At 45.0% G+C, this 285527-nt stretch overlaps 12 protein-coding genes and 1 pseudogene across 23 annotated transcripts; 3 read left to right on the top strand and 10 right to left on the bottom strand.

Moving 5' to 3' along the window:
• Positions 1 to 7737: 7737 nt before the first annotated feature.
• On the bottom strand, positions 7738 to 30083 carry LOC149320309 (uncharacterized). Its single transcript, XM_089501885.1, has 3 exons — positions 30021 to 30083; positions 16156 to 16297; positions 7738 to 9364 (listed from the first exon to the last, which is right to left on the bottom strand). The coding sequence occupies exons 2-3, from the start codon at positions 16253 to 16255 to the stop codon at positions 8274 to 8276; spliced, it is 1191 nt and encodes a 396-aa protein (XP_089358011.1). The 5' UTR covers positions 16256 to 16297; positions 30021 to 30083; the 3' UTR covers positions 7738 to 8273.
• A 2665-nt stretch (positions 30084 to 32748) lies between these two features.
• LOC149320308 (uncharacterized) lies at positions 32749 to 43075 on the bottom strand. 7 transcript variants are annotated; one of them, XM_089502111.1, is made up of 3 exons: positions 43048 to 43075; positions 38381 to 38537; positions 32749 to 35170 (listed from the first exon to the last, which is right to left on the bottom strand). In XM_089502111.1, the coding sequence occupies exon 3, from the start codon at positions 34926 to 34928 to the stop codon at positions 33921 to 33923; it is 1008 nt and encodes a 335-aa protein (XP_089358237.1). In that variant the 5' UTR covers positions 34929 to 35170; positions 38381 to 38537; positions 43048 to 43075; the 3' UTR covers positions 32749 to 33920. The 7 variants fall into 7 exon arrangements, with proteins under 7 accessions (XP_089358237.1, XP_089358234.1, XP_089358235.1 ...); XM_089502108.1 differs by lacking the exon at positions 43048 to 43075 and adding an exon at positions 42332 to 42638; XM_089502109.1 differs by lacking the exon at positions 43048 to 43075 and adding an exon at positions 42379 to 42638.
• Positions 43076 to 46907: 3832 nt separating this feature from the next.
• On the bottom strand, positions 46908 to 52966 carry LOC149320307 (uncharacterized). Its single transcript, XM_089501942.1, has 3 exons — positions 52921 to 52966; positions 50061 to 50176; positions 46908 to 48861 (listed from the first exon to the last, which is right to left on the bottom strand). The coding sequence occupies exon 3, from the start codon at positions 48644 to 48646 to the stop codon at positions 47507 to 47509; it is 1140 nt and encodes a 379-aa protein (XP_089358068.1). The 5' UTR covers positions 48647 to 48861; positions 50061 to 50176; positions 52921 to 52966; the 3' UTR covers positions 46908 to 47506.
• Positions 52967 to 62725: 9759 nt separating this feature from the next.
• On the bottom strand, positions 62726 to 79976 carry LOC149320306 (uncharacterized). The gene is made up of 7 exons (XM_089500454.1): positions 79891 to 79976; positions 78863 to 79007; positions 76600 to 77116; positions 75608 to 75734; positions 69495 to 69565; positions 68025 to 68151; positions 62726 to 65385 (listed from the first exon to the last, which is right to left on the bottom strand). The coding sequence occupies exons 3-7, from the start codon at positions 77014 to 77016 to the stop codon at positions 62969 to 62971; spliced, it is 3159 nt and encodes a 1052-aa protein (XP_089356580.1). The 5' UTR covers positions 77017 to 77116; positions 78863 to 79007; positions 79891 to 79976; the 3' UTR covers positions 62726 to 62968.
• A 26905-nt stretch (positions 79977 to 106881) lies between these two features.
• LOC149320305 (uncharacterized) lies at positions 106882 to 119011 on the bottom strand. The gene is made up of 5 exons (XM_089500420.1): positions 118336 to 119011; positions 117411 to 117537; positions 115297 to 115367; positions 113869 to 113995; positions 106882 to 109808 (listed from the first exon to the last, which is right to left on the bottom strand). The coding sequence occupies exons 1-5, from the start codon at positions 118693 to 118695 to the stop codon at positions 107149 to 107151; spliced, it is 3345 nt and encodes a 1114-aa protein (XP_089356546.1). The 5' UTR covers positions 118696 to 119011; the 3' UTR covers positions 106882 to 107148.
• A 6327-nt stretch (positions 119012 to 125338) lies between these two features.
• Positions 125339 to 134574, bottom strand: LOC149320304 (uncharacterized). The gene is made up of 4 exons (XM_089501635.1): positions 134515 to 134574; positions 131771 to 131885; positions 130222 to 130311; positions 125339 to 129267 (listed from the first exon to the last, which is right to left on the bottom strand). The coding sequence occupies exons 2-4, from the start codon at positions 131802 to 131804 to the stop codon at positions 128045 to 128047; spliced, it is 1347 nt and encodes a 448-aa protein (XP_089357761.1). The 5' UTR covers positions 131805 to 131885; positions 134515 to 134574; the 3' UTR covers positions 125339 to 128044.
• Positions 134575 to 138233: 3659 nt separating this feature from the next.
• Positions 138234 to 152177, bottom strand: LOC149320303 (uncharacterized). 4 transcript variants are annotated; one of them, XM_089501696.1, is made up of 4 exons: positions 152148 to 152177; positions 144693 to 144743; positions 142021 to 142142; positions 138234 to 140413 (listed from the first exon to the last, which is right to left on the bottom strand). In XM_089501696.1, exons 3-4 carry the CDS (start codon positions 142049 to 142051, stop codon positions 139170 to 139172), a joined length of 1275 nt encoding a protein of 424 aa, XP_089357822.1. In that variant the 5' UTR covers positions 142052 to 142142; positions 144693 to 144743; positions 152148 to 152177; the 3' UTR covers positions 138234 to 139169. The 4 variants fall into 4 exon arrangements, with proteins under 4 accessions (XP_089357822.1, XP_089357808.1, XP_089357805.1 ...); XM_089501682.1 differs by lacking the exon at positions 152148 to 152177 and adding an exon at positions 145710 to 145737; XM_089501679.1 differs by lacking the exon at positions 152148 to 152177 and adding an exon at positions 145267 to 145510.
• Positions 142644 to 161713, top strand: LOC149320302 (uncharacterized). Of its 2 annotated transcripts, XM_089501234.1 has the most exons (4): positions 152390 to 152439; positions 152529 to 152643; positions 153981 to 154117; positions 159363 to 161713. In XM_089501234.1, exons 3-4 carry the CDS (start codon positions 154075 to 154077, stop codon positions 161084 to 161086), a joined length of 1767 nt encoding a protein of 588 aa, XP_089357360.1. In that variant the 5' UTR covers positions 152390 to 152439; positions 152529 to 152643; positions 153981 to 154074; the 3' UTR covers positions 161087 to 161713. The 2 variants fall into 2 exon arrangements, with proteins under 2 accessions (XP_089357369.1, XP_089357360.1); XM_089501243.1 differs by lacking the exons at positions 152390 to 152439; positions 152529 to 152643 and adding an exon at positions 142644 to 142707.
• A 1703-nt stretch (positions 161714 to 163416) lies between these two features.
• Positions 163417 to 181228, top strand: LOC149320301 (uncharacterized). The gene is made up of 5 exons (XM_089499451.1): positions 163417 to 164043; positions 164483 to 164609; positions 166162 to 166214; positions 175163 to 175289; positions 178032 to 181228. Exons 1-5 carry the CDS (start codon positions 163687 to 163689, stop codon positions 179813 to 179815), a joined length of 2448 nt encoding a protein of 815 aa, XP_089355577.1. The 5' UTR covers positions 163417 to 163686; the 3' UTR covers positions 179816 to 181228.
• A 3241-nt stretch (positions 181229 to 184469) lies between these two features.
• On the bottom strand, positions 184470 to 240298 carry LOC149320299 (uncharacterized). The gene is made up of 14 exons (XM_089499440.1): positions 240222 to 240298; positions 237440 to 237933; positions 235398 to 235515; positions 234202 to 234305; positions 232919 to 233045; positions 231631 to 231734; positions 229858 to 230487; positions 227555 to 228279; positions 226463 to 226587; positions 223948 to 224238; positions 221975 to 222498; positions 198413 to 199190; positions 188137 to 188143; positions 184470 to 185054 (listed from the first exon to the last, which is right to left on the bottom strand). The coding sequence occupies exons 2-14, from the start codon at positions 237875 to 237877 to the stop codon at positions 184505 to 184507; spliced, it is 4521 nt and encodes a 1506-aa protein (XP_089355566.1). The 5' UTR covers positions 237878 to 237933; positions 240222 to 240298; the 3' UTR covers positions 184470 to 184504.
• On the top strand, positions 206065 to 218423 carry LOC149320300 (major histocompatibility complex class I-related protein 1-like). The gene is made up of 6 exons (XM_089513718.1): positions 206065 to 206179; positions 207818 to 208102; positions 212370 to 212645; positions 215742 to 216026; positions 216335 to 216487; positions 218232 to 218423. The coding sequence occupies exons 1-6, from the start codon at positions 206065 to 206067 to the stop codon at positions 218306 to 218308; spliced, it is 1191 nt and encodes a 396-aa protein (XP_089369844.1). The 3' UTR covers positions 218309 to 218423.
• Positions 240299 to 244726: 4428 nt separating the features above from the next.
• Positions 244727 to 259492, bottom strand: LOC149320298 (major histocompatibility complex class I-related protein 1-like; annotated as a pseudogene). Its single transcript, XR_016278681.1, has 5 exons — positions 259411 to 259492; positions 258090 to 258359; positions 251487 to 251782; positions 250264 to 250554; positions 244727 to 246136 (listed from the first exon to the last, which is right to left on the bottom strand). The product of XR_016278681.1 is annotated as a major histocompatibility complex class I-related protein 1-like (transcript).
• A 16643-nt stretch (positions 259493 to 276135) lies between these two features.
• LOC149320297 (vomeronasal type-2 receptor 26-like) lies at positions 276136 to 282417 on the bottom strand. The gene is made up of 5 exons (XM_089499434.1): positions 282134 to 282417; positions 280798 to 281611; positions 280017 to 280247; positions 278731 to 278857; positions 276136 to 277046 (listed from the first exon to the last, which is right to left on the bottom strand). Exons 1-5 carry the CDS (start codon positions 282415 to 282417, stop codon positions 276136 to 276138), a joined length of 2367 nt encoding a protein of 788 aa, XP_089355560.1.
• Between the last annotated feature and the right edge of the window lie 3110 nt (positions 282418 to 285527).

The raw sequence follows: 285527 nt of genomic DNA, 5'->3' as shown, positions 1-285527 counted from the left end.
TTCCACCTGGCATTACTGACGTTCGGGATTTTGTGAAAGAAGAAGAAAGAGTGCCCAAATACCCCAAAGCCTTGCATCCCATCTTGGGAGAAAGGTGGGATATAGCCCAGAGGGCTTCCATGGCTGAGTTGGGATTCAAACCATGGTCTCCTGAGTCCTAGTCTAGTCTGACTAGATGATGTGGTTCTCAGTAAGGCAGCTTCCTGTAATTTAAAGCAAGATTAAACTAATATTTTATGAACATCAAAAAAAAGCCAGTATGTATTTTATAAGTGTGTATTTATTACACACACACACAGAGGACCCTTGTTATCCACTGGGGTTTGGTTCCAAGATCCCCCGTGGATAACAAAATCCCTGGATGCTTAAGTCCCATTAAATATAATGACATAGCAAAATGGTGTCCCTTATAAAAAATGGAAAATCAAGGCTTGATATTTGAAATTTATGCTTTTTTTTAAACATTTTCAAACCATGTATGCTTGAATCCGTGTATAAAAAATCCGTGTATAAGAAGGGCCAACTGTATATTCGCGCATACTAGAATAAATCATTATAAGAGTATAAATTCCATCCATCCTCAGGCTTTATACTATTCCACATCAGCCTTGAATTCTGGCTGAAGGTAATGTGGAGGAAGATTATATTGATATATAGATAGAGAGATAGGTGATATAGAGAGATGGGATGTGCTATTGTGTTGCTGTGTTGTTTCAAATCAAGATTACAGATGTTGTTTAGACTATGCTGGGAAGAAATCTGTTCCCAAGGGCCAAACCAAAAATGCTGGACACCAGACATTTAATGTGACATCCCTAATTAAGACAAATTACAGGAAAACTTAAGCAATTCTATTTCTATATAGATTGATAACGTGGAGTTGTAATATACTATTATAAAAATGTATTCCATGTGTATTACTTTAGTTTTGACAAGGAAGTCGCTACCTTTGTCTTCTATGATTTCTTTACTGCAATAAAAGCTGTTCTTTTAAGGAAGCTGTCTTTTATGTCTGAAAGGGATCTGTAGACTCGGGACAGAAATGGAATGAAACACTTTCCAGCTTCCTTTGTCTTTCTCACAGGTGAAGTTGTGAAAGTTGAAATTGAAGACAGCAAAATTACTGTGGAGCTTCCTTCTCAGGTGCCTTTTCTTTGCGGTGGAATGGGTGCTCTGGATGTCGAGTCAGATCAGGTAAAAGGGCAGAACCAACAGGGATAAAAGGTTAAGTCCAACTACAAATCTTCTTGGTTCTCAGAGAATCTTCCTCTTTGCCTCAGTCAAAGTTCTATACAGACACAAACTACGCTAAAAGTTGCTCAGCCATGGCTCCTCTTCTTCATCCTGGAGAGAAGTGACCAGTGGGGTCCCACAGGGCTCTGTCCTGGGTCCAGGGCTATTCAACATCTTTATCAGTGACTTGGGTGAAGGAATAGAGGACATACTTGGCAAATTTGCAGATGACATCAAATTAGGAAGAGTAGTGGATCAAAATTCAAAATGACCTCAATAGATTAGAAAGCTGGGCCAAAACTAACATAATTTCATCACAGTGAAATGTAAGGTACTGCACTTGGGGTGAAACGATGAAATGCATAGATATAGGACGGGGGGCACCTGCCTTAGGGAGACTTATACATTTGAAAGGGATCTCTGAGTCCTAGTTGACCACAAGTTGAAAATGTATCAACAGTGTGATGGGGCAGCTAAAAAGGCCAATGTGATTTCAGTTTGCGTCAATAGAATTATAGTGTCCAGATCATAGGAAGTAATAGTGCCACTCTATTTTGCTTTGGTCAGGCCCCATCTGGAATATTGTGTCCAGTTCTGGGCACCACAATTCAAAAAGGCCATTGAGAAACTGGAGCATGTCCAAAGGAGGGCGACTAAAATGTCTGGAAACCATGCCCTACGAGGAACGACTCGGGGAGCTGGGGATGTTTAGCCTGGAAAAGAGAAGGTTAAGAAGTGATATGGTAGCCCTGTTTAAATATTTGAAGGGATGTCATATTGAGGAGGGAACAAGCTTGTTTTCTGCTGCTCCAGAGAACAGAACACAGAATAAGGAATGCAAGCTGCAGGAAAAGAGATTCCACCTGAACATTAGGAGGAACTTCCTGACAGTAAGGGCTGTTCGACAGTGGAACAAACTCCCCTGGAGTGTAGTGGAGTCTCCTTCCTTGGAGGTCTTTAAGCAAAGGCTGGATGGCCATCTGTCGGTGATGTTTTGAGATTTCCTGCATGGCAAGGGGGTTGGACTGGATGGCCCTTGTGGTCTCTTCCAACTCTATGATTCTACACAAACACACACACACACACAGCTTCTTTTCTGTCATCTGTAGGGCAAAAATCTGGGGAAAATGGGGAAAAACTGGGGAGGGGTATTGAAAAAACAAAGAAAATTGTGGCATTCCCTGGGAGACCCAGGGGGTGCGCCCCCTCCCAGGATAGCAATGTTTACCAAGATTGAGGTGTGATAACCCTACTGGCAGACCATAGGATTATGACTCGCCTTCTGGTTGACAATGCTTTATCCATAATTGGATAAGCCCATGTTGATTCAGCTGAGACAGTGTACACATCCTGCTCCCTTTGCTAATTAGGATTTTCCTGAGTACACATTGGTCCCTGATTCCGCAAATTGCCTTCTGATGTACTATGAGATAATGTAAACCTGATGTAACCCTGATGTGAATAAAAGGGGCTGGCCAAGACCTGGCCAGCTAAGTTTTGCACCCCCATTCCTGTCTCTGCGTCTCATTGCCGCGACAGCAAATCAATTATGGGATATTTTATTTTACCATGATTCAGGAAAAACACAAACAAACTTTTTTCCCTAGTACTTTCCACAGCCCTTCACATCTCTAGTCTGCCATCAAGTCATTTTGGACTTATGGCAACCTTATTCAGAGAGGGTTTGAATTTTCCATCCTCTGAGGCTGAGAGAATGTGATTTGCCCAAAGATTTTCTTGGAAGATTTGTTCAGAGGGGGTTTGCCTTCACCTTCCCTTGAGGCTGCGAAAGGGTCACTAGCCCAGTGGGTGTTTTTTATGCCCAAGGAAGGAATCGAACCCAGGTCCTCCTCCACCGCTGCCTCCTGCTGCGGTTCTTCAGATGCATTTAGTCTCATAGGCTCTCCAAAATCTCTATGACCCAGGCCCAGTGCTAGTCAATACCTTTCTCAATGACTTGGATGAAGGAATAGAAGGCATGCTTATCACCAAATTAGGAGGGGTAGCTAATTGCTCACAATGCAAGCTTTAATAATGTCACCATAGAGAGAACAATGCCAGGTAGCTGACTACATGTGTCCCAGTGTTCCACCTGGCACCTTGGCACAAGTCACTACCTCAAAGGTCAGGAATTTGGTGCCAAGCATTGATCAGAGATGGCTGGGTGTCTTTTTGTGACCTCAGAGGAAGGGATTAATGCCAGCAGCATCAGTGGAGGACATAACCAAGTGGGATGTGTGTGCAGACAGGAGCCTGGCATCGCTCCGGAGTTCTCTGGATTCCTGCAAAGTCTGGAGCAGAAGGTGAAATATTTTTAATACCAGTTTAAGGGAGAGATAGGTGGATTGCTAGGCTAGAATGTTTCAAATGAATGTTGGGGATGTTAAGTTAAGGAGGTGGTGGACTTGTAGGTAGGCAAAAGGTTATAGGTGTAAGATTTATAGGCTAACAAAAGACGTCGATTTTGTAATGTCCCTTGAAATATTCTTGTTGGGAAATACGGATGAAGAACTGGAGAGGAAATATGGATTGCTTCTCTCTGTTACATGACAACAGCAGCAAGAATAGTCCAGAGATTCTTCAGAGAATTTCCATGCCAGCATTCTCTAAAGATGCCAGCCACAGATGCTGGCAAAACATCAGGGATAAATTTTTCTAGAACATGGCCACATAGCCTGAGAAACCCACAAAAAACTATGGATGCCGGCCATGAAAGTCTTTGATAGCAGCAAGAATATTGTTTGCTCAAATGGAGTGAAGCACCGACAGTGAAATAATGGGTTGTTAAGGTTGGTGAGGGTGCATCTACACTGTAGAAACTGTGCATTTTGACACCACTCTAAGTGGTTTAGCTCCATCCAACGAAATCTTGGGAACTGTAGTTTTGCAAGGTCTTCAGTGTTCTCTGCCAGAGCGCTGGCACCTCACAAAACTACAAATCCCAGGATTCTGTAGGATGGAGCCATGGCAGCTAGTTATTTCTGCAGTGCTGACGCAGCCCAAGATAAGGCAGAGCTTCAGTCATTGTGATATAAGGTTCATACTCAGCCATAGATGTACATCTGCTTGTGTGTGTGTTTGGTTTCCCTTCGGTCATTCCCAGCTCCATCAGGGCTAGCCTGAAGAAAGAGGCTGTCATCTTTCGGCCTGTGAGGGAGAGAACAGGCTGGCCCAGCTCCACCAGGGCTGAAGAAGCAGAGTCCTCCCTCTGGTCCATCTGCCTTGGTCCAGGCCTCCGAGGGAGAGAAGAATGCTGGACCTGATCCCCTCTCCCCCTCACCATTCCCTCCTCCTTTTGTGTCGCGTCTTTTTAGATTGTAAGCCTGCGGGCAGGGAACCCTCTATTATCTCCTCTGTTGTAAACTGCTCGGATTCCCAGTGATTGGGCAGTATATAAATAAAACCTATTATTATTATTATTATTATTATTATTATTATTATTATAAAAATTATAATCCTGGAAATGTCATCCAGCTGTTCTCACAAATCTTAGAATCATTGAGTTCGAAGAGACCTACAAAGGCCACCCCCCCCCCCAAATCTGCCATGCAGGGAGACATCATCAAAGCCCTCCCTGTGACAAAAGACAATCCAGCCTCTGTTTAAAAACCTCCCAAGCACAAGAGACCGCCCCTTTCCAAGGGAGCATCTTCCACTCTCAAACAGCTTTCTTACCACCAGGAAGTTCTTCCTAATGTTGAGGTGGAATCTCTTTTCCTGTAACTTGAACTCTCAGCATGACATCCCTTCAAATATTTAATCAGGGCTATTGTATCTCCCCTTGACCTTCTCTGTTAAACATGACCAGATCCCTATGCCACTCCTCAGAGGGCTTCATTGTTTCCAGACCTTCCACCATTTTGGTTGCCTTCCTCTGGACACATTCCAGATTGTTCACATGCATCCTCCTTGAATTTTAGCCAGTACTGGACACAATATTCCACATGAGGTCTGACCAAAGCAGAATAGAGTGGCAATATGACTTCTCTTGATCTAAACCAGTGATATGATAGTCCAGTTTAAATATTTAAAGGGATGTCATAGATTGAGGATGGAGCAAACTTGTTTTCTGCTGCTCCAGAGACTAGGACCCAGAGCAGTGGATGCAAGCTGCAGGAAAAGATTCCAGCTCAACATTTGGAGGAACTTCCTGACAGTAAGGGCTGTTTGACAGTGGAACAAACTCCCTCGGAGAGTAGTGGAGGTGTTTAAGCAGAGTCTGGATGGCCATCTGTTGGGGATGCTTTGATTGAGAGTTCCTGCATGGCAGAATGGGGTTAGACTGGATGGCCCTTGGGGTCTCTTCCAACTCTATGATTCATCTTTAGGTTATGCTTAAAAACCTGCAAACTGGAACGGCACAAAAGTAGTTGGAGTCTTTTGCTGTTTTAACCTTGTTACAGCATTTGAGATGTTCCTAACCTGTCTGATTAAGAAGTTATATCTAGAAAACTCTAGGTCTTCCAGTGCAACTCTGCCAGATGTTGATTATAGAGTCTTGCTGGAGGTCCTAGAGATTCCTAGAGGAAACCCTTCTCTTAGACATGTGTAGGTCCTCCAGCATGATTCTATGGTCAGCGCCCACCTGATGTTGACCACAGAGTTTCACAGGAGTACCTAGAGGCCCCACTGTAATTGTTTTACCATTTTCAATTCTAAATTTGTTTCCTTGGTGTTTAAGTCCCTTTGACTTTTACATGAGACGATAAAGGGCAGGATATCAATATATATATGAATGTATTTATTATTTTTCAACAGACACAGAATAAAGACTTGAAAACTATATGCTTCCCTTCCCTACCAATAAAAGATACTACATATTATGGCAGGGGGTTGGACTGGATGGCCCTTGTGGTCCCTTCCAACTCTGATTCTATAGAGATCATGCTTTGCGTGGGCAGCTTTGTGAAGACAAGGGGCCTGCATTAGAGGAGAATGACCATATGCCTCCTCAGAAATGTATTTGCCCACAAACACCATTTAGAAGCAGGAGGACATGTTTTGTGACGATCTATGAGAGGCCTGTTTTTAACAACAGGAAGGGACAAGAAATCACTCTCTGTTCACTTTTAATTTTAAAAGGCCTTTCCTGGCATTAAAATGTGGCAAATGTCCCTCCTGGAGTGTATTCGGGGATGTTTTTTGGGGGGGAAATATTCAAAAGTAAATCTTTTATCCTTGGGGTTTTATCCTAAATGGTTCTGAGGGTCACATGTGGCCCAAGGCCCAGAATCTAGGCAATAGGGAGTCCATCCCCTTTAAAGGAAACAGGAACTACCCACAATCAACCCCCTTCATTTGTGTACAAAGCACTTCAATGAGAGATTATGGCAATGAAATATATGGCACCAGGGTTACACAAATCCTGCAATCTGTTTTGTCGGGACCTTGTTGATGATACACTTTCCCATAGTGCTACTTAAAGAGATCCTCCCTGGATGAGTACCCAGGGGAAAAAAACAACTACTGGTTCCCCATATCAGAGGATCTGAGGCACAATACGAGTTGCTCAATCCCATTTTCTCATTGGCAATTGTCACTTGGGTTTATGAAGTTTCCATGAGTGGGATTTTAAATGGATCATTTAGAAAAGTGGAAGAGGGAGAAATCAGCAAAAAAGAATACAAAATACAGTATGACCCCTGGATTAATGGGACTAGTATCTATGTTTTCACTTACCAAAAACATAAGTCTCTCTAGGCATCTGAAGGTCCTCCAGGTGAAGTGAAAATTGTGGATAACAGCAAATCCAACATTATGGAAGTTGACACTAGAGTGATGGTGGAGAACCTCCAGATGCCTAGAGAGAATACCTCTCTAGGCATCTGCAGGACTTCCAGAGCAACTCTATGGTCAACATCCAAAGAAATGTAGGGTTTGCTATTATTCTTGACCTTAACTATCTGTGAAGTCTGGAAACGTATCCCTCCTGGATGTGAGGGTTGTCCTGTGGTAGCCAATATTTGTAGGAGAAATGTAAAAAGTTGGAATGAACTTAGGGTTGCATGAGAGGGATGGCTATGAAAAGAACAAGAGGCGCGCAGGGGAGGGGGGAGTGATATACCTGGACCAATGGACCTACACTCATAAGCCACAAAGAGAAAGGAAAAACTGGTCAACACCTACTTTGCTTCCGTCTTCTGAAAGGAAGACAGAGCCAAACTTGATGAAGACAGAAGAAATTATGCCTGGGAGGAATACAGACAACCTGATAAAATGTGGGTTAGATAGATGATGCTACTGTCAGGTTGATGGTCTGAAGCCAAAGAGTGCTCACCAATGGTTCCTTATCATCCTGAAGAGAAGTGACAGATGAGAGGGGGGTCTGCCCACGGTCTAAATTTTGTTCAACTTCTTAAATGAAGGAAATACAGGATTGCGCATGGAGTCTGCATATGACTAGGAAGGGGCAGCAAACACCTCAGGGGACAGAATTCAAGATGACCTTAACTATTAGGAAAAAGCACATATTCCATTACATATTTTTTTCTGACCTAACAAAAATCCACTACAAACAGAAAAGGTTTAATCCCAGCAACATCTACAGGAAAAAACAAACAAACACCCAGACAATATCTGCCAGGGCTGAGTTATGCTCCTAAATACAAGCCATTTTTGTTGACCAGGCAGACATCGGGTTATGAGGCATTTGACACTTAATATTTTGAGAAGAAAAATACATTAGTACTCTTTTTAAAATTGAAATGTGTTGTTTAAATGTCTTCTGTTGGTGTAATCCTGCAGAGTCCATAACAAACACGAAGAACTCGTAAGGAAAATGAAAGATGTCATACTGCCAGCAAGCATAAGAAATGGGGTTTCTCCAAAAGCAGAAAATGCAAACTGAAGCTAAGCAGTTTTTGCTTCTAACCAAATTCTACCAACGCTCAATATTTTTCTCACAATGGAGATCTCATAATGTGGAATACATTTTGTCATCAGACTGAAGCTCTTTTCCACATTTGGAATATTATTATATTACAATATTTTCCATATGTTAGTATAGTATTTGTGTATAATTTTTTTTAAAAAAAGTTTAATCAATATTCTTCCATAACTGAAGCACCTCCTTCCACATGTTTAAAAGGTTTCTCCCATGTGGGAGTTTGTTGATGTTTAGTACATGCTCCACTATCACTGAAACATTGTCCACATTCAGCCCGTTTACATGCTTTCTCTCCTGTGTGGGTTTTCTGATGCGAATGAAGATGCCCACGCTGACCAAAGCTCTTGCCACACTCCATGCACTTATATGGCTTCTCCCCCGTGTGGGTTCTCTGATGCGCATATACATGACCACGCTGACTGAAGCACTTTCCACACTCCATGCATTTATATGGTTTCACACCTGTGTGGGTTCTTTCATGTGAATGTAAATGCCCACTCTGGCTGAAGCTCTTCCCACATTCCAGGCATTTGTAGGGTTTCTCCTTGGTGTGCGTTCTCTGGTGAGAATACAGATGGCCACGTTGACTGAAGCTCTTCCCACAATCGGTGCATTTGTAAGGCTTCTCCTTGGTATGAATCCTCTGGTGAGAGTATAGATGTCCACGCTGACTGAAACCTTTTCCACATTCTGTGCATTTATAAGGCCTCTCCCTTGTGTGAATTCTCTGGTGCGAATGAAGATGGCCATGCTGACTGAAGCTCTTCCCACACTCCAAGCACTGGTAGGGTTTCTCCTTTGTGTGGGTATTTTGATGTTTTGTGCAAGCTCCGCTGTCACTGAAGCTTTTCCCACAGTCCATGCATTTGTAGGTTTTCTCCCCGGTGTGGGTCCTTTGATGGGAATGTAGGTGTCCATGCTGACTGAAGCACTTTCCACACTCCATGCACGTATACGGCTTTTCCCCTGTGTGGACTCGGAAGTGTATGTTTAAGTGTGATTCATATTTGAATATTTTCCCACAGGCAGGACACTTTACCTGACTTGCCTCGGAGGCCAGGGGCTCCCCAATCTCAGTGCCCAGAGAAGCAGAGGGCTTCTTCTTTCCGTTCTTTGACTGGTTCCCCTTTGGTTTGGCTGGTTCCCTTTGATTTTCAAACTCCTGTTTTTCCACAGCTTGTTTGGCTCCTTCCCACGATGCCATGGGAGGCTCCCGATAATTCTCATTTTGCTGCATGTTACCTGCTAGAGAAAAGAAGGAAAAGAAGGAAAACTAGTAGATGAAGTTCAGAGAAAGACTCTTCAGCCAAACACAGTTAAGCACTTTCTCTCCCAAGATTCTCCAATTTCTTTTAATACACCATGATGAAATCCATCCTATGAGGGATGACTTAGGGAGCTGGGGATATTACTTTTAACACTATATTTAACACTTTTAACACAATTTTTCTTATTAATTTGTGATCCAGACACTTTTTTGTGACTGTCACTTTAACCCCAAAACATGTTTTGAATTGTTAATAGCGTGGTAAGCATTCAGGTTCCAGATGAATCTTTTTTAGACAACAAAAGAAAACTTTATTTACTGGTAAACAACAGTTGTGCTGTACCATACACTTGTTATTGTTATTATTATTATTATTATTATTATTAAACTTTATTTCTAGAGCGCTGTAACTGTACAAAGTCGGTAAAATTAAGGAGTATATAAAAGCCTGCCCAAGGCGTACACTCTAAGATAATAACAATTAGAGAAATAGATAAAATTACCATGTAGAAAAGAAAAGACAAATTAAAAACATCAAATATAAAAGCAGATCACATCACATCAAACATTATCAGACAGCCAGATGACAATCACAAATTCCCTGAGAATGCTTCCCTAAACAATATCTTTTTCAGCTCAGCCTTAAAGCTGGTTAGGGAAGTGATGAGCTGTGCATGCAGAGGAAGAAGGTTCCAGGAATGAGGGGCAGCAAGAGAGAAGGGACGGATCCGGGACGGGGCAGAGGAGATCCTGGGTTGAGAGAGGAGACTTTGGCTACCAGAGCGGAGAGTGCGAGTAGGGATGTAGGGAGAGAGAAGATCGGTTAAATAAAGAGGGGCCAGCCCATGCAGGGCTTTAAAGGTGAGTAGCAAAAGTTTGTACCTGATGCGGAAAGGAAAAGGGAGCCAGTGAAGGGAGGACAACAGAGGGGAGACATGATCATAACGGCGAGTGAGTGAAATAATGCGTGAAGCTGAATGCTGAACAGAAATTAATGGGTGGAGATGAGAGAGGGGAAGCCCTGCCAAGAGGAGGTTACAGTAGTCTAGTCGTGAGACCACTAGGGCATGGACCAGTGTCTTTGCGGTAGAAGCTGAGAGATATGGACGGATTTTGGCGATATTGTAGAGAAAAAATCTGCAGACTTTGGCTGTAGTCTGGATCTGAGGGATAAATGACAAAGAGGAGTCAAAGATGAAACCAAGACTGCGGGCTTCCTGGACCGGCTGGATAGAGACGTTATTGACAGAAATAGAAAAGGAGTAGTGAAGGGTGGGCTTAGGAGGGAAAACAAGAAGCTCGGTCTTGGACATCTTGAGCTTCAGACGCCGATGGTGCATCCAGTGGGAGACAGCTGTTAAACAGGATGACACTTGCTGCTCTAGCTCTGCTGAAAGATTAGGGGTGGAAAGGTACAGCTGGGTATCATTGGTGTACAGATGGTAGGAGAAACCAAAAGAACTTATCAGTTTGCCAAGGGAGAATGTGTATAAAGAGAACAGAAGGGGACCCAAAACAGAGCCCTGAGGAACTCCAACAGATAAGGGGACAGAAGACGAGGTCTGACCACCCGAGACCACAGAAAAAGATCGATCTGACAAGTAAGATGTGAACCAATCGAGAACAAGGCCCGAGAAACCAAGGTCAGAGACAGTGGTCCACAGTGTCGAAGGCTGCAGACAGATCGAGAAGGACAAGGATAGAATAAAGGCCATTCGCCTTGGCCCGCAAAAGATCATTTGAGATCTTAGTAAGGGCCGTCTCTGTGGAGTGCCGTGGGCGAAAACCAGACTGGAAGGGATCCAGAATGGAATTGGTGTCAAGAAACTCAAGACAGCATGAATGGACAACTCGTTCCAACACCTTAGAGAGAAAAGGAAGCAGAGAGATTGGACGATGGCTAGCCAAGGAAGAGGGGTCGAGAGAGGGTTTTTTCAGAATAGGGGAAACTAAGGCATGTTTGAAGACTGAGGGGAAGGAACCCGAGGAGAGAGAGAGATTAAAGATATAGAGGAGGGAGGGTAACAAAGAGGGGGCTATAGAGATTAGAAGACGAGAAGGAAGTGGGTCAAGAGAGCAGGTGCTGGGTTTGGATGAGTTCAGCAGCGAAGAGAGTTCTTCCAAAGAAACAGGAGGAAACACAGAGAGTTTATTAGTAGGAGGGTGAGGAGATTAATAGTGGGAGCCAAATCATGAGGAGTTAACTCAGAACGAATGGTAGTGATCTTTGTAATGAAATAATTGGCGAAGTCGGAGGGAGAAAATAATGGAGAGACGGAGGGAGGAGAGGGTTTTAACAGTGTGTTGAAACAGGAGAAGAAACGCTGCAGGCGTCTCGTTGGCGCAGATCAATGATTTAAAGTAGTCTTGTTTTGCCATCGAGAGGGTGCGTGAAAAAGATAAAAGAATGAATTTATAGGGGATTCTTTTACAAACACACTCTCTAGAGAAAATGGGTTACTTTCATTTAAAACTCACACAATCTTTACATTACATTCACTTCTCAAACTTATCTCCATCCTAGCCAACCAGGCTAACTAAATCCTACAGGATATTATCCCACTCCAGCAACTCCCTCTCTCAGAGGTCTGGGCATGTAAACATAGGGAGCCCCTCACTTTTGGATTCTACCCCGAACCGTCCCTGTCTCACACTGGGACCCTCACAACAACTGTCCATCTCTGGACTTAGTGAAACCCTATCTGGACTTAACTCAAACCCTATACGACTTTCAACTGTCAGCAACTGACTATTTATCCTCTAACAAGCCAACATTCTATTGGCTGCTGCCAGCCTGACCCAAATCTGCCTGTTCATCACACACCTCCAAGGAATAATTGGGGCAGCGTACAACATTAAACAAGGAAGGTGTGTGTTCCACTGTCTAACAGCTCTCATTTTCAGGATGTTCTTCCTAATGCTGAGGTGGAATCTCTTTTCCTGGAGCTTGCATCCATTGCTCTGGGTCCTAGTCTCTGGAGCAGGAGAAAAGAAGCTTGCTCCCACCTCAATATTTAAACAGGGCTATCATATCACCTCTTGACCTCCACTTCTCTAGGCTAAACATCCCCAGCTCCCTAAGTCGTTCCTCATAGGGCTTCATGGTTTCCAAACCCTTCACCATTTTGGTCACCCTCCTTTGGACATGCTCCAGTTTCTCAACACCCTTTTTGAATTGTGTTGCCCAAAACTGGACACAGTATTATTCCAGGTGAGGCCTGATCAAAGCAGAAAAGAGTAGCACTATTACTTCCCTTGATCTAGACATTACTCTTCAGTTGATGCAGCCTAAAATTGCACTGGCCTTTTTAGCAAGTTATAAAAAAAGCAACTCCGCCTAAACATAAGGAAGAACTTTCTGACTGTAAGAGCTGTCTGACATTTTAAAAAGGTAAAACAAATTACATTCGAGAGTCCTCATTCATATGAGAAAGCTAAAATAAAGTCGGCCTTCCATATCTGCAGCTTTGACTTTTGCAAATTTGATTATTTGTAGTTTTGATTAAAAGGTTGTTTAGCAATCTCTAGAATCATGAATGTAGAGGAAATATAACATAATCTCACTATAATATGATAAGGAAAAGAAGTTGATCAAATTATAATATGGATATAAGTATATGGATTCAAAAGTGGAAGAGAGAGTTATAAATCAGAATGAAATAACCGGTACTGGACTCTGTTGTCTTATTTGTTTTGATGTGCTTTGCATTTGTTTTGAGGTGTTTTGTATATGTGTATGTATTAACGTGTTTTTTTCTAAATGTTCATATTATAAAAAAAAGTAGTCTAGGAATCTCTAGATCCTCCAGCTCAACTCTGCCAGAAGTTGACCATAGAGTTGTGCTGGAAAACCTAGAAGGTCCTAGAGAAAATACTTCTCTAGGCATCTGGAGATCCTCCAGCATGATTCTTTGATCAACGTCTGGCAGACATTGACCACAGAGTTGCACTGGAGGACCCAAAGAATCCTAGAGCTGTGTTCTGTCAGGTAAAGAATAGTGGGTTGTTATTTGAGATTTTCCCACATTCGTATACAAAAAGTTAGCATTGAAATGCAACTTTCAATATCATTAAACTACTAGCTGAGAGTGCCCTCATGAGGCTGGAGTGTTAACTAGTGTTATAATACATGCATACATGTACATGTTTTCAAGTTGCCTGTCGACTTATGGCAACCCATACATTTCAAAGGTTGTTCTTAGGCAAGGGCATGGTTTTCCCAGTTGCTTCACTCTCAGCCAGTTTATCGCATATCTGTTCTGGTTTATAAATAATGTTTAATAATAAATAATAATGGTTCCCACCCTGTACCAACCACACTCCAAAAGTCCTTCCATCATTCCTATGGTCATATGGTCAACCATCCACCCTGGCCTTAGGCACATCCTTCCTTCTGCCTTTGCCTCTCCCATAAGGAAAACAATTTAGCATTTCTATGGCTATTCATACAGTCTGCTTATGAAGGTCCTTCCTGAGCACCACTTCACTCCATGCATTGGGTGGAAATAGACCTAAATCTACAAAAACAGATGCACCAACTTCTTTCACTCACCTAGTCTCAAAGGTGTTACAAGATCCCTTTGCACAGTGTGGAGGGATTGAGGAAATGCCTTTTAGAACAACAACAACCCAATGCCTCCCTTAGGCATGTAAAGGGATCTTGTGGCACCTTTGAGACCAGGCTAAACATGCCCAGCTCCCTATGTCATTCCTCATAAGGCATGGTTTCCAGACCCTTCGCCGTTTTAGTCACCATCCTTTGGACACGCTCCAGTTTCTCAAAAAGGATATTGACAAACTGGAGTGTGTCCAAAGGAGGGCGACTAAAATGGTGAAGGGTCTGGAAACCATGCCCTATGAGGAACGACTCAGGGAGCTGGACAGAGATGGTTAAGAGGCGATATGATAGCCCTATTTAAGTATTTGAAGGGACACATTGAGGACAGAGCAAACTTGTTTTCTGCTGCTCCAGAAATTAGAACATGGAACAATGGATGCAAGCTACAGGAAAAGAGATTCCACCTTAGCATTAGGAAGTACATCTTGATAGTAAGGGCTGTCTGAGAGTGGAAGACATTCCCTTAGAGATTTTGGTGGAGTCTTCTTCTTTGGAGGTCTTTAAACAGAGGCTGGATGGCCATCTGTCAATGGGGATGCTTTGATTGAGATTTCCTGCATGGCAGAATGGGGTTGGACTGGATGGCCCTTGGGGTCTCTTCCAACTCTATGATTCTAAGAAGTTGTAGCATGAGCTTTCATAGCCTAGGGCGCATCTGCACTTCAGAATTAATGCAGTTTGATGCTACTTTTAACTACTGTGATTCAGTAAAACAGTACTGACCACTTCCCTTAGCCTTCACTTGGCAACAGGTTTGGAAAAAACAAAAAACAAAACAAAACAAAACAAAAACACCACCATTTTTCTGTGTGTTTAAACTAATTTCTTTGCATTAACATCTAGGACCACATTGATAGAGGATTAAATCAGAAAATTAAGTAGCAAAATGCACTTCGGATGCTACAGCCGCTAGTTTATTTATTAACTATTCTTTAAAAAGATGCTCTTTTAAAGGAAGTTATTTTGGCTGAAATTAGATTAACTGAAGGATTTGTTTCTGTGTGGCATTTCTTGCACTATAAAACAAGGTGATCCAAAATAAGCAACTGACGCAGGATACCAGTCTAACAATAAACAGCTGTCAATAAACTGTTAAAGTTAAAAATTATGAAATTCAGACAGTCATGCTTGTTCCAGTAAGTGGTTTGGGAAATAATGATACAGTGGACCCCTGGTATCAAGGACTGCCCCTGGATAACAAAATCATGGATGTTCAAGTCTCATTAAATACAATAGAGAATAAAATGATGTCCTTTAATGGCAAAAACAAAGTTTGCTTTTTGGAATTGCACATATACATATATATTTGAAAATTTTCAAGCTGTGGATGCTTGACTCTGTGGATAAAGAAGGCCAACTGTAATTTGTTGTGCCTTCAAGTCATTTCTGATTTATGGCAACCCTAAGGCAGCTCTATCATAGGGTTTTCTTGGCAAGATTTAGTCTGAGAAGGTTTGCCATTGCCTTCCCCTGAGGCTGAGAGAGTGTGACTTGCCCAAGGTCACTCAGTGGGTTTTGTGGCTGGGCCCGGACACTGTAGTAGTCAGACCTGTGTGTGTGTGTGTATCTGTGAATAATTAATATTAATTTATAATATATATATGTGTGTGTATGAGAGAGAGAGAGAATGAATAATTAATACACACACACAAAGAGAGAGATATAGTTACATACAGATATCTGTGAATAATTATTTTAAAAACCAGAAGTGCTGGGTTTCTTAGAGTCACTTCGGTTAAAGCTCTGAAGACGCAGCTTTTTTAATTATTATTTTTTTTAAATATTAATTTTCAAAGGTTCATTAGCTGCTCAAAAATAAACTATGGAGTTTAAACCAAACGACCTAAGGCTTTCAACCAAACCTGGGCCCAAAACACACTGCAGAAATAATCCAGCTTGAGACCACTTTAGCTGCCCTGGCTCAGTACTAGGGAATCCTGGGAATTGTGGTTTCTTGTGGCACCAGAGCTCTTTCTGACAGAAAGGCTAAATGCCTCACAAACCTACACTTCCCAGAATTCCCTAGCACTGAACCAGGGCAGTTAAAGCAGTCTCAAAATGGATTGTTTCTGCACGGTATTTTGGACCTTGGTGTAGCAAATACCGAATCCATGATTGGTATTTCCACTGAGGGACAAAGGGGCTCCTTACCCAGAGCGGCCATGTTTCCGTAATTCTCCAGCATGACTTCCTTGTAGAGAACCCGCTGGCCCGGATCCAGGAAATCCCATTCCCCTCTGGTAAAATACATGGCCTCCGCCGCCGCCGCCGCCGCCTCAAAGGACACCAGCCCCTGAAAGGGAGAGAAAACCAGACAAACAGTTTACTCATCAGAATTGAGCTTGTCTAAATATGTTCCAGAGGCAGCATGGCGTAGTGGTTGGAGCACTGGACTATAGCTCTGAAGAATCATAGAACAGGGTTCGAATCTTTGTTCGGCCATTGAAACCCACTGGGTGGCCTTGGGCGAGTCACATACTCTCAGCCTCAAACAACAACAACAACAACAACACTAATAATAGAATTGTGTCATGGGAGCTGAAGGTGATGTAAAAATAAAAGCAACTTAAACACCAAGGAAACAAATTTAGAATTGAAAACAGTAAAGCAATTACAGTGGGGCCTCTGCATTTGCTGGGATTAATGACACAAGACCCCTGTGAAAGTGGAAAACTGCACATGGGGAAAAAAACCCTATATATTTATAGGTTTTTCGGGCTATGTGGCCATGTTCTGGAAGAGTTTATTCCTGCTATTTCGCTAGCATCTGTAGCTGGCATCTTTCAGCATGACTATATATTTTTTGTTTTCCTGAGAGCTTACCTCTCTCGGTACTCCTGTGAAACTCTATGGTCAACATCAGGTGGGCGCTGATCATAGAATCATGCTATAGGACCTACACATGTCTAAGAGAAGTGTTTCCTCTAGGAATCTCTAGGTCCTCCAGCAAGACTCTATGGCAGTGATGGTGAACCTTTTACAGACCGAGTGCCCAAACTGCAACCCAGACCCCACTTATTTATTGCAAAGTGCCACATCCCACTGGCTTTCTAGTAAGAAACTCTGGCAAACTCTGTGCTAGGAGGACAGCATGTGTGCCCACAGAGAGGGGCTCTGAGTGCCACCTCTGCCATAGGTTTGCCATCACTGCTCTATGGTCAACATCTGGCAGAGTCGTGCTGGATGACCTAGAGTTTTCTAGAGATAACTTCTTAATCAAACAGGTTAGGAACATCTCAAATGCTGTAACAAGGTTAAAACGGCAAAAGACTCCAACTACTTTTGTGCCGTTCCAGTTTGCAGGTTTTTAAAAATACCAGTTTGGAGGTTATTAAGCATAACCTAAAGATGAATCATAGATTCATAGAGCTCTCATCACTAGCAGAGCGGATCTCATTCTCCACAAGGGAAAAAAATGGGTCAAGTAGGTTGGAAGAGGAATTGCCATCACAGCATCCGGGTCCCAATGCTGACTAGGTAGGGACTGTGAATAAAAAACACTTGCCTATTTCTACTCATCTGCAACTCTTTTGTATTCACAAACACTACTCAAGCATCACTGTGCCAGGAGATGTTACTTATTTAAGTTACTTAATTAAGTATACCAAGTATACCTAAATCAGACAGCTCTGTTGTCACAATAAACTACATTTCCCAGGATTCCCTAGCACTGCACCTGGGCAGTTAAAGTGCTCTCAAATTGGATTACTTCTACAATGTGTTTTGGACCATTGTTTCATGCGCAAAAATATTTTAAATGTTCATTATTTTCAAATATTAAAAATATAACTAAGTGTGTATGTGTGTGTGTGTGTGCGCGCATGCCTTTAAGTCACCATCCAGTTAACTATCAACTTATGGAGTGCAGACAGGATCTGGCGCCTTTAGGCCAGCAATTCCCAAGCTTTGGTCCTCCAGATGTTTTGGACTTCAGCTCCCAGAATTCCTGACTGTTGGCCAAGCTGGCTGGGGCTTCTGGGAGCTGAAAGCTCCAAACACCTGGAGGACCGAAGTTTGGAAATCACTGCTTTAGGGGATTTAGGGGCCCCGGGGTGTGTATGAATGTCATTGTGTTTTCTTAGGTTGTATCTGCATTGCACATACATTGGAGAGTTAACACTGGACTATGACTTTGGAGACCAGGGTTCAAATCCCTTGGGCAAGTCACAAGCTCTCAGCCTCAGGGGAAGGCAATGGCAAACTCCCTCCGAATAAATCTTGCTGAGAAAATCCCATGATAGGGTTGCCATAAATCAGAAACGACTTGAAGCCACACAACAATCTGCATGGAAGAAATAATGGAGTTAATCTGCATTAACTGCCATTGCTCCACACTATGGATTCCTGGGATTTGTAGTTTGTGGTGGCACAAGGGCTCTCTGACGGAGGCGGCTAAGTTGCTCACGTAACTACAAATCCCAGCAGTCCACAGCACAAAACAGTGCCAGACTGTTTTATTTCTGCACTGAAGATGCAGCCTCAGGCAAGCTGGTTTTGCCAGTTCCCTTCTCTGACAATATTATTATTATTATTATTAACCTTTATTTATGAAGCGCTGTAAATTTACACAACGCTGTACATACAATCTTTTTAATTAGACAGTTCCCTGCCCTCGGGCTTACAATCTAAAAAGACATGACACAGGAGGAGAAGGGAGCGGTGGATAGGGTTGCCATATCCCGCCTGGGGGTGGGACTTTCCCAGTTTGGGGCGGGGCCACACAGTCCCACCCCGGTTTGGCCCCGCCCCCAGGACTCCCCCCCCCCAGCGAGGCCCTGGAGGCAGCTCCACCCCTCCCCATGGCTGTGCGCCACCCTCCACGCCTCCCTGCATGGCACAGCCTAGAGAGCAGGTCTTCAGGACACCTGCCACTCAGAGCTTTTGCCCACCCACGTTGGTATATATGCCCTGCAAGATGCATTACTTTCCAGGTTACAGTGAGAGAAAAAAAGGCCATAAATGGTTCATGTTTCACTGGGAGTCTAAATGCCTCATCTTTTAAATGTCTACCGCGTCAGTATTCTTGTAATTCTTTATCACAGGATCATTTGTGAGTCCCTAAACAGCTTTACTTGTAATATGCAAATTTCTCCCGAAGCTGACCAATGAGAAAGAAGCAATCAGCCCTCCCCTTGGGTTGGTTTTCAAGGGCTTGGAAGGAAGAGATTTTGCCTTGCTTGTAAATAGGGGTAGCTTTAGGGTAGCAAAAGGCTGCAGAAATAGTTTGACCCCCCCCTTAAACATCCATGGCTCAGTGCTATAGGATTCTGGGAATTGTAGTTTCTTGTGGCACCAGAGCTCTCTTGACAAAAGGAAGCTGAATGGTCCACAGAGGAGGTGTTGCCTGGGGGCCGAGCCTCTTGCCAGCAGTCTGCAGTGGAAGAGAGGAGGCTGATGGTCCTGGCCACTTCCCTTGGCTCCCTCCCTCCTCCTCCTCTCAGAGTAGCCACAGCCAAGATGAGCTTCTCATTCACACTCCCTGGCTTTTCTCTCCCCCCCCCCCCCGCACTTTGAGACCCCTTTAACTGCCAAAGCTCAATGCTCTGGAATTCTGGTGTCCGTGAGGCATTTGGCCTTCTCTGTCAGAGAGCTCTGGTGCCACAATAAACTACAATTCCCAGGATTCCATAGCACTGAGCCCTGGCAGTCCAAGCAGTGTGTTTTGGACACAGAGATCCTCCAAATGAATCCAGTCCCTAGCTTTTATATCTCTCACACACACTGCAGGAATAATAACCCACTTTGAGACTGCTTTAACTCAGTGCTAGGGAATCCTGGGAATGCTAGTGTTTGGGAGACATTGAGACTTCTCTGTCAGAGATGGCGCTGAGGCCACAATAGACTACAATTCCCAGGATTCCCCAGCACTGAGCAGTCTCAAACTGGACCATTTCCTCAGTGTGGATGCACCTGGGGAGGAATTCTGGGCACTGCAGTTCAACTACGTTTGGAGGGTTATGGGACTCCCTGTCAGAGATAGCTCTGGGGCCACAGTGTACTACAATTCCCAGCATTCCCCAGCACTAACCCAGAACAGTTAAGTCACTCTCGAACTGGATTATTTCCTCAGTGTGGAACTCTGGGCATTTCAGTCCAGCTATGTTTTATTTCTGCAGTGTATTTTGGACCAGAGACAAGGTGACCAGGCATCCTCCTCCTTTTCCAGGACATGTCCTCTTCTGTCAAATTTCAAAATGTCCTCCATTTGGATCATGGCTAAGAAGCATGGATTTATAATTACATGGGTGTTTTTAGCTTTTATCTTTGGCCATGTCCTACGTTTTTTTGCTTGGGTGCCCTACATTTTGGGGTGAGGGCATTGGTCACCTTGGTCAGAGAGCTTTCCAGGGGTTAACTGCCATTCTGCTGTGGTGCTGGAACAGACCACCATTCCCAGAATTCCATAGCATTCAGCCAAGACAGTTAAAGTGGTCTCAAACCAGATTATTTCTCCAGTGTAGATGCAGCCCAAGCCTTTTGCCTCTCTTATGCCTGAGATTTCAAAGCCCAGCCCTGGCACCACAACAAACTACAAATCCCAGGATTCCATAGGATGGAGTGATGAGAGTGAAAGCAGTGTGGCAGCAGCCTAAGTGTGCTTAATGCAGTTCTTAACATGGTGCACCTCTTGCCTACAGAGTCTCACAAGACTTTTTTGTTTAACAACTTGTACTCATTAACTCCATTTCATGTCTCCTTTATTTAGTGGGGAGGAATACAGACAAAACAAGCCAAAATGAATTAAAACCAAAGTCCCTTGACCAAAGGGTTTGGTTGTGGAATAAGCCTCTGAAATATGCAAGAGGCAATGTTAAAATAAAGCCATGATCAATGCCCAAATGTGCTGTTTGGAATGGGGAGAGGGGGGTGGCCAGAAAGGGAAGTACATTTCTGCGATCTGTCTACAAATAATGTCAAAATGTCCTCCATTTTGATCATGCCTAAGAAACATGCATTTATATTAAGATTTCTAAAAAAGCCTCAATTTTTTCATGTGTCCTCCATTTTTAAAAAATGTGTCCTACATTTGAAAATGTTATCCTGCATTTGTCCTACATTTGTCCCGGTTTGGAGGTCCTGACTTATGGCAACCCTAGCGGTGGAGGGAAAGGGTAAGAGGTCCAGCAGTTCCTCTCTACCTCCAAGGCCTGGACCAAGGCAGATGGACTGGAGGGAGGGCTTGGCTTCATAATGGATGGTTAATCTTCTTCCAGGGAAAATACATACTCTTAAGTAGGATAATGCATATACAGTACATAGCAATACAGGAAATGGTTTGATAAACAGACAACAAAAGCAAACCAAATAGCAAGCGACAATTATGCAATGTCTGGGAAGGCTACTCTGAACAGGATGGTTTTCAACTCTGTTTTGAAGCTGGTTAAAGAAGTGATGGCTCTTGCTTCTTGTGGGGGAAGAAGGTTCCAGGAGTGAGGGGCAGCGAGTGAAAAGGGGCGAATCTGGGATGGGGCAGAGGAAATCCTGGGCTGAGACAGCAGACCTTGACTACCAGAATGGCGAGCCCTAGTGGGAAGGTGGGGAGAAATAAGGTCTGATAAGTAAGGAGGGGCCAGTCCATGGAGGGCTTTGAATGTCGACAGCAGGAGCTTATACTGAATGCGGAAAGGGAGGGGGAGCCAGTGAAGGGATGCCAAGACAGGAGAGATGTGGTCAGAGCGGTGGGTGGAAGTGATAATGCGTGCAGCTGAATGCTGGACAGAGATTAGAGGATGGAGGTGAGAAAGAGGAAGCCCAGCCAGGAGGACGTTACAGTAATCCAGTCGTGAGATCACTAGGGCATGGACCAGGATCTTGGCAGTAGAGGTGGAGAGATATGGTTGGATTTTGGCAATATTGTATAAAAAGAATCTACAAGCCTTGGCTGTGGTCTGGATCTGAGGGATACACGACAGAGAAGAGTCAAAGATCAAACCAAGACTGCGGGCTTGCTGGGCTGGTTGAATAGAAATGTTGTCCACAGAGACAGAAAAGGAGAGTTGAAGGGTGGGCTTAGGAGGAAAGACAAGAAGCTCCGTCTTGGACATGTTGAGCTTCAAACGCCGATGGCGCATCCACTGCGAGACAGCTGTGAGGCAAGACAAAACTTGCTGTTCAAGCCTTGGAGAAAGGTCAGGGGTGGAAAGATACAACTGGGTGTCATCGGCATACAGATGGTAGGAAAAGCCAAAAGAGCTAATGAGTTTTCCTAAGGACAGTGTGTAGAGAGAAAACAGAAGGGGACCCAGAACAGAGCCCTGGGGAACTCCAACAGATAAGGGAACAGGAGAAAAAGTCTGACCACCTGCAACCACTGCAAAAGATCTGCCAGACAAATAAGATCTAAACCAGTCAAGAACAGAGTCTGAGAACCCAAGGTCAGAGAGTATGTCAAAATAGAGAACACAGCACCTGGGATGGGGTGGCAGTCTCCCATCCAAGGACTAACCAGGGCTGACCCTGCTTAGCTTCCAAGATCAGCCAGGACTTGATATCTTTTGGGGGATTTAGGCCATTATCATCATCATCATTATTATTAAGCAGTCTATAGTCTATGTTTATTCAGTGGGTTGGACTGGATGGCCCTTGGGACTCTCCTTCCAAACCTAGGAATCTATGTATAGTCTTCCTGGATGGCAGTGGGTTGGGCTGGAGGGCTCTTGAGGGTCAGCTGTATATTAGAATTCTATGGTTCTATGTCTTTGAGCGCGGCAGAAGGGAGCTGGACTAGATGGCCTTTGGGGGTCCCTTCCAACACTAGGATCCTATGTATTCCTGCATGTCAGAAGAAGGGGACTGGACTAGATGACCCTTGGGGGTCCCTTCCAACGCTAGGATCCTATGTATTCCTGCATGGCAGAAGAAGGGGGCTGGACTGGATGGCCCTTTGGGGTCCCTTCCTCCAACGCTAGGATCCTATGTATTCCTGCATGGCAGAATTCCTGTCTGGTCCTTTGGGATCCCTTCCAACGCTAGGATCCTATGTATTCTTGCATGGCAGAAGAAGGGGGCTGGAGTGCATGGCCCTGTGGGGTCCCTTCCTCCCATTCTAGGATCCTATGTATTCCTGCATGGCAGAAGAAGGGGGCTGGACTGCATGGCCCTTTGGGGTCCCTTCCTCCAATTCTAGGATCCTATGTATTCCTGCATGGCAGAAGAAGGGGTTGGACTGGATGGCCCGTGGGGGTCCCTTCCAACGCCAGGATCCTATGTATTCCTGCATGGCAGAAGAAGGGGACTGGACTAGATGGCCCTTTGGGGTACCTTCCAAGGCTAGGATCCTATGTATTCCTACAAGGCAGAAGAAGGGGGCTGGACTGGATGGCCCTTTGGGGTCCCTTCCTCCAATGCTAGGGTCCTATGTATTTCTGCATGGCAGAAGAAGGGGGTTGGACTGTCTGGTCCTTTGGGATCCCTTCCAACACTAGGATCCTATGTATTCCTGCATGGCAGAAGAAGGGGGCTGGACTGTCTGGTCCTTTGGGATCCCTTCCTCCAACACTAGGATCCTATGTATTCCTGCATGGCAGAAGAAGGGGGCTGGACTGCATGGTCCTTTGGGGTCCCTTCCGCCAACGCTAGGATCCTATGTATTCCTGCATGGCAGAAGAAGGGGGCTGGACTGCATGGTCCTTTGGGGTCCCTTCCTCCAACTCTAGGATCCTATGTATTCCTGCATGGCAGAACAAGGGGTGGGACTGGATGGCCCTTTGAAGTCCCTTCCTCCAACACTAAGATCCTATGTATTCCTACATGGCAGAAGAAGGGGGCTGGACTGGATGGCCCTTAGGGGTCCCTTCCAACACCAGGTTCTTATGTATTCCTGCATGGCAGAAGAAGGGGACTGGACTAGATGGCCCTTTGGGGTACCTTCCAATGCTAGGATCCTATGTATTCCTGCATGGGAGAAGAAGGGGACTGGAGTAGATGGCCGTTTGGGGTCCCTTCCTCCAACGCTAGGATCCTATGTATTCCTGCATGGAAGAAGAAGGGGTTGGACTGGTTGGCCCTTTGAAGTCCCTTCCTCCAACGATAGGATCCTATGTATTCCTGCATGGCAGAAGAAGGGGTTGGACTGGATGGCCCGTGGGGGTCCCTTCCAACGCCAGGATCCTATGTATTCCTGCATGGCAGAAGAAGGGGACTGGACTAGATGGCCCTTTGGGGTACCTTCCAAGGCTAGGATCCTATGTATTCCTACAAGGCAGAAGAAGGGGGCTGGACTGGATGGCCCTTTGGGGTCCCTTCCTCCAATGCTAGGGTCCTATGTATTCCTGCATGGCAGAAGAAGGGGGTTGGACTGTCTGGTCCTTTGGGATCCCTTCCAACACTAGGATCCTATGTATTCCTGCATGGCAGAAGAAGGGGGCTGGACTGTCTGGTCCTTTGGGGTCCCTTCCTCCAACTCTAGGATCCTATGTATTCCTGCATGGCAGAAGAAGGGGTGGGACTGGATGGTCCTTTGGGGTCCATTCCTCCAACGCTAGGATCCTATGTATTCCTGCATGGCAGAAGAAGGGGGCTGGACTGGATGGCCCTTGGGGGTCCCTTCCAACACCAGGTTCTTATGTATTCCTGCATGGCAGAAGAAGGGGACTGGACTAGATGGCCCTTTGGGGACCCTTCCAATGCTAGGATCCTATGTATTCCTGCATGGAAGAAGAAGGGGTTGGACTGGATGGCCCTTTGAAGTCCCTTCCTCCAAAGATAGGATCCTATGTATTCCTGTACGGCAGAAGAAGGGGACTGGAATAGGACCCCTTTGGGGTCCCTTCCAATGCTAGGATCCTATGTATTCCTGCATGGCAGAAGAAGGGGGCTGGACTGGATGGCCCTTTGAGTCCCTTCCTCCAACACTAGGATCCTATGTATTCCTACATGGCAGAAGAAGGGGACTGGACTAGATGGCCCTTTGGGGTCCCTTCCAATGCTAGGATCCTATGTATTCCTACATAGCAGAAGAAGGGGTGGGACTGGATGGCCCTTTGAAGGCCCTTCCTCCAACGCTAGGATCCTATGTATTTCTGCATGGCAGAAGAAGGGGGTTGGACTCTCTGGTCCTTTGGGATCCCTTCCAATGCTAGGATCCTATGTATTCCTGCATGGCAGAAGAAGGGGGCTGGACTGCACAGCCCTTTGGGGTCCCTTCCTCCAATTCTAGGATCCTATGTATTCCTGCATGGCAGAAGAAGGGGGCTGGACTGCACAGCCCTTTGGGGTCCCTTCCTCCAATTCTAGGATCCTATGTATTCCTGCATGGCAGAAGAAGGGGGCTGAACTGGATGGCCCTTTGGGGTCCCTTCCAACGCTAGGATCCTATGTATTCCTGCATGGCAGAAGAAGGGGTGGGACTGGATGGGCCTTTGGGGTCCCTTCCAACGCTAGGATCCTATGTATTCCTGCATGGCAGAAGAAGGGGGTTGGACTGCATGGCCTTTTGGGGTTCCTTCCTCCAACGCTAGGATCCTATGTATTCTTGCATGGCAGAAGAAGGTGGCTGGACTGCATGGCCCTTTGAAGTCCCTTCCTCCAACACTAGGATCCTATGTATTCTTGCATGGCAGAAGAAGGGGGCTGGATTGTCTGGTCCTTTGGGGTCCCTTCCTCCAATTCTAGGGTCCTATGTATTCCTGCATGGCAGAAGAAGGGGACTGGACTAGATGGCCCTTTGAAGTCCCTTCCTCACATGCTAGGATCCTATGTATTCTTGCATGGCAGAAGAAGGGGGCTGGATTGTCTGGTCCTTTGGGGTCCCTTCCTCCAATTCTAGGGTCCTATGTATTCCTGCATGGCAGAAGAAGGGGACTGGACTGGATGGCCCTTTGGGGTCCCTTCCTCCAATTCTAGGGTCCTATGTATTCCTGCATGGCAGAAGAAGGGGACTGGACTGGATGGCCCTTTGAAGTCCCTTCCTCCAATTCTAGGGTCCTATGTATTCCTGCATGGCAGAAGAAGGGGACTGGACTAGATGGCCCTTTGGGGTCCCTTCCAATGCTAGGATCCTATGTATTCCTACATAGCAGAAGAAGGGGTGGGATTGGATGGCCCTTTGAAGGCCCTTCCTCCAACGCTAGGATCCTATGTATTCCTGCATGGCAGAAGAAGGGGGTTGGACTCTCTGGTCCTTTGGGATCCCTTCCAATGCTAGGGTCCTATGTATTCCTGCATGGCAGAAGAAGGGGGCTGGACTAGATGGCCCTTGGGGGTCCCTTCCAACGCTAGGATCCTATGTATTCCTGCATGGCAGAAGAAGGGGGCTGGACTGCACAGCCCTTTGGGGTCCCTTCCTCCAATTCTAGGATCCTATGTATTTCTGCATGGCAGAAGAAGGGGGCTGGACTGCACAGCCCTTTGGGGTCCCTTCCTCCAATTCTAGGATCCTATGTATTCCTGCATGGCAGAAGAAGGGGGCTGAACTGGATGGCCCTTTGGGGTCCCTTCCAACGCTAGGATCCTATGTATTCCTGCATGGCAGAAGAAGGGGTGGGACTGGATGGCCCTTTGGGGTCCCTTCCAACGCTAGGATCCTATGTATTCCTGCATGGCAGAAGAAGGGGGTTGGACTGCATGGCCTTTTGGGGTTCCTTCCTCCAACGCTAGGATCCTATGTATTCTTGCATGGCAGAAGAAGGGGGCTGGACTGCATGGCCCTTTGAAGTCCCTTCCTCCAACACTAGGATCCTATGTATTCTTGCATGGCAGAAGAAGGGGGCTGGATTGTCTGGTCCTTTGGGGTCCCTTCCTCCAATTCTAGGGTCCTATGTATTCCTGCATGGCAGAAGAAGGGGACTGGACTAGATGGCCCTTTGAAGTCCCTTCCTCCAACGCTAGGATCCTATGTATTCTTGCATGGCAGAAGAAGGGGGCTGGATTGTCTGGTCCTTTGGGGTCCCTTCCTCCAATTCTAGGGTCCTATGTATTCCTGCATGGCAGAAGAAGGGGGCTGGATTGTCTGGTCCTTTGGGGTCCCTTCCTCCAATTCTAGGGTCCTATGTATTCCTGCATGGCAGAAGAAGGGGACTGGACTGGATGGCCCTTTGGGGTCCCTTCCTCCAATTCTAGGGTCCTATGTATTCCTGCATGGCAGAAGAAGGGGACTGGACTGGATGGCCCTTTGAAGTCCCTTCCTCCAACGCTAGGATCCTATGTATTCTTGCATGGCAGAAGAAGGGGGCTGGATTGTCTGGTCCTTTGGGGTCCCTTCCTCCAATTCTAGGATCCTATGTATTCCTGCATGGCAGAAGAAGGGGACTGGACTGGATGGCCCTTTGGGGTCCCTTCCTCCAATTCTAGGGTCCTATGTATTCCTGCATGGCAGAAGAAGGGGACTGGACTGGATGGCCCTTTGGGGTCCCTTCCTCCAATTCTAGGGTCCTATGTATTCTTGCATGGCAGAAGAAGGGGGCTGGATTGTCTGGTTTTTTGGGGTCCCTTCCTCCAACTCTAGGGTCCTATGTATTCCTGCATGGCAGAAGAAGGGGACTGGACTAGATGGCCCTTTGGGGTCCCTTCCTCCAATTCTAGGGTCCTATGTATTCCTGCATGGCAGAAGAAGGGGACTGGACTGGATGGCCCTTTGAAGTCCCTTCCTCCAACGCTAGGATCCTATGTATTCTTGCATGGCAGAAGAAGGGGGCTGGATTGTCTGGTCCTTTGGGGTCCCTTCCTCCAATTCTAGGATCCTATGTATTCCTGCATGGCAGAAGAAGGGGACTGGACTGGATGGCCCTTTGCGGTCCCTTCCTCCAATTCTAGGGTCCTATGTATTCCTGCATGGCAGAAGAAGGGGACTGGACTGGATGGCCCTTTGGGGTCCCTTCCTCCAATTCTAGGGTCCTATGTATTCCTGCATGGCAGAAGAAGGGGACTGGACTAGATGGCCCTTTGAAGTCCCTTCCTCCAACGCTAGGATCCTATGTATTCTTGCATGGCAGAAGAAGGGGGCTGGATTGTCTGGTCCTTTGGGGTCCCTTCCTCCAATTCTAGGATCCTATGTATTCCTGCATGGCAGAAGAAGGGGACTGGACTGGATGGCCCTTTGGGGTCCCTTCCTCCAACTCTAGGGTCCTATGTATTCCTGCATGGCAGAAGAAGGGGACTGGACTGGATGGCCCTTTGAAGTCCCTTCCTCCAACGCTAGGATCCTATGTATTCTTGCATGGCAGAAGAAGGGGGCTGGATTGTCTGGTCCTTTGGGGCCCCTTCCTCCAATTCTAGGGTCCTATGTATTCCTGCATGGCAGAAGAAGGGGACTGGACTGGATGGCCCTTTGAAGTCCCTTCCTCCAACGCTAGGATCCTATGTATTCTTGCATGGCAGAAGAAGGGGGTTGGATTCTCTGGTCCTTTGGGGTCCCTTCCTCCAATTCTAGGATCCTATGTATTCCTGCATGGCAGAAGAAGGGGACTGGACTGGATGGCCCTTTGGGGTCCCTTCCTCCAACTCTAGGGTCCTATGTATTCCTGCATGGCAGAAGAAGGGGACTGGACTAGATGGCCCTTTGAAGTCCCTTCCTCCAACGCTAGGATCCTATGTATTCTTGCATGGCAGAAGAAGGGGGCTGGATTGTCTGGTCCTTTGGGGCCCCTTCCTCCAATTCTAGGATCCTATGTATTCCTGCATGGCAGAAGAAGGGGACTGGACTGGATGGCCCTTTGAAGTCCCTTCCTCCAACGCTAGGATCCTATGTATTCTTGCATGGCAGAAGAAGGGGGCTGGATTGTCTGGTCCTTTGGGGCCCCTTCCTCCAATTCTAGGGTCCTATGTATTCCTGCATGGCAGAAGAAGGGGACTGGACTGGATGGCCCTTTGAAGTCCCTTCCTCCAACGCTAGGATCCTATGTATTCTTGCATGGCAGAAGAAGGGGGCTGGATTGTCTGGTCCTTTGGGGCCCCTTCCTCCAATTCTAGGGTCCTATGTATTCCTGCATGGCAGAAGAAGGGGACTGGACTGGATGGCCCTTTGAAGTCCCTTCCTCCAACGCTAGGATCCTATGTATTCTTGCATGGCAGAAGAAGGGGGCTGGATTGTCTGGTCCTTTGGGGTCCCTTCCTCCAATTCTAGGATCCTATGTATTCCTGCATGGCAGAAGAAGGGGACTGGACTGGATGGCCCTTTGGGGTCCCTTCCTCCAACTCTAGGGTCCTATGTATTCCTGCATGGCAGAAGAAGGGGAATGGACTGGATGGCCCTTTGAAGTCCCTTCCTCCAACGCTAGGATCCTATGTATTCTTGCATGGCAGAAGAAGGGGGCTGGATTGTCTGGTCCTTTGGGGTCCCTTCCTCCAATTCTAGGATCCTATGTATTCCTGCATGGCAGAAGAAGGGGACTGGACTGGATGGCCCTTTGGGGTCCCTTCCTCCAATTCTAGGGTCCTATGTATTCCTGCATGGCAGAAGAAGGGGAATGGACTGGATGGCCCTTTGGGGTCCCTTCCTCCAACTCTAGGGTCCTATGTATTCCTGCATGGCAGAAGAAGGGGAATGGACTGGATGGCCCTTTGGGGTCCCTTCCTCCAACTCTAGGGTCCTATGTATTCCTGCATGGCAGAAGAAGGGGAATGGACTGGATGGCCCTTTGAAGTCCCTTCCTCCAACGCTAGGATCCTATGTATTCTTGCATGGCAGAAGAAGGGGGCTGGATTGTCTGGTCCTTTGGGGTCCCTTCCTCCAATTCTAGGATCCTATGTATTCCTGCATGGCAGAAGAAGGGGACTGGACTGGATGGCCCTTTGGGGTCCCTTCCTCCAATTCTAGGATCCTATGTATTCCTGCATGGCAGAAGAAGGGGACTGGACTGGATGGCCCTTTGGGGTCCCTTCCTCCAATTCTAGGGTCCTATGTATTCCTGCATGGCAGAAGAAGGGGACTGGACTAGATGGCCCTTTGGGGTCCCTTCCTGCTCTAGGATCCTATGTACTAAGAGTCCCCCATAAAGGGCGGAGGGACCCCATTTCCCCTCTAAAGGCCTGCCTGGGATTCCCCCAAAGGACAGAGAAGCGCCCCTTCCCCTCCTTACCTTCCCTTGCTGCCTCCTCCATTCACCCCCACCTCGCTCCTGCTGCTGCTGCTGCTTCTTCGTCTTCTTCTTCCTCTTCCTCTCCGACCCGGAAGTGGAAAGATTCCCGTCCCTGTTTGTTCCCTCCCAGCCACTTCCTGCCTGTCTAGGAACCGGGACTCGTTGCCCTTAACCCTTGGAGGACTGGGGCCCAGCCAGAAGCACAGCCAACTCTTTGGCTTAAATGCCTTGCCAACTTCTGTTTAAGAAATGGCCTTCTGGGTGTGTCCCTTGCTGTGTTTTTTGCCCTTAGGCTGCTTGACTTCAAGTCATTTTTAAGACACGGAGACTCTAATGTCTTCCTGAGGCTGAGAGAGTGCGACTCAGCCAAGGTCGCCCACTGGACATTGACGCAGCCGAGGCAGGATTCGAACCCTGGCCTCCAGAGCCCTGGGCAACACTCAGAACCACTTTCTTGCCTGTAGTCTTGTTAGTCCTAGACCGTATTTCCCATACATCACTGATTGCAAGGGTAGTAGTCATGATGTACAACAGTGAGCAAAATTAAAAGCATACCTTTAAATTACACTATTTCCAGTCGCTGGATTTGTCACGGAAATGGCGCAGCTGCTCAACAGGCGCCACAAACAAACGACAAGCACAAAATCCCCACAATAAATTTTAAAAAGTATACATATTTGTTTTTGTTGTTGTCATCCACCTTCAAGTTGATTCTGGCTTATGGCGCCCTAAGGCAAACCTATTGCAGGGTTTTCTTAGCAAGGTTTGTTCACAGGGGGTTTGCTTTGGCCTTTCCTGTAGCATTCCCTGGCAAGCCCCGGGGATGCGACCCCCTCCCAGGATAGCAATGTTCATCAAGATTGAGATGTGGCAATCCCGTTGGCAGACCACAGCATTGCGACCCTCTTTCAGGATGACAATGCTTTATCCATAATTGGATAGATAAGCCCATGTTGATTCGGACGGCTTAGCTGGTCTCCATATCCTGCTTCCTTGCCTAAGAGCAAGGCTGTCATTAATGATTGTACGGAAGACAACGGACGGAAGTAAGCAAGGTGACAATAAAAGGCCCAGCCAAGACATGGCTGGGAGGAAGCTTGTGCACCCCCATTCCTGTCTCTGCGTCTCTTTGCCGCGACACTTTCCCCTGTGACTTGGTCACCTACTGGGTTTTATGGATGAGGAGGAATTGAACCCTGGTCTCCAGAGTCCAAGTCCAACACTCAAACTGGTTCACATGTACATATATACATATACATAAGGGGGAGCGTATCCAAAGGAGGGTGACCAGAATGGTGAAAGGTCTGGCAACCATGCCCTATGAGGAACGACTCAGGGAGCTGGGGATGTTTAGCCTGGAGAAGAGAAGGTTAAGAGGTGATATGATAGCCCTGTTTAAATATGTGAAAGGAGGGAGCAAGCTTGTTTTCTGCTGCTCCAGAGACTAGGACCTAGAGCAATGGATGCAAGCTCCAGGAAAAGAGATTCCACCTCAGCATTAGGAGGAACTTCCTGATAGTAAGGGCTGTTTGACAGTGGAACACAGTCCTTCAATGGAGGATGGTGGAGTCTCCTTCCTTAGAGGTCTTTAAACAGAGGCTGGATCACCATCTGTCAGGGATGCTTTGTGATTTCCTGCATGGCAGAAGGGAGTTGGACTGGATGGCCCTTGTGGTCTCTTCCAATTCTATGATTCTAGTGGGAGGAAGAGAGAGAGATGAAGGGCAGAAGCAGAGACCAGAAACCAGCTATCCCTTCCCATTCCTCCTCCATGCCCCCCTCCACTCAGACCCAGCCTCCTCTATGTCTGCACACTCCCTAAGGGTAAAGGAGACCCTTCCCACACTCCCTCACTCCATTATCCACTGAAGTCCCACAAGAAGTGCTAAATTGAGGGTGGGATGGGGGGGGCAGAAGGGAATGGTTGAATGTCACCAGGACCCCTGTAAGGGATCTGGGAGTCTTAGTGGACTACAAGCTGAATATAAACCAACAGTGTGATGCAGCAGCTAACAAAGCCAGTGCAGTCCTAGGCTGCATCAATAGGACTCTAGCATCTAGACTGAGAGGAGTAATAACACCACTCTATTTTGCTTTGGTAAGACCTCACCTGGCATATTGCGTTCAGTTCTGGGCACCACAATTCAAAAAGGATGTGGACAAGCTGGAGTCGTGTGTCCAAAGGTGGGTGAGCAAAATGTTGAAGAGTCTGGAAGCTACCAAGCCCTATGAGGATATGGCTTAGGTAGCTAGGTATGTTCAGCTTGGGGAAGAGAAGTTGAAATATTTGAAAGGATGGCCTATTGAGGATGGAACCAGCTTGTTTTTCGCTGTTCCAGAAACTGGGATACACAGCAATGGGTTTGAACTACAAGGAAAAAAATCCATTTAAAGATTATGAAGAGCTTCCTGAGGGTAAGAGCTGTTCAACAGTGGAAGAGGCTGCTGCCTTGAAGGGTGATGGAGCCTCCTTCTTTGGAGGTTTTTAAAGAAAGAGTGGATGGCCTTCTGTCAAGAGGGCTTGGATCTTGCATGACCAAAGGGGGTTGGACTGGATGACCCTTGGAGATCCCTTCCAGCTCTAGGATCCTGATTCTGTCTTCTTGCTTTCCACCTTAGGGCCATGAGATGATACTTTGGATAGATGACAATCCCTGACTCCAAAAAAGGGGGTGAGGGAATGAACCAGCCTCCACAGAGAATTTAAAAAATGCTCAGTCAATTCTGTAAAATATGGATCCCTTTATTGATTATAGAAACAAAAGAACACAAGCATTGGTTCCAGCAACCGTTTCACACCGAAAGAGATTTACGGAAAACCCTCCCCAGATCAATGAGCAAGGAGAAACACCGTTTCACGTCCAGATGAATTGCTGTCTGTGCCTCGATTGTCTTCAAGCCTTTGTTCATTCCTCCGATCTGAGATGGATTTGCAACTGAAAGCCCAACATCCAAAAAGAGGGACAAGTCTCCTGATTTCACAGTCAAGAGCAAAGTAGGACAGAGAGACTAGAAATGAGATAAGCTGTTCCTTGAACATGTTTACTCACTGTTAGGAAGAACTTCCTGGCGCGAAGGACTTTTTGACAGTGGCAGACGCTCTCCGGGAGAGTGGTGGAGTCTCCCTCTTTGGAAATTTTTGAATAGAGCTTGGATGGCTATCTGTCAGGACAGCTTGGACTGTGAATTCCTGTATGGCAGAATGGGGTTGGACTGGATGTCCCTTGGGGTCCCTTCCAACACCAGGATTCTATGATACTCTTGGGGACTCCTTCCTTCCTGGATCCCCAACATCTCAGTTTCATCCTCACTCAAAGACTCCTCCAGGGAACACATGGCGCATGCTAGCCAGGGGAAATGGGACTCAGCTGGTTAGAAAAATTTGTGTTTTTCAATACCTAAAACTCAGGATTGAAGTTTATTTTATTTATATGCTGCCTTTCTCCCAAACCAAACCCAAGGCGTCTCACAACAGGTGCTTAAAAACAACAACAACAACAACACAGTACAATATTAAAGCACAATGAAAACACCGCATTAGTGTAACAAGCCAAAAATGCAAAATGCCTAAGATATACTAAATTAAAAATATAAAACCATTAAAGACATAGCAAACACCCCAATAAGAAACCTCCCTGGGTGTTATTATGTATTAAAAGCCTGCTTGGAAAGAAAAGGTTTTTTGTCTGTTGGAGAAAAGAAAGCAAGGAGGGGACCAGGCTAGCTTGCTGTGGAAGGGAGTTCCAAAGGCTGAGAGCAAGCACTGAGAAGGCTCTCTTTCTCATGCCCTCACCAAGTGAGCATGACATGATGGCTGGACCGAGAGAAAGCCTTCCCCTGAAGATCTTAGGGTTCTGGAAGGTTTATACAGGGAATTACAGTCTTTCATATAGTCTTTGCCTACATGCTGAGCCCTGTGTGTGTTCGCTGATGTTTCATGCATGCCCCACGGCTGTTGAAGGTCTTGCCACATTCCACACATTTGTAAGGTTTCTCCCCAGTGTGAATTCTTTTATGGATAGTACATGCGCCACACTGACTGAAGCTCTTTCCACATTCTGTGCATTTATACGGTTTCTCTCCCGTGTGGGTTCTCCGATGTCTGACGCAGGTCCCGCTATCGCTGAAGCTCCTTCCGCAGTCTTCACAGGTATAGGGCTTCTCCCCTGTGTGCCTTCTTTGATGGGACGTGAGAGTCCCGCTCCGGTTGAAGCTCTTTCCACACTCCACACACTTGTACGGCTTCTCCTCTGTGTGGGTTCTTTCGTGTAAAGCGAGAGAACTGCTGCAAATGAAGCTCTTCCCACATTCCATGCATTTATAGGGCTTTTCTCCAGTGTGGATTCTTTGATGTTTAGCGCATGCACCGCTATCACTGAACCTCTTTCCACATATAACGCATTTGTATGGTTTCTCACCTGTATGGGTTCTTTTATGGGACGTGAGGTCACTGCTGACACGAAACTTCTTTCCACAATCGGTACACTGATATGGTTTCTCCCCCGTGTGGATTCTTTCATGAAGACTCAGAGCGCTACTCACGGTGAAGCGCTTTCCACATTCTACGCATTTGTATGGCTTCTCCCCTGTGTGGATCCTTCCATGGATGGTCAATTTGCTGCCTTCGCTGAAACACTTTCCACAGTCCTCACATTTGTAGGGTTTTTCCCCTGTGTGGGTTCTCTCGTGTAAAATAAGAGCGCTGGTGCTGATGAAGCTCTTTTCACATTCCATGCATTTATAGGGCTTTTCCACGATGCGCTTTCTTGGATGTGGGGAGCATGCCCCACCACTTTCCATCCAGCCACATGGTTTCTCCCCAGGGTGGGCTCTTTGATGTTCAATGCACGCTTCATCATCAATGAAGCACATTCCACATTTTGTGCACTGGTACAGTTTGTCCTCCATGGGATTATGTTGTATAAGTTTCAGAGCAAGGTACCTCTAAATATTTTCCTACTGATGGGACACTTCGGTCTTCTTCTTTTGTGGCTCGACCGCCAGGTGCAAAATTCACAAATGTCAGCCTCTTGGGATACAAAGAATTTACTTCCTTTATTTTTTCAATGGATTTCCTTCTGGCTTTTTAGTTCCCTTTGGCTTCCAAGATTTTCTGTTTTCACAATTTGCTTGCTTGTCTCGCATCACACCTGATCAAGAAAGAAAAAGAAGGTTAGAGATCATTGTTAAGGCTCTCCTCTGTTCTCTTCACATCCTGTGTTCAAACCTATGTTACTTTTTGTACATGTCTGTTTAGAATATCAGGTGTTCTGTTATTTGTCCCTAGTTCCATTAGGCACAGATGACATGTCTATTATTATTACAGTCAGCCTTATTATTATCAGAAACATACAATCCTAGAGTTGAAAAAGTCCCCAAAGGTCATCTAGTCCAACCCCATTCTCCCATGCAGGAACTCACAATCAAAGCAGCCCCGACAGATGGTCATCCAGCCTCTGTTGAAGACCTCCAAAGAATTAGACTCTTACCTTAGTGTTGTTATTGTTATTAATTTTGTGAAACCGAAGGCTTTCATGGCCAGCAACCATAGTTTTTTGTGGGTTTTTCGGGCTATGTGGCCATGTTCCAGAAAGGTTTCTTCCTGATGTTTCGCCACAGATGCTGGTGAAACATCAGTAAGAAACCTTTCTGGAACATGGCCACACAGCCCAAAAAACCCACAGAAAACTAAGTTATTAATTTTATTTACTTATATCCCTCCTTTCTCCTAATATAGGGACTCAAGGCAGCAAAGAGCAAATTTAAAATTATTTAATTTAAAAACAATATAAAAGCATTAAAATGTAAATATAAAATATAACATTAAAAATTAGACAATTTTAAGTTATAACAGTTATGCATTTAAATGTTGTATGTGTAAAAATTCTGTTCCTATCTGTTCTTTCTATGTGTAGGGTTGCCATCTATATTGGAGCATCCACAAATGACCCTTCTGCATTCTCCTCACTGGCAGCGCCAGAATATGGCTGCACCAATGAGGTTGTGCACACATTACACTGCCATTGACCACAACAGGATTTGAGGTCCTGTGGTTTTTGCCATCATTGCAGGATGAGGAACAGAACGCCCATGGATTCATAGAATCATAGAGTTGGAAGAGAGCACAAGGGCCATCCAGCCCAACCCCATTCTGCCATGCAGAAAATCACAATCAAAGTATCCCTGACAGATGGCAATCCAGCCTCTGCTTAAAGACCTCCAAAGAAGGAGACTCTTCACTCTGGAGTGTGTTCCACTGTTGAACGTTCCTCCTAATGTTAAGGTGGAATCTCTTTTCCTGTAGCTTGCATCCATTGCTCTGGCTCCTAGTCTCTGGAGCAAGTGAAAACAAGTCAGCTCCCTCCTCAGTATGGCATCCTTTCAAGTATTGAAACAGGGCTATCATATCACCTCTTAACCTTCTCTTCTCCAGGCTAAACATCCCCAGCTCCCTGAGTATTTCCTCTTAGGGCATGGTTTCCAGACCCTTTACCATTTTGGTTGCCCTACTTTGGATACGCTCCAATTTGTCAACATCCTTTTTGAATTGTGATGCCCAGAACTGAACACAATATTCCAGGCGGGGCCCAACCAAAGCAGAGTACGGTGGCACTATTACTTCCCTTGATCTAGATACAATACTTTTATTGTATTAGGCTTTTTAGGTGATACATCACACTGTTGACTCATGTTCAACTTATGGTCTACTTGGATTCCTAGATCCCTTTCACATGTAGAGGTCTCATTCAGCCAGGTGTCCCCCATGCTATATCTATACATTTCATTTTTCTACCTAAATGCAGTATCTTAGATTTCTCCCTGTTGAAACTCATTTTGTTAGTTTGGGCCCAGCTTTCTAATCTATTAAGGTCATTTTTAATTTTGATCCTATCCTCTAGGGCAGGGGTAGGCAACCTGCGGCCCGGCAAGGCCTTGGGACCGGCCCCAGCCCGGTCCTGCCGCAGATTGCCGCCGGGGCCTTTGGCCTCTCGCGCGCAGGGGCAAGGGGGGCAATTGTCTATAGACGCCTCAGAAACATGCATTTATATTAACATTTTTAAAAAAATCAGCAATTGTTTTTGCATGTCCTCCACTTTTTAAAAAAATGTGTCCACCATTTGAAAATGTTGTCCTACATTTGTCCCGGTTTATTTATTTATTGAAATTTTTCAAAAATTATTTAATTATTTATTTTTTGGCTTCGGCCCCCCAGTTGTCTGAGGGACAGTAACCCGGCCCCCGGCTCAAAATGGTTGCCTACCCCTGCTCTAGGGTATTAGCTACTCTTCCTAATTTGGTGTCATCTGCAAATTTGATAAACATGCCCTCTATTCCTTAAACCAAGTTATTAATAAAGATGTTGAATAGCCCTGGGCCCAGGACAGAACCCTGTGGGACCCCACTGGTCACTTCTCTCCAGGATGAAGAAGAGGAGCCATTGCTGAGCACCCTTTGGGTTCAGCCAGTCAACCAATAGTCGACTGTATATACGTAGCATGCTTAACTAAGACCTCAAACAGACGGGCCAAAAGGTCTGCCGTTGGAACACATTTGGGACGTGGAATTTAAAATTTACACCCTCAAATTGCATGGAAGCCACCCTGGGGCAGCTGAAGATAGCCCAAACCTTGCCAGAAAAGGAGAGGAATAAAATGTTCCTTTTGCTGGCTGGAGTGAAAACCACAGTGGCAGCCTGGAGCAGCAAATGGCACTGGATCAGCCGCAGCCTAGTTTTTCAGGCCTGTCTCTCCTGACCGAACATCCCTCTCCAAACCCATATTCTAATCGCCAGCAGAATGGACCTCTTTCTTTCTGGACAGTAGATTCCCAATACTAATAGTTTCTTTTATGCACAAAATTACTAAAATTATTGTGTATAAAATTAACTTGAGACTATTGGTATAAAGAGTATATGAAACACCAATGAATTTCATATTCAGACTTGAGTCTCATCTCAATGAATTTCATGTTCAGACTTGAGTCTCATTACGTAGTGGTTTGAGTGTTGGACTATGACTCTGGAGAATCGTTCTCTGAGGCTGAAAGAGTATGACTTGTTCAAGGTTACCCAGTGAGTTTACATGGCTGAGCCAGGGTTCAAACCTTTGACCCCAGAGTCATAGTCCAACACTCAAACCACTTCCCCATACTGGCTTCTATATACCTTATACATAGCCTAAAGGTAATTGTATACATAATATTTTAAATAATTTATGCGTGAAATAACATTTGTGTACACTGACCCATCAGAAAGCAAAAGTGTCACTGTCTCAGCCACCCATGAAGAAAAATTTTGGTTCTTGGAGAATTTTGGATTCCGGGATTAAGGGATTCTGGATTAAGGGAGACTCAACCAGTACCTGGTGTGATGCCAACATTGCAACACAAATTGTTTGAGGAAAGCACAACATTCTTCTGATACAATGCCCCAACTAAGTAATCTTGCTATGCTCTTGATGTGTTGAATAAGCTGCTGAGGATGCACTAGTTGAATTTCTGGTGCAGACATCAGTGAATCTGTGGGAAGGAATGAATGATAAGAATATAAAGTGAGAGAAAAATTGCACTTGGATATTTCTCGCGCCCAAAGAACCATAACCAGCCATGGAAGTCAAAAATTTGTGTTTGCCTGTGTGTATTTCATGCCAAATGTGAAGCCCTAGGCCGTGACATTACTCTTCCAGCTCTATGATTCTATAATGCAGTAATTCTATAATACTACAGTGGTCCCTTCACATTCATTGGGGTTAGGGGTGAAGGACACCCGTGAATGTGGGAAAATCACATATTAAAAAAGCAGTTCTTTTTACCTAAGAGAATACCTCCGGCGTAACTCTATGGTCAACATCTCCCAGACGCTGGTCATAGAATCATGCTGGGGGACCTACAAATGCCTAGAGAAGTGTTTTCTCTAGGAACTTCTAACTCTATGGCCAATGTCTGGCAGTGTTTTGCCAGAGGACCTAGAGATTCCTAGAGAGAACATTTTAATCAAAACCACAAATAATCAAATCCGCAAAAGTCCAAGCTACAAATGTGGAAGGCCAACTGTATAAGTTTGCTTTACCTGAAACAAAATCTTATGAATAGGAGGGCTCAAAAGTTTTTACAGTCTTGGGAAATAAATTACCTGTCTTACTGACTTTAGTCACACTTATAGTAACAGTCTTAACAATACAGGTTGAGTCTCTTACCCTTAATTCCAAAATACCTCAAAAATTGTCCACATACAGGTGGCTGAGATAGCGAAACCTTTGCTTTCTGATGGTTTGGTGTAGTTTGTGTCATGCACTAAATTATTAAAAACGTTGTGTATAAAATGAGCTTCAGGCTTTGTGAAAAGGGGTTTCTGAAACATAAATGAATTTCTTATGAAACATAAATGTATCTGAGGAAGTAGACTGAAATCTACGAATGTCAATTTCTATCCTTCAGTTTGCCTCAAAGGTGCTACAAGATCTCTCTACGAAATGAATTTCTTCTTTAGTCAAGACTCATTTCTAAGTTATCTAAATAGGTATATGTAAGCATTCCAAAATCCAATAAATAAATGAATAAATAAAAATGTTTAAAAATCAAAAATCCAATACATTTCTTGTCCTGAGCATTTCGGAGAACCTGTATCTATCTCTTACCCCCTTCTCCCCATGGATTGAGGTGGGGAACACAACGTATAATATATACCTTAGAATGTTAGTTAATAACATGCAGCATCATTTAAAAATGACATCAGCTCGAGATAAAATGACATAAAAATGATAGAATGTTAATTTAAAATAACAAAAAAGACAAATACAAATAAAAACAATCAATCCCTATTTAAAAATTCATTTCAATAGTACTGCCAGAAGAAACTGATCTTTAAGGCTCTTTTGAATCCAGGCAGCATATTCATCTGCCAGATCTCTTGCAGCAGGTCGTCCCACAATTTCGGGGCGACTGAAGAAAAAGTCCTCTGGGGCTGCATCCACACTGGAGAAATAATCCAGTTTGACACCACTTTAACTGCCATGGCTTAATGCTGTGGAATTCTGGGAATAGTAGCTTATTGTGGCACCTGAGCTCTCATCCCAGAATTCCATGGCATTAAGCCATGGCAGTTAAAGTGGCGTCAAACTGGATTATATCTGCAGTGTGGATGCAGCTCTATCCCTGACTCTTAGGAGTAAACATCCTCCCAGAGGGATAGACAGGGAAATATCTTCTGGGAAATAAAAAAGGTAAGTGCAGAACATGATATCTTTTACTCAAGGCAATACTCTTCTGACAATGCAGGCCTGCAATAAAAAACATTTTAAAAATATTTTAATTGTTTTAAATGTATTCTTTGGGTGTGAGATTTTAAAAAAACACAACAAAAATGTCACCTCTATTTTAATGCCTTTTTAAAGTATTGCTTTTTAGTTTGTAAGCAGCTTTGGGTCCCAATTGTTGGGGGCAAACAGGAAATAAGTAAGGATGATAATAATATAGTATAACTTGATTGTTATTTGATGTTTATTTTAATCTGTTGTTTGTATATTTTTGTTGAATGATGTTGTGTTTGAATTTTGTATTATATTCTATTTTCTTGACTGTATGCCACTGGCAGGTCCATTCTATTTTATTTTATTCTATTTCATGTACAGTGTTGTGTAAACTTACAGCTTTATAAATAAAGTTAATAATAATAGTAAAAATAATAACAACAACAACCCCGCACACAGTTCTTGCACAAATTCAACGTTTTTATAAATTCAGTCGTGACATTCCCGTGTAATTTATTTTATTGCTTTGGAACGAATTTATTGACATAAGTGGATTAAAGTGTTTTGAAAGCCTATGAGAAGACTCCCTTCCTTACCCTTTTCAGGGTTGTTCTGGGCCTTCAAGTCATTGCTAACATATTGCAACTCAAAGGTGAACCTACCTGTGTCGTATTGTAATATGACTACACAACGTCACCACAAACAACTTCTGTACAGCAGTCAGACTGAATGCAAATATGGCAATGAGTTCACCCCCCCCCAAAACAAAAACAACCCCACATAGCGCATAGTCACAAAAGCATAGTTCAGTCTGAGTATAGGTTGAGTCTCCTTTCTCCAGAATGCCGAAATCTGAAATACTCCAAAATCCAAACTGCTCACATGGCTGGTCAAGAAGGTGCCACCTTTGTTTTCAGATCATTTAATTCTTTTATAATTATACAAAACATATATAATTAAAAATGTTTTCAGATAGTTTAAGTACACAAACTTTGTTTCATGCACAATATTGTAAAAACTATTTAGTATAAAAATTCAGGCTATGTTGATAAGGCATAGAGGAGACATAAATGAATTTCATGTTTAGACTTGGGTCCAAGATACACAATTGTGCACTTGCAAGTATTCCAAAATCTGGAGAAATCCAAAATATTTCTGGTCCCAAGCATTTTGGATAAAGGAGACTCAACCTGTATTGCGCAGAGGTTTTTCATGGCGGCGGCGTTTATGTGTTTAATGCAGCGCAGTGCAGGTATTCGTAATTGTATCTGTGATTATAATATCTGTATTTATAATTGTCAGTACAGTATTAGATGCAACACAGTGCATTAAAAAAGAAGAATGGGTTTTCTATTTCAACAGCTGGTTTTGAAATTTTTTAAGGGTCTGTATGTGGCTTTATTTTTATTGTTTTAATTGGTTTTAGCAATTTTAATTGTTTTAATATGTACTGTTTTTAAGCGCTTTTATCTTTTAAACTGCATTTTATTATTTTAAGGAGTGAGGTGTTTTAGTACGATAGAAGCTTAATTCTATGTTAAGGCTCATTTCTGTATTTTATTTCTGTATTTTAATTTGTGTTTCAATTTCGATTTTATTTTTTAAAACCGTATGCCTTTGCTTTGAGTCCCAATTTTTGGGGGTTGTGGCGATGATGGTGGGGCAAGGGAAAGCGGGATATGAATAATCGTAATAAATAAATATAAATCAATAATTTATGTTCAGGGTTCAATTGTTTTAAACGAATGTGGCTCTGCTGACAGATTATGCAAGCTGCAAAACTGAAGCTCATAAAAACATTGGTAGGATGGTTTTGTCATTTTGAGAGCTAGCATGGCTTAGTTGCTGTTGTTCTTTGTTTAGTTATATGTTTATTCATTATTTCTAGGTAACGTAACATGTCCATACAACTATACACTTTCCACACCAATGAAAACTAACAGATAAACATATATTCAAACATTTACACATTCATCATTATTCATATCTGAAAGCACATCAACACTAGTTAATCATTTAAAAACCTCCCGATTGCCAGAATCACAGCTATGCAGAGTAACTTACGTTTCAGATTTGGTTAGATTTAGTAAGTGAGTATCTCTTGCTCTTACCACTCCCATGTTCCTGAAATATGGCATTTGGGGTCATCTTGCTCAGTCAAGTTTTCCTGGGTTCAAATAAGGGACACCCCTTGCAAAAAGGGACACCTGAAAAACCCTATGAAGGGCACTTGGGAACCCTATAAAGGACACCTTTTCTATTAAGGGACACCTGGCCACCTTTTGAAGGCCATCCCTTCCAATAAAGGACACTCCTCCTATTAAGGGACACCTGGCCACCCTCTTAAGAGACACGCCTCTTAATAAAGGAAACCTGGGCCTGTTACAGACTGCCAAAATAAAGCTGCTTCAGGTCTCTTTGGAGGTATGCTGTTTAAATGATGCATGGGTCCTATGAGTCCAGAGGTCGCGCCAAAGCCACACTCCATTCCTAAGCACTGGAGGGCAGCTTTGGTGCAGCTTCCGGATTCTTAGGACCCATGCATCATTTAAATAGCATACCTCCAAAGAGACCCGAAGCAGCTTTATTTTGGCTGTCTGTAACAGGCCCTGGTAACCCTATAAAGGACACCCTTTATATGAAAGGCCACCTGCCCCCCCATAAAGGGCACTCCTTCTATCAAGGCCCCCCCTCTGCTTAGGTCCCCCTCTGAGACCCCATCCCCCCCCCCGAGGCCCATTCCTCTCCCTCCCAGGATCCCTCCTTCTTCCTCCCTTTACCTTTTCCTCCTGCCTCCTCCATCCATCCCCCCCAGATCTCTCCCACTTCCTCCTCTCCCCCTCCCCCACCGGAAGCCCAAGTGGCCCCCCTTCCCCATTTCACCCCCCAAAAAATTGCCTCTCTAGGAAAGAGAACTCTCTCCCTTGGAGGACCTGAGGGGCTGGAAGAAGCTTCCTGGCAGTGGCTCCCAACGCTTGGCCCTCCAAGGTTTCTTGGACTACAACTCCCAGAAGCCTCAGCCACTTTGGCCGACGCTCAGGTGTTCTGGGAGATGGAGTCCAAAGCAGCAGGAGGACCACAGCTTTGCCTTGGAGATTAATCCAACATGCTCCAAAGTGGTCCACTTGGGGGACTGAGCCTTTGCTTTGGGACTAGGGTCCAGTGGGCACAAACGTGATTGTTATTTATTTAATATTACATTATTATTATTATTATTATTATTATTATCATCATCATTAAAGCTTGTGTATAAAATGACCTTCAGGCTAGGTGTGTAAACTAATGTCATGTTTAGAAACTGGGTCCCCAATCCAAAACTGCCCACATGGGAGTGACACCTTTTACTTTCCAATGGCTCAATGTACATACACTTTATGTATTTATATTATTATTATTATTATCATTATTACACCATGATCATCACCATTATTTAAAATATTGTGTATAAAATTATCTCCAGGCCAGGTACAAGTACATAATGTGGATATGAAACATAAATGAAATTTGTGCATAGATTTGGCTCCCATCTCCATTTCACTACACTGTTGTGTGTGTGTGTGTGTGTGTGTATATATATATATATATATATGGGACTCGAGCATCCAGAGATTTTGGTATCCACAGGAAGGCCTGGAACCAAGCCCTAGCCAATACCAAGGGCCCACTGCACATGCAAATATTATTATTGTTGTTATTATTATCATTATTATTATAAAAATTAAAAATTGAAAACCAGGAGCCTCTCCTTTCAAAATGCAGATGTCTGAGGCGCAGTCACCAAAGGCCCAGTGAGGCCCCGGCCTTGCTCCCTCCTCCAATGTGGCATCCCTCCAAATATGTAAGCAGGGCTCTCATGCTACCCCTCACCCTCCTTCCCCCCCCCCGGGTTAAACGCACCCACTCCCTCAGCCGCTCCTCAAAGAGCCTGGTGCTTTCCAGGCCTACCACCATTTTGGCCACCCTCCTCTGGACACGCTCCAGATTCTCAACATCTTTCTTGAACTGTGGCGCTTCAGTTAACAAAGCCTTTGACAACGGGGCTCCATTTTTTTAAACAAAGATTTTAAAATCCCCCTTTCAAATTTTCTTCCTCCTCCTCCTCCTCCTCCTCCTCTGCCTAGCTGCAATTTTTAGCAGCATCAGCAATGCTATTATATTGCAGCAGCAAGTCTGCAGTAAACAACGCAACAAAGCTTGAGCTGGGAAAGAGCTGAAGCTGCTGAAATAAGGAGGGGAAAAGTCATCCCTGGATGCATTTTGTAAGAAGCTTTCAAGTAGTCTCTCAAATGTTCAAAATGCATTTCTTCACATATGCGCAGGGTTTGGGGGGAAAAATCTCCAGGTCCTCCAGTGCAACTCTATGGTCAACATCTGCCAGAGGCTGGCCACAGAATCATGCTGGAGGGCCTACAAATACCTAGAGAAGGGGCTTATCTAGGAACGTCTAGGTTCCTCAGCACAAGTCTATGGTCAACGTCTGGCAGAGTTGCGCCGGAAGACCTGGAGATTCCTAGAGAGAACATATGGATCAAAACCACAAATAATCACATCTGCAAAAGTCAAAGCTGGAAATGTGGAGGGCCAACTGTATTAATATTGTGAAATGCTGTTTTGTGTATTAGAAAGCTTGATCAACCGAGATTTAATGCTTTCTAACATTCACAACAGCTTTGATGCAATTTACATATTTCAATAAAACTCTATGGGAATTACATTGACAATTTGGTAGCCTATAAATATAGGATTCTAGGGCTGTGTCCGCACTGCAGAAATAATCTGGTTTGACACTGCTTTAATTGCCATGGCTCAATGCTGTGGAGTCCTGGAAACTGGTTTTGAGAGCTATTTATCCTTTTCTGAGAACTCTGGTGCCACAACAAACTACAATTCCCACCGTTTCATAGCATTGAGTCATAACTGTTAAAGTGAGGTCAAATTAGGTTACTTTTGCAATGCAGATGCAGCCCTAGACTCCTCTTTTATAGGCTACCGGCTACTATTGTGTTTATTGGAGGATTTGTTTCTGAATGGCATTTGCTGCACTATAAAATTAAGTGATTAAAAAGAAGCAACTGACACTTGAAGTTGGTCTAAGAACAAACAATTGCCATTGAACTGTGACAACAACCCTTGTCATTCCAGTAAGAGGGCTGGGAATAGCCAAACATTTAATCATATTTTTCAAAACTAGAAGTGCTTTTTTTTGCTAAAATAATTCAATTTAAACCAAGGTATGGGTATGCAAGGCTTACCTGACCTGCTTGTTTCATTTCATATGTGAATGCCAATTTTGGATTAAATGTTAACTAATGTTTAAAGGCCTCCAAAGAAGAGACTCTATTACACTCCGAGGAACTATGTCCTTAATCTATGTCCTTATTTTGGGGGTGGAGGAGCGTCTCTCTCTTTTCATCCACATTCTTTCTGCCTCCGGCACGAAATTTTCTAATCAAGAAGTCATGCTCAGGAAGACATTGACCATTAACTGAGGTATATATACTTTTTCCCTTCTTTAAAACCGACACAGATTAAAACACAGACATAAGGTTATTACTGAAATATAACTACACAACTGACAGTATTAGGAATAATGCAAAACGAGTCCATTATACATCCAAGGAACAAAAAAAGTCCAACTCTTTGCATATAAAGTCAGTTCGGTATAGCTTGTTGGAAGAAATAATGTTCATCCAGAGAGAGAATAACAACAAGGAGGAACTCAGTTGAAATCTGCTAGAGTGCAGTTTAAGAGCCTGGGGGCAAGCACCAAAAAGGCCCTGTCCCATGTTTCTACCAGACGTGAGACGGTGGAACAGAAAGAAGATCTGAAAACACGGGAAGCACTTTGAACATCGGAGGTGTTGTAACAAGAGCACTGTGTGCTTGTGGCAACTCAGTTCGGTCCATACTTTGGCTGTGGATTACCAATACTCAAATGAAATTTCCTGAGTATTTTTAGGCCTGTGATTTCTCAAAAATGGGGCATACCACACTAAATGTCTATGCGCCTCTTGACATTAATGAGAGTCCGCTACAATGGAAAGTTTAAACCTAGCCATGTCTACAAGGCAACAAAACCCATGCAATATTTCATAGAATCATAGAGTGGAAGGAGACCCCAAGGGCCATCCAGTCCAGCCCCATTCTGCCATGCAGGAACTCACAATCATTGCGGAAGTGAAATCTCAAATTTTTACGTTCATGTACACTTTGGTTCAGTCTTTGTTCCTCACACTGAGCAAGGTCAAAATTCCAGATTAGTCCATTTAGTTGCTTTTGGACCATCGGTGGAGCGACTATTTCAGGGATGGACATTATTTACAATTGTCCCATGCCCGTCATTGAAGTTCATTCATAAGGTTCACTCGTAATATAGAGTCATCGATGCAATCCTTACTTAGAATATACAGTCACAGATGCAATCCTTACTAAAAATATCAGGTAATATTTGAGAGGTAAAATACATTTTTAAAAAGATTTTTCTACCACTGAAATCTGTCCTTTCTTAACAAATCTTCAGAGCCCATAATGAAACCTGCTGGGAGTCATCGTACTCCTAACATTTTTTATGAACAGCTTCTGTTTCTTGAAAGCTCTTATCAATATTTCATACATGATGATATTATTGATTGAGTCCCTCTTATCCAGAAATCCAAAACATATTTAATGGGCAGCTGAGACAGTGGCAGCATTGCTTTCTGATAGTTCAAAATACACAATGTTTCATGCACAAAATGATTAAAAACATAATGTATAAAATTGCCTTCAAGCTATGTGTATAAAGTATACGTGAAACATAAAGGAATTTCGTGTTTAGACCTGGGTCTCATCTCCAAGAGAGTTCGTTATAGATTTATATGAAAATAGTTCAAAATCTGGAAAAACATTTTTTAAAATATAACTGGTCCCAAGCATTTTGAATAAGGAAGACTCAACCTGTACCACATCCCATATTTTGGATTATGCCCCACTATATGAGTTTGCTGTTGTTTTTGTGTGCCTTCAACTCATTTCTAATTTATGGCAACCCTAAGGTGAACCTATTGTGGGATATATGTTGCAAGATTTCTTCAGAGGTTTGCCAATGCCTTCATATTGTACTATTACTGGAGCAATTTCAATATTCCGTTCATTTATAAAGTTTTATGCCATTGTAGCTTCTTTTGGTGCACAGTCCAACTGCTATCAATACCAAAGCACTTTCTACATTGTGTCCACTTTTATGTTGTTGTTTTTATGTTATGTATCTTCGTTGACAGAATCTAGATGCTTTTCCCATACGGCGTGACCCGTGTGAATCCGTTCATGTTTTGTACATGCGCCACGACGACTGAAAGTCTTGCCACATTCCACGCATTTGTAAGGTTTCTCCCCGGTGTGAATTCTTTTATGGATAGTACATGCGCCACACTGACTGAAGCTCTTTCCACATTCTGTGCATTTATACGGTTTCTCTCCCGTGTGGGTTCTCCGATGTCTGACGCAGGTCCCACTATCGCTGAAGCTCCTTCCGCAGTCTTCGCAGGTATAGGGCTTCTCCCCTGTGTGCCTTCTTTGATGGGACGTGAGAGTCCCACTCCTGTTGAAGCTCTTTCCGCACTCCACACACTTGTATGGCTTCTCTCCCGTGTGTGTTCGTTCATGTAAAGCAAGAGAATTGCTGCTAATGAAGGTCTTCCCACATTCCATGCATTTGTAGGGCTTCTCCCCTGTGTGAATTCTTTGATGTTTAGCACATGCACCGCTATCGCTGAACATCTTGCCACATACCAAGCATTTATACGGTTTCTCACCTGTGTGGGTTCTTTTATGGGAAGTAAGGTGACTGCTTACACGGAACCGCTTTCCACAATCGGTACATTGATATGGTTTCTCCCCTGTGTGGATTCTTTCATGCAAACTTAAAGCACTGCTTACGGCAAAGCGCTTGCCACATTCTAAGCATTTGTACGGCTTCTCCCCTGTGTGGATCCTCTCATGGATAGTCAGCTTGCTGCCTTCGCTGAAGCACCTTCCACATTCCATACATTTATAGGGCCTTTCCCCCGTGTGGGTTCTCTCGTGTAAAGTAAGAGCGCTGCTCATGGTGAAACCCTTCCCACATTCTATGCATTCGTAAGGTCTCTCCCCCGTGTGGGTTCTCTCATGTAAAATAAGAGCACTGGTGCTGATGAAGCTCTTTCCACATTCCATGCATTTGTAGGGTTTTTCCGCTATCTGTATTTTTTGATGTGGAGCACATGCTGCACCATTTATCTTCCCACATTCCACCCATTTACATGGTTTATCTCCTGCATGGGTTCGTTGGTGTTCAGCACATGCACCCTGATCATGGAAGCACTTTCCACATTCCATGCATTGGTACAGTTTGTCCTCCATGGGAATATATCTAAAAGCAGATTCTTCTTTTCCTTTGTAATTTGGCTGCCAAGTCCCTATATCAGCCTCATGGGATGCAAAGGATTTCTTTTTTCTTATTATTGGAATGGATTTCCTTTGGTGTTTTCAGATCCCTTTGGGTTTCAACATTTTCTGTTTCCACAATTTGCTGGCTTGTCTCCTGCCACAGGTTGCTCTACAAAATTCTCCTTTTCCTGGTTGGGAAAGAAAAAAATCAGAATAAAATAAAATCAGAGATGAAACCCAGCTACCTTTTTACCTCTGTTGTTGCTGTTGTTGTGTGCCTTCAAGACATTTCCAACTTACAGTGACTCTAGGCCATCAAGATTTAAAATAACTTGGGCAAAGTCAGTAACAATATCATGGGGGTTTCTTGGCAAGATTTGTTCAGAGGTTTGCCATTGCCTTTTTCTACAAATGCCAAAGGAAGTGCTTTCTCTAGGACTCTCTAAGTCCTCCAGTGTGACTCTATGGTTAACTTCTGGCAGAGTCATATGGGAGGACCTAGAGATTCCTAGGGAGAACATAGAAATTAAATCTGTGAATAACCAAAGGATGGGGGACACTTGGCTGAACGAGACTACGTGTAAAAGGGTTATGGGAGTCCAAGTAGACCACAAATTGAGCATGAGTCAACAGTGCGATGCGGCAGCTAAAAAGGCCAACACAATTTCAGGCTGCATCAATAGAAATATAGTGTTTAGATCAAGGGAAGTAATAGTGCCACTCTATTCTGCCTTGGTCAGGCCTCACCTAGAATATTGTGTCCAGTTCTGGGCACCACAATTTAAAAAGGATGTTGAAAAACTGGAGCGTGTCCAAAGGAAGGCGACTAAAATGGTGAAGGGAAAGCATGCCCTATAAAGATGGACTTAGGGAGCTGGGGATGTTTAGCCTGGAGAAGAGACGGTTAAGAGGTGATATGATAGCCCTGTTTAATTTGAAGGGATGTCATGTTGAGGAGGGAGCAAGCTTGTTTTCTGCTTCTCCAGAGACTACGTGTTTTTGTTATTTGTGTTTTTTCCCATATTCACGGGGGTCTTGTGCCCCTAACCCCAGGTAATATGGAGGGACAAGTGTATATTATTCTACCATTACAGTTACCACTAGAGGAGCATTGATACTGTAGAAATAAGGCAGTTTAACACCACTGTAACTGCCATGGCGTCATCTACAGAACCCTGGAATTTGTAGTTTGGTGAGGCACTAGTCCTCTTGGGCAGAGAAGGCTAAACAGTTTGTAAAAATACAAATCCCAGGATTCCACAGGATGGAGCGACACCACCGAAAAGGGTGTCAAACTGCATTATTACTACAGGGTGATGCACCCCAGAAAATGAGATAACCCTATTAAAATTATTAGTAGGTGTAACCAGAAAGTAATGCACCATACCTTTTTTGTTGGGTCTCTTGACCTTTTGCATCTTGAGAAGGGGACAAATATAGATTTTCAGACCCCAGCTCTTTCCTCTCCACCCCAAAGAATCGAGGATCCTGATTTCGCAGCGCCTGCAAGGGAGAAAAAGCCGGGTGAATTGTTAGAGTTATGTTGTTAATTGCACCAAGTTGGATTTGACTTGGAAAGAGGGATGTCTTAGATCCCTGGTCCTGACCTAGGTTTGAAGATGTGTCAACCAGTCCTGATGGGGTTATACTCCCCTGAAAGACTGCGTTTGCAACTTTGGGGTGCTTCTGGATCTGTCACGCCAAATGACTACTCAGATGATGTTAATACTAATAATAAAAACAATGTTACAATTATAATTTATAATAATTTATAATAATTATAATTATATTATAATATTATAATATTTATTATTTAATAATAAATATTTATTATATTTATTATTAATATTATTAATTCCTTTCCCGCCTCAAGGCAGGTACATTGTGTTAAAATACAAAACACAATTTAGAAAAAACACCAACCCACAGTTAAAATACAATACTATAAAATCATTACACTACACACATAAGTGTTCATATACAACTTCATTATCATGATTTAAAATGGAGTGGGTAATAGCATTCCCATAGTTCAAACAACTTTTATCTCAAACAGCTGCTGGACGTGGAGGGAGTGGTACAGTCCTCCCTGTCCTCTATTCCAATTTCCTTTGGAAATCTGGTAAGATATAGGACTCTTTATACAGGACATGTCACCTGTATCTGAAACGCTTGGGATTAGAAGTGGTTTGGATTACGGAATTTTTCAGATTTTGGAATATTTGCACAGACGTGAGATATTTTGGAGAAGGGACCCAACTCTAAACATGGGATTAAAACCATAGAGTTGGAAGGGATGCCAAGGGCCATCCAATCCGACCCCCTTCTGCATGCAGGAACTCTCAATCAAATCATCCCTAACAGACGGCCACCCAAAGAAGGAGACTCCACCACAATCTCCATTGAAGGAGTGTGTCCCACTGTTGAACAGCTTTTGCTGTCAGGAAGTTCCTCCTAATTTTAAGGTGGAATAGCTTTTCCTACAGTTTCAGTCCATTGTTCTGTGTCCTAGGAGTTTATCACACAGGATGGAAGTGTATAAATCTTGTGGATAAACGGGGATTAAATCTGGGAATGTCCCGCAAAAGCAGGATTGTGTTTTTTTTAAAATAAATGTTATTTCTTACCAAAAAAAAAAAAAGGCAGAAAGCAATAAGAAATACAAACAAAACCAAGCTAAAAATACAAATCCTTAAAAACCAACTTCAAAGATTCAAGGCCACATGGGATATAGAAGGACAACATTACATTAAAACAGGGATGGACTCAGAACACAGAGATAACTTCTTGCACCAGTTCGGTCATCAAAAGGGAATCATATTACAAAGGAAGGCCCACTTCTGCTCCAATGTTATTGAGGTAAGATATAAGTGGGGACCATCGTTCTTCAAAAGGCAGAGGAAGATTCCACCTTCTAGATTGATCAGTGAGCTTTCCCATAAACCAAACATTCCAAAATCGAGACCAACAATCGAAGCAGGATTGTTTTTCGATAACGTCATGCGACAACACCATTATCCCAGACTTAACCTGTAAATTAAAGTGAGCGATTTGGCTGCTTTTGGTCACTTCTTATTTTGGGGAAAATCCTGAAAGTAAAAAGCGGTGCATTTTGGTCACTTTATTCATGGGTTAACTCCGGGATAATGGTGATGTCCTGGTCGTCTGAAAACAATCCACCTTTTGTGGGATATCCATGGGATTTGGGTACTTTGCCTCCCATGTGATAAACTCCCTAGTCTCTGCAGCAGCAGAAAACAAGCTTGCTCCCTCCTCAATATGCCATCCCTTCAAATATTTGAACAGGGCTATCATATCACCTCTTAATCTTCTCTTCTCCAGGCTAAACATCCCCAGCTCCCCTGAGTCGTTCCTCACAGAACATGGTTTCCAGACCTTTCACCATTTTAGTCGCCCTCCTTTGGACACGCTCCAGTTTCTCAATGTCCTTTTTGAATTGTGGCACCTAGAACTGGACACAATATTCCAGGTGAGGCCTGACCAGAGCAGAATATAGTGGCACTATTACTTCCCTGGATCTAGATACGATACTTCTATTGATGCAGCCTAAAATCGCATTGGCCTTGTTAGCTGCTGCATTGCACTGTTGACTCATGTTCAACTTGGGGTCTACTTGGACTCCCAGATCCCTTTCACATGTAGTTTCATTCAGCCAGGTGTCCCCCATCCTATATCTGTGCTTTTCGTTTTTCCGCCCTAAGTGCAGTACCTTACATTTCTCCCTGTTGAATTTCATTTTGTTAGCTATGGCCCAGCTTTCTAGTCTATTCAGGTCATTTTGAATTTTGATCCTGTCCTCTGGGGTATTAGCTATTCCTCCTAATTTGGTGTCATCTGCAAATTTGCCAAGTATGCCCTCTATTCCTTCACCCAAGTCACTGATAAAGATGTTGAATAGCCCTGGACCCAGGACAGAGCCCTGTGGGACCCCACTGGTCACTTCTCCCCAGGATGAAGAAGAGGAGCCATGGCTGAGCACCCTTCAATAACATGGTCATTCTAGGGGGGGACAAGGTGGGCTTTGGGGGGGTTGCAGATGGGGAGGATCTTTTGCTCCCCCATTTCCATGACCCCCCTCCCCTTGGAACAAACCAGACCCAGTCTTCCCCTTTCCTGCCCCCTCGATCCTTCTTCTCCTCCGCCCCCCTTTCCCTTTCCCTTTCCCTTTCCCTTTCCTCCTGGGGGCGCAGTCTCCTTTCTCTCCCCCAACCTTGCCCCCTTTTTACCTTCTAGTCCTCCGGATTCCCCCTCCTTTCTTCTACTCCCTCCAGTTTCCCCCACTTTTGGCCTCTCTAGGAAGCTCAACAATCTCTATGACTCCTTGGAGGACCTCTTCTTCCTCTGCCCCATTTCTGCCTCTCTAGGAAGCTGAGCTGTCCTCTATGGTATGGAGACTCTCTCCTCCTCTCTCCCTCTCCCCTATTTCCGTCCACTCTAGGCAATTGAGCCGAGCTCTATTGCCCCTTGGAGGACTGAATGGAGAAGGAGATGCTCTCTCTCACCATCTCCTTCTCCCTCTTCTCCATTTCCAGCCCCTCTAGGAAGGGGATTGTTGCTCTCTAATGCTCTTTGGTGGACAGAGGAGAAAAGTCCTCCTTTTCTTTCCTCAAAAGGAAGCCTTATTCATCCAGATGGTCATCGTCATCATCATCATCATCATCATCATCATCATCATCATCATCATCTCAACCCCAAAATCCTAAAAATTGTGACTCAAGGCAGCTAAGCTGTGGAACTGACTGCCAGCAGATGGAGCCAAGTCACACTCCAAGGGATTTTGGGGTGTGCATTTATTTAGGTTATGATAGACGTAGAATCATAGAATTGGAAGAGACCCCAAGAAAGGCCATCCAGTCCAACCCCCTTCTGCCATGTAGGAACTCTCAATCAAAGCATCCCCTGTGACAGATGGACGCCCAGCCTCTGTTTGAAGAACTCCAAAGAAGGAGACTCCATCATCCTCCATTCAGGGAGTGTGTTCCACTGTCAAACAGCCCTTACTGTCAGGAAATTCCTCCTAATGTTGAGGTGGAATCCCATTTCCTGGAGCTTCCATCCATTGCTCCCGGTCCTAGTCTCTGGAGCAGCAGAAAACAAGCTTGCTCCCTCCTCAATATGACATCCCTTCAAATATTTAAACAGGGCTATCATATCACCTCTTGATCTTCTCTTCTCCAGGCTAAACATCCCCAGCTCCCTGAGACGTTCCTTATAGGACATGGTTTCCAGACCCTTCACCATTTGTATAATGTGCATTTCAGTTGACACCATAAAGGTATCCCTGTTTTGTGGATTTGGGATTATACTGCATTTTGCTATATGCTAGGGTTGCCATAAACCAGGACCGCCAAACCAGGACAAATGTAGGACAAATGTAGGACAACATTTTCAAATGTCGGACACGTTTTTTACAAAAATGGAGGACACGCGAAAAAATTTGATGATTTTTTAAAAATGTTAATCTAAATGCATGTTTCTAAGGCAGGGGTAGGCAACCTTTTTGAGCCGGGGGCCGGGTTGCTGTCCCTCAGGCGACTGGGGGGCCGAAGCCGGGGGTGGAGCTTCAACCCTCTGGGGCGGGGCCACATGCCGGGGGTGGAGCTTCCACCCTCTGGGGCGGGGCCGCGTGCCGGGGTTGGAGCTTCCACCCTCCAGGGGCGGGGCCACATGCCGGGGCGGAGCTTCCACCCTCCGGGGGCCAGGCTTCCCCATCTTTGCTGGCCCCTGACGGGGCCCCAGGCCCCGTCAGAGACCAGCAAAAAAGCTGGTGGGGGCCGCCACCGCTGGAGGCCCCCAGCAACGGCACCGGGCCTCCCAGAGGCCCCCTGCCGCCATTGGAGCCCTCATGGAGGGCCCCAGGGATGGCAAAGGGCCCCCCAGAGGCCCCCTGCCTCCCTCAGAGCCCTCCTGGAGGGCCCCAGAGACGGCAGCGGGCCTCCTAGAGGCCCGCTGCCGCGGCCGCCACGGCCGCCCATCACGGCTTTTCGCAGCTCTGGGCACCGCCATTTTGGGCGAAAAAATGGCGGCGCCCATAGCAGCCTCTGGGGCTATGAGCGCCGCCATTTTTTCGCCCAAAATGGCGGCGAAATCTCGCGCGACCTCACAGGAGGTTGCGCGAGACTTTGTCACCATTTTGCCGCCCAAAATGGCGGCGCCCAGAGCGGCGAAAAGCCGCGATGGGCGGCTGCCACAGCGGCGGCAGCAGCGGCAACAGCAGCCAGGGGCCAGGTGGCAGGCCTCCGCGGGCCGCATCTGGCCCGTGGGCCGGAGGTTGCCAACCACTGTTCTAAGGCATGATCAAAATGGAGGACATTTTGGCATTATTCCTAGACAAAAAAATAAAAATCAAGACAGGGGTGTATGTATTTAATAATAAAAATAATGAAACAATAAATAAAAAACAAGACAGGGGTGTATATATTTAATAATAAAAATAATGAAACAATAAATAAAAAACAAGACGGGTGTATATATTTAATAATAAAAATAATGGGGGGGAATAAAAAGCAATAATAAAAATTAATAAAATAAAAAACAAAAAATAATAAAAATTAACAAAATAAAAAAATAAGTATTTTATATTTTTTAAAAATAATTTAAAAACCCCAAAAAACCAAGGCAGACCTAATGGCCACTGACTCAGCTTTCCTCCTCCTCCTCCTCCTCCTCCTCCTCCTCCTCTGCCCCAATTCTGCCCTTCAAGGCACCCTTCCTCCGGCTCCTTCCTCCTCCTCGGCCTCCTCCTCAGGCTGGCGTGTGCGCGTGCAGAGGGAAGCGGGGCAGGCGCACATGCTGCCACTGGCCCCTGCTGAGGTCTGAGCGGGGCGCGCCGAGGAGCCCGTCCCCTTTGGCCAGCTGGCCATTGGCTGGCTGGCCAAAGCAGGGGACAAGCTCCTGCTTTAGAGCCCCCTTCGCGCGCGGGCAGGAAAGCCCTGGCGCGGGAGGCGCGGCGGCGGCAGTGGCGCTGCTGCCACCAAGGAGAAGGAGGAAGGCGGAGCTGGAGGAGGAGGTGGGTTGGCGCTGCCCATGGTCCCACCACTCCAGGAAAAGCAGGAGGAGGTGGGTTGGCGCCGCGACCAGCTGCATTAGCGGCAGTGGCAATGGCCGCAGGAGCGGGCCTCGAACCGGGACCAATGCATGTCTGGGGCCGAACCAGGCCAGGACCGCATGGGGCCCCCAAAAGTGGGATTTTCCCAGCGGCCACCGGGATATGGCATCCCTATATATGGCTTTCCCTGGCTATATTTCCCAGGAGGCAGGGTCAGGCTGAAACCATCCCCTTCCAAATGCTGCAGCCTATCATCTAGAAAGGAAACTGGGAGGGAGAAGAAAAACACTGGATACAATGGAGAGAGGAGTCCCAGCTGAGCTGGACTATGGAATTTACTACCAGAAGATGGTAAAATTCAAAGACATAGCCATATTAGTCTGTAGAATCCGTACATAGAGAGATCTTGTAGCACCTTTGTGGCTCACTGGAAGAAATAAATTGGCAGCATGAGCTTTCGTAGGCGTCAGTCTACCTCCTCAGGTGCATTTGGTGGAGTGGAAGCCAGGCACAGACATATACATGCCCTTGGTATGTGAAGGTGTCTATTCAAAGTACAAATCCTTTGTGAATGGAAATGAAGTTGCAGGTCCAGTTTGACCCAGTTATCTTTATTCCCTTCCACTTTTTAAAACAAATATATCTGTTATAAATTATATATACTGCATTTAAGCTAATCTGTATGCACATTTTATGTGTGTGTTGTGTGTGTGTATGGGTATAGATATACGTACAGATTAGCCTAAACCCATTTAAAAAAAACCTCAAAAAACAAGTTTTTTCTTGTTTAAATCAGTTTTTTTAAAGTGTGTGTATTTAATATGCATACAGATCAGCAAACACAGATTTTTAAAAAATCAAGGTTTTTCTTGTTCAAACCACTTTTCAAAAACATTATATATATTATAAATTGTATATACTGCGTTTAAGCTGATCTCTATGCATATCAGGGAAGGTTGTTTTCCATCAAGTCTGAAATTGGCAATGGTAAAACCCATTCTAAAGAAACCTTCCCTTGATCCCCTGGACAAAAACAATTATTGGCCAGTATCTCTTCTTCCCCTTTTCGGTAAGGTGATTGAGAGGGCAGTTGCAAACCAGCTCCAAGCAGTCTTGGATGACACCGATTATCTCAATCCATTTCAGACTGGCTTCAGGTCGGGATACGGAGTGGAGACTGCCCTGGTCGCCTTGGTTGATGATCTCTGTCTCTGCATCGACAGGGGAAGTGTGGCCCTGTTGGTGCTCTTGGACATCTCAGCGGCCTTTGAGACCATCGACCATGGTATCCTTCCGGAGTGCCTGAGAGAGTTGGGAATTGGAGGCACTGCTTTGCAGTGGTTCCGGTCCTATCTCTTGGGAAGGTTCCAGAAGGTGTCGCTTGGCAAAAACCCTTCTCTGCCAGCAGGCCTACCCAGACTGAAAATTTCCCAGAAACAATCGAACCTTTTCCACACCTCTTTCATCGCAGATTGTGCAATAATTGTGATGTGTTGTTATATATTTTAACTGTGTCCTACTATGTAATTTTAAATTTGTGTGGGTGGGTAAGTCGGGTTTTTGTGGGTTTAAATGTTTGATTTTTATGTACTATATAATGTTGTTACCCACCTTGATCCCCAAAACGGAATGAAATATTTCATTCATCCAAAAACACCTGGAAGACTAGAATTTGGGAATCGTTGGTGGAAGGGATAAGCTATTTTTGGAGTATTTGCTGTAGAAACTATTGCTCAACCGACTTCCTATATATAACCATGATATTTAAACCATCCTGCTGTTAAAATGGAGTCATGGAAACAGCCTGTATTGTTCAAGTTAAACTTTGTGAAATAATAATAATAATAAAAAAATATTATTTGAAACACAAAAAAACTGTGTCTATAAAACATAAATAACATCAAAGATAGAAGAAAAACTATCAATAAAAATCTACAAAGACGGGGGGGACAAAGAAAAAAAGTACAAATAACCATGACTCCCTTCCCCAAGTGCTTAGTTATACTTGAAATTATACATTAACTTCCTACTAAAGCTAATATACATTTCCTTCTGTGGGTAAACAAATTTTAATTCTTATTCAAACCTCATAGTTGAAAGACAATCCCTATTTTTGTTTAACAAAGTTAATAAACAGTTCCCGTTTTTCCCCTCTTGATTAACATTGTTAAATTAATGTAATTAAACAGTCTTTTTGCATTGGTATTGCCAAGCTGCACCAAAGACACGCTCCAGTCGTTGGCGTGGCCTCCGGACTCTTAGGACGCATGCATCATTTAAACAGCATATCTCCAAAGTGCTCCAAAGCAGCTTTATTTTGGCCTGTCTGTATGGGCCCTTTCTTTTCTTGTGTACACCAACTTATAGGTGGAATTAATTCCCTATTTCAGTGGTTCCCAACCTGTGGGTCACGACCCCTTTGCAAGTCGAACAATAATTGTTGGGGTGCTCTTTTTCCCCCTTTTGAAGACAACACTTGCCCTCCTCCCTCCAAGTGAAGCAGTTGCTGGGTTGATGTCCAGAGGGGCAGGTTTAGCCTGAGGGCTAGGACAGGACTAGGGTCAGAAAAATAACAGTAACTGAAGACGGTGTGAGGGTCCTAAGTGAGAATAACCGGCATTCCCTAGAGAGAGAGCAAAGTGTAACTAAGTACAACAAAGTGAAATAATAACAAGTGAATGTATTAGTTGAACACCTGAAACAAGGTTAAACCCATTTTTCAAATAAAGTGTTATTGTTAATTATTTACAAGTTTGTCTGGGTCTGACATAAATATCCACACTACTAGATAACATCGGAAAGTGGATATTTAAAAAAAAGAAGATAAGCTGTTTTGGTGGCTCTCATCATATAATTTGGTGGCAGCGGTGGGATGACAAAACCCATGACACTGCCAGAATAAAGAAAGAGTTTGGTGACTGGGTCTCACTGTGAAGAGACTCTGATAGCCTTTAGGCCTGAAGGGCTGAGTATAAATACCATAAATAATAATAATAACCAGGTGTTCCTGTACTATTCCTTTACTTATTCTGTCCTCTGCTCCATTATCCTCAGGTTGAGCACCCTTTGCCTTTTCTGAGAAGACTGAGGCAAAGAAGGTGTTGAGAAATTCTGCCTTTTCTCTGTCTTCTGTTAGCATTTTGCCATCTTCTCCACTCAGCGGCCCTACCGTTTCCTTCTTCTTCCTTTTGCTGCGGACATAACCCCAAAAGCCCTTTTTATTGTTCTTAACCTCTCTCGCAAGCCTAAGTTCATTCTGTGCTTTACATTTTCTGACTTTACCTCTACAAGCGCTAGCTATTTGTTTCAATTCCTCTTTGGTGATTGTCCTATTTTTCAATTTCTTATACATCTTCCGTTTCAAACTTAGCTCGGTTGAAAGTTCCTTAGTCATCCATCCTGGTTTCTTGAGACACCTCCCGTTTTTCTTCCTGACTGGAACTATTTGAAATTGTGCCTTCAGTATCTCTCTTTTGAGAAACTCCCATCCGGTCTGAACTCCCTTCCCTTTTAGTATTTCTGACCATGGAATCACCCTCAATACTTCTTTAAGTTTACTGAAATCTGCCCTCCTAAAGTCTAGAATGCGTGTCTAAGTCATCCTTGTTGGTCAGGATCAGATCCAAAATAGCTGACCCCCTTGTTGCCTCTTCCACCTTTTGGACCATGAAATTGTCTTCCAGGCAAGTGAGGAATTTGCTAGACCTTGAGGATTTTGCTGAGTTTGACTTCCAGCAAATATCAGGATAGTTGAAGTCGCCCATCACTACTACATCTCTCTTTTCTGAGTGTGTGGTCATCTGTTCTAGAAAGACATCATCCAGTTCCTCAGTCTGACTTGGAGGTCTGTAGTAGACTCCCACATTAACGTCCTTGTTGTTTCCCTCCCGTATTCAGAAAATAGATCATTTCGAGTGTATCTACCTGACCCTGAAGGCTAGGGACAGTCTAGGGATTCTGTTAGTCTACCATACACTTGATGTGGTTTTCAGTACGGATCAGGAACATCTGTGGGCGGAGGTAAATTATACCTCTGCTCTGTCATGGACAGATCACTTTCTGGTCATGGTGGGACTTTTTGGGCAAGTCGCCTTCCAGCTCCAAGCTGTCTTGGATGAAACCGATTTTCTAGACCCATTTCAAACTGGTTTCAGGGCGGGATTCGGAGTTGAGACCGCCATGGTCGCCTTAGTCGATGATCTCCATCTGGGCATTGAAGAGGAAGTGTGACCCTGCTGGTGCTCTTGGACATCTCGGCGGCAATCGATACCATAGACCATGGTATACTTCTGGAACACGTGAGGGAGTTAGGTATTGGGTGCACTGCACTCCAGTGGTTCCATTCCTACCTCTCAGGCAGATTCCAGATGGTGATGCTGGGGGACAGCTCTTCTTCCAAGACAGAGCTGACATCTGGCTGTCCTTCAGGGCGCCATTCTGTCCCTCTTGCTTTTTAACATTTACATGAAGTCGCTGGGAGAGATCATCTGGAGACATGGGGCGCAGTGTCATCAGTACGCTGATGACACCCAAATGTATTTCTCTATGTCCCTGACTATTGCAGTGACTAGGGATGGCATCTCTCCTCTGGATGCAAGTCTTGGTAATGGGCTGGATGAGGGAAAACAAACTCAGACTGAATCCAGAGAAAACGGAGGTACTCGTGATAGGTAACCCAAGTCCAGGGATGGAGTTTTGGCACCCGTCCTGGATGGGGTTATACTTCCCCTAAAGGACGAGGTTCGCAGTTTGGGAGTACTCCTGGGTCCGTCCTTACAATTGACATCCCAAATAGATGCGACGGCCAAGAGTGCTTGGTATCAGCTTCGGTTGATACGCCAACTGTATCCCTACCTGGACTGAAAGGACCTTGAAGCAGTAGTACTTGCACTGGCAATCTCTCGGTTAGATTTCTGCAATGCGCTCTACTTGGGGCTACCCTTGTACCAAATTTGGAAGCTTCAATTGGTTCAAAATGCAGCAGCCAGATTGGTCACCGGAACATGACCGGCCCTGGATGTACCAGTGACCAGTCTGGCTGCCATATTCTGTACCATTTGTAGCTTCCGGGTGTGGTACAAGGGTTGCCCCATGTAGAGCGCATTGCAGAAATCCAATCGAGAGGTTACCAGAGCGTGTACTACCGTTTCAAGGTCCCTCTGGCCCAGGTATGGGCGCAGGTGGCGGATAAGCCGAAGCTGATAACAGGTGCTCCTGACCGTCGCATCCACCTGAGATGTAAGGTGGAGCGACGAGTCAAGGAGCACCCCCAGACTGCGTACCGAGTCCTTCACGGGAAGCGTGATCCCGTTCAGGACAGGTGGAACCACCACCATCCCCGGGCCAGGAGAACCTATCACGAGCACCTCCGTTTTCTCTGGATTCAGACTGAGTTGGTTTTCCCTCATCCAGCCCATTACTGACTCCAGGCAGGCCACGAGAGGAGAGATGCCATCCTCGGTCACTGCATCAGTCGGAGACATAGAGAAGACTATTTGGGTGTCATCAGCGTACTGATAACCCCGCGCCCCATGTCTCCGGATGATCTCTCCCAGCGGTTTCATGTAAATGTTAAAAAGCATGGGAGACAGAATGGCTCCTTGAGGGACCCCAGATGTAAGGGCCCTCTTGTCGGAGCACATGTCTCCCAGCTGCACCATCTGGAACATCCCAGAGAGGTAGGATCGGAACCACTGGAGCGCTGTGCCCCCGATTCCCACCTCTACCAGGTGCTCCAGAAGGATACCATGGTCTATGGTATCAAAAGCCTCTGAGAAGTCCAAGAGCACCAACAGGGACACGCTTCCCCTGTCGATGTCCAGACGGAGATCATCAACCAAGGCGACCATGGCCGTCTCAACCCCGTAGCCTGCCCGAAAGCCAGTTTGAAATGGGTCCAGATAATCCGTTTCGTCCAAGATCGATTGAAGCTGGATTGCAACCGCCTTCTCGATCACCTTCCCCAAAAATGGCAGTAGCAAGACTGGCCGATAATTGTTATGCATCAGGGGGTTGAGGGAGGGCTTTTTTAACAGCGGTTTTACAGTGGCCAATTTCAAGCTGGATGGAAATTGCCCATCCCTCAGAGATGTATTAATAATCCGGTGTAACATTGAAGTTACCACCGGTCCCCCCTGAGCCGCTAGAAGGTGTTGGTTATTACCTTTAAAGCCCTACATGGCTTGGGCCCAAGTTCCTTGCAGGAGCACTTCTCCTACATAATCTGCCCCGTACTCTTAGAACATCTGGGAAGTTCTTACTAGAATATTATAATACCAGGTTAATGACAACTTCACATAAGGTATTCACGGCCATGGCCCCAAGATTATGGAATGACCTACCGGAAGAGATCCGTCTCATTACTACCTTAGAGGCCTTTAAGAAGGCAATCAAAATGGATCTCTTCCGGGGGGTTATCCACTGAATTCCATATAAAAAGGTTATGACGACTGCTCTTCCTTGACGCTAATTGTTGGTTAATGGACGAATTGTAATTTTTAGAGAAGTAATAGGAATTCTTGGCGGGAGGTATACATAAACATTATTATTATTATTATTATTATCATCATCATCATCATCATCATCACTATTATTATTAAGGAGATGCCCTCCAACATTATTCCCAGGTCACCTTCTCCTCTGTACTCCAAAACCTCCTTGACTATAAAAAATAAAAATAAATATATGCCTAAACTTATAAATTTATATATTTATATAAATATATAAATGAATATATTCATCTGAGACATTATATAGAATTAGGTTTCTAGCTCCACCCCACAGTGACCCACAGTTTAAAAGCTTAAGAACTCACCCAACCAATCCTTGTTTTGCAAGGAAAAACAAACAGAAAAACGAACGGAAGAAACCATCTGTGGAGCCCATAAATGCCCCGTCTGCCTGCCCCCCCCCCCTTCACAGGAAACTATCAAGATGTACAAAGGCTGTCCTCCAACTAAAAAGATTCCATAATGCTGGTATTTCTATGGTTTCTCTTTAATGTGGACTTCTTTATGACTGAAAAGGTGTGAAATTTCAGGAAAATCTTTTCTACAGTCCTGTGGTCTGTATAGTTTGTCTCCTCTGTGGATTGATATCCAAAAGGTGAGAATTTTGAGAAAATTATTTCAGATATAAAAATTGAATGATTTTGCTCCTCTGTGGATTTTCTGATGCTTCAAAAGATGCCAGGTTTGAGCAAAGCATTCCCCACACTTCTTGCATTTTTATGGTTTCTCTCCTGTGTGAACTCTCTGATGGGATATAAGATTTGACTTCTGAGAAAAATCTTTTCCACACTGCTGGCATGTATATGGTTTCTCTCCTGTGTGGACTCTCTGATGGGATATGAGATGTGACTTCTGAGAAAACCCTTTCCCACACTGGTGGCATGTGTATGGTTTCTCTCCTGTGTGGACTCTCTGATGCGACATAAGATTTGCCTTCTGAACAAAACCTTTCCCACACTGTTGGCACTCGTATGGTTTCTCTCCTGTGTGGACACTCTGATGTTTCATGAGGACTGACTTTTTAGCAAAACCTTTCCCACACTGGTGGCATGTGTACAGTTTCTCTCCTGTGTGGACTCTCTGATGGGACATAAGATTTGACTTGTCAGCAAAACCTTTCCCACACTGGTAGCATGTGTATGGTTTCTCTCCTGTGTGGACTCTCTGATGTTTCACAAGAGCTGCCTTGTAAGCAAAACCTTTCTCACACTGCTGGCATTTGTACGGTTTCTCTCCTGTGTGGATTCTCTGATGCTTCACAAGATATGACTTGTCAGCAAAACCTTTCCCACACTGCTGGCATGTGTATGGTTTCTCTCCTGTGTGGATTCTCTGATGGGACACAAGAACTGACTTATAAGCAAAACCTTTCCCACACTGCTGGCATGTGTACAGTTTCTCTCCTGTGTGGACTCTCTGATGGCACTTAAGATTTGACTTGTCAGCAAAACCTTTCCCACACTGCTGGCATATGTATGGTTTCTCTCCTGTGTGCACTCTCTGATGCTTCACAAGATCTGACTTGTTTGCAAAACTTTTCTCACACTGCGAGCATTTGTACGGTTTTTCTCCTGTGTGGCCTCTCTGATGGGACACAAGAACTGACTTGTTAGCAAAACTTTTCTCACACTGTTGGCATTTGTACGGTTTCTCTCCTGTGTGGCCTCTCTGATGGGACACAAGAACTGACTTGTGAGCAAAACCTTTCCCACACTGCTGGCATATGTGTGGTTTCTCTCCTGTGTGCACCCTCTGATGGGGCATAAGACGTGACTTGTGAGCAAAACCTTTCCCACACTGCTGGCATTTGTACGGTTTCTCTCCTGTGTGCACTTTCTGATGCTTCACAAGACTTGACTTGTAAGCATAACCTTTCCCACACTGCTGGCATGTGTATGGTTTCTCTCCTGTGTGGAGTATTTGATGGTAAACAAGGCTTGCCTTATGAGCAAATCCTTTCCCACACTGCTGGCATGTGTATGGTTTCTCTCCTTTGTGGAATCTCTGATGGGACATAAGATTTGACCTCTGAGAAAAACCTTTCCCACACTGCTGGCATGTGTATGCTTTCTCTCCTGTGTGGACTATTTGATGGTAAACAAGACTTGCCTTCTGAGCAAATCCTTTGCCACACTGCTGGCATGTGTATGGTTTCTCTCCTGTGTGGAGTCTCTGATGAGACACAAGGACTGACTTGTAAGAAAAAACTTTCCCACACTGCTGGCATGTGTATGGTTTCTCTCCTGTGTGGATTCTCTGGTGTCTCACAAGACTTGACTTGTAAGGAAAGCATGTCCCACACTGCTGGCATTTGTACAGTTTCCCTCCTCTGTGGACTGTGTGGCGCCTCAAAAGGAATGACTGGTGAGTAAAACCTTTCCCACATGGCTGGCATGTGTATGGTTTCTCTCCTGTGTGGACTATTTGATGGTAAACAAGGCTTGCCTTCTGAGCAAACCCTTTCCCACACTGCTGGCATGTGTATGGTTTCTCTCCTGTGTGAACTCTCTGATGGGACATAAGATGTGACTTCTGAGAAAAACCTTTCCCACACTGCTGGCATGTGTATGGTTTCTCTCCTGTGTGAACTCTCTGATGGGACATAAGATGTGACTTCTGAAAAAAATCTTTCCCACACTGCTGGCATTTGTACGGTTTCTCTCCTCTGTGGACTGTCTGGTGCCTCACAAGGAATGACTGGTGAGCAAAACCTTTCCCACACTCCTGACATCTGTAGGGTTTCTCTCCTGGGTGGTTTATCCGGTGGGTCATAAGTTCTCTGTGCACTTTCAAATGTGCCATAAGTAGTGAATTGTATGCAAAACATTTCCCACACTTCCGGCATTTGTGTGGCTTTTTTACTGTGTGGGCTTCTTGATACTTTACATTGTACAATTTAGAACAAAAACTTTTCACACATGAAATTTCACACCTGAAGTGTTTCTTTAGGGAAAGAGGCCTCTTGCAAGGCACAAGCCCCATATTTTGAGGAAGCAATTTCATGGCTGCATTGTGTCTGTAGGGCTCCTCACTGATATAAGTTTTCTCTTCTGAATGTTGAGCTTGCTTAGTAACTTCCAGTTTTTGCCTAAAACAATACTTGGCACATACATATGTTTTCCTCCAGTTTTCTGCTGTGAAGAAGAAAAGAAGAGTATAATAATTGTGTGAAAAAGCATTTCAGAGTATGGGAAGCGGATAAAAGGCAAATGAATAATCAGAACAAAAGGCATGGTATGCTTCTTCTTACGGCATACATCCAGACTATCTGATAGCCTGTATCTTCCCATAAGAGCTTCCTTGAGTCTTACAAGCTTCAAGGGAAGGCTCTCTCCACCCTCCAGCAGATTTTGACCATAGAGTTATGCTGGAGGATCTCTAGATGCCTAGAGAGGCAACCTCTGAAGTTCTTCCAGCATGAGTCTAGGGGTCAACCTCCAGCACAAATATCAGGAATCATACTCCTTTATAAATCAACTAACTAAATAAATAAAAGCTCTGTCCTCAGCAACCTTTTAAGCTCCGGATAAATACATTTTCATTCTTTCATAACATTTTAAGACACTTAGGGTTTTACATGCTGATACCCCTTTATCATTTCCAGAGACATCTGCTCTCAGAGACATGGAGGAAGACTACTGAGAATGGAGGATTTGTGAGAAAAGTTTGAGGGAGGGGAGCTTCCTCTATGAGCTTGAGATTGAACCTGAGTCCAGCGGTGCTTAGTGCTCAGTAAAGATGGATCATATTGTGCTGTGCAGAGCATCTAAGGCAGATATTCTATGGGCAAAACAAAGCCACCAGCCTGGGTGTGCTGCCAGGTTTTTAAAACAGCAATAGGGGACAGAGGAAATTCATGACATGCAGGGCTGACAAGTGCTCTACCTAAATACCGAATGAAATTATTGATTTCATTTAACTTAGACCCCAAATAGACTGGCAGTAAGCACCAGTGTGTTTGGACACCGCTTGCCCTGATGCTGGCCTCATGCCGCATATCCAACCACACAGCATGGGGCGTTGTGGTGCTCCCTTGGCGCAGCGTTCGGCCCCTTCCTTCGGACAAACGGGCCTTTGCAGCTCCAGATCTCTCTCTCCGGAGGGAGGTCTGGGGCTGCAAGGGTCGCGACGGAGCTCAGGAGTGGCACGCCGCTGTCCTGGGCTCCTTCGCGGCCTTTGCACCCCAGATCTCTCTCTTCAGAGGGAGGTCTGGGGTTGCAAGGGCCGTGACGGAGCCCAGGAACCGACACGTCGCCACTGCTCCTCCTCAGGGACCTTTCCCTGCCCCCAGCTGTCTTTCTGAAGACAGTTGGAGACTGGAAAAGGTTTCTGGTGAGGAGCAACTGGCACGCGCCGGTCGCTCCGCCTCCCCCCGACCCTTTCCCAGCCTCCAGTTGTCTCCAATAGGCAACTGAAGGCTGGGGAAAGGCTGGGAGGAGTTCTCTCCAGTGCCATTTTCTTCCTTCCCGCTGTCTCCAAGAGACAGAGGGAGGTCCGTAAATGGCGGGGAGAAGGAGGAACGGGCACGTGCGTGTCTGTTTCTCCTTCCCCCGGTCCCCGTGCCTGGCGAAATGGCCCGGAGTGCCACTTCCGGCACATGTGCCATAGGTTCGCCATCATGGCCCTATCGCCTGATCTGCCTTCCAAGTGACCAGGAACACCTCTGTCTTGTCTGGATGTCTTCCCTGATGTTCTAAGAGTGTGAGGAGGATTGTGTAGGGAGAGGCATTCCCTTAGGTAACTTGGGCCCAAGCCATGTAGGGCTTTAAAGGTAATGACCAACACTTTGTATTGTGCCCAGAAGCTGATTGGCACGCAGTGTAAGGGTTTTAGTATTAATATGGTCTGATCTGGATGTTCCCGTGACCAATCTGGCTGCAGCAGTTTGGATCAATTGAAGCTTCCGAACTTGGTACAATGTTAGCCACATGTAGAGGTTACATGTGGCTAACATGATAACGAGAGATTATCAGTGCATGCACTATTGCTTCAAGGTCCTTCTGGGCCAAGTAGGGATGCAGTTGGCGTATGAGCTGAAGTTGGTACCAAGCACTCCTGGCCACCGCCTCCACATGAGATGACAACTATAGAGATGAGTCCAGGAGTACTCCCAAACTGCGAACTTTGTCCTTAAGGGAAAGTGTGACCCTGACCAGGACGGGTTGACAAATCTCCATCCCTGGACCTGGGGTTCCTATCGCTAGCACCTCTGTTTTCTCTGGATTCAACTTGAGTTTGTTTTCCCTCATCCAGCCCATTACCAACTCAAGGCAGGCATCCAGAGGAGAGATGCCATCCTTAGTCACTGTGTCAGTCGGAGACACAGAGAGATAGATCTAGGTGTCATCAGCGTACCGATAACACCGTGCTCCAAGTCTCTGGATGACCTTTCCCAGCAGCTTCATGTAAATGTTAAATAGCATGGGAGACAGAATGGTGCCCTGAGGGACACCAGATGTCAACTCTCTTTTACGAGAGCAAGTGTCTCCCAGCATCACCATCTGGACTCTGCCCGAGAGGTAGGACTGGAACCACTGCAATGCAGTGCCTCCAATACCAAACTCCGTCAGACGTTCCAGGATACCATGGTCAATGTTATCGAAGGCCACTGAGATGTCCAAGAGCACCAACAGGTTCACACTTCCCCTGTCGGTGCCCAGATGGAGGTCATCGACCAAGGCAACAATGGCAGTCTCCATATCCCGCCCTGAAACTGGTTTGAATATAAATAATAATATTAATATTAATAATAATAATAAAGACAGAGCCTTACCAAGAGAGGCCATGATCCCACTTATCTCTGCTGTGATCTGACTGTGCAGGGCTCTCTGTTCTGGATCCAGCAGGGCCCACTCCTCCTGGGAGAAAGACACGGCCACCTCCTCAAAAGTCAATTGTCTCTAAAGACAGAAGAAAATGGTTCTTGCTCACACTGGACATCAAGATGGCTGTTGGCTGTGGCAACTAGAACAAAGCAGTCTCACCAGCTGATATGGCTCCAAAGATAGCTGAGATGAGACTGAGTCTTCTGCCAACACCAGCATGAACATCATGAACAAAGTCTGACAAACACAAGAGCCTGAATCCATGACATATTCTACACCTTCAGTAAAAGGAGACTGCCTTTAAGGAAACATTAGGCAACTGCAGATGGGGTGGGCAGCTCAAACGTGGGCATTTCAGCATGCCAGGAGGGATGATGCTGGGTCACTTCCAACTGCCATGTTGGCCAACATTCAGCTGGTGTTTTTGGATTGTTTATTTTTCAGTTTTGGGGGGAGGGTTGTGGAATTTCAGGCCATACCCTCCAACTGTCCCAATTTGGCAGCCACAATGCCAATTAATTCTGTTTTGTGCACTCTTTCAGTAGATTCTACATAGCTGCTGACATACTCAAGGAGGATTTAGAATACAGAGGAGAAGGTGACCTGGAAACAGTCGGTGTTTTGAGGGGTTCTCCTTTAATTCTGAACTTATTCACTTTTCCCTTAAGGGGCTTGTGGGAACTTTTGCTCAGAGGAAGTGAAACAGAGACCTGTCTCCAGAAGGAGCAAGTAGCCAGGAGCTCTCTAGATAACTATAGGCCCAGTTGACTGAGCTCCTAACATAACTTGGGGACAAAGGCCAAGCCAATAGGGGTTCTTTATGCTAGTGTTTAACAGGGGAAGCCTACAGTCTTGTTTCAGTGCCTCCTTAAGACTTCTCAGTATGGACACTGGGGGACCTGCAGCAGTCACCTGCAAGAATTGTGGGATGTTTGTCTTCTTGCCTATAGATGTGGGGAACATAACCTGCAGCGAATGCAAGTTGGTAGCCCTTTGGGAAGAGAAGGTTCAGCAGCTGAAGGCCCAGGTATCTGCATCTCAGCATCTTAGGAAGTAAGGTTTTCCTGGACAGAACGGACTGGACAGTCTTGGATGAGAAACACACAAGAGGACGTTGCTGGGGAAGAGGTCACTTCACATAAACAGGAGGTAGACAGCTGGAGGAATGTCACACACAGAAGTAGGGAATCTATTACAAGTATACAAATCCAAAGGTCGAGGCACAGTGAATAACCAGCCATGGCACAGTGAATAACCAGCCATAAATAAAACAAAAATTAATTATGCTGCCTTCTTCCTACCTTTTCTGCCTATAAAAGAGACTTGTATGGTTCCAGGTGTCAATTGAATTGGCCACGAGTGAATTGAATTGGCCAGGTGTCAAGTAAATTGTCCACACCAGATGGTAGATGGCTTACCTGATCTGGTTCTGGTTCACCGCAAAGAGGGAGAGGTGACTGAGTCCTTGTTGGTGGCATCATTTCAGCCTCTGTCGGAGAGACCAAGGCAAGAGGGAATCCAGTCACATTTGTTGCTGTTAGAAGTAGCAATCTTAAAGACTCACAAGGAAGTACAGGCACCCCTCAGTTAACAAAGTCTCTGACAAACAAGCTCCTTTTTACAAAGTGATATTATACCCGCCTTGCACCCATTTCCTCTTTGTCCTCTGCACAGCTGAAACTATTTTAGCAGCATATCCATTGGAAGAATGGTGAAACCACACAGGGTTTTCAGCATCTGGTTGCACAATATGTCTGGAGTAAACAATGCATTAACGCTTGAGCCGAGAAACAGTGGGGTTCTGCTCTATCTGATCTTACTGCAGCTGTGTGTACCTGCCCACAACACACAAGGGAAACAGCGGATGCCTCCGGAGACCCTTGCTGAGCATGAAGGTGTCAGGACCATGTTGAAACAGGTCTGAGAAAATGACATGGGTGTGGCTACTAGGTGGAACTGTTGTGGAAGTTATATACAGCTCTAGTCGGAGTTATATGTATTAGCATTTAAACAGTGCATCATTGGAATGTTGATGCAACTGTCAAATGTCAATTCTCAACTGTCACTGAATAAGAGTAAGACAGTTGGGGTTACTGTCAACTGTCTCAGAGGTTGTTACTAGTGTGGATGGTGGATGGTGGCGATGTATATAGTTTACAGTGGGACTTCTTCTAAAATAAAGCCTCATCTGAGAGAAGTTTACAGTGTGTCTTCACTCATTAGGAAGGGGAGAGGTGTTTCTCCAGCTTACAAGCTGCTGACTACAGTCACGAAGGTGGAAAATCTGGTGCCAAACGTTGACGTGTTGCCTCATGCACTGCACATTAAAGTGCTAACAAGGGTTATGGGCACCTCAGGATCTGCCTGTGCATCTGAGTGAGTAGCGGTTTTGTGAACAGTTATCCAGAAGAGCAGCTCAAACTGTCTGAGGGCCGGAAGGCAAAGAGTTAAGGAGCTGAGCTGCCAGCCATCTTCTTATATTCAGCAGATAGTGAAAGCTGTGGGAGGCTGTCAAATCCGAGCATTTGTTTGTTTTGTTGCCGGCATGGATTTCGTGAAGTTTCCAAAGTTAAATGACTCCAATTATAGCCAATGGACCGTCTATGTCAAGGCAGTCTTAATAAGAGAAGGACACTGCGATATAACTGAAGAAGGTTTAACTGTCAAAAATGCTGAAGAAGATAGAATAGCCAGAGCTACATTATGTCTCACTCTGGAGCCCAGTCAGTTAGACCATGTAAGGTATAAGGAATCTGCCAAGGAGGTTTGGAATGCACTGAGAGAAGTGCATCAATCTGACTCTGCACTGTCAAAAATGGTCTGGAGCAAGAGACTGTATGCTTGTAAGATGCAAAAGGTAGAGTGTCCAGAAGAGCATCTGTCCACAATGCGCCATCTTTTCCTAGAGGTAGAAAACAGAGTAATAAAGCTGGCTAAAGAACAAAAAGCATACATCTTGCTAGACAGCTTATTCAGTGAATTTGATCATATACTGTACAGCTTACAGGGGGCTTCAGAGAGCGAGCTATCAATGGACTTGGTGTCGACACGTGTCTTGGAGGAATGCCAAAGACAGTGTTTTGAGAAAGGCATTCAGAGACAGCAACATGCCAAACCACGGTCAGCAAACATACCACCAGAGGCAGTTCAACAAGCTGAGAGTGCAGCTGTTTGCAAAGTCAGGAGATGCTACAATTGCGGAAAGTCAGGTCATCTCAAGAAGAACTGCAAGAATCCACCTGCTGCCAGAAAGAAGGAACAACACAGGTCTCCTGTATTGGCAGTGAAGAACAGTGACCATCAAACCCATCTCGCCGCTAAAGCCAGATACATTTGGCTTGTTGACAGTGGAGCAACCCATTGTTTATTTAATAGGAAGTCTTTGCTGAAGGACTGCAAGCCCTCATATGTAGACTCTGTGGGTTTGGCTGACGGGGGTTCAAGCCAAATAAGGGACACGGAGACTGTGTATTTTCCTGGATTTGCTAAAGACTTTGAGAATGCGTTGTGTGCTCCTCTAGTTGCAAAACTGTCTGGTCAGCGTGTCCTGACTGTCATCAGATGGATATGCCCTACATTTTGAGGGGGATGACTGTGTCATCACTAAAGGGGGGAAGGTTTGTGCAAAAACATACAAGCACAACATATTATTATTATGCAGAGTGTGCTACAGTAAGCATAGAATCATAGAATTGGAAGAGACCGCATGGGCCATCCAGTCCAACCCCATTCTGCCATGCAGGAAATCCAATCAAAGCATCCCCAATAGATAGCCATCTAGCCTCTGCTTAAAGACCTCCAAGGAAGGAGACTCCACTACACTCCGAGGGAGTTTGTTCCACTGTCGAACACCCCTTATTGTCAGAAAGTTCTTCCTAATGTTGAGGTGGAATCTCTTTTCCTGTAGCTTGCATCCATTGTTACGGTTCCTGTTCTCTGGAGCAGCAGAAAACAAGCTTGCTCCCTCCTCTATATGACACCCTTTCAAATATTTAAACAGGGCTATCATATCACCTCTTAAACATCCCCAGCTCCCTAAGGCGTCCCTCATAGAGCATGGTTTCCAGACCTTTCACCATTTTAGTCGCCCTCCTTTGTTTCGTTTTTCTGCCCTAAGTGCAGTACCTTACATTTCTCCGTGTTGAATTTCATTTTGTTAGCTATGACCTGTGTGTGGCTGCTCAGACTGAGCAGGAAGTTAGGGCTGTGCAGGAGGAGTTGGAAAGAAGGTTTGTTTTGAAGGACCTGGAAAACCTCAAGGCCTACCTCGGGATTGAGGTGGAGAGGACATAGGATGGTAAGAGCTTGTTGAGCCAGACCAAAAAGATTGAGAAGCTGGTGGAGAAGTGTGGCTTGGAAAGTGCCAAAGTGGTAAAAAGCCCCATGACTCCTGGCTGAACATCCAGATTTGTACAGATCTGTGATAGGCAGTTTGCTTTTTGTTGCCAACAACACCAGACCAGACATATCCTTTGCTGTAGGTGTCTTGAGCAGGAGAGTCAGCAGTCCAAAGGTGGAGGACTAGACAACGGTGAAGAGACAGCTGAGATACCTGAAAGGGAGCAAGGAGAGGAAGCTAGTGCTGAAGGGATCTGAGGCACAATTGGATTGTTTTGTGGGCAGTTCTTTTGCCTCAGAGCTTCATGACAGCAAGTCCGTAACTGGCTTGCTGGTCAAGTTTGCAGACAGTCCTGTGGTCTGGAGGAGCAGAAAGCAGAGCTGCGTGGCACTAAGTATCACAGAAGCTGAGTTCGCTGCACTTTCTGAGATGGCAGGAGAAGTGCAGTGGGTGAGGCAGTTGCTGGAGGACTTGGGTGAGAAGTGTACAAGCCCAACAGATTCCCAGTCTTGCATTGCCATGACTGAGGAAGAAAATCTAAAGTACAGGACAAAGTACATAGGGGTGCAGTACCAGAATGTGAGGGAGTTGGTGCAGAACTGTGTTCTGAGTCTGGTCTACATTAGTTCGGAGGACAATGTAGCAGACATAGGCCCTGCAGGTAGACAAAAATGAAAGACTGTCAGTACAGTTGGGCATGGCACTGTGAGTGGAAGCTCAAAGCCCGAGGTCCTGCATATGTTGGAAGATCTTAGCCTGAGGACAGAGGCTGTGAAAGATCTGGGCCAGAGTACGGAAAAAGCAGACATCTGTGGAACGTCACACATGAGTAGCTAGCAGGCCAGTATGAGGACTACATCATACGTGGGACAAATGCAAGGACACATGTGATACATCGCATGTATTTTGGAGGGGATTGTTAGGACCATGTTGAAACAGGTCTGAGAAAATGACATGGATTGGTGTCAGGATATAGCAGAATAAATTGGCAAATCCTGGAAGCGTGTTCTCAGGTCTCTGCAGCAAAGGTAACAGCGGATGGTTGTCTTCCAGAATGATGGATTGTTTGTCTGTCATTAATCATCAGAAGCCTGGTGAAGCACCGGGAGCTGTCCAGCTTTCACCAGGCTTCTGATGATTAATGACAGACAAGCGGAGCTCCTGAAAGTGCTTATCTTTATTTACAAGTGCAAACCAATTATCCAACACAACTTTTACTCTCCAATACAAAACTAACAATCAACTCCTTCACACAAACCCAACACCCACTCCTGGAAGCCACTGAGTTTATACAGACCAAATGCCAACCCAGCCTCTTCCGTTCATGGCTGTTACATGTTTCCTGTGCCACCCAGAAAACTGTCCCCTTGTCTAAGCAGACACATGTTTATCTTACAGGCTTCCTGCACTCTGGCAGTAGAATGACCTTGTACACTCTGTGTTGCCATGCTGCACAGCTGCAACTGATGCTGGTTGCTAATTGCTCATGGCCACCACACATCTAAACATTTCTTGTCAGATATTAATCCTTGACATTTGGCCACTAGGTGGAGGTGTTGTGGAACCTAGCCCTAGTGGCAGTATACAGTGCAACCTTTTTTTACCTGGGGGATCCGTCCCGGACCCCTGCGTAAAAAAACGCATATGCTCGAGCACCATTGAAAGTAATTGGGCTCGTGCATGGTGCGGTGGAGCTCTCTACAGGTGCCTGCCCCTTTAATCTTAATGGGACACGCCACCCCTTGTGCCCCCGGGGGCTCCTCATGGATTTCAGCATATGCTGAAAGCCGCGTATGACGCGGGTGCACTGTATGTATCAGCATTTAAACAGTGCATCATTGGAATGTTGATGCAACTGTCAAATGTCAAGTCTCAACTGTCACTGAATAAGAGTAAGACGGTTGGGGTTACTGTCAACTGTCTCAGAGTTTGTTACTAGTGTGGATGGTGGATGGTGTCGATGCATATAGTTTACAGTGGGACTTCTTCTAAAAATAAAGCCTCATCTGAGAGATGTTTACAGTGTCTCTTCGCTTATTAGGAAGGGGAGAGGTGTTTCTCCAGCTTACAAGCTGCTGACTACGGTCACAAAGGTGGAAAATCTGGTGTCAAACATTGACTTGTTGCCTCACGCGCGGCACAACATCAAAGTGCTAACAGAAGGAACCGCTAAAGAGAAATAAAATGGAAGAGTAGAGAAGCCTGTCTCAACAGCTATCCCTGACACTTAAAAAACAAAACGAAAAACTCACAGATGTATGAGTTTGGCCACCGAAATGGAAATAGCAAGAAAAGTTGGGGCTCGCAAAAGAAAAGGCCATTCCTAAATTCATTATGGAAGAAGGCTTTAGATGGGTTCTAGAAGGTTCCAAACATTTTTGTTTATTCATACAAGGCTTCCTGGCCTCATTGTTTCACTTCATAAGTGGATATTGGTAGTTCTTTTTCAGTGGTTCAGGAAATCATTCCTCGTCTTCCCATGTGATTTGTGCCTCTCATGCCAAATTTACTGTTAAAGAAGGAACGCTCTGGAACACACTGAGTTTGTTCATGGAGAAACACCTGTATTCTCTTGGAAGTCTTGGCACAAAAGAACACTTCCAGGGCTGGAAAATTCAGAAGGCGCTTGGGTGCAGTAGTTCAATTCCTGGACTGGGAAAATTCAGTTCTAGCATCCCAGGAGCCCTGAAAGACACTGGGCAGATTGCTCTCTCTGAGCCTGACCTACCTCACAAAGTGGTTGTTGTACAGAAAAGGATAGGTTGGGGAGTGTGAGGGACTTGAGACCCAAAGAGCAAAGCAAGCTCTGAATAGAAACACACAATGTGCCTTTTAAGCCAGAGATGCAGAAAATCAATCTCCACACGTTGAAATGAGCATCACCCAAGATGACTATGTTTTGCATCAAATGTATGTTTGAATGGAGAGTAGTATGCACAGTGGTACTATAAGCACATCAGTCAAAATATCTACACACACACACACACACACACACACACAAAGCATCCAAGATGCTACATCAAAGATGGAGAGGATAACTGTCTGTTTGCAGAGATATTCACTTTATATTCTACACATCCCTGGTGTGGAATGGCAGTCTCTTTGCAGCGAAATGCAGTTTTAGGTCACCATAAGCTGGAAATAAATTTAAGACACACAACAACAACAACAACAACAAAAAGGCTTCCTTACCTTTCAGGGGGCCTTCTCCATCACACTCCTCCTTCATTGCCCTCCATTGGGGACTCTGCCTGGGATCCAGTGGAGCCTTCTCTGCCACAGGGAATTCAAAGTAAACTTCTGACAAGAGGTTTTTGGCCTGAAATAGCAGTCAGGATTAAAGACTTGGATGAGGAAATGGCAAGGATTTGGGAAGAGGTTTGGGCTTGCGTGGGATAAGACTTCCAACCACAACTAAGGCAGTAAAAAGCCAGTAGCACATATGTCCAACTTGAAAATGTCAAACAAAATAAGAGCTCAAAAAGGTGGGATACAAAATGACACTTGTGTTATTACTTGGTATACATTTATTGCATGTGCTGAAACACAAACAATTCCATGGAGCCCACAGCAACTACATCAGGAGTGCTGGAAAACTTTGCTTTGGCTTATAATGGCAGTCTACTCATGTATTCATTTGTGTGTGTGTGTGTGTGTGTGTGTGTGTGTGTAAGAGACAACTGAAATAGACATATGGGGAAACAAACATGAAAACTTATAGATGTACCCACCTGTACACTCTGTGGGCATAACAATAATGTTGGTCATTTGTTATGTTGGCTTTGGAATAAAAATAACATGAAAAAGCTCAGCAATGGTAAAGAATTTTCACCCTTTCGGTGTGAAAACTGGAGACTTGCTAGAGTGGGTGAAAACCCATTCTGCTCCTGAACACATCATGGGTGCAAGTCAGGTTGTGTGGCAGTGGCAGCAGAGAAACCTGGAAACTTCCTTTGAAAACCTGGCACACACCAGGTTTTAAAACAGAATCACTCTTTTCAGATGCTTCAGGGGCTGAGATTCCATTTCATCAGAAGGCCGGTCCTCCGTACACTTCTCCCTCTCAAAGCTTAGTCTGGGAACACCAGATTTCAGCCTTTGCCTCTCAAAGTCATCAACAACTCAAAAAAGACAGCCCAGAGCCAAATTCTACTCACTTTGGCCCCAGGAAGAAATGCTCTCACCTGCTGCTCTTTCGCCTTCTTCTCTGCCTCCGTCCAACTCAGGAGGAAACCCTCTGCCAGGGCCACTGCCTGGGAGCAGGTCTCTGCCCCACATTCCCTGACCCAGTTCCCCATCTCTGGGGGCAAGATGCTCAGGAACTGCTCCAAGATCACCAGGTCCAGGATCTCATTTTTCGTGTGTCGCTCTGGCTTCAGCCACTGACGGCAGAGATGGTGGAGTCGGCTGCAAACCTCTCGGGGTCCCTTTCCCTCTTTGTAGGAGAGCTGTCTGAAGCACTGGCATTGCGTCTCTGGGCTGGCAAGCTCCTCTCTCAAGGACCCCTGGATTATCCTCTCCCAGATTCCCCCTCTGCTCTCAGCACTGAGGTGTTCATGGCCTTTTCTTCCTTCAGGACTAAATGATTTTGGTTCCTCCATCTATGATTTTTGAAACCAAATGAAGCCACAAAAAAGATCAGTTATTCTCCACCATCCGTCTGAGGGCAAAGATGTCCCTAAGATCCTCTGCTGCAACAGCCTGCAAAACCAATACATTTTGTTATTACTGGCATTGTCAGGTATATGAACATTGGCTTACCTTGTGAGATGTTTGTTTTCCGCGATGAGGGTGGAGACATCCTTAATGAGGGTTGGTTCTCCCATTTGCTCCAATCAATGACTTTGGGCATCAGCATAGGGAGCCACACACCCCTTAGTTGCCCAGGCATTGAAAAGCCAAGCAAAGGTAAATCAAGAAGACTAAATGTCCCTATTATCCTAAGAATCTAATAGTTTAATTAACGTGGAACTAAACAACCTATAACTAGAAAACTTGAGGTCAATTAACAGTTTAGGAGGCTGTGAGGAGGCTCCCTCTGCCCGCTGCGGCCGCGCTTCCACTCCCTGGCTGGCTTCAGAAGTGGGGGCCTCTGGGCACGCATCCGGAAAAGCCGGGGCTGGCCTGGGCTGAGTGGAAGTGAGCTCACCCGCTGCTCTGGTCTCTTCCTTGCCAGCCATGGGTGGGGGGGAAAGAGGAGGAGGAAAGAAGGGAAAAAGAGGGTTGTTTTTTAAAGGTTAGAGAGGGGCGTAGAGAGGGAAAAAGGAGAAGTAGAATCAAGCCAAGCAAGTCTGGGGAGTTGAGATGAATAAAAATAGAAAGGAGGTTTTGGTTTGCAGGAAACCAAAAAGCATGTCCTACCAGGAGCTAGTCGGGAAGAAGACTGAGGTTACTAGGGGTCTGCCAATGGAGGCGGGGTCAGGCCCCTGGCCTTTGGTTTGTTTTCCCCTGCCTACAGGAGCCTTTGCAGGCAGAGCTACCCAAAGTTAGGATGCTCGGCCCCCTTCTCTGCTGGGAAACTGAAAGCCAAGGGGCAAAGTGGGTGGGTGGGTGGCAGGAGCCCAAGGAGACATTCTGGGTGAGGAACCTACAAGGGAGAATTACCACAGCTCTCCTACACAGAGAATGTGCGTGTGGTTTTACTACTCACTCCATGGCTCTCAAACTGAAAAAAGGGAACTGATACCCAGGCAGCTCTTGGTGCTCTAATTTTTAAGACATTTTTTGGCAGAATTGCTGGGATTCCCCCTAAAGAAACTGAGGGGTTTATAACTTTCTTACTTGGTCTTCTTGATATCTGCTTGCAGCTTCAAAGATTAAGAATTCAGGCCTGGCTGTCTGGCAGCTTTTCCCCCTCCACCCCAAAGAATTGAGGTCTGGCAAAGAAATGGGGAGAAATGATGCTGTTTGATGGACTCCTCCTGCCCCAGATTGCAAAGGGAGGGGAACCTGAGTTGGGATATAACTGGGAAATGGGGGCCTGGCACATCCTTTGGGCGGAAGAGACAGAGGATGGGGAAACTTTGGCCTTTCTCCTCATTTGGATTTTCTCTCATTCTGTTAAATGCATTTCTGCTCTGGCAAGTAAAATACATAAATAAGTGTCTTTTCATCTTCCCGGTTTTATTTCCCCCCAGATCTCTTTACTTCCATTTCCAGAAGGGGGGCTGAGTGTGTCTGTTGCCTTCAAGACCACAGAGAGTCTTCTGGAGCCTCAAAGGCTAAGAGAGTTGGAGGAGCCTTTCCTCCCAGGAAAGCGGGTGAAGGATGGCAGCCTCAGGGCTGGAACTGGAAAAGGGGAAAGGATCAGGGGAACATGAAGAACTCTTTCCTATGTTACAAGGAAGAATACTTTCCTATACAGTCACCCAAATGCTTGGAAGACTTATTTCCCCACTTTCCAGACCTTCCGACCTGAATCCTTCAGAGCAGATCAAAGAGACTCACCTCTTTCCTGACAGGGATGTTTCTGCCTTTTTGGACGGCCATAAGGTTAGTCTGTGGTCTTCATGGTCCCTCTATTGTGTCTACCTCACTGGGTTGTTGTGAAGGTAAGAGGGTCAGGAACATTTGTGCCTCTCTGGTCTCCTTCCTAAAATCAGAGAGAATGTTTTAAAATCAGATTTATTTCCCTTGTGTTTATTTGCTTTAAACTAGTTTCAATAACCATTGCAACTCTAGCCATAGTTACAGAAAGAGGCTTTCTCTCCTAATGGACTGTTGGGTGCAAACAGTGGCTGAATTGCCCCATGGATTTCCAGAGGTCTTTTTAAAGGATGGATAAACATACGAAAACAACAAAACTGTGTTTCTGGAGGAGTGAAGGGGACGCAGGGGGGGCAGGCTTCCTTCCTTCCTCTCTTTCTCTCCTGGGGCCCTTTTCCATTCAGGGAGCCCAAAAGGGCCTCTCTCTCTGGGTCTCCTTGTGAGGAGGAGAGGCCCAAACCCACCCAGCAGCCCCAGGAAGAAAGGCTCCCCATGGGAACTGCCCTCTTCCCCCTTCCATGAGGGTCCTGGGGGAGAAGGAGGAGGAGGAGGGGAGGCTGGGGGTGCAGAGGGGCTCCTCCATTGCCAGGCCCTTTCCCTGGAAAGAAAGAGGGCAGCCCCTCCTCCTCCTCCCCCAGAAGCCAGGTCTCCATGGGGCTCCCATCATCATCCCCCATCATCCCCCTCTTCCCAACCTCTCTCTCTCTCTCTCTCTCTGGGGAGCAGGGCTTCCCTCCTTCCCTCCCTGAGAGCCTTCCCTCCATTTCTAGAAGGGACCCCCATCCTCTCCGTCCCTCCTGCTCCCTTCTTCTTCTTCCTCCTCCTCCTCCTTCTCACAGCAGAGGCTTCTGTTCAAGGGCTGGGTCTCCCTTCATCCCAAAGGCTTTCTCTCTCTCCAAGGACCCTCAGACGCACAGAGACCCCCCCCCCACAAGCCCCATGGAGCAGTGGGACCCACTCCCTCCCTTCCCACCTCCTCCTTATCTCACCTCTCCTGCTGCTCCTCCTTGGAGGACTCTCTGGGAATCGGAGCTCCCTGTTCTTTCTCCCCTTGCGGCCGCTCTAGGAATCTGAGGCCTCCTCTCCCTTGAAGAACTCTCTAGGAACTTGAGCCTCTGCTCTATCTCCCTCTTGCGGTCCTCTCTAGAAATCTGAGGCCTCCTCTCTCGATGCCCAATTGGAGGAGGAGGACGCTCTAGGAATCAGAGGTCTCCACTCTCACTGACCCCTTGGAGGAGGAGGACGCTCTAGGAATCTGAGGCCTCCTCTCCCTTGAAGAACTCTCTAGGAACTTGAGCCTCTGCTCTATCTCCCTCTTGCGGTCCTCTCTAGAAATCTGAGGCCTCCTCTCTTGATGCCCAATTGGAGGGGGGAAGACGCTCTAGGAATCAGAGGTCTCCACTCTCACTACCCCATTGGAGGAGGAGGACGCTCTAGGAATCAGAGGCCTCCACTCTGCCCCCTTGGAGGAGGAGGACGCTCTAGGAATCTGAGGCCTCCACTCTCACTGCCCCCCTTGGAAGAGGAGGACGCTCTGGGAATCAGAGGCCTCCACTCTCACTGACCCCTTGGAGGAGGAAGACGCTCTGGGAATCAGAGGCCTCCACTCTCACTGACCCCTTGGAGGAGGAGGACGCTCTAGGAATCTTAGGCCTCCACTCTCACTGCCCCCCTTGGAAGAGGAGGACGCTCTGGGAATCAGAGGCCTCCACTCTCACTGACCCCTTGGAGGAGGAGGACGCTCTAGGAATCTTAGGCCTCCACTCTCACTGCCCCCCTTGGAAGAGGAGGACGCTCTGGGAATCAGAGGCCTCCACTCTCACTGACCCCTTGGAGGAGGAGGACGCTCTAGGAATCAGAGGCCTCCACTCTCACTGCCCCCCTTGGAAGAGGAGGACGCTCTGGGAATCAGAGGCCTCCACTCTCACTGACCCCTTGGAGGAGGAGGACGCTCTAGGAATCAGAGGCCTCCACTCTCACTGCCCCCTTGGAGGAGGAGGAGGAGGAGGCCTCTCTAGGCACCTGTGCCTTGCTGCTCTCTTGGGCCCTGGCTGACTCTGGAGGAGGAGGAAGAGGAGGAGGAGAGGGAGGGAGGCTGGAGAGGAGGAGGGAGAGAGGGAGGAGGCTCTGGCAGCAGGGAAGAAAGCTCAGGAGGGGCCTCTGCACTGGAGGAATAATAGTCATAAGGCCCTTGGACGCCCCCTTTGACATATATATATATATATATATATATATACACACACACATTAGCTGACCCAGTGGCTGCCTTGCTTCTCCAGTGTGGAGGGTGCCCCCGGCCGAGTGGGAAGAGCAGCCCTGCTTTTGGGGGAGAATGTGGGCCTCTGGGGGGAAAGAGGGGTCCCTGGAGGCCCTTTCCCTTCCGCATCCAAGGGAGGCAGGGGCTGAGGGCTCAAGGGGCCAGTCCTGAGGGTCGGAAGAAGGCCGGAAGGTGGGCGGTTGGAGGGCCGGATGCCTCAGGAGGATGGGCTGAACTCCTGTCTCTAGGCCCAGCTTCTGCCAACCTAGCAGTGCCAAAGCATGCCAGAAATGCAAGGAGATGGATAGGGACCACTTCTCAGGGGAAGGAACAGTGTTCGGTGGAGTCATGCTGGACCCACGACCCCAGAGCAGTCCTTGGACAACGCTGGCTCTTCGGAAACGGAGAGGAGCACCGTCCCTACAGTCGGTTACAATGAGACATTGGTGGCAAGGGACTGCTTTTGCCTTCTTGACCTTCCCTTCGGCCATGGGGCCTTGGGTCGGAGTGTTTTGGGGGAGGGCAGTCTGGGGCTGAGGATGGAGGGGACTATGGCTTCCTCACCCAGACGCTCCCTGAAGGAGGAGGAGGAGGTTTAGCAGCAGGGAATATTCAAGGAGGAACAACAAAAGAAAATGCAAAGTCAAAGGCTTTCATGGTTGGCATCCATAGTTTTTTGCTGGCTGACATGGAAGTGAGTGGGAGATATATATATACGCACACAGAGACAAACTGACTCAGTCTGCAGTCAGAAAAAGCAGCAGCAGCAGCGGCAACGTTATAAACCATCCTGGGCATAAAATGCTGTTTGAAAACACTGAAATTCTGGGCTATGCCACCAACTATCAGGTCTGAATGCACAGAGAAGCCGTTGAAATCCAGAAGGAAAGACGAAACTCTTAAAGTTAGCGAAGTTTGGCTACCAGACCTGAAAAATACTCAAATAAAGATACAGCAAATGCAAAAAAACCCACCCAGGATTAGGGTTTCCCAGCAGACAACGGATCTCTAATTAAACAGACACACTCCTCTTTGCATACCCTCCCACCCTGAGGCCTTGCAATTCAGCAACAGAACAATACCCAGATTAACATGGGAATCACTCCTCCCTACTCAGGGTCTGTCTATCTATCTATCTATCTATCTATCTATCTATCTATCTATCTATACACACACACACACACACCTCTCTTCCATGCCAGCATTCTCTGAAGATGCTGGCGAAATGTCACAAACTCTTCTAGAGCATGGCCATATCACCTGAAAAACCACATAAATTAGCAAAAGAAGAACCACACTGGATCTGCTTCCTCACACCCACCACCATTTTCATGCTTTCCTATGGGAATCCCACAGGAAAGATGGGAAGGTAACACCCACACATACAGACAAACACACTCTCCCATACTCTCCATCTGTCTGATTCTGGCATGGACAGTCCTGAGGAATCCTGTTATCCTGCTTTTCATCTGCTCTTAAAATGTCCCACTTTCTCTCCTCCTCCCTTTCCCCCTTTGTCCTCAGCTTCCTTCTGTTGCTCAGAACTGAGTCCTAAATGCCACATTAGTTCCCACATACTGTAGTTACCTCAGTGAAGGGGAGAGGAGAGGAAAGGGCAGAATCCTTTCCTTTCACACAACCCCTCCAGTCGTCTAGGCAAAAGTAAATGGCTGCAGCTTCTTGCTTGTGTCTTCTTCCTCGTTGATATCTTTTGCCATCTTGGCCACACCTTGGTGTCACACATGTCCTGGATTTGGCCTGTAAAATGCTGGAGGGTATGGCAGAGATACCAGAGAAGCCAGAGAGCGCCCTGTGACCAGTAGCCATCGGTAGCCCTGGGCCTGACCTCCTTCCCAACCTACAGGCTTCACCAGACATTGAGAAGAAATAGAGGACTTGTAAGGGTGGGAGACTGAGTAAACAAAATTAAATCTAGTGTTATCACATATGGATTTTAATAAGTTTTGGAGAGTGTGTGGAGTTCCTTCATGACCCCAAACTGACTTTCCAGGCTGGCAGCCATAATCCTGGAAGCAGTGGGTCAGGTAAGCAGATGAGTCCGCCTCACAAGACCCCTGAGAAGCAACACTTTGGAAATTCCCCACAGAAAGGTTTGGGGGTTGCAAAAGAGAAAACCATCACCTCTAAGAGTAAAATCATTGTTTTAGGTCTCACACTTGATGAGCCAGAAATTAACAACTCATCTACCATCTCCTCCCGATTGTTGTCAGACCACTTTGCCTCAATAAGACAATGCAAATCCTTCGTTTACAATGGCCAAGCAACCAAACACCTTTTGTTCTCACCATCAAGCCCCTTTGCCAGAAGCAAGATTCTGCCTATAAGCTTCATCAGATTTGCCTGTTCACTGGGCCAGTCTGGATTTCAGGGGGAAGCTCTGTCCCTTTGAACCCTGACCTGGCTCCTGGCTCCTGGCTCCTTACTCCCGGTTCCTGGCCTAGTCATTCCATGGCCGAGCCTCATGCCATCCCCATCATATTCCATTTGGACTCCTGAAGAAGCCTACTGGAGTAAGTATAGCCCTAGTACTGCCTTGAACTATTCCCTATTTCCACTCTGGATTTCCCGAGCCTTGTATGAGTGTGTGTCTGTTAGTGAATTGTATGTGTTTTCCCCCCTTATAAACTGGATATTAATTTTAGAGGTCTGTCTCAGCTCCATTTATTGGAATTGCCTGGTCTGCTCCGTATACACAACGGGAAGCGGTTTTGCAATGCTGTCGTAGCAGGTAGGGATGCCATATCCCACCTACAGGTAGGACAGTCCTGCTTTTGTCGGTACTGGGACAGTCCTGTCCCATTGCCGCCAATTCACGGTTTGCAGCCCGCCCATCTCCTCCTCCCAGTCCTCCTCCTCCTCCGTGCTGCCCGCACGGACATGCCTCCCACCCTCCTCATCATCATCCGCGCGGCCGCTCCACCCACAGCAGCTGCTTTGGTCGCACCCAGTGGCAGTTTGCTCCCATGCGCGCAGCTAATTAGAGGAGCTTGTGGCTGTCCAATGGCAGAACAGCAGGGGCGGGACTGTTTCCAGCCCCAGTCTGCCATTGGCCAGCCTCAAGGAGGAGGTGGAGCCTCGGAGGAGGCAGAGGAGGTGAAGGCGGTGGAGCAGAGGAGGCCTCTGGGCCAGGGGCAGGGGAAAGGGCTCTTTCCTGGTGCCAAATGGCACCAAGGAAGAAAAAGAGGAGGAGGAAGAGGAGGAGGAGGTGGTAATATTTATATTTCGCCTTTTCCTTGCAGAATCAAGGCGGATTACAAAACAAAGGCATCAAAACTACAAAATACACCAACCATCAAAAACATCACAGCAATATTATAACAATAAAGTAATTATACAAATTTTTTTTTAAAAAAGCATACAGAGTAAAAGATCCAAAATACATAGCACAAGACATAGCATAATAATGGAGGCATAACATAGCACAATAATTTAAATGGCAATCCCCGGCATTTCCATGGCAGCAAAATAACTGTCAATATCAAATTACATATGTTAAAACATCACATGACATAATAATCAAATATAACATAACATAATAGGCAATGTAACAAGCCCCAACTCTCCCTCAACAACAATATAAAAAAGAAGTACAGATTACATGCTCAAAATAGTTATATTAACAGCAAAAGGGCCCAAGCTCGACTCAGGCTTGCATCCTTCCGAGGAGGTCGCTAAAATGAGTACCCAGACTGTTGGGGGCAAATTAGCTTACTTGCTAATTAGCTTACTTGCTGTTCACTGCTATGAATGAATGAATGAATGAAGGTTTATTTATATACCGCCGTTCCAATGATCACGGCGGTTAACAATAATAACAAAAACAATAATAATACATTATATAACATAGAAACCCCCCCTATGATCTTTGGAATAGCGGTATATAAATAAAACAAATTATTATTAATTATTATTAATCTCCCTCAACCTGTTGCCATCTCTCTCCATCGTTAATACACTAATAATAATAGCAAACAAACAAACAAGAGCAAGCTTGTTTTCTGCTGCTCCAGAGAACAGGACCGGGAACAATGGATGCAAGCTCCAGGAAAAGAGATTCCACCTCAACATTAGGAAGAACTTCTTGACAGTAAGGGCTGTTCGACAGTGGAACACACTCCTTCCTCGGAGTGTAGTGGATTCTCCCTCCTTGGAGGTCTTTAAGCAGAGGCTAGATTGCCATCTGTTGGGGATGCTTTGATTTGGATTTCCTGCATGGCAGAATGGGGTTGGACTGGATGGCCCTTGTGGTCTCTTCCAACTCTATGATTCTATGATTCTATGAAACAAACAAACAATGATGGTGGTGGTGAGTGGCCCTGTGTATTTTTTTTTTTTTTTTTTGCAGGGAGGTTGCTGAACGGAGCTTAATGGGCAGCGAGTTCCAGAGGGTAGGGGCCGAGGTGGAAAAGGCCCTTCTGGTGGTATTAACTAATCTAGCCTCCGGAACTCTTAACAAGTGCTGCCCGGTGGATCTGAGTGTGCGGTGCGGATTGTATGGAGAGAGGCGGTCCTTTAAGTACTCTGGGCCCAAGCCATTTAGGGCTTTATAGGTTATAACCAACACCTTGTATTGCGCCCGGAAGCGAATAGGCAGCCAATGTAGGTCTTTTAAGACCGGTGTTATATGACTGGTCCTAGGTATGTTAGTGACCAGTCTTGCTGCCATATTTTGCACTAATTGCAGCTTCCGGGTATGGTACAAGGGTTGCCCCATGTAGAGCGCATTGCAGAAATCCAACCGAGAGGTTACCAGAGCGTGTACCACTGTTTCTAGGTCCCCCCGAAGCTGATAACAGGTGCTCCTGACCGTCGCATCCACCTAAGATGTAAGGTGGAGCGACGAGTCAAGGAGCACCCCCAGACTGTTAAGGAAAATGCAACATGGGATATACAGTGACAGAAATAAAACATGTATGTGAAAGTCACTATGACTAAGCAAAAGCAATTAAGCCACACAGGTGTGAAAGGTAATGTAATTAGCAGTCCTAAATGCCAAGGACAGAAATGTAGAGTGGATAATTGAAAGCACCTGAGAATTGTTAAGTGGACAAGGTGAAATGATGAAATCATTAATTATGGGTTGAACCATGAGAACCAATCAAAATGGATGTACACGCCCACTGGGTGGAAACTGGCTAAGTGGGTGGTGTTTTACTATGACTATAATAATTGCTTTGATTCCCAATGTATTTTGTGGGTAGTTGTTGGATAGTTGTGGAGTATTGTGAGTAGTTTGGAGATTGTAGAGATTGTGATTTGTAGGGCATTAGTATTTGTATATAGTAGAATAAAGTAGATCTTTTATATAAGACTACTGAGTTGTCTGGTGTCTTGAGGAAGATACAAGAGCCAGCAGGATCCTGAAGAAGTGTGAAGACTTCTGTGGAAGCAAGAGTGAGAAGGCTTGGAGAGTTTGTCAGGGTCTTCAGCGTATTCTCTGAAACTCTGCTGCTTTTGAGCAAAGCTTTAACCACTGGCCAAAACTGGTCAGCGCCGGTGCATAACAAGGTGGTGAGTTAGAGCCAGAGGTGAAGAGCTACAACTCCCATCATCCCTGACAGAGCGCATTGCAGAAATCCAACCGAGAGGTTACCAGAGCGTGTACCACTGTTTCTAGGTCCCCCCGGCTCAGGTAGGGACGCAGCTGGCGTATCAGCCGAAGCTGATAACAGGTGCTCCTGACCGTCGCATCCACCTGAGATGTAAGGTGGAGCGACGAGTCAAGGAGCACCCCCAGACTGCGTACAGAGTCCTTCACGGGAAGCGTGATCCCATTCAGGACAGGTGGAACCACCGCCATCCCTGGGCCAGGAGAACTTATCACGAGTACTTCCGTTTTCTCTGGATTCAAGCTGAGTCTGTTTTCCCTCATCCAGCCCATTACCGACTCCAGACAGGCCATGAGAGGAGAGATGCCATCCCCGGTCACTGCATCAGTCGGAGACATAGAGAAAATTATTTGGGTGTCACCAGCGTACTGATAACCCCGCGCCCCATGTCTCCGGATGATCTCTCCCAGCGGTTTCATGTAAATGTTAAAAAGCATGGGAGACAGAATGGCTCCTTGAGGGACCCCAGATGTTAGGAGTCTCTTGTCGGAGCACATGTCTCCCAGCTGCACCATCTGGAACCTCCCAGAGAGGTAGGACCGGAACCACTGGAGCGCAGTGCCCCCGACTCCCACCTCTGCCAGGCACTCCAGAAGGATACCATGGTCTATGGTATCGAAAGCCGCTGAGATGTCTAAGAGCACCAACAGGGACACGCTTTCCCTGTCAATGCCCAGACGGAGGTCATCGACCAAGGCGACCATGGCAGTCTCAACCCCGTAGCCCGCCCGAAAGCCGGTTTGAAATGGGTCTAGATAATCCGTTTCATCCAGGATCGATTGGAGGTGGATCGCAACCGCCCTCTCGATCACCTTACCCAAAAATGGCAACAGCGATACAGGCCGATAATTATTATGCATCAGGGGGTCAAGGGAGGGCTTTTTAAATAAAGGTCTTACAGTGGCCAATTTTAGATTCGATGGAAATTGCCCCTCCCTGAGACATGTATTGATGATCCGGTGTAACATTGAAGTTACCACCGGTCCCCCCTGAGCTGCCAGCCATGAGGGACAGGGATCGAGAGAGCAGGTCGTCTTCCTAACACTCCCAAGGATCCTGTCCACATCCTCGGTACTTACAGACTCAAAGTGATCCAGTTTAACCAAGTCCACGGAAGCTCTGGGTGCCTCTACTCTGGTTTCTGCTCTAATACTGGCATCCAGACCTTCGCTTATCCGAGAGATTTTATCTGCGAAGAAGTTGTTAAATCGGTCACAGCAGGCCTTAGTAGGTTCAAGGATCTGGTTCGGGGCAGGAGGGAGCTGAGTTAGCTCCCTCACAACCCTGAACAACTCTGCTGGACGTGACTCTGCGGACGCGACACGTGCACCATAGAACGGGTTCTTAGCTGCACGTATCGCCTCTCCATAGTCCTTCAAGAGATGGTCTAGGAGAGTCTGGTCGGATAAGCGCTGGTGTTTCCGCCAGCGGTGCTCTAGCCGTCGCAGAACCCGCTTCCTTGCCCGGAGATCTTCCGTATACCAGGGCTTCCTTTTGGAAGCAGGTCTGAGAGGGCGCTTGGGAGCGATATTGTGTATAGCCCTGGAAAGATTGATATCCCAGATATCAGTCAGGGCATCAACAGAGTCACCGTCGGTTCCAACCGTATACCCCTTTAGGGCTTCTTGGAACCTTTTGGGTTCCATCAGCCTTCGAGGGTGGACCATTTTAATAGGTCCGCCAACCCCGGGGAGGATCTGGGTAGAAGCCTTGATTTTTGCCTCCACCAGGAAATGATCCGTCCATGACAAGGGGGAAATATTCGATATTTCCGCCCATGGAATTTCCATGTCCATACAAAAGACCAAATTGAGTGTATTACCCGCAGAATGCGTAGGCCCTGAGACCAGTTGTGACAGGCCCATGGCTGTCATGGTCTCCATGAATTCCTGAGCCGCACCGGATGGAACATAGTTGGCCGCGAGGGAGAAGTTGAAGTCTCCCAGGACCAAAAGCCTGGGGGACTCCAGCATCAACTCCGAGACCAACTGTGTCAGCTCGTTAAGGGAGTCTGTTAGCGCACGGGGTGGCTGATAGACCAACAGAATCCCTAGACTGTCTCTGGCCTTCAGGGTCAGGTAAATACACTCAATATAGGAAGTTTGACGCACATAGTTCCTGGTTAGAGACAAGGTGTTCTTATGCACCAAGGCAACACCCCCTCCCCGCCCACCTAACCTGGTCTGGTCCTTCACTGAGCACCCGGCAGGTAGGGCCTGAGCCCATACAGCTTCTCCCTCAGGCCCAAGCCAGGTCTCAGTAATGAAAGCCAGGTCACAGTTGTTATCCTCAAGCAGGTCATGTATTATATGGGTTTTGTTCTTAATAGACCTGGCATTGCACAGGAGCAGAGACAGGATTTGTGGTACGGTTGGAGTGACCCTCAGGTCTCTTTGGTTAGGAGAGGGACAGGAAGGCGGGATAGATATTAAGCATCGATCTCGCCTTCCCCTGTAACGCTGGTCCACTCTCCTACCGCCATACCTCCCCTTGCCCCACACTACCTCAATAGGAGCCCTGTCCATGCAAAGAGAGTTACCCTCTACCTCCCCAGCCAAAACATTCCCCGAGTCCATATCCCCCCCTCCCCCTGTAGCACCATGGAAAGGGCAGAGAGAAGACACTTCAGTCATTCTCTGCCCCGTTCGGCACAGGAACAGCACCCCTGCCCTCAAACTGCCGCTGAAAATGCGCAACTGCACAGCTGCGGAGATGCAGAGTCCAACTACCAGTCCGTGGGCGGCTCCCCGGGACGGTGCGCAGATGCGCACCTCCCACAACCCGGGGAAGGCCGCCCGGCAGCAGTCACGGCTCCAGCAGCGGTGTGCCCGGTAGAGAGCGGAGGGGGCGTGGCGAAGAAGGCCCAGGCAGCCCGGCTTTTTATGCGCACCTCTCTCACTGGTGCGCCTCTCCCTCGCCTTCCCCCCAGGTGACCTCAATGTGGCTTTCTCCAGCCGCCGCAGGAACGCTGAGATGGAGGCAAAGTCCAACTACCAGCCCATGGGCAGCTCCCCCGGGATGGTGTGCAGATGCGCACCTCCGACAACCCAGGGAAGGCCGCCCGGCAGCAGTTGCGGCTCCAGCAGCAGTGTGCCCGGTAGAGAGCGGAGGGGGCGTGGCGAAGAAGGCCCAGGCAGCCCGGCTTTTATGCGCACCTCTCTCACTGGTGCGCCTCTCCCTCGCCTTCCCCCCAGGTGACCTCAATGTGGCTTTCTCCGGCCACCGCGGGAACGCTGAGATGGAGGTAGAGTCCAACTATCAGTCCGTGGGCGGCTCCCCTGGGACGGTGCACAGATGCGCACCTCCGACAACCTGGGGAAGGCCACCCGGCAGCAGTCGCGGCTCCAGCAGCGGTGTACCCGGTAGAGAGCGGAGGGGGGCACAGCCCCCTCCCAGCTGAGCAGCGGAGTCCGGTGGTGGTTTGAGGCTTTTGCCTGCAAGCGGGCCTGAAGGGGTGCCTCTCTCACAGGCACAGCCCCCTCCCAGCTGAGCAGCGGAGTCCGGTGGTGGTCTGTGGCTTTTGCCTGCAAGCGGGCCTGAAGGGGTGCCTCTCTCACAGGCACAGCCCCCTCCCAGCTGAGCAGCGGAGTCCGGTGGTGGTCTGTGGCTTTTGCCTGCAAGCGGGCCTGAAGGGGTGCCTCTCTCACAGGCACAGCCCCCTCCCAGCTGAGCAGCCGAGTCCGGTGGTGGTCTGTGGCTTTTGCCTGCAAGCGGGCCTGAAGGGTTGCCTCTCTCACAGGCACAGCCCCCTCGCAGCTGAGCAGCCGAGTCCGGTGGTGGTCTGTGGCTTTTGCCTGCAAGCGGGCCTGAAGGGATGCCTCTCTCACAGGCCCAGCCCCCTCCCAGCTGAGCAGCGGAGTCCGGCGGGGGTCTGTGGCTTTTGCCTGCAAGCGGGCCTTAAGGGGTGCCTCTCTCACAGGCCCAGCCCCCTCCCAGCTGAGCAGCGGAGTCCGGCGGGGGTCTGTGGCTTTTGCCTGCAAGCGGGCCTTAAGGGGTGCCTCTCTCACAGGCCCAGCCCCCTCCCAGCTGAGCAGCGGAGTCCGGTGGTGGTCTGTGGCTTTTGCCTGCAAGCGGGCCTGAAGGGGTGCCTCTCTCACAGGCACAGCCCCCTCCCAGCTGAGCAGCGGAGTCCGGTGGTGGTTTGTGTCTTTTTTTTTTTAATTTTATCTTTATTGAGATATACATAAAAATAGCAAACATACCTGTTTACACAAACAAAAAGAAAAGACCACGCATATATACATCAAATTCAAAGAGTATTAAGTACATATCTTTATACTAAAAGTTCATCATTCTATTCATCTTCTTCCAAGACTCCTTCCTTATGCCAGATTGCACAAATTCCCACATATGGTTCACCTTAATACGAAAACAGAATACTGAAGGTGTACTATATGTTTATCCAATATAAGAAATAAAAAAAATAAAAATAAAAAAGGAACAATAAAAAGCATTTTAAATCTGCTGACAAGTACCTATTATATACATATATTCAAATACATATCTACAAAATACCATACATCTTTTGTTTCTTCTACATCTTTATCCTGCAGGGAGGCTGTTAATAAATCAAGATTTCTTACATCTTTCAGTTTAGATAGCCATACATCAATATTAGGACAATGCGGTTTTTTCCAACATTGTGCGAACAACATTCTGGCTAAAGTAACCATATATAAAATTAATTTATAATATTTTCTTTCTGAGACTTTATCTAGTTTGTTCGTCATATTTAACAAAAATAGTAACGGTTCAAACGGAATATCAATGCTTGTTATCTCCACCATCTTTGTATGAATATTTTTCCAGTATTCTCTTGATGCTAAACAAGTCCACCATATATGGAAAAAGGTTCCTTCTTTAATACCACATTTCCAACATTTAGTACATCCCGTTTTGTAAATCATATTAATCTTTGTAGGGGTCATATACCACCTAAAAACATCTTTATATAATTTTCTCTGTAATTTTGACAGGCGGTAAATTTTTTAGTTACTTTCCACGAATTTTCCCAATCTTCCAATTGAATCGGACTCCCAATATCTTGAGCCCACCTAATCATTGTATGTTTTATAGTCTCATCCTCCAAATGTCTTTCTTTAAACCACTTATAATACATAGACAAATGTTTCCCTTTCTTGTCTTCTATAATAACATCCAGTTCGTTCTTGATCAGCGTAATCCCTTTCTTATCCAAGTCATTTTTAAATCTGCTACACAGTTGTAAATATAAATACCAATCTATCTCATATCCTGACGTGATCAATTGATTCCTAGTTTTTAATGTGAGTGTACTTTTGTTATGATTATCAATTAAGTCTCCATAATGTAACCATTTATTAGATTTATTCTTGGTTCTATTATAAAAGGCTTCTTGTGGGGAAGCCCAATATGGAAGATTAACATAGTACAGTTTTTTAATTCTGGTCCATACCCAACTTAAAGATCTTCTGAAGAAATGATGTTTAAATTCTTTATGCTCCTTATCCTTCCCAAACCACAGATAAGCATGTATTCCACAGCTCAGATCACAACACTCCAAATTTAACAATTTGTCATCAGTTAATAAGCACCAATTTTTTTTTTTTTTTTTTTTTTTTTTTTTTAATAAATTTTATTGAACATTTAAAAAAAAGTTACAACTTCCCTTTATCCCCCCGCCCCACCTACCCCATTTGGACTTCTTTTGGAAGTCCAAAATAAGCACCAATTTTCTAACCAACAGAGACCTGCAGCAAAATAATACAATTTGAGATTTGGAAGTGCACAACCCCCTCTTTCCCAATCGTCTGATAAGATTTTCCATTTTACCCTTGCGCGTTTACCTTCCCAAAGGAATTTAGACAATTCCTTCTGCCATAGCTCAAATGGTTTTTCATCTGAAATAATCGGTAGATTTAAAAAGAGGTAAATAAATCTTGGAAGAATATTCATTTTAATAGCTGCAATTCTACCAGAAAAGGATAAGTGCAGCTTTGACCAAGAAATTAATTCACTTTTTATTTTTTTCCACAGATTACCATAGTTATTTGAAAAAAGATCGATATTCCTATTAGTGAGATAAATACCTAAGTATTTTGCTTTTTTACTCACTTTATAACCAGTTACCTCCACTAACTTATTATCCTCTTCTACCGAAAGATTTTTAGTAATAAATGTAGTCTTTTTTTGATTGACTATTAATCCTGAATGGTCAGCAAATCCAACTAATATCTTTCTAAGATAGTCAACACTCTGTAACGGATCTTCCAATAAACAAATCAGATCGTCCGCAAAAGCCCTTACTTTATAAATATAATTTTTGATTTTAACACCCTTCACAAGCGAATCCTTCCTAATTACATTTAACAGAACTTCAAAGGCTAAAACAAACAGAATTGGAGACAGGGGGCAGCCCTGTCTGGTGCCCCGTTCGATACAGAATGTTTCTGTTTCCTCATTATTCACTAAGAGTTGAGCACGCTGTTTCTGGTAAATTGAAGAAACCCATTTATACATAGTAGATCCCACATCTATATCATTCAATAATTCCAATAAAAAGGTCCAGCTAAGCCTATCAAAAGCTTTTTCCTCGTCAATCAATAATAGAGCTAATTTTTTCTCATTATGTCGCTCAAAATAGTCAATGATATTCACCACCACCCTCACATTATCTTTGATCTGTCGATTCGGTAAAAACCCACATTGATCCTCAGATATATGGTTAACTAGAATTTTCTTGAATCTTTCCGCAAGAACTTTAGCATATATTTTGTAATCTGAGTTAGTCAAAGAAATCGGTCTGTAATTACTTAATTCAGTTTTGTTGTCCTCACTTTTTGAAATTAATATAATTGACGCTTCTTTCCATGACTCTGGGATCCCATAAGCATGAACATCATTTATTGTATCTTTAAGATATGGTACTAAGATCTCTTCCATTTTTTTGTAATAAATCATTGATAACCCATCCGGACCCGGGGCCTTATCTGGTTTCATATTCCTAATTGCCAAAATAATCTCTTCTGATGTGATCTCAGTGTTTAAGCAATCTTTTTCAAATTCATTCAATTTCAACAGTTTTTGGTCCTTAATATAATTCCTGATGGCCTCCCTTTTGCTCTGGTCCACATCAAAGCTACTATATATTTCTTCAAAATAATTCTTAAATAATTTCTTAATATCGTTCTGATATGTATATGTCTTACCTATATGCTTAATTTCAGTGATATATCTATTATCTCTCATTTTCCTTAACTTAGAAGCTAACAGTTTGCCCGCTTTATCCCCATTCTCAAAATATTTCTGTTTCACATACAATAACTTTTTCTTTACCTCCTCAATCTCCATTGCTTTCAAGTCTGATTTAATCACCTCAACTTTAATTTTTAATTTCTTGTCCCCGCTATGCTTCCATAATTTTTCCGTTTCTATTAAAGCTTCTTTCAAGTCATTAATTGCTTTTAAATTTTTTTTCCTTTTATAAGAATTTAAATTAATTAATACCCCTCATATAACTGCCTTACTGGCATCCCATAACATTTTATTGCTGATATTCTATGTCTTATTTTCTTTAAAATATAATTTTAACGATTGCTTTACTTTATCGTTAATATCCTCATCATTCAATAGATCTCTCGGTAATCTCCAGCAAAACTCTGTTCTTATTTCAAACAGTTTCATAGTTATTAAATTATGGTCGGAGAGAGTATTTGGCTCAATATCCATTGATTGAATAAGGGGAAGAATTTTTTTTGAGGCTAGGAAAAGATCTATTCTGGACCATGAATCATGAGTTTCTGAATAATAAGTGTAATTTTTGCTTAATTGATATTTATACCTCCAAACATCCTCCAAAGCGTAATCATCCTTAAGACCAAAGAAAGATTTAGGTAATCTACCTTGATTCTTTTTAATCCGATTGTTTCTATTTGATTTTCTATCCATTGTTGGACATATCACTGCATTGAAGTCGCCCATCATTAAGATATTTTCATATTTTGTTTGATTCAGTTCACTATGTAATCTCGCATAAAATAGGTCTCTATTATCGCTAGGGGCATAAACCCCTACAACCAAAACTATCATGCCCTTTAATCTAACTTCTACTGCCACATATAATCCATTGTCATCCTTAAAGATCTCCTTTGAATCCAGATTCTTATTAACAAAAACAACAACTCCTTTCCTCTTACCATCTGATAAGGAACAAAAACAGTTCCCTAGTTTGGGGTTTCTTAGAAGGCGTTCCTCCTTTTTTTTAATTTTAATTTCCTGTAAACAGATTATATCATTTTTTAATTTTTCCAGTAAATGAAAAACCCTGCTTCTTTTAAATTTTGAATTCACTCCTTTAACCTTCCAAGAGGTAACTTTAAACATCATTACTTGACCAATCAGTAACAATCCACAAGGAAAAAATAGTGATAGAAAGTTTTTATTATTAAAATTAAATCTTATTTGCCAACTCAATCTGAGTCTTCAGATGACTCTTCTTAGTTCCTTAACAGTTCAGCCAAAAAAAGAGGAGAAAAAAAGTGATTTTTTAAAAAAAAGTCTTTCTTGTGACCTTGTTGCCTTATTAGAAAGAGCCTAAAAGGTTATCACCTGAGGCCACCAAACAAACCTCCTTGTTGCTCTGGATTTCTAGGCCTTTGTTATACTCACAGTCTTTATCTTTATCAGGTCCCTCTTTAGGTTCTGTATTCTGAGATCCGCTTGGTTTCCATTCTCTCGTCTTAAATCTGTTATGACCAAAATCCTCCTTGTTTTCTTTATGGTCCTTCCTCAGTCTATCTTCCATTTCACTAGCTTTTTCAGTATTGTCTATCTTATATCTCTTCTGTCGATAGATAAACGAGAGACCCTCCAGTCTCTCCCACCTAAAATCAATTCCTATATTTTTCAACACATTCACCAAAGACCTATATTTTTGACGTGACAGCATAACATCTGGGGGGATATCTTTGAAGATCTTAACTTCTTTGTCTTCTATAATCAATTTATTGCTGTAACTATTTTGAATTATCATATCTCTAATTCTCGATCTCACACAGCATACCACAATATCCCTTGGTAGGTTCTTCTCCTTGGCTTGATTAGACTGGATTCTAAATATTTTATCAATTTCCCATTCTGCCCTGTCCAACGGAAACCCAATAAATTCTGCTAGCGGTGGAACAATTCGTTCAAATAGGTTTTCACCAGATTTTTCATTCACCCCTCTAATTTTAATGGATTTTTCCCTATACTTCAATTCCTGGTTTAGATCTTTCCAATATAGTTGTTCCTGTCTTTGTGCAACCTCTCTATTAGATTTTTCTAATTCCAACGTTCTAGCTTTATATGAGTCTAATTCTTTTTGAGTTTTAGATATGTCAGTAGAGATCTTATCCATTCTTTTCCCTATTGTGTCCAATTCTTTCTTTAAATCTTTCCTTATTTCAGATCTAGTTTCCTTAATTTCCTGTCTCGTTTCCTTGATTTCTTCTCTCGTTTCCTGACTTGCCTCCTTAATGTCCCCCTTTAACTCAGATCTTAATTCCTTCATTTCTTGCCTTATTCTCCTAATTTCATCCAATACCAACATATTAGGGTCAGTAACCTTGATGTTATCTTCCATTGAGCCCCGCCTTTGAGTAGTTAATTGCAATTGACTCTGGGTTAATGCCTTCTTAGGTTGTGCCATTATACAGCTTTGTTCTTTCTAGAAAGAAATAATAAAAAGAAAAAAGAGGGATAAGGAAATTTTATGAAGAAATTCAAAAGGACAAAAGGAACAGGGGAATGAAAACAAAAAAGGAAAGGAAAGGACAAACACCCTAATAAAAGAAAAAAAAGAAAAAAGAAAAGGAAAAAAAGACCCTCCCTAACAAAAATGACTATCAATCAATCTTAGCAGACTACACCTTATTTTTAAAGACCTATTAAGTTCAGTCAAACCCTAACAGTAGTAGATAGAGAAAGTTCTCTTTAAGTTGATACTAAGTTAAACTAAGTACCAGTACCAAAAGTGGACTTGCCACATAGTTATGTATCTAATTGAAAAGGAAAAAAAAACTGTGTAACAAAGTTATATCTAACTGGTGAAGCAAACAGGTTCACCTTCAAGTTCTACTCTTAATCTACTAAACCAATAGCCTCTTATACCAACTTCTAAATAGAACAGAACAAAACATATAAGCCAATTAGCCTCCCAATATTCCAACCCACCCTGTAGCTATCATGTACCACCCGTGCTTGTTCGAGTACTAAATACTAGGTAACATATAAGAACAAAGGGGCAGAAAGAAGTTTCCATAGAATAAGCCAATTCTTACAGCTTCTTTTTTCCGAGCAGAGCTTCTAGTGTCCATATATTAGAGCCCCTTAGTAGTGTCCTTCTTACTATAATGTCAAAATCTGAGGCTCCTACTTATATCCAAAATAATTAAGGAGCTAGAATGTTCTCCTACTCCTCCATGAATATTTTGCCGATTCCTTTCCTCTTCCTTTTCCAGATGCTCTGAAACAGCAGGTAAGATTAGTCCTTTAACTCCTAGGAGTATCAGAGTCCAACAACAATTCCCAGCAATGGGTTAATAATGGCAATCCGTTCATATACCCAATTAGTCCTCTTCTCAGGAAAAAGAAAAAAGAAAAAAAAAATACAAACACTTGTTGGGAAAGTCTCTCAGATTCCAGCTTCTAAATATTCAGACACTATTAGCTCCCATATCAGTCTATATCCGATTTTTCCAGCAACACCTTCTTTACCACACTACCAGCTGTTGTTATAATTGCTGTAGATTACTTTTACCTCCTGCTCCAGAGGCTACTCCTCGGCTTTTTCTTGTACCATTCAATTACTCCTCCACATAACTCCAAAGGCTGCTCCGCGGTTTTTTTCCTGTACTGTTGCTACTCCAGAGGCTGTGCTGTTGCTGCTCCAAAGGCTGCTCCGCGGCTTTTTTCTTGTGCTGTTGCTGCTCCAAAGGCTGTGCTGTTGCTGCTCCAAAGGCTGCTCCGCGGCTTTTTTCCAATGCTGTGCAGTTTCCCCTCCGCTTCCTTTTGCTCCCGCCAGACTTCCCAATTCCTCCTTAACTTTCACTGAGTAGCTTTGCTTGCTTCCCCAACATAAACCGCTCTGCCAGCACCAACAATGAAGAAAGCAACGAACCTCAACACCATGGCATTAGGAAGGAAATCTTCATTTCCATCTAACAATCTCCATCTCTCAAACCCTCTCATAAATTGGGTGCTGGCTTTATGCACGCCGCGAAACGGCTGCAGCTGCGGGAGGCGTTTAGTTCTTTGACCCCAATCAGGGCGGCGTTCGGATGGGGAGGGAAACCTCCCCCAAACCCCTTCGCCTGCTCCGCGGGTCCCCAACGAACTAATTCGGTACCCCCTTATCTCTAAGATGGGTATGGACGGGTTAGAGGCAGCCCCATTCCACCAAGAACCGCAGCTGCGGAGACGCTGTCAGGAGAATCCCTAACCTGCGTCTTCCTGCAACGCCTATGCACCGGACGTTTTCGGTTTGTGGCTTTTACCTGCAAGCAGGCCTTAAGAAATGCCTCTCACACAGGCACAGCCCCCTCCCAGCTGAGCAGCAGAGTCCGGTGGTGGTTTGTGGCTTTTACCTGCAAGCAGGCCTTAAGGGATGCCTCTCTCACAGGCACAGCCCCCTCCCAGCTGAGCAGCAGAGTCCGGTGGTGGTTTGTGGCTTTTACCTGCAAGCAGGCCTTAAGGGATGCCTCTCTCACAGGCACAGCCCCCTCCCAGCTGAGCAGCAGAGTCCGGTGGTGGTTTGAGGCTTTTACCTACAAGCAGGCCTTAACGGATGCCTCTCTCACAGGCACAGCCCCCTCCCAGCTGAGCAGCAGAGTCCGGTGGTGGTTTGAGGCTTTTACCTTCAAGCAGGCCTTAAGGGGTGCCTCTCTCACAGGCACAGCCCCCTCCCAGCTGAGCAGCAGAGTCCGGTGGTGGTTTGAGGCTTTTACCTTCAAGCAGGCCTTAAGGGGTGCCTCTCTCACAGGCACAGCCCCCTCCCAGCTGAGCAGCAGAGTCCGGTGGTGGTTTGAGGCTTTTACCTACAAGCAGGCCTTAAGGGGTGCCTCTCTCACAGGCACAGCCCCCTCCCAGCTGAGCAGCAGAGTCCGGTGGTGGTTTGAGGCTTTTACCTTCAAGCAGGCCTTAAGGGGTGCCTCTCTCACAGGCACAGCCCCCTCCCAGCTGAGCAGCAGAGTCCGGTGGTGGTTTGAGGCTTTTACCTTCAAGCAGGCCTTAAGGGGTGCCTCTCTCACAGGCACAGCCCCCTCCCAGCTGAGCAGCAGAGTCCGGTGGTGGTTTGAGGCTTTTACCTTCAAGCAGGCCTTAAGGGGTGCCTCTCTCACAGGCACAGCCCCCTCCCAGCTGAGCAGCAGAGTCCGGTGGTGGTTTGTGGCTTTTACCTGCAAGCAGGCCTTAAGGGATGCCTCTCTCACAGGCACAGCCCCCCTCCCAGCTGAGCAGCGGAGTCCGGTGGTGGTTTGAGGCTTTTACCTTCAAGCAGGCCTTAAGGGGTGCCTCTCTCACAGGCACAGCCCCCTCCCAGCTGAGCAGCAGAGTCCGGTGGTGGTCTGTGGCTTTTGCCTGCAAGCAGGCCTTAAGGGATGCCTCTCTCACAGGCACAGCCCCCTCCCAGCTGAGCAGCAGAGTCCGGTGGTGGTCTGTGGCTTTTGCCTGCAAGCGGGCCTGAAGGGGTGCCTCTCTCACAGGCACAGCCCCCTCCCAGCTGAGCAGCAGAGTCCGGTGGTGGTTTGAGGCTTTTACCTGCAAGCAGGCCTTAAGGGGTGCCTCTCTCACAGGCACAGCCCCCTCCCAGCTGAGCAGCAGAGTCCGGTGGTGGTTTGTGGCTTTTACCTGCAAGCAGGCCTTAAGGGATGCCTCTCTCACAGGCACAGCCCCCCTCCCAGCTGAGCAGCGGAGTCCGGTGGTGGTTTGAGGCTTTTACCTTCAAGCAGGCCTTAAGGGGTGCCTCTCTCACAGGCACAGCCCCCTCCCAGCTGAGCAGCAGAGTCCGGTGGTGGTCTGTGGCTTTTGCCTGCAAGCAGGCCTTAAGGGATGCCTCTCTCACAGGCACAGCCCCCTCCCAGCTGAGCAGCGGAGTCCGGTGGTGGTTTGTGGCTTTTACCTTCAAGCAGGCCTTAAGGGATGCCTCTCACAGGCACAGCCCCCTCCCAGCTGAGCAGCGGAGTCCGGTGGTGGTCTGTGGCTTTTGCCTGCAAGCAGGCCTTAAGAAATGCCTCTTAGTCATTAGGGCGCCACAGGGAGGTTTTAAGACAATGGCCACATTCACTTGCTCCTCAGATTTAAAGATTCATTTATGCCCCACCTTTTCCCCAACAATGAGACAGAAGGCAACTTACAGTTTATCAAAACACCTGAAGGAATAAGAATACCTTTATTTGCCAAGTGAAGGGCAGCAAGAAGGAGCCATCCTAGTCTTCCAAGGGAGGGACTTCCAAAGTATGGGACAGTGATGAAAAGACTAGCATTACCTAGCTTCAAGTACACCTAACAACTAAAAACTAATATTGCCTGGTTTGAACTAAGAACTACACATTACCTGGCTTCAGATACACCAAATTTCTTCCTTTGCATCACACTTGGACTCAGAAGGAAGGCCTCCACATCTGCTCTCCTTTTTTGAAAACCTTTGTTGGACCTCCGCATATCATACTACAAACATCTCCTGGAACACATGTATGGGAAAGGCCAATATATGCACTCCTTTTGGCAAGGAGAATTGAACACCACGATTTCAGACACTGCATGGGCCCATATTTGGCCTTCACCCCCATACAAATCTGTGAGGAAGAATACTTTGAAAACCATCCATAGATGGGATCTCACAGCTGTAATGCTGTCTAAAATGGTTAAAGTGCTCTCTGTGGATTGCTGGTGGGGTTACAAATCTAGAGGCTCTTATATGCTTATGTGGATTGAATGTCCTAAAGCCGTAAATTTCTGTCCAATTTTGCTTTGGCTTTCTATCTTCATTAAAGGTAATTCTAACTTGAAACACAGGAAACTTAGGATTGTTCTTATTACTGCTGCCAGATCAGAAGTAGCCAAATGCTGGAAGTCAGGAGACCTCTCCATTGAGAACTGGTGGTTGAGAATTTGGGGTATGCGCTTGATGGAGAAAGTGTCTGCTACGACGAGATTTTGCATTGGCCACAAAAGGACTGACACATTTCAAGAAGACTGGATGATCTTTATTCAACACTCCCACTGGATCCAACCTCCTGCTTCACAGATGGATCTTTGGGCAGACACTCCACACCTTGACAAGCCGGACTCTCTGGCTCTTGCTGAGAACTTTTGATTAACTATTCATCAGATACATACTAATTGTTGCTTTTGTTTCTGTCATTGTCCTACAGACTTTATGCGTTTTATGGTTAAAAACCCAATAAAATTTATTTAGAAAAAAAGGCCCTGTCTACAAAACTTCCTGCGTATAAACCTCAGAAAATGGTGGGGCAGAGAAAGGTGCCCCTCCTGGAGATCTTGGAGGTCTAGTGGGCTCATGCAGGAGACACATAAGGAGGCATTATTGGTCAGTATGGAAATTGTGGGCTTCTCCCCTTTCAGCTGCTTTGAATGGTGGCCATACAAGTTCCCAGGAAGAGTGGGTTCTCCTGGATACAGGCCAGAGTGCTCCCTACAAAGACATCAAGATGGAGGACAATAGGATGGAGACCTCTCTGGATAAAGAGCCCCTTTGCCTTTGTTGGAGAGATACTGAAGGAATGAATTCACGTTCTTGGCATTTCTTCTTCCACTGTTGGGATGAAGGTGTAGAAATGGGAAGCCCGGCCATGCCCCTGGGTCACCTGGCCTGCGCTTGGCTGAAGCTGCTTGTTAAATATAAAGCTTTCATTCTGCCTGGTTCGAAGCATGAGAAATTAGAGAGCAGCTTGAGCTGCTTGGCCTCTCCTTTCCATCAGAGATTATCCTTTCTCAGGACACAGACATACCTCAGGTAAATGGGGGGCCATGTCCCACAGCAGCCCCTCTGCCCTTCCCAGCTATGTATGTAAGTGAGAAAGGAGTTGAAGACCAAGCCAGCTTCTATAATGCGGCCAGGTTACTATAAAGCCTGCCTGAGATTGAAAGGGCTAAGCTTCTAAACCCCAGCTTGAAGTTGGGGCTGTTTCAAATATAAATAAAACAAAATGCCCTGTGAATATCAGGGCTACACTACAGGCCATATGCAGCTATCTACCCATGATTACCAATGGTCTTCGGTCACTGCTAACCCAGGAGCAGTTTCCTCAGTGCCTGGAAGAAGCTACTGCCCAGGCAGCCTCCCTTGATGTGGTAAATAAAGGAGGGGAGAGCCCCCACAGCAACAGGTCTGGGGCTCAGATTTACAAGAGATACTGGTTAACTTTTTCTGCTGTTCATTTTATTACTGTTAGCCCATGAAGTTTGAGTTGTGCTGTTTCTGCTCACCCCCACTCCTTTTTCCAGACCAGAGAAGATGCCTGGAAACTAATTCAACAAGGGAAGGGGCTAGCCATAAGCCAACATGATGATTTTTCTTCCTTCCTCATGGGCCTCCATCTCTGTCTCCATTGGGGCCAGAGCCTTTTTGCCTTTGCTGGAACAGCCTAAGACATAAGATGAGCACATGGTTCTACCTCCTTTATCAGCCATAGCACTTCTCATTGAGAACATAAGCTTTAACAATACAGATTCATTTAAATGCTAATAGACAGGGTGACTCAAGCAAGGAGAAGGCCTCTGGTCACTCAGCAGGCCTCTAATGCTTACATGCACTGAGGATCTTTGGTAAAAACAACTCATATGAGGTGATAGATATATTGGATTAAGGTGACCAACCAAGCTCCACTTTATTGTCATAAGGGTTATGTTCCTGTTATAAAACACAGGGAACCTCAGTCAGCTAGCCTCAGGAGAGGTGGCTCCCCTTGCCTTCCCTTCTTTCATAGGAGAGATGTCTGTTAAAGAGAAGAAACTAAAAAATACAGTTTCTTCCATGAGATGGTTCTCACTAATACAGGGGCTTAAGAAAAATTATTATCAAAAACAGACAGACAAACAGCCTCCTCTCCATGGGGACGATGAAGGTTCATGCTGCCAATCTCTTTCTTTTAGTGGTCTCAGGAAGCTACAAAATTCCTTTGCATATTGTTGGGCATGCTTTGGTTGTGATTTCCTGCATGGCAGGGGGTTAGACTTGATGGCCCTTGTGGTCTCATCCAACTCCATGATTTTATGATTTTATTGTTATAAGGTTAGCTGCTGTGTGGGTGTCTTATCCCTGACTGGGTTTCATGCCAAGGTCTGGCCCAAACAACACCATTGTCCACTGCCTTCTGAGGCTGGGAAAATGGACTTCCTAGTGCCTATGCCTTGTTTTTCTCCTAGCATATTTTCTGTGACTTCAACTTCCATGGATTTGGTATCCATGCAATGTCCTGAATCCAACTCCAGTGCATATCGAGGGCCCACTATACTATTTAAAATTTAGGTTTGTGTTCCTTTGACAGATCCTTTTCGTGGAGAAAATTCTCTCCTCGAAATTAGATACCAGAGGGCTATCCTTGCCAAGCCCCCTGTTCCCTTTTCGTGACTCCTTAGTCAGCAGTTCATTCAGCCGGGAAACCCCTCAGCCTTCATACAGGTTGATGATAGTCTGCTACATGGAGTTGGGGTGATTTTTGAAGCCTCTAGACAAGTTCATCCTCAGAAGAAATCAGACTTAATTCTGACCACAGGCCCTGTTAACACAGAGTGCATCTATGCTTCTGCATGGACTCACCAATGTCTGCGAGATAAAGGTTAATCCAGTGTCTTCTTTGCCTCACCATGGGATTAGTCTTATTTTACACAGGTTCACAGATGTTCCAGTAAAGAACTGCACATTGTTTTGAAATTTTAATTGGAGGTCAGACATTAACATTCCTCTTTCAGAGTGGTAAGTCTTAATTACTACAAGTGAAATCACCTTAATATCACCTTCATTGCTATAACCAGTTGACAAGGTGATCAGTGATAGGCTGGAAGCTGCCATAGGTCCAGATTAGATCAGGTTCTATTCTGACTGATCACATAATCCATCGCTTAGACAACTTCTCATCAACTGCTTCAGGTTTTCAGTGGCTGACCTGCTATAGTCCATCCAAGATGACATTAAGAAGGGACTTGACCCAACATGGTTATAAGGCAGGTGTCTGCCATCACGTCGGTTCTGCTCCATACGAGAGCAGCTAGAATGGCGTCATTTGCAAGGAGGGTCCTCCAACAGATTGTGTCGGGGGCCACAGTCTTCTAGCAGCACTTCCCTCCCAGTTCGAGAGGGCTTTTGTAAATCCCAGAATACAGGAGGTTAGGACCCTGTCTGCTGGGAAAACGAACGTTGGTACTTACCCGTGATACGTTCATTTCCAGTAGACAAGGGTCCTATCATCCTGCCCACCCGGGTGCTGCCTGAGGCCTCCGATCCTGACTGCCTGTTGGTGGACCTGCCTTGTTCTTCTTGTTGTTGTTGTTGCTGGATTGGTTTTTCTGAGTTCTTGTTTGTTCTTGGACTAGTTTTTTCTAAGGTGTTCTAGTTAACCCTTAGCTGATGTTACTAAAGTTCAGTTCCTTGATTTACCTTACTACTCGCTTGGCTTGTTATTGACTGAGGCTCGGGGGGCTAGCTCCTCCCTATATAGGGGCCAGTCTTTGTTTATTGTCCCTGCCTACAGGAGCAAATAGGAGGAGCTAAACCCAGAATACAGGATGCTAGGAACCTTGTCTGCTGGAAATGAACGTATCACGGGTAAATACCAACATTCGTTTTTCTTCCTCACTGGAACTGTTTGAAATTGTGCCTTCAGTATCTCCCTTTTGAGAAACTCCCATCTGTCCTGAACTCCCTTCCCTTTTAGTATTTCTGACCATGGAATCACCCTCAATACTTCTCTAAGTTTACTGAAATCCGCTCTCCTAAAGTCTAGAATGCGTGTCTAAGTCATCCTTGTTGGTTAGGATCAGATCCAAAATAGCTGACCCCCTTGTTGCCTCTTCCACCTTTTGGACCATGAAACTGTCTTCGAGGCAAGTGAGGAATTTGCTAGACCTTGAGGATTTGGCTGAGTTTGAATTCCAGCAAATATCAGGATAGTTGAAGTCACCCATCACTACTACATCTCTCTTTTCTGAGTGTGTGGTCATCTGTTCTAGAAAGACATCATCCAATTCCTCAGTCTGACTTGGAGGTCTGTAGTAGACTCCCACAATAAGGTCCTTGTTGTTTCCCTCCCGTTTAAATTTATCCAGATGCTCTCCACCTGGCTTCCATGATTGATGTCCTGAATCTCTTCACTGGTGTAAATGTCCCTGACATATAATGCTATTCCTCCTCCTTTCCTGTTTGGCCTGTTTCTCTTAAAATGGTTACTACATTCCAATTATAAGACTCATCCCACCAGGTTTCAGTGATGCCTATTTTATCATATTTCCTTTGTTGTGCTAGGAATTAGAGTTCATCTTGCTTATTTCCCATGCTCTGTGCATTAGTGCAGAGACATCGCAGACCATGTGCCTCCCCTACATGCTACCTGTGCAATGTTTTCCCCTCCCACTGTTGGGGTCCTTGCACTGTTTGCCTTGCACCCTCTATGACAGTTTGACTATTTCCTCTGGCCCTTTTGCCTTCCAGAATAAGTCTCCCTCAGTTTAAAGACCTCTTGATCAAATTTGTGAGACTACTGGCAAAAACATTTCTTCCAACTGGCATGAGATGCAATCTATTCTTTGCCAGAAGTCCCTCCTCATGGAACCTCAGACCATGATCCAAAAATCCAAATTGTTCTTGGAGGCACCATCTGCGGAGCCAGTGATTCACCTCTGCTATTTTTCTCTGCCGTCCTGGACCATGCCCTTCAACTGGGAGAAGAAATCAGATGACAACCTATGCATTCAGCTCTTTCAGCTTCCTACCCAGAGCCTCAAAATCCCATCTGATATTCTGAAGGCTGTGCCTTGTAGTATCATTGGTTCCCAGATGCACCAAAAGAAAGAGGTAATGGTCTCTAGGCTTGACAAAACTTGTCAGACTCTCTGTCACATCACAGATCCTTGCCCCGGGAAACAACACACTTCTCAACTAATCGGCCCACAAACCACTGAGGGCTGTTGCTGTCCTGCATCATCCCTGAGAACAGAGAGAGATTTAAATTGATTCTGTAGCTGGAAGCTCACAGAACAATCCCTGGTTTACCTAGTTCTGTGTGTGACATTCCTCCTCCAGCTGTCTACCTCCTGTGTTTGTGAAGTGACCTCCTCCTCCCCAGCAACTTTCTCTGTGTGTTTCTTGTCCAAGACCATCTGGTCCATTCTGGTCAGGAAAACCTCTTGTCCCCTAAGATGCTGAAATGCAGATACCCGGGCCTCCAGCTGCTGGACTTTCTCTTCCAAGAGGGCTATCAACCAAGTTCCCCACATCCATAGGCAAGAAGACAAACATCCCAGAAGTGTTGCAGGTGACTATAACAGGTCCCTCAGTGTCCATACTGAGAAGTCTTAAGGAGGCACTGACACAAGACTGTGGGCTTCATCTGTTATACAACAGCGTAAGGAACCGCTGTTGGCTTGGCTTTTCCCCAAATCTCTGTTAGTGAGATTAATCAACAGGGCCTGTGGTTATCTAGAGAGCTCCTGGCTACTAGCTCCTTTCCGAGTCATGTCTCTGACTCACATCTTCTATGTAAAAGCCCCACAAGCCCTTTAAGGAAAACAGTGAAAAGAAGACGTGATAAAGGAGATGCCCTCCAACATTGTTCCCAGGTCACCTTCTCCTCTGTACTACAAAACCTCCTTGACTATAAAAAATAAAAATGAATATATTCATCTGAGACATTATATAGAATTAGACTTCTAGCTCCACCCCATAGTGACTCACAGTTTAAAAGCTTAAGAACTCACTCAACCAATCCTTGTTTTGCAAGGAAAAACAAACAGAAAAACGAACGGAAGAAACCATCTGTGGAGCCCATAAATGTCCCGTCTGCCTGTCCCCCCCCTTCACAGGAAACTATCAAGATGTACAAAGGCTGTCCTCCAACTAAAAAGATTCCATAATGCTGGTATTTCTATGGTTTCTCTTTAATGTGGACTTCTTTATGCCTGAAAAGGTGTGAAATTTCAGGAAAATCTTTTCTACAGTCCTGTGGTCTGTATAGTTTGTCTCCTCTGTGGATTGACATCCAAAAGGTGAGAATTTTGAGAAAATTATTATAGATATAAAAATTGAATGATTTTGCTCCTCTGTGGATTTTCTGATGCTTCAAAAGATGCCAGGTTTGAGCAAAGCATTCCCCACACTTCTCGCATTTTTATAGTTTCTCTCCTGTGTGAACTCTCTGATGCTTCACAAGAACTGACTTGTGAGCAAAACCTTTCCCACACTGGTGGCATATGTACGGTTTCTCTCCTGTGTGGACTCTCTGATGGGACATAAGATTTGACTTGTCAGCAAAACCTTTCCCACATTGCTGGCATGTGTATGGTTTCTCTCTTGTGTGGACTCTCTGATGCTTCACAAGATCTGACTTGTGAGCAAAACCTTTCCCACACTGCTGGCATGTGTATGGCTTCTCTCCTGTGTGGACTCTATGATGCTCCACAAGAACTGACTTCTGAGCAAAACCTTTCCCACACTGCTGGCATGTGTATGGCTTCTCTCCTGTGTGCACTCTCTGATGCTTCACAAGAACTGACTTCACTGCAAAACCTTTCCCACACTGCTGGCATGTGTATGGCTTCTCTCCTGTGTGCACTCTCTGATGCTTCACAAGAACTGACTTCACTGCAAAACCTTTCCCACACTGCTGGCATGTGTATGGTTTCTCTCCTGTGTGGAATCTCTGATGCTTCACAAGATTTGACTTGTCAGCAAAACTTTTCCCACACTGCTGGCATTTGTACGGTTTCTCTCCTGTGTGGACTCTCTGATGTTTCACAAGATCTGACTTGTAAGCAAAACCTTTCCCACACTGTAGACATGTGTATGGTTTCTTTCCCGTGTGTCCACTCTGATGGGAAACAAGGGTTGCCTTCTGAGCAAAACCTTTCCCACACTGCTGGCATGTATATGGTTTTTCTCCTGTGTGCACTCTCTGATGGGGCATAAGACGTGACTTGTGAGCAAAACCTTTCCCACACTGCTGGCATTTGTACGGTTTCTCTCCTGTGTGCACTTTCTGATGCTTCACAAGACTTGACTTGTAAGCATAACCTTTCCCACACTGCTGGCATTTGTACGGTTTCTCTCCTGTGTGCAGTCTCTGATGCACCACAAGAAATGATTTCATAGCAAAACCTTTCCCACACTGGTGGCATGTGTATGGTTTCTCTCCTGTGTGGATTCTCTGATGGGACATAAGATTTGACTTCTGAGAAAAACCTTTCCCACACTGCTGGCATGTGTATGGTTTCTCTCCTGTGTGGTCTATTTGATGGTAAACAAGGCTTGCCTTCTGAGCAAATCCTTTCCCACACTGCTGGCATGTGTATGGTTTCTCTCCTGTGTGGAGTCTTTGATGAGACACAAGCACTGACCTGTAAGAAAAACCTTTCCCACACTGCTGGCATGTGTACGGTTTCTCTCCTGTGTGCCCTCTCTGATGGGACATAAGATGTGATTTCTGAGAGAAACCTTTCCCACACTGCTGGCATGTGTATGGTTTCTCTCCTGTGTGGTCTATTTGATGGTAAACAAGGCCTGCCTTCTGAGCAAATCCTTTCCCACACTGGTGGCATGTATATGGTTTCTCTCCTGTGTGGAGTCTCTGATGAGACACAAGGGTTGCCCTCTGAGCAAACCCTTTCCCACACTGGTGGCATGTGTATGGTTTCTCTCCTGTGTGGAGTCTCTGATGAGACACAAGGGCTGACTTGTAAGAAAAACCTTTTCCACATTGCTGGCATGTGTATGGTTTCTCTCCTGTGTGGATTCTCTGGTGTTTCACAAGACATGACTTGTAAGGAAAGCATGTCCCACACTGCTGGCATTTGTATGGTTTCTCTCTGTGGACTATCTGGTGCCACACAAGGAATGACTGGTGAGCAAAACCTTTCCCGCACTGTTGGCATGTGTATGGTTTCTCTCCTGTGTGGACTCTCTGATGGAACATAAGATTTGACTTCTGAGCAAAACCTTTTCCACACTGCTGGCATTTGTATGGTTTCTCTCCTCTGTGGACTGTCTGGTGCCTCATAAGGGATGACTGGTGAGCAAAACCTTTCCCACACTGCTGGCATGTGTATGCTTTCTCTCCTGTGTGGATTTTTGGGGGGTGCACAAGACCTTTTTTAATGAAACATTTCCCACTTCCTTGGCATTTGTATGGTTTTGCTCCTGGGTGAAATCTTTGGTGGATCTCCGGTGATTTCTTAGTTCGACATTTGCCACACTCCTGGCATTTGTACACTTTTTCTGCTGTGTGGGCTATCTGCTGCTTCACAGGGTTTGCTTTTTGAACAAAAGCTTTCCCACATTCCTTGCATTCGTCCATTTTCTCTTCTGTGTGGACTTTCTGGTGCTTCACAAGGCCTGGTTTTTGAGCAAAACGTTTGCCACACTCCTGACATTTGTAGGGTTTCTCTCCTGGGTGGTTTATCCATTGGGTTATAAGATCTCTGTGCACTTTCAAATGTGCCACAAGTAGTGAATTGTATCCAAAGCATTTCCCACACTTCCGGCATTTGTGTGGCTTCTTTACTGTGTGGGCTTCTTGATACTTTACATTGTACAATTTAGAACAAAAACCTTTCACACATGAAATTTCATGCCTGAAGTGTTTTTTTAGGGAATGAGGCCTTTGGCAAGGCACAAGCCCCATATTTTGAAGAAACAATTTCGCGGAGGCATTGTGTTTGTAGGGCTCCTCACTGATATAACTTTCCTCTTCTGAATGTTGAGCTTGCTTAGTAACTTCCATTTTTTGCCTAAAACTATGCTTGGCACATACATATGTTTGCCTCCAGTTTTCTGCTGTGAAGAAGAAAAGAAGAATATTATAATTGTGTGAAAAAGCATTTCAGAGTATGGGAAGCGGATGAATGGCAAATGAATCATCAGAACAAAACAAGGGATGCCATGCCCCCTCTTACGGCATAAATCCAGACTATCTGATAGCCTGTATCTTCCCACAAGAGCTTCCTTTAGTCTTACAAGCTTCAGGGGAAGGCTCTTCCACCCTCCAGCAGATTTTGACCATAGAGTCAGGCTGGAGGACTACCAGATTCTCAAAGCGGCAACCTCAGAAGTTCTTTCAGCATGAGTCTAGGGTCAACCTCCAGCAGAAGTATCAGGGATTGTACTCTATTAATCAAATAATTACATAAATAAATAAATACTTTCTCCTTGATGACCTTTTAAGCTCCACATGAATACATTTTCATTTTTTCATAATATTTAATACATTTAGGGTTTTATATGCTGAGACCCTTGTATCGTTTTAGCTTTGTTTCACCTGGTATACCAGTTTTATTTGAGCTGAAACAAAAATATAACAGTATCCATCATGACAGGCCAAGGGAACTGCTCAATATGTCTGAAGAGAAGGACTTGGGGGCAAGCACCTGGCTCCCTGGACTGTTGCTTTCCTCTCTTGTTTGAGGCCTTCAAAGAGACATCTGGAGATGGAGCAAGACTACTGAGAATGGAGCATTTTTGAGAAAAGTCTGAGGGAGGGGAGCTTCCTCTCTGAGCTGAGATTGAACCTGAGTCCAGTGGTGCCTAGTGCTCAGTAAAGATGGATCATATTGTGCTGCGCAGTGGCAGAGCATCTAAGGCAGGTGTTCTATGGGCAACACACAGCTGCCCAGAATGGTTTTGCTGCCAGGTTTTCAAATTAGAAATAAAGGGCAGACAGCATTCATGACATGCAGGGTTGGCAACTGCTCTACCTAAATACCAAATTAAATTATTGATTTCAGTTAACTTAGACCCTAAACAGACCGGCAGTAAGCACCAGTGTGTAAGCACTAGCAGAAAGAGCCGCTGGCAAGCCACCCCTTTACTACCATGTCTAGCCCCTGAGTCAAGCATTTCTCTGTTATAATAATAATAATAATAATAATAATAATAATTTATAGCCCGCCCAATCACAAGGCCTCTCTTTTTAATTTTCTCCCAGGTCTGATGGTGATGTCATGGAGGGAGGGCTCTTCTTCTTGAGGCAAGGATTTTATTTTAATTAATTTTAATGTAATTCTTCTCATTAAATTTAAGAGAAGAATTGGTGGACAGAGTGACATAAGTCACAGTAAATGGGGAGTAGAACTAGGTAGGGAAGGCCTGCTGGAAGAGATCTGTTTTAAGAGCCTTCTTAAAGGTTGTAAGAGTAGAAATGTCACGGATCTCCTTCGGCAGGTCATTCCATGTCTTTGGGGCTGCGATGGAAAAGGCCCTCTGGGTGACTGAAGTTAGCCTAGATTTTATTGGCTGAAGTAGATTCTTCCCCGAGGACCTTAGAGTGCAGGACCGACAGTATGGAAGTAGGCGATCTCTTAAGTATTCTGGACCCAAGCCATGTAGGGCTTTGAAGGTAATCACCAACACCTTGTACCTTGCCCGGAAACTAATTGGCAGCCAGTGAAGGGATTTCAAAACCGGTGTTGTGTGATCGGTACGACGAGTACCTGTAATTAACCTGGCTGCCATATTTTGTACAAGTTGAAGTTTCTGAACTTGGCACAAGGGTAGCCCCATGTAGATTAATACATTGTCCACACATGAATTACATGATGCACACATTTCTTTAGGAGGGGCTCATATCCCAAAATACAGGAATTGTGGGCATCAGCAGGGGACACTCTTTATAATAAGCTTCGGCTATTGGTCCTAAAAGGAACAAGCTTTCAAATTTTAAATAAGGGGCTTCTCTTATAAGGCGGCATACATTGCAACCTGTCTGAGCCTGTATGAATGTCTAGATTTTTGCCTTTTTGTGAAAAGGAACTGATTTAATTTAAAAAAACAAAATTAAAAAAAAACCTATGCTGGAAACCTTGCCTCCTCATAATTTCTGTTTTCCCTCCTTCCTCCACCTGATTCTTCTTCTTCAATGGTGTAATCTATACAGCAAGGATGGGCCACACCAGAAGCAAAAACTTACAAAAGTGACAATTAAGATGGAATTAAGCTATTGCAATATTACAAAAGGTTTGTTTAAAATAAATTACAATTAAAAAGAAAAGTGTTTCAAATCAGACACATAAAAACAATACACCACCCCAGGATGTTCTTTAAAAACTTTCTGCTTTAAATGACTGTCTAAACAAAAAGCCTTAGCCTGCCAGCGGAAGGACAACCAAGAAGGAGCCATTCTGGTCTCCCTGGGCAGGGAGCTTCAGAGTCCAGGGGCAGCCATGGGGAAGACCCTTTCTTGGGTCCCCACCAACTGTGCTTGCGATGGGGCCAGGACAGAGACAAGGCCCACTCCTGAATATCCTAGCACCCAGGATGGTTCATACAGGGAGATATGATCTGTCAAAAAGCCCAGACTTGAGCCTTATAGATCTTTATACTCATAAGCAGCATGTTGGATTGTACCCGGAAACAAACTGGCAGCCTATGGTGCTGCTTCAACAGGAGCACTGTCTGGTGTCTATAACCTGTCCCATTTAACAGTTTGGCTGCAGTTCTTTGCACCAGCTGAAGTTGAAGAACATTCTTCAAGGACAGACCCAAAGAGCGCACATTACAGGAGTCCAAACAGATGTAACTAAGGCACATACCACCGAGACCAAATCTGGCATTTCAAGGAATGGGAGCAACTGGCGCACCAATTTTAAATGTGCAAAAGCACTCCTGGTCATTACAGAGACCTGGGCCTCCAGGTTCAAAGCTGAGTCCAGGAATAGTCCCAAAATGTTAACCTGCGTCTTCAGGGGGACTGTAACCCCATTTAAGACAGGCTGAATCCCTATCCCCCGATCCACCTTCCAGGAACCAGGAACACCTCTGTATTGTCTGGATGTCTTCCCTGATGTTCTAAGTGTGTGAGGAGAAATATGTAGCGAGAGGCATTCCCATAAGTAACTTGGGCCCAAGCCATGTAGGGCTTTAAAGGTAATGATCAACACTTTGTATTGTGCCCAGAAGCTGACTGGCACCCAGTGTAAGGGTTTTAATATTGGAGTGATATGGTCTGATCTGGATGTTCCCGTGACCAATCTGGCTGCAGCAGTTTGGATCAACTGATGCTTCCGAACTTGGTACAAAAGTAGCCCCATGTAGAGCGCATTACAGAAATCTAAACAAGAGGTTACCAGTGCATGTACTACTGCTTAAAGGCCCTTCCGGGCCAGGTAGGGATGCAGTTGGCATATGAGCCGAAGTTAGTACCAAGCACTCCTGGCCACCGCCTCCACATGAGATGACAACTGTAGAGACAAGTCCAGGAGTACTCCCAAACTGCAAACTTTGTCCTTTAGGGAAAGTGTGACCCTGTCCAGGACTGGTTGACAAATCTCCATCCCTGGACCCCGGATTCCTATTGCTAGCACCTGTTTTCTCTGGATTCAGCTTGAGTTTGTTTTCCCTCATCCAGCCCGTTACCGACTCAAGACAGGCATTTAGAGGAGAGATGCCATCCTTGGTCACTGTGACAGTCAGGGACATGGAGAAATAGATTTGGGTGTCATCAGCATACTGATAACACTGCGCCCCGTGTCTCCAGATAATCTCTCCCAGCAGCTTTGTGTAAATATTAAATAGCATGGGCTATAGAATGGTGCCCTGAGGGACACCAGATGTCAACTCTCTTTTATGAGAGCAAGTGTCTCCCAGGATCGCCATCTGGATTCTGTCCGAGAGGCAGTGCCTTCAATACCTAACTCCCTCAGGCGTTCCAAAAGGATACCATGATTGATGGTATCAAAGGCCGCTGAGACGTCCAAGAGCATCAACAGGTTCACACTTCCCCTGTCGGTGCTCAGACGGAGGTCATCGACCAAAGTGACCATGGCAGTCTCTGTATCCTGCCTCAAAACTGGTTTGAATATAAATAATAATATAAATAATAATAATAATGAGAGAGCCTTACCAAGAGAGGCCATGATCCCACTGATCTCTGCTGTGATCTGACTGTGCAGGGCTCTCTGTTCTGGATCCAGCAGGGCCCACTCCTCCTGGGAGAAAGACACGGCCACCTCCTCAAAAGTCAATTGACTCTAAAGACAGAAGAAAAGGGTTCTTGCTCACACTGGACATCAAGATGGCTGTTGGCTGTGGCAACTAGAACAAAGCAGTCTCACCAGCTGATATGGCTCCAAAGGCAGCTGAGAAGAGACTGATTCTTCTGCCAACACCAGCATGAACATTGTGAACAAAGTCTGACAAACACAAGAGCCTGAACCCATGACATATTCTACACCTTCAGTAAAAGGAGACTGCCTTTAAGGAAACATTAGGCAACTGCAGATGGGGTGGGCAGCTCAAATGTGGGCATTTCAGCATGCCAGGAGGGAGGATGCTGGGTCACTTCCAACTGCCATGTTGGCCAACATTCAGCTGGTGTTTTTGGATTGTTTATTTTTCAGTTTTGGGGGGAGGGTTGTGGAATTTTAGGCCATACCCTCCAACTGTCCCAATTTGGCAGCCTCAATGCCAATTAATTCTCTTTTGTGCACTCTTTCAGCAGAGTCTATATAACTGCTGGCATACTCAAGGAAGATTTAGAGTACAGAGACGATGACCTGGGAACAGTGTTTTGAGGGGATCTCCTTTAATTTTTAACTTTTTCTTATTCACTTTTCCCTTAAGGGGCTTGTGGGAACTTTTGCTCAGAGGAAGTGAAACAGAGACCTGTCTCCAGAAGGAGCAAGTAGCCAGGAGCTTCCTAGATAACTATAGGCCCAGTTGACTGAGCTCCTAACATAACTTGGGGACAAAGGCCAAGCCAATAGGGGTTCTTTATGCTAGTGTTTAACAGGGGAAGCCCACAGTCCTGTTTCAGTGCCTCCTTAAGACTTCTCAGTATTGACACTGGGGGACCTGCTGCAGTCACCTGCAAGATTTGTGGGATGATTGTCTTTCTGCCTATAGATGTGGGGAACATAACCTGCACCAAGTGCAAGTTGGTAGCCCTTTGGGAAGAGAAGGTTCAGCAGCTGAAGGCCCAGGTATCTGCATCTCAGCATCTTAGGAAGCAAGAGGTTTTCCTGAACAGAACAGACTGGACAGTCTTGGATGGGAAACGCACAAGAGGACGTTGCTGGGGAAGAGGTCACTTCACATAAACAGGAGGTAGACAGCTGGAGGAATGTCACACACAGAACTAGGGAATCTATTACAAGTATACAAATCCAAAGGTCGAGGCACAGATGAATAACCTGCCATGCTGCCTTCTTCCTACCTTTTCTGCCTATAAAAGAGACTTGTATGGTTCCAGGTGTCAATTGAATTGGCCACAAGCGAATTGAATTGGCCAGGTGTCAAGTAAATTGTGCACATCAGATGGTAGATGGCTTACCTGATCTGGTTCTGGTTCACCGCAAAGAGGGAGAGGTGACTGAGTCCTTGTTGGTGGGATCATTTCAGCCTCTGCGGGAGAGACCAAGGCAAGGGGGAATCCAGTCACATTTGTTGCTGTTAGAAGTAGCAATCTTATAGACTCACTAGGAAGTACAGGCACCCCTCAGTTAACAAAGTCTTTGACAATCAAGCTCCTTTTTACAAAGTGATATTATACCCGCCTTGCCCCCATTTCCTCTTTGTCCTCTGCACAGCTGAAATATTTTAGCAGCATATGCGTTGGAAGGATGGTGAAATCACACAGGGTTTTCAGCATCTGGTTGCACAATATGTCTGGAGTAAACAATGCATTAACGCTTGAGCCGAGAAACAGTGGGGTTCTGCTCTATCTGATCTTACTGCAGCTGTGTGTACCTGCCCACAACACACAAGGGAAACAGCGGATGCCTCCGGAGACCCTTGCTGAGCATGAAGGTGTCAGGACCATGTTGAAACAGGTCTGAGAAAATGACATGGGTGTGGCTACTAGGTGGAACTGTTGTGGAAGTTATATACAGCTCTAGTGGGAGTTATATGTGTCAACATTTAAACAGTGCATCACTGGAATGTTGATGCAACTGTCAACTGTCAATTCTCAACTGTCACTGAATAAGAGTAAGACGGTTGGTGTTACTGTCAACTGTCTCAGAGTTTGTTACTAGTGTGGATGGTGGATTGTGGATGGTGTCGATGCATATAGTTTACAGTGGGACTTCTTCTAAAAATAAAGCCTCATCTGAGAGAAGTTTACAGTGTCTCTTCGCTTATTAGGAAGGGGAGAGGTGTTTCTCCAGCTTACAAGCTGCTGACTACGGTCACGAAGGTGGAAAATCTGGTGTCAAACGTTGACGTGTTGCCTCACGTGCTGCACAACATCAAAGCGCTAACAGAAGGAACAGGTAAAGAGAAATAAAATGGAAGAGTAGAGAAGCCTGTCTCAACAGCTATCCCTGACACTTAAAAAACAAAATGAAAAACTCACAGATGTATGAGTTTGGCCACCAAAATGCAAGAAAAGTTGGGGCTCGCAAAAGAAAAGGCCATTCCTAAATTCATTATGGAAGAAGGCTTCAGATGGGTTCTAGTAGGTTCCAAACATTTTTGTTTATTCATACAAGGCTTCCCTGACCTCATGGTTTCACTTCATAAGTGGATATTGGTAGTTCTTTTTCTGTGGTTCAGGAACTCATTCCTCGTCTTCTCATATGATTTGTGCCTCTCATGCCAAATTTACTGTTAAAGAAGGAATGCTCTGTAACACACTGAGTTCGTTCATTGAGAAACACCTGCATTCTCTGGGAAGTCTTGGCACAAAAGAACACTTCCAGGCCTGGAAAATGCAGAGGCTGCTTGGGTGCAGTGGTTCAATTCTTGGACTGGGAAAGTTCAGTTCTAGCATCTCAGGAGGCCTGAAAGACATCGGCAGACTGCTCTCTCTGAGCCTGACCTACCTCACAAAGTGGCTGTTGTACAGGAAAGGATAGGTTGGAGAGTGTGAGGGACTTGAGACCCAAAGAGCAAAGCAAGCTCTGAATAGAAACACACAGGGTACAAGATGTGCCTTTTAAGCCAGAGATGCAGAAAATCAATCTCCACATGTGGAAATGAGCATCACTCAAGTAGGATGCACAGTGGTACTACAAGCACATCAGTCAAAATATCTACACACACACACACACACACACACACACACGTACACTGAGCATCCAAGATGCTACATCAGTGATAGTGAACCTTTTACAGGCTGGGTGCCCAAACTGCAACCCAAAACCCACTTATTTAGTGCCATGTCCCTCTGGCTTTCTAGTAACAAACTCTGGCAAAGTCTGTCCTGGGGTGATGAAACATGTGCCCACAGAGAGGGCTCTGAGTGCCACGCGTGCCATAGGTTTGCCATCACTGTGCTACATCAAAGATGGAGAGGATAACTGTCTGTTTGCAGAGATATTCACTGAATATTCGACACATTCCTGGTGGGGAATGACAGTCTCTTTGCAGCAAAATGCACAGCTTTAGGTCACCATAAGCTGGAAATTAAGACAAGCAACAACAACAACAAAAAGGCTTCCTTACCTTTCAGGGGGCCCTCTCGATCACGCTCCTCCTTCATTGCCCTCCATTGGGGACTCTGCCTGGGATCGAATGGCGCCTTCTCTGCCACAGGGAATTCAAAGTAAACTTCTGACAAGAGGTTTTTGGTCTGAAATAGCAGTCAGGATTAAAGACTTGGAGGAGGAAATGGCAAGGACTTGGGAAGAGGTTTGGGCTTGCGTGGGATAAGACTTCCAACCACAATATGTCCAACTTGAAAATGTCATACAAAATAAGAGCTCAAAAATGTGGGATACAAAATGACACTTGCGTTATTACTTGGTATACATTTATTGCATGTGCTGAAACACAAACAATTCCATGGAGCCCACAGCAAGACCATCTGGAGTGCTGGAAAACTCTGCTTTGACTTATAATGGCATTCTACTCATGTATTCATTTGTGTGTGTGTGTGTGTAAGAAAGAACTGAAATAGACATATGGGGAAACAAACATGAAAACCTATAGATGTACCCATCTGTACACTCTGTGGGCATAACAATAATGTTGGTCATTTGTTATGTTGGCTTTGGAATAAAAATAACATGAAAAAACTCAGCAATGGTAAAGAATTTTCACCCTTTCGGTGTGAAAACTGGAGACTTGCTAGAGTGGGTGAAAACCCATTCTGCTCCTGAACACATCATGGGTGCAAGTCAGGTTGTGTGGCAGTGGCAGCAGAGAAACCTGGAAACTTCCTTTGAAAACCTGGCACACACCAGGTTTTAAAACAGAATCACTCTTTTCAGATGCTTCAGGGGCTGAGATTCCATTTCATCAGAAGGCTGATCCTCCGTACACTTCTCCCTCTCAAAGCTTAGTCTGGGAACACCAGATTTCAGTCTTTGCCCCTCACCAGAGTCACCAGAGACTCAAAAAAGGCAGCCCAGAGCCAAATCCTACTCACCTTGGCCCCAGGAAGAAATGCTCTCACCTGCTGCTCTTTCTCCTTCTTCTCTGCCTCTGTCCGACTCAGGAGGAAACCCTCTGCCAGGGCCACCGCTTGGGAGCAGGTCTCTGCCCCACATTCCCTGACCCAGTTCCCCATCTCTGGGGGCAGGATGCTCAGGAACTGCTCCAAGATCACCAGGTCCAGGATCTCATTTTTCGTGTGTCGCTCTGGCTTCAGCCACTGACGGCAGAGATGGTGGAGTCGGCTGCAAACCTCTCGGGGTCCCTCTCCTTCCTTGTAGGAGAACTGTCTGAAGCACTGGCATTGCGTCTCTGAGCAGGCAAGCTCCTCTCTCATGGACCATGGCTCTCTCATGGCTAAGGGTAATTGTTATTGTTAAATTTATTTTCTTTTTATCTGTATTGTATTGGATTTGTACTGTTTGTAAACCGCCGTGATCGTGGGAACGGCGGTATAGAAATAAAATTTCAATCAATCAATCAATCCTCTCCCAGATTCCTCCACTGCTCTCAGCACTGAGGTCTTCATGTCCTTTTCTTCCTCCAGGACCAAGTAATTTTGGTTCCTCCATCTATGTTTTTTGAAACCAAATGAAGCCACAAAAAAGATCAGTTATTCTCCACCATCCGTCTGAGGGCAAAGATGTCCCTAACAGCCTGCAAAACCAATACATTTTGTTATTACTGGCATTGTCAGGTATATGAACATTGGCTTACCTTGTGAGATGTTTGTTTTCCGCGATGAGGGCGGAGACATCCTTAATGAGGGTTGGTTCTCCCGTTTGCTCCAATCAATGACTTTGGGCATCAGCATAGGGAGCCACACACCCCTTAGTTGCCCAGGCATTGAAAAGCCAAGCAAAGGTAAATCAAGAAGACTAAATGTCCCTATTATCCTAAGAACCTAACAGTATAATTAACGTGGAACTAAACAACCTATAACTAGAAAACTTAACAGTTTAGGAGGCTGTGAGGAGGCTCCCTCTGCCCGCTGCGGCCGCGCTTCCACTCCCTGGCTGGCTTCAGAAGTGGGGGCCTCTGGGCACGCATCCGGAAAAGCCGGGGCTGGCCTGGGCTGAGTGGAAGTGAGCTCACCCGCTGCTCTGGTCTCTTCCTTGCCAGCCATGGGTGGGGGGGAAAGAGGAGGAGGAAAGAAGGGAAAAAGAGGGTTGTTTTTTAAAGGTTAGAGAGGGGCGTAGAGAGGGAAAAAGGAGAAGTAGAATCAAGCCAAGCAAGTCTGGGGAGTTGAGATGATTAAAAATAGAAAGGAGGTTTTGGTTTGCAGGAAACCAAAAAGCATGTCCTACCAGGAGCTAGTCAGGAAGAAGACTGAGGTTACTAGGGGTCTGCCAATGGAGGCGGGGTCAGGCCCCTGGCCTTTGGTTTGTTTTCCCCTGCCTACAGGAGCCTTTGCAGGCAGAGCTACCCAAAGTTAGGATGCTCGGCCCCCTTCTCTGCCGGGAAACTGAAAGCCAAGGGGCAAAGTGGGTGGGTGGGTGGCAGGAGCCCAAGGAGACATTCTGGGTGAGGAACCTACAAGGGAGAATTACCACAGCTCTCCTACACAGAGAATGTGCGTGTGGTTTTACTACTCACTCCATGGCTCTCAAACTGAAAAAAGGGAACTGATACCCAGGCAGCTCTTGGTGATCTAATTTTTAAGACATTTTTTGGCAGAATTGCTGGGATTCCCCCTAAAGAAACTGAGGGGTTTATAACTTTCTTACTTGGTCTTCTTGATATCTGCTTGCAGCTTCAAAGATTAAGAATTCAGGCCTGGGGGCCTGGCAGCTTTTCCCCCTCCACCCCAAAGAATTGAGGTCTGGCAAAGAAATGGGGAGAAATGATGCTGTTTGATGGACTCCTCCTGCCCCAGATTGCAAAGGGAGGGGAACCTGAGTTGGGATATAACTGGGAAATGGGGGCCTGGCACATCCTTTGGGCGGAAGAGACAGAGGATGGGGAAACTTTGGCCTTTCTCCTCATTTGGATTTTCTCTCATTCTCTTAAATGCATTTCTGCTCTGGCAAGTAAAATACATAAATAAGTGTCTTTTCATCTTCCCGGTTTTATTTCCCCCCAGATCTCTTTACTTCCATTTCCAGAAGGGGGGCTGAGTGTGTCTGTTGCCTTCAAGACCACAGAGAGTCTTCTGGAGCCTCAAAGGCTAAGAGAGTTGGAGGAGCCTTTCCTCCCAGGAAAGCGGGTGAAGGATGGCAGCCTCAGGGCTGGAACTGGAAAAGGGGAAAGGATCAGGGGAACATGAAGAACTCTTTCCTATGTTACAAGGAAGAATACTTTCCTATACAGTCACCCAAATGCTTGGAAGACTTATTTCCCCACTTTCCAGACCTTCCGACCTGAATCCTTCAGAGCAGATCAAAGAGACTCAACTCTTTCCTGACAGGGACGTTTCTGCCTTTTTGGACGGTCATAAGGTTAGTCTGTGGTCTTCATGGTCCCTCTCTTATGTCTACCTCACTGGGTTGTTGTGAAGGTAAGAGGGTCAGGAACATTTGTGCCTCTCTGGTCTCCTTCCTAAAATCAGAGAGAATGTTTTAAAATCAGATTTATTTCCCTTGTGTTTATTTGCTTTAAACTAGTTTCAATAACCATTGCAACTCTAGCCATAGTTACAGAAAGAGGCTTTCTCTCCTAATGGACTGTTGGGTGCAAACAGTGGCTGAACTGCCCCATGGATTTCCAGAGGTCTTTTTAAAGGATGGATAAACATACGAAAACAACAAAACTGTGTTTCTGGAGGAGTGAAGGGGACGCAGGGGGGGCAGGCTTCCTTCCTTCCTCTCTTTCTCTCCTGGGGCCCTTTTCCATTCAGGGAGCCCAAAAGGGCCTCTCTCTCTGGGTCTCCTTGTGAGGAGGAGAGGCCCAAACCCACCCAGCAGCCCCAGGAAGAAAGGCTCCCCATGGAAACTGCCCTCTTCCCCCTTCCATGAGGGTCCTGGGGGAGAAGGAGGAGGAGGAGGGGAGGCTGGGGGTGCAGAGGGGCTCCTCCATTGCCAGGCCCTTTCTCTGGAAAGAAAGAGGGCAGCCCCTCCTCCTCCTCCCCCAGAAGCCAGGTCTCCATGGGGCTCCCATCATCATCCCCCATCATCCCCCTCTTCCCAACCTCTCTCTCTCTCTCTCTCTCTGGGGAGCAGGGCTTCCCTCCTTCCCTCCCTGAGAGCCTTCCCTCCATTTCTAGAAGGGACCCCCATCCTCTCCGTCCCTCCTGCTCCCTTCTTCTTCTTCTTCCTCCTCCTCCTTCTCACAGCAGAGGCTTCTGTTCAAGGGCTGGGTCTCCCTTCATCCCAAAGGCTTTCTCTCTCTCCAAGGACCCTCAGACGCACAGAGACCCCCCCCCCCACAAGCCCCATGGAGCAGTGGGACCCACTCCCTCCCTTCCCACCTCCTCCTTATCTCACCTCTCCTGCTGCTCCTCCTTGGAGGACTCTCTGGGAATCGGAGCTCCCTGTTCTTTCTCCCCTTGCGGCCGCTCTAGGAATCTGAGGCCTCCTCTCCCTTGAAGAACTCTCTAGGAACTTGAGCCTCTGCTCTATCTCCCTCTTGCGGTCCTCTCTAGAAATCTGAGGCCTCCTCTCTCGATGCCCAATTGGAGGGGGAAGACGCTCTAGGAATCAGAGGCCTCCACTCTCACTACCCCATTGGAGGAGGAGGACGCTCTAGGAATCAGAGGCCTCCACTCTCACTGACCCCTTGGAGGAGGAGGACGCTCTAGGAATCAGAGGCCTCCACTCTCACTGACCCCTTGGAGGAGGAGGAGGACGCTCTAGGAATCAGAGGCCTCCACTCTCACTGCCCCCTTGGAGGAGGAGGACGCTCTAGGAATCAGAGGCCTCCACTCTCACTGCCCCCCTTGGAAGAGGAGGACGCTCTGGGAATCAGAGGCCTCCACTCTCACTGACCCCTTGGAGGAGGAGGACGCTCTAGGAATCAGAGGCCTCCACTCTCACTGACCCCTTGGAGGAGGAGGACGCCCTAGGAATCAGAGGCCTCCACTCTCACTGCCCCCCTTGGAAGAGGAGGACGCTCTGGGAATCAGAGGCCTCCACTCTCACTGACCCCTTGGAGGAGGAAGACGCTCTGGGAATCAGAGGCCTCCACTCTCACTGACCCCTTGGAGGAGGAGGACGCTCTAGGAATCTAAGGCCTCCACTCTCACTGATCCCTTGGAGGAGGAGGACGCTCTAGGAATCAGAGGCCTCCACTCTCACTACCCCCTTGGAGGAGGAGGACGCTCTGGGAATCAGAGGCCTCCACTCTCACTGCCCCCTTGGAGGAGGAGGATGCTCTAGGAATCAGAGGCCTCCACTCTCACTGCCCCCCTTGGAAGAAGAGGACGCTCTGGGAATCAGAGGCCTCCACTCTCACTGACCCCTTGGAGGAGGAGGACGCTCTAGGAATCTGAGGCCTCCACTCTCACTGTCCCCCTTGGAAGAGGAGGACGCTCTGGGAATCAGAGGCCTCCACTCTCACTGACCCCTTGGAGGAGGAGGACGCTCTAGGAATCAGAGGCCTCCACTCTCACTGACCCCTTGGAGGAGGAGGACGCTCTAGGAATCAGAGGCCTCCACTCTCACTGCCCCCTTGGAGGAGGAGGAGGAGGAGGCCTCTCTAGGCACCTGTGCCTTGCTGCTCTCTTGGGCCCTGGCTGACTCTGGAGGAGGAGGAAGAGGAGGAGGAGAGGGAGGGAGGCTGGAGAGGAGGAGGGAGAGAGGGAGGAGGCTCTTGCAGCAGGGAAGAAAGCTCAGGAGGGGCCTCTGCACTGGAGGAATAATAGTCATAAGGCCCTTGGACACCCCCTTTGACATATATATATATATATATATATATATATATATATATATACACACACACACACACATTAGCTGACCCAGTGGCTGCCTCGCTTCTCCAGTGTGGAGGGTGCCCCCGGCCGAGTGGGAAAAGCAGCCCTGCTTTTGGGGGAGAATGTGGGCCTCTGGGGGGGAAAGAGGGGTCCCTGGAGGCCCTTTCCCTTCCGCATCCAAGGGAGGCAGGGGCTGAGGGCTCAAGGGGCCAGTCCTGAGGGTCGGAAGAAGGCCGGAAGGTGGGCGGTTGGAGGGCCGGATGCCTCAGGAGGATGGGCTGAACTCCTGTCTCTATGCCCAGCTTCTGCCAACCTAGCAGTGCCAAAGCATGCCAGAAATGCAAGGAGATGGATAGGGACCACTTCTCAGGGGAAGGAACTGCGTTCGGTGGAGTCATGCTGGACCCACGACCCCAGAGCAGTCCTTGGACAACGCTGGCTCTTCGGAAACGGAGAGGACCACCGTCCCTACAGTCGGTTACGACTATATATTCGTGGCAAGGGACTGCCTTTGCCTTCTTGACCTTCCCTTCGGCCATGGGGCCTTGGGTCGGAGTGTTTTGGGGGAGGGCAGTCTGGGGCTGAGGATGGAGGGGACTATGGCTTCCTCACCCAGACGCTCCCTGAAGGAGGAGGAGGAGGAGGAGGAGGTTTAGCAGCAGGGAATATTCAAGGAGGAACAACAAAAGAAAATGCAAAGTCAAAGGCTTTCATGGCTGGCATCCATAGTTTTTTGCTGGCTGACATGGAAGTGAGTGGGAGATATATATATATACACACACACAGACAAACTGACCCAGTCTGCAGTCAGAAAAAGCAGCAGCAGCAGCAACGTTATAAACCATCCTGGGCATAAAATGCTGTTTGAAAACACTGAAATTCTGGGCTATGCCACCAACTATCAGGTCTGAATGCACAGAGAAGCCGTTGAAATCCAGAAGGAAAGACGAAACCCTTAAAGTTAGCGAAGTTTGGCTACCAGACCTGAAAAATACTCAAATAAAGATACAGCAAATGCAAAAAAACCCACCCAGGATTAGGGTTTCCCAGCAGACAATGGATCTCTAATTAAACAGACACACTCCTCTTTGCATACCCTCCCACCCTGAGGCCTTGCAATTCAGCAACAGAACAATACCCAGATTAACATGGGAATCACTCCTCCCTACTCAGGGTCGGTCTGTCTGTCTATCTATCTATCTATCTATCTATCTATCTATCTATCTATCTATCATCTACACACACACATACACACCTCTCTTCCATGCCAGCATTCTCTGAAGATGCTGGCGAAATGTCACAAACTCTTCTAGAGCATGGCCATATCACCTGAAAAACCACATAAATTAGCAAAAGAAGAACCACACTGGATCTGCTTCCTCACACCCACCACCATTTTCATGCTTTCCTATGGGAATCCCACAGGAAAGATGGGAAAGTAACACCCACACATACAGACAAACACACTCTCCCATACTCTCCATCTGTCTGATTCTGGCATGGACAGTCCTGAGGAATCCTGTTATCCTGCTTTTCGTCTGCTCTTAAAATGTCCCACTTTCTCTCCTCCTCCCTTTCCCCCTTTGTCCTCAGCTTCCTTCTGTTGCTCAGAACTGAGTCCTAAATGCCACATTAGTTCCCACATACTGTAGTTACCTCAGTGAAGGGGAGAGGAGAGGAAAGGGCAGAATCCTTTCCTTTCACACAACCCCTCCAGTCGTTTAGGCAAAAGTAAATGGCTGCAGCTTCTTGCTTGTGTCTTCTTCCTCGTTGATATCTTTTGCCATCTTGGCCACACCTTGGTGTCACACATGTCCTGGATTTGGCCTGTAAAATGCTGGAGGGTATGGCAGAGATACCAGAGAAGCCAGAGAGCGCCCTGTGACCAGTAGCCATCGGTAGCCCTGGGCCTGACCTCCTTCCCAACCTACAGGCTTCACCAGACATTGAGAAGAAATAGAGGAATTTTATTGTAAGGGTGGGAGACTGAGTAAACAAAATTAAATCTAGTGTTACCACATATGGATTTTAATAAGTTTTGGAGAGTGTGTGGAGTTCCTTCATGACCCCAAACTGACTTTCCAGGCTGGCAGCCATAATCCTGGAAGCAGTGGGTCAGGTAAGCAGATGAGTCCGCCTCACAAGACCCCTGAGAAGCAACACTTTGGAAATTCCCCACAGAAAGGTTTGGGGGTTGCAAAAGAGAAAACCATCACCTCTAAGAGTAAAATCATTGTTTTAGGTCTCACACTTGATGAGCCAGAGATTAACAACTCATCTACCATCTCCTCCCGATTGTTGTCAGACCACTTTGCCTCAATAAGACAATGCAAATCCTTCGTTTACAATGGCCAAGCAACCAAACACCTTTTGTTCTCACCATCAAGCCCCTTTGCCAGAAGCAAGATTCTGCCTATAAGCTTCATCAGATTTGCCTGTTCACTGGGCCAGTCTGGATTTCAGGGGGAAGCTCTGTCCCTTTGAACCCTGACCTGGCTCCTTACTCCCGGTTCCTGGCCTAGTCATTCCATGGCCGAGCCTCATGCCATCCCCATCATATTCCATTTGGACTCCTGAAGAAGCCTACTGGAGTAAGTATAGCCCTAGTACTGCCTTGAACTATTCCCTATTTCCACTCTGGATTTCCCGAGCCTTGTATGAGTGTGTGTCTGTTAGTGAATTGTATGTGTTTTCCCCCCTTATAAACTGGATATTAATTTTAGAGGTCTGTCTCAGCTCCATTTATTGGAATTGCCTGGTCTGCTCCGTATACACAACGGGAAGCGGTTTTGCAGGGCTGTCGTAGCAGGCCCCCACTTGTAGTACTGAGCTAATATTCAAATTCCCCTAATTAGACCCTTGGCTACACGAGGATTGGCAATATCTGTCTATAACCACAGTCAGTAATACTTCTTTTGGAGCCCTCCGGGGCTGGCAGATATTTGCAATGCGTCCTGCTCTGCTGTCTACCACCATGAGTCTCTCCCTCTGAGCTCAGATCGAGGTGCCCAGCCATGTGACTGAGCACCTCATTTTTGGCATCAGTGACGGGTGGTACAGCAAGACGCATGTGTGAACAGCCATCCATCGTCACTCCAGAGTGCCCAGGTAATGGGGGACATTGGAGCAGCTTTGGGGCAAGAATACTCCAGGCTTCTCCCGGAATAATCTGGCCTGTGCAGACACCACTTAGGAAACATACTTACAGATAGAGCACTATCTCTTTATCTTGTAATGTTTTGAGCCATAAAATATACATTAAACAAAGCTTTTCTGTTTCTGATATCTGTCCATTAAACTTCTTTGGTCAATGACTTTCAACAGAACTGATCCAATGGGAGATGTCATATTTCTAGCTATCAGAGTCGTTTGGTTTCTATATATGAACTGAAGCTGCCTTGAGCTTGTGCTTCTAACAGAGTTCTCCCAATCTTCCATGTGGATGTGAAGATACCGCATTTCAGCCACAACAGGGGAATCCTAAAGAGAGAGCCAAGGGACTGGGACTTTACCTTTTGAGGTTTGTACTTCCAACAAAGGTAAAATATTTTTTCCCTTCCAAATTGGGATTGCACTGGCCTGTTTTACTTTAACAATACCTAAAGGTTTTCCTGATGCAAAAGCAAACTCTCCCACTACTCACATGGCCAGAAGGAAGAGGCACGAGGACAACCACCACAAATGCAGGCCTATGACTAACATCATCATATTTTGTCTTTTTTTCTCCTGCATCATTTTTAACACCTTTGCCTGATGAAGAAGCCAGTGGAGCTCTGAAAGCTTGCTACATGAATAATGTGCATTTTGCTTGGTCCCATAACAGTATCACTGTTTTGTAGATTTGGGATGACATTGTACTTTGCTAGATGGCCAACACAGTTAGCCTTGGATATTTATTCCATACAGTTGTCAGGCTCCTCCGGAACGAGGGTCCCGCAATCTAAATTAAATTTGATGTTTTACAAGAAAACAAATCCCTATGATATGGTCACCATAAGTCAGGGCAGTTCCCTGCTTCCTGAATATTCTGTCCGCAAAGCTGCCCCGAATCTCCCTCCGTTACCTGGGTGCTCCAAAGCAACACTGGTGGCTGTCTACACATGTCCCACTGTGCCACGTAGTGCCACCACTATGGGCACAAGTCACCTCCTCTGAGGTTGAAAATGAGACCCCAGACATTTGTGACGTCAGAGAGAGCGATTTACGGCAGCAACGGTGGCAACAGGTGGCACAGCAGGACGCTTTGTAAACAGCTGCCCAGCATCACTCTGGAGTGCTCCAGAGGTTCCTGGGAAATCTAGAGTAAAAGGTAAGACTTTTTAAGCAGGGATGACCCACATTCAATGCAATAGCAATAGCAGCTACAGTTCTATACCGCTTCATACTAAACTAAGCAGTTTCTAAGCGGTTTACAACATGTAAGCTAATCGCCCCCATTTAGCAACTTTGGAAGGATGCAAGGCAGAGTCGACCCTCGAGCTCCTGGCTGGAATCGAACTCACAACCTTGTGGCTGTGAGTAAGTGGCTCCAGTACCGGCATTTCACCACTGTGTCACCAGGGCTCCAATGCAGAACTGGTCTCGAACTATGAAGACAGTCCATAGTTGAATTGGGGTTTGGCCCTGTATCGTGAAGACAGGTTGCAGTGGGAAACCAGTTTGTTCGGCTCATGTAGACATGCCCAGAGATGGCCTGAAGGCACATAACAACAATTGTAATTCTTTCCACATTGCATGCATTTGTACGAGTTCTCTTTTTCATGGGTTCTCTGGTATTCAGTATCATCACAATCTGCTATCACCAAAGCCGTTTTCTAATTCCAGGCATTTTTATGGTTTCTACTCTGTGCAGGTTCTTTTATGTAAAGTAAAATGGCTTCTCATCTGGGGGGGTTCTTTGGGATACAGTCAAACTCCCATCAACACTGAAAATCTTCCCACATTCCATACAGCTGTACGCTTTCTCCCCCGTATGAGCTCTGTGATGAGAGTGCAGATGATCATGCCGACTGAAGCTCTTTCCACATTGCGTGCATTTATACGGTTTCTCCCCTGTGTGAGTCCTTTGATGCTTATGACACGCGGCGCTATCACGGAAACTCTTTCCACACTCGGTGCATTTATACGGTTTCTCCCCCGTGTGAGTTCTTTGATGCGACTGTAGATTTCCGCGTTGGCTGAAGCACTTTCCACACTCCATGCATTTATATGGTTTGACGCCTGTGTGAGTCCTTTGATGGTTAGTGCATGCTCCACTATCCCCAAAACTTTTCCCACATTCTGCGCATGTATATGGTTTCTCCCCTGTGTGGGTCCTTTGATGTCTAGTACACGCACCACTATCACTGAAACCTTTTCCACATTCTTTGCATGTATATGGTTTCTCTCCCGTGTGGGTTCTTTGGTGTCTAGTGTATGCGCCACTATCACTGAAGCTCTTTCCACAGTCTCTGCATGTGTATGGTTTCTCCCCTGTGTGGGTTCTCTGATGTCTATTACATGCTCCACTATCAATGAAGCTCTTTCCACACTCTCGGCATTGGTATGGTTTCTCCCCTGTGTGGATTCTCTGATGCAGATGCAGTCGTTCGTGACGATTGAAGCTCTTTCCACATTCCATGCATTTGTAGGGTTTCTCCCCGGTATGGGTTCTTTGATGCTTCACACATGCTCCACTGTCGATGAAGGTTTTTCCACACTCCATGCATTGATATGGCTTTTCCCCTGTGTGGATTCTTCTATGTGAATGCAGACGCTCCTGCCGACTGAAGCTCTTGCCACACTCCAAACATCGGTATGGTTTCTCCCCCGTGTGAACTCTGAAGTGGATGTCAAATTGTGCTTTACACTTACATATTCTCCCACAGATGGGACACTTGACTTGACTTGACTCTTTGGTCTGTGGTTCACAAAGATCAGCCCCTGGAGAGACAGAGGTCTTCTTTCCATTTTTCTCTTTGTTTCCCCCTTGCCTTTTCAGTCTTTTTTGACTTCCAGACTCCTCTTTTCCCACAACAGGTGTGGTTATTTCGCATGGTGTTACAAGAGGTTCTCCATAGATTTCATTCTCTTGTACTTGATCTGCTTGAGGAAAAGAAGACACCATTAAGTGCATTTGGATATATACATAATGAGATATCTTCGAAACAGGACGTTTCTCAGACACAGCAGTGCTCTATTGCACACATTTTAAGGGATTGTTGCAGACTTTGAAGGGGTTGGTGATGATCCCTCTTCACCAGCCCCTTCAAACTCTCCAATAATTCCTTTAAACATGTGCAAGAGGGCTCTGCTGTGTCTGAGATACATCCAGTATTGAAGATGGGTACACATACACACCTATTAAAAAAAATATCTCAGGAATTCTCCTTGGTTGGTTATAACACCACACCTGTATTTCTCCCTGTTGAAATTCATTTGGTCAGTTTTGACTCAGCTCTCCAATCAATCAAGATCATTTTGAATTCTCATCCTGTATTTACTCTCTTCTTCAGCAGGAGTACATACTAGGTGAAACCACCACCAAGAATGCATGTCACCCCTGCCACCTCAATTCCCAGCCAAGAATCCTCGCCTTGGATTCCATGAGAAAGGCAGGGTATAAATTCAAAGAAGTAAAGCAGGAAGAAAGGAACAAACAAGCACGGAAGGGAGAGAGGAAGATGGAAAGAAGAAAGGAAAGAAAGAAGGAATTAGTGCAGTAAGAAAAGGGAAGGAAGGAGGGAAAGAAGGAATGACGGAGGGAGAGAGGGAGGGAAGAAGGATGATGGGGGAAAGGAAGGAAGTTGGAATGAAAAAAGAAAAAATGGAAAGAAGGAAGAAGGTTGGAAAGAAGAAAGGAAAGAAAGATGGAAAGAAGACAAGAAGGCAAGAAGACTCTTGTGCCAAAACAGTGAGGGCCAAAACAAGATAGGAAGGAAGAAGGATGGAAAGAAAGAAAGAAAGAAAGAAAGAAAGAAAGAAAGAAAGAAAGAAGGAAGGAAGGAAGGAAGGAAGGAAGGAAGGAAAGATCTTGATTACACATTTAAGTGGTACCTGCATGTCTTTCCCTTTCCATGGAGTTTGCGCCAAGGGGGCCTTCAGATCCTTCTTCCAAGCGCCAGATGGGATCGCTATTGGGATTTTCTTCCAAATGAAACAGGGAGAGGCAAGTTAGGATTCTTTAAAGCATACAAGGCATTCCACATCAACTCCTTTGTCCACCTCCCCACCCCACAAAAGCATCCCCCAAGAGCCAGGAAATGACCAAGGTGATACTAAGTTTGACTTTCTATTGAGCCTTGAACTAATTACAGTTGTTTTTGTATTAATTATGAGGAATTGTATTTTAAAATGTCTGTGTGGGTACATGAACTATAGTCCATGTTATAACTGTATTATTGTTGCCTGTTATTTACTGTGTGTGTGTGTGTGTGTATTTCCCCTTCTAGCTAGGGTCGATTATTGTTAGCTGATTATATGCTATGTTATACTTTAACTATTATTATGTTATGTATTTTGTCATCTGTATTTTTCTTTTTTTCATACTTTCTTCCTTTTTATTTTAGTATTATGATATGTTTGTATTTTGTTTTAATTTATTTAATATTGGTTGAGTGGTGCTGAGGACAGAAGGGATTAATTATGACCTTTATTTATTTGTAATGTATTCTTTTAATATTGTTTGAATTGTGTTGTATTATATTGTACTCCTCTATTGTTGTAACCTGCCTGGATTCCATGTGATTGGGTGGGATATAAATAAATTTTAAAAATATATATCTTGCCAAAAAAAGAATAATAATAGAATCATAGAGTTGGAAGACAGCCCAAGGGCCATCCAGTCTAACCCTGTTCTGCCATGCAGGAACTCACAATCAAAGCATCTCCCAACAGACAGCCATTCAGCCTCTTTGAAAGACCTCTAAAGAAAGAGACTTTGTCACTCTCCAAAGGAGTACCTTCCACTGTTGAACAGCTCTCATGGTCCTAACATTGAGGTGGGATCTTTTTTCTTGTAGCTTGCACCCATTACTCTGGGTCCTGTTCTCTGGAGCAGCAGAAAAAAACCTTGCTCTATCTCAATACGACACCTCTTTAAATATTTAAACAGGGCTAAGATATCACCTCTTAACCTCCTGTTATCCAAGCTGAACATAGGGCTTTAGGGTTTCCAGACCACCATTTTTGTGGCCCTCCTTTGGACACTCTCCAGCTTCTCAACATCTTTCTTGAATTGTAGTGGCCAGAGCTGAACACATGATTTCTCCAAGTGAGGCCTGACCAAAGCAGAATAGAGTGGTACTATGACTTCCCTTGATCAAGACGCTATATGTCTATTGATGCAGCCTTGAATTGCATTGGCTTTTGATTCCTTTCACATCTACTGTTGTCGAGCCAGGTGTCACCCATCATATATCTATTCACTTCATTTTTTCTGCCTAAGTATAGTACATTGTTGGGTTATTTTTAAAGCCTTTTTAGGTTCATTTCCTTCTTATTGAACTGCATGATACTCAAAAGGTCTTTCCTCACTGGCATATTGACAAGACCATGGGAAATGCCCCAAACATTTCAGGATTGAGCCAAAGAGGAGGTCCCTTACCCAATGAGGCCACATTGCCATAATTCTCCAACATGGCTTTCTTGTCGAGAGCCCTCTGATCCCAATTCTCAAGATCCCACTCCTTCTTGGGCCACCTCCTCAAAGGAGACCAGGGCTGAAAGAGAGAAAAACAACCATAATTTTTGCATTTCCCCCCAAATATGTTTCCTTTACTGCAGACATGTTCTCCCTACAAGCGCCACTGGCAGAAACAGTGGGAAAGGAGGAACGATAAGTCAGAAACTCTCTGAGAGAGAACCTTACCTTGGAGTTGTACAGCGTTGCACAGGATTCTGACCCCTGGTCTCATCCCCCCCCCCCCCCCCCCGTTTTCCCATTTTATTATTGATGGTCAGCATTCCAGCTACTTAGGCCCTGTCCACACCCGCCAAATACAATTGGACCTCCAAATTTGGGGCTTTGATTTTTGCAGATTTTGTTATTTGCATCTTTGGTTAATATGTTCTCTCTAGGAATTTCTAGGTCTCCCAGAACAAGTCTGTGGTCAACTTCTACCATAGAGTTGTGTTGAAGAAGAAGAAGAACCTACAAATGCCTAGAGAAGTGTTCTTTCTAGGAATCTCTAGGTCCGCTAGTGAGACATCTGGCAAAAGTTGGTCATAGAGTCACGCTGGAGGACCCATAGATTCCTAGAGAGAACATATGTATCAAATCCGTGAATAATCAAAGCCGCAAAAATCAAAGTAACAAATGTAGAGGGATGACTGTTGATGCCCATACAAACTAAACAAGACCCACATGATCTCAACAAAAGACATACAATAACTTTGACTTCTCACCCATTAAACCAAAAACATAGGTGTACATATAATAATGCTTTCTTCTTTATGTATACAGTGGACCCTTGGTGTCTGCTGGGGTTTGGTTTCAGGATCCCCTGTGGGTACCAAAATCCATGGATGCTCATGTCCCATTATATACTAAAATGCCACAGTAAAATAGAGTCTCTTATATAAAATGGCAATATTTTCAAGCCATGGATGGTTGAATTCATAGATGCAGAATTTGTGAATACAGAGGGCCAAATGGACTTTAAATCCAGTAGCACAACAGCAAGAAATTGCTACATGCCCAGAAATGGAGGAACAGTGGATTCCCTCCAAAAGAGGAATGGTTGTTAAAAATGAATGAGTTCGTAGAGGTGGATAAATTGACTAACTGGATTAGAGAAAAAGTCAGGTTCGATTCCACTGGGTGGCATTGGGCAAGAAGTCACACTCTCTCAGCTTCAGGGGAAGGCCAGGGCAAACCTCTGAGCAAATCTTGTCAAGGAAACCCCCTGATAAGGTCGCTGTAAGTTGGAGGTGACTTGAAGGCACACAACAGCAACAATTTGTTTTTAACGTTTGGAAACCCTTGACTGACTTTTAAAGAAAGAATGTAGGCGTTAGGCTGATGATGGAAAAATCAGTGGGAGTTGAATTTATAGAGGAACTGCATCGTCTCCATTATGAATTTCAAATTACAAATGTAATATATGGATGGCTAGTTTTAATATGTATTTGTCTTGTTCTTTTAAACTGATGTTGTATGTTGGATATTAATCTGTTGCTGTCCCCTGCCTCAATCCATGGGGAGAGATGGGTAAGGAATGATGATGATGAAGATGATGATGATAATAATATGTAATAATATAATTTTGGTGGTGGTAGGGGTGGTATGTGCCTTCAAGTCTTCAAGGGTTTTCTTGGCAAGTTTCTTCATAAGGGCTTAGTCACTGCCATCCTCTGAGGCTGAGAAAGTGTAATGTGTCCAAGGTAAACCAATGCGTTTATGTGGCCAAGCCTAGATTTGAACCCTGGTCTCCACAGTCATAGCCCAATATAATAACATTATAACATCTATAATAATCTGAAATGCTTGGAACCAGGAGTGTTCTGGATCTGGATTTTTCTAAAATTTTATTTTGGACTATCAATATAGTCGGCCCTTCTTATGCACGGATTTTTTATACATGGATTCAAGCATCCATGGTTTGAAAATGTTCAAAAAAGTATAAATTTCAAATATCAAACCTTGATTTTCCATTTTCTATAAGGGACACCATTTTGCTCTGTCATTATATTTCATGGCACTTGAGCATCCACGGATTTTGTTATCCACGGGGGATCTTGGAACCAAACCCCAGCGGATAACAAGGGCCCACTGTATTTGCATACACACACATCGTGAGATCCAAGTCTAAACACTATCATTGAAGCTTTATGTACACTTTATACACATAACCAGAAGTTACTTTTATACAATACTTTGAAATAATTTTGTGCATGCTTTGTTTTCATAGAATCATAGAGTTGGAAGAGCCCTTAAGGGTCATCCAATCCAACTTCATTCTGCCATGCAGGAACACAGTATCAAAGCACCCTTGACAGATGGCCATCCAGCCTCTGTTTAAAGACCTCCAAAGATTCTACTTTTTTGACAGGCAAAAGGGATGCAGTTTCTACATTTTGGCAGGCAGGAAAGGATGCAACTTTCTGCATTTATTGCAAGCAGAAAAGATACAGTTTTCTGCCTAGCAAGGATGCAATTTCTGCCCTTTTTTCAAACAGAAAGAATGCAGTTTCTGCATTTTTGCAAGGCTGGGTGGTCTTTTTTTTGGGGGGGGTCTACCTTTCCATGGGTTTTGCAGGAACAAAGAAGACCCTTCTGCAAGGGTCTTTTGCCCCCCAACCCCCACACATTTGGGGGTGTCTCCTGTCCCAAATGCCTGCCCCCTTTACCTCTCTCTTTCTGTCTCCTGGCTGCTCTCCCTGGCCAAAGCAGCAGCTCCTCCAAAGGAATCTCCCCCACTCCCCCCCCCATTAGCCCATTTCCTGCCTCTCTAGGAAGCTGGACTCGTCTCCTCTTAACCCTTGGAGGACTGGGGACAGCCCCGCCCCTCTTTTTTGGCAAAGCAGCCAACAAACCCCCCCAATCCTCTGTTGTTGCCTTTGCTGAGGAAGACCTCTGTGGAGCCTGCAGGCTGGCTGCCTTGCTTACTGCCAAGGGTGCCTCCTCCAGCCTCTTCTGGAGCTGGGAACAAGCTTCCCCCATCTCTCTCCAGGAGGCTGAGCTCCTGCTCTTTGGCCCCTGGAGGACCCTTTTTGGCCAAGATGGGCCTTTCTCTCTCTCCCTTTCTATTCTCATTTTCTACCTTAAAATACATTGTACAGTATATACTTTGAAATGCATTGTGGACCTTAAAATACATTGTAGACAAGAGGAGGAACTTCCAGACAGAAAGAGCTGCTTGACAGGGGAACCTATTCCCTCCGAGAGCAATGGCCTCCTTCCTTGGAGGTCTGTCAGCAGAGGCTGGGTGGCCATCTCTCCCAGGGAAGGCTTTGATGGAGAGTTCCTGCATGGCAGAAGGGGCTTGGACTGGATCGGGGCCCTTCCTGGGGTCTCCTCCAACTCTACAATTCTCTGAGTCTCTGATTTTGAATTTTGGGCCTGTCCTCTGGGGTATTAGCTATTCCAATTAGGTGTCATCTGCAAAATTGAGAAGCAAGCTCTCTATTGTTTTTCGTGGCCATGTTTCAGGCTATGCGGCCATGTTCTAGAAGAGTTTCTTCCTGATGTTTCTCCAGCATCTGTGGCTGGCATGTTGCTGGTGATGCTGGCAAAACACTCTTCTAGAACATGGCCACATAGCCTGAAAAACCCACAAAAAACTATGGATGCCGGCCATGAAAGCCTTTGATGCCACAGGCCCTCTATTCTTTCATCCAAGTCATTGCAGCTAGTCTGATCCTTGCAAGAAAATAACCAAAGGGCCATCTAGTCTGACCCTAATGGGAGCCTAGCCTCCGTGGCAAAGGCATCCAGGGATCATGTCGCCTGAGCCCTGCTGGGTAGAAACCCAAGGGTCATCCTCTAGTCTGACCCCGGGCATAAATGAGTTGGAGGGTTGTCAGCCTGAGCCTAGTAGGAAAGAAATCCAAAGGCCTTTCAGTCCAATCCAATCCCCACAGGAGAGAAATCCAGGGGCCATCAAGTCTGACTCTAATGGGAAAGATGTCTGAGGATCGTCTAGTCTATCCCCTGTGAAAAAGGAACTGGAGAATCATCCTCTGATCTCTGATGGATAGAAATCCAAGGGTCATCTAGTCTGACTCTTGTGGAATAGTCCAGCTCTGTCAGAAAATAAATCTGGGGGTCACTTATTTGAACGTTTTCAGGAAATAAATCTAAAGGCCATCCAGTCAATCCTGCAACAAAGACATATAGTGCATTAACATAGTTCCAAAACACACTGCAGAAGTAATCCGGTTTGAGACTGCTTTAAGTGCCCTGGCTCAGTGCTAGTGACTCATGGGAACTGTAGTTTATTGTGGCACCAGAGCGCTCTGACAGAGAAAGCTCAACGTCTCTTTCCTGCAGGTTGCATCCACTGCTCAGGGTCCTATTCTCTGCAGCAGCAGAAAACAAGCTTGCTCCCTCCTCAATATGACATCCCTTCAAGTATTTAAAGAACTACAATTCCCAGAATCCCCGAGCATTGAGCCCGGGCAGTTAAAGCAGTGTCAGACTGGATTATTTCTGCAGTGTGTTTTGGACCATAGCTATTTTCTACAATGTGTTCATACAGGCTTTGCACACATTCAAAAGGGATATATATAGTGTGTCATTTGTTTTTTTTTACAGCATCCAAAATGCAATTGCAAGCTTTAAAATGAAAACACCAGAGGGGTCAGACTAGATGACCCTCAGATTTCATAGAATCCTAGAGTTGGAAGAGACCTCAATGGCCATTGAGTCCAACCCCATTCTGCCATGCAGGAACTCACGATCAATACATTCTTTCCCCAAAGGGTCAGGCTTTGGGTTCCCTTTTCAACTGATCCCACTTTCGGACAGTCCTGCGGTCCCTAAGCAGCCAGATAAGCAGGGGCTCCCTGTAATTTACAATCAATATAACATACAAGTAAAGATAAGGAAATCAAAGGTGAGGGGCAGAAAGAAGAGAAAAACAAGGGGGGAAATAAAGAAGAGAGCGGATTAAAGGGAAAGAAAGGACTCTAGGATTCTATTTCTAAATATCCACCTCCAGGTTTAGGTTACTCTAATGCTAGATATTTGGAGAATGAAACAAAATTTTATTGTGAGTACAGAATATTAATTTGGGGGGGCACCCTTCCCATTTGCTTGCCCCCCAGAATCTACATCCATGCCGCATGACATTGAGGCCTTGCAGTGCAGGAACTGTAGTCCTGGGAACTGTAGTTCAAAAAATAACTTTCTAAAACTGTTCATATGTTTGGGAAAGAGAAATTTCTATGCCTACAAATTCTGAATGTGACAAATCTGAGTAATGTAAAACACTCCAGGTCTGGCATGTCTGCATATTTTATTGCTAGTACATTATAGTATCATCTTATATTGTTTTGTCCTTGTTTACATATGCCTTATTTCCCAGCCTTTGGTGAAAAGGCCTTTATAAGTAGAGTAGGTCTTTCACATTTGCTGGAGTTACGGGCACAAGACCCCCATGAAAGTGGAAAAACACATTGCTTTTTTTAATCCGAGAGAACACCTCTCTAGGAATCTCCAGGTCCTCCAGTGCAACTCTATGGTCAACATCTGCCAGAATTTGACCACAGAATCATGCTGGACAACCTACATGTGCCTAGAGAAGTGTTTTCGCTTGTAATCTCTAGCTCTTTCAACACAAATGTATAGTTAACTTCCAGCAAAATTTCTCTGGAGGAAGTAGGGACCTAAGGATTCATAAAGAGAATATGTTAATCAAATCTGCCAACGATCAAAACTGCAAAAGTCAAAGCTGCAGATCTGGAGGGACAACTGTAAGAAGAAAAGTGCAGAAACCAAATATCCAATCACGGATCAATCCCAAATGCTTTTTTAACTCCTTTAACCTGCAAATCTGAAGAGTCATAGAAAATCTTTTAAAAAATCATATGCTGGCTTTATAGGAATTTGGCATCCCAAATCCCAAAATGATCTCAGGTTTGCTCCATCATCCTGTCCAGGTTTTTCCACAACTTGCTTTGGCATTTCTATGCTGTAATAAATGACTAAAGGAAAGAATCCTGGAAAGAATTATCCCGCAAAGAGTAAGAAAAGGGATGAAAGTCTTCTCATAGGCTTTCAAAACATTTGTGTAAGAGATGAATCTGAATCCTAACTCTAGTTCAGCAAGTGTATTGTTTTATATTGTATCGTATTATATTGTACTATTGTGTTATAGGAGGGTGATTTTAAGAGAATTTTAACGGTTGGAATTTGTATGATTGTATGTAATTTTGTTGTAATCCCGCCTCAATCCTAGGGAGAGGTGGGAAATAGAAATAATACATCATCATCATCATCATTATTATTATTATTAGAATTTGCTGTGATGGAACACAAAAATCTGTCCAAAAGTACTAAAGGAAAATTTAACCAAAGCTGAGTCACAGCTAAAACATTGAATCGGTGAAAGAACTGTTGTGTGGCATGACATTTTTATTGTGTTTTTTTAACTCAGCACCCAGAAATACAGCTATAACATTGGGGAAAAAATCCTTGTCATTGCAGACAAAGCCCATTTGCTCAGGTCGCTACATGTCCACATGAGTGGTCCCTTGTCCCTTTGAAGAGAAGTAACAAGTTGCTCATTTCAGGGATCTGTCCTGGGCCCAGTAATGTTCAACGTCTTTTCAAATAACTTGGGTGAAGGAACTGAAGAAATAGGACATAGAGATTAGATTCATAGCATCATAAAGTTCAAAGGGACCGCCAAAGGCCATCCAATCCAACCCCCCTTGGGACATTCAGGATTACAGAATCAAAGCACTCTCTGTGACAGAAGGCCATCCAGCCTCTGCTTACAACATTCCAAAGGAGGAGACAGCCCCACACTCTGAGGCAGCATCTTCTACTGCTGAACACTCTTATATCATCAGGAAGTTTTTTCTCACATTTTGGTAGAATCTCTTTTCCTTATTTTGAACCCTGTAGTCTTTCTGTAGCTTGCTAGTGGGTTGAACTAGATGATCCTTGGGAGTCCCATCTACCCCTGAAAATTCTAAGATTTTAAGTTCCGACAGCATGCCATTCACATCTCCTTTCTCCTGGATCTGGGTCTGCAATGTAAATTAAATTTCACCTTCTTCAGGATGTTTGTCCATGTATTGGATATTACAATATCAATAAATGCTCCATATTGCCATTATTCCGTCGCTCTGATTGAGCCATTGTCAATATTCTGCCACTACTGGAGCACTTCCCATATTCCATGCGTTTATATGCTTTCTCCTTGGTATGATGCCTTCCACATGATCCAATGTCACAGAAATTTTGTCCATACAAGTATATATGGCTTCCCTCCTGTGTGGCTTCCTCAATGTGAAGAACATTATTTGCACTGATGCTCTTTCGATAATCCATGCCTTTATTTCTCTCCTGTGTGCATTCTCTGATGTGAACGTAAATGTCCACGCTGAGTGAAACACTTCCCACATTCGGCGCACTGATACGGCTTCTCCCCTGTGTGGATTCTTTGATGTATAGTCAGGTATCTGTTGTTCGTGAAGCTCTTTCCGCAATCCACGCATTCATATGGTTTCTCCCCTCGGTGGGTTCGCTGATGGTATTCACAGGACTGGCTACTGCTGAAGCATTTCCCACATTCCGTGCACTGAAATGGTTTCTCCCCCGTGTGGGTCCTTTGGTGTACAGTCAAATTACCGCTAACAAGAAAACTTTTTCCACATTCCAGGCACTGGTATGGTCTCTCCCCCGTGTGGGTTCTTTGGTGTACTGTCAGTTGACAACGAACGCTGAAGCCCTTTCCACATTCCATGCAAGTATACGGTTTTTCGCCAGTATGGATTCTTTGATGCTTAGCCCATGATCCGTTATCACCGAAGCTCTTCCCACATTCCAAGCATTTGTAAGGTTTCTCCCCTGTGTGAGTTCTTTGGTGCACTGTCAATGCGCTGCCATTATTGAAGCTCTTCCCACACTGCACACACTGGTAGGGTTTCTCCCCTGTGTGGGTTCTCTGGTGTAAAATCAGATTTCCCCTCTGACTGAAGCCCTTGCCGCACTCCGTGCACCGGTATGGCTTTTCCCCTGTGTGGATTCTTTGGTGCGAACGGAGCTGTCCATTGTTACAGAAGCTTCTCCCGCATTCCGTGCACATATAGGGTTTCTCCCCTGTGTGGGTTCTTTGATGCGCACGGAGATGGACCTGGTGAATGAATCTCTTTCCGCAGTCACTGCATTTGTACGGTTTCTCCCCTGTGTGAATGATCTGATGTGAACACAAGTTTCCTCTCTGAGTGAAGCTCTTCCCACACTCCAGGCACTGATATGGTCTCTCCCCTGTGTGGGTTCTGTGATGGGAATGTAGTTGTTCCTTCTGCCTGAAGCTCTTTCCACATTGTGTGCATTTGTATGGCTTCTCCCTCATGGGAACTCTAAAGAGCATCTTTATGTCTGGTGTACATTTGCACACACTTCCACAGAGAGAACACTGTCCCTGATCTGACTGTGAGTTCAGGGGTTCATCAACAGAAACCTGAGACTCAAATGAGTTCTCCTCCTTCTTTGGAAAGTTTCCCACAAGAGGTTCAGTTATTGCCCATGATTCCACAGATGGTTCCCCATACTTCTCACTCTCCTGATCATTACCTGTTTGACAAAAGAAGAAAAAGATTCCATAAGAAGAAAAGTGCAGAAACCAAATATCCAATCACGGATCAATCCCAAATGCTTTTTTAACTCCTTTAACTAATTCTATTTTATATTACTACCTACTGTATACAAGTAGATTGTACGCCACTGGCAGGTTTTATATTTTATATTTTTATTGATTTGATTATCTATATGTACAGCACTGTGTACATGTACAGCGCTATAGAAATAAACTATAATAATAATAATAATAACAATAATCCTAGACTCTCCTTGTTCCTTTTAACAGGCCTTCCCTTCACCTCATTTGAAATGGCAGAGGACTACAGATACTGTGGATGCTAATAAAACCAATCAATGGGTCCCAGGGAAAATCAAGCTGAACCATCCCTAGACACCAAGATGACTAAATTTAGGTTGTAGTACTTTGGCCACATCATGAGAAAAGAACACTCACTGGAAAAGACAATAATGCTTGGAAAAGTAGAAGGCAGTAGAAAGAGAGGACCGCATACCAGATGGATAGACTCAGTCAGGGTGGTCATAGGCCTGTTACTCCCATGGACTTGCCCTCCTCCACCCAAGTTGACATTTGATAACAATTTAATATTAAAAAGGGATGTTTTAGGCAGGGAGCAGAAAGGGCACCCCCAGTGCAGGAAACTAGTCATGCCATAGATCCGGGAATCTCAAGGACACTTAGTTAAGACTGGCATCTGCATAATCCTTTCACATAGGAGTGTAATGGTGGGTGATAGATCAGGTGTTTGCCAGAAAGCTGGGGACCAAAGGGTGCTTCCATCTGGAGATTACACCTCTTTGTGTAGAACATTTGCATCGATGGTCCTTCCATTTCTACACATCTCTGTCTTCCTGGAAAATCCACTCATACAACTGAGAAACTAACTCACAACACATTTTACCCTATAAATATAAAAATACCCGCTTGGGCGATTCCAATTCATTTCAGTTGAAATCAGGAAGAACCTCTATCACATCCAAATTAGACTCCTTAGTATTACTGGCTGTGCCACAAAGAACAGTATTGGGCCCCATTTGATAGACTGGACGTCTGCTTCTGGAACCAGTAAAGTATTACCCACAGCAATCTTTTAATTTGCTGTCTGCTACCCTTTATAGTTTTGATCAGGGATTACCAAACTTTTGTTATTCCAAGTGTTTTGGACTTCATCTCCCAGAAGCCCCAGCCAGCTTGCTCAACAGCCAGGAATTCTAGGAGCTGTAGTCCCAAACATTTGGAAGACCAAAGTTTGGGAATCAATGTCTTAGATCTTGCTTTTGTGAAAGTGAGAGAGAAGATCTTGTGTGCCTGTTGATTACCCTTTTAATTAATTAATTAAACTAACCTGGAATATGCCTCTGGCGATCTTGGATTCAGAACCACTATTCATAGGCTTGCATCCCAGCTTCTTAGAGTTACCCAAAGCCCTCTCACTGCTTCTTATTCAGCTAAATTTATTTCCCCATTGAATACAATTGTGGATGACCTTCTTGGACCCTAGCATTCTGGGTAATAGGCCTGAGCTGAGACAGAACAAAAAGAAGGCCAAGGTAAATCCTAAGAAGGCAAAAGGGATTCTTACCCTGAGGGGCTGCAATTCCATCACCCTCCATGATCTCCAGAATACAGATTTCTCTGGCCTGGATCCAGATTCCAATTGCCCTTGGTGAAATGCAAAACCACCTTCTCAAAGGATGCCAGATTCTGAAAGGAGGGGGGAAATTACAACAAATTTGCAATTAGAAATAATTCCCCACACCAAGTTTGCTTACAGAAATAATCATCACACCCTCCAGCATTTCACAAAGGAAAACCAGACACATGTGGCCATGAAGCATCAGAGTGTGATCAAGACAACAAAATGTATTATGGGGGAAGAATGCACAAAGTAGGAGAGACTGTGGCAGTTTGCTTTTGTCTGAGCCTCTTGGGAAGAGCAAGATTGTGTCCCTTCCTCTTCACTCTCTCCTGCTGAGCTACTGAAAACCACACCATATAAGGAAAGACTTAGGGAGCTAGGTATGTTTAGCCTGGGAAAGAGATGTTTAAGAAGTGATATGATAGCCCCGTTTAAATATTTGAAGGGGTGTCCCATTGAGGAGGGAGCAAACTTGCTTTCTGCTGTTCCAGAGACTAGAACGTGGAACAATGGATGCAAGCTACAGCCTCAATCTGAATCTGAGCAGCTGCACCAGGTGACAAATAGGGATTGCAGGGGATGGCAGCTCCCGTTGTCGCTGCAAAGACTGCTGAAAATCCATGGCAAAAGGTGAGTTATTTAAATGCAAGTTAGGGAGGAACAGGGTGACCTGATGTCTTCCTTTTCCTAGTCATGTCCTATACACTGGTGTTCTGTCCAGGAGGAATTTCAAAATGACCTTCATTTTTGAGCAGGGCTAAGAAGCATGCATTTATACAGTGGGCCCTCCACATTCACTGGGGTTAGGGACACAGGGCCCCCACGAAAGTGGAAAAACCATAAATAAAAAACACTATTTTTTTACGTGAGATGGCACCTCTCTAGGAATCTCTAGGTCCTCCAGGGCAACTCTGTGGTCAACGTCTGCCACACACTGACCCTAGAATTGCACTGGAGGAGCTACAAAGGCCTAGTGGAGTGTTCTCTCTAGGAATCTCTAGGCTCTTCAGTGTGACATTTGGTTAAAGTTTACCATAAGGTTGTACTGGAGGACTTAGATATTCCTAGAGAGAACATATTAATAAAATCTGTGAATAATCAAATCTGCAAACCTGAAGGGACGACTGTACTTCTATTAGCGTTCCAAGCTTTTATTTGGTTATGTGCTACATTTTTCTTGACTACCCTACATTTTGAAGTGCCTTGTCCTCCTTTGTGGTTAGAACATCTGGACACCTTGGGGAGGAAGCCCTGAACTGAGTGCAGGCATCGTGAAGTCTTTCTGCACCTGATTTGGGGTTTTGGCCCTGCCTCATGTAAATAGGACGCAGTGAGCCTGGGGGAAAATTGGACTAATTTCTCCATGCAGACAAGCCCTGGGACTCAAAGGTGCATTACATTTCTCAAGAAGTCCCTGCACTGTTCCATCTGGGAAAAACATTTAGATGCTGTGCAGGGAAAAACTTGCCAACTTTAGTTCAAGTGAAAGCATTGTCATGTGCCTTCAAGTCGTATCTGATCTATGGCAATCCTAAGGCAAACCTATCATGGGGTTTCCTTGGAAAGCTTCTTCAGAGGGGGTTTGCCATTGCCTCCCTCTGAGGCTGAGAGAGTGTAGCTGCCCAAGGTCACCCAGCAGAAACCTCAGAGTCCAATCCCAGTCATTTAAGGTTCCTTTGTTATAAATGTCATTCCGTAGACTCTCTGTATTTGCTGGGGTTTGGTTCCAGGACCATCCATGGATACCAAAATCCCTGGATGCTCAAGTCCTGTTATAAACAATGCGGTAATAAAATGGCAACCCTTCTACAGATAGCGGATGCAGAATCCATAGATACAGAGGGTCAACTGTATTTCCAAATCCAGGAAACATATTCAGGGGTTGCCATGCTAAAGGATCTGAACTTCTATTACTAGTTTCTCCTTGTCCTTTGTCCCTAGTTTCCATAATAAGACAGCTCCCCCTGGATATAGCACAGTCTACAGAAGGCACACCCTTTCCAGCCCTCAAATAAAGGATGCTTTATCATAAGAGATTCCCAGGTAACCCTATTTTTCTCCCTCCAGGCCAGATCCCACTACTCCCCTTCCAGAAATGGGACAGAGAGTGCATCTCCACTGTAGAAATAATGCTGTCTGACATCACTTTAGCTACAGAATCCTGGGATCTGTAGTTTTACAAGGTCTTTAGTTTTCTCTGGGTGCAACTACACTTCAGAAATAAAGATGTTCGACACCTCTTTAACTGCCATGGCTCCATCCTACAAAATCCTGGGGTTTGTAGTTTTGCAAGATCTTGAGCCTTCTCTGGGTGCATTTACACTTCAGAAATAATGCCGTCCGACACCTCTTTAACTGCCATGGCTCCATCCTACAAAACCTTAGGATCTATAGTTTTGTGAGTGACCAGCAGAGAAGGCTAAAGATCCTGTAAAACTAGAAATCCCAGGATTCCTTGGGATGGAGCGTTAGCACTGCAGGTGGTATCAAACGGCATCATTTCTACAGTGTGGTCGCACTCATTTGGGCTGTAAGCAGCCACAGCTAAACGTTGCCCAGGGGCAGTCGAGGTGACTGTACAGCAAACTACAGCAAAACCCCAAACCCAGCAATACCTTTACTGCAAGCGTCCGACGCTCCACCGGGTTCTTCCTCAGGCGCAGGTGCTAAAAAATCACACAGCAGCAGGAGGAGGAGGAGGAGGAGAAGAAATTAGGATGTTTAGAGCCACTGGCTTGTTGCTGTTGTTGTCATCTAAGATGGCGTGGGCCCTCTGAAGGGCTCTCCCTGGGAGCAGAGGCCGCTCTCTCGAGGGCCATGTGGGCTCTGGCAGACAAAGAGCCCTGCCCTCCAGGCTCCTGCTCGTTCCCAAACTTACTTGGTCCTCCAGGTGTTTGGGACTTCAACTCCCAGGATGCTTAGCATGTGTCCACTGTGACTGGGGCTTCTGGGAGCTGGAGTCCAAAACACCTGGAGGAGCAAAGCTTGGGAGTCACTGCATAAAATCTCACCTCCATTACCAATAGGGAAAAAGTAACTTCCCCTGAGATCCAGCCTCTCTAGGAAGCTTCAGTCCCCGTCCTTTGGGTTCCTGGAGGACTGTGATGGACTCACCCCCTCCCTGAATACACAGCCTCTCTAGGAAGCTCTACTCGCTGATCTTTAACGCCTGGAAGACTGAGGTCCTACCTGCAATGCCTCTCTAGGAAGCGAAGCTCTCTGATCTTTTTAATCCCTGGAGGACCAGAAAAAGGACACTTCCCTCCTCTTATCTGCATAGCCTCTCTAGGACTCTGAGCGCTCTGGTTTTTTACTCTTTGGAGAAGAGAGGAGCAGACACCTCCTTCCTCGCCTCTTCCTACTGGCAGAGCCTCTCTAGGAAGCTGAGTTCTGTTATCCCTGGAGGACTGAGGATGTGACACTTCCTCTCGCCCCAGCTGCAGAGCCTCTCTAGGATGCTTAACTCGCTCTTCTTTTAACTCCTGGAGGGCTGAGGGGAAGACACCTCCCTCCCTGCAGAGTAGGCCCTAGGGACCTGAGTCCTAGTCTTTTAATGCCCCTAGGGATCTGGGCTCTGTCCTTTTAATCCCTGGAGGACAGAAGGGCAGGCCTCTCCCTCCCCAGACTCCTACCTGCGCAGCCTCTCTAGGAACCTGAGCTCGGTTCTCTTCATGTCCTCTCTAGGAAGCTGAGCTCTCTGGTTTCTTTAAACCCTTGGAGGACAGAGGAGCAGAAACCAGCTGGCGTCTGTTGTTATAATGCCTCTCTAGGAATCTGACCTTTGTTCTTTTAATCCCTGGAGAACTGAGGGAGAGGCACCTTCCTCCTCCCATCTTCTGAACTTCAGGGCCTATCTAGGAAGCAGGACTCTATGTTCTTTTAAATCTTGGAAGACCGAGGGGCAGAACCCCCCTCCCTTTTCTCCTTTAATAAAATAATAATAACATTTTTATTTTTATACCGCCCTTCCCATGATCAGGGCAGTGCACAACATAATACCAATACAAATACAATTACAGCACAATAAATAATAACAACAATAATCATTAAAATGACATTAAAACCAATTTCTGGCCAGCCGACCACTGCTGCCAGAGGGGGAAGCTAACCAGGACCAGCGTCCGGGAATGCTAATAAAAATAAGAAGGTTTTGAGCTCCTTCTTAAACTGGGCCAGGGAGGTGGCCGAGCGGAGCTCTATGGGCAGCGTGTTCCAGAGGGTTGGGGCCGAGATGGAAAAGGTCCTCCTTGAGGTGGAGGTTAACCTTGCCCCCGGAACCCTCAATAGATGCTGCCCAGATGTTCTGAGTGTGCGGGGCGGATTGTATGGAGAGAGGCGGTCCTTAAGGTATCTTGGGCCCAAGCCATTTAGGGCTTTATAGGTAATGACCAACACCTTGTATTGCGCCCGGAAGCGTATAGGCAAGCAGTGCAGACTTTTAAGCACAGGTGTTATATGGCTGGCTCTGGGTATGCCAGTAACCAGCCTGGCTGCCATATTCTGCACCAATTGTAGCTTCCGGGTTTGGTACAAGGGTTGCCCCATGTAGAGCGCATTGTAGAAATCCAATCTAGAGGTTACCAGGGCATGTACTACCGTTTCAAGGTCTCCCTGGTCCAGGTAGGGATGCAGCTGGCGAATCAGCCGAAGCTGATAACAGGTGCTCCTGACTGTCGCATCCACCTGAGATGTAAGGTGGAGCAACGAGTCAAGGAGCACCCCCAGACTGCGTACAGTGTCCTTCACAGGAAGCGTGATCCTGTTCAGGACAGGTGGAACCACCACCATCCCCGGACCAGGGGAACCTATCACGAGCACCTCCGTTTTCTCTGGATTCAGACTGAGTCGGTTTTTCCTCATCCAGCCCATTACCGACTCCAGGCAAACCATGAGAGGAGAGACGCCATCCTCGGTCACTGCATCAGTCGGAGACATAGAGAAGACTATTTGGGTGTCATCAGCGTACTGATAACCCCGCGCCCCATGTCTCCGGATGATCTCTCCCAGCGGTTTCATGTAAATGTTGAAAAGCATGGGAGACAGAATGGCTCCTTGAGGGACCCCAGATGTAAGGGCCCTCTTGTCGGAGCATACGTCTCCCAGCTGCACCATCTGGAACCTCCCAGAGAGGTAGGACCGGAACCACTGGAGCGCAGTGCCCCCGATCCCCACCTCTTCCAGGCACTCCAGAAGGATACCATGGTCTATGGTATCGAAAGCTGCTGAGATGTCCAAGAGCACCAACAGGGACACGCTTCCCCTGTCGATGCCCAGACGGAGATCATCGACCAAGGCGACCATGGCCGTCTCAACCCCGTAACCCGCCCGAAAGCCAGTTTGAAATGGGTCCAGATAATCCGTTTCATCCAAGATCGATTGAAGTTGGATTGCAACCGCCCTCTCGATCACCTTCCCCAAAAATGGCAGTAGCGATACTGGCCGATAATTATTGTGCATCAGGGGGTCGAGGGAGGGCTTTTTTAACAGCGGTTTTACAATGGCCGATACACCAACAAAATCCCTAGACTGTCCCTAGCCTTCAGGGTCAGGTAAATACACTCGATAAAGGAGGTTTGACGGATGTGGTTCCTGGTGAGAGACAAGGTGTTCTTATATACCAAGGCAACACCCCCCCCCCCCGCCCACCTAACCTGGACTGGTCCTTCACCGAAAACCCAGCAGGGAGGGCCTGCGCCCACACAGCATCCCCCTCAGGCCCAAGCCAGGTTTCGGTAATGCAAGCCAGGTCACACTTACTCTCCTCTAGCAGATCGTAAATAATGTGGGTCTTGTTGTTAATTGACCTGGCATTGCACAGGAGCAGAGACAGGGTTTGTGGCACGGTTGGAGTGACCCTCAGGTCCTGTTGGTTAGGAGGAGGACAGGAAGGAGAGATAGATATGACGCATCGATCTCGCCGTCCCCTGTAACGCAAGTCCACTCTCCTACCGCCATACCTCCCCTTGCCCCACACTACTTCGATAGGAGCCCCACTCGTACCAAAATGCTCACCCTCTACCTCACTGAGTGCCAAACCCTTTTTTGAATCATAGGATCCTAGACTTGGAAGAGACCCCAAGAAGGGCCCTGATCCAGTCCAACCCCATTCTGCCATGCAGGAACTCTCAGTCAAAGCCTCCTCAACAGCTGGCCATCCAGCCTCTGTTTAAGCAACTAAACGTAACCCTAATTGAATAAAAATAATTGTAACTTATTTCAACTCTCAAAATGATAATTGAACCAACCAATGAATCTTTCAGTCCTTCTAATACCTTTAAGATGTTTATTTTGGCATGAAGGGGGTCCAGGAAGCTGTGTGCCAAATAGAAACATGTTAGGCTGCATCCACACTGCAGAAATAATCCAGTTTGACACATCTTTAACTGCCCTGGCTCAGTGCTAGGGAATCCTGGGAATTCTAGTTTTCTGTGACATTTAACCTTCTCTCTCAGCAAACTCTGGTGTGACAACAAACTACAATTCCCAGGCTTTCATAGCACTGGGCCATGGCAGTTAAAACGTTATGAGACTGGATTGTCTCTGGAGTGAAAATGCAGCCTGAGTTGGGTCCAAGACACACTGCAGAAATAATCCAGTTTGAGACTGCTTTAGCTGCCCTGGCTCAGTGCTAGGGAATCATGGGAATTGTAGTTTGCTGTGACATATATGTGTGTGTGTGTGAGAGAGACTGTATATTTATGTATATGTGTCTGTATGTGTGTGTGCATATATATATGTATATATTATGTGTTTGTATATGTATCTGTGTGTGTGTGTGTGTGTGTGTATATATATATATATATATATATACACACATACGCACCTTGAAGTCTGAAGAATAGCCAAGACAATAGGACTCTGCCCTGGCTGAGCTTTTCCTGAGGGTGGGGGTGACCACTCTCCTCTCTCTGATTGGCTGAAAACTGTTAGTGTGACTCCCAACAGGATTGGTTGTTCTGTAGCCTCGCTCTCAGAGTTAGGGCCACTGTTGCCAATTCCGGGGGTTGGTCCCGGAAATTGGGCTTTTCAGGGCTGGAGCTGAAATGTGCAAAAGTCCCTGAACCTCCACGGAATAGAGCCAGACACGGAAATCACATGGAAAGCACTCAAAAGTCACAAAATTGGCAACAGTGTTGCTTGCATGCATTGCTCCTGGTCCTAGCCTCTGGAGCAGCAGAAAACAAGCTTCCTCAGTATGACATCCCTTCAAATATTAAACAGGGCTCTCATATCACCTCTTAACCTTCTTTTCTCCAGGCTAAACATCCCCAGCTCCCTGAGTCGTTCCTCGTAGGGCATGGTTTCCAAGTCCTTCACCATTTTAGTCGCCCTCCTCTGGACACGCTCCAGTTTCTCAACGTCCTTTTTGAATTGTGGTGCCCAGAACTGGACACAATATTCCAGGTGGGGCCTGACCAGAACAGAATACAGTGGCACTATTTCATTGTCCAAAAGGTGGAAAAGGCAACAATGGGTTCAGCCATTTTAGATCTGATCCTAACCAAAAGGGCTGACCTGGTTAATGGGGTGCAAGTGGTGGGATCCTTAGATGGAAGTGACCATAATCTGTCCATATTAAGCGCCCCCTCTCCCAAATATCCCAGATCTCTCTGGGGGGGTCAGATATCTCATTGCCCCCACCATTCATGCCCTATTATCCCCCACCCCAAATTCCAAAGGGGGAAGATAGTAGGGGAGGCAGTGCCCCCCAAAACAGCCCCCTCCCTGCCTCCCACTCACCTGCCTCCTCCTTCTTCGACCACTGGAAGTGCCCTTTCCCACTTCCTCCCAAAGAGCCCCTGGTCAAGCAGTGTCAGCACAACTGCTGGGGTCCAACAACCACTGTCAGCAACTCAAACGAGCCCTAGTGGTTAAATCAGACCTTTGAGCAGAGCTAGCAATTTTAGAAGCAGAACCGATTCCAAAGGCAGTTGAGATAATAGCAGCTGGATGTCTTCCAGGAACTGAAGCAATGCAGGAACCTCCGGGGACACACAGCAAACCGATGCCAGACTTCTTCTGATAAACCACCAGAGAAGCCAAGTCTCCCGAAGTGCTCTTTATTCACAGTGCTATAATACAAATACAGATCTCCAAAACTCCAAACCATACCAAACCAACTCCTACTACAAACCCACAGGCTATCACTTGCAACCCCTGGGTTTATATAGACTCCAGACCTTGTGGTCTCCCAAACCCAGTGAGTTCAGGTGTGTAACCATGACATGTGTCCTCTGTGTAATCCAGACACATGTTTCATCATCCATGGCTACGTGCACTTGGACACCAAAGTGTCCTTGAGCCAATGAGCATCAGCTGTGCTAATCAACCTTGTCCCTCTGCTGAATGCTCATGGTCAAGCACACACACACATCAAGCATTTCCTTGTGTGCTGTGTTTTAACCCTTGACACTCTGACAAGCAGCCCCCCAGAAAGAGAGGGGGGAAAGGGGAGGGGCCAAGGTCTCTGGAGCCCCACTTCTGGTCCCAAAATGGCGCCCCCTGTGGCCTGTTGTACCATAGAGAGGAGGAGTGGTGGAAGACTGTCATAGAATCATAAAAACATAAGAGACCCAAGGGCCATCCAGTCCAACCCCATTCTGCCATGCAGGAACTCTCAATCAAAGCATTTCCAACAGAATGCCATCCAGCCTCAGCTTAAAGACTTCCAAGGAAAGAGACTCCACCAAAACCTTCATTGAGGGAGTTTGTTCCACTGTTGAACAGCCCTTACTGTCAGGAAGTTCCTCCTAATGTTGAGCTGGAATCCCTTTTCCTGGAGCTTACATCCATTGTTCCGTTTTCTGGTCTTTGGAGCAGCAGAAAACAAGCCTGCTCCCTCCTCAATGTGACCCCCCTTCAAATACCGTTCTCATGACCACTTCATTGCTTCCCCAAGGCAGAGGAAGGCAAAGAAGCAACGGCTGATGCTAGAAGCCACAGAACATCTGATCAATATTGGGGCCATAAAAACCATACTCCTTTGGAAAGAACAAAAGATGCTCATTCCAATCTTCTTCAATTGTACATTTAAAACAAACAAAAACAAATTGTAGAGTCCGGTGCTAGAGCTGAAATGGGTCAGTTAGTTTGTGAAACAATACAGGTCCAGACTGGAGACTCCTGACAATTCTGGAGGCCCTTCATCTCCAGGATTTTTGTGTGTCCCTGTTCTTGGTTGTAGATTGCTTCTGCACCCCAACCCACCCACTTCATCACAAGTATCTACACATTGCTTACCAGGGGAAACCTTTTCCATACAAGGTTCTGCCGTTCAGTTCAGTTCAGTAAATGAACATTCACAGGTTAATGTTCCCTTTTAATCAACCCCCCAGTAAAGAACCCATAGGGTTCTGGAGCGTGTCCAAAGGAGGGCGAATAAAATGGTGAAGGGGCTGGAAACCTTGCCCTACGAGGAACGACTTAGGGAGCTGGGGATGTTTAGCCTGGAGAAGAGAATGTTAAGAGGTGATATGATAGCCCTGTTTAAATATTTGAAGGGATGTCATATTGAGGAGGGAGCAAACTTGTTTTCTGCTGCTCCAGAGAACAGGACCCGGAACAATGGATGCAAGCTACAGGAAAAGAGATTCCACCTCAACATTAGGAAGAATTTCCTGACAGTAAGGGCTGTTCGACAGTGGAACAAACTCCCCCGGAGTGTAGTGGAGTCTCCTTCCTTGGAGGTCTTTAGGCAGAGGCTGGATGGCCATCTGTTAATGGGGATGCTTTGATTTGGATTTCCTGCATGGCAGAATGGGGTTGGACTGGATCAGGGCCCTAGTGGTCTCTTCCAACTCTATGATTCTATGGGGTGTCCCTTTCCCTCTCTCTCTTTGTGTCTCTACCATCCCTCCTTTTTTGTCGTCAGGAATAAAACCTCAACCACCCCCACAGTTACCCTGAATGTCTCCCCCTTTTACCTCTTCCTCCTTGCCATGAACACTCATGACCCCCCTCTTTCCTTCCAATTTCTACCAAATACTCAGTCCTTTAGCTTAGAGCAGTAGTTCTCGCCATTTGGTCCTGTAGCAGATTAATTTAAAAGCCAGAATCATAACCAGATTTACTTGGGAGACCCAGAGCCAGTCCCTTTAGAGAAATGAGGCACACTTCCTGCCTCTCTAGGAATTGTCGACATTTCCTGTCCCTCTAGGAAGTGGGCATCTGTTCCTTTTAGAGCAATCGGTCAGACTTCCTGTCTCTCTAGGAAGTAGCACTCATTCTCCACACTTACTTCCTGTTGGTTTCTTCCGGCCTCTCTAGGAGTGAGAGCGTCTCTTTCACCCTGGAGGACTGAAAGGAGGAATGGCCATAGAGTCCTCCAAGGAAGAGCACTGAAAACTGTTTCCTAGAGAGGCAGTAACTTTGGGGGGATGATTTTTTTTTGGGGGGGGGGAAGGTTTGAGCAGAAAGCACTACGCCTCTAACTATATCCTTTTCCCTTTCAGTTATTTCCAGTTCTGCTCCTTTGGAGAGGCAGAAGGAAGGAAGGAAGGAAGGGAGGAAGGAAGGGAGGAAGGAAGGAAGGAAGGAAGGGGGTCTTTGGAGACAGCAGCAGGAAAGGTAAAAATGCAAACCTAGTCCTCTGTTTTATTTTGCGTTTAAAAGAGGGACGTCCTAAAACAAAGGACAGCGCTTGCCGATAGGAAAGCCATGCTTGCCCATAGGGAAAGCATAGTTGCCCATAGGGAACCATTGGAGATTGCTGCCCATAGAGAAACATAGGGATTACTTGCCCATAGAGAATCATGTGGATTATTTCCTCTTAGGGAAACACAGCGCTTACTTGCCCATAGGGAAACCTCAGAGAGTCCACACAGGAAAAGCCATACAAAAATGCCAGCCTTGTGGGAAAGGTTTCGCTTTGTCTTCAGCCTTAGAGACACATCCTATGTTTCCCTAAAGGGAAATAACCCCCATGATTCTCTATGGGCAAGCAATCTGCAATGATTCTCTATGGGCAAGCAATCTGCAATGTGTCCCTAAAGGCAAGTAATCCCCATGATTCACTATGGGCAAGCAATTCTCAATGTGTCCCTATAGGCAAGCAATCTGCAATGATTCTCTATGGGCAAGCAATCTGCAATGATTCTCTATGGGCAAGCAATCTGCAATGTGTCCCTAAAGGCAAGTAATCCCCATGATTCACTATGGGCAAGCAATTCTCAATGTGTCCCTATAGGCAAGCAATCTGCAATGATTCTCTATGGGCAAGCAATCTGCAATGATTCTCTATGGGCAAGCAATCTGCAATGTGCCCCTAGGCAAGTAACCCCCATGATTCTCTATGGGCAAGCAATCTGCAATGTGTCCCTAAAGGCAAGTAATCCCCATGATTCTCTATGGGCAAGCAATTCCCAATGTGTCCCTATAGGCAAGCAATCTGCAATGATTCTCTATGGGCAAGCAATCTGCAATGTGCCCCTAAAGGCAAGTAACCCCCATGATTCTCTATGGGCAAGCAATCTGCAATGATTCTCTATGGGCAAGCAATCTGCAATGTGCCCCTAAAGGCAAGTAATCCCCATGATTCTCTATGGGCAAGCAATTCCCAATGTGTCCCTATAGGCAATGATTCTCTATGGGCAAAGAATCCCTGTGTTTCCCTATGGGCAAATAATCCCCATGATTCTCTATGGGCAAGCAATCTGCAATGATTCTCTATGGGCCATCTTCACAACTGCCCTGTGCCTGAGGTTCAAAAGGCATAACTGGACAGTTGCCCCTCCACATTTGCAGCTTTGGTTTTTGTGGATTTGATTATTTGCAGTTTTGATTCCTATTTTTAAATCATTGTTTTAAATGAATGTTTTAATTTGATAATTGTGTAACACTTTATTCTCCCTTTCAGCTCTCAGTCTCCTTTGGGGAAATTTATTTATATTTCATTTCATTTCAAGGATTTATATCCCAGCTTTCTCCCAGAGTGGGATGAGGGTGTACTTGGTTGAGGAGGAATAAGATCTCCTGGATCTGGGATAGAGAGATCCCTACATGGACATCAAGATGGAGGACGATGGGAAGGTGGCTTCTCCAGGTAAGAGATCATTTTCTTCACTTGGTATTTGTCTTTCCTCTTGTGCCTTGAGTCCCTCTACTGGCAGGAAGGCGGGGAATAAATAAACATACTACTACTACTACTACTACTAATAATGTTCTTAGAAACCACCCTCCTTGCCAGAGGATGTCAAAGAAACCTGCTAAGGAGGAAGGTCCCTAATAGCAAGGAAATGTTATAAAATGAAAACCGTTTTTGTACACAAGGGGCTAAGTTGAAAGTGGCCTGTTTTAGAAAGATTACAGTCGGCCCTCTGCCTTTGCAGCTTTGACTTTTGCAGATTTGATTATTTGTGGTTTTGATTAATATGTCCTCTCCTCTAGCACAATTTTGCTGGAAATTGACCATAGAGTTGTGCTGGAGAACCTAGAAGGCCCTGGGGAAAACACTTCTCTAGGCCTTTGTAGGTCCTTCTGCATGGTTCTATGATCAGCTTCTAGCTGATGTAGGCCATAGAGTTGCACTGGAGGATCTGGAAATTCCTAGAGAGGTATTCTCTTAGGTAAAAATATTAGTGTTTTTTTTATTTGTGATTGTCCCACCTTCATGGGGGGGTCCTTTACCCATAACCCCAGTGAACGTGGAGGGACCATTGTAGATAATTATTACATTGCCAGGTTGCATATCAGCATGTGTGTGTGGTGTGTGTAACAAGGCCAGGACACAGTGACAAATATCCTTGAGGTGGCCAGACATCTATTGAGTACTATGCCTATCAGTATTTATGACTCAGTTGTATGACGCAGTGCATTATGCCAGGTACTGGAGAGTTGCATCAGCCAAGTATATATAAGGCTGAGACTAATGTAAACAATTGTGGATTACAGTGTGGGTTACAGTTGCTTTTACAGTGAGTAGCGTCGAGTTGTGGAGAGTGCAGTATCAGTTTGTCAGTCAGTATATCCATAGTTCTAGTTTAGCTCTATGTGGCTGTGAGCTACTAAGGCGGAATAGCAATAGCAAGTACATTTCTATACAACTTATCAGTGCACTTAAACACTCCCCAAGCGGTTTACGAAGTATAAGCTAATTGCCACCAACAATCTGGGTACTCATTTTAGCAACCTCAGAAGGATGCAAGCCTGAGTCGAGCTTAAGCCCCTGGCTGGTATTAAACTTGCAACCTTATGGTTTTGTGAGTGAGTGGCTGTAGCACAGGCATTTAACCGCTGCGCCACCAGGCAGCATCCTTCCATCCTGGCACTCTGTTTGTTTCTGTTCCTGCTTCTGTAAATAGCATCTCCTTGTCACCTGTAAATAAGTATCTTCACTGTTAGCAGTCCGGTCCACTTCCTGATTTCATATATGGGCCCACTCCCCCTTACCACTTGAACCAATTCCTGGATTCGGTTCAGAAACCAGTTTGGTGGCGAGTGTGGGTCCCACTATGGTTTGCACTGGAAGGAGGCCAGCATGGTGTAGGGCTTTGACAGCTCAAGGTTTGATTCTCAGTTCAGCCATGGAAACCCACTGGGTGACTTTGGGTGAATCACATGCTCAGCCCCAGAAAACCATGACTTGAAGGCACAGAATGGAGAGGCAAGGAGGCTGGGGGCAGAGAAGGCAGGCCAGGGTGAGGAGAGAGGATGGAGAGGCAGGCCCAGTGCGGAAGGAGGTAAAGCCAGGGTGAGGAGAGGCAGACTGGGGAGGAAGGAGGAAGGCCGGGCATCCATCACTCCCTCACTTCGGCCCAGAGTTCCCCGGGGGTGGGGGATGGCAGGAGAGGCAGACTGGGGGCGGGGGGGGGGGTGCAGGCAGTCCCTGCTGCCTCCAAGGCCTCCGGAAGTACCCCAGCACCCACAGAGAAGGAGGAGGAGGAATGCAGTTAGGCGGCCTTCCCTTAGGCCCCTTGGGCAAACAAAGAAACAAGCTTCATTTATATACCGCTTCATACCACCTAAGCAGTGTCTAAGCAGTTTACAACTGTAAGCTAATTTCCCCCAACAATCTGGGTACTCATTTTAGCTCCCTCCTCGGAAGGATGCAAGCCTGAGTTGAGCTTGAGCCCTTTTGTTGGTCTTGAACTCGCAACCTTGTGGTTTTGAGTGAGTGGCTGCAGTACAGGAATTTAACCACTGCGCCACCAGGACAGCAGAAGAATGGGGCTTGCACTGGAGGGCCCTTCTCCGCCACTGGCCTTCTCCGTCCCTGGCGTGGCTGGAGCGCTTGACAGGTGGGAGGAGACGGAAGGAGGCCAGGGGCGGGGAAGGCAGGCCGAGGCCAGATTCGAATCTGCTTGGTCCACATTTAGGCTGAATCGATTTATTTGAAAATAAATTGATTCAGTCCAAAAGAACCTGAAAAAAACAGCGTCTTTTTGACTTGGGTTAAATGGGCAAAAAGTATGCCCCCCACTTTAGCGATTCATATTAAGTGGGAACCATGCTCTTTTAAAACAGATTGTATCAAATCATGATCCTGTTTAAACTATAGTGGGAATGAGGCCTTGGTATCTCAGAGTCTGGGTGAGATACTGAAATCATGTTCACACCTCGTACCCAGCGGGACGGTCTCAGCCTTCCATCCTTTTGTATGTCGATAAAATAAGTACCCCGCTTGTTGGGGGCAACTGGCTTACAGATTTTACAATTGTAGACGTAGTAGTCATGGGCAACTTCAACTATCCTGATATTTGTTAGAAATCAAACTCAGCCAAAACATTAAGGTCTAGCAAAGTCCTCACATGCCTGGAAGACAATTTCATTGTCCAAAAGGTAGAAAAGGCAACAATGGGTTCAGCCATTTTAGATCTGATCCTAACCAACAGGGATGACCTGGTTAATGGGTGCAAGTGGTGGGATCCTTAGATGGGGGATGACCATGTTCTTCTGGAGTTTGTTATACAGTGCAAAGGAGAAGCCAGGCATTGTCACATAACACATTTCCCGCATATCAGACTTTAGGAAAGCTGATTTCAATTAACTCCCGTGATCAGGAATAGTAGAATCATAGAGTTGGTAGAGACCACAAGAGCCATCCAGTCCAACCCCATTCTGTCATGCAGGAAATCTCAATCAAAGCATCACCGACAGATGGCCATCCAGCCTCTGTTTAAAAACCTCCAAGGAAGGAGACTCCACTACTATTCTTTGAGGGAGTGTGTTCCACTGCCAAACAGCCCTTACAGTCAGGAAGTTCCTCCTAATGTTGAGGTGGAATCTTTTTTCTTGTAGTTTGCATCCATTGTTCCATGTTATAGTCTCTGGAGCAGCAGAAAACAAGCTTGCTCCATCCTGTGATTCTATTCTAACTGTTCACTATGAAGTGGTATAGAAAGTTAAATGCTAATGCTATTGCTTTCCCTGCACACTGCAGCTCCTTATTAGTTTCCTCCCTCTCTCTGTGGTGTCTGTGTGTGGATTACGGAAAGTACTTAACTTTTGAACACTTTTCCCTCAACTCTCAACTCTCTCTCTCTGCTTAATGACAGTTTCAAATTGCTTTTAATTCCAGACTGAATATCCTTGCAAATTTGCTAAGATCTGTTTGCCACTGCACAAATATTCATAGAATCATAGAATCGTAGAGTTGGAAGAGACCGCAAGGGCCATCCAGTCCAACCCCGTGCCATGCAGGAAATCCCAATCAAAGCATCCCCGACAGATGGCCATCCAGCCTCTGTTTGAAGACCTCTAAGGAAGGAGACTCCACTACACTTCGAGGGAGTTTGTTCCACTGTCGAACAGCCCTTACTGTCAGGACGTTCCTCCTAATGTTGAGGTAGAATCTCTTTTGCTGTAGCTTGCATCCATTTTTCCAGTTTGTAGTCTCTGGAGCAACAGAAAACAAGCTTGCTCCCTCCTCAATATGACATCCTTTCAAATATTTAAACAGGGCTATCATATTACCTCTTAACCTTCTCTTCTCCAGGCTAAACATCCCCAGCTCTTTAAGTCGTTTCTCATAGGACATGGTTTCCAGACCCTTCACCATTTTAGTCCTCCTCCTTTGGACACACTCCAGTTTCTCAATGTCCTTTTTTAATTGTGGGGCCCAGAACTGGACACAGTATTCCAGGAGGGGCCTGATCAGAGCAGAATAGAGTGGCACTATGACTTCCTTTGAACTAGACATTAAACTTCTATTGATGCACCTAAAATTGCATTGGCCTTGTTAGCTGCTGCATCACACTGTTTACTCATGTTCAACTTGTGGTCTACTTGGACTCCTAGATCCCTTTCACACGTAGTTTCATTCAGCCAGGTGTCCCCCATCCTATATCTGTGCATTTCATTTTTCTGTCCTAAGTGCAGTACCTTACATTTCTCCGTGTTGAATTTCATTTTGTTAGCTATGGCCCAGTTTTCTAGTCTGTTCAGGTCATTTTGAATCTTGATCCTGTCCTCTGGAGTATTAGCTACTCCTCCTAATTTGGTGTCATCTGCAAATTTGATAAGTATGCCCCCAATTCTGTCATTGATAAAGATGTTGAATAGCACTGGGCCCAGGACAGAGCCCTGTGGGACCCCACTGGTCACTTCTCTCCAGGATGAAAAGGAGCCATGGCTGACCACCCTTTGGCTTCGGCCAGTCAACCAGTTTACAAATCCATGTAACAGTTGCCTTGTCCAGCCCACATTTTACAAGCTTGTTTGCAAGAATATCATGGGGAACTTTGTCAAAGGCCTTACTGGAATCAAGATATATTATATCCACAGCATTCCCTTCATCTAACAAGCTGGTAATTTTATCAAAAAAAGAGATCATGCTGCATGTTCAGTAAAATCCTCCTTTTAGAGAGTTAGGTGTGAATGCAGGGGTTTTTGCATGTACCTGATGTGCATGATGTACTGTTTTGTCAAAGTAACAAGTTCCCTGATATGCACATGGATGAATCTAGTCATACAGTGGGGCCTGCTTGGGTTTGGTTCTAGGACACCCATGGATACTAAAATCCATGTGTCAATTCTCAAGTTCCATTAAATACAATGGTATAGTAAAACGATGTCCCTTGTAAAAAACAAAAAACAAATTTAAGGTTTGTGTTTTAGAATTATATCTTTTTGGCATATTTACAAGCTGCAGGTGGTTAAATCTGTGGGTAAAGAATCCATGGATATAGAGGGCTGTCTGTCTGTTCTGAGGGAATACCTGATAACACTGTGACCCATTTACAGTTAGTCACAGCCCTAATCGATTTAGCTTCCAAGCTCTGAATTCCTAAATATTAAACATCATGTTCACAACTCCTAATGGGATTTTCTTTCCTTTTTTACTCAAACAGGAAACAAGCAATATAGTGAGGATGATTGGGAAGGAGCTCTGTCAGAAATGAACAAGAATAAACCAGGGAAAGAGACTTTGGAATATCAAAAGAAAGGACAAATGAACAAAGGAAAGCAATCAAAGAAAGGAATGGAGGACTTGTTTGCTTCTCAGGATTCTGACACATGTGAAATCCTGACCATCCTGGAAAATGTCACAAGTGAAAGCAGAGGAGAGTGTTGTTTCAGTGCAAAAAATTTCAGAGATAAATGGCATTTAAGGGTACACTGCAGCAGCCACACACAGGAAAAAACAGATCAGTGTATGGAACGTGGAAAAAATGTAAGTCAGTGTGGACATTTTCAGTCACATGAAAGAACCCACTCAGGGAAGAAACCATATAAATGCCTGGAATGTGGGAAAAGTGGGCATGCCTTAGACATGGAATGTGGAAAGATGTTTAGTCACAGTTCAGAAGAGAAAAGACAGAAAAGAATCCACCCAAAGATGAAACCCTGTAAATGCATGGAATGTGGAAAGAACTTCATTAATAGTGGAAATCTAAAGTTACATCAAAGAACTCACACAGGAGAAAAACCATATGCTTGCATGGAATGTGGAAAGAGCTTCAGTCAGAGTGGGCATCTTCAGTCCCATCAGAGAACCCACACAGGGGAGAAACCTTATGAATGCATGGGATGCGGGAAGTGCTTCAGTCAGAAAGAACATCTCCGTTCACATCAGAGAACCCACACAGGGGAGAAACCTTATAAATGCACTGAATGTGGAAGGAGCTTCAGTCAGAATGGAAATTTGCGGTCACATCAGAGAACCCATACAGGAGAGAACCCATATGAGTGCAAGCCAAATGACGTAAAACCATATACAAGAATAAAACCATATACATGCATGGAATGTGGAAAGAGCTTCTGTCAGAATGTTAATCTGCGTTCACATCAGAGAAGCCACACAGGGGAGAAACCTTACAAATGCATGGACTGTGGAAAGAGCTTCACTAGTAGTTCATCATGTTTGATACACCAGAGAACCCACACAGGGCATAAACCTTATAAATGTATGGAATGTGGAAAGAGCTTCAGTTTGAGTGGATCATTTATTAAACACCAGAGAACCCACACAGGGGAGAAACCTTATAAGTGCCCAGAATGTGGAAAGAGCTTCAGTATCAGTGGAAACTTACGTTCACATCAAAGAACCCACACAGGGGAGAAACCTTTTAAATGTATAGAATGTGGGAAAAGTTTCAGTACGAAAGGAGGTCTAGATGTACATCAAAGAATCCACACAGGAGAAAAACCATACATGTGCATGGAATGTGGAAAGAGCTACAATTCAAGGTCACATCTACATAGACATCAAAGAATCCACACAGGGGAGAAACCACATAAATGCACAGAATGTGGAAGGGGCTTCCGCCAGAAAGAACAACTCCGTTCACATGAGAGGACCCACACGGGGGAGAAACCATATAAATGCCTGGAATGTGGGAAAGGCTTCAGTCACAGTGGAAGTCTAACTTTACATCAAAGAATCCACACAGGAGAGAAACCTTATGAATGTACGGAATGTGGAAAGTGCTTCAGTATCAGAGAAAATCTGCGCTCCCATCAAAGAATCCACACAGGGGAGAAACCTTACAAATGTCTGGAATGTGGGAAGAGCTTCAATCGGAACGAACATCTGCGTTTACATCAGAGAACCCACATGGGACCAAAACATTAATTGCATTAATTGTGGTAAGATTGTCAGTAGTAGTTCATCTTTGATACATTAAATAATTTGCATGGAGGTGAAACCATATAAATGTATGGACTATGAAAAGACCTTCCATAATAGTGGAAAACTATCTGTATGTCAAAGAACCCACAGAGGGACGAAACCTTATAAATGAATTGAATGTGGAAAGAGCATCTGTCAGAATGGTACTTTGAGGATTGGCAGGGGTCATTCCATGCGCTGAATACTCTACGATTGTCACCTGCACTTTTGCTTGAAGGCACTACAAGTATATGTACTTGTACAGCTGTTTGTAAAGTTTTTCTTTTTAATTATTTTAATTTCCTTATAGCATTAGAATTCAAAGATGTAGCCATGTTAGTCTGTAGAATCAGTATGTAGAGAGATCTTGTTGCACCTTTGAAACTCACTGAACGGAAGAAATTGGCAGCATGAGCTTTCCTAGACCTCAGTCTACTTCCTCAGATGTTAACTGTAATAAGTAAAATTTCATGAGTTATATAAGTTTTTATTTTCTTCCAAGACGTTCTTCAATATTCTAAGCTGCTCTTTAGATTGTGTGTTAACATTAATGTTAATAAATAATAAATACTTTAATTATATTTCTTCTTTTATGACTTCCTGTGTTTCTTTCTCTGTGTGGTGAGGCATAATTTCTTATGCTTAACAACTTCTTTATTTGGTATTGTAATTAGTGTATTTTTTCAGTGCATACAGTGCTCTACAGGCTAATGGTTATTCCAGCTCAGACATCAGAAGGGCTGCCATCTGTCAATGGAGATGCTTTGATTGTGATTTCTTGCATGGCAGAAGGGGGGTTGGACTGGATCAGGGCCCTTGCGGTCTCTTCTAGGGCTCTGTGATTCCTGGCAGAGGTTGGTGCATCGGATTGTGTCCTTGTGCACTGTAAAGGTTTCAGGACAAATAGGATTGCCTGCCATCTGTCCCTCCCAGTCTGGCAGGGACAGGTGTGATTGTCAACCCACTTTTTCAGCTGTTTTAAAAATGTCTCAGTTTCTGCCTCCTTTCCTCCGTTTCCTCTTCTTTCCTCATCTTCTTTCCATTGCTACAAAATGAAGAATGCCTTAATTGTGGATTCCTGCATGGCACTCTATGGCCGTTTTGGGCCCTTCATCAATAAAGGGAGGCACCGTTCTGAGCCTGCAAGACCTGAGCTCTGCTGCAGATGACTGGGGCTTTTGTAGGTCTGGAAGACCATATTCCAGGTGGATGGACTCAATTAAGGAAGCCATGGCTGCCCTGAGATTGCAAGACCTGAGCAGAGCTAGACCATGTGGGTTTGGTCATTAGCAGTTTTGATTATGATGGTCCTCCAGTGTAAGTAACTCTGCTAGAGGTTGACCATAGAGTTGTGCTGGAGGACCTAGAAGTTCCTAGAGAAAACACTTCTTGAGGCATTTGTAGGTCTTCCAGCAGGATTCTGTACTCAGTGCCATAGAGTTGCCCTGGAGGACCTGGGGATTCCTAGAGAGGTGTCCTTTCGTTAGAAAGGCTCATGGCTTATTTATTTGTGCCTTTTGCCCATTCCTGGGGCCCTTCATCCCTCGCCCCAGTGAATGTGGAGGGAGCATGTGCTCTGAGTATTCTCAAGCCACGGATGGTTGACTTTGTGGATAAGGAGGGCTGGTTGTAGGCATTCATTCCCCTTTGCCTAGGTTTGCGGGGGGGGGGGGGGAATTGGGTGGCCTCCATTACTTGTGCCAAAGGCAGAGAGAAGGCTAGCCGCCTGAGAGAGGAAAGGCACCGGCTGGGAAGCTGTAGGCTTTGGGGTCTCCCCACAGGGCCTCAGACTCCTGGCATGGGAGACACTTCCAGGGCGGAATCGTTCCTGCAGCCAGCCAGACTGTTCAGAGAGAAGGCTTCTCTAGGCATCTGTAGCTCTTTTGTGGTTGACGCCTGGCAGGTCTTGACCATAGAGTCGCGCTGGAGGACCTGGAGATTCCTAGAGAGGTCTTCTCTCAGGCTAAAAAATAGTGTTTTTAAAAAACCTGCGGGTTTCCCCACCCTCATAAGTAGCCCTCCCTTCCTTCAATTAGCCTCACTTCCTGCCTCTCTAGGAGGTAGAACTCTTCTTTCCCGCAGCAGCAGGAGGAGGAATGGCAGCGTAGTCCTCCAAGGGAAGACAAGAGCTGGATGCTGTTTCCTAGAGAGGCAGGAAGAGAGAGAGAGGGGGGGCAGGGAGGAGGGCAGAGACAGCCCCCCCATTATACTCTCCTCCATAGTCCATTCCCATTACATTGCCGGGGGGGGGGTCTTTGGAGAGGGCAGCAGGAAGAGGTAAGGAAACAACAACAACAATAATAATAAGGCAGTCGCATTGTTTGCCTTTAACTGAACTGATTTTAATTCTGCATTTGCAAATGCCAAAAGAGATAAAGGCCTTTGCTGGGGGAGAGGGTTGCCATCATCCTATAGATATCACTATTACAGCCGACCTTCTGGATCCACACATCGGTGTCTATAGGGTCAACTGTTCATGGCTTGAACATGAGTTCAAGAGTTGCCCTGGAGGACTTGGCAGTCTCCCCTCTTCCGTGGTGGCCCTTCAGACGTAGCCCCAGTCAATGTGGGGGGCTCACTGTAGGGCCACTGCTCCCTCAACCATGAATCCCAAAGCTGGAGGGGTCCCCCAAAGGCCATCCAGTCCAACCCCTTCTGCCATATTGGGAAAGGGGGCATCCAGCCTCTCTTTGAAAGCCCCCAAAGAAGGAGACTCCTCCACGCTCCCTCCTCTCCCGTCCAAAGGGACAAAAGAGGCAGAGATAACACCCTCCGTCCCCCCCTTTTCTCTCCCTGCAGGTTTCGGCATGGCGCTGGGGGTCCGACCCAGTTCCTCTTCTCTGTGGGTCGGAAGAGAAAGAGTCGCCCCAGAGCCTTCTCTTCCCGTGGCCTTTGGCTTCATCTGGCACCAACCGGACCAAGTAAGATGGTGGCAAACTCAGCTGGTCTGTCATTGCTGAAATGACTTTTTAGACTATTATTATCCTTGTCATTATTCTAATATTTGTACTATATTATATAGATCAGGATGTATCAATATGTCCCCTCTAGGAATCTAGTATATATTGTATACTAATAATTATAAAACAACAATAAACAACAACAACAACAAAAACAATATAACACCCTTTGTACCAATGTAATAATAACAAGAACAATACTCATAATATTTGTTTATAACACCCTTTCCACCGATATAATAATAATAATAATAATGTTTATTTATAACCCTTCCCACCAATAATAATGATAATGATAATAATAGCATCATACAGAAATATTGTTAAGTCCCCTCCTCTGCAATTGCAAAAACAAGAGGTGAAGAAAAGTGGTTATTGTTGTCCTCTCTCTTCCTTTCAGCACTTGGCTGCCTTTGAGGAAGTGGCTGTCTATTTCACCAAAGGAGAGTGGGACCTCTTGGACAGTGGCCAGCGGGCTCTTTATGAGGAGGTCATGATGGAGAATTATGGGCACGTGGTATCCCTCGGTAAGGGACCCCTTTCCTTTTCATGGGCCAATTAGTCCCTCGTTTTGGCTGATGCTCTCCCATATTTTTATCAGTCATGGAATCCTAGAAGTGGAAAGGGACCTCCAAGGGTCATCCAGTCCAACCCCCACTTGAGATGCAGGAAGGCACAATCAGAGCACTCCCAATGAACGGACAGATGGAAACTGACCTGCAAACTCCACACCTTCATTAGTTATAGATTTGGAGGTGACGCCCCCAAGGTCATCCATTCCAACCCCCTTTTGGCATGTAGGAATATACAGAGCCCTAGAGTTGGAAGGGATCACCCTGCTGTCTCCCGCATCTGTCCCAGGAAGGAAAGGTGTTACTTTGCTTGCCATCAACCCCAGGTCCTAGAAAGTAAACAGTCTTAAACAATATCCCCTTTAGCCCATCTGTTCCCTCATTTGCCTATCATTCCAATACTAGTTCTCTTCCGATTTCTCTTGACTTCCCTATATCACTATTCCACCACATTGGTCTTCCCCTTTCCCTGCCTATCCTTTATAATGGCAGACCCATAAACTTCTGGATTGTGACTGAAGTTTATGGGTATGACACCCAATCAGTATACACCAATATATCATTGTTATATCAAAATGTTTATATTATATCATTTTATACCAAAATATGTTCTTTAGTGTCATCTTATCCTTTATGATCTAGGATTACCAAACTCAACTCTTTTCCCTTCTATTTAATCCGTATAGTTTCCCAGACTTTCCTCTAATCTGCCCCTTCTTTTTGTCTGGATAAATGGAACCGTAGATTTGGAAGGGATCCCTAAATGCCATCCAGTCCAACCCCCTTCTGCCTTGCAAAGAAGACACTTCTGTGTCTTTTAATGTCAGGAAGTTCTTCCTAATATTTAGGTGGAATCTCTTTTCCTGTAGTTTGCATCCTTTGCTCCTTGTCCTAGTCTCTGGAGGAGCAGAAAGAAAGCTTGCTCTATTCTCAACGTGACACTCAGTTTAAAAATTTGAAGGGGTGTCATATTGAGGATGGAGCAAGCTTGTTTTCTGCTTCTTCAGAGAACAGGAGCAGGAACAATGGATTCAAACTAAGGGGAAAGAGATTCCACCTAAACATTAGGAAAAACTCCCTGTCAGTCAGAGCTGTTCAACAGTGGAAGACACTGCCTCAGAGGGTAATGGAGTCTCCTCCTTTAGAGATCTTTAAACACAGGCTAATAATAATAATAATAATGGGATAACAAAGACCAGTTTGGGGTTCAGTAGTCAAATGTAAACTATGGCTTCACTGCAGAAATAATCTGGTTTGACACCGCTTTAACTCCCATGGCTCGATGCTATGGGATCCTGGGAACTGCAGTTTGTTGTGGGACCACAGCTTTCTGACAAAGAAAGACTGAATGTTTCACAAAACTGCAAATCCCAGAATTCTATGGCACTGAGCCGTGGCAGCTAAGGCAGTGTCATGCTGGAGTATTTCTGCAGTGCGGACACAGCCACTGAGTCTCTGGATGCTTTGCCCAGACGATTGACTAGCTTCCCTCTTTTTTCTCTGGAAGAGCTGCCCAAACCTGACCTCATCGCCCGCTTGGAAGCAGGAGACGCTCCTTTCGTCTAGCGCTGCAAGAAGGAAAGAGAGATGCAGTTTCCTGCTTGAGACGTGCGATGGGACCATTTCTCGTCTGGGAATGGAATGCATCCCGGATTTAATTTTTCAGATCCTATTTAAGGCAAAAACTTGGGCGTGCAGAGAAACCGTCTGGCACCAGGTGTGATGAGACTATACAGTAGATCTGGCTGGATGTTTCCACTTGGGCTACATCCACACTGAAGAATTTATCTAGTTTAACACAACAAACTACAAATCCCAGGGATTCTATAAGCATTGTGCCATGGCAGTTGTAGCGGTGTAAAACATTATTCTTGCAGTGCAGACAGAGCCCATGTTAATCAAAGGAAAGGCTTTGGTTTGCTTTAAGAAAGATTGGGACACACTTGTTATATTTTTTGAGACTACAGTGGGGGAATGTATCAGTTCTGTAACTTTGATTTGGTGTTTAGGTTGGACTGGATGCCCATGGGGGGCCCTTCCAAGTCTAGGATCCTATGTATTCCTGCATGGCAAAACGGGGTTGGACTGGGTGGCCCTTGGGGGTCCCTTCCAAGTCTAGGATCCTATGTATTCCTGCATGGCAAAACGGGGTTGGACTGGGTGGCCCTTGGGGGTCCCTTCCAAGTCTAGGATCCTATGTATTCTTGCATGGCAGAAGGAGATTGGACTGGGTGGTCCTTGGGGGTCCTTTCCAACTCTAGTATTTGGTGAGTCTCTGATATCCCTTATACTACTACTACAACAACAACTACTACTAATAATAATAATTTAAAACACATTGGTCAAAACACACATCAATTTAAAAAGACAAATAAAATGTACACGTAGCTTAAAGGTAATTTTATACACAATATTTTTAAAAATAATTTTGTGTATGAAATAAAGTTTGCATGCGCTGAAACATCAGGAAAAGGAAAGATGCCACTATCTCTCAGCCACTCGTGGAGGATTTTGGAATATTTTGGATTTTGGATAAGGTAGAGTCAACCAGCACTTTTGAAATATGTAATGATTAATTTGCTTGTTTATTTTGTATTCTTATGTTGCTGGTTATGTTATTTTTTGTGTGTTTTTAAAATGTTTTAGGTATTCAAATGTATGTATTTAATAAAAAGATTTTTTTAAAAAAAGCAATAACCTGAGGCCTACAAAGGAGTGGGTTAGGGACTCTTTTCCCCAGGCAATCAGTCATCCTCTGTAGCATCTATGTCCACACTGGGCAGTTACACCATTTTGATAACCACGTTGAACCATCACAGCTTAGTCCTATGGGGTCTTGGAATTCATAGTATGGGGAATTCTCAAATGGGGTTTGAATGCCAGCAATTTTCTGTTCTCGCCGGGGAGTATGGAACGGATGGATGGATGGATGTCTAGACTGGTTGAGTCTCCCTTCTTTTCTGAAATGTTTGGGACCAGAAGTGTTTTGGATTCCATCTTTCCATGTCTGCCTTTCTTTTTATCTATTTCTCTTTCTTTCTTTCAATCTATATCTGTCTATCATCTGTCTTTCTATCCTTCTGTCTTTCCATGTCTGATTTTCTTTCTATCATTTCTCTCTCTCTTTCAGTCTCTATATGTCTATCATCTCTCTTTCTATCCTTCCATCTTTCCATGTCTGGCTTTCTTTATATCATTTCTCTCTCTTTCTATCATCTGTCATTCTATCTTTCCATTTCTGACTTTCTATCATTTCTCTTTTTCAATCTTTGTTTTTACTATCCTCTCTCTCGCTCATCTGTCTTATCTATCACTCCATTATTCCACATCTGACTTTCTCTCTATCTTTTCTTTCTTTCTTTCTTTCTTTCTTTCTTTTTCTTTCTTTCTTTCTTCCCCCGTCATCTAATGTTCTGTCGTTCTATCAATGTATCTGTCTGTCAATCTATAGATGTATCTTTCTATGTCTTTCTATCATATCTGTCTCTCCTTTAATCTTTCTTTATTCTATCATCTATCGATCTAATGTTCTATGATTTCTCAGTCTGTCTATCTTTGTATCTATCATCTGTCTTTCTGTCTTTCCATGTCTGACTTCCTTTCTATCATTTATCTCTCAATCTTCCTTTTTTTATCAGCAGTCTGTCTGTCTGTCTATCTATCCTTCTGTCTTTCCATGCCTTTCGTTCTACCATTTCTCTTTTTCAATCTTCCATTTTTTGTATCATATGTCTATCTATCTATCATCTCTCTTTCTATCCTTCTGTCTTTCCATGTCTAACTTTCTTTTGACTATTTCTTTCTTTCAATCTTCCCTTTTTCCCTTTCATCTGTCAGTCAGTCAGTCAGTCAGTCAGTCAGTCTGTCTCTCTGTCTGTCTGTCTGTCTATCACCATGTCTACACCTTCCAAAATAATAGGAAAAATGCAATGGGAAACATCCACATGGGAGAGGGTGGAACTCCATTTTTTAAACATGAAAGACATACAACTGGAACCAACCTGTATTCTTGTTAATGTTTTCATTGTGCTCCAGAGAATAGGACCCAGAGCAATGGGTGAAACAACAGGAAAGGAGATTTCACCTAGATATTAGGAACAACTTTCTTGCAAGAGCTGTGGCAGTGGAATATGAACTGCCTGGGAGGCTGGTGGGGGACTTCCTGGGAGGCTTTTCAGCAGAGGCTCTCTCTCTTGGGAGGGCTTGGATTGCGACTCCCTGCCTTGCAAAAGGGGGCTGGACTGGATGGCCCTTGGGGGTACCTTGTAACTCTAGGATCCTGTGTATTCCTGGATGACAGAAGGGGGCTGGATTGGGTGTCCTTTGGGTGTCCCAATTCTAGGATCCTAAATATTCCTGTATGGCAGAAGGGGGCTGGACTGGATGACCTTTAAGAATCCCAACTCTAGGATACTAGGATTCTCCTCCTTTGGAGGGATGGCCATCTAGCCCAAGGGGGCTTGGATGGTGCCTCCTTGCATGGCAGGAGTGGGGCTGGACTGGATGACCCTGGGGAAGCCCTCCCAACTACATGAAAAAAGCACGACTCCCCCAGAATTGTTGCAAATGTGCTGGAGAGGAAGAGGAGACTACCACTCAGTCCTCCAAAGAAGTCAGCTGACTGAGCTCTGATGGCTAGAGAGGCAGGAAATATTGCAAATTACCTGGGGTTGGTTTTGGAGGGGAGAGAGGGAAAAGGAGGAGAAGAATCAGCCCTACCTGCCCCTCTCCATTTGGCAAGTTGGGGAAGGGGCTTTTTTGGGGGGTGTCTTTGCAAAGGCAGAAGGGTGGTAGTGCATGGGGAGAGAAATAAACAAGGAAGGTGCGGGTGGTCAGGGATGGGGTACCAAAAATGGGATGATGATGATATTGTTGTTGTTGTTGTTGTTGTTGTTGTTGTTGTTATTATTATTATTATTATTATTATGGAGGGGTTAAGCAAGAGAGCCCTTTGTGCAGAATACAATGGGTGGTAGTGGTCTTACCCATGCTTGCCTATCTCACAGCCTCCTTGGTGCAAAAATGGGTGGAAGAAGGAAAATAATCTCTTCCAGAATGTGTGTGTGTGTGTGTGTGTGTGGGAGGGTAGGTATAAACATATGTATGTATATAATATATGTATGTGTGTGTACACATGAATGTATATTCATGTATGTATTAAACAGAGGTTGAATAGCCATCTGTCAGGGATGCTCTCATTGTGAGTTCCTGCATGGCAGAAAGGTTGGAAAAGATGGCCCTTGGGGTCTCTTCCAGCTCTAGGATTCTATGATATATGTGTATACAATGTCTACAGCTATGTATAAATGTATGTACTCTCGTCCCTCTACCTTTGCAGCTTTGACTTTTGCAGATTTGATTATTCATGGATTTTATTAATATTTTCTTTCTAGGAATATTTAGGTCCCCCAGTGCAACTTTGTGGTCAACTTTAACCAAAAGTCACACAGAAGGACCTAGAGATTCCTAGAGAGAACACTCTGCTAGGCATTTGGAGCTCCTCCAGCACAATTCTATGGTCAATGTTTGGCAGATGTTGACCACAGAGTTGCCTTGGAGGACCTAGAGATTCCTAGAGGGTTCTCTCAGGTAAAGCCATAGTGTTTTTGTTTTTTGGAGACCTTGTAGCACCTTTGAGACTCACTGAAAGAAAGAGGTTGGCAGCATAAGCTTTCCTAGACCTTAGTCTGCTTCCTCAGGTGCATTTGGTGGAATGGAAGCCAGACCCAGACACACACACACAGCTTTGGTATGTCAGGATGTCCATTCAAATGATGAATCCTTTGTGTATGGTAAGGAGGGGGATGGCCATTCATAGACAAAGGCTTTGTGAACAGGCCTATCTGTGTGGAAATGAAGTGGCAAGCCCAATCTTAAGGATGGTCATTTGTGAACAAAAGCATGATATGAAGTGATCTACCATTTTGAAAGCCGCCCTGATCATTTCCATGGAAGGGCGGGGTAGAAATAAAATTTATTTATTATTATTATTATTTATTACCACTATATAAAAGGCTTTGGAAAGTAGCCTGTAGTAGCTGAAAAGGAGAGATGAATGAATGCAGGGCAGCCCCAGGAGGATGGGGGCAGAGAGTGTGGATGTGGGCCAGGAAGCCATCATCACCTAGATGGTTGCATCCTTAAAAGAGTTTTGGCATTTTGCAGATATCTTGCAACTAGACGTTGTGCTCTCTTGGTCAGCTGCTGTGCAAACCAGTTGGTGATTGCTGCTGAGCAAATGTTCATAGTTAGGGACACATACTGTCTGGAACATTAGAGAACTGTACTAATAAGTTACAAAAGAAGAGTGCTGCAGATTGCTCAAACTTCTTCAAGTTATAAAACCAACATGTATTTGGGATACCACTCTTTCTGGGGACAGAACAAGTGCAGCTACCACCATCATAACACACTTGACTCCTTGCCATTGTGCTCTGTTTGATTTAGAAATAATGTAGATATAAATTGTGTGTGTGTGTGTGTGTATAGTAGAAGTTACGCAGTGTGTGAATAAAAATACTGTGTTCCTGCATGGCAGAATGTGGTTGGACTGGATGACCCCTGGGTCTCTTCCAACTCTGTGATTATATAGAATCATGGAATCAATTATTATTATTATTATTATTATTATTATTATCATCATCATCATCATCTCACCTTCCTTCCAATACGGGCATTCAAGGCAGCTTACAAATCTAAAACAGCCCAAGTTAAAACACTATAAAACATGCAAAAACTACAAGTTTAAAAAACAATCAAGTAATTCAAACAATTAAAAACATTACATTATTAAAATTTAAAGTTTAAATAGAGTTGGAAGAGTATTTTTATACACACTTCATTATTTCTACTTCAGCCCCATTCTGCCATAGAATCATAGAATAATAGAGTTGGAAGAGACTGCAAGGGCCATCCAGTCCAACCCCATTCTGCCATGCAGGAAATCCAAATCAAAGCATCCCCAACAGATGGCAATCTAGCCTCTGCTTAAAGACCTCCAAGGAGGGAGAATCCACTACACTCCGAGGAAGGAGTGTGTTCCACTGTCGAACAGCCCTTACTGTCAGGAAGTTCTTCCTAATGTTGAGGTGGAATCTCTTTTCCTGGAGCTTGCATCCATTGTTCTGGGTCCTGTTCTCTGGAGCAGCCATGCAGGGACTCACAATCAAAGCATCCCCGGCAGATGGCCAACCAGCCTCTGTTTAGAACCATAGAATCCTAGAGTTGGAAGAGACTTCAAGGGCCATCCAGTCCAACCCCATTCTGCCATGCAGGAACTCTCAATCAAAGTCTCTTTTTGTATGATTCTATATATATGTCTGCCCCTTCCCCATTTTGCTAAAATTGTGAGTTATGGAGCTGCAAACCTCTCCTCCATTCTCCCAAATGCATGGGGCTTGTAGTTATGCAAGGTCCTTAGCCTTCTCAGGGTGCAGAAATAATACATTTTTGAAACCCATCCTGTAAAAATCCTGGGATTTATAGTTTCGTGAGGTCTTGAGCTTTCTCTGGGTGGCTCTACATTGTAGAATTATAGCAGTTTTACACAACTTTAAATTGCCCTGGCTCCATCTTAGGAAGTCCTGGGATTTGTAGTTCGGTGAGGTAGCTTGCTTTTTGGCAGATAAGGCTGAAAGACCTTGGAAAACCGCAAATCCCAGGATCCCATAGGATGGATCTACAGTACTTAAAGCAGTGTTAAAACTATGATTTTTTCCAGCGCAGATAAACCCAGAAGACCTTGCAAAACCACAGATCCCAGGATCCCATGGGACGGATCCACTGCACCACTTAAAGGTAGTATCAGACTCTGTTATTCCTTCAGTCTAGATGCCCCAGAGGTTTCTGGATCCAGGTGGGACTGTGTTTCTCTTCTGTCTAAGTCTAGCAGGTGAGGGAATTTCCCACCAATCAGAAGGGGAATCCAAGCAGGCGCTCACCTGGTTGCTGGGCAGACTACCTCCCCCTAGCAACCTGCCTGCAAGTTCCAAGTATTTTTTCCAGGTGGTTCCAGGTGTGTTTTTCCTCCCCCTCTGGAGGGATCTTGGGGGGCCAAACCCTCCCCTTTCCAAAGCTATCCAGCTGTGGCTGCAGCTGCTCTTGCTCTCCTTCCAAAAGAGGAGAATTTCAGGTTTTTCTGGGGTTTTTGAAAAGAGGCTCTTTTTGGAGATGGATCAGGGGGAGAAAGTCAGGGATGGGTGCAGTTTTGGGGGGTTCCCCCCATTTCTAGTGGGAAGCAAGGAATCAGGTGCTGGTGAGGGAAGAGGGGAACCCCCCCCCAAAAAAAAAAAGATGCAAAGAGGTTTTGGGTTTAAAGCCAGCCTTGGATCCCCTTCTTGGGGATGCTGCTTTTGGGGGATTCTCTGGGTGTCGCTACACCATAGTAATAATGCAGTTTTGAAACTGCTTTAACTGACACAAATCCATCCTACAGAACACTGGGATTTAAAGTTTTACAAGGTGCTGAGCCTTCTCTGGTGGCATCTACACAGTAGAAATAATGCAGTTTGACACCACTTTTACTGCCATGACTCTGTCTCAATGACCCTTGGGATTTGTAGTTTCCCAAGGTCTTTAGCCTTTCCCTGGGTGCATTCCGCTGTGGAATTGGTGCAGTTTGACCCCCCTTTTAAGTGCCAGGGTTCCATCCTACAGAACCCTAGGATCTGTAGTTTTGTGATAGAGGAGGCTAAAGGCTTGCAATACTACAAATCCCAGCTGCAGCCCTTAAAATGGTGTCGAAGTGCATTATTACTACAGTGTAGATGCATTCAGGAACATCCTGGGATTCCCTGGTGTGCAAAGCACATGCCTTTGGGAGCTGGAGTAGCCGGATTGCAGATTGGAGAGTGGACTCCACTAGCTTGAAGGCTCGTTGTGTACAAGAGGGAATTGATATTACCTCGTTGTGAACGACAAGTCAATAGATGTGCAATGGGACCTCCACGTTTGCTGGGGTTAGGGGTGCAGGACACCTGTGAAAGTGTAAAAAATACAAATAAAAAACCCACTATATATTTTAACCTGTGAAAACATCTCTCTAGGAATAAGTAGGTCCTTTAGCGCAACTCTGTGCTCAATATCTAGCAGATGTTGCACTACACTGTGCAGGATTGCAGCCTGTAGTGAACCCATAGTAAAGCTTTAGTACACATCTACTTCTGGTAGTTGGTGCTGACTTGAAGGGTGACTTGCCCACAAACACCTACACATACACACCCCTAAACACAGAGACATACAAACATGTAAACCCACCCACACACACACACACACCTGGATGTGTACACACAAACATTTAAACACACTCATACACACAGAAACACCTAAGCACACACATGCTCACACAAACACACACCTAGCAGATGTGCACCATAGAGTTGTGCTGGAGGACCTAGAGATTCCTAGAGAGAAAATGTTACTCAAATGTGTGAATAATCGAATCGATAAATGTCAAAGCTGCAAATGTAGAGGGCTGGGTAATAATAGTAGTAGTAGTAGTAGTAATACTCCCTTTTTTCCTACTCACAAGGAGCGCATTAAGATCAGGGTCCCGATCCGAATAGTCTCCTCTTTGGAGCAGAGCAGGAAAAAACATGCAGCCTTTGCTCCCCAGGACTTTGGATGTGCCGAGATTTCTGGGAATCCAGGTAAGAAAGTAGCAAGCGCTAATGTAATTTTCCAATTTTTAAAATTTTAAAAAGTCCAGCCCCACAGATCTGGAGATTGTTTCTCCGTATCGGAGCAGGTTTATAGGAGAGGCGGTTTCTTTTTTCCATTTCTATTTTAATACTTTTAAAATAATAATAATAATAATAATAATAATAATTTTTTAAATTTAAAATTTAAAAATTGTGAATTTTAAAAGACAAATTTAAAATGTGGATTGTTATCGCAGGTTTTAGAATTTGAGGTTGTGTGTCCACACTGCAGAATTAATGCGGTTTGATGTCACTTTAACTGTCGTGACTCAATGCTGTGGAATTTCTTGGATTTGTAGTACAGCGAGATATTTAACCACCTGCTTTCTGGTCGTTGTGGTGCCTCAACAAACTACAAATCCCAGAATTCCATGTGCAAGTCTTATATCCAGGTTTGTATATATAGTTGGCCCTCCATGTTTGTGGCTTTGACTTGTGACACCACTTTAACTGCCATGGCCCTGTGGTATGGATTTCTGGGATCTGTAGTTTGGTGAGAGATTTTGGCTTCTCTGTCTGAGTGCTCCGGTGCCCCAGCAACTACAAATCCCCAAATTCCATAGCATTGAATCCCATTTTGGGAGAAAGGCAGGATATAAATCCAGTGAATGAATAAATTAATTAAAATTGAGCTGTGGAAGTTAAAATGATATCAAACTGATTTATTTCTTCTGTGTAGATGTTGCCTGATACCTGAAAGATGGTACCTATTTCTTCCACGGATTTCCAATGTTTGCTGTTCATATGCATCCAAACAAATTATGGTGGAGTTATTTCTGATTCGACCAATTTTGGGTTGCCTCTTTTCAGCGCCGGGTTTCCTTTGAGGAGGTAGCTGTGTATTTCACAGAGGAAGAGTGGAGACTCCTGGACTGTGGCCAGAAATCTCTCTACGAGGAAGTCATGATGGAGAATTACTGGATTGTGGCCTCCTTGGGTAAGGAACCTTGTGGCCTTCTTTAGATACAGTCAGTCCTCCATGTTTGCAGCTTTGACTTTTGCAGATTGGATGGTTTGCAGATGTGATTACTATGTTCTCTCTAGGAATTTCTAGGTCCCTCAGTGCAACTCTGCTGGAAATTGGCCATAGAGTTGTGCTAGAGGACTTAGAGGTTACTAGAGAAAACACTTCTCTAGCCATTTGTAGCTCCTCCATTGTGATGCTGTGGTCAACCTCTGGCAGATGTTGACCACAGAGTTGCACTGGCAGACCTGGAGATTGCTAGAGAGGTGTTCTCTCAGAATAGTGGTTTTTTATTTACAGCTTTCCCACTTTCATGGGGATCCTGTGCCCCTCATATCAGCGAATGTGGAAGCCCACTGTATTTTGAAATGGGGATGATGATGATGATGATGATGATGATGATGATGATGATGAGTTTGTCCTCCGCATTTGTGGTCTTCACTTTTGCGGATTTGATCAATATTTTCTCTCTAGGAATCTCTAGGTCAGTGATGGTGAACGTTTTAGAGGCCGAGTGCCCAAACTGCAACCCAAAACCCACTTATTTATTGCAAAGTGCCATGTCCCTCTGGCTTTCTAGTAACAAACTCTGGCAAATTCTGTGCTGGGGTGACAGCACATGTGCCCACAGAGAGGGCTCTGAGTGCCACCTCTGGCACGCGTGCCATAGGTTCGCCATCACTGCTCTAAATAAAAAATAAATAAAAGTTTTATTTTTATACCGCCCTTCTTCAAATCAGGGCGGTGCACAACAAGATTATACAAATACAATATACACCAAGGCAATTACAATATACAAAAAACCATATCACAGTAAAAAGCCTAGACTTATTAAAAACATTACAAACTCATGCCAGTCTATTGTGCTGGCAGAGGAAGGGGGGGGGGGTGAATAAACATTCTGAGGGGGAATATTCAGGGGTAGGCCTGCTCAAATAAATAGGTTTTCAGCCCCTTCTTGAATTGGGGTAGGGAGGTGATTGCGCGGAGCTCTATGGGCAGCGAGTTCCAGAGGCTGGGGGCTCTAGGTCCTCCAGGGTCACTCTGATGGAAGCTGACCATGGAGTTGCACTGGAGGACTGAGATATTCCTGGAGATAACACTCCCCTAGGCATTTGAAGATCAGCGAGCACAATTCCCTGTCTGTATGGGCCAAATAAACCAGATTTCCTGCATCCTGTCAGTGAGGAAGCCAAGAACACACGGTTTAATAAACCCTGGTTCTGGTGCAAACAAACCAGACAGTGTCCAGCACGTTCAGCACCAGAACAGTAATATAAACACCTGTTACATGCATTTAAGAAAAAAAACCTTACCATTTACACTGGATCTTCCAGGAAGGTCCAGAATACCCTCCACTGCGACATTGGGTAGATATTTGAAAAGCATCTCACTAAGCTGCCCAGGAAAATTGCTCTTGCTGCGAACGAGATGCTCAGTCGTGTGATCTGCTATTTATTTATTTATTGGATTTACAGTAGGTCCATGTTATCCTTCAGGGGAATCCGTTCCAGACTCCCTGCGGATACAAAAAAATGTGGGACCTCAAGTCCCATGGTCCCTATTGGTGGCACGATGTACATGCGGCCATTAGCATAGCACACACAGCCATTGGGGAATCATAGAATCATAAAAACATAGAGCAGCAAGATACCCCAAGAGCCATCCAGTCCAACCCCCTTCTGCCATGTAGGAACTTACAATCAAAACACCCCTGACATATAGCCATCCAGCCTCTGTTTAAAGACCTCCAAAGAAGGAGACTCCACTATTTTTGAGGGAGTGTGCTTCACTGTTGTACAGCCCTTACTGTCAGGAAGTTCCTCCTAATGTTTTACTGGAATCTCTTTTCCTGGAGCTTGCATCCATCTTTCCAGGTCCTCTTCTCCGGAGCAGCAGAAAACAAGTTTGTTCCATTCTCAATATGACATCCTTTCAAATATTTAATGAGGCTTGCAGTCCGCGGATGCTCAAATCCACGGATGGCAATCCTGCAGATGGTAAGGCCCCACTGTGTATCCCACCTTTCTCTCAAAGCAGGATTCAAGATTACTAATTCATGTGTCATGTTAATGCACAAGCACACTCCATAGACAGCATAAGTTTCCGGAGGACATAGAGAGAGTTAAGAGGAGAATGTCAGAGATGATACAGGTAATTGCTTGGGCTCAGTCTCTGAGTACAGTCGGCCCTCCATATTTGCAGCTTTGACTTTTGTGAATTTAATTATTCACGGCTTTTATTATTATGCTCTCTCTTGGAAAATCCTCATCCTTCAGTTCAATTCTGTGATCAACTTCCACCAAAAACAGTGCTAAGGAACCTAGAGATTCCTAGAGAGAACACTCCTCTAGGCATCTGTGGTCTTCCAGCACAATTCTGTAGTCAACTTCCAGCAGATATTGACCACGGAGTTGCCCTAGAAGACCTAGAGATGCCTAGAGAAGTAATATCTTGAGTAAAAAAAAAATACAGTGTTTTTTTAAAATTTGTATTAAGCGAATGTGGAAGGTCCACTGCACTGCTGTTTTTAATTGTCTGATTTTAGAACTATTTTTAAAGAGCTGTCGTTGAGCATTTTTAATTGGCTTTTAGTTCTGTGTTTACTGTTTTAAGCGTGTTGTATCTCTTATACATAGCATTGAGAGCCTTGGTGGGTCAAGATGGGATAAACAAATACCTTCTATAAATAATAAGATCTTTTTTCCCCTCAAGCAGGTAATCAGCAGGAAAATGGGAATTACAAGGAACCCCTTTTGGTGTCAACAGAAATAACTGAGCAAGGAGCGGGAAATGGAAGGGGAACCAAACGGTACAAAGAAAAACGATCAAAGCAAAAGAAGAAGGGATCAGATTGTTGCCAGGTTGCTGTTGTCACCAAACGGCACAAGGAAAAACGATCAAAGCACAAGAAGAAGGGATCAGATGGTTGCCAGGTTGCTGTTATTGCTGAATTCCTGGTCCCACATGAAAATCACAAAGAAAACAAGAGGGAAAAATGCACTATCTGTGGGAAAATATTCAAATATAAATCGGCCTTCAAGAGACATTGCCGACGCCACGCAGGAAAGAAACCGTATGAATGCCTGGGGTGCGGAAAGGGCTTCAGCGACAGAGGAAGTCTTACCAAGCATGAAAAAACTCACAGAAGGGATAAGCCATATAAATGCAAGGAATGTGGAAAGCAGTTCAGTCACACTCAGTACCTTATGAAACATCAGGTAATCCACACTGGACGGAAAGCCTTTCAGTGCCTTGAGTGCGGGAAGCGCTTCACTCGGAGTTCTTCGTTGACTTTTCATCGAAGAATTCATACAGGAGAGAAACCACATCAGTGTCTTGAATGTGGAAAGAAATTCAGTCGCAGTGGGGTTCTTGTTTTACACCGAAGAACGCACACAGGGGAGAAACCATATAAGTGTATGGAATGCGGAAAGAGCTTTAGTATAGGTGGAAATCTCTCTAAACATGGAAGAACCCACACAGGGGAGAAACCCTTTAAATGTGTGGAATGCGGGAAGTGCTTCGGTTCTAAAAGTCACCTTACTTTTCACATCAGAACCCACACAGGGGAAAAACCCTATAAATGTATGGAATGTGGAAAGTGCTACAGCGAGGGCAGTGCATTGACTCGACATCAGCGAACCCACACAGGAGAGAAACCGTATAAATGCAAGAATTGTGGGAAAAGCTTCAGTTCACATGGGAGTCTTAGGGCTCATTGTAGAACCCATACAGGAGTGAAGCCACATACATGTATGGAGTGTGGGAAGAGCTTCAGTGTAAGAAGTGGCCTCATTTCCCATCAGAGAACCCACACAGGGGAAAAACCATATCAATGCATGGAATGTGGAAAGCAGTTCAGTCACAGTAATTCCCTGAGTGCCCATCAAAAAACCCACTCAGGGGTAAAACCTTATAAATGTATGGAATGTGGAAAGAGCTTTGGTCTGAGTGGATTGCTCCGTTCACATCAAAGAATTCACACAGGGGAGAAACCATATAAATGTATGGAATGTGGCAAGAGCTTCAGACATCGTGGAAATCTTAGGACACATGAACAATTCCACAGAGGAGAGAGACCATATAAGTGTACGGAATGTGAAAAAAGCTACTTTGATATCCACAGTCTTACTAGGCATGAAAAAAGCCATACTGGGGTGAAACGCTATAAATGCATAGAATGTGGGAAGAGCTTCATTGACCTTGTTAGACACCAAACAACCCACACAGGGGAAAAGCCCTATCAGTGCAAGGAATGTGGGAAGAGCTTCAGAGATACTGGGAATCTGAACAGGCATGCAAGGATCCACACAGGGGAGAAACCGAACAAATGCACAGAATGTGGGAAGAGCTTCATTCAAAAAGATCATCTCTATTCACATCAGAGAACCCACACAGGGGAGAAACCCTATCAATGCAGGGAGTGCGGAATGTGCTTCGGTAGCAGTGGAAATTTTAGTAGACATAAAAGAATCCACACTAGGTTAAAACCATAGATCAACAATAGCAGCTGTGTGGCTCTCCAGATGTTGAACAACTGCTCCCAGCATTCCACCACTGTGCCTATGCTTACCAAGGCTGCTGGGAGTTGCAATCTGGAAAGCCATATAATTCGTACCACTGCCTTAGTGCATTGGGGGAATCACCATATACTGTTATCTTGCCACATTTGCGGATTACTGTGTTTGCCCCTGCGCCTGAAACAATATGTTCTCTCAACATTTGTAAGTGTTCCACTGTGACACTACGGCCGACGTATGCTGGAAGCTGACCATAGAGTTACACTGGAGGACCTACAGATGCCTAGAGAGAACACTTCTCTAGGCATCTTTAGCTCCTCCAGTATGATTCTGTGGTCAGCTTCAGTCATACTAGAGGACTACAGACACCTAGAGAAGTGTTCTCAAAGCTAGCCAATATTCACATTTTCCCACTTTCTTGGGGAGGCTGTGCCTCTAATGTGGTGGGTGACTGTAAAAGAATGACAGGTTGAAGTAGGTTGAACTGTGGTGATAGCCTTACTTCTGAGTAACCATTTATTGAGTAGACCACATAAAGAGAGCGGAAATCTTAAAATGAAAAATCCCATATAGGGAGATAGGTAGGTATAAATCTCCACCATGTGGAAGGTGCTTTAGTAGGAGCAGTGCTCTGCATGTAACTGAACATAAATGTGGTTGGACCCCCCAGATCTGCAGGCGATCCATTCCCAAGGTTGTCAGGGTTACATGAAACCGTGGTTAATACCGAATGCTATTTTCCAACGGAACTTGGCCATAGAGTTAAGCTGGAGGACCTCCACATGCCTAGAGAGACCTCCCTCCCAGATGCGGTCACAGGTCCTGGGGATACAGGTGTCCTACTGTGTAGACAAAATGAGTTTTATATGTAGACCATGGAGAAAGACTTGAAGCAAAGTTTACAGGAAATGTGTGCATTGGGTGCCATGTGCATTGGAACATTAGCTAGGCTGTGCATTGTCCAATTGCGCATCTTCACAATTCATGAACAGGGTTTCCAAGTGCTTCTGCTATATAGCAAAGTATGCATAAAGTTGTGTAATGCAGACTCTGATGGGGGATTCTGGCTGTTGAATGCAACAAATACATTTCTCTCGACCTTGAGTCTTGGTTTTGGGAGGAAAGGTGGAATTATGGTGGTATAAGATCAAATTTACAACACCGCTAAGAAGAGGATCAAGCGAAGGGGATACATGCCTCCCATATAACTAACACAAGAATTTAAACATAAGAGGTACATCATGCCATCAGATACAAATTATTACAGTTTACAAAGAAGGAAAAGTAAACTTTTTATTATTTCTTGAGTGGAAAATGATAGATTACATAACATAACTTGGGTGGAGGGGAGATATAGGGGAAGATTTATGTAACTTTGTACTGTCTAATTTTGTTATACCGTTTCTTTTTAATAGTAATTAAAATTTTAAAAAAGAAATGATTATTGCAGTTGGGTCTCTGTATCCACGGATTCAGCATCCCATGGATTCATCTTACCATGGTTTGAAAACATTCACTCACACACAAAATTCCAAGAAGCCAACCTTGATATTGCCATTTTATATAAGGGACGGCATTTTACTAGATCATTGTATATAATGGGACTTCAGCATCTACAGATTTGGGGATCCATGGAGGGTCTTGGAATCAAACCCCAGAGGATGCCAAGAGCCCATGGTATTATTTATTAATTTATTACACTTATTTCTACTTTGCTTCCCTCCCATAAAACTGGGACTCAAAGTGGCTCATAATATAAAAGAATAATACAATTAAAAACATACACAAGGAAGGCATTAAAAGAAATAAATTATTTGCAGTGTGAATACCATTCCATTAAAAGAATGAAATACGATTTAATAGAATAAAAAGTCTTTAAAATAGTTCAGTTAAAACAATGCAGCACCCTCCAGGCTGTTCTGCCAAAATCTTAGGACAGAAGTGAGCAACTTCATATAGGCCGGGGGCTGATTTTCTTTACCTTTGGCTTGCCGTGGGGCACATGGACTTTGACAGATTCCCAAAGGGAGCAAAACGTTTTTAAAACAGGGAAATGAAGTCCCTTCCAATGTGATTCTAAGCTACATCAACAGAAGTATAGTCCCTAGATCAAGGGATGTCACAGTGCCACTCTCTTCTGCTCTGGTCAGGCCCCACCTGGAATATTGTGTCCAGTTCTGGGCACCACAATTCAAAAAGGATGTTGAGGAACTGGAGTGTGTCCAAAGGAGGGTGACTAAAATGGTGAAGGGTCTGGAAACGGCTTAGGGAGCTGGGGATGTTTAGCTTGGAGAAGAGAAGGTTAACGGTATTTGAAGGGATGTCATATTGAGGAGGGAGCAAGCTTGTTTTCTGCTGCTCCAGAGATCAAGACCCAGCACAATGGATACAAGCTCCAGGAAAAGAGATTCCACCTCAACATTAGGAAGAACTTCCTGACAGTAAGTCTGTTCGACAGTGGAACACATTCCCTCAATAGAGGATGGTGGAGCCTCCTTCCTTGGAGATCTTTAAGCAGAGGCTGGATGCTCACCTGTCAGGTATGCTTTGACTGAGATTTCCTGCATGGCAGAAGGGGGTTGGACTGGATGGCCCTTGGAGTCTCTTCCAACTCTATGATTCTATGAAACTCATGGTCAGTTGCAAGACAGGTTTTAGGGGAACAGGGTTTCATACTGTGCTGGATGGGGGTTGCGCTCCCCCTGAAATCTCAGGTTTCATTTGGGCATACATGTGACCTCACCCCTTAAGCTTTGAGGGCCCTGTTTTGGTGGGGCCAGCTGCCCCCATTCCTGAAGATGACTGCTCTGGCCACAGTAACGCATGATTTCATTACCTCCTAGTTGGATGACCATAACACGCTCTGCATTGGGCTTCCTTTGGAAACTGCTTGGAAACTTCAGCAGCTTGAAAATGCCATGACTAGACTGCTGAGGAACGTAATATCCAAACGGAACCAGATCCCATCTGATCTTGAAAGCTAAGCAGGGTCAGTCCTGGATGGGCCTTGGATGTGAGACTACCAAAGTATGGCCAGTGCCTTAGGCTCTATTTCAGAGGAAAGAATCAGGAAAAACACCTCTTAAGGCAGGGGTAGGCAACCTGCCTTGGGACCGGCCCCCGCCCGGTCCTGCCGCCGATTGCCGCCAGAGCCTTTGGTCTCTCGCGTGAGGGCGTGGGGCCTTTGGCCTATCAGGAGGAGGCGGGCAAGGGGGGGCAAGCGGCAGGCAAGGGGGGCAATTGTCTATAGAAGCCTCCGAAATATGCATTTTTATTAACATTTTTTTAAAAATCAGCAATTTTTTTCGCGTGTCCTCCATTTTTATAAAAAAGTGCCCTCCATCTGAAAATGTTGTCCTACATTTGTCCTGGTTTATTTATTTATTTCATTTTTTTAAAAAATATTTATTTATTTATTTATTAGCTTCGGCCCCCCAGTTGTCTGAGGGGCAGCAACCCGGCCCCCGACTCAAAAAGGTTGTCTACCCCTGTCTTAAGGATTCCTTGCCTAAGAAACCCCTATGAAATTCACAAATCGGCAGATGACCTGAAGGTACATATGCACACTGAGCGAGGCTGGATATAGGGAATGTATAATCCCTTTGCTGAAACCGCGCCACTGGTTACTGGTCCACTTCCAGGTACAATTCAAAGTGCTGGTTCTGACCTACAAAGCCCTATACATTTTAAGTCCAGAATATCAGAAAGCCCCTATTCCCCTTTATGAACCTTCCTCCTGTCTTTTCACCAGTAGGCTGACTTTCCCATTTAAACAGGACTTTACCCTGAACTAATTGAAGCAGAGAGACAAGCCTTAGGTATGCAGTTTTTACTATGCTGACTGAGATCTGCAGGTCTGCCTATAGATTCAGGATTTCTAGATTTTGTCTCGATTGATGAAAGAAAATGGAACCCATATTAATACAGGTATTTTTGTTACACCCCTAAAATTCCATCTTGAACCTCCTGGAGGTCCAGGCACCCCAGGTTGCAAACCCCTGGTTTCATGCTTTTAAAGTTTTGTACAGCGGGCCTTCCACATTCGCTGGGGCACAAGACCTCCATGGATGTGGAAAAACTGCAAATAAATTGCCCCTATTTTTTTAACCTGTGTAGGAATCTCTTGGTCTTCCAGCACAACTCTATGGTCAACATCAGCCAGACGTTGACCACAGAATCACACTGGAGCATCTACAGGTGGCTAGAGAAGTGTTTTCTCTTGTAATCTCTAGGTCCTGCAGAGCAACTCTATGGTCAACTTTGCACTGGTGCACTGGAGGACCTAGAGATTCCTACAGAGAATAATCAAATTCGCAAAAGTCAAAGCTGCAAAGCTGCAAATGTTCTACAGCCTCGTCTCCATATCCATGGATTCAGCATCCATTTTTAAAATATTCAACACCTTCCAAAAAGCAAGCCTTGATTTTGCCGTTTTGTCCATGGCGAGCTCCTGGAACCAAACTCCAGCCGATACCAAGAGGCCCACTGTACACACTGTTTTGTTTTATCTTATATTCACTTTGAGTCCCATTTGCGCGAAAGAGTCTAAATCAAATCGAATTTTAAAAAAATGTCATCTCAATCTTTTATTAAAGTGTCACTGGTCTAATTATGTATACATGTCCCTTTGGGTTTGCCAGCTAGTTCAAAAGCTTCCAAACATTGCTAGGAGTGACAGTGTGCATTCTTGCAATGAGTTTTCAGACTTTTCAAATGCCTGAAACTCTTCCCACACTTGGGGCATTTATAGAGCATCTTCCTTGAATGGGCTTTTTGATGAATGTCATATTCTGTGCTGTGACGGAAACTCTTTCCACAGTCTAAACATTTATAGGGCTTCTCCCCTGTGTGCATTCTTGGATGTGGCTTAAGATGTGACTTCTGGGTGAAGCTGTTCCCACAGTCAAAGGGTTTATGTGGCTTCTTGCCCACGTGAGTTCTTCGATGTATTTCAAGGTATTTACTGCCAGCGAAGCTCTTTAGGCACTCGGGACAGTCGTAGGGCTTCTCGCCTGCATGGATTCTTAGGTGGACCTTAAAATTTGCAGGGTGAGTGAAACTCTTTCCACACTGTCGGCATTTGTAGGACTTCTCGCCTTTGTGAGTAAGCTGATGGGCATTTCGCTCGGTGATTCGGTGGAAGCTTTTTCTGCACTCCAAACATTCATAAGGCTTCTTGCTTGTGTGAATTCTTTGATGTGCTTCCAGGTGTGTCCTGGTTTTGAAGTTCTTTCCACACTCTAAACATGTATAGAGTTTCTTTTTGTGGGAGTTAAGGCTTACATGCTGGCTAAAGCTTTCCCTACACTCCGTGCGTTCATCGGTTCCCTTGCTTTTGTACATTCTCTGATGCGCTTTGAGGGCTTCCCAGTCACTGAAAGCTTTCCCACATTCTACGCATTTACAGGGCTTTGCGTGCTTCCTTTGATGGAGGATAAGCCTCACGCTATTCTTGTAAGCCTTTCCACAAACTGTACATTTATAGGGATACTTGCTTATATCAAATATTTTATCTGCATTAGGGTCTGGGTTGTGGGCGGATTGCTTTGGGAGCTCCGCACCATTAATGTTTTCCCCTCCTGAGTGAATTCTTTCATGTTTTGTAAGATCCATCAGCTGGGAGAAGCTCTTTCCACACTCAGAACATACCAACAGTAACTCCTCCTCCTCCTCCACAATATCTTTTTCAGGTTCTTTATGAGAGTCTCCAGTTGGGATTTCATTCACATCAGCCTCTTCTAAAGCGACCACTTTGTTTCCCTGCATTTCATCAGCTTTGCGTTTTGGTTGTTCATATTTTCTACTGCTCTCCATCCCACCACCTGAAGGAATCAAAACAGATGATCTGGTCATCAAAGAGTAGGGGCATGTCTACATGCGCCATTTGCAGTGGCTTTCCTCGCCCGCATGTCACCCAATCCTGGTGATGCAAAGGTCCCATTCGACTGCAGACTCTCTACATACGAGAAGGGCAGCCCCACAGTGAATCTGGACTATACTTGCTTTATAGTGAATTTAAAAGAGTCATCTTTTCATAGAATCATAGAGCTGGAAGAGACCCCAAGGGCCATCCAGTCCAACCCCATTCTGCCATGCAGGAACTCTCAATCAAAGCATAACTGATAGATCGCCATCCAGCCTCTATTTAAAGACCTACAAAGAAAGAGACTCCACTACACACAACACTCCTTTGCTTTGGATCTTCCCAGAAGATCTGGACACCCTAAAAATGACTGCTTTGACCAAAGGGCTAAATAATGAGATGGTAAAAACTTTTCAAATAAATTAGGTGTTGATGAATTGATGGCCAGTGTTGTAAAGAAAGGGAGAAATATTAGATACTGCACTTAGGTACAAATAATGAAATGCATACATATAGGACTGCAGACACTGGCTTAAGGAGACCAAATGTGAAAGGGATCTAGGAGTCCTAGTAGACCACAAGCTGAACATGAGTCAACAGTGCAATGCGGCAGCTAAAAAGGCCAATGCAATTTTAGGCTGCATCAATAGAAGTATAGTGTCTAGATCAAGGGAAGTAATAGTGCCACTATATTCTGCCTTGGTCAAGCCCCACCTGGAATATTGTGTCCAGTTCTGGGGCCCACAATTTAAAAAGGATGTTAAGATAACTGGAGTGTGTCCAAACGAGGAGGACTAAAATGGTGAAGGGCCTGGAAACCCTGGAGCCCTATGACAAACGACTTAGGGAGCTGGGGATGTTTAGCCTGGAGAAGAGAAGGCTAAGAGGTGATATGATAGCCCTGATTAAAAATTTGAAGGGATGTCATATTGAGGAGGGAACAAGCTTGTTTTCTGCTGCTCCAGAGACTAGGACCCGGAGCAATGGATGCAAGCTCCAGGAAAAGAGATTACACCTCAACATTAGGAGGAACTTGCTGACAGTAAGGACTGTTCGACAGTGGAACACACTCCCTCAATGGAGGAGGGAGAAGTCTCCTTCATTGGAGGTCTTTAAGCAGAGGCTGGATGGCCATCTGTCAATGGGGATGCTTTGATTGAGAGTTCCTGCACGGCAGAATGGGGTTGGACTGGATGATCCTTGTGTTCTCTTCCAACTCTATGATTCTATGAATCTGTAGGTTCTGCAGTGCAACTCTGCCAGAAGTTAACCACAGAGTTGCTCTGGAGGAACTTCTCTAGGCATTTGTTGGTCCTCCAGCATGATTCTGTAATCAGCATCTAGCAGATGTTGACCACAGAATTGCAACGGAAGACCTGGAGATCAGTTTTTTGTGGGTTTTTCAGGCTATGTGGCCATGTTCTAGACGAGTTTATTCCTGATGTTTTTGCCAGCATCTGTGGTTGGCATCTTCAGAGAATGCTTGCCTGGAAAGGTGTGTGTGTGTGTGTGTGTGTGCACGCGTGCGCTCGCTCGCTCGCACACACACACACACACACACACACACACACACACACTGTGTGAACCTGGGAAGGCAGGAGTGGGAGAAGACAAGCCTGGAGATTCCTGTTGAGGTGTTCTCTCAGGTTAAAAATAGTGTTATTTTTATTTGTAGTTTCCCCAAAGTACCCCATTGAATTTGGAGGGGCCCACTGTATACTATTTTCCACCCCCTTCCTTAAAATTTTCATTTTTGATATTTTGGCAGGGTAGTCGTCTGTGGACCAGAAACCAAAGCCATGGGAGACCTCATGTTACCCACCTCCGCCAGGGTGACCAGATGTCCTAATCATAAAAGAGGACAAGGCACCGTAAAATGTAGGACATGAACAAATAAAAGTTAAAACACTCATAGAAATATGAATTTGTGCTTCTTAATCATGCTCTAAATGGAGGACATTTTGGAATTTCTCCTGGACATAAGTTTGAAATAGAGGACATGTCCTGGGGAAAAAGGACACCTGGTCACCCTCTGCACATTCCCCCAACGGTTCTAGCAGATAAGATTTCATTGGAAGACTTGTCTGCCGGGAGCATGCATAACCTTTTACCTGTTGCCACGTGTTCCAATCCAGCTGAGCAACTATCTGTTGATTCTTCCCCTTCTTTGGAGCCATCATCTTTAGGGTTTTCCTTGTCTTTTTCTGTAATGAAAATACACCGGTAGACATTACTGAAATAGGCACGCCCTCGAACTGTCCCCATTCAGAAAGGGCAATCTGAATTGTCTGTCCCACTTTCCAGTCGCTGTTTAAAAGTCCCGGTTTCTCCCTCCTCTTCCCGCTTAGTCATCAGCTTACTTCAATTGCTGCAAACCAAATTCAAAGTGCAAAAAGGAGTTTGTGCTCCAAACAGCTGTTCGACAGTGGAACACGCTTGTCCTTTCCAAGAACTAAAATAGAGTCTCCGGCATCTGGGATTCTTGGTGGTCTCCCATCCAAGTACAAACCAGGACTGACCCTGCTTAGCTTCCAAGATCAGATGCAATCTGCTGCCTTTGGGTTTTTTTTTTTTTTTTTGTGTGTGGCCAGATTCAGGGTCTTCATAACTGAATAACAGCTTGAAGGCCTGCCCACAGCAACAACAATAAAGCTCCAATCCACTTTGTGTTAGAATAAATCAGTTAAGTCTCAAAGCTGCAACTGGTGCCCTTTATACCTTTTTGCACTGAAACAGATCAACGGGGGAAGGTTACCTGGAGGGAGCTGAATCTTTTCCAGAGCTGCCTTAGGTCCAGCTTTCAGGCTTAGATCCAGTGGAACCAACTGCTCCTTTGTGGACAAAGCCGGCTCCTTAGAAGCCACTGGATCCTGGTGGAGGAAGACAAGAAGGTTTTCTCAACACCAGTTGAGACACACAGTTTTCCAACATTTGGAAAAAGAATGACTATCCCCTTGCAGGTTTCTCAGGCCTCCTCCATGGTTTGCAAAGCTCTCCTATTGCTTCCTCTTCAGGATCCAAATCTGCCTTGGCAATTTGAAAAGCTTTTGGATGGTACAGCTTCCCATCTAAATGAAACACAATTATAATTGAAAGCGAGCAATTGTCTCAGGACAAAGACAATTTGCAGAGGAATGCCAGGATGAATGTCGTCTCTTGCAGGATCTAAAGCTGCCCTGATTATGTGAAAAGCTTTTTCCTAGTGTAAATTTCTTACTGAATGCAATACATAATTCTTCCAAGGCAAGGAAGATGAGAGCAATGTAAAGACTGCCCTGCAGGATTTGAAGCTTCTCCTGATTAAAAAACTTTCATTTGTCACAGTTATACCTGAATTAAATACAGTTCTAACTGAATGAAAGAGAGTGATTCTTTCAGGACAGTGAAGACTTGCAAAAGGCAAATTTCAACGCTCCACTTTATGTTTTCTGTGCTTCACTTTATGCTTTAAGTTCAGTGCTTTGCTTTATGCTTTGCATTACACACTTTCCCTTAAAAACTGGGATTCTGACCCCGGTGGTTGGACTTTGCCTCATCTGACTGAACAACACAATAGCTGTATCCATCGTCTGGTGGACAGAAGACGGTTGCGATGGAACATCTGCCAGTTGAGCATCTCCAGTCGATGCTTTGTTTCCTATGATGAAGACAAAAGAGAAAGGGAGAATCACAGTCATTTTGCATTTTCATTCCTTGCATGAAATCAACCTCACTTTACATTGCCATGGAACATAATTCAAAATAAATGGGGATGCTCCCCATTTGCTGGGGTTAGGGATGCAGGATCCCAGTGAAAGTGGAAAAACTGCAAATAAAAAGAGACTCATTTTTAAACCTCAAATAACACCTCTCTTGGAACCTCTAGGTCCTCCAGCACAACTCTATGGTCAACATCTGCTGGAAATTGACCATAGAATTGTGCTGGAGGACATACAAAGGCCTAGGGAAGTGTTCTCCCTAGGAATCTCTGCATCCTCCAGTGCAACACCTGGTGAAAGTTGGCCATAGAATTGCGCAGGAAGACCTAGAGATTCCTAGGTTAATCAAATCCGCAAATAATCGAATTTGCAAAATTCAAAGCCGCAAATGTGAAAGGCCGACTGTACTAGTTTGGATTTTGCAGTCATCATGGTACAGTAGTGTGAATGGGTTCTGCACTAAAAGATTCATCCATCCATGGTTTGAATATCTATCTATCTATCTATCTATCTATCTATCTATCTATCTATCATCTATGTTGCTCCTAATTTGGTGTCATCTGTAAATTTGATCATGCCCTCTATTCCTTCATCCAAGTCACTGAGTCCAAAAAGCAAACCTCAGTTTTGCCATTTATATAAAGGATACCATTTTACTATGAAATTCTATATATAGATACCAAAATCCGTGGGTACTAGTCCCATTAAATACAATGAATGGTAAAATGGTGTCCCGTATATCAAATGGCAAAATCAAGGTTTGCTTTTTGGAATTTATATCTTTTTGGAATATTTCCAAACCGTGGATGCTTGAATCCATGGATAAAAAATTGGTGGATATAGAGGTCTGACTGTAATTGGACTTGAGCATCCAGCAATACCAAGGGCCCACTGTACTTCATTTACGCAGGAAAAAAATTAAATGCACAGATGTAGGATGGGGGGCACCTGGTTTGACAGCAGTGCCTGCAAAAGAGATCTTGATGGCAAGTAACAACATTGAAAATGGGGATGATTACAAAATAGGCTGATCAATTCAACCAAGGGTACCAGAATGGCTGCACTGAGTTTGCAAGACCTGAGCAGGGATCTGGATGACAAGGAGTTCCTGTACGTCTCTCATTCAGAAGGTCACCAAAGTCGGCTTGATGCCGGGTGTCATATTGGAAGAAAGCAGGTTATAAATTAATTGCAGAACCACCACTGTATCCACAGGATCAGTATCCGCAGTTTCCCTTACCAGTATCCAAACAAATATAGTCTCTCTCATCACTTGGAGGTCTTCCAGCATGTCTCTATGGTCAAAGTCCACCAGAAGTTGACTAGGGAGTTGTGCTGGAGGACCTCCAGATGTCTAGAGAAAACACCTCTGTAGGCATTTGGAGGTCTTCCAGCCAAAATGTTAATTAACCAAACAATATATTCTAACCTGGAGATCCACCATCTCTGTCAGTCTCCTGTTCAAGCCCTCCGTCCGGTGGGTCTTCTCTGGTCGCTGATGGAATTTCTTCTGCCTCAAGTGACTCAGTGGCCGCTTCAGCTGTCCTCTCTTGTGTCTGGAACCCAGGAAAGAAATGTTTAAGAAATTATTTATTTGAAGATTTCCCGTTCTCTTTTTAAGATTTAGAGGACACTGATTATCTTCTGAAGATTCATTATCTTTGGCATACTCTGAAGGTTTCTCCATTATTTATTTGATGATTTACCATTCTCTTTAGGGGATTCTACAAAAATCTCCACTGAGGGAGTGTGTTCCACTGTGGAACAGCCCTTACTGTCAGGAGGTTCCTCCTAATGTCGAGGTGGAATCTCTTTCCCTGGAGCTTGCATCCATTGCTCTGTGTCTCATTCTCTGGATCAGCAGAAAACAAGCTTGGAGTGCCCCTAAACCAGCATCCTCAAGATGGGGATTATGAACCTGGTATGCCCCCCAAAGCAGCACCCATAAAATGGGGATTATGGGACCTGGAGTGCCTCCAAAAGCACCATGCCCTGGATGGGGATTATGGGACTTGGAGTGGCCCCAAAAGAAGCAGCCCTCAAATGGGGATTGAGGGACCTGGAGTGTTGTAACTGAATGAAAGAGAGCGCCTCCTGACTTCCTGACAGTAAGGGCTGTTCGACAGTGGAATGCACTCCCTCGGAGGGTGATAGAGTCTCCTTCCTTGGAGGTCTTTAAACAGAGGCTGGATGGCCATCTGTCAGGGATGCTTTGATTTGGATTTCCTGCATGGCAGGGGGTTGGACTGGATGGCCTTACTGGTCTCTTCCAACTCTACGATTCTATGACTCATTCAGGACAATGAGGATTTGGAGAAGACAATGTGACATCCCTCAAATAGTCAAACAGGGTTCTCATCTAACCTCTTACCACCCTCTTCTCCAGGATAAACATCCCCAGCTCCCTAAGTCTCTCCTCATAGGACTTCATGGTTCCCAGGCCCTTCACCCTCTATTGCAGAATTTTGTGGTCCTCCCTGTCTTGCTACGCCTGCAGCCTAGTCTCACCTGGGAGTCTTCCTGCTCCTTCTCCTCCACCGGCCTCTTGAGAAATCTTTCCGCCAAAGCCACCGCCTGGGAGCTGGTCTCTGGTTCATGGTCCCTGACCCAGCTCTCCATCTCTGGAGGCAGGGCTTTGAGGAATTGCTCAAGGATCACCAGGTCCAGGATCTGCTTCTTAGTGTGCTTCTCGGGCTTCAGCCACCGGTGGCAAAGGTGGTGGATCCGGCTGCAGACTTCGCTGGGTCCCTCGGCCTCCTGGTAGCAAAACTCTTGGAAAAGCTCCTGCTGCTGGTTCCATCTCGCGTGGTTCCCTCCGAGTCTCTTCTGCACTCGCTCGCCCCAGATATCGATGCCACCGGTCCCACCCTCTGCCTCTTCATTGACCGCTCCTGCTTCTGATTCACCTGGATCTTGGTCTTCCATTTCTGATCCTGACCGTGAGCCTTGGAAAGAGTGAAATGATCTCTTTGGTCTGCGGGCAATTTTCTTCCCGAAAAGTGTTTTTGAACATCCAAAGGAAAGTGTTCATGCCGACATGGGACTGCAAAAATCAGGAAAATGATGTTTGAGAAGAATATGTTTAAGGGTTTTCTTATCTATTTAATTGCTATCCTGTCCTCTGCCCCAATACAAGATTCAGATTCTTTTAGGTTGGGATCGACTTGTGGGTGGTAAACAGCAGCAGCAGCAACAATATACACACACACACACACACATACACACAGAGTATACATTTACACACACACTACTACTACTACTACTACTACTACTAAACTTTTATTTATATCCCACCTACACCAATTAGGACCGAGGCGGCTTACAGTAAAACAGTCAAAACCCAGTAAAATATTTTAGGTGATTTTAGGTGTTATATGGTCACTCCTGGTTTTTCTGGTGACCAACCTGGCTGCTACATTTTGGACTAACTCAGTACTTCTCAAATAGTGGGGCAGGCCCCCCAGGGGGGGCGCGAGGCTCCATAAAAGGGGGCTTGTTTGACCTCGGCAAACAATTTTATAGACAAATGATACTATTTACAGTCGCGCGGGGGGCGCGAAATGTTTTCTTCTTCCTAGGGGGGGCATGACAGAAAATAACTGAGAAGCACTGGACTAACTGAAGTTTCCGGACTAGGCACTAGGGTAGCCCCATGTAGACTGCGTTGCAGAAGTTGAGTTGTGAGGTTACCAACAAATGTACCACAGTTTCCAGATCCCTTGGTTCCAGGAAAAGATGCACTAAAAATATTAAAATGGATTAAAACCCACAGAGGTCCCTCCACATTTGCTGGGGTTTGGGGTGAAGGACCCCCATGAATGTGGAAGACCCGCAAAGTTATTATTTATTTATTTATTTTAATACATTTATTATAAATTATTATTATAAATTTATTTATAAATTTAAAAAACTATTCTTTTTACCCAAGTGAAAACCTATCTAGAAATCTCTAGGTCCTCCAGCGCAACTCTATGGTCAACATCTTCCAGAGGTTGATCATAGAATCATGCTGGAGGACCTACAAATGCTTTCTCTAGAAACGTCTAGATTCTCCAGCACTACTCTATGGTCACCTCTGGCAGAGTTGCGCTGGAGGACCTAGAGATTCCTAGAGAGAACATATGAATCAAAACCATGATGAATCAGAGCCGCAAATGAAGAGGGCCAACTGTATACATATTTACCATATATATATATATACACACACACACACACACACACACACAAAATGCAGCTAAAATGGCTGGAAAGTTCTTTTGAGAAATAAAAATCTCTAAAATGCAGAATTTTTGGGTTTAGATCAGTTTTCCCCCCATTAATCTTTTAATGAAAAAATTGAATCCTGCTTACTATATTCATACTGTGAAGAATTATTTTATGTATTAGAAAACTTGATTGACCCTGTTTTAAGGCATCCTCCAGCTGGGAATTGTGGGACTTGGAGTGGCCCCCAAACCAGCACCCCCATCTGGGGATTATGGGACCTGGAGTGTCCCCTAAAGCACCATGCCCTAGATGGAGATTATGGGACCTGAAGTGTCCTTAAAAGCAGCATGCTGTAGATGGGGATTTTGGGACCTCAAGCGTCTCAAAAGCAGCATCCCAAAGTGAGGAATATGGGACCTGGAGTGTCTGCAAAAGCAGCATCTCCAAGCTGGGGATTCTGGGACCTGGACTGCCCCAATGTCAGCATACCCAGACTGGGGATTTGGGGACCTGGAGTGCCCCCCCTCAAAAGCAGCACCTCCAAAGTGGAGATTCTTGGACCTGGAGTGCCAAAGCAACAACCCCCAACTGGGGATTTTGGGACCTTGTGTATACAAAAATCATCATGTCTAAACTGGGGATTTAAGGACTGGAGTGCACCCAGAACCAGCACCCCCAAGCTGGGGATTCTGGGAGCTGGACTTACCCAATGCCAGCATGCCCAAACTGGGTATTATGGGACTTGGGGTGTCCCAAAAGCAGCTTCCCAAACTGGGGATTTAGGGGCCTAGATTGTTCCCAAAACACCATGCCCTAAATGGGGATCATGGGACCTGGAGTGCCCCCAAAGCAGCATCCCCAAGCTCTGGTCCAAGGCTGGCTTTAAACCCCAACATTTCTTTGCACCTTTTTTTTGGTGGGGGGGCTCCTCTTCCCCACTAACATGTGACTCACCCCACTATAGAAATGGGGGATGCCCCTCAAAAATGTCCTCACCCCCAAACTCTCCCCAGAGCCTCTTCCCAAAGCCATCTCCCACCTTCTTCTCCCAGAGGTTCCTGGCAAGCCAGGTCTCCCTTTCCCCCGACACGTGTTCCTCTCTTTTGGAAGGCAAGAAAAGGCACCTGCAGCCCCACCTGGAGGGTCCTGGGAAGGGGAGGGGCAGGGCGCAAGGGGGCGGGGTTTGCCCCCCCCCAAGATCCCGTGAGAGGGGGCAAAAGAGCCACCTGGAATCACCGGGAAGAATTGCCTTGACCTTGCAGGCAGGTCGCTAGGGGGAAGTAGTCTGCTCAGCAACCAGGTGAGCTCCTGCTTGAAGGCCTCCTCTGATTGGTGGGAAAATCCCTAACCTGCTGGACTTAGAGGACAGGAGAGAAACCCAGGCCCACCTGGGTCCACGAAGCCTCTAGGGGCGTCTGCACTGGAGGAATAATGCAGTGTAACACCACCTTGAAGAGCTGTATAGCTCCATCCTATGGAAACCCTGGGTTCTGTAGTTTTGCAAGGTCTTTAGCCGTCCCTGAGTGCTGGTGATGCCATGAGATTTCTGTAGGATGGAGCCAATCAATGGCAGTTAAACTGGTGTCTAGATGCACCTAGGGGAGAATAAAGACCTTGGGAAACTACACATCCCGGGACTTTCTGTAGGATAAGAGCCATAGCTGTTGAAATGGTGTCTAGATGCACCCAGAAAAGGCTCAAGGCCTTGGTAAACTACAAATCTCAGGATTTTCTGTAGAGTGGAGCCATAGCTCACTAAACTACAAATACCAGGATGCCCTACCATGGAGCCAAGGCAGTTAAAGCAGTGTCAAAATCACAAATCCCAGGATGTCCTGGCATGGAGCTAGGGGCGTTAAAGCAGTGTCAAACTACATTAATTCTGCAGTGCAGATGCAGATCCCATAAATTCCATGATTTTTGGACAATTTTGGAACTCCAAACAGGCAGGAACGTGAAAATGACCCCAACAAGCAGCCCCAAAATTATTACCCTCAAATACAATTCTTTTGCAGTCCCTCTCAAAATGGCGACACTTCCTGTTGCCATTTGGAGTGGGACTGCAAAGGTAAACAGGAAGAACCCTTGGTCTGGAATAAATCCTTTCATCTCTTCTAATAACCCCTTTCATTCCCAGATAATTGTTCAGAATGAACATATATCTTGAAGATGGGATCGAAGACTAAACATGAAATCCATTTCTGAAATGTATTTGCTGCAGTTGTCCGATGTAGATGTGGTACTACACAAGCCCTGGTGACGCAGTGGTTAAATGCCTGTATCCCAGCCACGGACTCATAAACCACAAGGTTGTGAGTTCGATACCGGCCAAGAGCTCCAGGGTCGACTCAACCTGGCATCCTTCCAAGGTTGTTGTTGTTGTTATTATTATTAACCTTTATTTATAAAGCGCTGTAAATTTACACAGCACTGTACATACAATCTTTTTAATTGGACGGTTCCCTGCCCTCAGGCTTACAATTTAAAAAGACACGACACAAAATGAGAAGGGAGAGGTGGTGGGGAAGGGGATGAGGTCCAGCAGTTCTTCTCTACCTCTGAGGCCTGGATCAGGGGAGATGGACTGGAGGGAGGGCTTGGCTTCTTAATGGATGGTTAATCTTCTTCCAGGGAGGCCTGTTGGAGCTAGCCTGCCTCTCTAGTAGGATAATACATATAAAATACATAGCAATACAGGAAATGATTCAATAAAACAGGCAACAAAAGAACATCAAATAGCAAGTGACAACTATGCAATGCCTAGGAACACTTCTCTGAACAGGATGGTCTTCAGCTCCGTTTTGAAGTTGGTTAAAGAAGTGATGGCTCTTGCTCACAAGGGAAGAAGGTTCCAGGAGTGAGGGGCAGCAAGTGAAAAGGGGCGAATCCAGGATGGGGCAGAGGAAATCCTGGGCTGAGACAGCAGACCTTGACTACCAGAACGGAGGGCCCTAGTGGGAAGGTGAGGAGAAAGAAGGTCTGATAAGTAAGGAGGGGCCAGTCCATGGAGGGCTTTAAACGTCGACAGCAGGAGCTTATACTGAATGCGGAAAGGGAGGGGGAGCCAGTGAAGGGATGCCAACACAGGAGAGATGTGGTCAGAGCGGTGGGTGGAAGTGATAATGCGTGCAGCTGAATGCTGAACAGAGATTAAAAGACGGAGGTGAGAAAGAGGAAGCCCAGCCAGGAAGACATTACAGTAATCAAGTCATGAAATCACTAGGGCATGGACCAGGATCTTGGCAGTAGAGGCAGAGAGATATAGTCGGATTTTGGCAATGTTATATAAAAAGAATCTACAAGCCTTGGCTGTGGTCTGGATCTGAGGGATACACGACAGAGAAGAGTCAAGATAAAACCAAGACTGCGGGCTTGCTGGACTGGTTGAATAGAAATGTTGTCCACAGAGACAGAAAAGGAGTATTGAAGGGTGGGCTTAGGAGGAAAGACAAGAAGCTCCGTCTTGGACATGTTGAGCTTCAAACGCCGATGGCGCATCCATTGCGAGACAGCTGTGAGGCAAGATGAGACTTGCTGTTCAAGCCTTGGAGAAAGGTCAGGGTAAAATTAATATCCAGCTGGTTGGGGGCAATTAGCTTACGCTTTGTAAAAAGCTTAGTACATTGGTAAGTGGTATAGGAATGTACTTGCTATTGCTAATGTACTTGCTACTAAGACCTCCTCTATCAGTGAACCATCTTCTGCACTGAAATTCTTTAAGTGGATTCTTGCATTTAAAGGATATTGCTTGGGATACAGCCCTCCAGCAAGAGATTTTATGGGTTAAAAAAGGTTGTACTGAAGGTTTTCAGATGTACAGCCAGCCCTCCACGTTCACGGATTTCAGATTCATGGTACTGACTATTTACGATTTTGTAGCTGCTGCTTAACGAAGTCGGCCTCATCATCTCCCTCCCTCCCTCCCTCCCTCCCTCCCAGCCAGCCAAAAGCAACAGCGTATGTTCCCCATTTTTCATCCACCTCATTCCAAGTCCAACGTTTGGATCACCACCAAGAAGGATCCAATCTCTCTTCCGTCCTCCTCTCCCCGGGCTCCCAGTCAGTCAAAAGCAACCGTGCTTTGCCAAAGTCTGCATCTTCTTCATTTTCAAAGTCCTTCCCTTTGAATCCGATGTTTGGAGCCACCACTGGGGAGGACCCAACCTCTCTTCCCTCCTCCTCCTCCTCACCCAAACAAAATCAACATTGTACCTTCCCTTTGTGGTAGTGGCTGCAACCATCAGATTCAGAGTGGAAGGATGTTGGAAATGGGGAGGATGCAAACTTTGGCAAAGCAGGGAAAGGTATGGTGTTGCTTTTGACTGGCTGCATGGGGAGGAGAGGAGAGACGCTGAATCCTCCCTGGTGGCGCTGCAAATATCGGATTCAAAGGGAAGGACTTTGGAAATGGGGAGAATACAAAAATTTTGTTAAAGTGGGGAACATACGATGTTGATTTTCTTTGGCTTGGAGGGAATGGGAGGAAGAGAGGGAAGAGAGAAGGTGGATCCTCTGCAGCAGTGGCTGTTAACATCAGACTGAAAGTGGAATCACTTTGGAAATGTGGGGGATGAAATGAATCCAAGGTTGCAAGGCGAGTTATGGGTGGTGCTGTCAATCATTAATGTTTGGGGAGGTCTCACATATTTGTGGTTTTTCCATTTTCATGGGAGCTTCTGCCCTAAAGTGACGGTATACACCACTCACTGAATACCAAGTCAGGATTATCCATGCCATCATGCAACAACAAAATTTTCCCCTCCTTTCAGTGGGTTCTCTGATGTGCTGCAAGATTTCGGTTACTGCTGTAGCCTTTCCCGCACTCTGTGCATTTGTAAGGTTTTTCCCCCGTGTGAGTTATTTTATGCTTCCTAAGCGTCCCATTATCGGTGAACCTTTTCCCACACTCTGGGCACTTGTATGGCTTCTCCCCTGTGTGAATTCTTTGATGTTTCCGAAGTGTGCCACTATCGCCGAATGTCTTTTCGCACTCTGTGCAGGGGTAAGGTTTCTCTCCAGTGTGGATCCTCTGATGAGAAGTGAGGTTGCTGCTCTGAATGAAGCTCTTCCCACACTCGGTGCATGTGTATGGCTTCTCCCCCGTGTGGGTTCTCTGATGTGCGGTAAGACTACTGCTCTGGATGAAGCTTTTCCCACACTCGTTGCACTGGTATGGCTTTTCCCCCGTGTGGGTTCTCTGATGTGCGGTCAGGCCACTGCTTGTGCCAAAGCGCTTCCCACACACCTTGCATTTATAGGGTTTCTCTCCTGTGTGGGTCCTCTGATGTGAAGCAAGGCTGCTGCTCATACTGAAGCTCTTCCCGCAATCGAGGCACGTATACGGCTTCTCGCCTGTGTGGGTTCTTTGGTGTGAGATAAGGTTGCTGAAGCACTTCCCACACTTGGTGCACTTATAGGGTTTCTCCCCTGTGTGGGTCCGCTGATGTCTGTCATAGTTCCCTCGGTGCTGAAAGCCCTTCCCACATGCTGCGCATTTATATGGTTCCTCCCCTGTGTGAGTTCTGTAATGCCGCTTAAAGTTTGATTTATGATTGAATGTTTTCCCACAGACGGGACACTTTTCCTTTCTCCTTTCATTGTATTCTTCTTGCAGGATATGGGGTTCAAGGAGATCAGCACCCCAATAATCAGAAGATTTCTTCTTCCTGTTCTTTGACGGATTTCCTGCATGCCTTTTTGCTTTTGATGCATTTCCAAACTTCTCTATCTCTGCTGCCTTGGTTGTTTCCGGTTGCACCGCAGACGGTGTCCCATAATCCCCATCGTCCTGCTGGATCCCTGGTTGGAAGACAAGGAAAAGAAAATCTAATTAGGAATTCAAGGGCAATTGAATTGCTTCAAGGGGATTCTGCCATTTTCAAATCCAAATCAGATGATAAAAGTTGGTTCTTTGTATTGGCTGGGATTTGGTTCCAGGAACCCCCACCCCCCCCATGGATTTCAAAAATTCATGGATGCTACAGTTCCATTATATATTATGACATAGTAAAATGGTGTCCCTTATATTAAACAGCAAAATCAAGGCTTGCTTTATGGAATTTATTTATTATTGGAATATTTTTAAGACGTGGATAGATGGTGGATAAAGAATTTGTGGGTATGAAGGCCTTACTAGGTACAGTAACCACTATTTTTTTCACTTGAGAGAACATTTCTCTAGTAATCTCTAGATCCTCCAGAGCAACTCTATGGTCAACTTCCAGCAGAGTTGCGCTGGAGGACTTAGAGATTCCTGGAGAGAACATATTGATCAAATCTGCAAATAATCAAATCCTCAAAAGTCAAGGCCACAAAAATGGAGGGCCAACTGTATTAAAGAGATATACAAGTAATTAAGTCAGTGTGTTCCTGGGCTTTATGTGAACAGAAAATTAGGAACCGGAGGCAGAAATAACACGAAACAACCAAGTCAACAAGGCTCCAAAACACCCTGCAGAAATAATCCAGTTTGAGACCGCTTGGACTGCCCTGGCTCAGTGCTAGGGAATCCTGGGAACTGTAGGTCTGTGAGACATTTAGCCTTCTCTGTCAGGAGCTCCAGTGCCAGGATAAACGACAGTTCCCAGGATTCCCTAGCACTGAGCCAGGGCCGTCCAAGCGGCCTCAAACTGGATTAGTACTGCAGGGTGTTTTGGATGAGTAAAAAAGAACATTTTGAATCTCCCAGAGACCCCTTCAAGGCTGTTCCAAAATGCAATGGGATGATTTTCACGTTTTTAAAAATTCTCATTGTAAATTTTAAAAACATGTTTTTATTTGGAAGAAAGGCGGCATAAAAATGAAATTAAATATTGAGTCAGGCCTGGTCTTGGGGAAAGGGTGGGATATAAAGAAATATAATAAACAAACAAACAAACAAAGAGGTTATTCAGCTTTGGCTTTTTAAAAATGATATTCCTTTTGGAGGCCAAATGCATATAGATCTATTTTGGGGTTGTTGTTGTTGTTGTTGTTATTTTGACATGCTGAGGGTAGCTGGTGAGGCAGGCAAATTCTGGGGGGATGGTTCAAACAAACAAACAGGGATTATCTATCTATCTATTACCAAATTTCCTTGGAGGGCTTTAAACAGAGGCTGGATGGCCACCTGCTGGGGTTGCTTTGATTGAGAGTTCCTGCATGGCAGAAGGGGGTTGGACTGCATGGCCCTTCTTGGGGTCTCTTCCAACTCTATGATTCCATGAGTCTATAATTCTCAGAAACTAAATTATGCCTTAAGGTCACCATAAGTCAGAAATGACTCGAAGGCGCATAACAACGACAAATTACTTCCCTCATTCTGGACACTACACTCGGATTGATGCAACCTAGAATCATATTGGCCCTTTAAGCTGCTGCATCACGCTCTTGGCTCATGTTCAGCTTGAGAGATTCCTTCAGATACATAGAGGTCTCCTTCTTTGGAGACTTAGGTCCAACCATCTGCTCAATGCAGGATATCTCCAGCACTAAATTTGATTGCATCAAGTTCAACTTTGTCTTAAGGTGATTTAAATAACCTAAAGGCCCAGATCCTGTGTGATCTGGGATGCTAAGCAGAGTGGGCCCTGGTCAGTCCTTGGATGGGAGACCACCAAGGAACACCAGGTGCTGGAGGTTCTATGTCAGAGGGCAATAAATCCTCAGCGGTGGCTTTGCCTGTTCCTTCCTCTGACATAGAACCTCCAGCACCTGGTGTTTCTTTGGTGGTCTCCCATCCAATGACTGACCAGGGCCAACCCTGCTTAGCATCCCAGATCACACAGGATCTGGGCCTTTAGGTTATTTAAGTCACCTTAAGTCAAAGTCACGCAGGATCTAGGAACTGTAGTTCGTTGTGATCCCAGAGCTCTGTGACGCAGAAGGCTATATGTCTCGCAAAGCTGCAATTCCCAGAATTCCTTAGCATAGAGCCAGGGCAGTTAAAGCAGTGTTAAACTGGATCATTTCCGATGTGAAGGTGTAGCCTAGCTGTTGCTGACAATTAAATTGTGTATTCATCAGAAAAACCAATCCTTGAGAAAGTTAATCAAAGAACTCCTAAGAAGGAATTGGCAAAAGCATCATTGCAACTATAACTATTAGAACTGTAATAACTAATTCATGAGAAATTGCAGACAAACAAATGGAGAAAATTCAGTCCAGACGCTGATAGGAAGCAGATTCGAAACAGACAGAGAACCATATATTGTAAAGATATTCAGTGTAAACGAATGATAGGTATATGTAAGAAAATGACTGTAACAAGGATGTGTTTGTGTCTCTGTGTGTATCTATATCTATATATTTATTTATATACAAATAAAATGTAAAAGAAAAAAATTCTTTTTCATTTGTCATTTTGTTAACTATATATATATATATATATATATAGAGAGAGAGAGAGAGAGCACAATCTATATATAGAGCATAACCATGTACAATGATGTGTATATGAGTGTGTGTGTATCTCTATCTATCTATCTACTATCTATCTACAAATCAAAAATTTAAAATAAAAATATTTTTCTACTTGTTCTTTTTGATAACAAGACTATATATATATATATATATATATTGCAACCATATAAAAATGATGTTTATATATGTGTGTGTCTATCTATATACAAATAGAAAATTTAAAAGAAAAAGAACATTCTTTTTCCACTTGATCTTTTTGATAACAAGACATTACACACACATATATATATACCAACCATATGAAAATTATATGTATATGTGTATGTATGTATGTAGCTATCTACACATTATATGGTTGCAATCTATCTATCTATCTATCTATCTATCTATCTATCTATCTAGTCTTGTTATCAAAAAGAACAAATGGAAAAAAGAATTTTCTTTTTCTTTAAAATTTTCTATTTGTATATAGATAGATCCACACATATATAAACATAATTAAAACAATATTTTAATTAATATGATTGTAATTCATGAAAAATGAAAAAATAACAATTTATTAGAATATTAAGGTTATACATATTATAAAATTATAAATAAAACATTATAAATAAAAAATAAAAACATTGTAAATATTATAATGTATTGTAACATTTATATATATATATATATATATATATATATATATATATATATATATAGCCATGCTTTTAATGTCTCTGTATTTATATGTGACGAATTTAATTGTTTTAAATTTAATTGTGATTTTTAATTTTTTTTTATCTGTGACCCGCCTTGGGTCTCTTTCTGGCAGAAAAGGCGTCATACAAATGAAATAAATACATAAATTAATATTATATTAAAAAACCCCGGGGCCATGGTTACACTGGTGTGAAACTGGATTATTTCTGCAGTGTGGATGCAGCCTAGGTTTGCAGAAGGGGAGAAGATTTCTAGCCCCTCTGGAAGTGGAAAAAACCAAATGCATTCATTATTTTAGAACCATGCTTTTATTTGATCTACCTCCATCAGGCCTTTCCTTCCTGTTGGCAGTCCTTAAGGAATCACCCATTTAGCTGTTGCAAAGAATGAAATAACAGATTAAAACCCCAGCACTAGAGTTTGCATTTGCAATGGCTCCTCCAGGCATTGGTGATATAACCCCTGGCTTCTTCTTCTTCTTTCTCCCAGGGATTGCAGCCAAAATAAGACCTTTCCCCTCCTCCCTCCTTTTCCAGACTAAACAAATAACGTGGATCCTCTGATGTTCTCCTCCCTTCTTCCCTCCATTGCAAAACATAAAGATAATAAATTAAAAAGTCCCTCTGGCCTCTCTAGGAATCAGAGCTCAGCTCCCTTAACCCTTGGAGGACCAAGGACTCCTTGCTAAACCACTGTCTCAGTCTGCCTCTTGGATGCACAGCTGGATGGGGGATGATGGGCCTTGTAGTCCGACCATCTGGAAGCTTTGCAAGCTTTGGAGAGAGATTTGAAACTGCTGCCATGCAGCTCTCCCCCAGGCATTGCTTTTTATTTTTTGGCGATGCATAAAAACGTATTATGTATTGCTTTCGTGCGATACGTAATTGTTTGCGCATTTTATTTTACCATGCACAAAAAATTGCAATATTTCTGCAACAAATTTGCAACATGTAATTATTATAAAACATATATGAATGATAAAATATGAATTATTAAATATATATGAATTATATATAAACATTCACTGCAGAATAATAACGTTACATTCAGCTCTCCTTATCCATGACTTTTTAATCCACGGATTCAAGCATCTACGGTTTGTATAAATTCCGGATAGCAAACCTTGACTTCACCATTTTATACAAAGCAGGGTATCATATAAATGTTACAATATGTCATAATATAATATTATAATTGTAACATTTATATGATACCCCTTATATAAAATGGCGAAGTCAAGGTTTGCTATTATAATATTATAATATATATATATATATATTGCAATATTAAATTGTTTATCATTTATTTTATTTTGCAATATATAATCACTTCCGCATGTGTGTGTTTTTCTTTTTTACAATACAGGATCATTTGTGCACTTTTTGCCATTCGCGATCGCATTATGCCTTGCTTTTTTTTTGGCGATGCATAAAAAATTCACATTTTTTTTGCAATAATTATATATATATATATATATATATTTGCAATATGTAATTGATTGTGCAGTCTTTGCTATGCTTTGACAGCAATGCATAACAACATATCATTTTATCGCTTTTTTGCAATACCTAATCACTTGTGCATTTCATTTTTAAAGTGCGGAATCACTTGTGCAGTTATTTATTTATTTAATTAATTTATTTGCAGCATTTTTACCCCAATTTTCAGTCAAAAGGCTCTCAGAATGGCTTAAAAATGGTTAATACTTTTTTTTGCTATGCACAATCGCATTATCCAAATGCTGGATTGCATTTTGGTGGGCAATGAGTAAAAATGTGCAGTATATTTGCAATAAATTTTTTTGCAAGTTGTTTTTGGTTAACTTCCATTGATTAACCTCCATTGCAACTAATTTACTAAACAAAACAATCTCAGGACAGCTTTTGATTTCAACCCTTCGGTGTAAGCCTATCCGGTAGGTGGCATCAAAATGCTTCCTTTTGTAAAAGCATGGCTTTTTATTGTCCTGGTGCCATATCCAGGGTTAGCCATTTGTCAGCCATATAGCAAAGTGCAACTTTATCCATAATCCACCAAATAGCGATACATTTATTAGTCCAAACCAAATTAGGGTTGCCATCGTTCTTTTCCACAAAACTGGAACAAAAAGTATGCAAGACAGGATTGGGGCGGTTTGTCAAACCCCAGCCATAAAAAGCCCCCTACCACCACATTTTGATATTTAACATTGCATACAGTCAGCCCCCCCCCCCCCCCCCAATATCCATGGATTCAACCAGCCAAGGGCTTTAAAATATTACAAAAATACACAAATCCCCCCAAAAGCAAACCTTGACTATTTTATATAAGGGAATAGCCATTTGGCTATTCAAGTCTATATAATGGCACTTTTGGAAGCAAACCCTGGCGGATGCACCAAGGTCCCACTGTATTTCGAGTTGTTGTTCGGTTATATATTGCCGCCCATTTCATTCTTGGGTTTAGTTTGTTGCTTCAACTGGCGCAGCTGGCAGGGACATTTTTCCAAGCCTGGGATTTCTCTGGTTTTCTGGGACAAATGGTAAACCTAACCCAAATGCTCAAAATGCACAATGCAAGCTTTCGAAGATCCAGTGGCTTCTTCATCAGGCCAAGATGTTAAAAATCTAGTCAGGAAGTGCCTCCTAATGTTGAGATGGAATCTCTTTTCCTGCAGCTTGCATCCATTGCTCCGGGTCCTAGTCTCTGGGACAGCAGAAAACAAGCTTGTTCCCTCCTCAATATGACATCCCTTCCAATATTTAAACAGGGCTATCATATCACCTCTTAACCTTCTTTTCTCCAGGCTAAACATCCCCAGCTCCCTGAGTCGTTCCTCATAGGGCTTCATGGTTTCCAGACCGTTCACCATTTTAGTCGCCCTCCTTTGGACACATGGCTCCAGTTTCTCCACAACCTTTTTGAATTGTATTGCCCAGAACTGGACATGGGCATATTTAGGTGGAATCTCATTTTCTTGTCATTGTAATCCACCGGTTCGTATTCTGGATTCTGGGGCAGCAGAAAATAAGCTGGCTCCATCTTCTATGGCATCTCTGATATAAAGATAGCTACCTCTCCAGAAGTTGCTCCTCAGAGGCCTTGGTGGTTTCCAGACCTTTGACCACCCTGCTTTGTCCTCCTCTGGACACACTCCAGGTTGCTCATGTCCTTCTTGAATCGTGGTGCCCAGAACTGGACACAGGCAAGACTCATCTCGCTGAGCTCCGTAGTCTACAGACCTTTGGTTACCTTGGTCTCCCTTCTCTGGACACCTTCCAGCTTGTCAATGTCCTCCATAAGCAAATAAATATCCCTGCCCCCTTTGCAAATCTCTTGCTCCGACGGACATTGCAGGAATGTAATTGCCACTGCGTATGCTGGGCATTGCAAGCTTGCAAGACAGCTTGGACCTCCAGACCAAGATGGGTTGTCTTTGGTGGTGTCTCCTGATGCTAGGAGCTGCTGCCTTTCTGACGGAGGACTGTTCTGGTGAGTGTCCTGTGTGCTTACCTAGGGCTAGGGCCATTGCACTATAACACTGAGGGTAGCCTTTATGCTCTACAACTCTCCATGGGGCTGTTGGACTTAATGTCTCTCCATCAAGTCAACCTTGACATCTGGGGACCCCATGAATGAGAGACCCCCAAGTCATCAGCAGCCCTGCTCAGGCCTTGCAGAGTACGATCCTGTTGCTAATGCTTGCTATGTTGTTATTGTGGTGGTGGTGGTGGTTTCTGCTAGTCATTTCCAACATGACCCTAAGGCCATTGTGGTACTCATTTATTTGCTTCAAAGTCAATATCACGCTGTAGCGCTATTATTCCACTTTAATGGCTATGGCTGCATGCTGTGTAATTCTATGGGTTGCAGTTTAATGAAGTAGTAGAGATCTCTGGCCAAGAATGCCCCTTCCTAAACTGTACATCCCAGGAATCTACAGGAGATAACCATAGAAGTTAAAGTGGAATCATAGCACCACAACAGTGTGGCGTGATATTGTCAAGTCACCTCTCCAGTCCTTGCAACTTTCCAGTCTCAAGTTGAGTCTCTTGTCTTTGCAAGATACTTTCTGGTTGAGTCCCAAATCCTTGGGAAGCTACTTTTAATTCAAGTCTCAAGCCAAGTCTGAAGACTATGCAAGATCGACCCTCAATTTGAGTTTCAAGTTCTTTCAAGATACTTTCCAGTCAATTCTCAAATCCTTGCAAGATACTTTCCCATCTCAAGTTGACTCTCAAGCCCTTGTGCAAGATACTTCCCAGTCTCAAGATCCTTGCAAGATACTTTCAAGTCAAGTCCCGGTTGAGAGAGTGTGGCACTTTTGTACTTTTTAATTGTGTTGTATTTGAATTTGTAAGCTGCTTTCTGTCCCAATTTTGGGAGCAAGTGGAATATAAATAAATAGATAAATAAATATTCTTCTTCTTCTAGAAGCAACAATGCACCCTCCTGTTTTTGGGCCAGGAAAGGGTCAGTGTGTGGTAGGATTGGGGATCTGGTGCCTTTGGGGTATTTACATCTTATACTGGTTTAATTATATTTAATGCCCACCTTTTAATGTTTTTATGTGTATTGTTTTTTCATTTGTAAGATGCTTTGTGTCCCAATTGTGGAGGGAAAGCATAATAATAATAATAATAATAATAATAATAATAATGTCTTTAATTGTATTTTTTTTACATTTGTAAGCCACTTTGAATACCAATTGTAAGGAGAAAGTGGGATATAATAATAATAATAATAATAATAATATAATTTGTATAATTTGTATTAGTGGATTTTATCTATTTTTATGAGATGTTTTTAATGGTTTTTATATGGTCTGTAAACCGCTTTGATCTATGGAAAAGCGGTATAGAAATAAAATTTATTATTATTATTATTATTATTATTATTATTATTATTATATTTAGTATTATATTATACTATATTCTATATATGATGATGATGGCGACCGGAGCACCCTCTTTTCTTTTTCTTTTTGACCAGGAAAGGCTCAGTCTGTTGGAGGGTTGTCAGATTTCAGGGTCTGGCCTGGAGGCTCCAGTTTTTGAGGGCAACTCAACTTCAGGACTCCCTCTAATTTGGTTGCTTTCTGTTTCTGTCTCTCATTTTTCTTCCTGCCAGGCAGCTCCTCTTCTTCCTCGCACTCCTTGCGCCTTTTGTACACGGTGCTGGCGGAGTTTGACCAGGAGCAGCCGGAGGTCACTGTGCTGGGCTACGTAGATGACCAGCTCATCTCTCGCTATGACAGCAGCACCAGGCAGATTCGGCCTCAAGTGGCCTGGATGAGCAAGATGGGAGCAGAGGACCCCCAGTATTGGGACAAGGAGGTCCAGAGGATTCAGAGCTGGAGTCTTGAGCTGAAGCAGATGCTGAATATCTTCACCAGGCTCCCCATCGAGAAGAAGGGTAAGAGGAGGAAGGGGTGTGTGGAGCACCAAAGGCTTCCGCCTGCCATATTTATATTTCACTGCTTGGATTTTGCTTGGCTTTACTGTTTTTGCTTTTAATCTACCTAGGGTCGTGTTGGCCTTTTCAGCTGCCGCATCACACTGTTGGCTCATGTTCAGCCTGTTGGCTCATGTTCACTAAGACTTCCTTTTTCCATGTAGAGTCAGCTCTTTGTATCTGCAGGGGTTCTGTTCCAGACTCCCCTATAGATAGCAAAATCCAGGACCTCAAGTCCCGTTGTTCCTAATGGTGGACAACAACGCTGCTAAATGCTGTAGGTTTTAAGATGCCTTGGGTCCCAGAATTTGTTTTTATTCATGGCAGTTCAGTTGGCTTTCTTCTTCCGTGGGCTTGCCATCTATGGATTGGAGCATCCATGAATGGCCTTGCCTCATTTTCCCCAATGGCATTAGATGGAGACAGCTGCACCAATGCGGTTGCACTTGTTTTGTGCCGCCATTATGAACAACAGGACTTGATTCCCATGGATTTTGCTATTTATGGGAGGAGGAGGTCTGGAACAGACCCCCCCCCCCCATGCAAAGAGCCGTCTGTACATATGAAATGAACCTATGAGTCTTGAGTACCAGAGCCTGAACATGAGCCAGTTGTGTGATGTGGCAGCTAAAAAGGCCAATGCAATTCTAGGCTGTATCAATAGGAGTGCAGTGTCCAGATTAAGGGAAGTCATAGTGCCACTCTATTCTGGTTTGGTCAGCTCTCTTGCACACTGATATTTCAGATGATGCCCCTGTATTGTTAGACTTGGAATGAACTACCAGAAGAGATTTGACAGCTGAATATGCTTTCCGAATTTAAAAGAGCATTCAAGTCCAACCTCTTCCAGCAAGTCTATCCTGTGCAGAAAATGTTGTAGTTGGGGACTACACTAAGGCTGTATCTGCACTGCAGAAATAATCCAGTTTGACACCATTTTAACTGCTGGGGCTCAATGCTATGGAGTCCTGGGCATTATAGTTAAGTAATTAATTAATTTGTTTATTTAGTGTGTCATCTCACAGAGCAGGCTAAATATCTCACAAAACTACAAGCCCCAGAATTCCACAGCATTTAGCTATAACAGTTAAAGTGGTGTCAAGATGGATTACTTCTGCAGTTTGGACACAGCCTCAGTCAACCAATTTTTTTTTAATGAGATCAGTTTGCTGTAGTATGAAGAAAGGAGTTGGTGGAGGAAGCTAGGAGCATCTTTGAGACTAAACCAACTGATTTATATTTTAGCTTTGGATATAACTCAGTTCAGCTGTTTTTCTTACCAGTCCTGCTTTGAAATTTTGTTGTTGTTCCGGAAGCACCACTTGGAAGTCCCATATTGTATGTTCAGGAACATGGAAATGCTCTGCAAGTGGTATAAATCAAGTAGCCTTAAAGATGCTGCCAGATCTTCTTTAGGGTGAGGGCTTCAACTCCCAGAAAACCCTCCACCAGCAAGGCCACTGGTCATGATGGTGGGAGGATTTTGGGAACTGTAGTCCATGCTCTAACAAAAGCTGATCCAGGCCAATCGAATGCAGAGAGCCAGCTGTGAAAGATCTGTAGACTTTGCAAAGTGAAAGGTAAACCAATGCAGATCTTTTCTGGGAATGTTCCCGACCCAGCGTTTAATGCAAAATAAACAATGGAGTTAAAAATCCTCCCCCATGAAATTATTTAACCTTTGGAATTCAGGTTTGTTTTCTTTAAGCTAGAAAGGACAAATACACACTGAACCTGTCCAGTTTGGAGTGGCTGCAGTCTAGCAGAATCACTAAATCCTAAAATCGTACAATCATAGAGTAGGAGGAGCAAAAGAAGGCCCATCTGCCATGTCGAGATGGGGATGGTGAGATGGCCATCCAGCCTTGGCTTCAAAACAAAGGTTTAAAATCTCATTAAACTACCTATAAAATTAAAATAAGTTTTAAAAATACTATGACTACTAATAAACCAAATAATAAACAAAGCAGAAATAGTTTCTGAGTTTGCATTTCTTTCTCTGCTAGAAGGGGAGAGAGTCCACAACTCTCCAAAGCCATCTATCATGCTGTTGAACACAGAACAGAATCATAGAATATTTGGAAAGAACCCCAAAGGCTATATTGTCCAACCCCATGCCATGCTAAAGCACTCCCAAGAAATGCCCTTCCGGCTTTGATTTGAAAACATTCAACACGGTTTTCCCTCTGCTCCCTCCAAGGCGGCGTGTTTCACTGCTGAAAAGCTCTTATCTTCAGGAAGTTCTTCCTAACATTTAAGTAGAACCTTTTTTCCTGTAGTTTGAACCCATTGCTATGTAACTTTGGGGCTGAACAGACCATTCTTTGTTGGATTGGTGCCGACACCTACATGCCACCAGTCTTTCCACGGCACAAAAAGGACCAGCAAAAAGTGGCTCCTATTTACGCTGCAGGGAGGGTGCCATAGCTGCTAGCACTGCAGCTTTTTGGCGCTCCTTTGGCGCTGCATTAGAGGAGTGCCATGATGCTGCCAGCCATGTGGTGGGGAACGCAGCATCATGTCAGCATGGGGGCAGAGTTGGGGGTACGCTGTGCAGACTCCATGCCCCAACTCTGCCCCCATGCTAGCCTTTGATGCCGGTCTCTACATCTCTTTGTCTCTGGAGCAGCAGAAAACAAGCTTGCTCCATCCTCCATATGATACCCCTTTATCTGAGGGTGTGAGGCTACTCAATGCCACTCCTTCCTACTTCAAGCTTTATTGCATAATTTACTGAAGAGATGTTGCTGCAAAGCGATGTTCATAATCTGGCTTTCCTTCACCACCCTCCTAAAGCCAATGCAGCTAAAAAATGTCCACCCGACAGAGGCTGACTAGGAGAGTTGTGGGTGGTGTTAGCCATTGTGCATTTTTCTAAAATTTTGGTGTGTGAGGTATTCCTCATGACCTCAAATGGGCCCTGCCAGGCTGTCCGCCATTATCCCCAAATGGCAGGACATGTACACCCTGAGGCCAGCCTTATGAGACCTCCAGGGAACATTACCCTCGGACTTGCCCAACAGGTAGTTTGGGAGTCGCCAATGGGACTACTATCGCCTCCAATAATCAGAAGAATGTACAATGTTTGTTTAAGATCCCTCACCTGATGAGCTGGCTATCAATTTTACTCCTTCCCCATTTCCCTTGATTGTTGCCAGACCAGATTGTGTCACCCAAACATTCAGACATCTTTGTCCGGAACATCAAGCACCTTTGCCCAGGACTAGTTTTCACCCTTAAAAATCTCTGTAAAAATCCCCTCAGTGTGCTATTTCAAATTTCATGGGGACGTCACATCGCCGTGAGCTCTGATTTAGCCCCAGCACTTCTGATCAACCAACGGTCTCTGAACGTCTGCGTCTCACCCCATCTCATCTGATTGGACTTCAGAAGCAAGTCTCATCTAGAATAAGTATCACCTGTAGTGCTGCCTTTTCCAAAGCTAACCTCTGATTCCCTGAGCTTTGAATGAATGAGTATGTGATAGTGAATTGCTGTGTGTTTTCCCCTTTCAATAAAAATACAGCCATCCCTCCAAATTCACGGGGGATCCATTCCGGAGACCCCTGCCAATTCGAAATTTCACTGATGCTCAAGTGCCTAATCGAGGCAAGGCCTCAGCCGGCGCGGCCTTGCCTTGGCTAGAGCTCCGCCATGCTGGCTGGGAGAATGGCCGCACCAAGGCAAGGCCATGCTGGCATGAAGAAGCCTGTGCTGGCTGAAGCCTTGCCTCAATAAGGTAAGGAAGGAGGGAGGGAGGGAAGGAAGGAAGGAAGGAAGGAAGGAAGGAAGGAAGGAAGAAAGAAAGAAAGAAAAGAGAGGAGGGAGGGAGGACTTGACATTGAAGATTAATCGAAGCTGCGAATTGCAAGTCCACAGATACAGAGGGACGACAGTATACTTTCATTGGAGAAGCCTGTCTCTGCTTCATTTGTTAATTCCTCGGGCCCTTGGTGTACAGATGGGAAACGATTTCACTGGGTCCTTGTAGTCAGCCCCCCTCAATTTTGAGCTAAATAACCCCCCGCCCCCCAGTTAGAGTTTTGGCTACAGTGACTATAAAATTGTTTTTTTAAAAAAGAGTTTTGCTTGAATAAATTTTTTTTTAAAAGAGTTTTGCTTTAATAAAAAAAAAAGAGTTTTGCTTTTGGAGGCTTTGCTAATTTTAGGGGCGGAGGCAGGGAAGAAAACGGCTTCTGACTTGGCCACCTTTCTATGTCTCCTTCAGTTGCCCCTACCTTGCAGTATATGGAAGGCTGCGAGGTTTTCAGCAATGGGAATAAGGAAGGCTACGCTGCGTCCGCTTATGATGGGCGGGACTTTCTCACCTTTGACCGGCAGGCCATGAACTGGAGAGCCGCTGACTTCACGGGCCACCTATTGCGGTTGATGTTTCTCAGGAACAGCAATCAAACACAAAAATTAAAGTCCTACCTGGAGGAGGAGTGCATTGAGCAGCTCAGGAAATTCTTAGAGATTGGGAAAGAGGCCCTGCTGAGGAAAGGTAAGAAGGGAGAGAGCTGTGCCCTCTCTAGCCTTAAGCCAGGACTTAAGAACTGATCTGTGTAAAGAGGCATCACTAGTTGTGTGCGGTTAGGTATGGACTCTACCAGGTGTGGGCGGGGTTGGTGTGGCAGGCTGCATGCTGGGAATTGAAGTCCCTTCACTAACACGTGTGCAACAAACTTTCCACGCAAGGTTTGCAAGAACTGTGACTTTTAATTGTAAGCAGTAACTCCAACCATGTGCAAACCCCAACAATTCCCAAGTCCCAGGACAACCGCCTTCACAACTCCTTCTCTACTCCTGCTTCCGCTCACCGTCGTCCTCTGGGTTCTTCTCCCCTCGGGTTGCTCTCCCACCCGCGTGTTTCTCCAGAGGTTCTCTCTCGGCCTTCTCCCATTCCTGTGGTTGTGGCCCGTGCTCCCAATGACTCCCTTTGCTGTCCCACCACTCACTCACTAAGCCTCCTGCCTCGCGTCTCCTCCAGTGTTCCTCCTCCGTATAAGGGAAGTCCCCTTCCTCTTGGGGGTCCCGCAGCTGAAGAGTCTCGTGGGGTCCTGGTGGCCTTGGACTCAGCTTGGTTTGTAAGGACATAGGCCGTCCGGCTCTATGAGGACTATGAGTCACCCTGTCTCACCCTAACTCAACCGCCTCTCCCTGTCCTCCTCTTCCGCGTCTGTTCCCTCTCCCCGTGCGCACCTCTTCCTCTCTCTTTATCCCTCTCCTTGGCTCCTCCTCTCTCTTCTCCGGCCCCTCCCCTGGGCTCTTCCTCCTTATCCCTTCCACCTGATCGCTCTCTCCTCCCCCAACTCTCTCCTCAGCCACCTCTATTCCGCTACACCAGGTGACACTGCAAAGGGGTGTACAACCGCAGAAGGTACGGACCCAAAAGAGGGGTGACATCCAGTGGGGTCCTCTTCCTGCTGTGGGCAGCATAGTGCTGCTGCCACTGGCACCTAACCCTGCTTCCTGCTGCTGTGGCTTTGTCCCCGAGGAGCATGCCAAGGCAGCAGAAGAGGAGGAGGAAGGGAGAGTGCGCTTCTCTTAGCTTTTGTCCAGGAAAGCAGCCAACAGCTGACAACAATTCCAAACAAACCCAAGGTCTCCACGCAGATTTTGTGGAGCAAGGCAAGTCTTGAAAAGCAGACTTACAGGCAAAAGGCAGAGTCCAGAAATGAAATCATTAGTCAGTCTGAGTGGAAGCCAAAGGGCCAAACCAAGAAGGTCAAGGGTTCCAGAAAAGCAGAAGGGTCAGGTCAGTCCGTAGTTCAAAGGTTCAAGTCAAGAAATCAACACTGTAAGAATGAGACCTTGGTCTGGGGAAATTTATCATTAGATCAAATAGAGGAGTGGTTTCTAGTACTGTTTATGAAGGTAGCCAAGTTAATAAAAGGTCAACAGAGACAAGTTTTATGAAAACTGACTACTGTTTATTATTCGTACACATGTAAGACAATCATATATTCACATAATCACCCAAGAACTCAAGAGTATACAGTGCACCTGTGTCATACGCAGGTGCCTTTTACGCGGCTTTCAGTTTACGCTTATTTTCAATGTGGCTCAAGCATACGTACTATTTGCCTTACACGGAGGGATCCGGAACGGATCCCCACGTAAGGCAAGGGCGCACTGTAGTAAGTAAGCATTGGAGAGAGTACAAGAGGCTTTACTAAAAGTAATATTTACCTGTATTGCGATGCTCCAAGGTCCAAATTGATGAAGACTCTGCTGCATGGAGGGGAAGGGGGGGGGAGCGGCTAGAGGATTGGAACTATATCAGAATTCAGATAGACATGGAGTCTACCTGGATTCTAACACAGAACACTGAACAAAGGATTTGGGGATCCTTAAGTAAGCCAAAACCTAGCCTTAGGTGGAGAGTTGTTTATCTTACTTCAAAGCAAAGCCAAATCTACATATTAAAGATTGCTTGATCTATAGATAGTCTCCAAGATGAGAATAGTTTTCTGATGGCTCTGACCTGGCAAAACATCCTGGGCCATAAATCTGCCCAAAAGTGTGAATGACTTTCCCTGATGGCAGCTCCTATCTTGGCCTCTTTCCTCTGTTTCAGTGGTGCACATGATGCTCTTGCCTTGCTTCCATGGAGGACTCCAATGTCATCTCTCCCATCAGGCACTCCACATAGAGTCATGAGAGGAAAGCCATGCACACTATGGATGTTATAGCTCCAATACTCATAACAATACAGAGAGTCAGGAAACATGATGCTTTCACCAGGGAACTCAGATAGCTTCTGACAAAAGCCCTGGCGGGCTTCCCAGGGATTTATCATAAGCTCTCATGAATGCAGGTGGCCTATGATGGGCTGGCGTTTTGCATAAAGCCTCCTCAAGCTACGGAGGCATGCCCTTTCAGGTCTTCTCTGGCTGAAGATGGGTATTTGGTTGTCCTTGACCTTCATGTCTACAGTACTAGAAGGCTCTGCTGCTGGGAAGTTTGGCTCCTTGTTGTCTTCTAAAGCCATGGACTCTGCTGGAGCGCTTCAGGGCAGAGCTAGGGCCAGCCTGAGCCTCAAATTCAGGCTGAGGCTCCAGCTCACCCTCAGAGTCCTCCCCTGAATCCTCTGCCAGGCTGGACCTCACATCATTTCCTCCCTGTGGGCTCCCTCCTCATGAGGAAGCTGCATTGAGGAGAAGGAGGGATAGAATCATAGAATCCTAGAGTTGGAAGAGATTCCAAGGGCCATTAAGGCCAATCCCATTCTGCCATGCAGGAACTCTCAATCAAAGCATTCCCGACAGATGGCCATCCAGTGTCTGTTTAAAGATCTACAAATTGTCAATTAAAAATTAAATTTTAATTTTAAAATTCTTTCAAATTTTATGAAAAAATCTTACAAAATTTTAACTATAATTTTCATTTTGCTTGTTGTTTTTATTGCCATTACATGCCGTGGCTTATGGGAATTACGATGTATGAATAATATTAGTACAAAAAATATTACTAAGGATGCTTATGGTGTGGTATGGGAGGAGGTCAGTGGTGTGGACAGGTTATACCATGGAGTTATTGCACTGAATGATGCCAACTCTAGTGATGCCGCTGCTCACAAATGTTATTCTATTTGCAGAGTCCCCGGTAGTGAAGGCTACCCGTTGGGTAGGGAATGACAGCCTGCAAATCCTTGTCTGCCAAGCCTACGGCTTCTACCCCAAGGAGATTGACATCACCTGGAGGAAGGATGGTGAGGTTTGGGAACAGGACCACTTCCCCAATGCTGTTGCTCCCAACTCGGATGGGACATACCACACCTGGCTCAGTGTTCAGATTGACCCAAAAGACTGGGATCGCTACCAGTGCCATGTGGAACACGACAGTTTCCAAGACCCTCTGGATGTGGCTTGGGAGGATTCTGGTGAGAAACTGGGGGAGGCAGTATTTGTTTATGTGTGAAAGTGCACATGCATACCCTGGTTTTGTTCTCTTTCACTGTAAAGCCACCTTTTGCATGCTGCCCACCTCCTGGCACAGCCATATTGCAGTTGGTACAGGGGCATCTAAGAAGCGTCTGACTATATCCCTGTCGTTAGATGCACAACAGGGACATCATCTTGTAGGAGTGCAGTAGGATGCTTTTACCATAGAATCATACTCCTAGTTGGAAGGAACCCATAGATGGATATACATTAATATATATATATTAAATACATAACTATATTTCAGAGCGACATCCCAGGAATCACTCCACTTTTAGACAGAAGGAATTGGGGAACAGGACTCAAGAGTGCAGTGCAGTGGCTACCTCTTTGTGCACGGAAAGGACAGAGGATGTGATTTCAGCTGTGTTGAATCTGAAAGACACCGTGGAAAAGGCTAGTAAGTGATTCTCTAAAGAAGTGAAAGTAATAGCCCTGAGTAGTTTTTGCAATGTCCTTATTCACCCAGTGGCTGCTGTGAGGTTGTAAGGTATAAATGTCCATTGCGCAGTGGTAGCTTGTACAGTGACTGATGCAGCATGGCCCTGATGTGCAGTGGACACTGGTGTACACAGAGGTATGTACCTGGACACTGGCTATGTGCCGGCAGCAAGTGTAGTGCCCAATAGGTATATCGTGCCCAGGGAGTATGAGAAGTGCCAAAGTGCATAAGAAGTGCCCAATGCAAATCAGAAGTATCCGATGCACATCAGAACTCCCTGATGATCATAGGGAGCACCCAGTGCACATCAGATGTTCCCAATGAACATAGGGAGCATCCGGTGTTCATCAGAAATCCATGATGAACATAGGGAGCACCTGGTTCACATCAGAAATGCCAAATGCACATTGGGAGCATCTAGTACAGATCAGAAGTTCTGGATGCATATTGAGAGCATCTGATGCACATCAGAAGTGCCAAATGAATATTATGAGCTCCCAGTGCACATCTGAAGTGCCTGATACACATTGAGAGTACCCAGTGCACATTTGAGGTGTCTGATACATACTGAAAGCACCCAGTGCACATCAGAAGTGCCTGATGTACATTGGGAGCACCTGGTGCACATCAGAAATGCCCAGTGCATATTGGGAACATCCAGTGCACCGCTGCATGTAGGAAGCAGCTGCTGCACATTGGGATACTTTTATTGGAGCCTGGATGCATGTTTTTGCCATTCACTGACAGGATGTTATTGAATTTCTGAAACATATCTATGGCCCGTTACAAACAGGCATAAAAGTACGGACTGGGTCCGTACTAGCGTTAGGAAGGGGCATCACTTCTTGATGCCCCTAACCCTAGTACGGACCAAGTCTGTACAAAATGGCCATGCCCTATGCACACGGGTGCCACCATGACTACGTCACGACCGCGCCCTCTAAACGGGGCGGCGCGGTTGTGACGTAGTGGGGTTGTGCGAGGGCGCCCTTTCTGTGGCCCTGGAAGGTGCTCCGTTTCAGAGCTCCTTCCAGCTTTGCGTCGCTGGGCGCAGTATTTACATGGCTGCGCCAGCAACGCAAAGAAGAAAGGGGCCAAGCGGCCCCTTTCTCCTCCTCCCCGCCGCTGCCGCCAGGTGTCCTTGGGGCTTGAAGCCCCTAGGACACCCCTTTCCAGGCCGTGGGGAAGCGGCCTTTTGCAGCTTCCCTGCGGCCTGGAAAGCGGCAGATTGGGGCCTCGGAGGCTGCCGTTGTGGCAGCTGAGGCCCTGATCCGGCGGGGAAAGGGCCGGTTACAGGCCGCCCCAAACGGGTGGTCTGTAACACGCCTAAGGATTTGTACAGTTCTGAAATGTAGCTTATGTGTTTGCGTGTTCCTAAATACAGCCTACAATGTTTTCTGTGTTCCTTAAGGAAAACATAGAGGGCATTTGGTATCCACTGGGATTTGGTTCTAGAACTCCCTGTGGATACCAAAATCTGTGGATACTCAAGTCCCATGATATACTGTACAGTGGTCTAGTAAAATGATGTCCCTTATATAAAATGGCGAAATCAAAGATTTTTTTGCAATTTATTTTGCAAAATATTTTTTGAGCATGCTGCCAAGGATGATTTAATCTGTGGATAAAGAACCCGTGGAGATGGAGAGCCGACAGTAGCACACTCCTAACTCAGTGTCATTATTTTCATCCCCTTTGCAAGTGAGATGCTTTGAGAAGCGGCTGTCCGACCTGGAGAACACGGTGGAAAACCTCACATGCCAAAGTAAAAATGAATAAATTCTGCTGGGTTGAAGGACACAAATCAAACGAGGTCAAAGCAATGGAAGCACCCGAGCATCCCTTTTGTGAAGTTAGCGAAGAGGTGGAGAAAACAGTAGACTTTTAAAACATTTTTAAAAAAACCCAAATGGTGGAAGGAATAACCAAAAATGTTTCTTGTTTACGTCATAAACTTTTATGAGCCACACATGCTAGCTTTACTTAGTTTGCTTTCTCAGATATAAAACAGGGGAAAAGCTTATTCTCCCCTTTAGCTGTCTGCTGGTTATTCAAGTGTGTTTTCCTTTTTAATTAGCCACCGCAAAAAACTGAAGGATTTTTTTGTTCTTTAATAAAGGGAAATAAAGGAAGAATATGATACAAAAACTGGGATACTAATAAACCTCCCTATATTTCCAACATACAGACAGGAGTTTTGGTAGTGTCTTTGCACAAGCGTAAATTCCCACACAGAAGTGGATGGACAGTTTCATCCACTAATGCTCCCGTTTGACTTTGTACTCCCTCTCAAAATGGCAACCCGAAACGATGGGAATGTCATTTCCATCTCCTACCATTTTGAGAGGGACTTGCAGACCAAGAGGGAGATATTTGGGCTTCTTCTGTGTGCACGCACATCCATTTGTGGGTAGAAATGGGCTCCTGGGCCACCTTTTGCTGAAATGTTTTAGCTGCTGGAGCCCCCCTCGACATGGCGAACTACTAGCAAAGAACGGCGGGTGGGCAATAGAGATGCATCTGGTATGTTCCTGCAGCTGGATGCACAGCAATGAAATTAGCCTCCAGAGGAACCCTGGGACGTCCCAGAAAACGCCTGCCACCCCAATGAGCCCCTCAAAACTAGCTATTTTTTTAAAATGGCACAATTTTTGCACAATTTCTAGCAACCAGAACTCAACAGAAAGTGCACTGTCCAGGCGTAAAAAATACTGGCAGTCCAGAAAGAAAGTATCTGGTTTGCCTCTAAAGCCACTCTCATAATGGTTACAGGAAATGAAGTGCGTTCTCCATCTCCATTTTGAAACACAAGCGCACTTCCTGTCGCCATTTTGAGAGTCTGCAAAGGAAAATGGCAGTGTATGGGCTTACTCTGTGTGTGTGTGTGCCGGCTCAGGGGAACGTTATCTCTTGCCCTCAGTACTAGTTGAGTCTCCCTTATCAGAAACATATGCATACAAGATGCCTACCAAACATCAGGGATTGTCAAGGCTAGATTTAGGTCCCATCTGCAAGAGATCACATATGCAAATACAGGTTGAATCTCTATTATCCGAAATGTGTAGGACCAAAAGCGTTTTGGATTTCGGAGTTTTATGTATAAAATTATTAAAAATGCTGTGAATAAAATTACCTTCAGGTGTATAAGAAACCAATAAATTTCATGTTTAGACTTGGGTCCCATTGACATGATACTCAAAATCTGGGAAAAAAGTGGCAAAATCTGAAACACTTCTGGTCCCAAGCATTTTAGATAAAGGAGACTCAACCTGCATCATGGTTTAGCAGGCTTGAACCAGTAACACACCCAGCCACAGGATTAATTTTGGGGGAGGGGGGATTTTATTTAACATGTGGAAAAACCAAAAACATACAAAAAACATAGTAGTCCCTCCACATCTGCTGGGGTTAGGAGCAAATTTTTATTACCTGAGAGAATTCCTCTCTAGCAATATCTAGGTCCTCCAGACTATGGGCAAAATCTGCAGAATGCTGACCATAGAATTAAGCTGGAGGACCTAGAATCATAGAATTGTAGAGTTGGAAGAGACCACTAGGGCCATCCAGTCCAACCCCATCCTGCCATGCAGGAAATCCATATCAAAGCATCCCTGACAGATGGCCATCCAGACTCTGTTTAAAGACCTCCAAGGAAGGAGACTCTATCACCTTCCGAGGAAGTGCATTCCACTGTCGAACAGCCCTTACTGTCTGGAAGTTCCTCCTAATGTTGAGGTGGAATCTCTTTTCCTGTAGCTTGCATCCATTGTTCCGGGTTCTGTTCTCTGGAGCAGAAGAAAACAAGCTTGTTCCCTCCTCAATATGACATCCTTTCAAATATTTAAACAGCGCTATCATATCATCTCTTAACCTTCTTTTCTCCAGGCTAAACATCCCCAGCTCCCTAAGTCGTTCCTCATAGGACATGGTTTCCAGACCCTTCACCATTTTTGTCGCCCTCCTTTGGACACGCTCCAGTTTCTCAATGTCCTTTCTGAATTGTGGCGCCCAGAACTGGACACAATATTCTAGGTGGGGCCTGACCAGAGCAGAATACAGTGGCACTATTACTTCTCTTGATCTAGACACTATACTTCTATTGATGCAGCCTAGAATTGCATTGGCCTTTTTAGCTGCCGCATCACACCTGCAAATGCCTAGAGAAGTGTCCTCTCTAGGAATCACTTGATCCTGCAACTTCTGGCAGAGTTGCGCTGGAGGATCTAGAGATTCCTAGAGATAACATATTAATCAAATCTGAGAATAATCAAATCCACAAAAGTCCAAGCCACAAAGTGGAGGGTTGACTGGAAAGCCATGAGTGCTAATAAGGAATTCTTTCACTCATAGGAAACTATTTTGTTCAAGTATACTGGGGCAAAGGCACAGAATTATCCCAAGACCTGAGATAAATTCATTATTTTTATAAACACGTCCTTAAAGTTTCCATCTCAAGTTGAAACTCAAGACTCTGCAGCCTCTCCTAGTTTGTGCATTCTTACTTATTAATAACCTTCTCACTAATAATACAGGCCTACAAAACCGAGATTCTCCCCCCCCAAAAAAAAGTCTCGAAGGTTTTATAGGCATTTGGCAACCCATGAAATCCAAAATCCAAAAACTCAAATCCAAAAATGACTGCGGATTTGCTCCTATTTTCTCACAATCAATGAATGAATGAAACGTTCTTGCAAAGAAAAGCCCTGAAAAGAATAAAAAAGGGGTTAAGGTCTCCTCATAAGACTTTTGAAGACCTTTTAAATTGCTGATGACAAACAAAGAAACAAACAGTATCCTCCCAAAAGCACTAAAAGAAATCATATCGGCGCATCGGTGTCCACACTTAATCAAAGCCAGGTCACAACCAAATTGATAAAAATATCAAATTTATAGAAGAACTGTCTGGTGCTTTTCAAATTCAGCAACCCAAAACACATTAGAAACAGCTAGAATACTTGGATGGGTTTTTTCATCACAGGCCTGTAAAATTAATTTGATTGATCTACTATTTATTTATTCATTTATTTTATTGGATTTGATGGGATTCAAGGCAGTTACTAATGAATTCTGCCCTCAGGTCTCCTAACAGAAGTTTCCACTATGCTTCCTTCACTGTCACACTGCATTGTTGGTTCATGTTCAGCTTTTGGTCTACTAAGACTCTTAGATCCCTTTTGCATGTACTGTTGCCAAGCCAGGTGTCATCCATCCCATATCTGCGCATTTCGTTGTGTCTTCCTGCACGGCAGGTTTGGGTTGTATTGGATGAGGTCTCTTCCAATTCTAGGATTCAAAGTCAAGGCTTACACTAATTCATTTAATATGTCTCCTCAATCTAGGACTACAAATTCAGTTTAACTCTTCCAAAACGTGTGACTTGAAATTTCTGATGGCCCATGATAGAACTGCTTTCCCAAAAAAGTTATTTCCTCAACAGTATTTCACGGCCGCATGGATTTTTTGATGCATTTTATGGTTCCAGCTGTGACTGAAACACCTTCCGCACTCGGAGCACTGGTAGGGCTTCTCCCCCGTGTGAGTTCGTTGATGCGATTTAAGGTTCCCATTGTAACTGAAGCACTTTCCGCACTCAGAGCACTGGTATGGTTTCTCCCCTGTGTGGATCCTTCGGTGCAGCTTCAGCTTGGAGTTGAATCGGAAGCTCTTTCCGCACTCGGAGCACTGATAAGGTTTCTCCCCGGTGTGGATCCTCTGATGTGATTTGAGGTTTGAGCTCTGCCGGAAGCTTTTCCCACACTCTAAGCATATATGTCTTTTCTCTCCTGGGTGGATTCTTCCATGTTCGGTAAGGTAGAGCTGCTGAATGATGCTGCTCCCATGCTCCAAGGACTTCCAGTCCCCGATATTGTGAATAAGAGTGTCATTCCTTTCACGGTCTTTGCCGAGTAATGGGATTTCATGGATGTGGCTCCTCCGCTCAAACATCTTACTGTATTGCCTCACACCATCTGGAGAATTAAAAGAAATGTCTGATCAGGAAGGAACAGATCCTCAAACAGGAAAATAACCTCCAGTGATTTGCTATTTTGACCAAAACTTAAACATCCAGAGAATGTTACACATACCACCAAAAAGACCAATAAAAGGGTATGAGTGCAAATCATAGCCTGAACTTTCCCTAGAAGCAAAGATGACTAAACTGTCATACATTGGCCATCATCGCCATCATCATCATCATCATCATCATCCTCATCATCCCAACTTCCTCCCAGCATAGTGATTCAAGACGGCTAACAAAATTTAAAACAGTAGAAGTTACAGTCTTATACCGTACCCTTGTCAGTGTGAGAAAGCCTGGCAGCATAAAAATGTATTTAAAATATCATGAAATGGCTTTAAGAGGAAAAGATAATGATGATTGATAAAGTCTAAGGGTGCATCTCCACCAGTGTTGCCAATTTCTGAGGAATTCCCTGGAATCCAGGGAATTTAATTAATTTATTTCTGGAGATTTTGACTGAATAATAATAATAAATATTGAGGAATTCTGGGGATTTTGTAAAACATTCTGGGGACTACCTTCAAGGTTTGTTGGCAACACTGATCTCCACTGCAGAAGTAACACCGTTTGATACCATTTAATGCTATGGCATCCTGGGATCTGTAATTTGTTGCGGCACCAAAGCTCTCTGTATCAGGGGAGACTAAGTATCTCACAAAATGACAAATTGACACAACCTCTAAGAAGCAGACCTATAAACTAATTTGATAAGGATTGGATATTGATGATAGAATACATAAATTTTACTGCTGGCTTTCTCCTTCATGTCGATCCTATAGAATATATAAGTTGAAATGATAATATAAATATATATAAAAGCAAATATCAAAAATGAACTAACAAAGAACAATGTCCAGACAAGAATGATGACAGGATTAGATTATGGAGGTATAAAAATTAAATCAATGCAAAATTAGGTGATGAAATAGGGTGGAGGACAAGAATTTAGTTCAACGTCAACAAAATATGTCTATATCTATATCAATAGCTATAAAGGAACCAAGGCTATAACCAAGCATTAGAGGTTTAGGAAATCATTTTACTGTGTTCTGCAATTATGTTGTTGTTGTTTTTAATGATATTAATGTCATTATTTTTACGTGAAATATTGGTCTGTCTGAATAACGATAAATATAATAAATAATAAATAATAAATATTATACACAATAACAATAATAAATATATCGCAAAACAGCAACTACTATAAATCACAGGATTCCCTAGCAATGAGCCACGGCAGCTAAAGTGGTGTCGACATGCATTAAATTATGCAGTGCAGATGCAACCTGAATTCTCCCCTGGCCATTTCTCTGATCATTTGCTGGAGCATATTTGGGGAAAAGAATTCATCGACCAATACACCAGAACAAACATCTCCCCGCCCGAATGCCTGTACCTGTTGATATCTCTTCTTCTTCCTCCTCTTCCTCTGAGGTGTCTGCAAATGGATCATCCTCTTCCTCCTGCCAGGAGATGAAATCCGAGCTGTGATCCGGAGTCCCTTTTAGAAATGTGGAAAAGTAGACATTACTGCTGGCACTTCCAGCTCTAGAAAACATGGAAAGAAGGATGCAAAAATGGAAGGAAGGAAGGAAACAATGCCCTAGTGTCATCAGCAGCCTGTAGAACTCATAGGCATCTGAATCTGACCAGAGCTGTTTCAGCTGCATCTCTCTTAACTTTGGTGCTGGGTGTTATCAGTACGCTGATGACACCCAAATCTATTTCTCCGTATCTCGTTCATCGGCCTTGAATTCCGATGGCATCTCTTCTCTCAATGAATGTCTTCAAGCGGTAATGGGCTGGATGAGGAAAAACAGATTGAAACTGAATCCAGACAAGACGGAGGTGCTCATGGTAGCGGCCCCGAAACCAAGAATTGGGTTGCAACCTCCAGTCCTGGATGGGGTCACACTCTCCTCCAGCGACTGTGTTCGCAGTCTGGGGGTGCTTCTTGACTCGTCGCTCCTGATGACAAATCAGGTAAATGCGACAGTCAGGAGTGCCTGTTATCAGCTTTGGCTGATACGCCAGCTGTGCCCTTTTCTGGAAGTAAGGGATCTCGAGACGGTTGTGCACGCGCTGGTAACCTCACGCCTTGACTTCTGTAATGCACTCTACATGGGGCTACCCCTGTGCTTGACTCGGAAATTACAGCTGGTTCAAAACATGGCAGCCAGGCTTGTCTCAGGAACATCTAGGAGGGACCACATTACTCCGGTTTTGAGGTCCCTCCACTGGCTGCCTATCAGCTTCCGGGCCCAGTACAAGGTGTTGGTTATCACCTTTAAAGCCATAAATGGCTTGGGACTGCCTCCTCCCGTACAACCCTCCCCGCGCTCTCCGGTCCTCTGGGAAGAACTTACTACAGCCTTTAAAATCTAGGATAGCGGCGACCTCCCAGAGGGCGTTCTCTGCTGTCGCCCCCAAACTCTGGAACAACCTGCCGGATGAGATCCGTCAGATAACATCATTAGACAGCTTTAAAAAAGCGGTCAAGACGGATCTCTTCCGGCAGGCCTTTCCAGATTAACCATCCTGGCCCAGGTTCCCTGATTCCCTCATTCCTCCCGTGGCCCCATCTTAGTGATGGTTGAGGATCAACAGAGGGATATCAGGGTTTTTAGTTTTTAATTGTTGTTTTTATGCATTGATATTGTGTTTATAATATGTTATACTATTTAATACTGTCTTAAGGGGGGGAGGGATAAAGTGTTTTTAATTGTTATATTTTATATTTTACTGTTGTCAACCGCCCGGATTGGTTTGCCATAGGGCGGTATACATATTATTATTATTATTATTATTATTATTATTATTATTATTATTATCTTTGTTAAGCATGGTGAAACGTCAGCACCCATCAAGCCCTCTGAGGAGAGACTTACGGAGCTGGGGATGTTTAGCCTGAAAAGAAAGTTAGGAGATGACATGACAGCCCTGTTAAATATTTGAAGGGGCATCATATTGAGGATGGAGCAAGCTTATTTTCTGATGCTCCAGAGAACAGGAAATCAAAGAATCATGGTTGGAAGATGACCTGAAGGGCCATTCAGTCCCTTGGATATGGAGCAAATATGGAGCAGTGGGTTCAAACCCCAGATGACCATCTGTCGGGAGTGCTGGATTGTGTCTGCATGGCAGAAGAGTTGGACTCAATGGTCCTTTGGGTCCCTTCCTAGGATTCTAGGATTAGGAAGAACTTGATGATAATAGCTTTCCAACAGTGGAAGAGTGCCTTAGAGAGTAGTGGAGCCTCCTTCTTTGGAGGTTTTTAAACAGAGACCATTTTTAAACAGATCTTACAATCAGGAAGTTCTTTGTAATGGAAGTAGACCATAGTTGCGATGGAGGACCTCCAGATGCCTAAAGAGATGGTCTCTGTAGGCATGAAGAGGCAGCCTCCTGCTGGAAACTGACCTGAAGTCACACAGAAGGACCTCCAGATGCCTAGAGAGACCTTTCCCATCCTGGATGCTTGTAAGTGAAACTGCAATTAACATCCTGGAGATATGGGTGTTGTAGTCCATCATTTGAGTAAAGCAATAAAATAAAATTGTAAAAACTTTATTTACGGTTAACAGTACATTCTGAGAGCATTGACCAACCACAGTTGTCCCCAATGACAGCCCCCACAGTGCACTGATAACAAAAATCATCTGTAGGTCCTCTGCGAGGAGAAATGTGGGCTTGAAAATAATCACAGAATAATAGAATTGGAAGAGACCAAATTACAGAAAGACACACCAAAAGCACCCCCAAGAGATGGCCATTCAGCCTCTGTTTAAAAGCCTCCAAAAGAGACTCCATCACCCTCCAAGCCTGTGTCTTCTACTGTTGACCAGCTCTAATGGTCTAAAGAAATAGGTGACGCTCAGAACTGCTGAGCCAAAGGGAAAAGGGGACCTTACCTAGGGAGACCAGAGTCCTGTAACTGTCTTCTGTGACCTCTCCCTGCAGAGTCTTCTGTCTTGGATCCACCAGATTCCATTCTTCCTCTATGGAACTCACAACCACCTCCTCGCAGGTCAAGGGACTCTGAAAGAAGAGAAAGGACAGGTTCTGCTCAGTGATAGTTTATGACTCAAAACTGATAGCAAACAATGGGATGGATGGAGGTTGGATTTCATCCATCCAAAACTTCATTAGTTACAGATCCATAGATCTGGAAGCGACCTCCCCCAAGGACCATCCAGTCCAATACATTCTGTTATGCAGGAAGACACAATCAAAGCACCCCCAACAGATGACCATCCAGTCCCTCTTTGAAAACCTCCAAAGGAGATTCTCAGAGTGTAGTGGAGTCTCTTTCCTTGGAGGTCTTTAAGCAGAGGCTGGATGGCCATCTGTCGGGGATGCTTTGATTGAGAGATCCTGCAGGGCAGAATGGGGTTGGACTGGATGGCCCTTATAGTCTCTTCCAACTCTATGATTCTATAATTCTCTACCAAACTTTGAAAGACCATCTTCCACTGTCTAACAGCTTTTACTGTCAGGAAGTTCTGCCTAATATTGAGGTGGAATCTCCTTTCCTATAGTGTGCACCCATTCCTCCATGTCCTATTCTCTGGAGCAGCAGCAAATAAGTTTGCTCCCACCTCAGTATGATACCCCTACCCTATAACCTGTGAACCTTGTCTTTCCTGGCCTAAACATATCCTGCTCCCTAAGCCACTCTTCACAGGGCTTGGTGGTTTCCAGACATTCCCCCATTTTGGTCACCCTCCTCTGGACATTTTGTGTCACCCGAAATGTAACTCTGGTAACCTTCTTACTATTGCCCTCCCACCCGCAGCAGGAAAAGCCACACAGATCGCCCAACAGACAACAGACACAACAGGTTTCACCACAACTAACATCTTTTTTTATTGAACATTATTATAAAATATTTTTATTTCTCACTGAATATTTTTAATGAACATAAAAAGCAACATAGAACTCTCCAAACAACCCAAAGCCCTCTCTGAACATCCCCGTAGTGGTAACAAGGTCCGAACAAGTACTAAGGGTTTTCACACCGCACTGCATCTTCTCCAGTCCAGAAGTATTCTGCGAGCGCATCCCGCACAGCCTCCCCTTCTTGTGTTTTCTGTTCCTCACGGTTCACTATCGGTGCCCCTGAGGTGTCCCGCACGTACTCCCCCAACTGATGAGGAATGATATCCAGAATTTTTCCCTTGGTCTCGCATATATTATGCAAGCTCACACATGCGGCGATGACTGAGGGGACATTCTTTTCGGCCACCTCCAATGAAGCAGTCAGGCATTTCCAACGGGCTTTCAATCGGGCAAATGCCCTTTTCACTACATTCTGGGCACGACTCAGATGCTTGTTAAAGAGTGCCTGTTTTTCAGTTAGGGTACCCTCGTATGGCTTCATCAGCCACTTTCGGATGGGGTAGTCACTGTCTGACAGGAGCAGTGGTCCGACCTGCTGGCCCAACACAGTAATGGTTGGGTTTCCTGGGACAAAAGTCCCTGCCTCCATGGCCTTGTAAATTGCCGAGTTCCTGATGATGTGTGAATCGTGATCCTGGTCACTCCAGCCAATCTCCACATCTAGAAAGCGTCCAGTGTGGTCAGCAGTCGCTTGAAGCAGGACAGGGTAAGTGTGCTTATGGATGATAAACTCCCCTCCTTGTCTCACCGGCAAAAGGATTTGGCAATGGCATCCATCCACTGCCCCCACCACCTGCGGGAATCCCAATTCAGAGAACCCTTCCATGATCTGTGTGGGAAGCAAAGTGGGAACGGGAAGGAAAAAGACAATTAATACAGTTATAGGCATGTACCTCCCTACAGGTGAAATTGAAAAACATAAAATCTCTAAGGAAAAGAACAGCTAAAGTTAGGAGTTATAAAATGTCACACTGTCTATGAAAATTTACCTGAAAAACTTTGTGTATAGTAGTTGTGAATTCTGTATTCTATGATACGCACACAGACACACGTCAGTCATGACTACAATCGGTCACGACTAGATAATCCTGTTACCTTTACGTATACCTTCATGTATATGTGCGTATAAAAGTCTGTATATGGTATATATTTCACAGATCTGCATATGGTATATATTTCAAATATACCGTATACAGTGGGCCCTTGGCATCCACTGGGGTTTGCTTCCAGAAGCCCTGTGGATACCAATATCCATGGATGCTCAAGTCCCATTAAATACAGTGACATAGTAAAATTGTGACTCTTACATAAAATGGCAAAATCAAGGTTTGCTTTTTTGGCATTTATATATATTTTCAAGCTGTGGCTGTTTGAATCTGTGGATAAAAAACAATCCATGGATATGGCAGGCTGACTGTAATATAATCAAATCAATAAAATAATACATCAAAGATACAAGGAAAAGAACCAATGCCTTGTGAGGAGACCTGCAGTTTCTTGGAAAGCAAAAGTCTTTTTGAAGGCAAGAAACTGGGATGAATTCAATCTCCAACAGTGTAAGTGTCCTTCAAGAGACAAATGACTGAAGCAAATGTCTTGATAGGAAAGAATTAAGTCAGGCTGGTTTCGTCAATGACAGTTCACAACTACTTGCAGCCAAAGGCCTTTTGACAACAAGTCTTCATCAATGACTGGAATATTTTTTTAGAATTTCCTTATCAGAAAAGAATCAATGAATGTGAAGAGTAATCCACAGATATTCTCCTGCTTTCAGTCTTTTTATGTTATATTCCATGTATTGTTTTACTGAGATGCTTATATTATTATATGGTGAGAGTTTTAGTGGTGCAGTGGTTAAATGTCTGTAGCCACTAGTTCATTACCAGCCAAGGGATCAGGGCTGACTCAGTCTTGCATCCTTCCACAGGTTTCTAAAATGAGTACCCAGCTTGTTGGGGGCAATTGGCTTACACATTGTACACTGTTTAGGAAGTGCTTAAGTGTACAGATAAGCAGTATAGATATGTACTCGCTACTGGTATATCTGGAAGTTATTTAAAAACACAAACACACACACATATATGTATACAAACCAGTTTTTCATACAAATGTTCATAGATAGTGTGAGATTTTATAAATCCTAACTTTAGCTGTCCTTTTCCACATCCCTCCATACATATGGTACATGTGATTACACAATCTATTGACATTGCATTCAAGAATGGGGGCAGAAATGACAATCCATGATTAGATCAGGGAGCAGAAATGACAATCAATGCAGAGATTGGGGGCAGAAATGACAATCAATGCGCAGATCATGGGAGCAGATCAGGGGGCAGAAATGGCAATCCATGCACAGATCAGGGTAAACATAACAGAAAGGAATTGCATTAACAGCAATACATACCTCCTGAACATTTCCCAGGAAAATGGTGCGGGGCAGAAGAACCATTTCCATTGACAGTATGACCTCCATGAAAATGTTTGAAACTGTGGACCGGCCAACTCCAAACTGCTGAGCCACACGTCGACACGAACACCGGTTCGCAAGCACCCATAGGGTGATTGCGAGTCTTTCCTCTACAGGAATGGCCCGCCTCATGATAGTGTCTTGCTTCTGCACTTTTGGACGAAGCAGCTCCACTATCTGGAAAAACGTGTTGCGGGACATTCGGAACACGTTGTACCACTCTTCGTCCGACCACGCCGTCGTGACAAAGTTGTTCCACCAGTCCCGGCTTCTTACGCACACCCACGTACGAGGAGCCTGTCCAGGCCCACGAGGAATCTCGAGCACAGCCGGATTGACTGAATTGAGGCTAGCAGCCCACTGCAAAGCCAGAGCACGGTGTCGCATGTACTCTCGATGACGTTTTTCTATGGTTCTTTGGCGTTGCATTCTGCGCCTGCGATAGAATATGTCCAGCGCATCACGCACCGCGATAGTGGTTTTCAGCAAGGTAATCACTGCCAAGCACACCTCCAATGTGGTCTTCATTCCTGCAATCTCCAATCCCTGACTGCAAGCGACAATGACCTGTTAAGGCAATGGCGGTTGCATAATGTGTGCAGGATAACTTAAAACTGCAGCATGCCTGCCCATTCATACAAAGCAGCTAATGGGAATGCTGATGGGTGGGAAACAAAAGGTGACTGGCATGATGGAATTTTTTAAAAGGTGTGAATATAGTTGTGTGGAGGAAAATATTGCAAGGTATACAGTATAACATTCAAAGGATCTCCCTTTTGCATCACTGTGAGTTTGAAAAGGGGAATGTGCATCTGTTCACTCCGATATCACTGGAATGAATGTGGCATTCACTAGGTCACTATGAAGCAGGAAAATGTGCTGCAACAAGATGGGTGAACATTTTTCTGTCAGTGTAGACAAGCCCTTACTCTCTGGAGCAGCAGAAAACAAGCTTGCTCCATCCTCAATATAATAGCCCTTCCAATATTTAAGCATGGCTAACATGGCACTCTCAACTTTCTCTTCCCCAGGTTGAACATCCCCAGATCCCTCAGCAGCTCCGCATAGGGCTTGGTGGTTTCCAGACCTTCCACCATTTTGGTTGCCCTCTTCTGGACACGCTTCAGCTTGTCCTCATCCTTCTTGAATTGTGATGCCCAGAGCTGGACACAATATGTCAGGGAAGATCTGGGCAAAGCAGAATACAGTGGCAATATTATTTCCCTCAGCCAGGACTCTAGACTCCTACAGATGCAGTCTAAAATAGAATTGGCCTTTTTAGCTGCCACATCACACTGTACTCATGTTCAGCTTGTAGTCTACTAAGACTCCTAGATTCCTTTCACATGTACTGTTGTCAAGCTAGGTGCTCCCTATATATGAACCTTCCATTTCTACTGCTAAATGTAGTACCTTACATTTCTCCCTTTTGAAATTCATTTTGTTAGTTATGGCCCAGTGTTCTAATCTATTAAGGTGATTTTGAATTTTGATCCTGTCCTCTGGGGTATTACCTACCTCTCCTAATTGGCGTCATCTCCAAATCTGATAAGCATGCCCCCATTCTATTATCCATCATTCATATAGATGTTGAATAGTGCTGCATCCCATGTATGCAAATTCTTGTTACAGTAGAGCCTTTTCTTTCAGGAATTTGAAGATTTACATAGGATAAACCCCATCCCTTATCCTTGATGATTCTTCCCCCACCTGATCAAACTGTGCAGCGAGTGTATCTATTCCACCCGAAAGGGAAGACAGCCGAGAAGGAACATCCAGGGTCATTTCGCTGTCTCCGACCTGCATCCCATTTCCTGTTAGAAAAACAGAAGGCGATGCATTTTAGAATGTGTATATTAGCTCCCTAAGAACAGCAAATTATTTTAGTCATTTATATTGAGCCCTTTTCCTAATATTGGGACTCAAGGGCGGTTGTTGTTAATTTCCATCAAGTCAACTTCGTGAGTCCTTGTCATCAGTACCAAAACACTCTCAGTAGCTTTGCTCAGGGACTATAAACCCAGGGATGTGGCTTCCACAGTAACAGCAGTAGGAGTCGTCGTCATCATCATCATCAAGGGCATATGGCCTGCGGGGGGGGGGGGGGGGGGGGGCGCTTATGGCCCACCAAAGGATTTTGGATGGCCTATGAAGATGTTGAACAACTTCAAGGCTCCTCTGCTGCTCAACCTTCTGAGGAGAGGGCTATGTGAAGGAGGAGGAAGAAGGGCAGATATTTGCCTTACAAACCTCCTCTGCTGCTTAGCTTTCTCCTAAGGGAAAGTCCAGCTGAAGGAGGAGGAGGATGGGCAAACACTTGCCCTGCAGGCCTCCTCCGCCATCTGGCTTTCTCCTGAGGAAAAGGACTGGTGGCAGTGGTGGAGGAAGGCGAGTGAACACTCACCTGCAAGGTTCTTTTGCTGCATGGCTTTTTCCTGAGGGCAGTGGAGGAGGAAGAGGGGCAGAAGCTAGCCCTACATTGCTGCTCAGCCTTCTCTGGAAGAGAAGGCTGAATGGAGGAGGAGGAAGGGCAAGGCTCCTCCACCACTCAGCTTTCAACAGAGGAAATGGCTGGACAGTGGAAGAGGAGGATGAAATTAATATTAATAATTATTAATTCATTAATATTTAATTAAAACCTATCTGCGACCCAAAGAAGTTTAGCCTCTTTTAATTCTGGCCCTTTCCTACTGCCAAGTTGTGTAGGTTTGGGATCCCGGGAGTCCAAAACATCTAGAAAGGCAGATTTTGGGAATAACTGGTATAGACTTTAAAGACCCAACAATCCTGCCAACCTCAGAAGAAGAAGAGAGTGTTCTACCAAGGCTCTGATGGTTTCTTATATGCCACCAACTGGAACAGCTGTCATATGCATATAACAGTTATCCCATGGATATAGACAAGCCACTGTTAACCACTGCAATATTGCTGGAGTGCAAGGATACCTCCCAAGAACTTTTCATGTCTACTGGCTACTAATTGCATTGGGGATCCCTACCTAGGGAGGAAAAATGCCCATAATTCTCCTGTGTGACTTCCTCGTAGAGAGCCCTCTGGCCCGGGTCCAGCAGCATCCACTCTTCCTCTGTGAAATGCACCGTCACCTCCTCCAGGGTCACTGGAAACTGGCCAAAGGAAGAAACAAATGGTTTGAACAGGGAGGTCATACAATTAAGAGAAGTAAAAATGGTGATTTGGTGAGAAATGAGATCCTTTCTTAAGACGTTTCATCTTAAACAGCTGTGAAGCACAGAGAGAGAAAAAGAAACAAAGAGGGAGGATCCTTTCATTTGCAGAAAGATTTGTCCAGGACAAATCCCTAACTCTTTTTATAAAAAACATTGGGGCTTTCCAGACTGGTGCTTTGCACCGGCCTGGATACATGCTAGGGTTGCCCAAGGGCAGTGCCACCGCACGCCCCGCAACCCTAGCATGTCACGGTGGCGTGATAATGGCGGCGCCCTGTATACACATAACCACAAATTATTACATTACCAATAACCTGTCTAATTAAAAATAATAATTGTAAGCCGCTCTGATAGCCTTTAGTGCTGAAGGGCAGGGTATAAATACATAAAATAATTAAATAAATGCTAGATTTCTTATCACTTATAATATCCACAAATGATTTCCAATTATTTTTTAAAAAATCTTCAATTGGCATATCCTTTAGAAGTAACATGAATCCGTTCCTCCCTTATTGGCTCTTTGGTCTGTTTATTTTTCCTGCTGTTGTTATATATCGAAGAAGCAATTCCTCTCCAGTTTTTTCTCCACAATGCCCAGCAAAAATATTTCCCTTCACATTACAAAGTCTACCTTTAGATTATTTTGGATGAGCCTATCAATTTTAGAGTAGTAAACCTTTTGCCTCCTTATGAGTCCACCACATCGGAAAAAGGACATGCCAGTTTGGCATAGTGGTTTGAGCACTGGGCTAAACTCTGGAGACCAGGGTTTGATTTGCCGCTTGGAGTGCAAGGATACCAACCCCCTGGGTGACCTTGGGCAAACCACACCACACTCTCTCAGCCTCACAGGAAGGCCATGGCAAACCCCCTCTGACTAAACTTGCCAAGAAAAACCCATGACAGGTTCTCCTTAGGGTCGCCCTAAGTGGGAAACAACTTGAAGGCAAACAGCACAACACACAACCTTGTCTTGACATCCCCAACTCTGGTTTGACTCATGCTGAGGCATTTCCAGCAGCTTATTTGGAGTTAGAGACCTTCTGCACATCATCTTCAGCCCAACTTTTATCTCTGTTTAACCTTTTCCTACCTGATCCGACTGAACAGCAAGTGATTTGAGTTCGCCATAGAGAGAAGATGGCCGCAAAGGAACCTCCAGCGATATTGTGTTCTGTCTGACTATCCTTCCATGCCCTGCAAGAAAAACAGAAAGATCGCTGTTATCTATATCACCTTTTTAGCTTAACATAACTTTATGTATACTCAGGTTGAAGCTACATTGGCCAGAATGCATTGATAGCAGCCTGGAGTATTCTGGCCCTGAAGCAGTCCCTGTTAAGTGAGCACTCTGGAGTGATGCCATACGGCTGTCTACCGTTGTTCTGTTTGGCAACACCACACCATTGGCATGGAGCAAAAACAGGGCACCCAGTGTTGATCAGATGGCTGGGCACCTTGTTGTGACCTCAGAGGGAGTGATTCGTGCCAGCTATGTAAACAGCCACCTGACATTGCTTCAGAGCACTCTGGATTTTCTTGTAAGAGCTGGAGTGAATGGTGAGTATAATAATAATAATAATAATAATAATAATAATAATAATTCTTATCCTCCTGCCCTCATGGATCAAGGTGAGGAACAACAATAAATCAACAATGAACAATATCCATTGCAATACATTAATTAAAACAAGCAACAGTTTAAAAGGATAAATAAGACACATACAATTCAAAACAGTCCACATTTAAAATTCAACATCTAAATTCACAATTTAAAAATAGTCTGAATAAGCCTGCTGGAAAAGACTGGCATTCAATGCTCTTTTAAATTCAGACAGTGTTTTCAGCTGTTGAATCTCTTCTGGCAGTCATTCCACAATTTGGGGGCAGCTGATGGAAAGTGACAGTCACCAAACTAGTCCTGTTGTTGGTGTTAACTGTCTTTGAGTCGATCTCGACCCATGGTGACCCTGCTGTGAGTGCGCAGGGTGGATTATATGGGAGGAGACAAGTCTTTAGATAATTGGGATGAAACCATATAGAACTTTAATGCAGAGACTGCTTGGATTGACTGCTGAGCTGCTCTTCTGATGTGAACACAGTTTGCAGTTGACTCTTTTGGCCCTGCAGTTGACAAGCCCTTAGTTGAGTAACAGAGATCCTAAGAAATCTCTTAGTGAATTGAGAAGATGCATATTGGGATACCAACGAGGGTTTCTGATGCACACTGTGACCAATGTGCATCAGTGCCCAATGCACATTGGGGTGGGATGCACTATGCCCCCTTACCTGGCAAAGTGGCACCTGCATCTCCTTCTTGCACAATCCACTTGAACAGGGGCTTTTGTGCAACATTTGGCAGTATCTTCTCTGTCACAGGGAAATCTGGAATGGCTTCATCCTTGACCTGGGAAAGAGGCAAAGACCCCAAGAAAGCAGGAGGAAGAGAATTAGGCAATGGGACAAGCAAAGTGTTCTAAATGGTAACCAGTTACAGAGTTGGAAGAGACCATTGTCAAATAGCCCTTACTGTCAGGAAAGTCCTTCCTAATGTTGAGCTGGAATCTCTTTTCCTGTAGCTTGCATCCATTGTCCAGGTCCTGTTCTCTGGAGCAGCAGAAAACAAGCATGCTCCCTCCTCAACATGACATTCAGATCAGGTGGGAAAAATCTTCTGAGTGTTCCCAAGACTAGATTTGTATCAACGGCGCAAAGGGCATTTTCTGTTGCGGCCCGGCAATCTTGGAACGATCTCCCTGAGGAGCTCCGCTTAGCCCCCTCCCTGGAGTCGTTCAAGAAGAACCTGAAGACTCATTTATTCTGTCAAGCCTTCCCTCACATGTCCTGATTGTTTTTCCCCTATGTATCGTGGATTGTATTGTATTGTATTTTTAGATTGATTAGTAATTTTTAACTGTTTTTATGATGGATTTTAATGATGTATAACTATGTTTGGTTTTATCTGGGGTATCTTTCATTGTTAAACTTGTTCTCTTTTGTTTTTGTTTTGTTTTGTTTTTTAATTTGTATTGTATTGTATCTGTACTGTTTGTAAACCACCATGATCGTAGGAACGGCGGTATAGAAATAAAATTTCAATCAATCAATCAATCCCTTCAATTATTTAAACAGGGCTACCATACCACCTCTTAACCTCTTTTCCAGGCTAAACATATCCAGCTCCCTAGGTCCTCACAGGGCTTGGTGGTTTCCAGACCTTTCACCATTTTGGATGTGTTACAGCTGTAATTTCAGGCTTCATTCAGTGCCAATACCTGACACTCAAAAATCATATAAGTTAAGTTTTATTGACTGTAAACTGATGCAGCCAGGGGTCTACAGCAGAGGAAAACACCCAGGTCCTTGAGCTGTTGGGTTCCAATATCCCCCTTTGCAAGTGGTAGAACCAGCTCCCTTAAACCACAGATTCTACCCAAATCAGCCTAGGGCCTGTATGCCAGATCCCAAAGATGGATCAGGGTTAGGAAGCTAGGTACATTTAGCCTGCAAGAGAGATGGTAAAGGGGTGACATGATAGACTTGTTTAAATGTTTGAAGGAAAGTCTTATTGGCGATGAAGCAAGCTTGTTTTCTGCTGATCCAGAGAATAGGACCAAGAACAATGGATGCAAGCTACAACATTAGGAAGAACAGCTGGACGATAAGAGCCATTTGACAGTGGAAGACACTCCTTTAGAGGGTGGTGGAGTCTCCTTTGGAGGTTTTTAAACAGAGACTGGATGCTCATCTGTGAAAGAGTGCTTTGAATGTGTATTCCTGCATGGCAGAAGGATGGCCCTTGGGATACCTTCCAACTCTAGGATTCTATGATTTCAGTGTGTGTACATGCCCCTTACAACAGTGCCTAGCAGATGACTTTTTGGGTTTATTCTTGGCATCTTGGCCAAAGGTGAACAGCTCTCTGGTGGCATCAAAGTCTTGTATTTTGTGATCAGTGCAAACGTTCCTCCTAATGTTTAACCTACAAACAAAGTAGACAGCTTGTGGTGTATGATTACAAAAGGATAATCAAACACAATGGCTGATTGCAGGGTGCATTGACACTGCAGAGATTATGCCTACTTTAAGTGCTGTAGTGCCATCCTATGGAATCCTGGGATATATAGTTAAATCCCTGTAATCTCAGCCTCGGAGGATGAGGTAAACCCTCTTTGAACAAATCTTGCCAAGAAAATCCTATGAAAAATTAGCCTTAGGGATGCCACGAGTTGGAAACAATTTGAAGGCACCCCAGAACAAGCTTTAGGTGTATAGGACCCCCTTGGAAACATTTTTAGCAATGTGGTACTACCTGAAGGAAATGCTCTCACCTGGTTTTTGTGCTCTGCTTGGCTCAGGAGGAAGCCTTCTGCGAGGGCCACTGCTTGGGCGCTGGTCTCTGCCCCGCATTCCCGAACCCAGTTCCCTATCTCCGGGGGGAGGACAGACAGAAATTGCTCTAGCAACACCAGGTCCAACATCTGGGCCTTGGTGCGTTTGTCCGGCTCCAACCACTGGCAGCAAAGGCTGTGGAGCTGACTGCAAATCCTTCGAGGTCCCTCCTTGTCCTGGTAACTAAACTCCCTGAAGTTCCGGCGTTGACTCTCGGAGCTGGTGGCGTCCCCGATGACCATCTTCTCCGTGGTCCTTTCCCAGGATCCTCTGCTGTTCTGAGCTGGGAAAACAAGTGGGTGGCTGTGCCCTCTCTCCGGACCAGAAGCTTTTTGATTTTCCATCTTCGATCTCTGTTCTCCCTCAAACAAGACCATTGGGAGTCAAACCCAATGCGACGATTGTGTCTCCTGCAATCGTTATCTATATCTTCCTTGAGACAATAAGAAGGGCTGTCAGGAATAAGTAGAAAGAAAGAGAAGAATCCTGTCTTGCAAATGTCTCATTTGTGCACTCTAAATGCATCTAATGAACTTCTACTAGCTGATTCTTTTTCTTACAACTGTGCCTGGCTGATCCTAGAATCCTAGAGGTGGAAGGACCCCAAGGGCCATCCAGTCCAACCCCCTTCTGCCTTGCAGGAAGACACAATCAGCCTCTGCTTAAAGACTTCCAAGGAAGGAGACTCCACCATTCTCCATTGAGAGAGTTTGTTCCACTGTCGAACAGCCCTTACTGTCAGGAAATTCTTCCTAATGTTGAGGTGGAATCCCTTTTCTTGGAGCTTGCACCCATTATTCCTGATCTTGTTCTTTGGAGCAGTAGAAATTAAGCTTGCTCCATCCTCAATGTGACATCCCTTCAAATATTTAAACAGGGCTATCATATCACCTCTTAATTGTCTCTTCTCCAGGCTAAACATCCCCAGCTCCCAGACCCTTCACCACTTTAGTCACCCTCCAGCTTCTCATCCTTTTTGAATTGTGGTGCCCAGAACTGGACACAGTATTCCAGTTTAGGCCTGACTAAGGCAGAATACAGTGACACTATTACTTCCCTAGATCTAGATACTATACTTCTATTGATGCAGCCTAAAATCACATTGGCCTTTTTAGCTGCTCCATCACACTATTGACTCATGTTCAACTTGTGGCCTGCTAGGACTCCTAGATCCCTTTCAGATGAAGATTTCTTATGCCAGGTGTCCGCCATCCTATATCTATGTATTTCATTTTTTCTGTCCAAGTGCAGTACCTTACATTTCTCCCTGTTTCTCCTATTTAAGTTTTGATAGAAAGTCTGGTCATGCTTACAGCTGTGAATTACACATCCACCCTTATGTACACTGTGAGGCCCAAGTACTTGATCCAGAGAGGAATCTTAAGGGGAGAAGGGACAAGGTGAGGGACAGTCACACTCTCTCAGCCCGAGGAAGGCTGAACAAATCTTGCCAAGAAACCCCCATGATAAGTTCGCCGTAAGTGGGAAACAACTTGAAGGTACGCAGCAACTATTTGACAAGCGCATAACTGGAGGCCAGTCTGGAGAGGGGAATCTGTTGTAATTTTGTTGTTGTTGTGTGCTTCAAGTAGTTTCTGACTTATGGTGATCCTGAAATGAACATATCTTGAAATTTTCTTGGCCAGATTTGTTCAGAGCAGGTTTGCCTTTGCCTTCCCCTGAGGCTGAGTGTGTGTGACCTGCCTAAGGTCACTTGTTTTTTAAAAACACAATTGTTGTTCTTAAATACAGTGTGTCCGCATCATATAAGGGCACCTTTTATGCAGCTTTCAGCATGCCACGCTGCACATCATGCATGAGCTCTATTATTTTCAATGGGACTCAAGCATATGCGCTATTTGTTTTACATGGAGGGGTCTGGAATGGTTCCCCCACGTAAAACAAGGGTGCACTGTATACACTTGCCCCTCCACATTCGCTCCTCCAGTGCAACTCTATGGTTAACTTCAAGCAGAAATTATCTGGAGGAAAATTAGAAATGCACCCACATTGTAAAAAATAATTTAGTTTGGCACCAATTTTAATTGGCATGGCTCTGTCCTATGAAATCCAGGGATTTGCAGTTTGATGAATGCACCTGTCCTCTTGGGCAGAGATGGCTAAAAAAAGACCTTGCAAAACTACATATCCCCAGGACCCTTCAGGATGGGGCTACAGATCCCTTAGGATGGCATTACAGCACTTAAACGTAGAACGTAGAACCCAACTGCATTGTTTCCACAGTGTAGATGCACCCATTGAAAGGCCAAAGACCTTGCAAAACTACAAATCCCCAGCGTCCCATAGGATGGAGTTATGGCATTTCTAAGTGGGGTCAAACTGCAATATCTCCACAGTGTGGATGCACCCAGAGAAAGACCAAAGACTTTGCAAAACTGCAAATCCCCAGGGTCCCATAGGATGGAGCTACAGCACTGAAGAGTGGGGCCAAATTGCATTATTCCTAGAGTGCAGATCCATCCCCTGGTTATTAACTAGACAAAGAAACCTTTGGGATGCTCAGCCAGAGAGCATCTTCAGGGCCTCTCCAAAAACTACCCTACATCCCAGGGTTCCAACCCCTACTATAGACTCCCCTGGCATTGTGCCTCCTTTGCATGGGTGCAGGGGGGGATCCTAGACCCCTTGCCTTTAATACAAACCCTAACCCTCACCTTGCAATCCCTCCACCCCCTCCCCTGCAATGCACTTTGCACTCACCACCAGCTCCCTGGCAGAAGAATGCATTTGCAAACAGAGAGGTTTGCAAAACCCAGAAAGGAAGTGGGTGTTTCCTTGCCCTTCTAGGCATCCAGACTCAATCCCTCCAGGAAAGGGGGGGGAGAGGGGGAAGGCGGGGCTTGCAGGCATTCCTAGAGAGTCACTTCCTCCCCCCATTTTACCTTTTTGCAGTGACAGAGAGAGAGATTTTTTTTTTGCAAAAACTGGGAGAAGGAAAGGAGATCACACCCTTTTGCAGAGATAATTTTGAATTCACACACCTTTCATACATGCTTTTCATGGATTTGGGGGACTCTGGGGTTTTTGCATGCCCACCCTTTGCAAGGATTTGGGGTCCCATGCATTGCAGGCTTTTGTGGGGACATGAGATTTGTAATCACACAGTTTTGCAGGCTTTTGCAGGGTGGATGTTGCATTCACATACTTTGCAGGATGATTAGTGTTGGAGTTGCGAATCTTGTGTGCACACATTGGAGGCCTTTGCAGGCATTCAGTTTTAGCCTTCACACACGAGACACACAAACCTTGCAGGCACTGTTTGTAGGGACATGAGTGTTGCATTCACATTCTTTGCAGCCTTTGCAGGGACACAAGGGTTGGAGTCACTGTGGCCACTTTATTTGTGATTTATTATGATGTTTGTTGACTAATGTTTATTTGATGTTTGATCAGTTGATCGTAATAAATTTATCAAACATACTTTGCAGGCTTTTGCATGATCACGGGTGTTGCTTTGGTGGCCTTTGCAGGGATACAGATTCTAGAGTCATGCGCTTTGGGGGCACTTGGGTTTGGTGTTCACACACTAGGCAGGCACTTTGCATACAGTTTACAGGCTTTTGTAGGGCCATGGGTGTTGCATTCACATGCTTTGCAGGCTTTTGCAGGGACACCTATTTTTGAGTCATGCACCTTGCGCACACACTTAGAAGGCTTTTGCGGACACTCCGGTTTGGTGTTCACACACTTTGCAGGCACCATTTGCAGGGACATAGGTATTACATTTACATGCTTTGCAGGATTTTGGAGGGATACAAGTTTTGGAGTCATGCACCTTACGTACGCGGTTTGGGGGACATGGTGGGCACTCAGGTTTGGCATTCACACTTTGCAGGGACATGGGTGTTACATTTACATGCTTTGAATGCATTTGCAGGGACACACATATTTTGGAGTTATGCCTTTGCATGCACACTTTGGATGCCTTTGTGGGCACTCAGGTTTGGGCATTCATACACTAGACACTTACCACAGATTTGGAGCCCAAAATCACCCCTCTCATGATATTTGATAGGGAGTAAACTATGGCTGCCCCGAGATTGCCGCCATATCAAGACATTTGGCCCAGACTAATTGGCTCCACTGAGGGTGAAATGTGGCCATGTTCTGGAGGAGTTTATTCCTGATATTTCACCAGCACCTGTGGCTGGCATCTTCAAAGAATGCTGGTGTGAAAATGAGTGGGATATATATATATACACACATACACACAATGTGACTCTATGTTGGGAGGAATGATTTCCATGTTAACCTGTGTATTGTTCTGTTGTTGAATGGTAAGGCCTCAGGGTGGGAGGATATGCAAAGAGGATCTGTGTATATTTAATTCGTGATCCATTATCTGCTGGGAAAAACCTTGGCCCTGGCTGCTTTTCATTTGCATTTTGCTAAGTCTTGATTTTGGTGTTTTTCAGGACTGGTAGCCAAACTTTTGAGGCTGTACAGACTAACATTATACACTGGCCTCAGTGCAGAGTGGGAGGATATGGCATCTGCATGACTCACGCCTGACGCTGCCCTGATGCCGCCATCATGCCGTCCATCTGAGCACACAGTGGGCAACCTCTTGGCTGAAAAGGAGAGGCATTTTGCTGTTCCTTTTAGCGTCAGGGAAAGGCCGGATTGGGGCCACGGTATGTAATTGCTGTGGCCCTGATCCAGTGCTGAAAGGGATGGCAGCAGTCGCTCCAAAGGGACGGTCTTAGTCCCTTTGTTCACTTTCAGGGTTTCTTCTTTCCTGTTGAAGTTGTCCAGATGTTCGTGGATTTCAATGGCTTCCCTGCACATTCTGACCTGATAGTTGTTGGCATGGTCCAGAATTTCAGTGTTTTCAAATATTATTTAGGCCCTGGATAACACACAGATTAACATGTAAATCTCTTCCTCTCATCTTAGGTCACACAATATATATATATATATATATATATTCACTCACTTCCATGCCATCATAGAATCATGGAATCGTAGAGTTGGAAGAGACCCCAAGGGCCATCCAGTCCAACCCCCTGCCATGCAGGAAATCTCTATCAAAGCATCAGCGAAACATGGCCATGTAGCCTCTGTTTAAAGACCTCTGGTGAAACGTCAGGAATAAACTTTTCCGGAACATGGCCACATAGCCCCCCCAAAACACAAAACCTATGGATTCTGGCTGTGAAAGCCTTCGACTTCCTAAAGATGGTGGTTCTTGTAAAGATAAGGATCCTTCTCTTTCCAAGGTGGGAGTGTGCCCTTTTCTCTTGGGACATAACACATATTTCTTAGGATTTACGACTTTCATCCTCTGGTCTGAAAACATCTGCTGCAGCCATCGATCTTTTATTCAAACAATCATGGACACAGTATTCCAGGTGAGGCCTAACCAGAGCAGAACAGAGTGGCACTATCACTGCCCTAGATCTAGAGACTATACTTCTGTTGATGGAGCCTAGAATCGCATTGGCCTTTTCAGCTGCCACATTGCACTGTTGGCTCATGTTCAATTTGTGGTCTACTTGGACTCCCAGATCCATTTCATACATAGTTCCTTAAGCCAGGTGTCCCCCATAATCCTGTATCTGTGCATTTCATTTTTTCTGCCTAAGTGCAGTATCTTACATTTCTCCCTGTTGAAGTTTATTTTGTTTGCTTGGGCCCAGCTTTCTAGTCTATTCAGGTCATTCTGAATTTTGATCCTGTCCTCTGGGGTACTAACTACTACTCCTAATTTGGTGTCATCTGCAAATAAGATACACATGCCCTCTATTCCTTCGACCAAGTCGCTGATAAAGATGTTGAATAGCACTTAGGGATGCCACATCCCACCTGGGGGCGGGACTTTCCCGGTTTGGGGCGGGTCCGCATGGTCCCGCCCCGGTTTGGCCCCGCCCCCGGGACACACACCCCTGCGACGGAAGCCAGGCAGGGAAAGGAGCCTCCCATGAGCGAGGCCCGTTCCCTGCTTGGCCTCCTCCGCTGAGGGAGGCGGCCTGGCTCTCCTCGCTCTTTCCCGGCCTCTGTGAAGGCCAAGCCTCCACAGAGGCTAGGAAAGGGAGGGGGCCGCCCGCGATCGCCACGATCGCAGGCGCTCTCCTCGCTCTTTCCCGGCCACTGTGAAGGCCAAGCCTCCACAGAGGCCGGGAAAGGGAGTGGGAAAGGGAACGGAGCCCAAGCGGAGAAGGAATCCTCGCTGAGCGGAGGGATTCTTTTCCCCTTGGGCTCCGTTGGCAAAAACGGAGCCCAAGGGGAAAAGAATGCCTCCCTGGGGGCGGATTCCTTCTCCGCTTGGGCTCCGTGAACGGAGCCCAAGCGGAGAAGGAATCCTCCCCTCAGCGAGGCTCTTTTTCAAATGTAGGACCCCCCCAAAAAAAGGTCCTACATTTGAAAAATTTGTCCTACATTTGTCCCGGTTTGGAGGTCCTGACTAATGGCAACCCTAATAGCACTGGGCCCAGGATTGAACCCCACTGGACACCCCACTGGTCACTTCTCTGCAGGATGAGAAGAAGCCATTGTTAAGCACCTTTTGGGTCCGCCTGGTCAGCCAGTTACAGTCAACCTAACAGTTGTATTGTCTCTTGTAGGGAACCTAGACCCAAACATGTAGGGCACTAGCAGCCAAGTAGTACTAAACCTCAGTTTAGTAACCTTGGCTGCTAGTATTAAAATGGTGGAATGGTAGAAAAAGTGCAGTGATTAATGTGCTGAATTTGCCTAAGCAGAATGCATCTTAATAATTTTGAATTGCGAAGGCTGTAGGGAAATGTGAAGTAAAACTCTTTCATGGCCAGCATCCATAGTTTCTTGTGGTTTTTTTTGGCTATGTGGCCACATAGCCCGAAAACCCCCAGAAAAAAGCTGTAGGGAAAGATGGAACTCGTATGGCTGGTGGAGATGATCTCCATTCAGGAAGCCACGGCTGCTGCCCTGGGTTTGCAAGGCCTGGGCAGGGCTGAAGATAAGAAGGTGACTCGGAGGTCCCTATGCTTAATGTCAAATGTCATCCTACAAAAACCCACTGGTGTCATTAGGGAAGGGGAGGGAATACAGACCGTGCCAGGTGACACCAAGGAGAGGGACACCACTGGAAAAAACGACACATTTACCTTAAAATATATACTCGTAGAAAAAGGACCAGATCAGAGGAAGGAGGTGTGAAAATCACGGGGAGGGATATTAACAGTTTAAGATATCTAGCAAAATACGAGAAAATAAAAAACCCTACAAAACAGTGTCCCCTTTATTAGGCTGATTCCAAAGTGCAAAATACATGATGCAAGCTTCCAAAGCTCCATGGGATTCTTCATCAGGCAAAGATGTTCAAAATCATACAGGAGAAGACAAAGAGGAATGTTAGGGTCACGGGGCCACTTTTTGTTTCAGATGTTACTTCTGGTATCTGTTAAGATTGTCTGACTCTGGTGGAGGGATATCCATGCAGGCAGAGGCCGCTCTCTTTCTTGTCCATGTGGGGACATGGACAAGAAAAGGCATGCAATACCAGTTCAGATCCATTAGTGGCAGCTAAGTCTAACATCACAACTTCTCAGGAATGCCACAGGGGTGATTGTGTGACCCTCCAAAGTCTTCTGGGGCTGCGAATGTACCCTCCCATTATTATTATTATTATTATTATTAACCTTTATTTATAAAGCGCCGTAAATTTACACAGTGCTGTACATACAGTCTTTTTAATTGGGCGGATCCCTGCCCTCAGGTTTACAATCTAAAAAGACACGATACAAAGGGAGTGGGGTGGGGAGGGGGCATCTCTAGTAGGATAATACATATAAAATACATAGCAATACAGGAAATGATTCAATAAAACAGACAACAAGAGAACATCAAATAGCAAGTGACAATTATGCAATGCCTGGGAATGCTGCCCTGAACAGAATGGTCTTCAACTCCGTTTTGAAGCTGGTTAAAGAAGTGATGGCTCTTGGGTCTCGCAGGGGAAGAAGGTTCCAGGAGTGAGGGGCAGCGAGTGAAAAGGGGCGAATCCGGGATGGGGCAGAGGAAATCCTGGGCTGAGACAGGAACCCTTGACTACCAGAACAGAGGGCCTGAGTGGGAAGGTGAGGAGAAAGAAGATCTGATAAGTAGGGAGGGGCCAGTCCATGGAGGGCTTTGAATGTCGACAGCAGGAGCTTATACTGAATGCGGAAAGGGAGGGGGAGCCAGTGAAGGGATGCCAACACAGGAGAGATGTGGTCAGAGCGGTGGGTGGAAGTGATAATGCGTGCAGCTGAGAGCTGGACAGAAATTAAAGGACGGAAGTGAGAAAGAGGAAGCCCAGCCAGGAGGACGTTACAGTAATCCAGTCGTGAGATCACTAGGGCATGGACCAGGATCTTGGCAGTAGAGGCAGAGAGAAATGGTCGGATTTTGGCAATATTGTATAAAAAGAATCTACAAGCCTTGGCTGTGGTCTGGATCCCGGTCTTCTGCAGATGCCAGACCCTGGGGTTTCTGGGCAAGGAGGCCATTAAGCTGAGTCTGGTCATGACACGTTGTGTCACCACTGTTTTGCACACGCTTCTGCTTGTGGACATATACAGTAATCCCAAACACAGCCACCAAGAGGCTGACAGCAATAATAATCCCTGCCATGAGTCCCACGTTGGACACAGAGGCTGAAACGAGACAAAGAGGAGAACGTGAGGGGAGCCATGTTGGGTCAGGCTGTCCGGACCACGAACTCAGTTCCCAGTAACCAGGGAAACATTTTCTTGTGATAGAATGCAAAAGACTTTTATTCCATGTATTGAGACAGTAGTCACCAATCCACGGCCCCATACAGACAGGCCAAAATAAAGCTGCTTCGGGTCACTTTGGAGGTATGCTGTTTAAATGTTGCATGCGTCGTAAGAGTCTGGAAGCCATGCCAAAGCCACAATCCAGTCCTAAGGAATGGAGTATGGCTTTGGCGCAGCTTCTGGACTCTTAGGACGCATGCATCATTTAAACAGCATACCTCCAAAGTGACCCGAAGCAGCTTTATTTTGGCAGTCTGTATAGGGCCCAGGTTTTTTTGCCAGAACTGAAGATTTTCCTGCTTGGAATTTACCATAAACATCCCCATCATTCTGCCCCCCCCCCCCAGCTGCGATCTCCGGCCTTTGATTCAGATCAAAGCAACCTTTCATGTTCCCTCTTCCCTTTCTTGTATTATCATTCAATTGCACTTATGGAAGGAAAGCATCCCTTGGTCTCAGCCCAGATCCGCTTCAAAAAGAGTAGGGTCATAAAATCCACAATCCTTCTCACTGCTGGCCATCTGCCCCCTTCCATCATTTCCCAGGCTTGGATTCCCACATGATTAGTATCACCCTGTCAATAAAGCAGCATGTTATTATAATGCCATATCATCATATCATCATGGCAGAACCATGCATATGGGTCTGACACAGGCTGACCTCCTATTGCAGAGTTTGAACTTTCCAGAAGGGTTGGCGATGCAAGGTTACTTAGCTTTCACATTGACACAACATATGTGTTTCATCAGCCTATGGGATGGAAGAAGCAGAACTCCTTCCCCCAGTAATTCCAGGGGAAATGTGATGGCCATACCGGTTTCCTCAGAGGGGGTTTGCCATTTCCAACCTCTGAGGCTGAGAAAGTGTGATTTGCTCAAAGTCCCCCAGTAGGTTAACATGGCTGAGTTGGGATTCGAACCCTGGTCTCCAGAGTCCTAGTCCAACGTTCAAACAACTAAAAAAAACACACCACTAAAACAAAATTGAACAAGCATCATTAGTGTGATGCTGCAGCACACAGTGAATGTGATTTTAGCCTACATTAATAGAAGCATTGTTCATTGTTTCCAAGACCTCCAGAGAAGGAGATCCCACCACCTTGATTCCACTGCCAAATCACTCTTATTGTCCAGATGCACCATCTCGACTTTCCTGCCCCTTCAGACCATTGTACCCATCCTCCCATGGATTGGCAGAGAATGGTCATCTGGACCTCAACAGTCGTTCATCATGTCACTTCCCCAAACTGAACATGACGAACTCCTTCAACTTCTCCTCACAGGTTTTGTCCTCCATCCCTCTTATCAAGGGCCACACATGAGGATCCCAAGAATCATAGAATCATAGTTGGAAGGGACACTCAAAGGCATCCAGTCCAACTCCCTTCTGCCATGCAGGAAGACAGATTCCAAAGCACTCCCGGTGACAGATGGCCATCCAGCCTCTGCTTAAAGACCTCCAAAGAAGGAGACTCCACCACTCTCTATTGAGGGAGTGTCTTCCACTGTCGAACAGCCCTTACTGTCAGGAAGTTCCTCCTAATGTTGAGCTGGAATTGCTTTTCCTGTAGTTTGCATCTATTGTTCTGGGTCCTAGTCTCTGGAGCAGCAGAAAACAAGCTTGCACTCCTTCCTCATTATGATATAGAATCATAGAATCGTAGAGTTGGAAGAGCCCACAGGGGCCATCCAGTCCAACCCCCTGCCATGCAGGAACTCTCAATCAAAGCATCCGCGACAGACGGCCATCCAGCCTCTGCTTAAAGATCTCCAAAGAAGGAGACTCCACTGCACTCCGAAGGAGTGTGTTCCACTGTCAAACACCCCTCCTAATGTTGAGGTGGAGTCTCTTTTCCTGCAGCTTGCATCCATTGCTCCGGAGCAGCAGAAAACAAGCTTGCTCCCTCCTCAATATGACACCCCTTCAAATATTTAAACAGGGCTATCATATCACCTCTTAACCTTCTTTTCTCCAGGCTAAACATCCCCAGCTTCCTAAGTCGTTCTTCATAGGACATGGTTTCCAGACCCTTCACCATTTTAGTCTCCCTCCTTTGGACACACTCCAGTTTCTCAATATCCTTTTTGAATTGTGGCGCCCAGAACTGGACACAGTACTCCAGGTGGGGCCTGACCAAAGGAGAATATAGTGGCACTATTACTTCTCTTGATCTAAACACTATACTTTTATTGATGCAGCCTAAAATTGCATTGGCCTTTTTAGCTGCCGCATTGCACTGTTGACTCATGTTCAACTTGTGGTCTACTTGGGACTCCCAGATCCCTTTCACATGTACTTTCATTCAGCCAGGTGTCCTCCATCCTATATCTGTGCATTTCATTTTTCTGCCCTATGTGCAGTACCTTATATTTCTCCGTGTTGAACTTCATTTTGTTAGCTTTGGCCCAGTTTTCTAGTCTATTCAGATCATTTTGAATGTTGTTCCTGTCCTCTGGGATATTAGCTACTCCTCCTAATTTGGTATCTGCAAATTTGATAAGTATGCTCCCAATTCTGTCCTCCAAGTCCTTGATAAAGATGTTGAATAACACTGGGCCCAGGACAGAGCCCTGTGGGACCCCACTGGTCACTTCCCTCCAGGATGAAAAGGAGCCATTGCTGACCACCCTTTGGGTTCGACCGGTCAACCAATTACAAATCCATGTAACAGTTGCCTTGTCTAGCCCACATTTTACAAGCTTGTTTGCAAGAATGTCATGAGGAACCTTGTCAAAGGTCTCACTGAAATCAAGATATACTATATCCACAGCATTCCCTTCATCTAACAAGCTGGTAATTTTATCAAAGAAAGAGATCAGATTTGTCTGGCATTTCTTTCTCTGAAACCCATGTTGACTTTTTGTGATTATGGCATTGTTTTCTAGATGCTCACAGACTCTCTGTTTAATGATCTGCTCCAGAATCTTTCCTGGTATTGATGTCAGACTAACTGGACGATAATTGTTGGGATCCTCTTTTCCCCCCTTTCTGAAGATGGGGACAACGTTTGCCCTCCTCCAATCTCCTGGGATTTCTCCTGTTCTCCAGGAGTATTCAAGGATTATTGCCAATGGCTCCGATATTACAATTGCCAGGTCTTTTAATACCCTTGGATGGAGTTCATCTGGTCCTGGAGACTTCAAATATTTAAGAAGGGACAAAATGCAGGCTGTCTAAAGTAGGGGAGGTCATAGTGCCACTCTATTCTGCTTTGGTCAGGCCTCACCTGAAATACTGTGTTCAGTTCTGGGCACCACAGTTCAAAAAGGATGCTGAGAAGCTGGAGTGTGTCCAAAGGAGGGGGACTAAAATGGTGGAAGACTTGGAAAACATGTCTTATGAGGAGAGACTGGGTATGTTTATTTGAAGGGGTGCCATTTGAAGGAGGAAAAAGCTTGTTTTCTGCAGCACCAAAGAAAAGGACCCAGAGCAATGGATTCAAGTAACACAAAATGAGATTCCACCTCAACATTAGGAGAAACTTATTGACAGTAAGAGTTGTTTGACAGTGGAACATACTCCCTCAGAGAGCGGTGGAGTCTCCTTCTTTGGAGGTCTTTAAACAGAGGCTGGATGGCCATCTCTGTGTGTGTATGTGGGGTGTGTGCTTTGACTGAGTTCCTGCATGGCAGAAGGGGGTTAGACGGAGTGGTCCTTGAGGTCTCTTCCAACTCTATGATTCTGTGGTTCCATGATTCTTGGGATCCCCATTTGTGGCCCCTGTAGCCCACAAATCCCCCAGAACCTGCCAGTTTTTTTTTTTTAAAAAAATGGAATTATTTTCAACTATATTTTTGTCCCAAACTAAAATGTTTCCAAACATCTTAGATATTAAGAAGCAGCACATCCAATTGGGGGGGGGGGGGGGTGAAAGAAAAGAAAGTGGCCCAAAATCAGACAAAATGGTGGACAGAAGTGAGGTCCAGTGATGTCAGGTGGCACCCTCCCCTGCTGAGCTGTTGCCAACCCCTCTTAAAGCCTATTTCCACCACCTAGACTCTTACCTGCAGGTGCTTCCCAGGCCACATCGAGGGGCGTAGGGAGGCCATCATGTTCTACATGGCACCGGAAGCGGCCCCTCTCTTTGGGGTCAATCATGATTCTGAGCCAGGTATGGTAGGTCCCATCTGAGTTGGGGACAACTCCGGCCCGGAAGGTTTCCTGCTCCATGTTGACCCCATCCTTCATCCAACTGGCATCCAGCTCTTTGGGGTAGAAGCCATGGATCTGGCACATGAGGCTCTCCAGGCTCTCCAGCTCTGTCTTGTGCAGCAGCACCTTCACTGCCGGGGGTTCTGGGAAAATTGCAATGATCCGTGTTCAATGCTCAAGTCAATGGAGGATATCCAACCGGGGTGGGTGGCTTCCCAGGGTCAGGTAGTACAATGGGGCCGTAGGGCTTGGAAAAGTTACTTTTTCTTGATCATTGTCCTCACCCCCTTGCTCATTCCATGTTGGAGCATATTCATTGCCCATGCTGGAAATTCTGGGAACTGAAGCCCAAAGATGTAACAAAGATGGCATCTTTGTAAATTGATACACATCTGCTAGAATTAAGAGAACTGGGCAGTTCCATAATGTCCGTATCCAGTAAACGGCTGCTGTTACGCTGCCCTATATCAAAGCTGGCAAAATGACCATTGCACAATGGGATCAATAGGATTTACATTGTGTTGGTCCCATTGTTCACCAGGTACCCTTGTCGGTGTCCTATGATACATCTTTGCAAGTCACTAACAGCGTTTCTTATCACTTTAGCAATAGTAATAGCAGTTTACATTTCATATTTCATCACAGTGGTCCCTCCACATTCGCTGGAATTAGGGGTAAAGGACCCTTGTGAATGTGGCAAAACCACCGATTTAAAAAAAAACCACTATTATTTTTACCTGAGAGAACACTTCACTAGGAATCTCCAGGTCCTCTAGTGCGACTCTGTGGTCAATGATCAGCCAGATGTTGATCACAAAATCATACTGGAGCACCTACAAATGCCTAGAGAAGTGTTTTCTCTAGGAACGTCTAGATTCTCCAGCACAACTCTATGGTTAATTTCTGGCAGAGTTGCACAGGAAGATTTAGAGATTCCTAGGGAGAACATATTAATGGCAAATAATCAAATCTGCAAAAGGTAAAGCCACAAATGTGGAAGGCCAACTATATTCATAAGTACTAGAGTTTCTTTCTGAGCCATTTATTCCACTACCATTCCTGATTCTGGACTCACCTTTCCTCCTCAGACTCCCCCTCCCATAATCCAGGTATTTCCACAGCAGTGCAACACAGTCCTCCTCCAGTAAGTGCTTCCGGTATTCGCGGTAGGCTGCGTCACCATCCCACAGCCTCTTAAGCGCTTGAGACTTAAGTCGGATCCTGCCCTCCATTTGAGAGTCTCCAGGTCGAAGCTCATGACCTCCTCTCCATCATAAGCCAACCTTTCGTACGCTTTAATTTGGCCTTCCTCGCTCAGCTCACAGCCATAAGTCCACTGCAGAATGGTGACATCCAGAAGGGAGTGAGATGCTGAAAGGAAAGAAAGACAAGTCCGGGATATCAGCATTCAAACAGGGCCAGCAAACAACAACCCCCCCCCCCCCCCCAACGTTGACCATTACTAGCGTTGCCAGATCTCAGGGCCTGGTCTTGACTTTCCACTTCTTGTGGGTGGTCTCTTAGTGGGACCCAAACTCTCCACTTAGAAGAGGCTAAGATCCAGCCAAAAACATTATAGTTCTCAAGCCGGGCTGCCCAGGCTGCTGCTTATGTCACTGATAGCTGACATACATTTTGAAGCAGTGCAAACTAGTGGGGAGGGCAATTGTGCCAAAAAAGAAGCGATTACATTGATAATGAAAAGATATGGTCTCATAGTGGGAATGTCGGACCTTTTGGAATCGATTACCAACATGGATCGAAGGTGAATCAGATATCAGTTTAAAGTGTAAGTGGGAATGAGCCCTAAGATTTCTTTCTTAACTTCTAAACAGGAAATGATTGTGTGCATGTGAGTGACAAGGTTTAAGCAACTGTGGTTTGCCCACAACAGTGGTGAGCTGATTTGCTTGTCCAGCCAAAGGTGTTTATCAGATGGGGTCTCTGCCGTGAGGAACTGGGGCTTTTGCGTGCTGGGCGATTTGAATTCGCGTGCTAACGCGAATGTACTTTCATACCTGGCATCGCTGGATGTGCGCCCCTTCCGTGGGGCTTCCGAACTGATTGTGTACTGGCTCCTCTTTTTGGCGCATGTTGGCGCGTGCACTTAATATGTGGATTGGTGATATCCGCATTGGGGCTGTGTGCGATCTCAGTGCGAACTGGTCTGGTGTGAATTCCCAGTCCTGAACTCCATCGCAAGACCCCCAGATTCCAACTTTCCCATGATGCCCTGTTGCAATCTGCCCCATTTTTCCTTCTGGTGGGTCTTTCCTCTTGCCGGTTCCAGGGAAGCCGGGGGAGGCGCACTCTTGGTGCAGAGGAAAGGTAAGCTTGCGGTCCTTCCAGGGGTTTTTCTGCAGGTTTGAGCATGTTTCGCTGTTGCAAAGTGGGGTTTAAATTTGCCCGCTTTGATGGGGGTGTGTGGGGTTTCCTCCAATGTTCTTTCTGCTCCTCTCCTTCGGTGTGCAGCCCATCCCATCATCCCCTGCCTTCTCCCTGGGGCCCATCTGCATGTCTCCTTCTGCCAGCCACCAATCCCATCATCCCCTGCCTTCTCCCTGGGGCCCATCTGCACCTCTCCTTCTGCCTGCCACCGATCCCATCATCCACTGCCTTCTCCCAGGGGGGCCCATCTGCACCTCTCCTTCTGCCTGCCACCAATATCATCATCCACTGCCTTTTCCCAGGGTGTCCATCTGCACCTCTCTTTCTGCTTGCCACCGATCCCATCATCCACTGCCTTCCCCCAGGGGCCCATCTGAACCTCTCCTTCTGCCTGCCACTGATCCCATCATCCACAGCCTTCTCCCAGGGTGTCCATCTGAACCTCTCCTTCTGGCTGCCACCAATCCCATCATCCACTGCCTTCCCCCAGGGGCCCATCTGAACCTCTCCTTCTGCCTGCCACCGATCCCATCATCCACTGCCTTCCCCTAGGCCCCCTATCTGCCCCCATTATTTGACCTGCAACCCATCCCATCATCCTCTGCCTTCTCCCTGGGGCCCTTCTGCACCTCTCCTTCTGCCTGCCACCGATCCCATCATCCACTGCCTTCTCCTAGGCCCCCTATCTGCCCCCCTAATTTGACCTACAACCCTCCCAGAGAAAACCCTTGGACAAGTCACACTCTCTCAGCCTCATAGGATGGAAATGGTGAACCCCATGTGAACAATCCTCCCATAGCTAGCATGTGCATCTACCTGCCTGTAGACCTTCCTGTACATGTATGAGTGTTTCTGGGTATGATATCAAGTAATATTTCTTGGTTTGCCTTTCTTTTCTGATCCTGCAGCATGCTGGGGATGACATTTCTGGACACTGCAGCATCTGAAGTTGGGACCCTCGCTTTTTGCTGGACTTGCTTGGGGGAATACCTTGCCCTGACTATCCTCAGTGTGTTCTTCTGAACTTCCCCGGCACAAACTTGTACAAAAGCCCAGGAGACAAGCAATTGTTAAATAAAAGATTTTAATTATGATTTTTGGTCTATCTATTTACTAAACTGGCGGATATATATGCATACATATATAAATGTATATATACACCACCAGACCCAGAGCATATGTGATTTCATATGTGTGAATATTTATAAATATATATATACACACAGACATGGACACATATATACATAGACAAATATATACATACACATTCAGAAATGCACACACACACACCTGCAGCAAATTACATTATATATATTTCCCCATATATATATACAGATACATATATATATTTTTGTACCTACGTGTACATACATACATACACACACTCACACCCATACCCACACTCTCTCTCACACACACGGACCCCAACAGATCCAGGGAATAAGTAGGGGTGTGTGTGTGTGTGTGTTTATAAATATATAAATATCTCTATATCTATCTATCTATCTATCTATCTATCTATCTATCTATCTATCCACGCACATACAGAGAACATGTAGTAACAAAATTATACACATACATACGCATACATATATATATGCAAACCCACAAACAGAGCACATGAAACTACATATAAAGCATATGCATATGTGTGTGTATAGTGACATGCAAACAGCCAACATGTACATATATGTGTGCGCATATATAAATACATACAAACACACCCACACACAGAGCATATGTACTTCTATGTGTGTGTATAATTTTCATATGTGTGTATACACACACACACACTTACACACAGACACTCACACACCTAGAGCTAATGTAATCATATATATCTCCATATATATATGTGTATACACACACACACACACACACACACACACACACACAGAGTCACACAGACCCACACAGATCCAGGGAATATGTAGCTGTGTGTGTGTGTGTGTGTGTGTGTGTGTGTGTGTATAGACGCACACAAACACACACAGAGAAAATTTAGTTACAATATTATATACATACATATACATGCCAAGGCACGCACAGAGCATGTGAAATCATACATGGGCACACACACACACAAACACACACACAGAGCATATGCTATTTTATAGGTGTATCTACCTATGTATCAATACATATATTTAGATATATACACACACCGTGCAAATGCAACTATTTGTGTGCATATATACCCACACACAGAGCATATGAAATAATATGTATGTGTGTGTGTATACACACACACATACACACACACACTCACACACACCTAGAGCAAAACATATATATATTTCCATGCCTATGTTGATATACATACACACACTCACACACAGGCACGCAGAACCGGGCATTGCTAATTTGTTGCAAGGGAAGGTAATTGTTACATTACAACCAAGCAGGAAAGTAGAGAGGAAACAGTAACGGGCAGGTTGTATGGCATTGTGAATGTGCATGAGCTTGCTCTCCAGCTGTTTACCCGGCTGTCATGCCAGGCACGAAAAACAGGAAAAGGTTACAGGCCGCCTCAAAGGTCTGTAACACGCCTTAGTTCTGTTTTCCTTATTGAGTCTTAGATCATCGCTAAGACAGGAAACAAAGGTCTCTGGAAATACTGGGGCTTTCCAGTTTTCTCTTTTGATTGCCTATTCATGGCTTTGCATTAAGAAATAGATTTCTTTAAATATCCCAGGTTTCTCTCTCTCCCTCCTTCCCTTGCGACTTCTGTTCTTCCTTCTCACCTCCCTTGACATCCAATGCAAGCAACATTTCCAAAATTGCCTTTCACCCATTTCCACCAAGACCTTTTAAAATGATTATTCAAGACTTATAGTCAAAGTGCTAAAATGTTTTAGCAAAATTACACCAGCTAAGCATTGGGATCATTTTCCTTTTTAGCTCCTCTTTCCCTCATAGAGTGCGGCAAATCCAACTTAACATGTGCAGAAGAGGGGTAAAGGACACAAAAAGGAGGAGACTAGCAGACCAGAAAGTGTTGGTTTTGGGTTTGTTTGTTTCTTCACTTCACCCTGCTGACAGAAACGAAAAGATTCTGGGAAAGAAGGGGGAGAGCCCGCAATGTCCCAGGATAAGCAAAACATCACCTGTACCTCTGAAACAGAAGTGATAAGTCATGTCAAAAGCCAGGATCTCCCAACAGATTTGCCTTGTCTGGAGGAGCCCTCTAATGGGGTTCCTATAATTTCTCTGTAGATGCCAGCCACAGATATTGGTGAAACGTCAGGAAGAAACTCTTCTAGAACATGGCCACATAACCCAAAAAATCCCACAAAAAACTATGGATGCCGGCCATGAAAGCCTTCGACTTCACATGCCTATAATCTGTTTGTCCAGGTTTTGCTTGGACTATTGTAAAAGCCTACTGGCAGATTTGCCTTCCTGCTCTCTTACTCCTCTGGTTTTAATCCAGAACAGTGCTGTCCAGGTTGTCTTAAATCTCCCTAAATACTCACATGTCTATTCCTCTTGTAGATCCCTCCTCTTGCTTCCAGTTCAGGCCAGGGCTCATTATAAGCTTTTGATCCTAATATTTAAGGCCCTCTGTTTCAACCTCCCCCTGTATTTAGCAGCTCGGCTAGCATTCCCATCTAGATATTTAACACCTGCAGACAAAGGATTGGATCTGGCTCCGCATTTGTGGAACAGCCTTCCTTTGCTCCTCCGGCTCTAGCAGGATTTGGTTCACTTTCATAAATAGCAATAGCAAGAACATTTCTATACTGCTTACTAGTGAACCCAGCACTCTCTAAGCCGTTCACAATCTGTAAACCACTTGCCTCCAACAAGCTGGGTACCCATTTTACTGACCTATGAAAGGATGGAAGGCTGAGTCAACCTTGGAGCCCTACGAGGATCAAACTCACAACCTTGCCGCTGCAGTAATGGTATTTAACCACTGTGCCACTAGGATTGAAGACTTTGGTTCACCGGGGGCTCATTCCCACTTATATCGAAACCAGTTTCCAATTTGCCTTCACTCTGTGTTGGTAAATTGATTCCAAAAGGTCCGTCATTCCTACTATAAAAGCGGATCTTTTCATTATCCCTTTGTAATCACTTTTTTTGGCACGATTGTCGTCCCCACCAGTTTGAACCGCTTCAAAATGTATGTCAATCATCGGTGTGTCATCACTGACATAAGCAGCTGTCCAGGCAGCCCCGCTTGGGGACTATATATATATATATATATATATATATTGATAGGAGAGTCGATTGATTTTGCAACTACTTGCCATCAGTGAAGCAAGTACAGTCAGCCCTTCTTAGACACGGATTTTTATACACGGATTCAAGCATCCATGGTTCAAAAAAGTATAAATTTCAAATATCAAGCCTTGATTTTCCATTTTTTATAAGGGACACCATTTTGCTCTGTCATTATATTTAATGGGACTTGAGCATCCACGGATTTTGTTATCCACGGGGGATCTTGGAACCAAACCCCAGCGGATAACAAGGGTCCACTGTAGTTCCAAAACCAACGAAGCGAATCTTCCATCAATTTTTTTCTAAAAATAATTGATAGAAGATTCGATTCATTGGTTTTGCAACCACTTGCCTCACTGATTGGAAGTAGTTGCAAAATCAATCAATCGACTCTTCTCTCATTTTTTAAAAAACCATGCGCCCATAGGTCACACCACAAGCACAAAGGCAGTGCTGAGGAAGGGGTGGTGGTGGTGGTGGTGGTGGTGGTGGATCTACCACAGACTGAGGAGGGAGGTAAATACCCCTCTGCCTAATGATGTGATTCAGATCCGTTGTTCCCACTTGTTGAACACAGTTCAGAGTCAATTCTTTTCAAAAGCACTGCTAGGAAACTAGTGTCTGGAAAAACCAGTTTTTGTGTGTGTTTGTTTTGCTTTATCGCGGCAGAAATCGATCAAAGTAGGATCAGAACCGGTTTCAAATGGTAACAACGGTCATATAAACAGATCAGCAATCCGATTTAAATCGTAATGGGAACGAGCCCCAGATAAGGTGGCCAAGATGGGTAGCGACTGAGGAAGATTTTATTTGCTTTTGTTTTAGCATATTAGTATATTCTTTAGTATTTTAGCATTTTATAGAGTGATGTTTTATCATTATTTTTCATTGTGTATGTTCTGATGTACCGCCTTTGGGTGGAAAGGGTGTTATAAATAAATGTTATTAATACGTTTTGGCTTTTAGTCCTAACACTCCTTAAAGCTAGCCCCCTAAACTTGTGTGCTCCCAATCACCATAAACCTCAGGAGGAAGGTGTGTGTTTAGGCTTCCTACTCACGCTTACTCTGGTTGTAGTGATCCTGGAAGATACTCAGTGCCTCGCCGCATTCCTGCTCATTCTCCTGCGAAAACTGAGTCCTCGTGTCCCAGAAGTGCGCATCTAAGTTGTCTTCTCCCCACAGCGCTTGGGGCAATTCTCTCTTGCTGTGACTATCGTAGCGACTGATGGGACAGTCATCCACATACTCCGCTGCGGTGAATCGAGGCAGCCCAGCGCTGGGCTTTGACACCACGGTGGCGGCATATCGAAAGGAGTGTGACGGAGATCCTGGAGAGGAGAGAGGGGCAGAGTTAGATGTCCTTCCCACAGGACTAGAAAGAGCTGCCATATGTCCCTTATCATAAGGAGTGTCTCTTGTTTGAGGCCAGAAAGCTTCAGGTTAAGAGGTGATATGATAGCCCTGTTTAGATACTTGAAGGGATGTCATTTTGAGGATGGAGCAAGTTTGTTTTCTGCTGCTCCAGAGAACAGGACACAATGGAGCAATGTATGCAAGCTACAGGAAAAGCGATTCCAGCTCAACATTAGGAGGACCTTCCTGAAAGTAAGGGCAGTTCGACAGTGAAACACACTCCTTCCTCGGAGATTGTGGTGGAGTCTCCTTCCCTGGAGGTCTTTAAGCAGAGGCTGGACGGCCATCTGTCAGGAATGCTTTGATTGAGAGTTCCTGCATGGCAGAATGGGGTTGGACTGGATGGTCATTGCTTGCTCCCTCATCAATGTGACACCCCTTCAAATATTTAAACAGGGCTATCATATCACCTCTTAACTGTCTCTTCTCCAGGCTAAACATGCCCAGCTCCCTAAGACATTCCTCATAGGGCTTCATAGTTTCTAGATCCTTCACCATTTTGGTGGCCCTCCAGTTTCTCAACATCCTTTTTGAATTGTGGTGCCCAGAACTGGACACAATATTCCAGGTAAAGCCTGACCAAAGCAGCATAGAAATAATATATATATATATATATATATATATATATATATATATATTGAAATATGAAACTTTAATTAACAACAAAACAACAAGATTGTCACCCCCCCCCTTTCTCCTTTCACTGAGCCTTACTCCACTCTCACTATCTCTTAACACATTTAAAGGGACCCAGGTGAATGCCACAGTCCATTTCTGCCCAAAAGCAGCAGTTTGAGGAGCAGTGTCACCTGGTGCGCTCCGCACCCCCTGCGCCCCCTTAGTGATGCCACTGCCTAAGTGCACTTTCCAAAAGCCCCTTTTTGTCTTGTTCCCCCAAAGCCTTAAAAAGGCAACCAGGACAACCCTTCAGCCTGGATGAAGCCCTCCTGCCCTTCAGGGACTCACCTGGGCAGGCCCAGAGGAGGAGGAGGAGGAGGATGGGAACTGCAGTCCCCAGAAGAAGGGAGGCAAGACCCATCTGTAGCTGGAGTCCTTTGCAGCAAATGCGAATCAATACAAGCCCTCCTGGGGAATTTAGGAGCAAGAGCTGGGATTGGCTGAGGAAGAAAAGTGTTGCCCAATAGGGGACTACTTAGTCACAGTTGCTGGGTAGAAGACTGGTCGGAAAGTGAAAGTCCCTTTGCCATGTGTGCCACAATTTATTTCCTTATTGTTTCAGAGCATTTCTAACAGGAAGAAAAATGCTCCCAGAGAGGCTTAGGAATCATTCATTCTCTTCTTTCACTCAGTCTTGCAAAGATGATGTAACCTCATTGGAACTCTCTTGGAGACACAGATGGATGATATGATACTTAATAAATAATAAAATAAAATAAAATGCAATCTTAGATTATGTCCCCACTTTTTGAAAAACACTTTCTGCCCTCTGCATTTGCAGCTTTGACCTTGACCGCATTGGTGATTGATGGATTTGAGTAATGCATTCTCTCTAGCAATCTCTAGGGCCTCCAGCGCAACTCTGTAATCAATGTCAGCCAGACGTCACAAAGAAGGAGCTAGAGAATTTGAGAGAGAACACTTTTCTAGGTATTTGTAGTATTTCTGTAATTAACTTCCGTTAGATATTGACCACACAGTTGCGCTGGAGGATGTAGAGATTCCCACACAGAACATCTCTCTAGGCATTTGTAAGTCCTTCAGCATGATTCCATGCTCACCTTTGGAGTATATCACACGGAGCTTTTTGGAGATTTTTCAGCTCAGATCCGACATGAGTGTGAGTCTAACGATGCGGATTCACGTCATAACGTCAATGTGTTATCAGACGAGATTCATTTCTATGGGAGCTCCTTCTGTGGCACTTCTGCAGTGATTCCAAAGTGACGCCTCATTTTGGTGACTTTGGTACAAAGTGAATTCACAGAATCCACATTCAAGCTCACTTCGATTTCACTCCAAATTAGTCTGGTGTGGAATGAAACTTTGCTTCCCTCCTGGTACACCCCCTTAAACCTCCAAAGAAGCAAATTTCCCATGATGCTGCACTGCAATTTTGCCCCAATTGCTTCTGTTGCTCGGAAGAGGGATGGAGAGCATGAAACAGGAGGCTGGGGGAGAGATGGGAGGCTGGGGGGAGCAACAAATTCCAGCTCCCAGAATTCCATAGCCTCGAGCCAAGGACCCCAATCAAAGCATCCTCAACAGATGGCCATCCAGCCTCTGCTTAAAGACCTCCAAGGGAGACTCCACCGCAATTTCCGAGGAAGGAGTGTGTTCCACTGTCGAACAGCCCTTACCGTCAAGAAGTTCCTCCTAATGTTGAGGTGGAATCTCTTTTCCTGCAGCTTGCATCCATTGCTCCGTGTTCTAGTCTCTGGAGCAGAAGAAAACAAGCTTGCTCCATCCTCAAAATGACAACCCTTCAAATATTTAGACAGGGCTATTATATCAAATCTTAACCTTCTCTTCTCCAGGCTAAAACCCCCCTACTCTCTAAGTCGTTCCTCATAGGGCATGGTTTCAAGACCCTTCACTATTTTGGCCACCCTCCTTTGGACATCCTGGAGAGAAGTGACCAGTGGGGAGTCCAGTGGGGTTCTGTCCTGGGCCCAGCACTATTCAACATCTTTATCAATGACTTGGATGACAGAACTGGGAGCATACTTAATAATTAATAATAATAATAATTTGTTTTATTTATATACCGCTATTCCAAAGATCATAGCGGTGAACAGCAAGTAAGCTAATTAGCAAGTAAGCTAATTTGCCCCCAACAGTCTGGGTACTCAATTTAGCGACCTCGGAAGGATGCAAGCCTGAGTCGAGCTTGGGCCCTTTTGCTGGTCTTGAACTCACAACCTTGTGGTTTTGAGTGAATGGCTGCAGTACAGGCATTTAACCACTGCGCCACCAGGGCTCCTTATCAAATTTGCAGAGGACACCAAATTAGGAAGAGTAGCTTATACTCCAGAGGACAGGATCAACATTCAAAATGACCTGAATAGACTAGAAAGCTGGGCCAAAGCTAACAAAATGAAATTCAACACAGAGAAATGTAAGGTCCTGCACTTAGGGCAGAAAAATGAAATGCACAGCTATAGGATGGGGGACATCTGGTTTAAGGAGACTAGTAAGTGTGAATCATAGAATCATAGAGTTGGAAGAGACCGCAAGGGCCATCCAGTCCAACCCCATCCTGCCATGCAGGAAATCCAATCAAAGCATCCCCAATAGATGGCCATCTAGCCTCTGCTTAAAGACCTCCAAAGAAGGAGACTCCACTACACTCCGAGGAAGGAGTGCATTCCACTGTCAAACAGCCCTTACTGTCAGGAAGTTCTTCCCAACGTTGAGGAGGAATCTCTTTTCCTGTAGCTTGCATCCATTGCTTTGGGTCCTAGTCTCTGGAGCAGCAGAAAACAAGCTTGCTCCCTCCTCAATATAACACCCCTTCAAATATTTAAACAGGGCTATCATATCACCTCTTAACCTTCTCTTCTCCAGGCTAAACATCCCCAGCTTCCTGAGTCATTCCTCATAGGACATGGTTTCCAGACCTTTCACCCTTTTAGTCGCCCTCCTTTGGACACGCTCCAGTTTCTCAAAGTCCTTTTTGAATTGTGGTGCCCAGAACTGGACACAATATTCTAGGTGGGGCCTGACCAGAGCAGAATATAGTGGCACTATGACTTCCCTTGATCTAGACACTATACTTCTATTGATGCAGCCGCATCACATTGTTGACTCATGTTCAACTTATGGTCTACTTGGACTCCTAGATCCCTTTCACACGTAGTTTCATTCAGCCAGGTGTTCTCCATCCTATATCTGTGCTTTTCGTTTTTCCGCCCTAAGTGCAGTACCTTACATTTCTCCGTGTTGAATTTCATTTTGTTAGCTATGGCCCAGTTTTCTAGTCTATTCAGGTCATTTTGAATCTTGATCCTGTCCTCTGGGGTATTAGCTACTCCCCTAATTTGGTGTCATCTGAAAATTTGATAAGTATGCTCCCAATTTTGTCCTCCAAGTCATTGATAAAGATGTTGAATAGCACTGGGCCCAGGACAGAGCCCTGTGGGACCCCACTGGTCACTTCTCTCCAGGATGAAAAGGAGCCATTGTTGAGCACCCTTTGGCTTTGGTCAGTCAACCAATTACAAATCCATGTGACAGTTGCCTTGTTTAGCCCACATTTTAGGAGCTTGTTTGCAAGAAAGGGATCTAGGAGTCCAAATACATCACGCTGAACATGAGTCAGTGGTGCAATGTGGCAAATAAAAAAGCTGATGCCACGCGCGATCGCTGGCAGTCCGAACGCACTCTGAACACAATCATGCGTCAATCCACAGTTAAGAAAATTCAGTGAACTAGCAAAGTCACAAACCCTATTCCTAGACAACCTCGCACTCAGTGAGCTGTTGTTTGGTGTGATGTGCATGTCTCCTTTGGCCCTGTCCCCCCCAATCTGGAAAGGGGGGGGGTTCCCATGAAGCCACGCTGCAATTCTGCTTCATTTTTGCTTCTGCTTGTCCTTCAGCATTGCTGGGGGGGGGGGGGGACTGCTGTCTGCCAATGAAGAGACATGGACCGGGAGCTATTGGATAACCATGATATTCACATTTTAACGTGACAAGAGTGAATATATGCTCGTTTTAATGTGAATAGAGCATGTTCTTTCAACCATTCCAACCTCTTTTGTAAATTGTGGGGTTCCTTGGTTCCTCTCTCTCACTCACTAAATATGCTATGCTCCAGTCAACTGGAGTCTCACTGAGCATGCGCAAGGGTACCAATTTGCAATTAAGAACCCACTAATGTGATGCCTTATTTTGCACAGAATCTGGGTCGCGTTCGGGCAGGCCATTACTGCGAATTTAAGGTGTGATAAGTAATCACGTAATTGTGTGAATTTTCGAATTGACCTCGGTATCTTCTCTTTCTAAATTGAGAGCCTCCCGTCCAGTTTGATAAACTCCTTAGTCTCCCTAATCCAGAACTCTGAAATCCAAAATACTCCAGAAAGTAAAACATATTTCAGGAGCAACTGAGAGAGTGACTCCTTTGCCTTCTGATAGGTCATTGTATACACAAGCTTAGTTTTGTGCAGAAAATTATTTATAAAATGTTATATAATTACATTCAGGCTGTGTTTACAAGGTGTATATGAAAGATAAATGAATCTTGTGTTTAGACTTGGGTCCCATTTCCAGGATATATCTCATTATAATGCAAATACACTCATTCCAAAAGCCAAAGAAAACCCCCTGAAATCCAAATCTGGTCTCATGCATTTTTGATGAGGGAGACTCATTACATACCTATGAGTTGAAGAGAGTAGTTACAACATCCGTCCCATGGTTCATTCTTGGGGCACATCACTTGCACTTATTGCAGACTCAGATTCTCCAGAGTGAAAAGAAGGTTGCAACAATCAGTTGCCATTTTGGGTTTTCATTGTGAGATGCTCCTTAGTATTCAGGTCAGGTCTCAGGACAATAATGGAGCACTTGGGGAAGTTTTTTTGGCAGCCCCCCTCCCAAACCTACTTGTGTTCATTCAAAATGCATATGAACCACAAAGAATCATTCCCCATTCTACTGGGATTATTTTCACTGTCTGAATCACCCCCCAATTTCGTTTGACCTGTTCATGTGGTTCATGCCTCCTTTCTTCTACCTGCTCTTAACTTCACCTCACTTAGATGTAATGCACATCTTTTGCCAGCAGGTGGCAGAATAACATTAATAACTTTTGCCAACTGACCACTAGGTGGCGGTGTTGGGTGACAATAGTATTTGCTTCTGTTATAGACAGATCTCTTTTATGAGAGTGAAAGCAATTAACTTTAGATGATACATAATAAAGATTCTACATACATGTTTAATTTTGTGAGTGTTGAATTTGCCTGATTTCTTTAGGTTCGCCCCTCCACAATCTTGCGTGCCAGCCTTTATTAAGGGAGTCTTCTTAAAATTTGCAAGCTGTTCTTGATGGTTAATTAGCTGCTCTCTGTGGTGCTCAGTATAAAGAAGCACAGAAAAGATCAATGAATTATTATTATTATTATTATTATTATTATTATATTTTGCCCCCGCGCCTCCAAAGTTGGAACGCAAAGCTAGTAGACCGAACATGTAAGAAGTACAGTATACCTCAGTTAATAAATTTTGGTACATTCCTGAGAATGATTTCTTTAAGAGAAAATTTGGTGCCAAAAGCAGAAAGAATAGGGAAAGAATAGCAGAGGTGTTTCAGCAAACCTTGTGCTCAAAACCAACAACATGAACATATAAACAACCAAGTGAAGTAAACAAAAACATTTTGAACTGTCCAGAGACCCTGCCTTCCCCCCCCTGAAAATGTGATGGACCTGTGATAAAGTACAGAAGTGATGAACTAAAAATTAATTTAGTATTGGAAGACATTTTTTAAAGTCAAGATAGCCTTGAAACCAGAGATTATTCTGCTTGGATTGCTGATGGATTAAATGGGGAAGAAAAATGGAAAGACTTTCCAGTATATAATCACAGCAGTGAGAATAATATTTGCTCCGAGATGGAAAGAGACGGATATCCCGACTCAACAAGACTGGCGGACAAAGACGTTTGAACTGGCTGAAATGGAGAAACTGTGAATTTTAAGAAAGATTGGAAAATGTTTATCAGACACTTGTAGACTCATTGGGGATATGAAGCAGCTTTGGGATTTGTAAAATAGGCAGAGTTTGTATGTTGTAGAAGTATAAACATATGGCCAGCCCTCCACATTTGAGGCTTTGACTTTTGCAGACTTGATTATTCATAGATTTGATCAATACATTAGGAATTTCTAGGTCCTCCAGCATGACTCTATGGCCAACTTCATGGGAGTTGGGCTGGAGGACCATATTTGGGATGGAGGACCTAGAGATTCCTAGAGAAAGCACTTCTCTAGGTATTTGTTGGTCCTCCGATGAGTCTATGGTCAAGTTCTGGAGGCTGGCCATAGAATCACACTGGAGGACCAACAAATACTTAGAGTAGTGTTTTTTCTAGGAATCTCTAGGTCCTCCATCACAACTCTATTGTCAACTTCCAGCAGAGTCACGCTGAAGGACCTAGAGATGCCTAGAGAGAACATGTTGCTCAAATCCATGAAAAATCAAATCTGCAAAAGTCAAAGCAGCAAATGTGGAGGGCAGACTGTACACTGTGGAGCATGCTTGGATTTTAAGATCCTTGGCTTCCCACCAGGATCTGATGATGCAAGACAAAAAGGCTAGAATGTATTGTAAGAAAAATAGCAATCGTGTGTCTTTATCAGAAGCCATGGTTCATGTCTGGATTCTGGTGGGAGCCGAATTCTTCATTGCTCTTAGTACAGTAGATGAGACGCTGCCTTTATTTTCCATCATGAGATATAATAATAATAATAATAATAATAATAATAATAATAATAATAATAATGGTTTTATTTATTTACCACCTTTCCTCTAGATCAAAGCAGTGTACAATTTAGCAAATCATGTGACACATGTCACGGTACAGAACAATAAAATATTACAATCACAACTTCATACAAATCGCATAAAAACCCAGGGCGAGTGCATATAGTTAAAAACAACAAATTATAGGTAGGAGGGTTCATTATCTAAACTCCTTAGTATTAATATCAGGACAATAATGTAGCACTTGGAGAGGAAGATGCATCCCAAGAGCCCAGTGCCGGAGGCCAAGATGGAGAAGACCTGGATGGCCACCATGTACTTTCCCTTGGTGCTCAGGTAAGTGGGCACAAAGGAGACCCAGACACTGCAGAAGACCAGCATGCTGAAGGTGATCAGCTTGGCTTCGTTGAAGGCCCCTGGGAGGTTCCTAGCCAAGAAAGCCACCGTGAAGCAGATGGTGGCCAAGAGAAGAGTAGAACATGGCTACAGAGCCATGGTCACATTGCAGGATGATCTGATGAGACTGGGAGTGCATATCAGAGTCAGGGAATGGGGGAGAGATCCACAACCAGATGATGCAGGTGACAACTTGGATAACAGAGCAAGGAAGGACAGTGATGCTTTCCAGACTCTTCCCCATCCATCTCCTTGCCCTGTTCCCAGGCTTTGTAGCCAGAAAGGCCAACACAGAAGAGATGGCAACTGAGAAGATGCTGTCAAAGGTCGTTTGTCAGAGAATGCAAGTCTTTTCTTGGCTGTCTGATAAAAAGGAAGGATGACAAGAAGAAAAGGAGGAGGGAGGGGAACGTAGAAGAGTTGTTAGGAGCCCTGGTGGTGCAGTGGTTAAATGCCTGTACTGCAACCACTCACTCAAAACCACAAGGTTGCGAGTTCAAGACCAAAAAAGGGCTCAAGCTCAATTCAGGCTTGCATCCTTCCAAGGAGGGAGCTAAAATGAGTACCCAGATTGTTGGGGGAAAATTAGCTTACAGTTGTAAACTGCTTAGACACTGCTTAGGTGGTATGAAGCAGTATATAAATGAAGCTTGTTTCTTTGTTTGTTTGTTGGCTTTGCATAATTGTCACTTGCTTTTTGTTGTTCTTTGTGTTGTCTGTCCTGTATTGCTATGTATTTTATATGTATTATCCTACTAGAGAGGCCCCTTCCCCACCACCTTTCCCTTCACCTTTTGTGTCGTGTCTTTTTAGATTGTAAGCCTGAGGGCAGGGAACCGTCCAATTAAAAAGATTGTATGTACAGCACTGTGTAAATTTACAGCGCTTCATAAATAAAGGTTAATAATAATAATAATAATAATAATAATAATAATAATTTGACTAGCAGAATTTCTAGGAATTTAATGAAGATTAAAGATTAAAGACAAGATTAGGGCAATACACATCAGAACCATTCTCAAAGGCTCTTTGAAGGTGACAGTCCTGGGAACCCATTTATCTTGGTCCTTGTTTAGATGCTGACCTCTGGACACGTGATGCAGTTTTCACCATTTTATTATATTATATTATTTATTTTTTTAATCACCATGTTGTTTTTTTCACCATTTTAACAGTCCTTGCAAAGAACAAGAGTGATTTCAGATTCTCTCAGAAGCAAATGATGTTCCCTACAACACCAAGGGACTGCAACATGGGTTATGTAGTGAATTTTTGTTTATTTTATTGGAGGCTATACATGACCAACTGACACCTATCCAGATCATTAGCTTGACTGCATTTTCCCAGCACATGCACTTGGCAACCTGTATTTATTTATTTATTTACATTATATCCTGCCTTTCTCTCAAAGCTATATTAGAATGTAGATCTTAGCTTGTGGCTCAGGGCTTCCTTTTTGTTCGGATTCGGTTCAGAGGGCAGCAAACAGAAATGCTTTTCTTTCCCTCAATAAAGTTGGATCCCGGATTCACCAGGCCTGGTCCTATAATTTCTCCTAGAGTTATGGAGGAAGGAAAGTCCCCTTTAGTTTGCAATACTTTGTGCTTCTTAAAAGGACAACTCTTTGACTGAGGAGGCGGCTGTTGTCTTTTGATCATGGAAATATAGTCAGCCCTTGATTTTCAGGGATTTAACTTTTGTAAATTTTATTATTCATGAGTTTGTTATTAATACTTTGATAGGATTTTTGTTTTAGTTTTGCGCCCTACTACAGAAAATTGCAGATGACACACGTAGTTTAGAAAACGTAAAAACATACTATGTGAATTGTTGCAGATATTTGCACATTTTCATTGCCCCTCACCTCCATGAATGTGAAGGGCTGAAAGTATATTCTAGAGTGTACATAAATCAGTGCTGGTTGGTACATGTAAACCAGAGTAGTGAATCCACTCTGGTTTTCGTATGAACTTTATTTTGAACATAGGATTCAGCAATAGCACTTGCATTCCTATACCGCTTATCAGTGAACGCAGCACTCTTTAAGTGGTTGGCAATCTGTAAGACAATTGCCCCCAACAAGCTGGGGACTCATTTTACTGACTTACAAAAGAATGGAAGGCTGATTCAACCTTGGAGCCCTTGGGATTGAACTCACGACATTGTGGCTGCAGGACTGGCATTTAACATTGCCAGTCACAACATTGTGCCAGCAGGGCCCCAGCACTGTGCATAGTTTAATTTGGACTGTAAACTAGACCAGTTTCATTGCCCCCAGAGATACAGTAGCCCCTGGAATTGATGCTGTCACGGATGCCTCTCTTTCATCTGTGGGCCAAACTTTCATGAGAATAAGGGGGAAAGAGCTGGGAAATAATAGCCTTTGCCATCAATTCCAGTTGCATTGCTCATGCCAACTGAGAGCAGCTGTGGCTCTCGGCATCTCCAAGGAATGAAAACACGCTGCGGCAAAAGTGCCCAGGTTGCTGAAATCTCTGAAATTTCCACTGTGGTTCCCAAAAGGACAAGTCATTTGCATCCACAACCCTTGCGCCAACTTTTTTAGTTCAAGAAAAGCATCTCATGTGGATGTGAATGTGTCTATTATCGGATTCTTAAGCAAATTCCTCTGGGCTTTGGAGCATAGGAGAATAAGCCACTATGGTTTTTTTTTTGTGTGTGTGATAATTATATGTAGATAGAGAGATAATTGTGGGATGCATCCCCTTGGCAACATGGCACACTCTGCAGCTCCAACGACAGCTTCATGGAGAAAGCAAAACATGTTTACAGTGACACCCGTCCGCTACTCAGATCAGCATTGAAGGGCAGCTGAACTTGGCCTGGCTTTTACACTAGAAGCATCCATGTAAAAGAAAGGCCAAAGATATTATTTTTAGAGAACCAGTGTGGGTATAACAACAACAACAACAACAACAACAATATTTTTTACCCACCTCTCCATGTGGATTTAGGAAGGAGACGTCAACAATTAACAGAAAAAGAACATCAGTTGAAACACATCAGTTAAAACACAAATCCCTTTAAAAGGATGAATAAGATGTAAACATATATAAACAATCCAAATCTAAAATCAATCACTTAAAATGTCACAATTTAAAAGCCATCTGCCAGAAGATACTGGTCTTCAATGCTCTTTTAAATTCAGGCCCCATTCACACTTAGGTTTTTGCAGCGAGAAGATCCAGGGAGATTTGATCATGCAATAGAGAATCAAAGTTCCCACTATGTTTAGCCCAATCAAATCTCTCCGTGGCAATTTTACCCTGTTGGAGTTCACATTGGCATTTGTATCGATTTAAAATGGAGCCACCATTTCTATTGCTCGCGGGTTTGTTTGTTTTTAACTCTCAGTCAAATGATGAACATCTACGTCACACGGTTTGGGTGAATCCCTCCTCCCCAGTCTTGGAGGATAGTGAGGGCCAGCCCCTCAGAGGACCCCCTGCCATGAAACCCCATGAGACTCCTCATTCCCCTGTGCCAGTCTTGGAGGACGGGGATGGCAAGCCTCTCGGAGGACCTGTTGCCATTAAATCCCACTCAGAGCCAGCAACTAAGTGCAAGCACAAAAATGGCGCTCACCACTCGAGATAGATTTGTGGGATGGGTATGTTCCGCCCATTTGCCCATCCTCTGCGCATGAATCCTTCCCTTCAGGATGCCCCAAATGGGATTGGGAGCAAGTTCCCATTGGTGGCACTCTGATAAAACCCAGTATTTTGCAAAAGACATGGGGGAAAACTTGATATCGGAAAGCCTGGGTTAAGGGGGATTTGCACTGGGTCCACTTCAATTCAGGTTGGAAAACTTGATGCTACCTTTAAAATGGTTTGCAGTCTGGTTTATAATGTAGTGTGAACGACCCCTCAGACAGTGGATTCAGCTGTTGAATCTCTCCTGGCAGGTCATTCCACAATCTGGGGGCAGCTGATGAAAATGTCCTCTGAGTGACACTTGCCTGGCTGACTGGAGTATTCCAAAATTGCTATTTTAAACTCAGACAGCTATCAGTCTTTTCCCGCAGGCCATTCCACAGTGAATGTGGTTGCAGAAAAAGTCCTCTGGTTGACATTTGCCAACCTAGTTCTGGCTGGCTGGAGTAAATGTCTGCCAGAGGACCTGAGCGTATGGGGCGGATTAGATGGGAGCAGGCGATCCTTTGGGTAACCTAGGCTCAAACCATAGAGGGTTTCAAAGGTGATAACCAACACTTTGTATCTTGCCTGGAAATAAACTGGCAGCCAGTGGAGTGATTTTAATACTGGTGTAATGTGACCACTCCTGGATGTCCCTGTAATCCATCTGTCTGCTGTATTTTGAACTATGTGAAGTTTCCAGACTTGGTACAAAGGTAGGCCCATGTATAGCACATTGCACAAGTCCAGCCTTGAGGTTACCAGTGCATGCATTATCATCTTTAATGGTGTGAGTGTGCAGCTGATATTCTGGGAGAGCAGTGTTTGAATCCTTGCTTGGCCATAGAAAGCCATTGGGTGACCACAGAAACTCATTGGGCAAGTCCCACTCTCACAACCTCAGAGGAAGGCCATGACAAACCTCTTCTGAATAAACTTTGCTGATAAATCCCTATGGGAGGGTTGCCTAAAGTCAAAGGCAACATCCCACACTGCGGAAAGAATCCAGTTTGACACCACTTTGACTGCCATGGCTCAGTACCATGGAATTCTAGGAATTGTAGTTTGTTGTGGCACCAGAGCTCTCTGACAGTCTCTCACAAAACTACAATTTCCAGAATTCCATACTTTGAGCTACGGCAGTTAAAGTGGCATCAAACTGGATTCTTTCTGCAGCGCAGATGGAGGCAAAGTCAACTTCATAGAATCATAGAATCATAATAAAGCAATAAAATATATTTTTAAATTTCTATCCCGCTTTTTGTCAAGCAATCAAAGCGGCGTACAAGTTAAAATACAACCATATATACATAGTACCCCCCTTAAAACAAGATTAAACAGTATAAGATTAAAAACTACATATTAAAAACCAACTAATCCAGAATCATAGAATCGTAGAATTGGAAGAGACTGCAAGGGCCATCCAGTCCAACCCTCTGCCATGCAGGAACTCTCAATCAAAGCATCCCCGACAGATGGCCATCCAGCCTCTGTTTAAAGACCTCCAAAGAAGGAGACTCCCCTACATTCCAAGGCAGTTTGTTCCACTGTCGAACAGCCCTTACTGTCATGAAGTTCCTCCTAATGTTGAGGAGGAATCTCTTTTCCTGTAGCTTGCATCCATTGCTCCAAGTCCTATTCTCTGGAGCAGCAGAAAACAAGCTTGCTCCCTCCTCAATATGACATCCCTTCAAATATTTAAACAGGGCTATCATATCACCTCTTAACCTTCTTTTCTCCAGGCTAAACATCCCCAGCTCCCTAAGTTGTTCCTCGTAGGGCATGGTTTCCAGACCCTTCACCATTTTAGTCGCTCTCCTTTGGACACGCTCCAGTTTCTCAATGTCCTTTTTGAATTGTGGCGCCCAGAACTGGACACAATATTCTAGGTGGGGCCTGACCACAGCAGAATACAGTGGCACTATTACTTCTCTTGATCTAGACACTATACTTCTATTGATGCAGCCTAAAATAGCATTGGCCTTTTTAGCTGCCGCACCACACTGTTCACTCATGTTCAACTTGTGGTCTACTTGGACTCCTAGATCCCTTTCACACGTAGTTTCATTCAGGCAGGTGTCCCCCATCCTATATTTGTGCATTTCATTTTTCTGCCCTAAGTGCAGTACCTTACATTTCTCCGTGTTGAATTTCATTTTGTTAGCTATGGCCCAGTTTTCTAGTCTATTCAGGTCATTTTGAATCTTGATCCTGTCCTCTGGAGTATTAGCTATTCCTCCTAATTTGGTGTCATCTGCAAATTTGATAAGTATTCCCCCAATTCTGTCCTCCAGGTCATTGATAAAGATGTTGAATAGCACTGGGCCCAGGACAGAGCCCTGTGGGACCCCACTGGTCACTTCTCTCCAGGATGAAAAGGTGCCATTGTTGATCACCCTTTGGGTTCGGTCGGTCAACCAGTTACAAATCCATGTAACAGTTGCCTTGTCTAGGTCACATTTTACAAGCTTGTTTGCAAGAATGTCATGGGAAACCTTGTCAAACTTGAAAGCACACAGCAACCTCAAGGTAATTTAACATGTATATACAATCTATCAGGGAGCCAGCCGAGTGTCGTGCTTTGAGTATTGGACTTGGAACCTGGGAGACCAAGTTTTGAATCCCTGCTCAGGCATAGAAACCAACTGAATGCCTTGGCAAGTCACACTCTCTCAGCTTCAGAAAAAAGCAAAGGTGGCATACCCTCTCTGAATAAATCTTGAGGGCTAGCATGATGTAGTGGTTCAGTGTCAGACTAGGACACTGGGAGACCAGAGTTCAAGGAAGGCCATGAGAAACCTCATGTGAATCAACCCTGCCTCTCTCTGTGTGTATTGTGGGACTTCAAGCCATTTCTAACTCATGGAGACCCTAAGGTGAACCTATTACGGGGTTTTCTTTGTAAGATTTCATCAGAGGAGGTTTGCCATTGTCTTTCCCTGAGGCTGAGAGCATGACTTTCCTGAGGTGACCCAGTGGGTTTCATGGCCAAGCTTGATATTATATATATATATATATATATATATATATATATATATATATATAGTTTATTTGTAATCCGCTTTTCCAAAATTTTGATCAAAGCGGCGAACAATTATATATAAAAACATTCCAATAAAATCAATTAAAAACAGCATTAAAAACAACATAGTAATACCAACAACAAAAGGGCCAGATGGAAAGGGAAGTCGATATATACATTCCAGGGTCATCAATGAAAAGAGGTAAGGAGAAAAAGATTTTCTGGGAAACTATTCCAAGATCTTGGGGCCACGATAGAGAATGCCCTCTGTGAGGTCCTCGCATAGTGTGTTGCTGGGATCTCCAACAATTTCATCCCTGTTGATCTGAGTGTGCGGGGCGGATTGTATGCGGAGAGGCGGTCCTCCAAGTACCCTGGGCCCAAGCCATTTAGGGCTTTATAGGTCATTACCATCACCTTGTATTGAGCCCGGAAGCGAATAGGCAGCCAATGAAGATCTTTCAAGATGGGTGTTACATGGTCAGACCTGGAACAACCAGCGACCAATCTCGCTGCCATATTCTGCACTAACTGTAGCTTCCGGGTTTGGTACAAGGGTTGTCCCATGTAGAGCGCATTGCAGAAATCCAATCGAGAGGTTACCAGAGCATGTACCGCCGTTTCAAGGTCTCTCCGGTCCAGGTAGGGATGCAGCTGGCATATCAGCCGAAGCTGATAACAAACGCTCCTGACTGCCGCATCCACCTGAGATGACAGCTGGAGCGACAAGTCCAGGAGCACTCCCAAGCTGCGAACCGAGTCCTTCAAGGGGAGCGTGACCCCGTTCAGGACAGGATGGCAAATCTCACCGCCCGGACCCGGGGAACCTATCACCAGTACTTCCGTTTTCTCTGGATTCAAACTGAGTTTGTTTTCCCTCATCCAGCCCATTACCGACTCCAAGCAGGCATTTAGAGGAGAGATGCCATCCCTAGTTACTGCATCAGTTGGGGACACAGAGAAACATATTTGGGTGTCATCAGCGTACTGATAACACCGCACCCCGTGTCTCCGGATGATCTGTCCCAGCGGTTTCATGTAAATGTTAAATAGCATGGGGGACAGAATCGCTCCTTGAGGGACGCCAGATGTAAGCGCCTTCTTATCGGAGCAAACGTCCCCCAGCTGCACCATCTGGAATCTACCTGAGAGGTAGGAACGGAACCACTGGAGTGCAGTGCCCCCAATACCTAATTCCCTCAGGCGTTCCAGAAGGATACCATGGTCAATGGTATTGAAAGCTGCTGAGATGTCCAAAAGCACTAACAGGTACACGCTTCCCCTGTCCATGCCCAGACGGAGATCATCAACTAAGGCGACCATGGCAGTCTCAGCTCAATAGCCCGCCCGGAAGCCGGTTTGAAATGGGTCCAGAAAATCCATTTCATCCAAGATCGATTGAAGCTGGAATGCGACCGCTCTCTCGATCACCTTCCCCAAAAATGGCAGCAGCAATATAGGCCGGTAGTTATTATAAGTCAGGGGGTCTAGAGAGGGTTTTTTTTAGCAGGGGTTTAACCACTGCTAATTTTAATTTAAATGGAAATTGTCCCTCTCTTAAGGATGTATTAATTATGCGATGCAACATAGTTAGCACCGCATCCCCCCTGGGCCGCCAGTTATGAGGGACAGGGATCGAGAGAGCATGTCGTCCTCCTAACACTTCGAAGGATCTTGTTCACTTCCTCGGTACTAACAAACTCAAAGTGATCCAGTATAACAGGGGCCACGGAAGCTCTGGACACCTCTCTAATAGATTCTGTAGAAATACTGGCGTCGAGATCAGACCTTATCCGAGATATTTTGTCCGCAAAGAAGTTATTAAATTTGTCACAACAGGCTTTAGATAGTTCTAAAATAGGGTTCAGGGAGGGGGGCAGATGTGTTAGCTCCCTCACTACCCTGAACAGCTCTGCCGGACGCGACTCTGCGGACGCAATATGTGCAGCATAGAACAAATGCTTTGCTGCACCTATTGCCACTCCCGCTCTTTTCTCAAGACTGGGACTCAAGCTTGGAATCGAACCCTGGTCCATAGAGTTGTAGCCCCAACCTCAACTGCTGTGCCATGCTGGCCCTACTACTGTAAGTCAAAGTCACTTGTAGGCACATATTATTATTTTAACATGTATATATAAGCTACCAGAGCGCCAGCATGGTGTTGCGGTTTGAGTTGTGGACTATGATGCTGGAGACCACGGTTCATAGAATTATAGAATCCTAGGGTTGGAAGGGACCCCCAAGAGCCATCCAGCCCAACCCCCTTCTGCCATGCAGCAATACATAGGATCCTAGAGTTGGAAGGGACCCACAAGGACTATCCATCCCATCCCCCTTCTGCCATGCAGGAATACATAGGATCCTAGAGTTGGAAGAGATCCCAAGGGCCATCCAGTCCAACCCCCTTCTGCCATGCAGGAATACATAGGATCCTAGAGTTGGAAGGGACCCCAAGGGCCATCCAGTCTAACCCCTTCTGCTAGGGAGGAATACATAGGATTCTAGAGTTGGAAGGGACCCCCAAGGGCCATCCAGTCTAACCCTCTTCTGCCATGCAGGAATACATAGGATCCTAGGATTGGAAGAGACCCCCAAGGGCCATCCAGTCCAACCCCCTTCTGCCATGCAGGAATACATAGGATCCTAGAGTTGGAAGGGACCCCAAGGGCCATCCAGTCTAACCCCTTCTGCTAGGGAGGAATACATAGGATTCTAGAGTTGGAAGGGACCCCCAAGGACCATCCATTCCAACTCCCTTCTGCCATGCAGGAATACATAGGATCCTAGGGTTGGAAGAGACCCCCAAGGACCATCCAGTCTAACCCCTTCTGCTAGGGAGGAATACATAGGATTCTAGAGTTGGAAGGGACCCCCAAGGGCCATCCAGTCCAACCCCCTTCTGCCATGCAGGAATACATAGGTTAATAGTCATGGATTCCTAAGCCCTAAGGACTGGAGCGTGTTTTTGGTGTGGCTTCTGGACTCTTAGGACACATGCATCATTGAAACACCATACCTCCACTGTGACTTGAAGCAGCTTTATTTTGGCTGTCTGTAACAGGCAAAAGACTCATTTTTAATACCACCCATTGTTCACTCCTGAGGCATGAAGCTTGTATTCATTACTGCCATGCAACACATAGATTCACAAAACAGTGCTCTAAGAATCAGATGACAACTTTTGTCTTCATCATGAGGTGTTCCTTTGTGTTCAGGTCAGGTCTCAGGACAATAATGTAGCACTTGGGGAAGAAGATGCAGCCCAGGAGCCCAGCACCGGAGGCCAAGATGGAGAAGACCTGGACAGCCACCATGTACTTTCCCTTGGTGCTCAGGTAGGTGGGCACAAAGGATACCCAGACGCTGCAGAAGACCAGCATGCTGAAGGTGATCAGCTTGGCTTCGTTGAAGGCCCCAGGCAGCTTCCTAGCCAAGAAAGCCACAGTGAAGCAGATGGCAGCCAGGAAGCCCAGGTAGCCAAGGGCAGAGTAGAACATGGCCGCTGACCCTTCATTGCATTTCAGGAGGATTTCTCCAGGCTGGGAGTTCATGTCTGAGTCTGGGAAGGGGGGAGAGATGCTCAACCAGAGGGTGCAAATGACAGCTTGGATGGAGGAACAGGATAAGACAATGCTGTTGGCCAAAGTCTTCCCTAGCCATCCTCTTGCTGTGTTCCCTGGCTTTGTGGCCAGGAAGGCCAGCACCACTGTGATGGTTTTGGCTAGTAAGGAAGAGACAGTAATTGAGAAAATGATGCTGAAGGCTGTTTGTCGGAGAAGGCAAGTCCACTTCCTTGGCTGGCCAATGAATAAGAAAGAAGACAAGAAGGAGAGTAGGAGGGAGATGAGGAGAACGTAGGAGAGTTCTCGGTTGTTGGCTTTGACTATTGGAGTTTGTAAGAATTTAATGAAGATCCCTAAGACAAAGCCTGTGGCTAAGGAAAAGAACAGGGCGAAGCAAACCAGGACGATCCCCAGAGCTTTGTCATAAGACAGGTAGGTGATCAACTTGGGGACACACTGATCTCGGTCCTTGTTAGGCTTCTGATCTTCTGGACACTTGGTGCATTTGTCAGCATCTGCAGAGAAGAAGGAGAGTGACTTCTACATAACTGAAAGTCACATTTCATCGAAAGTTCACCATCTGGAAATATCTCACTGAGATAAAAAGGAGGAACTTTTACTCTTAGAGGAAATGTTTAAACTTCCCAAGCAAACTTTCCCCCATGTCTTCCCTGTTCAATTCTGGGCATCTCCGCATAAAAACACAGCAGAAGGAGGGAGAACTTTTGCGTAAGACAGAAAATAATAACAAAACAAAACAAAAATCATTGGAGAAATTTGAGGATGATTGGAAATGAGTAATAAAATCATTGCAAACAGAAATGGAAGTTATTGTATGTTGATTAAGGAGTAGTTATAAATTTAAAAACCATGAAGGATTAAGTTAAGGTTATTGAATATTGAAAACTGAGATATTGTGAGAAAAAGATCACGTTCATTTAGACTTAATCTAATTTAGATTATCAAGACAATTACCCTGGGAATTCAGTTTAGACCTCTCTCTTGCTGGCACAAGAACAGCCTTATTGCATGAGAAAACAAGGTGGAAATGGAGCCAGAGAGCAGTGGCTTTCTCTGGGCTGTGCCTTATCGCATGATGTTGTAGCACCTTTGTTCTCTTCCTGTGGGAGGTGGTCACAAAAGCATGTCTTTTGCCGTGTTGGAAAAATCCATTTGACCAAAGGCATGCTTTTACAATGGCCTCTCACGGGAAGAGGACTGAAGCGCTCTGAGGTCGTGTGGTAAGGCATAGAGAAAGCCGCTACTCTCCAGCTCCATTTCCGCATTCTTTTCCCATGTGATGAGGCTGAGAATTAGAGAGAGAACAACCAAATTCAAGTTAAGTGTGACATTCTGAAAAGAAGGTCAGGAAAATGGATAAAGATTAATGAAAAATTCAACACAGTCGAAGCAGGACGTACAAAAGAAGCACAAACAAATTTAGATGGAATATTAGGGACGTACAAAATTAAGGAGGTTTTTTTTTAAAGAATGAAGTATCCAATTATGTAAGGAGCTAGTGTAACCCCCCACAGCCCCTAGACGACATTTTGGAACCAAAATTTTATTTGGATAGATTTGGCCAAAACCATTTTTTGACCCCTCATTTGATATTCTTTCTTTTTCAGTTTCCCTCTTGTCAATATCCTTCTTGAACTGGACACAGGAATGGTCTGGCAGCCATCTTTTTTTAAAAAAATTGACCCCACTCTGAGTTTTGTTGGCACCCAGAGATCCTTGGCAGAGGTTCTGTTTAAATAATTGTGAGCCCACAAATAGACAACACAAGAAAACATCCATAGAATCTAGAATCATAGAGTTGGAAGAGACTGCAAGGGCCATCCAGTCCAACCCCATTTTTCCATGCAGGAACTCACAATCAAAGCACCCCTGACAGATGGCCACCCAGTCTCTGTTTAAAGATCTCCCAAAAAAAGAGACCCCACCACAATCTCCAAGGAAGGAGTGTGTTCCACCGTCGAACAGCCCTTACTGTCAGGAAGTTCCTCCTAATGTTGAGGTGGAATCTCTTTTCCTGAAGCTTGCATCCATTGCTCTATTGTGTCCTCCCTCCTCAATGTGACATCCTTTCAAATACTTATATAGGGCTATCATATCATCTCTTAAACAATTTTTTCAAGGCTAAATCCAAGTAAGATTTGTTTTTAAAAGAGATGCTGTTCCTCTGGGGTGACCTACCTCGCTGGGAGGACACAGTCCCTTCTCCGCAGGGAAGACAGTCATAACAGCAAACAGGTTTCCCTTCCTGAACCATCTTGAAGTATCCGGGGTGACAGCTGTGAACACACCTTGAAGAAGGAAGGGTCTAAATAGGAAGACAAGAAACACTGAAGGGAAAGGCATTAAAGGTAATGTCGCAGTGGAAGGGAATCATCCAGACCCAGTGGGACTTTTGAACCCCAAGGATGGTTGGGCTACAAATCCAGACAGCTTGTTTAGCTGTTGAATCTCTCCTGGCAGGTTATTCCACTATTTGGGGTGGCTGATGAAAAGGCTCTTTGTGTGACCATTTCAAATCTAGTCCTGGCTAGTTAAAATAAATGTCTGCCAGAGGACCTGTATGGGGCATATTACAGGAGAAGGTAATCCTGTAGGTAACCAAGCCATGTCGGACTTTCAAGGTAATAACCAACCCTTTGTACTTTGCCTAGAAACTATTTGGCAGCCAGTGGAGTGGTGTTAATATTGGCACTATGGGATGACTCCTGCATGTACCAGGAACCATTCTGACTGCCATGTTTGGAACTCGTTGAAGTTTCTGAACTTGGTACAAAGGTAGCCCAATGTAGACCACATTGCAGAAGTCCAGCCTTGAGGCTACCAGTGTGTGCGCGCTACCATCTTTACATGTTGCTGAATTGCAAACCCCAACATCCCATACTCAGTACCATTTGTAATGAAAGATAATGGGATTTGCAGTTCAAAGACACAGCAAGGAGTACATGATTTTTCCTCTGGTTGTTGCTAATCTAGAGTCAACCAAAGTTGAACCAAAGCCAAGTCAACACTCACATGATTTCCATTGACTCAGTGAGTCTAGTCTATGACTAATAGGATTCAAGACAAAATGATGCTAGACCCATTCAAGTATGGATGAACAATGAGAAAGTAGGAGCTCTGTGCTGGTATGTAACCCTTTGCAAATAGGAAAGTAGGAAGTAGGAAGGCAAAGGATTAATTGGGACTGCTACTGCCAAATCAAGATAGTCAAAAAGTGTGACACACAAACACACCAGGACACACATGGCCAAGCAACTGAACCCAGCTTTTCAGCAATGGAAGTAGGCTGAGTCCAGAAAAGCTCATGTTCAAGTAAATAAGTCGTCTTTTAGGTGCACCCAGACTTCTTTGTTTTTTTTACATGTCTAATACAGCTGTCTTGTGACTTCTCAGAGGAATATGAAAGGTTAAGATAGAATCTCTACCATGTAACTTTCTGTGTGAAATATGAGTTTTGCCTTCACCTGGTTGAGCCATCTGGGCCAAACCATGGCCTCCTGGTCAATGGTGAACTTGCGCTCAGGGCTTCCCTGTCTTTGAAAACTCCCAAATTTGACTCTTGCGACCGATCGGTTGGGAAAGACCACCCAGTTCACAAGGTCCAAGTCGGTCGCAAGGTCTCCATCCTCATCCAAATATATTCCATCCATGGTAGAAGTGTTGTATAAACGGGAATTTCTGAGGAAGCGATGCAGCTAGGAGGAGAGAGGAAAGAAATTAGAGAGATGAAGACGTAGCCCATCATCCTATCACTACAACGGAAGAGATGTCTTTGGAGGGTGCTGGACTCCCCATCTTGGCAAGTTTCTAAACAGAGGTTCGATGGACATCTTTCAGGAGTGTGCGGAGCACAGAGCATGGGAAATAAAGCAAGATGAACTTGAACTACTAGCACAACAAAGCAAATATGATATAATAGGCATCACTTTCAGTTCTAAGGTGTTCAGATTCCATATGATGTCCTGTTAGAGATTGCAATATGGCCACCACTTCATCTTTGAATCTTCCTTTCTTTCAAGCTATTTCTCATAGGCCTTGACTTCCAAACATTTGGCAAAACAGCTGGCCCTCCACATTTTACGACTTTGACTTTTGCAGATTTGATTATTTGTGGATTTGATTCATATGTTTTCTCAAACCTGCTCTGAAGAAACTTGCGAAGAAAACCTGTGCTAGGGTCACCTTAGGGTTGCCTTAAGTCGGAAATGACTTGAAGCAACCTATGAGATGGATCAAAGGCATTACCTGCCATGGCTGGATCCTCCGATAACCTGATTGGTCTCCACCGGCCTCCCTCAACATCTGCTTCGATCTGGATAAATAGGCCTCATGTATGGCACGTGCCACAGCCCAGATGGTATTGTAAATGACAAAGCTATCCAGAGACAGAGTCCTCTCAAACACCTCCTTGGAGACAGTCCTTAAAATTTCTTTCTCAGTACATCTCCTCCAGACCTTCACAGATAAAGCATGCTCTGAATACGGACAGCTAAAGGCCTTCTCCATGAGTTCAATGATAAGAATAAAATAGGAGATAAAATCATTGAATTTTCTCCTTTCATGTGTCTGGGCAGGGAAAGAAAATATGCCATGGACATTTTGGGCAGAGAAAGGGCTATAGCTCAGCTCCACCGTGAGATCCCACTGGGCAGTTGTGATCCACATTCTACCTACAGTGCGCATTTTGAGGGTTTTTGCCACGTGATAAATCATGACGATCCCTTCGACAAAGGAAAAAGTCTCAGCATAGTAAAGAAAGATGTTGACTCCTCTCCAAGTGAGAACAGAAGAACTTTTCACTCTAAAGGTGGTGGCTCCTCTTTCTGCAATGCTTTGGGAGAAGGCGACGCAAATGCCATGCTTTTGAAGCAAGGGCTTCATGGTCCTTGTGAACCTTTCCCCATTGTCAGTGTCTGGAGCAATGAGGCCGATCCATGTCCAGCCAAAATATCGGAGCAGTGTGACTATCCCTGGGTACTGGCTTTCTTCTTTGGGGACCATCCGGTGGAAGAAAGGGAACTGTGCTTTATCATCCAGAGTGTGAGAAACAGAAATATAACTGGCCTGTAAAGGAATGGAAGCAGGATGACAAAATGCCCTCTTTTTCCAGGACATGTCTTATCTTTCAGCCTTCTGTACAGAAGGAATTGCAAAATGGCTCCATTCTGAGCATGACTGAAAGCTGGACAGTGTCCAAAGGAGAGTGACCAAGATGGTAGGAGGTCTGGAAACCACCAAACCATCTAAGGAGCAGCTTAGGGAGCTGGGTATGCTTAGCTTGGAGGTTAATGGGTGATATGATAACCCTGTTTAAATATCTGAAGGAGGGAGCAAGCTTGTTCAACATGGAACAATGGATGCAATCTACAGGAAAAGAAATTCCAGCTAAACATTAGGAAGAACTTCATCACAGCGAGAGCTATTGGAAAGTGGAAAACGCTGCCTGGGAGTGTGGTTGAGTCTCCTTTTTTGCAGTTTTTTAAACAGAAGCTGGATGACTATCTGTTGAGGGTGCTTGGGTTGTGTCTTCGTAAGTGGCAGAATGGGATTGAACTTGGTGGCCCTTGGGGTCTCTCTGAACTATAATTCCATCCTTACCTGTGGGACCTTGTAAACACCCAGCATGGATGAAATCTGGATGGAGTTTTGAGAGTCAGCTCCTTCAAGGCTGGCCAAGAGGAGATCTTGTCTTCCACAGGAATAGTTGGGAACATTGGCTTGTCCAGTAGAGATCAGATCTACTATGGCATCAGAAGTCATTCTTGTGTCAAAGTAGTTCTCATAGATGTTGTATCCCAAGGTGATGTTGGCTAAGACCTTAGGATCCTGGTTGACCTCCTGAATGGCAAACAGGAAGGACAGCATGTTCCAGTAATGGGTGGTTGCTCTCCTGTCAAGATATATGTTTTACATCACAATCCTGCAGTCAGTGTGAAATAAAATACAGTTCCTTATTACAAAGATTGCATTGTGTTCCAGTTGTTTTCTAGGCATGGTTTAAAGTGCTTGTTATGACATACCCTCCAAATGCCCCAGTTTGGCAGAAAAAAAAAGTCCCCATTACTCCTCCATTGTCCCACTTCCCTAGCTGCTTATAAAAAGTCCCAGTTTCTCTCTCCTCCTATTTCTCCCCTTTGTCTGCAGCTTATTTTTGTCACTGCAAAATGTGTTTGAAGCGCAAAAGTACTTTGCATTCAATCAGCAAATTTCAATTGCATTAAAAAGTGCAAAAACAGTTTGCATTCAATTAGCAAAGTTCAATTGCATTAAAAAGTGCAAAAACAGTCAATTAGCAAAGGTCAGGGTGACCAGCCCTCCTTCTTTTCTACATTTCCACCTTCTGTCCATGAGGAATACTCAGATGTCCTCCGTTTGGAGCATGACTAAGAGGCATGGATTTATATTTATTTGATTGTTTTTACCTTTGATTTCATACATTTTTCCTTGAATGTCCTTTTTATGATGCTTTGTCCTCCTTTGCAGTTAGGATTTCTCATCACCCTGGCAAAGTTCAGTTGCGTCCAAAAGTGCAAAAAGCCCAATTTCCATTCAATTAGCAAGTGGAAGACCCTCCCTCAATGGGGATTGTGGTGGAGTCTTCCTCCTTGGAGGTCTTTAAACAGAGGCTGGATGGCCATCTGTTGGGGATGCTTTGAGAATTCCTGCATGGCAGAAGAGGGTTGGACTGGATGGCCCTTGTGGGCTCTTCCAACTCTATGATTCTATGATTCTAATTTAGCTTTATGGAGCAATATTTAGTTTAAAAGTTTTCACCTATGTATTTAATGTCTGGTATGCTTTTATCAATTATCCAATGCCCTCTCATAAGCTGACAGGTGGGACATCATGCCTTAAAGTAAATAAGCAAACAAATAAACCAGGCATGACCCTCTGTATCCACGGCGGGGGGGGGGGGACTTTCCTGGACTTACATCGAAACCTTGGATAATGGCTGATTTAGTCCCTGGTCTACTGGAGTCCTAGTCCGACAATCAAACCACTAAACCATGCTGTCTCTCACTTGCAAGTTCTAGTTATAGCAGGTTTGCTTTCCTCTGAAGCTGAGAGAATGTGACCTTCCCAAGGTCACCCAGTGGACCTCTGTGGCTGGGTAAAGACCCCAACCCTGGTTGTCCACATCATAGTCTGACACTCAAACTACTACATAGTGTTGGCTCTCTTTTGCAAGATTTATTCAGAGATGTTTTGCCATTTTCCTCCTCTGAGGCTGAGAGAGCGTGACTTGCCCAAGGTCACCCAGTGGGTTTCCATGGCTGAGCGAAAATTTGAATCCTGACATGTAGTGGTTTGAATGTTGGACTATGACTCTGGAGATCAGGGTTCAATTCTCTGCTTGGCCATGGAAATCCACTGGGTGACCTCGGGTAAGTCACAAACTGTCAGACACACAAACACACACAAAACACACCATGATAGGGGCAGTTGTGAAGATACACAATAATAATAACCTTCAAAATTTGACAGCCCACCGGCTGTCAAGTTCTGAAGACCATGACCATACTTTCCCTATAATCAGAGCAGTTAGAAACTTAAAAAGCTACTATGTTAAACATCTAGACATTAAACACTGCTTCCATGCATAGAAATGTTGAAGAAAACATGGACATGGAGCAGACCCTTGGCTTTAAGGACAAAAGTGACAAACATTTTGTACACAAAGAGTTACTCAAATGGTTCCTTATTTATAGGAGAACACACGATACTTATGGGGAGAAGGATTGCCACTAACCCAAATGCCAACTCTGCAAACACATCTACTTGGGAAATGTCATCACAGGACCTAATCCCATCACCCACAACATTAGAAGGATGTTCACTTGCTCATCCTCTAAAGTCATACATGCCATCCTCTGTCAATAATGTCTTTCACATTCTACACTGAAAACAGGCCAGCCCTGCATTGTAAGATAAACAGACATAAATAAAATGTTAGAAATGGGAATACACAAAAACTTCTTGTAGAACACTTCAATCTGCCTGGACCATGCCTTAGTCTCTGGAGCATCAGAAAACAAGCTTGCTCCATCCTTAATATGGCACCCCCTGAAATACTTAAACAGGGCCATCATATCACTCCTTATCCTCCTCTTCCCCAGGCTGAACATCCTCAGCTACCTAAGTCTCTCTTCATAGGGTTTTATGATTTCCAAACCCTTCACCATTTCAGTCACCATCCTTTGGACACACTCCAGTTTCTCAATATCCTTTTTGAATTGTGATGCCCAGAACCGAACACAGTCATAGAATCATAGAATCATAGAGTTGGAAGAGACTGCAAGGACCATCCAGTCCAACCCCCTGCCATGCAGGAAATCTAAATCAAAGCATCCCCGACAAATGGCTATCCAGCCTCTGTATTCCAGGTGAGGCCTGATCAAAGCAGAATAGAGTCACACTATGACTCTTCTCCATCAAAGGAAAGGATAAAGCATCTTCAGTTAACCTGAGACACAGCTGACTGACACTCCTGTGCAAACAACAGTCTGGACAGAAACTATTCAGAAGGACCCGTATGTTCAAATGAGGGCAGAATGATACCTCTGACCAGTAAGGAAGGGGTTGTTTTGGTTGTCAGCCTTCACATAGGCTCTGGCTTATGGTGACCCTCTCCCAGGGCTATCCAGGCAAGATTTATTCAGAAGAGGTCTCCCGTTGCCTTTGTCTGAGGCTGAAGGGGGGTTGAGATCATAGACATCTAGAATCCAAGAGTAGGGAAAGGCCACCAGGGGCCATCCAGTCCAACCCCCTTCTGCCATACAAGAAGACACCATTAAGGCCCTTCCTGTGACAGCTGGTCAAAGAAGGAGACCTCCATGGTTGAACAGCTCTTACTCCTCCTAATGTTTAGGTGGGATCTCTTTCCTGTAGTTTGCAACCATTGCTCCGTGTCCCAGTCTCTGGAGCAGCAGAAAACAAACTTGCTCCCTCCTCAATATAGTATCCATTCCAATATT

This window comes from Sceloporus occidentalis, unplaced genomic scaffold (genome assembly GCF_023333645.1).
Source record: "Sceloporus occidentalis isolate IW3139 unplaced genomic scaffold, rSceOcc1.0.p SCAF_1, whole genome shotgun sequence".
In the NCBI taxonomy this organism is placed as follows: domain Eukaryota; kingdom Metazoa; phylum Chordata; class Lepidosauria; order Squamata; family Phrynosomatidae; genus Sceloporus; species Sceloporus occidentalis.
This window is presented reverse-complemented; position numbering and strand designations above follow the sequence as displayed.

What these genes read in the sequence shown, in the direction of transcription:
- LOC149320301 (XM_089499451.1), top strand. Translation starts at nt 163,687, where the DNA reads ATGTGGGGGGCTCACTGTAGGGCCACTGCTCCCTCAACCATGAATCCC. An exon ending in AAGCAGGAGACGCTCCTTTC is followed by an intron (nt 166,215 to 175,162) that starts GTCTAGCGCTGC and finishes GCCTCTTTTCAG; the next exon opens with CGCCGGGTTTCCTTTGAGGA. An exon ending in CTGGATTGTGGCCTCCTTGG is followed by an intron (nt 175,290 to 178,031) that starts GTAAGGAACCTT and finishes TTTCCCCTCAAG; the next exon opens with CAGGTAATCAGCAGGAAAAT.
- LOC149320302 (XM_089501243.1), top strand. Translation starts at nt 154,075, where the DNA reads ATGGACATCAAGATGGAGGACGATGGGAAGGTGGCTTCTCCAG. An exon ending in TGGGAAGGTGGCTTCTCCAG is followed by an intron (nt 154,118 to 159,362) that starts GTAAGAGATCAT and finishes TTACTCAAACAG; the next exon opens with GAAACAAGCAATATAGTGAG.
- LOC149320306 (XM_089500454.1), bottom strand. Translation starts at nt 77,016, where the DNA reads ATGGAGGAACCAAAATCATTTAGTCCTGAAGGAAGAAAAGGCCATGAA. An exon ending in TGGAGAAGGCCCCCTGAAAG is followed by an intron (nt 69,566 to 75,607) that starts GTAAGGAAGCCT and finishes TCTCTCCGACAG; the next exon opens with AGGCTGAAATGATGCCACCA. An exon ending in TGGGATCATGGCCTCTCTTG is followed by an intron (nt 65,386 to 68,024) that starts GTAAGGCTCTGT and finishes TCTTCTTCACAG; the next exon opens with CAGAAAACTGGAGGAAAACA.
- LOC149320305 (XM_089500420.1), bottom strand. Translation starts at nt 118,695, where the DNA reads ATGAGAGAGCCATGGTCCATGAGAGAGGAGCTTGCCTGCTCAGAGACG. An exon ending in CATTTCTTCCTGGGGCCAAG is followed by an intron (nt 117,538 to 118,335) that starts GTGAGTAGGATT and finishes CTGCTATTTCAG; the next exon opens with ACCAAAAACCTCTTGTCAGA. An exon ending in TGGGATCATGGCCTCTCTTG is followed by an intron (nt 109,809 to 113,868) that starts GTAAGGCTCTCT and finishes TCTTCTTCACAG; the next exon opens with CAGAAAACTGGAGGCAAACA.
- LOC149320303 (XM_089501696.1), bottom strand. Translation starts at nt 142,051, where the DNA reads ATGGAGGGTGATGGAATTGCAGCCCCTCAGG. An exon ending in TGGAATTGCAGCCCCTCAGG is followed by an intron (nt 140,414 to 142,020) that starts GTAAGAATCCCT and finishes TTTGTCAAACAG; the next exon opens with GTAATGATCAGGAGAGTGAG.
- LOC149320299 (XM_089499440.1), bottom strand. Translation starts at nt 237,877, where the DNA reads ATGGTCTTGTTTGAGGGAGAACAGAGATCGAAGATGGAAAATCAAAAA. An exon ending in TTGCTGTTCAGTCGGATCAG is followed by an intron (nt 233,046 to 234,201) that starts GTAGGAAAAGGT and finishes TCCTTTGGCCAG; the next exon opens with TTTCCAGTGACCCTGGAGGA. An exon ending in TGGGCATTTTTCCTCCCTAG is followed by an intron (nt 231,735 to 232,918) that starts GTAGGGATCCCC and finishes TTTTTCTAACAG; the next exon opens with GAAATGGGATGCAGGTCGGA.
- LOC149320307 (XM_089501942.1), bottom strand. Translation starts at nt 48,646, where the DNA reads ATGGAGGACAAACTGTACCAATGCATGGAATGTGGAAAGTGCTTCCAT.
- LOC149320300 (XM_089513718.1), top strand. Translation starts at nt 206,065, where the DNA reads ATGCTGGGCATTGCAAGCTTGCAAGACAGCTTGGACCTCCAGACCAAG. An exon ending in TCTGACGGAGGACTGTTCTG is followed by an intron (nt 206,180 to 207,817) that starts GTGAGTGTCCTG and finishes TCTTCCTGCCAG; the next exon opens with GCAGCTCCTCTTCTTCCTCG. An exon ending in AGAGGCCCTGCTGAGGAAAG is followed by an intron (nt 212,646 to 215,741) that starts GTAAGAAGGGAG and finishes TTCTATTTGCAG; the next exon opens with AGTCCCCGGTAGTGAAGGCT.
- LOC149320297 (XM_089499434.1), bottom strand. Translation starts at nt 282,417, where the DNA reads ATGCTGTCCTTCCTGTTTGCCATTCAGGAGGTCAACCAGGATCCTAAG. An exon ending in CAGGTAAGGATGGAATTATA is followed by an intron (nt 281,612 to 282,133) that starts GTTCAGAGAGAC and finishes TTTACAGGCCAG; the next exon opens with TTATATTTCTGTTTCTCACA. An exon ending in GACTGTGTCCTCCCAGCGAG is followed by an intron (nt 277,047 to 278,730) that starts GTAGGTCACCCC and finishes TCTTCTCTGCAG; the next exon opens with ATGCTGACAAATGCACCAAG.
- LOC149320304 (XM_089501635.1), bottom strand. Translation starts at nt 131,804, where the DNA reads ATGTTGGAGAATTATGGCAATGTGGCCTCATTGG. An exon ending in TGGCAATGTGGCCTCATTGG is followed by an intron (nt 130,312 to 131,770) that starts GTAAGGGACCTC and finishes TTCATTTGGAAG; the next exon opens with AAAATCCCAATAGCGATCCC. An exon ending in GGAAAGGGAAAGACATGCAG is followed by an intron (nt 129,268 to 130,221) that starts GTACCACTTAAA and finishes TTCCTCAAGCAG; the next exon opens with ATCAAGTACAAGAGAATGAA.
- LOC149320309 (XM_089501885.1), bottom strand. Translation starts at nt 16,255, where the DNA reads ATGTATTTTACCAGAGGGGAATGGGATTTCCTGGATCCGGGCCAGCGG. An exon ending in CGGAAACATGGCCGCTCTGG is followed by an intron (nt 9,365 to 16,155) that starts GTAAGGAGCCCC and finishes TCTTTTCTCTAG; the next exon opens with CAGGTAACATGCAGCAAAAT.
- LOC149320308 (XM_089502111.1), bottom strand. Translation starts at nt 34,928, where the DNA reads ATGGAGGACAAACTGTACCAGTGCACAAAATGTGGAATGTGCTTCATT.